The 247,277-nt window shown below is 34.1% G+C and overlaps 30 protein-coding genes and 1 long non-coding RNA gene across 38 annotated transcripts; 15 read left to right on the top strand and 16 right to left on the bottom strand.

Moving 5' to 3' along the window:
* The first annotated feature begins 870 nt into the window (after positions 1-870).
* LOC144837751 (synaptic vesicular amine transporter-like) lies at positions 871-14,741 on the top strand. The gene is made up of 17 exons (XM_078692992.1): positions 871-893; positions 930-990; positions 5,356-5,530; positions 6,461-6,725; positions 7,952-8,010; positions 8,362-8,445; positions 9,435-9,527; positions 9,733-9,822; positions 10,561-10,668; positions 10,826-10,921; positions 11,390-11,468; positions 12,060-12,111; positions 12,495-12,558; positions 12,810-12,929; positions 13,565-13,610; positions 13,973-14,060; positions 14,462-14,741. The coding sequence occupies exons 3-17, from the start codon at positions 5,404-5,406 to the stop codon at positions 14,546-14,548; spliced, it is 1,458 nt and encodes a 485-aa protein (XP_078549118.1). The 5' UTR covers positions 871-893; positions 930-990; positions 5,356-5,403; the 3' UTR covers positions 14,549-14,741.
* Positions 14,742-16,213: 1,472 nt separating this feature from the next.
* LOC144837678 (uncharacterized) lies at positions 16,214-20,851 on the top strand. 4 transcript variants are annotated; one of them, XM_078692893.1, is made up of 5 exons: positions 16,246-16,312; positions 16,698-16,804; positions 17,347-18,488; positions 18,552-19,872; positions 20,330-20,851. In XM_078692893.1, exons 1-5 carry the CDS (start codon positions 16,268-16,270, stop codon positions 20,493-20,495), a joined length of 2,781 nt encoding a protein of 926 aa, XP_078549019.1. In that variant the 5' UTR covers positions 16,246-16,267; the 3' UTR covers positions 20,496-20,851. The 4 variants fall into 4 exon arrangements, with proteins under 4 accessions (XP_078549017.1, XP_078549019.1, XP_078549018.1 ...); XM_078692892.1 differs by having other exon boundaries at positions 17,347-19,433; positions 19,470-19,872; XM_078692891.1 differs by having other exon boundaries at positions 16,214-16,291; positions 17,347-19,872.
* Positions 20,852-23,215: 2,364 nt separating this feature from the next.
* On the top strand, positions 23,216-24,123 carry LOC144838387 (uncharacterized). The gene is made up of 3 exons (XR_013611629.1): positions 23,216-23,301; positions 23,842-23,999; positions 24,116-24,123. It is a non-coding gene; the product is annotated as an uncharacterized LOC144838387 (long non-coding RNA).
* An 808-nt stretch (positions 24,124-24,931) lies between these two features.
* Positions 24,932-28,841, bottom strand: LOC144837553 (uncharacterized). Its single transcript, XM_078692725.1, has 9 exons — positions 28,708-28,841; positions 28,214-28,343; positions 27,725-27,892; positions 27,403-27,511; positions 26,869-27,045; positions 26,586-26,669; positions 26,236-26,343; positions 25,590-25,820; positions 24,932-25,160 (listed from the first exon to the last, which is right to left on the bottom strand). Exons 2-9 carry the CDS (start codon positions 28,304-28,306, stop codon positions 25,138-25,140), a joined length of 993 nt encoding a protein of 330 aa, XP_078548851.1. The 5' UTR covers positions 28,307-28,343; positions 28,708-28,841; the 3' UTR covers positions 24,932-25,137.
* Positions 28,842-41,181: 12,340 nt separating this feature from the next.
* LOC144838812 (pyridine nucleotide-disulfide oxidoreductase domain-containing protein 2-like) lies at positions 41,182-49,116 on the top strand. Its single transcript, XM_078694308.1, has 14 exons — positions 41,182-41,472; positions 41,669-41,762; positions 42,008-42,081; positions 42,252-42,407; positions 42,933-43,083; positions 43,904-43,965; positions 44,139-44,236; positions 44,940-45,081; positions 45,681-45,888; positions 46,541-46,694; positions 46,790-46,944; positions 47,077-47,183; positions 47,535-47,655; positions 48,209-49,116. The coding sequence occupies exons 1-14, from the start codon at positions 41,284-41,286 to the stop codon at positions 48,301-48,303; spliced, it is 1,806 nt and encodes a 601-aa protein (XP_078550434.1). The 5' UTR covers positions 41,182-41,283; the 3' UTR covers positions 48,304-49,116.
* Positions 49,117-51,204: 2,088 nt separating this feature from the next.
* On the top strand, positions 51,205-53,666 carry LOC144838386 (uncharacterized). Its single transcript, XM_078693725.1, has 4 exons — positions 51,205-51,691; positions 52,398-52,553; positions 53,220-53,428; positions 53,559-53,666. The coding sequence occupies exons 1-4, from the start codon at positions 51,208-51,210 to the stop codon at positions 53,664-53,666; spliced, it is 957 nt and encodes a 318-aa protein (XP_078549851.1). The 5' UTR covers positions 51,205-51,207.
* Positions 53,667-54,994: 1,328 nt separating this feature from the next.
* Positions 54,995-65,626, bottom strand: LOC144837643 (small ribosomal subunit protein mS39-like). Its single transcript, XM_078692840.1, has 23 exons — positions 65,520-65,626; positions 65,174-65,257; positions 64,983-65,028; positions 64,597-64,665; positions 64,016-64,123; positions 63,747-63,867; positions 63,401-63,510; positions 62,769-62,851; positions 62,374-62,458; positions 61,840-61,983; positions 61,498-61,642; positions 61,181-61,231; positions 60,684-60,764; positions 60,530-60,558; positions 60,118-60,224; positions 59,397-59,566; positions 58,571-58,659; positions 58,140-58,222; positions 57,694-57,762; positions 57,229-57,270; positions 56,476-56,539; positions 56,049-56,143; positions 54,995-55,480 (listed from the first exon to the last, which is right to left on the bottom strand). The coding sequence occupies exons 1-23, from the start codon at positions 65,585-65,587 to the stop codon at positions 55,435-55,437; spliced, it is 1,989 nt and encodes a 662-aa protein (XP_078548966.1). The 5' UTR covers positions 65,588-65,626; the 3' UTR covers positions 54,995-55,434.
* A 4-nt stretch (positions 65,627-65,630) lies between these two features.
* LOC144837657 (DDRGK domain-containing protein 1-like) lies at positions 65,631-85,145 on the top strand. Its single transcript, XM_078692860.1, has 9 exons — positions 65,631-65,745; positions 66,145-66,210; positions 66,332-66,424; positions 66,654-66,754; positions 66,892-66,993; positions 67,533-67,655; positions 67,776-67,871; positions 68,297-69,003; positions 84,983-85,145. Exons 1-8 carry the CDS (start codon positions 65,661-65,663, stop codon positions 68,516-68,518), a joined length of 888 nt encoding a protein of 295 aa, XP_078548986.1. The 5' UTR covers positions 65,631-65,660; the 3' UTR covers positions 68,519-69,003; positions 84,983-85,145.
* Positions 68,910-73,617, bottom strand: LOC144837647 (uncharacterized). The gene is made up of 5 exons (XM_078692848.1): positions 73,038-73,617; positions 71,189-71,456; positions 70,497-70,714; positions 70,033-70,106; positions 68,910-69,732 (listed from the first exon to the last, which is right to left on the bottom strand). Exons 1-5 carry the CDS (start codon positions 73,595-73,597, stop codon positions 69,122-69,124), a joined length of 1,731 nt encoding a protein of 576 aa, XP_078548974.1. The 5' UTR covers positions 73,598-73,617; the 3' UTR covers positions 68,910-69,121.
* On the bottom strand, positions 75,927-79,581 carry LOC144838385 (uncharacterized). Its single transcript, XM_078693724.1, has 8 exons — positions 79,388-79,581; positions 79,016-79,052; positions 78,824-78,887; positions 78,240-78,366; positions 77,713-77,862; positions 77,105-77,249; positions 76,473-77,003; positions 75,927-76,212 (listed from the first exon to the last, which is right to left on the bottom strand). Exons 1-8 carry the CDS (start codon positions 79,579-79,581, stop codon positions 75,997-75,999), a joined length of 1,464 nt encoding a protein of 487 aa, XP_078549850.1. The 3' UTR covers positions 75,927-75,996.
* Positions 79,839-81,441, bottom strand: LOC144837718 (protein FAM136A-like). Its single transcript, XM_078692951.1, has 3 exons — positions 81,290-81,441; positions 80,790-80,930; positions 79,839-80,461 (listed from the first exon to the last, which is right to left on the bottom strand). The coding sequence occupies exons 1-3, from the start codon at positions 81,422-81,424 to the stop codon at positions 80,267-80,269; spliced, it is 471 nt and encodes a 156-aa protein (XP_078549077.1). The 5' UTR covers positions 81,425-81,441; the 3' UTR covers positions 79,839-80,266.
* On the top strand, positions 81,867-85,145 carry LOC144837659 (ribose-5-phosphate isomerase-like). The gene is made up of 8 exons (XM_078692861.1): positions 81,867-82,079; positions 82,279-82,339; positions 82,626-82,741; positions 83,029-83,093; positions 83,272-83,340; positions 83,722-83,863; positions 84,101-84,203; positions 84,502-85,145. Exons 1-8 carry the CDS (start codon positions 81,882-81,884, stop codon positions 84,585-84,587), a joined length of 840 nt encoding a protein of 279 aa, XP_078548987.1. The 5' UTR covers positions 81,867-81,881; the 3' UTR covers positions 84,588-85,145.
* A 1-nt stretch (position 85,146) lies between these two features.
* On the bottom strand, positions 85,147-90,766 carry LOC144837642 (cilia- and flagella-associated protein 99-like). Its single transcript, XM_078692839.1, has 14 exons — positions 90,706-90,766; positions 90,151-90,295; positions 89,845-89,989; positions 89,498-89,592; positions 89,185-89,297; positions 88,690-88,778; positions 88,522-88,607; positions 87,939-88,261; positions 87,205-87,551; positions 86,910-86,962; positions 86,614-86,754; positions 86,324-86,487; positions 86,036-86,210; positions 85,147-85,485 (listed from the first exon to the last, which is right to left on the bottom strand). The coding sequence occupies exons 2-14, from the start codon at positions 90,256-90,258 to the stop codon at positions 85,333-85,335; spliced, it is 1,992 nt and encodes a 663-aa protein (XP_078548965.1). The 5' UTR covers positions 90,259-90,295; positions 90,706-90,766; the 3' UTR covers positions 85,147-85,332.
* A 111-nt stretch (positions 90,767-90,877) lies between these two features.
* On the top strand, positions 90,878-96,285 carry LOC144837652 (short/branched chain specific acyl-CoA dehydrogenase, mitochondrial-like). Its single transcript, XM_078692855.1, has 11 exons — positions 90,878-90,954; positions 91,352-91,451; positions 91,691-91,954; positions 92,305-92,511; positions 92,982-93,155; positions 93,400-93,525; positions 93,985-94,077; positions 94,612-94,701; positions 95,059-95,196; positions 95,539-95,638; positions 96,013-96,285. The coding sequence occupies exons 2-11, from the start codon at positions 91,395-91,397 to the stop codon at positions 96,087-96,089; spliced, it is 1,326 nt and encodes a 441-aa protein (XP_078548981.1). The 5' UTR covers positions 90,878-90,954; positions 91,352-91,394; the 3' UTR covers positions 96,090-96,285.
* Positions 96,286-98,165: 1,880 nt separating this feature from the next.
* On the bottom strand, positions 98,166-99,900 carry LOC144837649 (cationic amino acid transporter 4-like). Its single transcript, XM_078692850.1, has one exon. The coding sequence runs from the start codon at positions 99,760-99,762 to the stop codon at positions 98,185-98,187; it is 1,578 nt and encodes a 525-aa protein (XP_078548976.1). The 5' UTR covers positions 99,763-99,900; the 3' UTR covers positions 98,166-98,184.
* A 425-nt stretch (positions 99,901-100,325) lies between these two features.
* LOC144837795 (uncharacterized) lies at positions 100,326-106,979 on the bottom strand. Its single transcript, XM_078693052.1, has 9 exons — positions 106,857-106,979; positions 106,242-106,382; positions 105,863-106,054; positions 104,473-105,592; positions 104,004-104,097; positions 103,608-103,689; positions 103,281-103,351; positions 102,474-102,710; positions 100,326-101,998 (listed from the first exon to the last, which is right to left on the bottom strand). Exons 3-9 carry the CDS (start codon positions 106,048-106,050, stop codon positions 101,934-101,936), a joined length of 1,857 nt encoding a protein of 618 aa, XP_078549178.1. The 5' UTR covers positions 106,051-106,054; positions 106,242-106,382; positions 106,857-106,979; the 3' UTR covers positions 100,326-101,933.
* Positions 106,980-107,107: 128 nt separating this feature from the next.
* Positions 107,108-195,291, top strand: LOC144837646 (DNA polymerase lambda-like). 5 transcript variants are annotated; one of them, XM_078692843.1, is made up of 11 exons: positions 107,121-107,168; positions 107,556-108,466; positions 108,933-109,010; positions 109,290-109,397; positions 109,868-110,047; positions 110,527-110,655; positions 111,006-111,174; positions 159,630-159,721; positions 160,613-160,726; positions 160,827-161,018; positions 195,277-195,291. In XM_078692843.1, exons 2-10 carry the CDS (start codon positions 107,735-107,737, stop codon positions 160,980-160,982), a joined length of 1,758 nt encoding a protein of 585 aa, XP_078548969.1. In that variant the 5' UTR covers positions 107,121-107,168; positions 107,556-107,734; the 3' UTR covers positions 160,983-161,018; positions 195,277-195,291. The 5 variants fall into 5 exon arrangements, with proteins under 5 accessions (XP_078548971.1, XP_078548972.1, XP_078548969.1 ...); XM_078692845.1 differs by lacking the exon at positions 195,277-195,291 and having other exon boundaries at positions 107,108-107,137; positions 160,827-161,527; XM_078692846.1 differs by lacking the exon at positions 195,277-195,291 and having other exon boundaries at positions 107,115-107,168; positions 107,583-108,466; positions 160,827-161,527.
* LOC144837334 (pyridoxal phosphate homeostasis protein-like) lies at positions 162,127-165,437 on the top strand. Its single transcript, XM_078692387.1, has 7 exons — positions 162,127-162,282; positions 162,723-162,830; positions 163,034-163,145; positions 163,392-163,526; positions 163,789-163,931; positions 164,200-164,298; positions 164,598-165,437. Exons 1-7 carry the CDS (start codon positions 162,184-162,186, stop codon positions 164,823-164,825), a joined length of 924 nt encoding a protein of 307 aa, XP_078548513.1. The 5' UTR covers positions 162,127-162,183; the 3' UTR covers positions 164,826-165,437.
* LOC144837641 (stress-70 protein, mitochondrial-like) lies at positions 166,321-175,439 on the bottom strand. Its single transcript, XM_078692838.1, has 13 exons — positions 175,265-175,439; positions 172,901-173,217; positions 172,103-172,301; positions 171,725-171,831; positions 171,381-171,543; positions 170,965-171,267; positions 170,187-170,414; positions 169,707-169,811; positions 169,374-169,491; positions 168,641-168,735; positions 168,259-168,351; positions 167,580-167,720; positions 166,321-167,109 (listed from the first exon to the last, which is right to left on the bottom strand). Exons 1-13 carry the CDS (start codon positions 175,364-175,366, stop codon positions 166,972-166,974), a joined length of 2,109 nt encoding a protein of 702 aa, XP_078548964.1. The 5' UTR covers positions 175,367-175,439; the 3' UTR covers positions 166,321-166,971.
* Positions 176,123-181,453, bottom strand: LOC144837656 (succinate--CoA ligase [ADP/GDP-forming] subunit alpha, mitochondrial-like). The gene is made up of 8 exons (XM_078692859.1): positions 181,379-181,453; positions 180,671-180,774; positions 180,365-180,481; positions 179,656-179,868; positions 179,097-179,238; positions 177,769-177,920; positions 177,038-177,226; positions 176,123-176,581 (listed from the first exon to the last, which is right to left on the bottom strand). The coding sequence occupies exons 1-8, from the start codon at positions 181,413-181,415 to the stop codon at positions 176,558-176,560; spliced, it is 978 nt and encodes a 325-aa protein (XP_078548985.1). The 5' UTR covers positions 181,416-181,453; the 3' UTR covers positions 176,123-176,557.
* Positions 181,563-183,371, top strand: LOC144837660 (mediator of RNA polymerase II transcription subunit 28-like). The gene is made up of 4 exons (XM_078692862.1): positions 181,563-181,723; positions 182,206-182,272; positions 182,387-182,499; positions 182,595-183,371. Exons 1-4 carry the CDS (start codon positions 181,667-181,669, stop codon positions 182,877-182,879), a joined length of 522 nt encoding a protein of 173 aa, XP_078548988.1. The 5' UTR covers positions 181,563-181,666; the 3' UTR covers positions 182,880-183,371.
* Positions 183,397-191,966, bottom strand: LOC144837648 (cytosol aminopeptidase-like). Its single transcript, XM_078692849.1, has 13 exons — positions 191,852-191,966; positions 190,723-190,838; positions 190,363-190,417; positions 189,931-190,105; positions 189,367-189,469; positions 188,923-189,084; positions 188,592-188,747; positions 187,208-187,421; positions 186,724-186,829; positions 186,346-186,425; positions 185,570-185,682; positions 184,867-184,997; positions 183,397-184,455 (listed from the first exon to the last, which is right to left on the bottom strand). The coding sequence occupies exons 1-13, from the start codon at positions 191,957-191,959 to the stop codon at positions 184,394-184,396; spliced, it is 1,581 nt and encodes a 526-aa protein (XP_078548975.1). The 5' UTR covers positions 191,960-191,966; the 3' UTR covers positions 183,397-184,393.
* LOC144837645 (cationic amino acid transporter 4-like) lies at positions 193,347-196,531 on the top strand. Its single transcript, XM_078692841.1, has 3 exons — positions 193,347-194,919; positions 195,492-195,600; positions 196,222-196,531. The coding sequence occupies exons 1-3, from the start codon at positions 193,375-193,377 to the stop codon at positions 196,377-196,379; spliced, it is 1,812 nt and encodes a 603-aa protein (XP_078548967.1). The 5' UTR covers positions 193,347-193,374; the 3' UTR covers positions 196,380-196,531.
* Positions 196,532-197,846: 1,315 nt separating this feature from the next.
* LOC144837655 (uncharacterized) lies at positions 197,847-199,569 on the top strand. The gene is made up of 3 exons (XM_078692858.1): positions 197,847-198,001; positions 198,325-198,409; positions 198,531-199,569. The coding sequence occupies exons 1-3, from the start codon at positions 197,900-197,902 to the stop codon at positions 199,271-199,273; spliced, it is 930 nt and encodes a 309-aa protein (XP_078548984.1). The 5' UTR covers positions 197,847-197,899; the 3' UTR covers positions 199,274-199,569.
* A 939-nt stretch (positions 199,570-200,508) lies between these two features.
* LOC144837653 (E3 ubiquitin-protein ligase RMND5A-like) lies at positions 200,509-206,559 on the bottom strand. The gene is made up of 9 exons (XM_078692856.1): positions 206,418-206,559; positions 205,852-205,997; positions 204,665-204,802; positions 204,202-204,302; positions 203,369-203,535; positions 201,999-202,164; positions 201,719-201,821; positions 201,008-201,162; positions 200,509-200,777 (listed from the first exon to the last, which is right to left on the bottom strand). Exons 1-9 carry the CDS (start codon positions 206,551-206,553, stop codon positions 200,714-200,716), a joined length of 1,176 nt encoding a protein of 391 aa, XP_078548982.1. The 5' UTR covers positions 206,554-206,559; the 3' UTR covers positions 200,509-200,713.
* Positions 206,560-209,721: 3,162 nt separating this feature from the next.
* Positions 209,722-212,023, bottom strand: LOC144838450 (LDL receptor repeat-containing protein egg-1-like). The gene is made up of 4 exons (XM_078693817.1): positions 211,851-212,023; positions 211,336-211,442; positions 210,767-210,925; positions 209,722-210,171 (listed from the first exon to the last, which is right to left on the bottom strand). The coding sequence occupies exons 2-4, from the start codon at positions 211,412-211,414 to the stop codon at positions 209,957-209,959; spliced, it is 453 nt and encodes a 150-aa protein (XP_078549943.1). The 5' UTR covers positions 211,415-211,442; positions 211,851-212,023; the 3' UTR covers positions 209,722-209,956.
* Positions 212,024-213,884: 1,861 nt separating this feature from the next.
* On the bottom strand, positions 213,885-215,465 carry LOC144837651 (trace amine-associated receptor 7e-like). The gene has a single exon (XM_078692854.1). The coding sequence runs from the start codon at positions 215,371-215,373 to the stop codon at positions 213,907-213,909; it is 1,467 nt and encodes a 488-aa protein (XP_078548980.1). The 5' UTR covers positions 215,374-215,465; the 3' UTR covers positions 213,885-213,906.
* A 224-nt stretch (positions 215,466-215,689) lies between these two features.
* LOC144838384 (uncharacterized) lies at positions 215,690-216,624 on the top strand. The gene is made up of 2 exons (XM_078693723.1): positions 215,690-216,032; positions 216,485-216,624. The coding sequence occupies exons 1-2, from the start codon at positions 215,702-215,704 to the stop codon at positions 216,622-216,624; spliced, it is 471 nt and encodes a 156-aa protein (XP_078549849.1). The 5' UTR covers positions 215,690-215,701.
* LOC144837797 (uncharacterized) lies at positions 216,410-218,153 on the bottom strand. Its single transcript, XM_078693054.1, has 2 exons — positions 217,973-218,153; positions 216,410-216,999 (listed from the first exon to the last, which is right to left on the bottom strand). The coding sequence occupies exons 1-2, from the start codon at positions 218,099-218,101 to the stop codon at positions 216,637-216,639; spliced, it is 492 nt and encodes a 163-aa protein (XP_078549180.1). The 5' UTR covers positions 218,102-218,153; the 3' UTR covers positions 216,410-216,636.
* Positions 218,154-223,628: 5,475 nt separating this feature from the next.
* Positions 223,629-240,192, bottom strand: LOC144837640 (cilia- and flagella-associated protein 43-like). The gene is made up of 34 exons (XM_078692837.1): positions 240,055-240,192; positions 238,876-239,129; positions 238,571-238,667; positions 238,145-238,312; positions 237,358-237,722; positions 236,865-236,956; positions 236,130-236,261; positions 235,814-235,930; positions 235,474-235,554; positions 234,833-235,085; positions 234,580-234,732; positions 233,824-234,008; positions 233,217-233,497; positions 232,926-233,106; positions 232,526-232,621; positions 232,321-232,398; positions 231,905-232,030; positions 231,526-231,630; positions 231,173-231,289; positions 230,870-230,914; positions 230,466-230,633; positions 229,978-230,184; positions 229,702-229,872; positions 229,104-229,232; positions 228,729-228,848; positions 228,320-228,603; positions 227,808-228,033; positions 227,400-227,512; positions 226,865-227,024; positions 226,437-226,510; positions 225,905-225,995; positions 225,265-225,345; positions 224,432-224,585; positions 223,629-224,021 (listed from the first exon to the last, which is right to left on the bottom strand). The coding sequence occupies exons 1-34, from the start codon at positions 240,081-240,083 to the stop codon at positions 223,852-223,854; spliced, it is 5,103 nt and encodes a 1,700-aa protein (XP_078548963.1). The 5' UTR covers positions 240,084-240,192; the 3' UTR covers positions 223,629-223,851.
* A 290-nt stretch (positions 240,193-240,482) lies between these two features.
* Positions 240,483-246,643, top strand: LOC144837654 (stAR-related lipid transfer protein 7, mitochondrial-like). Its single transcript, XM_078692857.1, has 7 exons — positions 240,483-241,037; positions 241,225-241,376; positions 242,483-242,640; positions 242,839-243,021; positions 243,377-243,461; positions 244,866-244,996; positions 245,718-246,643. The coding sequence occupies exons 1-6, from the start codon at positions 240,631-240,633 to the stop codon at positions 244,991-244,993; spliced, it is 1,113 nt and encodes a 370-aa protein (XP_078548983.1). The 5' UTR covers positions 240,483-240,630; the 3' UTR covers positions 244,994-244,996; positions 245,718-246,643.
* Positions 246,644-247,277: the final 634 nt, after the last annotated feature.

Raw genomic sequence — 247,277 nt, 5'->3', positions numbered from 1 at the left:
TCAAATGATCGTGCTCCAATTATTTTCACATTAATTATAAAGGCCTGTTTTAGATTTCTCACTAACCATCATCTTGCTAAGGAACGTATTTCCCACATACCCTACAGGACCTAAATGAGATTCTCATATGAGATGTATTTATTTTATTTATTTTTTGAAATTAAATTAATTCAAGACAATTGTCCCGTCTGTGTAATTCAGTTCGAAATGAAATTAAATGCTTAGACCCTCTTATAATAATTTATTTGATTATGATTGTATGGCCATTACATTAAATAACTTAAACATTCAAATTTACCAATCATTCAATAATTATCAATCAATACCATATCCAATAACATTATTTTTGACATATAAAAAGAAATAATCTGTTTACAAATGTTTAAAAATTAATATAAATAATTAATATTATCCTCATATTAAAAATTAAAATATTATGTTAGGCCTATTAATTTATCATTGTCAATGAACATTACCGTAAACAGACCTATGATATGACATGTTTATTTTAAGCAAATTTTTTAATCACTAGAACGAAAGTAATATTGGAATAGATGTAGTGTAATTTAAACGGTCTGAACAGACATTGTGAAAAAAACAATCGATTCTCATCATACTTTATAATAATAGAAGGCCGTAGAATAGCATCGTACACCGAATGAAATTGTAATATCCGATCCACTAACGTTCAGTTCAACTAACAAGTGTGATCATTGCAGACACGGCTACCGGTAGCATATCAGGAGGGAGGACGCAGCGGCTTCGTGGTTAATAATTAAACGGTAGGAGGAGTAGGAGATGCAACAAGTAAATAGCAGATTTATTAATGTGGCCTACATAAAGAAAGCATCGTAAGGGAGAAATATCGTAGGAAGGAGAAATATCGTAGAAAGGAGAAATATCGTAGAAAGAAGAGATATCATAGAAAGAAGAAATAATATCATAGAAAGAAAGACATCAGATGATAATACTTATTGAAGAAATCGTAATGTAAGTAATACTGTTTGTCTCAGCTTATTACTGGTAATCATCTCAAACTATTAAAAAAAAGTGCTGTATGTATATTAGGCTCAGATAGATTATCTTTGTAATTAAATAGTTTTCAAATTTCCCAATGAGTAGGCCTATTACACATTTTTCCATGTCTCTCATTTGAATCTGAATCTTGAATCTTAATTATCTCATGCAATGCAGTATAATTAAAATCATCATTATTATTTACTGAGAGTAATGGTCATCTTCATTTATTGGTGTCAATTATCTTGTCTCTGTCCTCAAGACCTGATTAAGAAACTAATTATCTTGATTCAATAACACGAACTAATCAACACGGTTCTTAATTACTGGGACGTCGCGTTCCAGTAATTAAATTATTATTTAACACTTGTTTAACCATGCAATAATATTTTAAACGATTTCCAGGAATGCATTTAAAATAAAATATTAATCAAGTAAAGACATTCTTAACTAAAGTTAGTTTATTATAGATATGTTGTGGTAAATTTTTAAGAGATTTAGCCTATATTAAACAAAATATGAAGTGTGAGTGATAAGATCGAGACACATAGTTTTAAGCCAGTCTACACTATCAAACTAGTTTGACAAAAAAAGTGTGATGTGCCCAAATATGGTAGTGATATACCCAAATATTGTAGTGGTATGGCATATATTTTTTTTGGTCACATAAAGTTTGATAGACAGAGCTTTACTTTGTCCCGAAGTAACATATAGGCCTACCGGCCGTACGTAAATCTTTAGTTAGGCCTAATGTACTGTACAGTAGTACAGCTGAGTTGAAGAGACTCTCATACAGATGCCTACAGTACATTCAAACATAACATTACAAGCAGATTCATCAAGTTAAAATTCACATACAGGTTTTGAAAAAATCATAAAGAAATGTTAAATTCATTAAAATGATAAAACTTAAAATTCCTTATATTTTCCATAATAATCAATGAGTTGAATTTAAATCCATCGCCACGGCTAGATGACGATGCATTGAAATTCAATAAACCAATTTATTTTGATTACTGAAGTACTTTAGTTATTTTGAATTGTTATGAGGCCGAAACACTTTTGTCTATCTGCATTGTTCCGTTGTTTGTAAGTGTTTTGACGGTCCGGTCAAGTGTTATAAGAATGCTTATTATATGAAATCATCGGCCTAAATCCATTCAGGGCCCTGCAACAGGTGGAGGCTCACGAAGGGACAATTTTAAACAACTCCTTTCAGATAAAAACAATTAATAATAAATACCCTTAACATATCATAACTATACAATTAATTATATAAAATATTCTGTATACTCTAGCCTAAATATTTAATATTACAAAGTTCAAATAACAATCACTGCACAACGTAACATTAGATAATAACTGTACGTTTATTAAAAGATTGTTTTGAGTTCAATTAGAGAAAACCAATATGAGTCGACTGTTTTTGGACAATAATTGTTGTTCAAATTCACGATGCCTTCTTCAAAGGTATATTATCGGATGCTGATTAAACTATGCGAAAGGTCGTCATTTATTTGAAATACTATTCTGTATTTGCGGTCGTCGTTGGAAATTGAAGGAGGTGGGGAAGGATATTAAAAGAAAGAATGTACAAATAATATTAAATCACGTATTGTCAACGTAGATCACAACAACAAGCTTCATAACGTATAACGCTGCAAGATGACATCACGCCGCGCGCGTAAAACCCGTTACATGTGCGTACATCTTCCTAACAACATAATAATTTTCAAAATATAATAGTTGCTGTTTTTGATTTTGTTAAATAAATAATCTTGGTTTAGCTTTAAATAATGTTTTCAACTTCAATGTTGCCTTCAGTTGAAAGAAAAAATTGCTCTTCAACAAAGAGAAAACTGACTCAAATTATTAATTTTAATATCTCAATATCCCACAATATGATATTCGTTTATTAACATATTGATTCTGTCTTCAAATAATAATAATAAAAAAAAATTAATAGTAATAATAACATATCACTAATTGTATAATACCGAAGTTTAAAGGATTTAGAACAAATAAGAATGTTATGAAACGTGATCTCAATTGTCTCAATTCTTCTTCAACAACATTGTTTTTTGAATAAGCCTTTTAATAGAAGCAGTTCAATTCCTTGATGCTTAACTCGTGTTGAGAATTACAAAGATTTACAACGCTTTATTATATTGTATTTTTCGTGTTTTCAATTCATGTCTTTTCCCAGACAATGATTTCTGTTCTTCTGATATGGTCTCATTCATTCATTCATTCATAATGGTATATTTATTAAAATTATCATCACAGAAAAACTGAATTGTGGCAATTTTTTACATTATTAAAAGGTACTTAAAATATTTAAAATGTTTTAAAAGATAGCATAAAATAACATCAAAAATTGAGAACCACACAATACATCATATAAAAACATTAAAATAAACGAGCACAACATCAAAACTAGTAAAAATCTAAATGACTGGCCAAGTGAATTGAAAAAAAATTACCTAACATATTATATTTGATTCTTATTACTTCAACATTATATTATACAGAGGGATAAAATTATTTTCAATACAGAAGTAAATCAGTTGCGGTTCCACTGCCTAATCATGTATGGAATGGAGCTTTATCTTTGATTAACTGGATCACTAATATACGTTATTGTTCAAGAACAGAAGCGGTACCTCCCTCCTCCCCCCGCCGAGATGGCATGGGAGTAAAACAGTAATTTGAACCCGGGTAATTGGATTATAATAGTTAAAATTGGTGGGCCGGGAACCTACTAGGGTTAAACCAGGGAGATGCTCGACCCTTGGTGAAACTAAGCCTAATATTACGGGCACTCTCGTTTGAATAAACCACTAACAAAATGTAATATTAGTTATAGGCTAGTCTGGAAGATTAAATCTCCTATTGGTAAAATTTAAACCTCTATAAAATCTGAGCCCATTACCCAGGCGTCATAGACGCCAATTTTTAAGTCTCGCAGAAGTAATTTTTTTCTCCTAATGACTAGTGCATGCAGAGCATTATAGAAAATATACGGTAAATTAGTGTTTGTCTTTCCAAACGCAAGACTATGACGTCAATGCACTTCCGTTTAATTTGGGTGAAAATAATGTTCTACTCCTCAGACTCACAATATATGGAAAACACAATGAAATGTTATCATCGCATGATAAATTGTGTTTAGAATGTTTGTTTTATACAGAAGGAAACATAACTAAAGGCATGCTAACAGTTACAATTAGACTTTTAAGTTAAAAAGAACATTTTGTCTTTTCAGACTATTTACGTCTGTTTTAAAAAAAGACATTTTTACTCAACTTATTCCAAGAGAACACAGCTTATTTCTAGGCCTTATGGCTGTATACTTTTGTATGGGTTTCGGATGGCCCTATAATATTGAATTACATGAAAAATAGCAATGAAATGTTTAATTATACTCGAGTCTTGTTCATAAAGTGTGGAGGATGTAAAACCAAACAAATTAAACAGAAGAATATATAGTTTATTTTCAAGATTTTTTAATTAAGTCTTTTAAATTTAAAGTGTGCTGAAATTGCTTACTTAATGATCACGTGGGAGTGTTTCTGACAGCTTAGACATATTGTATTGTTAACTGACAATTGTCCAAGAAACAGTTGATTCTGGCAGTTTTGTAGATCAAAATCGATCGACTGCACGTCATTGGTTAAAAATCAGAAGTGCGTTGTGGAAGGCGAATCTACGACGTGTGTGTTCATTTCATTCATAATCTATGGTTTCTTATTGGAACAAGATTACCACAATTCAAATCTTTCAAATTTATATTCGTAAGTTAAATTTATGTTTTATACATTGGTGGTAGAGACAAATTATATTAGTAAATATTTACTATGTTTCATGGTTTTTTTTGGGTAAAAAATAAGAATAAGTTTAATTTAGGTTTCATATTTTGTTGGCTAAAAGAATTTAAGTTAGGTTTACTATTTGTGAATTTTGGTAATAATCAAATAATAATCTCCATTTTAATTATTTCTAAATGCTGATCCTTACTCATATTTAGGACCAAAAAGTACTATACTAAAGCACGTTTCCAGTTATTTTTGGAAAAACAAATTATGATAATTTTAATTAATTTTACGTTATTTGTAATTCTTAGCAAATTTTAATATTTTTTTTATGGAATTTGCGAATTGTGAATTGTGAAAGTGAATAAATTAATTATTATTATAGAGTGGAGTAAATGGATATAAAAGTACATTAGTTTCTGACCTTTTTCATGTATTTTATCCTATTTATTTTCTTTCTTCGATATCGGTCTGTTTATCGGATTGAAAAGAATAATAAGTAAACGTATTTTCCTTTCCCTTACAGCACTTCATCCGATATTCTACGATTGTAAGTTGAAATTACCAGGGCGTGATGACCGAAAACAACCATGTTTTTAGGATTACGGAAAAAGTTTATTGTATGCGACAGTCGAAAAATTTCTTACTATTTATCGTGTTTATGGCTCTTCTACTCGACAACATACTTGTTACTGTCGTAGGTAATGTATACATTATTTTTATTCTACAACCTTTAAGAAACTTGACTTCCTCAAATGGGATTTTAATTATTCCAGCATGTGTAATTCTATCAGTGGACAACGAAGTCGATGGGGCTAATGGTTGGATGATGCCTCGGTTGACTATAATTAATTTGATTTAATTAATTGATGTAAACTAAAATACAACTTAGTAGTGTCATTCCCATGTAAGCCTTGGTTCCTCCTACTAGGACGCAACGCAAGTACGCCGCTTGTGATTGGTCAATTCGATTGTGTTGCGGGCGCGGGTTACGTCCTTGCGTTGCGTCCTAGTATAGTGGGAACCAAACTTTATAGAATACATAGCTATACCGTAGTTGAATAGTCTCATCATGTTGGCAGAGTACGTTTATAGATATAAAAGAAGACAGAAAGAACTTCAATTTGCATGATTCTAATTAAACTAAACTAATTATGCTCATTGATATTCACGTGACGTCATACAGTGTCACACACTCTTGAGAGATCTTTAAGTATGTTTTTCACACGTAGTATTAGTACGTTGTAGACTTATTATACACAACCAGCACACATCGTAAAAGCAAGAATGACACATTTCAATCAATTTAGTCAGAAAATAGACTTAATTATTTTCGTTAGGACTAGCAGAACAAAAAAACGTATAGGCCTATTTTGCATTTTACTACAATCGCAATAGAAGCCTAATACCTGGCCTAGAAATGGCTGGTTTCGTTTCGTTGATAATCTCTTTCAATGTTATTTTGAAGTTTCAGTATTTTTTATAATTTAAATAAGATAATACTTTTAAGGTCTATGGTTATCAAAATGATGTTGTAGCTATTTGTAAATTATTAGTATATATTTCACAATTAAAATATTGATTTATTTTTATCGTAATTATTTATTTCTTCAATATTACATTTTATACAGTGCCTATAATTCCTGATTTCTTATATGAGCAGCAAGCCGAAGATAGAGAAAAGGCATTGCAGGCGACAGAATCAGGCGAAGTATATGAGGAAGTGTATGGAAATTATAGTTATTCTGCCAATTATACTCCCATCGAACCGACAGTACCCGAAATACCTGTCGAAGATACTGTTAGACAAGAAAGTGTGTACATAGGAATACTGTTTGCTTCTAAAGCTATTGCTCAGCTTATTACGAATCCGTTCGTTGGACCACTCACAAATAGGTGTGTACCATGCTGGACTGTATCTAGGCAAAATCCGTAAAACAGCATTTTATATGACATCTGAATCATAGGCCATAACCTATATCTTCCATGATACATAGACCACATGTGATACACAGGAGTTGCTGTATTACGGGATTTGCCTAAGATACTGGACGTATGTAGAGAAATAACTCCGTGACCAATAGTTTTAGGAGACAAATAGGCCTAATACAAATCATTGCTTAGCATGTTTAAATTGAACACGACAAATTGCACTGATTTTTAAAAATAATAACCAAATACATTAAAAAATACACGAAAAAGTACTAAAGAACGACCGTTCAATAGTGCGTACTATTGCACGCCATGTGACATATAATAATACATGTGATATAATACAAATCATTGCTAGCATGTATAATTTGAACACGTCATATTGCACTGATTCTTGATAATAACAAAATAGATCGAAATCCTAATTTTTCAATGTTCTCTATATAAAATATTCAAGATACGTATCTCCGTTTTCAATTGATATCAATTTAAAATTTAAATTTTTTACCGATTATTGAAATCGACAAAAAGTGGACAGTGAAGATGCAGATGCATGCTTGACGTTTTGTACATTTCCATCCATTTTAAATTTAAATATTGTAATTTAAAATTAACAATTACACGTATACATGGATGTAAAGTCAGATTTCTGCTTGTCACAAAATATAATAAATGGTTATTAAATTTTGATGTGACAAGCCTTTAGGATATACCAGTGACAAGTCAGTATCCTCTTTTATTATAAAAAAAAACCCAACTCAAATTAAAATGTTAAAGAAAAATCTAATCTAACGATGTAAATTTATAGAAATTTGCATTAGTTATACCATAGAGTCAAGTCGTGTTTGAAATAATAATTATGGTTGCTCATTTGCTTCGATTGTGAACGTTCGGGTCTTGCTGAGTCAATTAAATTAGCGATTTTTCGTTTCGCTACCATTGTGTTGAAAAGTCATCTGCACTATTACCTCAAACCTTATCGCAAGCTATTTATTTATTCATTTATTTATTTATTCTCAGTCAACAAATTAAAATGAATATTAATGCTAACTGGTTGTTAAGCATCAATTTGATCAATTACCATACTGTTATATTTCAACTAAACTCAATACTATCCTCAAATGAAACTGATATCTATTGAAAATACTCTTTTTTGCAATAGAAATAAATATCTGTTTTTATACATACAGGATTGGATATCATATACCAATGTTTACTGGACTTATAATTATGTTTATTTCAACACTTGGTAAGTGCTTTACAATTCAGGTGAAAGTTTATTACTTTCATCATATCTTCCGGGAATTATAAAAATAATTAGTAACTATAACATTTTTGTGCCAAATAACTTGTAATTGGGGACTACTACTAGAATATTAATTTCACCTATCATGCCTTAAACATTGAAAATGATTACATTTCATCTTACCGTTTAATTTTTATTTATAAAGAAATCCATTTCAACTCTGTATTATTGAGGTCAAATTACGATAAACTGTACTTCAGATTAAACGGTAATAGGGGAAATTACGATATTGCAATTTGTCATCGCGAAGCATAATTTATAGCAATGTTCATTGTGTTTTTTTCTCTTCTTTAGTATTTGCATTTGGTGAGAGTTATGGCGTCTTACTTACGGCTAGGATGGTGCAAGGAATTGGCTCCTCGGCTTCAACGGTCTCTGGTATGTAGGCCTACGTGGTCGACACACAGTTGAGATTGGTTCCCAAACCACTATGACGCGATGACGTCGTACGCTCAACTACGCGAATAATTTGACCAATCACGAGCTTTTGAATGCTAATTAAAACATCTAAAATTCACTCCACTCTTAAATCTTAGACTTTTCATATAACAGTACTCTGTGAGTTATAGGCCTAACTACTATTAGGACCTACTAGCTCCTAAATATTTAAATTAATTAGTAAAAAAAAAGTTTCAATATTAAACTATTGATCGTTTGATTAACTATCAATTTTCGTATTCATAAACTTGGAGAGAAAACTAAACCTGTCTAAGACAAGAATACAAGTCGTAATTTTTTTATGATAACAACAAAAACAATGATGATGATGATATATAACATACACTTGTTTCATAGATATATATTATGTTATATTATATGAGTTTGATATCATCTTATATACCCAATATAAAACGTTTATTATAATAGTAAATGCAGGAAAGGCCTTCGTAATAACTACTTAATATTGTATATCCATATTCTTTGATTAAAATCTACTACTTACTACTAATAGTCTGTGGGTTTAATTATAGGCTGTACCATCGGCAATAATCATGATTTATTTGTGCGTAATATTATAATAATATACTCATACTTCATTTTTCCTGTGTAACATCCCCTATTCAGGTGAAACCTCTAAGTTAAACAAATTAGAGGCAACGTTTCAACATTACGGCCAATCCGATTCCTAATAAGGGGATAATTCCATTAGGGGACACTTTGTCAGGGCCTGAATTTATTTCGAGTTTTGTTGAAAAATTACGCAAACTGTACAATCATTATTACTAATGAGGATGGTGATAAACAGCAATAAAATAGTACATATGATAAATAATCCATCAGCTAATAGTTATATGTATTGTTAATGCTAAAGTAACGTTATCAATGGCTGTTAATTTAGGTATTCAACATTTTTTTTTAAATGATAGGAATGGGCTTACTTGCTCAGCGGTACACGGACCAAGAGGAGAGAGGAGCTGCAATGGGGATTGCATTAGGAGGCCTAGCATTCGGTGTTTTAAGTAAGTTTACTAAAAAACGAATTGATATATAAATATGGTAGTGGTCATTAGTACCTCTATTTTTCTATTGAATATTCACATTTCAAACGTGTATGGGTTAGGGCTTTTTAATTTCAAATACAGGAGACTATCTACAAGACTACAAATTGGTTTGCACTAAGTCTCCTATTGGTAATTAGTAAAAACACGTTTCTTTCTTTTATAGTTGGTCCCCCTTTTGGTGGTTTGATGTACGACTTTGTTGGCAAAGAATCTCCCTTCTTGGTAATAGCTGGACTAGCATTACTTAACGGTTGTAAGTAACTTAAAATAAAACACACTTTTTGTAAACCAAATGACAATGTCAGACAAAATATATGTTCTTAAGCTCTGTCTACACTATCAAAAATGTGATGTGCCCATATATAGACATGGTGATGTCATATCACTACCATATTTGGGCATATCACTACCATATTTGGGTACATCACACTACTTTGATAGTGTAGAGAGAGCCTAAGTTTGCAGCGAAACCATGGATGAAGGTTTGAGTGAGACTTCAGGTAAAGCCTCCGAAAAAAAAGGATGAAATCTTCAACACAAAATCGCACCCGTGTTATTATTGCTTTTCTGCTTGTCTTTTTCAATTGTGTTAATACAATCAGTGAATGGTTTAAACAATAATTATACAGTAAAGCAATCTACCCGGCAAACGTGCCGTTTTCAATTACATTCCTAGTTTATTTTTGGATGATCAACGATTGCTTTAATATACCAAAACCTGGAGCTTCTGAAACACTACCTTTAGATTGAACGTGACGGCGCATTTCCTGTCGTCCGATGTGTACACATCGCGCGCAACCATAATTAATTTTCATCTTGAAGAAATTAAAATACAAACTAAGACGTCAGCGTTATGGCAATCAAAGACCAATCATCTCGTTTTAGTTGACATCATATAAACCCAATACCTCCCCCCACCCCGGGAACCGACCCTGTTTTCTGTGTCCTCACTTGATTTGTTAATTTTATCCACAACACATTACTATTTCAGTTTTGCAACTATCTGTAGTGGATCCAGTCAGAGAAGATTCAAATTCAGTAATGGAAGGGACGCCATTACTGCAACTTTTAAAAGATCCATATATCCTCATTGGAGCCCGTAAGTTCGTTACTTTGCTACTTCTCCGAAGATCAAAGGGTTTATCTGTTGTTAGATTGCCTTGACCAAGGCTACTGCAGTTGCACCCGGTTTCCAAACACCATTGCAATCTAATCTGATTTATGAACGGTTTTTTTTTCTTGTCATTTTTGTTTAGTAACAATAACGGGTGGAAACATGGCAATGGCGTTATTGGAACCTTCACTACCAATGTGGATGATAGAAAAGATGAACCCAGAAAAATGGCAACTTGGTAAAATGCTTAAACCGTTTCTCATTAAACATGATAATAAACATTAGAACACCTAAATATAACAATACCCTACTATACCATTAGTAATATCGTCGTTCAAAGTTGCATGCGCTAAAATATGGAATAACCTACCAACTGAAATTAAATATTTCCCAACAATTGCTTCATTTAAAGTTATAGATATCGATCTAATTTTTTTTTCTCAAAACTAAACATTTTTGTTCGCCTGCTTTTTTGTATTTAAGACAGGACCACAATGCAGGTTTTCTTTTATCTGATTGTGTAATCCTGGATAAAGATGTTGTTAAATAAATAAATAAGTTACATTAAAAACATTATTTTTACCTACCAATTCAGTCTGTCAATAATGCACCAATAATTGAAATTACCGCTTTCAAACAACTAAATAAAATCCCAATTTAATGATAGACACATTTACTGAATTAAAAATCTTTTTTTTGTCAATAGGTATAATATTTTTGCCTGCAAGTATATCATATTTGATTAGTACAAATATTTTTGGACCATATGGCTACCGAATCGGCAGGTAAGGTCTTGGAATACATTACAGTATGGTAATAATCATCATCTATATATCTATATATAGGTCATCATCAATAATCACGTGATTTCTTTCATAGCTGAGGTTAACGTTTTATCAAAGGCTAATTATTAATATTTAATTGTAATCTATAATTGTCATCATTAGTCCAATAAGTGTGACATGAACATTTTAATTACTTTCTTTGTTTGTTCGTAATTACACATATAATTGGTAGTATCATTTTGACTCTTACACTTCATATTAGTACAATAGTTATTTGCATGGATAAGATTCTAATCATAGCTCAACAATTATAATTATATAATAAATAATTATTTCTTTGAATTGAATTAAATTTTCCTAATTAAGGTATCATACGTCACATTCGACAACGATTCAAGGAATCTCATTTAGGCCTACATTCATTAATGGCATAATTACGTAATAATGTTCCCTAACTAAAATGATTAGAAACTAACTATCAACAGGTCTCCATTCTTATTTATAACGTATTGTTACTCAAAATTCTAGAGTTTAGGCAAACGAAAGTTGACTATACTTTGTTTAAGTATATTTAATGTTTCTATTTTTTAGGTGGCTGTGTGCGATGCTTGGTATTTTGATAACAGCAGGGGCAATGGTGTTGGTAAGTAACACAAAGGCTCGCTAATATACCCCACCCCTCCCAATTCGTAAACCCAAAAGGTTAGTTCTATATCCCACCCCTCGCATGGTTCGCTACTGCAGTAACTCAATTAAACACAATTCGGTATGTTTAATTATTATAAGAGAAATTATGGTAAATAATGATAATGAATAGAGAACAAAAATCATGTATGTAAACACATAACAAAAATATAATGTTAGAACAAATATGTATAAATGTCTATATTTATATGAAAATTTATATGATGGAAATAAAAGTGGGATTAACCCACATAAGACAAAAAAAAAACAATTTTACTTTATCCTTACTTTATGCTAAACTTAATAATGTTACGTAGGCCTATACATTTGTTCATTTTTCAGATATCATTCAGTACATCTATTCCAGATATTATTACTCCAAATTTACTACTTGGTTTTGCTGTCGGTAGGTCATTTTAGTTAATTTTTCCTTCTAGATTTTCATACTAGTTTCTCTCTTTTTTCCCCTAGAATATTTGAATCCTCAACAAATTATTCATCAGATTATAATATTTCGCTGTCAAACCTCTCTCTCTCTCTTATTTTTCTAGCGTATACCATTTCCTAACATCAGCAAACAATCACAAATAAAAAGTTACAGTTGTAGCCCCAAGTGAATATCGTTTTTAAGTGTATTTAAAAAAATTTACTTTTAAGGTATGGTAGATTCCACAATGCTGCCACTGATGGGATACTTAGTGGATATTCGTCACGTGTCTGTTTATGGAAGCGTGTACGCAATTGCTGACGTAGCTTTTTGCATTGGCTTTGCTATCGGTACGTTTTATACATACATTTTGTGTCAAGTATTTTATTATCATTATTATGAACATTTTGAGTTCAAGCCAAAGGCTTTTCGTAATGTATTATATACTACTAAGTAGAAGTTTCTACAGCTGGAGTATTAGCTGATGTATTATTTCTAATCTAATATAATTGACTTTATTTAAAATGTTAATTAAAAATGATTATTTATACAAACATTATAGTGGGAACCAAGCTTAAAGATGTATTGTCCCCCAAAAACATGAAAAATAAAGATTAATAAAATCAGAATTTGAATAGATTATTTTGTAGCTTAAATAAAGTTAATCATTTCTGTAGAAAAAAAAATTAATGTTTTCACTTATAAAATTACAAAATAAATGGTTAAATTCAACCAAAAATCCATTGGCTGGCAGCCAATTTGACCATTTTTTGCTTTAAATTACATTTTCTTAGGTAAATACTTTTTTTTTCGATCCAATTTTTGTTCAAAGTGGATAACTATTTGGTGACATTAAAATGGCATATTCAACAGAAAATTTTTAAGAATTAATTTTTCAGGGGGACAATACATCTTTAAGAAAGAACATTTTTAAAATTAATTTGTATATTTTTTAATTACTAAGTATTATATTTTCTCCTTGAAGGTCCGTCTTTAAGTGGTGAAGTAATGTCAATAGTGGGGTTTCCATGGTGTGTACTATATTCGTTTATTTACGGTATTTAATTCATATAGGCCTAGGCCTATTATATTGTAATTAATAATGTGCACATAATTCAGCCATTTTAATATTTATGTTTTATAAAGCTCTGTCTACACTATCAAACTTTATGTGACAACAAATGTGATGTGCTCAAATGGAAGTGATATGCACAGATATGGTAGTGATATGACATCATCACATTTTTTAAAAGTTTGATAGTGTAGACAGAGCTTTAAGATACATTTTGTTATATAGACTTATATTTTAATAAATATATTTTGTTCGCTGCCTACATATATTTTCATATGATTAATGCTGTGATAAGGATGAACATTTGAATATTTTTTATAGGATGATTCGTGGTATGGCCGTGCTTAACATAGCCTTTGCACCACTCTGTATTTTTCTACGGAATCCACCGCCAACAGAAGACAAACAGGTAGGCCTATGTTTGATGAAATAATAATGTTTGTAGAATTGTTGTTGAATTAATGTTTGATGATGGTGTTTGCCCAATTCATTTATAGCAATTACTATACTGCCTAAAGGCCCATTTACACAGACGAGAGGTAACGGTAATAAAAATATAGAATCTATGTTATTCCTTATGACCATTTACACACAACGCGGTGCTGACTGGCGGTTTCCGCTCAGGATAGATACAGATTCTACGTGGGACAAGTTACGCGGTTTTCCGCTTACCGTTACTGCTCGTCTGCGTAAATTGGCCTTAATACTGCTGATACAATTCCGATAATGATTTTTCATTTCCTAATAGAATTATGTTGATACATTGAGAATTAAGCATTAAATATTTTTTATGCTTGTTATCACTTTTAGATGATTCTGATGAATGAAGAGATGCCAATTACTTACGTTACTTCGAAGCAAACAGACTACCAGGCGGTTGAAGGCGTAGAAAAATGAAAAACAAACAGATATTCTCCAATATTATCAAAATGGGTCGCTAAATAAAACAAATATGCCATAAATTATTTTTTCATAGACTAAAACGTAGAATAAATTACTTTCATCGATGTATTTTTTTTTCTTTATTGTTATTTAACCATTTTAGGCTAACCTTAAAAAAAACTATTCTATTATTTTGAATACGTTGACAAATTACTCAATTCATTTTTATTGCCGATCGTAAAATAAAATAAAGTATAGTTTAGTTAATTTTTTCCCAAATACCAATAACCCCGTTTATGGGATCAGTTTGAGACAATGTGAATGACCAGTATAACTACTGGTAAAAACAACTACTAGATTATCAAATATTTATGGACACCTTATTAATGAATGCTTAATGAGTATTCCTATCAGTTTTAAGAGGAAAGATGTTCCAAAACTGACATTCCAATATTTTTTTGCTAATTTTACCTCAAAGCTGATGTATTCAATATAGACCTTGTTACGCATGCGCATTAGAAGTCTGTGGACAGATTTATTCAGGATGAAAAAATGAAGAAATCGACAATAATGAGGAAAAAACAAATAAATGTTATGTACGCTTGAATCACTGGTTGGTTCAAACATTGTCATGTAACTGTCTGTAAAATTCTATGTATTCTCTATAATTTGTTTTCGTTATGTCAAGAACATTAACCAAATAAAATCAATCAAACAAAACAATTTCACTTATTATTTTAAGCTTTTTAGCGGCCGCGCCTTATCTTACTTTTCGCATAGCGTCAACACACGGATATAAGTGGTGTATAAAAGTGGTGTAGGCCTACATTAAGTGTTTTTACTATGGATCTACTTCAGATTCGTAGGCTGTTTTCAATTGGAGGATGTTAACTGATTAATAATACTTCTTGTTTCCTAAGTGGAATGATTCAAGATACAAACATAATACGCAATACTGATGTTAAGGGCAATTTAATAAGCACTAGGTAATAGCGAGTAACCTTGAAATAGAACAATCGTATTGTTTCATTGTTTAAGAAATCTTCGATTTAAAAATTGAATAACATACATCAATATTCTTAATTTAAAACACGTTTAGTAAATTATGTCGGGTCGATTTCTTTACATTGAAATTTCACAGTCATGAATAATACCACGTGGTTTAAAGAAAGGCAGTGAATTACATATAATATCACTTCGATTTCGTTTTAAATAATTACGTTGTTTCAGCGGTAGATTATTTCTGAATGGTATTTGTTTTAGCATGAAGCTATAAAATTAGTTAATAATTTTATAGCTCCATGGTTTTAGGTATCTACAACTGATTCACTTAAATGTGAACGCTATATCGATTCATCCTCACACCTAACGTTCGAGTAACAAGGCCATATACATGGCTGCAGTCGCGTGCTGAAGTTAGATAAGATGATATTCAATGTAGATGTAGCCTAGAGAGTTAGGATCCGATCGACCCGTTCGGAACGGAGGCCCGAGTCCCCGAAACCACTACCACCGGTTAACCATGAATACAATAATGTAGGCGTGTCTTTAATCAAGTATCATCTGGGTTTTAAAATGTATAGTATGCTATTGGGATGATAGGTCTACTCAGGGATGAAACAAAGGAAATCGCTTAGATTTTAAGCGGACGTTTAAGTATGGGCTTGAGACGTTTAATAAATGTAGACAATGCTATGAGATCGTTCATTTTTACTCGGTTACAGGTTAGACAAGATGGCTACAACTTCATATATTCTGGTAAGATACACGATTTATGGTGTAAGTAGTTGTTTATAGTAAGTTTAGTAGTTAGATACATATTTTATTTAGGGTTTCAGCTAATAAAGTGATCAAAATTAATGTATACATACTGATGTCATGCAGGCTATATTATAGTTTACAAATCGAAGAATACGGACTGCGCATGTTACGTTTAACATGGTGAAAAGCTTGGTTCCCACTCGCAAGGACGTAAGCCGCAACGCAAGCGAATTTACCAATCCAAGCGATGGAATATTCGAACAGTTCCTTGTGATTGGTCAATTCGCTTGCGTTACGGCTTACGTCCTTGCGTTGCGTTCTAGTGGGAACCAATTTTTATTGTTTGAATGCTTAAAAAGCTTTCCAAATAATTCCCATTGATGGACTACACCCAATTTTACAGGTACTTGGTTTGGTCATTTTTGCTGCTGCGGAACAAGACGATGCGGAGGTATCGCGCCGGGTAAGAGCTGCGTCCGATGTAGTTTTGAAATTTAAAGGATGCCGCATGTAAGTAGATATCAATACATACACATTACCAAGGCGCTTATTTGTATCAATCTATATTAGGCCTATCTACTAATGTCAAAGTGTATCTTAAGCTCTGTCTACACTATCAAACTTTATGTGAAAACAAAATGTGATGTGCTCATATATGGACATGATAATGTCATATCACTACCATATTTGGGCATATCACTACCATATTTGGGCTCATTACACTTTTTTTGTCGAACTAGTTTGATATTGTAGACAGAGCTTTATGTATCTAAAAAAACAAGTTCAAAAGTTCCTGATCCGTTTGTTTTCACAGATGTAATGTGGAATTTTTACATTTGCAAGGAAACAACGAATAAGACTAGTACCTATTTTTGGCGGTGATTGCGTTCCACAGAAAAATGTTTCATAGATATAACTTATTTCATATTTAAACAACAGCTTCATCATTTTTTCAATCCGTAAATACAAATCTGGGTCAGAAAATAATAGTAACGATTAGATATATGTAAATAATTTTCTACTAATTTACTGATCTATTTTTATTTTTACAGTACTAGTGACCAAGCTAAATTAATAACCGCTCTTTATGGAGAAATACTAAACGTTCCAAGAAGGACTGGGAGAAGCGTTCGTGCTGCTGGCTTATTTGGTGTCAGTAGCAGTCTACAAACAACGGATGAACCAACAGTGGAGCCAACAGCAAATGTAACAGGAAGCGAATCATTATTGGAAGCCAAAAATACAACAGATACGCCTGAAGAAAGTCTACAAGACATCAACGAAACCAAAGAAGAGGGGGGACACGGAAACAATACAGGAACCAACTTGCAACGGCAAACAACGCCGAAACCAATCGATAACAACCAAGACCAGGATGGAGGGAATAACCCGTCTGGCAATACATGGAGTTCTTGGAGTTCTTGGAGGACATGGTCAACGGGACAACAGGAACAACCACAGAATCCAATAAGTAACCAAGACCAAGGTGTAGACCAGAACCCGTCTGGTAATGCCTGGAATTCCTGGAGGACATGGTTCACGGGGCCGCAACTACCACAACCCGACCAAAGACCAGAGAGAGCTAGACAGAATCCATCTGGCGATACCCTCTGGGAGACCTGGTCCACATATGGACAGCAACCAACTGAGAGCAAAGACCATGATTGCGAAAATGATAAAGAGCAGTCAGAGACAAACAGAGGACAGGCGGCTTCACTAGGTCATGGGGTATCTGGAATACAGGGCCCAAGGGGAGAAAAAGGCGGAAAAGCTTCATCTAACTCTGACAATACTAGATCAAGTTGGTGGAGGACATGGCAGGATCAAGGCATACAAGCGCCGTCTAATAGTCCAGAGCCATCAACAAGTCAAAGTCCATATCGTACTGCAAGGGCCAATTGGTGGAGAACATCTAATTGGCAATATGGTCCTACAAGCCAAGTATCATCTGGAAATCAGAGGAGACAGGGAACACGGGACGGTCAAGGAACTTATTCAAGTAGTTCATCTTGGTCAAGTTGGTGGACAACTTCTACTGGACAACAAGGCCCTTCTGGTAGTCAAGGACGTAGAGGTGCTCAGGGCAGTCAAGGTGGACAAGGAACAGGGGGAGAACAGGGCCCGACTGGAAATCATGGACCTCAAGGCGGGCAAGGGCAAACAGGAAGACAGGGTTCACAAGGACCAAGAGGAGGTCAGGGTTCATCAGGTAGACAGGGACCAAGAGGAAGTCAAGGGCCATCAGGTGGTCAAGGAGGACAAGGACCATCAGGTAGTCAAGGACCTAGTGGTAACCAAGGACCTCAAGGAGGACAGGGTCCACGTGGAGGTCAAGGACCTCAAGGAGGACAAGGACCAAGGGGAGGACAAGGACCATCAGGTAGTCACGGACCTAGTGGTAACCAAGGACCTCAAGGAGGACAGGGTCCACGTGGAGGTCAAGGACCTCAAGGAGGACAAGGACCAAGGGGAGGACAAGGACCAAGGGGAGGACAAGGACCTAGTGGTAGCCAAGGACCACAAGGAGGACAGGGACCAAGGGGAGGTCAAGGACCTCAAGGAGGACAAGGACCAAGGGGAGGACAAGGACCTCAAGGAGGACAAGGACCAAGGGGAGGACAAGGGCCTAGTGGTAACCAAGGACCTCAAGGAGGACAGGGACCAAGGGGAGGTCAAGGACCTCAAGGAGGACAAGGACCAAGGGGAGGACAAGGGCCTAGTGGTAGCCAAGGACCTCAAGGAGGACAGGGTCCACGTGGAGGTCAAGGACCTCAAGGAGGCCAGGGTCCACGTGGAGGTCAAGGACCTCAAGGAGGACAAGGGCCAAGGGGAGGACAAGGGCCTAGTGGGGGCCAAGGACCTCAAGGAGGACAGGGACCAAGGGGAGGACAAGGACCTAGTGGTAGTCAAGGACCTCAAGGAGGACAGGGTCCACGTGGAGGTCAAGGACCTCAAGGAGGACAGGGAGCATCGGGTAGTCAAGGACCTCAAGGAGGACAAGGGCCATCAGGCGGTCAAGGACCAACAGGAGGACAGGGAGCATCAGGTGGTCAAGGACCAACAGGAGAACAGGGAGCATCGGGTAGTCAAGGACATCAAGGGGGACAGGGTCCACGTGGAGGTCAAGGACCCCAAGGAGGTCAGGGGCCATCAGGCGGCCAAGGATCAACAGGAGGACAGGGAGCATCGGGTAGTCAAGGACCTCAAGGAGGACAAGGGCCATCAGGCGGTCAAGGACCAACAGGAGGACAGGGAGCATCGGGTAACCAAGGACCGCAAGGAGGACAAGGGCCTAGAGGAGGTCAAGGGGAATCAGGCAATCAAGGACCAAGCGCGAGACAAGGTTCATCGGTCATCCAAGGGCCTACTGGACCACAAGAAGGTCCGGAAACACAAGAACCACCTCAGGGTCGTGATTCGTCAACGAGCCAGACGACCAGGTACTCATGTTCTACAATAACTAAGAGCAAAACTATAACCAAGGGAAAAAACAAAAGTGGAAAATCAGTATCTGTATTTCAGGGAACACTTTCCGATGGAACGAAATGGTATCAGACCATAGACAAGATCAAATGCAAGTAAGTTACCTGACAATGAACACGCATCATCCACACCCAATAAGTTTCAATACCTGGTTAATATTTTACCTAAAATAATATATATATATATTTAAAACAAGGCCATATACATGGCTGGCCCAGTCGCGTGCTAGCGTGTGTTTACCGACCGACCGACCGACCAACCAACCGACATAGTGAGCTATAATTTTAATATGACATTTTTGGCGATTTCCATTTTGAGCCTACACATTATTGTAAACTAATTAACCAACTCTTTGCAAAAAAATGTGTTTGCACAGGCACCAGAGATCTGGAAACCACTTCGTCGTCCCATCCGTTATACTCCATCCCCTTTTCAATTCGAATCTTACTGAAAACTCACCTATTTCAATAGCTATTCTTTTGATGTTGCGTTGTTAGACTCCGGTATTATTTGTGTTATATTAAATTTCAAATTAAATTGTTTTTTTAACAGGGGTAGATGTGGTGCAAACGGACAATCTAAATGCGCTGTTAAATACTGCTACCGACAGGTCTTGGTTTACACAGGCTGTGGAGACGCTCAGTTTGGCGTTAACCTGGAGTTTCAAGAGGTCAAACAACCATGCAGCTGCATATGTAAAGACGATCGCTACCAATAATAAGCCAGGATTATATGGTGGGGTACACACTAGGGTGTGGCTGATAATTCATATAATGCATTAAAGCGCGTACCATCGATGTATGGCAAAGGTTATCAACAACCATTTCACAGTTTAATCTATTTGTTTTGTTATTTTTAAAGTAAAATCATAATATGAAAACGAATGCAGTTTATACTATTTCATTTTAATCTCAACTTGTTTAATTTTGTATAATATGGAAAAATGATATGAATATGAATGAATGAAAACAAAATGCAAATACGTCCGTTCCCTACAAATTAAACACATAATGAGCCTATTGTTTAAAAGAATGACTCTTTGTATATAAAATAAATAAAAGATTCAAAATGAAAAAAAAACTATTGCATTCTTTAGATTAATAACGATCACGTATGAGGATAGAATGGAACGAATGACCGACTGACTGAACGGACAAACAAACAAACGAGTGGAAGATACTAACAAACGGCTATAATAGAGGACAGACCACTGGATGGAAAAGAGGACAGAGGACTGGAAGAGAGGACAGACGACTAGAAGAGAGGACAGACCACTGGATGGAAAAGAGGACAGACCACTGGATGGAAGAGAGGACAGACGACCGAGAGAGAGGACAGACGACTGAGAGAGTGCACAGACCCCTGGATGGAAGAGATGAAAGACGACTGAGAGAGAGAGGACAGACCACTGGATGGAAGAGAGGACAGAGGACTTAAAATGCGTGTAGAAAATTGATGCGAACGAATAAAGATTCTCCATATTCCAGGTCTACACTATAGAATAACATTGTTTCCTTTGCATGAGTAGGCCTACGTATGTTACCAACAACTTTATCCGTAGGTTGTAAAGAAGTTCTTATTTGGGTATCAATCCTTAAATATTTACCACATCATAAGCATCGAGGGACTACACACAATTTACCACAAACTACGTCAACAATAATAAAGAAAAACATTAACAAAAAGTTCCAATTGATTTCCAGTCAGTCAAAACTGTTTCCGGCCGGTTTCCTAAAAGTATTAACAATAACAATTCGTGGTCAAAGTATTTACGTCAGCATGTATACGAAAAAGTCACCACGTGACTTGGACAACCAAGTGGGACACTGTTACATTAATGTCTGTGACGTCATATCGACGAAACATTACTAATTTTAGTTGCAATATTAAACTATTTCTATTTTACACATCAATAATGATTTATAGTAATGGAAGAACGTGACTATATTTTTATATTACTTAATTTGATTGTGTGCTTAAAATAGGCTAAATGAAAATAAATATTAATCCTAATTACCACTATCGATTATAATTTACTGTATTACGTCATGTAAATTCCATTTGGAAAAAAAAACTTTAAAAAACAAATTGCTTTCTAATTTGTGTTAATATGCCTACTAATATTAAAGATATATTGTGCCACTGAAAACAATAATTTTAAAAAACAGTTTTTGTTAAATATGCCATTTGAATGTCACTAATATGACAAAAAATTGGACCGAAAAAAAGATTATCTTCTTGAAAAAAATGTAATTTAAAGAAAAAATAGTGAAATTGACGGGAAGTCAATGTTTTTTTGGTTAAATTTAACCGTTTGTCTTTTTACAAGTGAAAACACTTTTTTAAGTTTTGTTTTCTACGAAAGTGATTAACTTTATTAAAACTGCGAATGGCCTATTCAAAGTCTTTAAAAAAAAATTAATCTTCTTTTTTTATGTTTTTGGGGGACAATACATCTTTAGTAACAATAATAAAAATCCTGACTTGGCTATTTTGATATTTAGGTTAAAGCTCTGTCTACACTATCAAACTTTTGTGACAAAAAAATATGATGTGCCCATATATGGACACGATGATGTCATATCACTACCATATTTGGGTATACCACTACCATATTTGGGCACATTACACTTTTTTTGTCAAACTAGTTTGATAGTGTAGACAGAACTTAAGATTCTCAAGGTAATCTAACTTCTTTAAGCTAAAGTTGTACAGAGTGAGATACAAGAGTTATGTCACTGACACACATACACAAATATTGGGCCTTGGTTCAAACATGGAGAAATATTCTCCATGGTTCAACTAGATAAATTATTATGGAATTATAAATAGGATTAAAAGATTACAAATAATATGATATAATATCGACATCATCTGCCAATGATTCTATTATTAAATGTGTTTTATTTCCGTTCCTATTAGATACGACCACGTCCAGATTGACGTGACCAACATTCGAAACCGTTCCACTTGACTGGTCATAAGCCGCGTGCCATAGATATAAAATGTGAGTACCGTTAGCAAGCACTTTAGTAACTTTTGAGCATTCGGACCTTACGTTTCGTATTCGTTATTTTTGGTGCATGATCAAATTGAGAAAAATGGTGAGTATTATAATATTTTTAAACATATTGCAAATAATGTGAACGAATTATATCAATGAACAGTATGACTTATAATTAACTAGGACTAAAGTGTACGAACCTTTTTTGCGCGACGACTAGAATATTGCACACACTTCGTACTGTTCTTGCTATAATATTAATATCTGAATATTTGAAACATTCATTTAAAATTTTGTTTTAATAGATATTATTGCCAATGATAGTTATTGTTCTGGTGGTGATGGTAGTTGACGGTGGCAGTCTAGTTAAAACGAAGGGGCCTGTGTTGAGGGGATTAACGTCCCGTAACTATCAGAAACGATCGGTTTTGAATATGCTTAATGGAATACATCAAAATAAACACGTTTCAAATACTGAAGACGATGAGGATGTGTACATGTTCGTTGGTGAATGTGAAATGTAAGTTACAATGAATGTCTATTATTATTCATCATCAAAAAAAATCTTATATTATGCAATGTCATTATTACATTGCATAATATACTTTTTTTTAAATAAAAAAGTATATTATGCAAAGTAATGTTCGGAGAAAAACAAATTACGGTTTGCTATATTTATTTTATTTATTTATTTTTTTATTTAACAACATCTTTATACAGGATTTCACAATCATTTAAAAGAAAACCTGTTTTGCATTGTGGTACAAAATGGATAAAAAAAAATCAGGGGAAAAAATGTTTAGTTTTGTGGAAAATAAATAGGCCGACACAACATAGCTAACAATCAAGGGAACGCCCATATAAATTTGTCTGTTTTTTCCAAGGATGTCTGGTTCATCTCATGGGGGTAAAACAGAATCGTCTTCTGATGTAAAACCTTCATCCGTATTGAGTGACGTCAACGTTTACGCGTGGGTGGCATTATTAATTGACATTGACAATTAATTTGACGTCAATCTTCATTTTGTTAAAATTAGTTTTTTGAAAATTATTTTTATAGAACGAGGAAGCAAACCAATTTTATATTAAAGGCTTTTGGTGGAATTCTTCGTCAAGATATTTTTCCAATCGATGATGAAGAAACTTCTGAGAAAAATGTTTTGTACCGAGATTTGAAAGACAAAGATATTAAGAAAAGATACCAGGAGACGGGGATCAGTCAACATGGGATACGAAAAAGACTTTTTGTCCAAAATGAGAAATCAATAATGGCATTACTTAAAAGGACTGGACGAAGAAATCAACCAGATAATGAGGATACACCTGGAACTCAGAGCAATAAAGTCATGGATGGAAGTGATGGAAAAACGCTTTCAACACCTGAACGAATCGGCTTTTCCAGAAATGGAGATAAAGTGGAATTATTTTACGGCGAAAGCGTTGATTCCAGGATGAAAATTTACCAGATTCAAGATGAAAAATGCAGGTAATCATTTTATAAACTTTTCAAACTGAGAGGCTAACCATCATTTCTTTAAAAATTGTTTACGCACTAAAGCTCTGTCTACACCATGAAAAAAGTGTGATGTGCCCAAATAAATTTTTTGTCAAGTTTGATAGTGTAGACAGGGCTTAACTCAGTTGATTATCAACTTTAACAATCTTATTATATTTTTTCCAGATCACATTTACAAAATGCATTAAGTCATCGAAACGCATGCTACACACCAGCATTGGTTGTGAAAGGGTGTGGTGACGCTGATTTTGGTGTCAAACTGGAATTGCAACAAATTAGGTGTGGTTGCTAATTACCACTGGTAAGGTCAGGGGTCAGGCTAGGTATTACAGGTATTACTTCATGATATAAGCAGGGAGTTGTTATTAGAACAACTCCCTGATATAAGTGTTTATTCTTAAGCTAGTTTGACAAAAAATATGTTCCTAAATATGATAGTGATATGCTTAAATTTGGTAGTGATATGCCTAAATATGGTAGTGATATGACATCATCATGTGGCTACATCACATTTTTCTGTCACAGACATTTAGATTAGTGTACAGGCCTACATTTACATATCTTCATCGTGAAGAATCATTTAAATTTATATTCTTAATGAATGATACCTACAAATACTATAAGAAGACAAAAGTGCAATAACATATTTATAAAAAGCTTTATTTCAATTTCAGTATAAAAGTTGATTGTTTAAAACGCATTTAATTAATATTTAAAACAATAAAACACTACAAAATATAGGCAAACATGTATTTAAAAACGTGTGTAAAAACACCAATATATATAATCTGCATATCTGGGCTTATCTAGCACCACAATTAAATTTATGATTGAAAGTTTTCACGACTTCTGTTCTTCTGTTTCTGAAAAGATATATTTGCATTTATGAATTAAAATATGTATATTAAATTTATCATTATTATTTATAATTTATATTAAATGTGCAAATTATTTTATATTAAAATTTAAATAGATTTATTTATTTAGTAAGACAGTATACTTAAAATAAAATCATTTAAATATAGAATGCATAAATTACAGTATATGATAGAGAATTGCATACACGTTTCATATTTATTAAATAAATTATTTATTAAACATTTTTTATAATTTATTAAATGTGCAATTTATTTTATATTATTTAGTAAGACAATATACTTAAAATAAAATCATTTAAATATAGAATGCATAAACTACAGTATATGATAAAGTTTAATAAAGAATTGCATAAATAGTTCATATTTATTAAATTAATAATAAATTTGTATATTTTTAAAAATTGTGCAGTTTACCTTTAGTTGAGTTGTGTTGCTTTTCATCAGTAATTTCTGTTTTTGGTTTTACATCTAAACTGAGCTTAGTTGGACTGGTGATTGAGTTATTGTTCTTTGTTGGACTGTCACCCCTGTCAATCAATTCCCATGGGGGCGGGGCTTGGTCTTTGATACGTCGCAAGGCATATTTGAAAACCCCAAACCCAGACATTCCAGTTGTAAACCAGTATTTTTCGACTTTGTATAGTCCTATAAAATTGAAAAAAAAAAATTTGTTTATGGTCATCCTCTATAAATAAGGTGAAAAATAAAACGACAAAAAACACAAATATATACGGAATACTCATCAAGAAGGCCACTTGATTGTCAGCATACGCTGTTTAGGGCCACCCTCTATAAATACGGTGAAAACATTTTTTTTTTTGATATGGTCATTCAAAATTTGTTTCAATAATGTAATTAACAAAACTGAAAACAATGAAATATCATATGCCTAAAAATAACATATTATATAAATAACAATAACTTGAAGAGCTTCAATAAGTATTAACCTTGTCTACTAAAATGATTTGACTGAGCTGAGTGTTTGTTTATTTATTTTTTTAAAATTAATTTACATTAAAATATCACTTTTCCTAAGTATACAGTAATAATGAATACATACCATCGTAGCGATATCCATCTTCTGGTGCGAAAGGACTGTCAAGTTTGTAGCCACGGATTACGCGAACCGGTTTGCCGTTATCAACATTTCGACTCAACGCTAAGTTAACTGCAACACAATTTATGTTAATATCAACTTATAAAGGAAAAAAAACAACAAAGTGGGGAACATGTGCAGACCCTCTGTCTTCACGATCAAAGTGTAATATGCCCACATATGGTAGTGATATGACATCATCACGTCCATATATGGGCACATCACATTTTGTTGTCACATAATGTTTGATAATGTAGACAGAGCTTAAGGTACAAGGTGCAAAATCAATAATATTGTTCAAATGAAGGGCCTACCTTTTGTTAAGGTTTGGTCTTTCGACTGAGGTGCAGTTCTGAGATTCTTTGGATTGGCTTTTGTTCCTTTCAGATCTCTTCCACCTTAAAAAAACAATTACTTTTTAAGCTCTGTCTACACTATCAAACAAGTTTGACAAAAACAGAGTGATGTTGCCAAATATGGTAGTGATATGCCCAAATATGGTTGTGATATGACGTCATCATGTCCATATATGGGCACATCACATTTTGTTGTCACATAAAGTTTGATAGTGTAGACAGAGCTTAATCAGCATCTTACCAGATCCAGTGTATGTGAAGCAATCACCAAGATCGATGTCATCTTCATAACCCCCAGATAGCGCTAGAGAGTAGCAGCCTTCCTGCTCATTACCATGAATACCAGCTACTGTTGGCCTGTGAATGCCAGCTGCTGAGCATTCCATTCTTGACCACCACCAAGTACCGACCTCTACCCCTAAAAATTGAAAAAGAATTTGTTATTGACATACTTGATACAATATATTAAGTATATTGAAAAATGATGTTCAATGTACATTGTTGTTTTAAAATCTTTGATAAAAGTTGTCGAGCACATGTATATTTTAATTCTATATTTATAGTTCATAGTTCATTTTATTTGTCCAAAAGGAAATTCATGTGACATACAATTGCAAAAAAATTAGTTGAAGGTTAGTAATACAGAAAAAGACAAAAATATTTGAAAAACACAACATAGCTACAATATTACTCTGATAAACAATGAAATGAACTTAGTTGATTAAAAAGCTTTATTGATTCTTCCCAAGCATTATATTATCATTAAACTACACACCTGGTATACTGCCATATGAGTTCTCTCTTGGAGGTGCTTTCTTCTTTGGCTTGTAGTCAGCATCCTCAGAGAAAGAGTCCTCCTGCAACTCCATGCCTGCTAGCGCTTTCTAAAATATTATTTAAATCACAATAAATCATAGAACAAAAATTCTATTTGCAAAATAATAATGATATGAATTTAAATAGTGCAATACCACTCAAGAGTGCTCAAAGTGTGTTAAAAAAAATGAAATTTAATATACAATATTTGACTTAATAATACGCAATGTTTTTGGAACAAATGACATTTATTTGTGCACTTAGTATTTAACAATAAATACCTGTCCTTTGAGTCTTCGGGATCGACGGTGACCGTTAGAAAAATCGCTGCCATCTTCTGATTTGAACTCGACACCTTCTTCACGAATTACCACCTTTCGCGGTGTTTCTGGACGAGATTCTCGCTTTCTTTTTACAGCCTTCTTTACAACTTTAGGAAGTCTTTTAAACTACGCAGAAACAATTTTAGCATTATGACAAATTATATATTTAGATTACTGCATCAATGATTGCATTAAAAAGATTAGTAGGTTATACTACGGCTATACGGCTGGGCCTCCATAGTCCCCCTCTAAATTTCGCAAATTGTAATGCAAAAGATAGGACATAAATTAAGTTCAGCACTTCATTTCACTACTTTTAGGAAGTACCCCCCACCCCTCCACCCCTATTTCATAATCATGGCACTGAAATACATGAAGATAAATCTATATACAAGGACCTACATTTTTTAAATTAAGAAATCAATAATAACATTTTAAATAACTTACAGGATTGAGAATACCCAGTTCAGCAAGCACTTTCTTGTTTTCCTCAATATTTTTCAATCGAATCTTTTCATATTCTGATAATGCAGTTGGCATTTTGACTGGTTTTCTTCTTATTAAATGACAAGAATATCTGTTGATAATTCAAACAATGTAATGTAATGTAAATTAACCTTTACAATTCTCCAATAAGATGTCCAATGGAGGGGCCTCTACTCTGTGGTCCACCTGTGGCGAAGTGCTGGATACAGGTGACCTCTGGGCCTACTGCCTGTCTAAAAAGTTGGGCTGTTGCAACGCGGCCTGGCATAGGCCTACCACCACACACCACAACATGATGGATGGTGGGTAGGCCGATTTGCTACATTATTGTCATTGTGTAATATATGCTGAATTCGGTTAATTTACAAACATTAATGGCTATTTATAAATATATAACTAGTTTATGTCAACTACCACAATATTAATATTAAATTTTACAAGAAACAGTGACTTACGCAAATAACACGTGCTTTTTATGTGTGACAGGTGGATTTTAAATTGGATTATGAAACCCAGAAATCGCGCGAAAATGTATTTTATTCAACCAGTTTTTGCAATAACAACAAGTGTTTAAAAATATATTTTTACATTAAAAAGTTTCTTTTATTTATGAATTAACATCAAATAAATATATTATAGTTGATAAACCTAAATAAGATAATAAAACGTTTTGCAATCAAATTGTATTTAAACAATTTTTTTCTTAGCACAGTCTGTCACAGTCTGTTGTGTTTACTCAACCGTAACAACATTTACATCTAGAGGCAGGTATATTATGTAGTTGTTTTTTGATAACAGAGAACTATCACTTATGCCATCCTCGTATATAATTAATTTCGTACGAAAAACACATTTAATTGATTATATCATTAGGTAGAGTATCATTCTTATAATTAATTATCAGTAATATATATAATTTTTGAAATGTTAGGGATATATTTTAAAATAACTATAAATAGATATATAATTTCACAAACACGAGATGTTCTTTTCTGCCTGAAACCTAGGCCCTAGCTAGGCCTCCTCCTCCTCTGCTCTCACTTCGTTCGTTTCGCTACCTGATCCGTGCAGGCCTAGCCTAGGCCGGATATTAAGATTGCAAGCCAAAAAGGTAGATTTAGAAGCATATTTTAATGATTACCCATCATAAGTGTCACCCTTAACAGATAGTTAAGCTATGTTTGTAGGTCATAGCTTATTTTAGACAATATTTTAGCCTCCAAAAAGGGCAGATTAGTTAGGCCTAGCCTAGCTAGGCCTAGGCCTATATAGTAGGCCTAGCCTAGAGTAGCTAGGCCTAGGTAGGCTAGCATCTCTCTACTCTAGCTAGTAGCCTAGGTAGGCCTAGTACTACTAGGCATATAGCCTAGGCCTACTACTAGGGCTAGTCTAGCTAGGTAGGCCTAGTAGTAGTACTAGCCTAGTAGGCTACTACAGGGTAGTACTACTACTACTACTAGGCCTAGCTAGGGTAGGCCCACCTGGTTAGGCCCTACTAGGGAACTGGTAGGCTAGCTAGCTAGGCCTACTTACTAGCTAATAAGTAGCTAGGCTAGCCTAACTAGCTAGCTCTATGTATTCTAGTTTTTAGGGCCTAGGCCTAGACTAGTTTATTAGGCCTTAGTTTAGGCTGATTATGCCTGCCTAGGCCTAGGCCTAGTTAAATAAATAGGCATATAACCAGGCTCAGTCTAAACACTCTAGGCCTATCTATATGAGACCTGTGCTAATAATTATAGGACTAGGCCTAGGGCCTTGCTAGCTAGCCAGCAGAATGGTATAGAGAGGCATAGGCCTAGATAGGGGTAGGCTGGGGGTCATAGACAGCCTATCTATATAAAATATTAGTGTGTAAGTTGATTTCATTGCTAATGGCAAGGTATTAGGCCTGTTTATTTTCAGGTTGAAAACAATGGATAAAGAGAGATTCAATTCTACAACAAAAGAGACAAAAGTCAAACTCAAACTGATAATTAACAATGTTTCCAGTTAATTAATGTTAATTATTTTAATAGATTGTAGTGACCCTAACTACCTTACTGTTTGTGTATGGCTGTAATATTATATTAAATGTCATCACAATTAGTAAGGTTGTGAGGCTTCACAATTTCAAACAACTCTTCTTGTGTCTCTTCTTCATGTGGATGGATTAAAAAATACTGTGAGTATTGTACAGAAGAACAAACTCTTTATATGAATATATCATCATCAATCACAATATCAAATATGATCAGTGTAGTCAAAATTTGATAACTTAGCATGCATCTTATAATATCTACATCATCAATAATTAATACTCTACATCATATTGTTGGATATGATCAGTGTAGTCATAATTTGATAACTGAGCACGCATCTTTTAATATCTACCTCATCAATAATTATTATTAATAATCTATATCTCATTGTTCGATATGATCAGTGTAGTCAGAATTTGATAACTGAGCACGCATCTTTTAATATCTACCTCATAAATAATTATTATTAATAATCTATATCACATTGTTCGATATGATCAGTGTAGTCAGAATTTGATAACTGAGCACGCATCTTTTAATATCTACCTCATCAATAATTATTATTAATAATCTATATCTCATTGTTCGATATGATCAGTGTAGTCAGAATTTGATAACTGAGCACGCATCTTTTAATATCTACCTCATAAATAATTATTATCACATTGTTCGATATGATCAGTGTAGTCAGAATTTGATAACTGAGCACGCATCTTTTAATATCTACCTCATCAATAATTATTATTAATAATCTATATCACATTGTTCGATATGATCAGTGTAGTCAGAATTTGATAACTGAGCACGCATCTTTTAATATCTTCATCATCAATAATTATTATTAATAATCTATATCACATTGTTGGATATGATCAGTGTAGTCAGAATTTGATAACTGAGCACGCATCTTTTAATATCTACCTCATCAATAATTATTATTAATAATCTATATCACATTGTTGGATATGATAGTGTAGTCAGAATTTGATAACTGAGCACACATCTTTTAATATCTACCTCATCAATAATTATTATTGATAATCTATATCACATTGCTCGATATGATCAGTGTAGTCATAATTTGATAACTGAGCACGCATCTTTTAATATCTACCTCATCAATAATTAATATTAATAATCTATATCACATTGTTGGATATGATCAGTGTAGTCAGAATTTGATAACTGAGCACGCATCTTTTAATATCTACCTCATCATTAATTAATATTAATAATCTATATCACACTGTTGGATATGATCTGTTTAGTTTTTTAATATATACCTTATCAATAATTATGATTAATAATCTATATCACATTGTTCGATATGATCAGTGTAGTCATAATTTGATAACTGAGCACGCATCTTTTAATATCTACCTCATCAATAATTAATATTAATATCATATATCACATTGTTAGATGTGATCAGTGTAGTCAGAATTTGATAACTGAGCACGCATCTTTTAATATCTACCTCATCAATAATTATTATTAATAATCTATATCACATTGTTAGATGTGATCAGTGTAGTCATAATTTGATAACTGAGCACGACTCTTTCAATATCTACCTCATCAATAATTAATATTAATAATCTATATCACATTGTTCGATATGATCAGTGTAGTCATAATTTGATAACTGAGCACACATCTTTTAATATCTACCTCATCAATAATTATTATTAATATCTTATATCATATTGTTCGATATGATCAGTGTAGTCAGAATTTGATAACTGAGCACGCATCTTTTAATATCTACCTCATCAATAATTATTATTAATAATCTATATCACATTGTTGGATATGATCAGTGTAGTCATAATTTTATAACTGAGCACCCATCTTTCAATATATATTTCATTAATAATTATTATTAATAATCTATATCACATTGTTGGATATGATCAGTGTAGTCATAATTTGATAACTGAGCAAAAATCTTTTAATATAGATACATCATCATTAATTAATATTAATAATCTCTATCATACTGTTGGATATGATCTGTTTAGTTTTTTAATATCTACCTTATCAATAACTATTAATAATATCCTATATCACAATGTTGGATATGATCAGTGTAGTCATAAATTTATAACTGAGCACCCATCTTTCAATATCTACCTCATCATTAATTAATATTAATAATCTATATCACACTGTTGGATATGATCTGTTTAGTTTTTTAATATATACCTTATCAATAATTATTTTTAATAATCTATATCACATTGTTCGATATGATCAGTGTAGTCATAATTTGATAACTGAGCACGCATCTTTTAATATCTACCTCATCAATAATTAATATTAATATCATATATCACATTGTTAGATGTGATCAGTGTAGTCAGAATTTGATAACTGAGCATGCATCTTTTAATATCTACTTCATCAATAATTATTATTAATAATCTATATCACATTGTTCGATATGATCAGTGTAGTCATAATTTGATAACTGAGCACGCATCTTTAAATATCTACCTCATCAATAATTATTATTAATATCATCACATTGTTAGATGTGATCAGTGTAGTCAGAATTTGATAACTGAGCACGCATCTTTTAATATCTACCTCATCAATAATTATTATTAATATCTTATATCACATTGTTCGATATGATCAGTGTAGTCAGAATTTGATAACTGAGCACGCATCTTTTAATATCTACCTCATCAATAATTATTATTAATAATCTATATCACATTGTTGGAACTGATCAGTGTAGTCATAATTTGATAACTGAGCACGCATCTTTTAATATCTACCTTATCAATAACTATTAATAATATCCTATATCACAATGTTGGATATGATCAGTGTAGTCATAATTTTATAACTGAGCACCCATCTTTCAATATCTATTTCATCAATAATTATTATTAATAATTTATATCACATTGTTGGATATGATCAGTGTAGTCATAATGTTATAACTGAGCACCCATCTTTCAATATCTACCTCATCATTAATTAATATTAATAATCTATATCACACTGTTGGATATGATCTGTTTATTTTTTAATATATACCTTATCAATAATTATTATTAATAATCTATGTCACATTGTTCGATATGATCAGTGTAGTCATAATTTGATAACTGAGCATGCATCTTTTAATATCTACCTCATCAATAATTAATATTAATAATCTATATCACATTGTTGGATATGATCAGTGTAGTCATAATTTGATAACTGAGCACGCATCTTTTAATATCTACCTCATCAATAATTAATATTAATAATCTATATCACATTGTTCGATATGATCAGTGTAGTCATAATTTGATAACCGAGCACGCATATTTTAATATCTACCTCATCAATAATTAATATTAATAATCTATATCACATTGTTCGATATGATCAGTGTAGTCATAATTTGATAACTGAGCATGCATCTTTTAATATCTACCTCATCAATAATTATTATTAATAATCTATATCACATTGTTGGATATGATCAGTGTAGTCATAATTTGATAACTGAGCAAAAATCTTTTAATATAGATACATCATCATTAATTAATATTAATAATCTTTATCATACTGTTGGATATGATCTGTTTAGTTTTTTAATATCTACCTTATCAATAACTATTAATAATATCCTATATCACAATGTTGGATATGATCAGTGTAGTCATAGTTTGATAACTGAGCATACATCTTTAAATATCTACCTCATCAATAATTGATATTAATAATCTATATCACACTGTTGGATATTATCAGTGTAGTCATAATTTGATAACTGAGCACGCATCTTTTAATATCTACCTCATCAATAAGTAATATTAATAATCTATATCACATTGTTCGATATGATCAGTGTAGTCATAATTTGATAACTGAGCACACATCTTTTAATATCTACCTCATCAATAATTATTATTAATAATCTATATCACATTGTTAGATGTGATCAGTGTAGTCAGAATTTGATAACTGAGCACGCATCTTTAAATATCTACCTCATCAATAATTATGATTAATATCTTATATCACATTGTTCGATATGATCAGTGTAGTCATAATTTGATAACTGAGCACGCATCTTTTAATATCTACCTCATCAATAATTATTATTAATAATCTATATCACATTGTTGGATATGATCAGTGTAGTCATAATTTGATAACCGAGCACGCATATTTTAATATCTACCTCATCAATAATAATATTAATAATCTATATCACATTGTTCGATATGATCAGTGTAGTCATAATTTGATAACTGAGCATGCATCTTTTAATATCTACCTCATCAATAATTATTATTAATAATCTATATCACATTGTTGGATATGATCAGTGTAGTCATAATTTGATAACTGAGCAAAAATCTTTTTATATAGATACATCATCATTAATTAATATTAATAATCTTTATCATACTGTTGGATATTATCTGTTTAGTTTTTTAATATCTACCTTATCAATAACTATTAATAATATCCTATATCACAATGTTGGATATGATCAGTGTAATCATAGTTTGATAACTTTGATATAATCAATATTAAGTGGTTTGAATGATGTTTGTGGGGTGTTTTTTTTAAGTTTGCATTAAATTTACGCAGTTTAAATGGTAAAATCTGTAAATTTATCCAAAATTGACATTTTTCACCCTAAAAAGTCAAACTTAGAGCTATTTCAATAAATTGATTTCAAAAATTGTCTTCTTTTACAGTTCTAGTAGTGATATAATCAATATTAAGTGGTTTGAATGATGTTTGTGGGGTGTTTTTTTTAAGTTTGCATTAAGTTTATGCAGTTTACATGGTAAAATCTGTAAATTTATCCAAAATTGACATTTTTCACCCTAAAAAATCAAACCTAGAGCTATTTCAATAAAATTATTTCATAAATTGTCCTCTTTTCTAGTTCTAGCAGTGGTATAATCAATATTAAGTGGTTTGGATGATGTTTGTGGGGTGTTTTTTTAAAGTTTGCACAGTTTACATGGTAAAATCTGTCAATTTATCCAAAATTGACATTTTTCACCCTAAAAAATCAAACCTAGAGCTATTTCAATAAAATTATTCCATAAATTGTCCTCTTTTATAGTTCTTGTAGTGGTATAATCAATATTAAGTTGTTTGGATGATGTTTGTGGGTGTTTTTTTAAAGTTTGTATTAAGTTTACGCAGTTTAAATGGTAAAATCTGTAAATTTATCCAAAATTAACATTTTTCACCCTAAAAAATCAAACCTAGAGCTATTTCAATAAAATTATTTCATAAATTGTCCTCTTTTATAGTTCTAGCAGTGGTATAATCAATATTAAGTGGTTTGAATGATGTTTGTGGGGTGTTTTTATTAAAGTTTGCATTAAGTTTGCACAGTTTACATGGTAAAATCTGTCAATTTATCCAAAATTGACATTTTAAAACACAAACTAGGTCAGAAGCTTGTAAAAGCCGAGACCAATGACATTTAAAACAACTCCTACCTAAAATTCCCTACTTATACAGTACAGCAGCTTTTTGATTGGCTGCAAGTTTAGTTTTCTGTTCGTTCATCAGAAATGGTACAACTAATTATTAATCAACAAGATTACTGGATTCTTTAGTATTTCTGACACATTTCCTTTTTAATTGAATTATTAATGTAATGGAAATTCGTCATAGGCCTATTATAGCAACATATCATTTCTGGAAGAGTATTAATACGGTCTGTATAGATCGATGTTAAAACACACGTCCTCATTTATCAAATTATTCATTCACTGCAAATTTATTCTGTTAAGAAGAACTGGGACCCTCAATAGAAGCCAATACATATGAAACATAAAAAGATATGGAATATTTTTATTTTTACAACGGCACACGTTCATCATAAACGATGCGTTCTTAAAAGTATAAATTTAAACAACAAACGGATACAAATCAATAGGGTGATTAGGAACAAAAGAATAACACATTTTCAAAACCCATCGACTCGATCTCTCGTATACAGTAAATTTAACAAAACCACACTGATCATATCCAACATTAAGTATTAATAATTATTATTGATTAGGTAGATATTAAAAGATGCGTTATATCAAATTATGAATACACAGATCATATCCAACAATGTGATATATATTATTAATAATAATTATTGATGAAGTAGATATTTAAAGATGCGTGCTTAGTTATCAAATTATGACTACACTGATTATATCCAACAATGTGATAGAGATTGTTAATAATAATTATTGATGAGGTAGATATTTAAAGATGCGTGCTCAGTTATCAAATTATGACTACACTGATCATATCCAACAATGTGATATAGATTATTAATAATAATTATTGATGAGGTAGATATTAAAAGATGCGTGCTCAGTTATCAAATTCTGACTACACTGATCACATCTAACAATGTGATATATGATATTAATATTAATTATTGATGAAGTAGATATTAAAAGATGCGTGCTCAGTTATCAAATTATGACTACACTGATCATATCCAACAATGTGATATAAGATATTAATAATAATTATTGATGAGGTAGATATTAAAAGATGCGTGCTCAGTTATCAAATTCTGACTACACTGATCACATCTAACAATGTGATATATGATATTAATATTAATTATTGATGAAGTAGATATTAAAAGATGCGTGCTCAGTTATCAAATTATGACTACACTGATCATATCCAACAATGTGATATAGATTATTAATAATAATTATTGATGAGGTAGATATTTAAAGATGCGTGCTCAGTTATCAAATTATGACTACACTGATCATATCGAACAATGTGATATAGATTATTAATATTACTTATTGATGAGGTAGATATTAAAAGATGCGTGCTCAGTTATCAAATTATGACTACACTGATAATATCCAACAGTGTGATATAGATTATTAATATTAATTATTGATGAGGTAGATATTAAAAGATGCGTGTTCAGTTATCAAATTCTGACTACACTGATCATATCGAACAATGTGATATAGATTATTAATAATAATTATTGATGATGTAGATATTAAAAGATGCGTGCTCAGTTATCAAATTCAGACTACACTGATCATATATTGCAATGTGATATAGATTATTAATAATAATTATTGATGAGGTAGATATTAAAAGATGCGTGCTCAGTTATCAAATTCTGACTACACTGATCATATCGAACAATGTGATATAGATTATTAATAATAATTATTGATGAGGTAGATATTAAAAGATGCGTGCTCAGTTATCAAATTCTGACTACACTGATCATATCGAACAATGAGATATAGATTATTAATAATAATTATTGATGAGGTAGATATTAAAAGATGCGTGCTCAGTTATCAAATTATGACTACACTGATCATATCCAACAATGTGATATAGATTGTTAATAATAATTATTGATGAGGTAGATATTAAAAGATGCGTGCTCAGTTATCAAATTATGACTACACTGATCATATCCAACAATGTGATATATGATATCAATGCTAATTATTGATGAGGTAGATATTAAAAGATGCGTGCTCAGTTATCAAATTCTGACTACACTGATCATATCCAACAATGTGATATAGATTATTAATATTAATTATTGATGAGGTAGATATTAAAAGATGCGTGCTCAGTTATCAAATTCTGACTACACCGATCATATCCAACAATGTGATATAGATTATTAATAATAATTATTGATGAGGTAGATATTAAAAGATGCGTGCTCAGTTATCAAATTCTGACTACACTGATCACATCTAACAATGTGATATATGATATTAATATTAATTATTGATGAAGTAGATATTAAAAGATGCGTGCTCAGTTATCAAATTCTGACTACACTGATCATATCCAACAATGTGATATAGATTATTAATAATAATTATTGATGATGTAGATATTAAAAGATGCGTGCTCAGTTATCAAATTCTGACTACACTGATCATATCGAACAATGTGATATAGATTATTAATAATAATTATTGATGAGGTAGATATTAAAAAATGCGTGCTCAGTTATCAAATTCTGACTACACTGATCATATCGAACAATGTGATATAGATTACTAATAATAATTATTGATGAGGTAGATATTAAAAGATGCGTGCTCAGTTATCAAATTCTGACTACACTGATCATATCGAACAATGAGATATAGATTATTAATAATAATTATTGATGAGGTAGATATTAAAAGATGCGTGCTCAGTTATCAAATTATGACTACACTGATCATATCGAACAATGTGATATAGATTATTAATAATAATTATTGATGAGGTAGATATTAAAAGATGCGTGCTCAGTTATCAAATTATGACTACACTGATCATATCCAACAATGTGATATATGATATCAATGCTAATTATTGATGAGGTAGATATTAAAAGATGCGTGCTCAGTTATCAAATTCTGACTACACTGATCATATCCAAAAATGTGATATAGATTATTAATATTAATTATTGATGAGGTAGATATTAAAAGATGCGTGCTCAGTTATCAAATTCTGACTACACTGATCATATCGAACAATGTGATATAGATTATTAATAATAATTATTGATGATGTAGATATTAAAAGATGCGTGCTCAGTTATCAAATTCTGACTACACTGATCATATCGAACAATGTGATATAGATTATTAATATTAATTATTGATGAGGTAGATATTAAAAGATGCGTGCTCAGTTATCAAATTATGACTACACTGATCATATCGAACAATGTGATATAGATTATTAATAATAATTATTGATGAGGTAGATATTAAAAGATGCGTGCTCAGTTATCAAATTCTGACCACACTGATCGTATCCAACAATGTGATATAGATTATCAATAATAATTATTGATGAGGTAGATATTAAAAGATGCGTGCTCAGTTATCAAATTCTGACTACACTGATCATATCCAACAATGGGATATAGATTATTAATAATAATTATTGATGAGGTAGATATTAAAAGATGCGTGCTCAGTTATCAAATTCTGACTACACTGATCATATCCAACAATGTGATATAGATTATTAATAATAAATATTGATGATGTAGATATTAAAAGATGCGTGCTCAGTTATCAAATTCTGACTACACTGATCATATCGAACAATGTGATATAGATTATTAATAATAATTATTGATGAGGTAGATATTAAAAGATGCGTGCTCAGTTATCAAATTCTGACTACACTGATTATATCGAACAATGTGATATAGATTATTAATAATAATTATTGATGAGGTAGATATTAAAAGATGCGTGCTCAGTTATCAAATTCTGACTACACTGATCATATCGAACAATGAGATATAGATTATTAATAATAATTATTGATGAGGTAGATATTAAAAGATGCGTGCTCAGTTATCAAATTATGACTACACTGATCATATCCAACAATGTGATATAGATTATTAATAATAATTATTGATGAGGTAGATATTAAAAGATGCGTGCTCAGTTATCAAATTATGACTACACTGATCATATCCAACAATGTGATATATGATATCAATGCTAATTATTGATGAGGTAGATATTAAAAGATGCGTGCTCAGTTATCAAATTCTGACTACACTGATCATATCCAAAAATGTGATATAGATTATTAATATTAATTATTGATGAGGTAGATATTAAAAGATGCGTGCTCAGTTATCAAATTCTGACTACACTGATCATATCGAACAATGTGATATAGATTATTAATAATAATTATTGATGATGTAGATATTAAAAGATACGTGCTCAGTTATCAAATTCTGACTACACTGATCATATCGAACAATGTGATATAGATTATTAATATTAATTATTGATGAGGTAGATATTAAAAGATGCGTGCTCAGTTATCAAATTATGACTACACTGATCATATCGAACAATGTGATATAGATTATTAATAATAATTATTGATGAGGTAGATATTAAAAGATGCGTGCTCAGTTATCAAATTCTGACTACACTGATCGTATCCAACAATCATATAGATTATCAATAATAATTATTGATGAGGTAGATATTAAAAGATGCGTGCTCAGTTATCAAATTCTGACTACACTGATCATATCCAACAATGTGATATAGATTATTAATAATAATTATTGATGATGTAGATATTAAAAGATGCGTGCTCAGTTATCAAATTCTGACTACACTGATCATATCGAACAATGTGATATAGATTATTAATAATAATTATTGATGAGGTAGATATTAAAAGATGCGTGCTCAGTTATCAAATTCTGACTACACTGATCATATCGAACAATGTGATATAGATTATTAATAATAATTATTGATGAGGTAGATATTAAAAGATGCGTGCTCAGTTATCAAATTCTGACTACACTGATCATATCGAACAATGAGATATAGATTATTAATAATAATTATTGATGAGGTAGATATTAAAGATGCGTGCTCAGTTATCAAATTATGACTACACTGATCATATCCAACAGTGTGATATAGATTATTAATAATAATTATTGATGAGGTAGATATTAAAAGATGCGTGCTCAGTTATCAAATTATGACTACACTGATCATATCCAACAATGTGATATATGATATCAATGCTAATTATTGATGAGGTAGATATTAAAAGATGCGTGCTCAGTTATCAAATTCTGACTACACTGATCATAATACTGTACACATAGTCCTATGCAATTAGACATTGATTTAGTAGTACTACATATCCTTTGTTATATTAGGAATGTTGTTTCAGTGTTATTAAAATACTTATCGAATTTTTTTTTAAATAAAAATATAAGTTTTGGTACCTATAAATTTATATATTATAAAAATATGCTAGATGTTATAATAATGTGATCTTTATTACAACTAAGAAACAATTATATACGAGGATGATACACACTGATAGCTCTCAGTTATCAAAAAACGACTACACAATATAGCTCCTAGAGGCACGTGTTTCACCACCATCAATAACGTATCAAAACAAAGTTAATATTTATTGTAAACAAGGTTATTTAACTTTGTAGGTATGTTTTTATCACTGGTACCATCTAAGATAACATGGCTTAGACCTTATAAATTGCTAACTAACCTCTCAAGAGCTGGAAAAAGTCACATTTACTCAAGGCCAACTTCTACCTCCTCTACCCTGAACGAAGAACCGAAGAAAAGTTATGATTCGATCGTTATTGGTGGTGGACATAACGGTCTGGTATCGGTAAGTCAAGGCCTAGGCCTAGACAAGTAAAAATTAGTGTAAACAATTGTTGAGTGATTGAATGGGGCCATTTCTTGAATCATTTATGATGACAAGTTAAAGTTTTAGGTTATTGGAATTTGCAATATTATAATAACATGATGGAATTTATTAATAATATGTCAAAAATGTTTAATATTATTATTTTACCCAACAGGCTGCATATTTACAGAAAGCTGGTTTGAATACTGTAGTACTTGAGAAAAGGCATGTGATTGGTGGAGCTTCCGTCACTGAAGAACTAATTCCAGGTGAGTTTCCCCTAGCCTATGCATACTACGTTTTCGTGTTATTTTGTGTTCAAAATTGCGTAACGCAAGTTCAAATTGCACAATTTTAAAATCTTTGAGCAATTTTCAAATTGCACATAACACATAATAAAGTAATATCTAACTGTCTCTTTATTTTTACTGACTTTCAAGAGTGTAACAGTATAATCCGGTCTGAACTTTTTAAAAATAGTATATGTAATGTTATTTTATTTTATTTTTTTAAGGATTTAAATTTTCTCGATGTTCATATGTCCTAAGCCTGTTGAGACCAGATATTTATGATGATCTAGAATTGAAGGTTAGTGTCTTTGAAATTAAGTAACACCTATCATAAAAATATTATCTGTTAATTTGTATTTTTTTAAGTTGTTTTTTACATTTAGCATCTCTCCATTCAGTTTCATTTCAACTAACAAAATGAAATACAAACAATTCTATTTAAAATTCTCTGTTTTTTTTTTTATTCAGAGACATGGATTGAAAATTCACTTTCGTGAATACAATGCATTCACACCTATTCTTGAAGATCCTGTCGTTGGAAGTCATCCAAGGTCATTGCTTCTGGGTTCACATGATGATGAAAATTATAAACAAATTGCTCAGTTTTCAAAAAAAGATGCTAAGGTTAGAACATGGGTCAAATATTTGATAATAAAAAGAATAAACAAGAACTTAGCTGTTTGAGGTTTGATCTTGAATCCCGACGGGATCTCACATTATTTTGAATGTATTACGAAATAAAATAGAGTACTAAAATTAAACTGTTCAGACTGGTCGAAACGAAACTCAAATTCAGGTTGTCAAATTATGTCAGTCCAAAAGTAGAAGTGTGTAAAGTTTTCTGTGTAAAATTTAATCATATATTACACAAATATTAGCTGCTCAGAGGTGAAATTATAAGGTTTATTTATCGCCAAACGCGAGTTGCCACACACAAATTACACAGTCAATGTCAAACTCCTCGAGAATTTGCTGGATTTTATATGTTTAATGACAGGGACACGATAATCACGTAAAAATTACTTGTTCAATATCATCGTACTCAAGGACATATACGATTTAAAATCCTCGCAGTGGTGGTCATGTGCAGTTTCAACCAATCACACTTACATATTTACATAGGCTATAATGTATCATTTTTCTTCCAAGAATTATCCAATTTATGAACATCAGCTTCTGAATATGGCCAAAGCGCTTGGACCTCTACTGGACAATTCACCAATAAATCTTGGAAACATGACAGGTTCCCTATTACAGAAGTTGGAGGAGGTGTCATCACTAAAGGCCCTGCTCTCCACAGGTAATATTTAAAGTATATTCTATAATCTGTATTTTTGTAATTATTGTTCATGATTCCTTATCTTGAAGAAATACTGTCTTAAAGATATATTGGATGTCCCCCTAAAAAAATAATTTATTTTGTTTAATATTCCATTTTAGTGTCACATAATAGTTATTCATTTTGACCAAAAACTGGATAGAAAAAAAAAATTTCCATGAAAAAAATGTACTTTAAAGCAAAATATACCTAAATTGTCTGTCAGACAACGTTTTTTTGTAAAATTAACTGTTTCTTTGTCTTTTTATAAGTGTCTTTTTTACTGATATTTGTTGTTCTCTAATTATTACTAGGCATTTTGTACAGCAAATATCAATACTTCATGTGCTGTTTTTTTGTCATGTACCGTAACCTGCAGTCTTGTTAGGGGGTCAAGCTTAAAGTATCATACTTATTTGACCTCCTTTCACACTTCTTTGTTGTACAAGTATCTCTATATATTTTGTTTAAATTAGTTTGATTACCTTAATGTTTATTACTATGATACCTGTTATCATTGTTTCACATAACTTGTATTATTTTTGAAGTGTGAAAAATTGAATAAAAGAAAGAAGAAAGAGATAATTTTTTTTTTTGCAGAAGTGAATAACTTTATTAAAACTGCAAAATGGTCTATTTAAAGTCTGATTTTACTAATTTAAATTACAATTTTTATTTTTCATGTTTTTGGGGACAATACATCTTTACGTTTCATTTCGTAAAAATGTACGTTTGAATTCATGGGATATTCTGAAGTTGGTGCCATAAATGTTAATTATTAATTATATTTTTTATGTTAAAGGGCAAGGTATTGGATCGGATCTGCCAGCTTTCTATGAACTGCTTACTGCACCAGCTATAAAGGTATAGGATGTAAATACAGTTTAATAGTGCTATTAGGCTGTGATGAGAGAACCAGTCATTAAACGTTTAAATATAAACGTTATCTGTTACTGTATACAGTTTTTGCTTTTATTTATTATATAATACGTTACGTCATAATTTATGTACAGTATTGAAATCATCTGCCCATACAGGTTCTTGAAAAGTGGTTTGAATCGGAGCCCTTGAAAGCAACATTGGCAACTGATGCAGTAATTGGAGCCATGTTGAGTCCAAGCACACCAGGCAGTGGGTATGTTTTAGCAGGCTTGAATGAGTATTCTAGTTGCATAACACATGTGGAAAAGGCCTCTGGTTTAGCACTCCTAAGGGGTCCTCCAACGCTGGGTAGTTGCATTGGGGCTTCTCATGCACTGGGACCTCCAATGCTGGGTAGTTGCATTCGGGCTGCTTGTACCTAGGACTTCTTAAGATCTGAGGCATTTGGGTTTAGCCAGTGACTGCTTAGAAGAAATATTATTGTATCATCAATTTACTAACCTTTCAGTTTAAGCAACAATGAACTCTTTTGCTCTTTTTGTTTAATGCATGTCAACAGTATACAAATAATGAATTTGTATGAGTTGAGTGAGGAGAATATTATGAGTTGAAAAATTCACTGTTTTTTTTACAGTCAGGCTTTTAAAGAATGAAAATATTCTCTCCATTCAACAAATACAAAATGTTTATTATTTGTTTATAACACACGTACTGTTCTAAAGTAAACTTTTATTCAATTAATCATCTGCTTCCATCTTCAGCATTGATGCCATTCAAAAAGCTGCCATGCAATAGAACCATTCAATAGAACCATTACATAGACTTTTTTGATACAAAATTAACCAATCAAATGGCAGTGATACACTCCGGTGTTATAAAATATACCATTTAATTGCACTTTCAATTTAATAATAATCCATGCTTATATCATCATACTAATGGTATTGTTTTTTTAGCTATGTTTTGCTACATCATGTCATGGGTGAATTAGAGGGTAAAATAGGAGCATGGGGGTATGTTGAAGGGGGAAATGGTGCGCTTTCTGAGTGCATTGCTAAATCTGCTAAAGAACATGGTGCCACTATTCTAACAGAAAAGGTGAGAACATTGCGGAAAATGCTAAAACATAGTAGTGGTACATTACATTCTGTATACAATCAAGTTTAATTAGCAGAAATAGTAAAAAGAATTCAACTATTTATGTTATCATCATTGTACTATTTATCCCTTAAAGTTGTATTGTCCCCCTGAAAAATATTATTATTTTTTGTTGTTGATGAATATGCCATTTTAATGTCACATAATAGTTATTGACTTCGACCAAAAATTGGATGGAAAAAAAATTTATTTACCTGAAAAACTGGAATTTAAAGCAAAAAATGGTTAAATTGGCTGCCAGCCAATGGATTTTTGGTTGAATTTAACCGTTTATCATGTTCTTTTATAAGTGACAAAATTTTTTCCGTTTTTTTTTCTACGGAAGTGAATCACTTTATTAAAACTACAAAATAACCTATTCAAAGTCTGATTTAATTAATCTTTATTTTTCATGTTTTTGGGGGATAATACATCTTTAATTGTGTATGCACTATGAATTATTTTTCTAATCTAATCTGTAGTATCATTTTGAGTTTTACAATTTTTTTTTATAATTGATTTAAATCTCTATTTCACTAAGTTATCTTTAACATTTTTAGCCAGTGTCTTCAATAATGTTAGATGCTGATAACAAAGCATGTGGCGTTGTCTTAGAGGATGGTACAGAGATCCGTAGTCAAATTGTACTATCAAACGCTACACCACATGTGACGTACCAACAGCTTATGCCAGAGGGTTCCCTTCCCAGTGACTTTGTTGAAGAGGTCAATAAAATTGATTATACTTCACCAGTTACAAAGATAAATGGTGAGAAATATGTTACTTCTTAAAGCTCTGTCTACACTGTCAAACAAAAAAGTGTGATGTTCCCAAATATGGTAGTGATATGCCCAAATACGGTAGTGATATGACATCATAATGTCCATATATGGGCATATCACATTTTTTTGTCACATAAAGTTTGATAGTGTAGACAGAGCTAATTTATTTTATCATAGTTCACTTTTGATATATTTTGTTTACCTTGTTTTTGAAGCAATAACATGTAAAAAGTGTACCCTGAATTGGTGGTGCTCACAGTGCTAAAAACATACAGTCAACTTTCCCAATACCGGACACCTTTGGGCTGGGCTAATATAATCTGGTTTTCTGGAGAGTCTGGTATTCGGAATATGTTTTTAATGGTAAAAGGGAATTTTGGACCTTTTGGTCCTTAAAGAAAAGTCTGGTATTGGGAGAGTTTCTGGTTTTCAGAGAGTTCCGTATTGGGAAAGATGACTGTATTGTTAGTGTTCTCTTAATAGGATTGTCGTCTGTGTTGAGGTGTCCCAAATTAAGAGTTCTACTATATAGTAGTTTTATATAAATAATGCCTTTTTATTGTTTCTATTTGGCAGTGAAACCATAGAAAATGCCGTTTCTTTATGTATTTTAGTTAATTGATGATTTTACATTTTAGTGGCTGTTGATCGTATACCTAATTTTCTTGCAATGCCTACACCAAAGAACACACCAGGCCCACACCATGGTTGTACAATTCATCTTAACTCAGAGACTTGTCCAATGATAGAGGATGCATACAAGGTGGCTATGGAGGGCAAACTCCCTAAAAAGTAAGTATCATGTGCCCTTTTAAAGTAAGTATGTTACCCCACCCACCTCATGTCATAAATCTATTGTTTTACAAAAACTTTGTTTCACATTTTAGGCCAATGATAGAGATGTGTATACCATCGTCTTTGGATCCTACCATTTCACCAGAGGGTAGTCATGTAATCTCGTTGTTCACTCAATACACACCATATCATTTCAAAGATGGGCGTGAATGGGATAAAGATATGATGGATAGATACAGAGACATAGGTAATTAATTTAATCTCTTTCTTTGTTTCAATTAATACATTTTTCTGTCTTGTTTTACATTTTTTAGTGGTCTAAGTACGAATAGAGCTGTTAATAATTTTGAATTTTATTTTAGCTTGTTTATAATTTCAGTATTTGATAGCATTGAGAATTACGCCCCTGGGTTCAAAGACAGCGTAATTGGTGCTGATGTTCTTCCGCCTCCTGAGCTAGAAAGAATATTTGGGCTAACAGGAGGGGTAAGTAATTGGGTTATGCAAAGCAATCTAACAACAGGACACTGAGCTCGCCTTGCTAAGATAAGAACTTGTAACATTCCTTTTATCTTATGTCTGGCTACTGTACTATGTACATATTCTCTGTGTAGGTGTGTGGAACTGATCGTGTCGCAGCCACAAATAAACCCTTTGATTTTCTGAGCTCAGCATCCTGTTGTTAGATAGCCTTGGTTTAGGTAATAAAAATATTATTATATAATATATAATAATATAATTGATTTTTAGATAATATTCGAAAGTTTATAAACTTTCATATTTCCATTCACCAAATGTTATATCCATTTTTCCAAATTCAATGTTTTTCTTTTATAGAATATCTTCCACGGTGCTATGTCTCTAGACCAGTTATACTTTGCTAGACCGGTTTCATCTAGAACTGGATACCGGTCTCCACTAACTGGTCTTTATCTCTGTGGTAGTGGTGCCCATCCAGGTATGAAGCCCTCAAAATATTATCGACATTATCACAAGTGGAGTTGTGGCTTGGTGGTTATGATGCTTGGCTACCACTCCAAGGGTCCTGGGTTTAAGTCCTGTCACATGTCAGGATTTTTTCTAAGGACAAAATTACAACTCCACTCCCAAAGACTTGTAATAAGACTTTGTTTATGTAGAGCATCTTGTGTATATGTTTGTCTTGTGAATAGGATCGCCAACTTTAAGAAGGATAGTGAATGAATTCGCTTATGGTTATTCTTGACAATGTGCCTAAATATATAAAAACATAACAAACAAAAACAAAACAAAAATCAATTACAAGTCATGGAAAATATGGCTTTCATTATAAGTTCATGGAAACTTTATATGTTTATAAACTTTATAAAGTCATGGAAAGAAAGAAACATATAAGATGATGCCATTTATACAATCATTTTGCATTACTATCTGTCATGTGAAACTGATCAAAAGTCATGTCATTTTTGCTATGAATTTTATGGAAAGTGATGAACCCTGTTTTACTGAATACATCTTTCTTCTTATCCCAGGTGGTGGTGTAATGGGAGCACCTGGACGGAATGCCGCAAGTGTTGCCATCAAAGATCTGAAGCAGAAACGAAAGCGGATAAAGATTATTGGGTGATTGATTCCATTTGTAACTTCGTGGCTATAATAGTTACAAACAAATCTTATTAGTATATATTGACTGATTTATGCCTTTTTAGTTCCTCTAAGTTTTTCCCTGCCTTATTTAATGTCATTTGCTGTTGACTTGTTGTTTTTGTCTGCACCAGAAGGAGAGTACTCACATAGTGACTTCGTCACTTTTCTACAATCCGCCAGACTGGTGTCAGTTTTTTTGTGTTTGTATTTTTGATTGTATTATATGTCTTCTGGAAAATAAATGAAAATGAATTGAATTGAATTACAAAACAGGTGTACTAACAGACAGAAGTGGAGTTGATACATTGCAGTTCCTCAGAGATGGGTTCAGCTACAAAACATTAAAAAAAAAAATATGCATAATATATATGGTAGTGGTCTAGTTTTATGCAGGAGTGATATTGTTTTTAGCATAGTAGTGTCCGTAAGCGCTAACTGTATACAGTCAATAGCCACCATATGTGATGTAATATCACAGTTACAATGACCAGTACCAGTTATACATCCAAATAATTTAAAATGTACATAACATGGCAAAGTCTACCTAGAAGTGTAAGTGTAGTGTGTAATGTTATGACTAGTGTAGTAAAATGTGAATTTAATGTCATGAAAACAGATTCTTAAAATATTTATAGCCCGTCAACATTGTAAGTAAATATTTATACTGTAATATGTACATTGATAAATAGTATTTTAGACAGACAGGGTTAGATGTGAATATAGTGCGAGTACTGTGAAACACATACTGTACATAGTAATACATTCGTAAATAAATTAATGTATGTATTTTTAATACTCTTAGTATAGTGTTTTTGATTATTGGCGTGGATTATTGATTATTGGCATGGATTATTGATTATTGGCATGGATAATTGATTTGTGTTTCGTAGTCACCGAATCATCATTCATCCACAGAAAGTTGATGTAGTTTCACCCCAAAATGTCACTCTCATTATTAGTAAAAAGCTATAGGCCTTAAGAACAGTTTGTTTGAACTTGTGATACACTTTTGTACCTCAAGTGAAAGGTCACACATAACCTCAAAGCAAATATTGTACACGTTATTATAACATTCACAATAGGCCTACTGTAATTGACAGTGTCAATTTTTATAATCAATTCTTATCAAGGTTTTGACAAACTTTGCATTTGTACAGCGCATGTTCACACCGTACCGTAGACTTACTTATTACGTCATAATTTGGTCAAGTACCCCTTGATATATTACCTGAACTAGGTAAGGCGGCGTTTGATGTTTTCCGAATTAATTTACCTACCCGGTACACAAACTAAGTCAAATCGGCGCAGGGACGTTTAACGACACATCGCAACTAACAGTAGTTATGAACAATTAACCATAAGTTATTAAATTATATTATCAAAGTTCGTATACTTTTGGAACCATGCGATGTGCGACAACTTCATCTACAAGAGGGCTCTTTAAAATAATGTTGATTTCTGTAGCATTGCTGTATGCTAATTCAGGTAAATAATTGTCTTCAACTGACATGAGTTATTACGTTATATCAGGGACGAGTTAAATTGTAATGTAACTCTTCCCTGGTTACATCGTTCTTTATTCATATTCTTGTCATTTTACATTCATATATTACTTTTTTCATTTCTTATTTACTATAATCATTACCAATGTAAACAGTTGCAGCAATCAAATTTGGAGACTTTACTAAAATGTGTTTCTGAGTTAACTGTTCATAACAGATTAATAATAAATGATCATCTCTCTCACAAGCCTATAAGACCTAAAGTCTAGTTGAACATTTACAAGTGAGTTTTAAGAAGACTTAAGCTCTGTCTACACTATCAAACTAGTTTGACAAAAAATGTGATGTGCCCAAAATAATATGGTAGTGACATCATCATTTCCATATGTGAGCACATCACATTTTTTTGTCACATAAAGTTTGATAGTGTAGACAGAGCTTTATATTGCATTGACAGATGTAAAATGAATGGCGCTTGAGAGGGGAAAAGGGTTTCTTTTAAAAGTTTTTGAAGTGGATAACATAAAATAAGTCCATCTCGGAACTAAGCCCCAGACGTGACGGAACACGAGGCGAAATATAGGGATACTCCAGACAAGTACGAGCAGGGCCACACAAATATGTATAAATCAGGGTTGATGCATTATCGAAACAAGAACAAAATTAGTGATTTAAACAAAATATTGTGTTTTGTTACTTTAGCTCCATTGGTACAAGAAGGTGACAATTGTCCATATCGATTCAAAGTATACAGTGTTTTCAGAATGGAGGAGAATTACTGTAATGACAAACTTGCGTGTGTAGATGATCAGGATTGCGAACATCTCAACCAAACATGCCAATGCTCTAGCATATGTGGACGTTCTTGTCAAAAACCAAAAGTTGTACCTGGTAACTATCAATTCCTTTATTTATTTTTGTTGTAATAGTGTAGGCCTAATGTTTTTAAAATAATTCAACAGAAAGGAATAATCAAACGAAACCGCAAAGTACTCATTGGTGCTATCTCTCTCTACCGAAGCGAACAGTGTTTTTCAATATTGCATTATTATTGTTATATACTTTATTCAGAAAACAATAAATAAATGTTACAACTTGTGGACAATGCTTAATACAGACTCTTAAAAATATACAAAAAACACCAATATATAAAATACATTAAAAGATGAAAAGGAAAGAAATACAATGGGATCAGGCATCAAGCAGGCGGATTAAATAGGGGATTGTGCTGTTGCTAAAGATGTAATCTAGATGGTAATTGTGATATTTGCTTCCTATTACGGTTAATAACATCAAAATGTTTTACTTTATCGAACATTAGATTGAATGTTCGTTTTGAAATTTATATTCACTGGGGATATACTTATGTAATTTTTGTTTAGATGCTGTTAAATAACAGATTAATTATCTGCTTTCTTTCAGAGTTTAGACCAGGAATGTGTCCGTATGTACTTGAAATACAGACTTCGTGTGAAAATGAATGCGAGGAAGACAAACATTGTCTAGATAAATCCAGCAAGTGCTGCCAAACAACATGTGGAAAAAAGTGCACAGCCATCAACGCATCTGCAGCACCAACTACCAATGATGTCACTAATGTAACGTCATCAACGAACACGTCATTACCATTCTCGGAGGAATTGACGTCACCCAGAGTAGCAATATCGGCCAAAATGATGTCATCATCTGTTACACATGACGATTGTTATGTTCGTGAAGAAGATAAATACGAGAAGCTTTTTGGAGTATGGACGTACTTATGCAATAGAAGATATTGTAGAACTAACCAAGACTGTACTGAAAGTGAGGAATGCACGTGCGACTCAAACTGTGGCAAAGTATGCAGAATCAAACCTACGCCCACAGGTAAACATCACGTGACAAGTGTCGCAAAGCGCGAACATTTCTAGTAAACACACTTTTTAAAGATGTATTGTCCCCCTGAAAAACAATTTGTTGTTGGTATGCCATTTTAATGTCACATAATAGTTATCCACATTGACCAAAAATTGGATCGAAAACAAATGTATTTACCTAAAAAAATTTAAAGCAAAAAATAGGAAACCGGGCTGCCAGCCAATGAGTTTTTGGTTGAATTTAACCATTTATTTTGTCATTTTATAAGTGAAAACATTTATTTTTTCCATTTTTTTCTACGAAAGTGATTAACTTTATTAAACTACAAAATAATATATTCAAAGTCTGATTTTATCTGGATATTGAAGTGTTTCTTCGAAATACCAGACTAAACATTTTGGCAAATTTAGGCCTAAGCTCAATACAGGTCAATTTAGCAATTGAAGTGACGGTACCTATCTCTTGTATGTTAACAGTGAAAATCATGAGGTAGATTTTGCCATGCACTCACAGAAATTTACGGCGACGGCTGTACGGCGAGCGGCGATATCGTAAATCTCGCGATTGTTCTGAAATCATATGTCCCTAATACGTTGTTAAAATATGGTTCAAATATGGTTCTCGGTCAAGTTTGTCCTTTAAAAGCAGTATTATTTACACAAACATATACGTTATATTAAAATTCTAAATATAATGTACATAATTTGCTTTTTAGCGTTCGTACCGATGTGTGTTGTTACTGCTATTCCAAAACAAAGTCAACCATCAAACCAGCAACATGCAGCCAACAATTCAAATTTAAAATCAGTGAAAGTAGATGTTCTTCAAAATATGGCAAACCAAGTTGTATATATAGCAGCCATAGAAAGAGGTAGGTCTAATAAAGGTAATAAATACGATAGAATTTAACAATATTGTAAACATGGATTGGCGGCACCAATAACCAACGTTTTAAAAAATGAGCTTAATTTTCTGAAAAATAAATTGCAAACTAAACGCCAACTGTACTAGATCTTTAATATTTAGTAGGTACTAACTTTTCTATTGTAATAGTCTTTCTAATAAGTATATGAATAAACTATAAGTCTGCAACATTTGCAAAAAATGAAAGTTACCCGAAATGACGTCACTGCATAAATTGAATGAGCAGATTCTGAATCCTGAGTGGCCAGTCAATTTAGTGTTTGGAATCTCGATTTCATCGATAATAATCCACAAAAAAAATTCGGAAAACAGTGTGTTTAATTTATTTGATATAAACGTCATCATAGTTTAGTATAAAAAAGAGTGTCATATCTACTTTAAGAATTCTCTCCCCTCCATTCTCTCTTCTCTGTATTTTATAGCACGTAGGCCTACATACTTTTTATCAGCGTTTTTCCTTTATCATTAGAAATCTACCTATTCTTTTTGTTTAAATTTCATTTCAAAAAACACAATCAATAAGCCAACAGCTGTGGCAACAAAACAACGGGTTATCTTATCATCTTTTTGCATCTATTTATTTTATTATTATTATTATTATTTATGATTCTAGATCCATGTTTAGCAGTGACCTGCCCTGGGGGTTATATCTGTACTACGAACATAAGACATGGTGGCATCGAATGCGTTTACAAAATCGATAACTGTCAAAAGAAACGTAAACCAATTTGTGGAAGTGATGGTAATATATACAAATCAAAAGAGGCTTTTCAAGCAGAACAGAGGCGCTTAAAGAAATTGGGTAAAGAACCACTTCGAAAAGTAAGGCGTGGCTGTCGTAAAAGGAACAGCACTAGTCAAAATAACAGCCGAAAACTCCAATCCAATCCAATACTCCATCATATCGTGAACAAAAAATAATTAAATAAAAATAATGTACTGTATATATCAGATAAATCGTCAACTACGATTCTTCGAGGCTGTAGAGATGAGATTGTCACCAACAGAAAATGGCGGGAAACAACAGAAAATGGCGGGAAACAAAGAGAATGTCGGTTGATATGAACTATACAGTATTTCCCGCAGTTTCTGGTGTTAAAAACTTTACACCATACGAGAATGTAATGTAAAGTTGGACTACTGTACTATAATGATGAAATAATGATGAACTACTATGTAAATATTCGACATTGTAAATATAATCAATATGATGAATAAAGGATTTTAAAACTGGACAATCTTTCCTTCAAACTGATTTGTTCGTTAGGTTGTTTAATTAAAATTTAAAGATTGGGGACACGTGTAGACGGGTCGAAGAGATGCCTTACTGAACCCGTTGACCTTCCTATCGGAGTCCATGTAATATAGTCATACTCAAGTACGAACTGTCTTCTCTTAATGAGGCATTAGCAAGTAATGTACAAATACTGGGTAGATAAAAAGATGATATTATAAAGTGAGCATAGCGATATTATAGTGTAATATCTCTATGATTTGAGTTATTAAGGTTGATAAATAAATAAAGTTGTTTTGGCAAAATGCCATGTATCCTGTTTCGGATATCTGGGTGATCGGTTATAACCGTACAAACTCAGTTATAACATAGAGACTGCAAGAAGTGCTATTCATACTATATCGCCACATGCAATATACGATAACGTATTAAAAACTATATTGTACAATTTAACGAGTATACACATTGCGGTTATATTACTGTTAGTGCTATCACCTCTTTGATCCAGAAAGGAAAACGCACAATGATACGCAATCTTGCAGTTTGAGAAAGATTTTTTAGTTATGAAAAGTGCGTGACGCGATTTAAAGTTGGGTCTCAATCTTGTCTTTCACAATTGACTTGGACCGATAGATTTTCTTTCATCCATTCATTTTCTGGCATTTCTGTGCGAGATTAATGTTGTTGTTGTGAACGGTGCGCGACGGAAGCCTAAAGTCAAGTCTCAATCTTGTCTAAAACGCGAATAACTATTAGAATACTGGAAGAGGCGTCTCTTAATGTCTCACTCATTTTCAGGAACAATTGATGAGCTGAGGAATCCATATGTACAGCATAGATTATGTTTGTAATTTAAATGCGATATACTGTAAATTCTTGGTTAACTGTAGTTTTATTTTGACCTCGGAATTACCCGATGATAAGTGTTTGTGGAAAAGATACTCTTGATTCTACAATCTGAAACAAATACAAACACGTTTTGTTCCAAACAATTGAAGTGTGACAATTCGACCAGCAACAATCAATAAGTAATCATTTAAGATAAAAACCCATTTGTGAAGATTAAATTATCTAGTCCAATCAAAATCATGCCATTTCATCGTGCAAATACATCAGAATGACTGACCATTCAATTTCGGACACTGACCAATTGCTCATAGTTCATGATTAATATCTATTAATAGAAATCATCTAGTTTTTTTGTTACTATTATAGCAAAGCAATAAAAAGCCTTTTTTATACAAAACCGCATAAGGTATGAATAACAGGTATAGAATGAAAAAAAACCCCAAAACATGACTTTTGGTTAGTAAAAAATGGATGGAAAAAGGTTCACATGAACTAAAAAACTGTCTTTTGGGCACAAACAAGGCCTGGACCATGCATTAAAGTGTAAGTATTTTATTGATTGTGACATCACTATCTTCTAAGGCTCACGGTATGATGTAGTGATGATGATCTTATATTTCATAATTGGCCAGACAGTTCGGAAATAATTTTTTGTGAGTTGGATAAACAGTGTAATATTGCATATTACAATATAAAATAAACTTTTCATGTTAAAATAGTTCTGTTATCAGAATTTCATATGCGACTAAATAGCAATATCAGCTTCCATCAAAATTTCATCAATCTGTTTTCTGAAATAAAAAGATATATTAAACCAAAGTTAAAACACGACAAATATTTAAAAATATGTCAACATACATATATAAACAATAAATACTACAAAGTTTAAACACATTTTTTAGTTATAGACATTATGATTGGAATTGCAAATAGCTAAAAATTATATATTTTTGAAAGACTGATTAAAGATGTATTGTCCCCCAAAAATATGAAAAATAAAGATATATAAGAATGAACTATTATTATTATTAACATCAGATTTTGAATAGGCCATTTTGCAGTTTTAATAAATTTATTCACTTCTGTAGAAAAAAAAATCAAAACAAAACAAAAATAATTACTTCACTTATAAAAAGACAAAAGAAACAGTTAATTTTTACCATCAAAATTTAGGTATTTTTTTTGCTTTAAATTACATTTTTTCAGGAATTTTTTTTTTTTTCGATCCAGTTTTTGGTCAAAGTGAATAACTATTATATGACATTAAAATGGCATATTCAACAACAAAAAATGATAAAACATTATTTTTTTAGTGGGACAATATATCTTTAAAGTATTGAATAAAGCACAAACATTTACTTTTCATTGTCATCTAGGGTAAAGTCTGATTTGATACGCTGAGCCATGCTTGAAGCCAGTGTCAACCCGTTGGAAACTGCTAATTTTAAAATATCCTGTAAATACAATATCAGTTATTATAATCATCATAATCATGTTATCTGGTCAATGGACTTTTGGAGTTTTATTGCATGCAGTTGACAGGTGTAAAGTCTTACTGCATTTGTTTGCAGAAAGGTACAGATTGTTTAAAATTAATGCCTATGAAGAAAAACCACAAGAAGACATTTTTGAAAATTAAATATAAATTGTGGTCTATAACAATTTGAGATTAATAAATAAAATAAACATTTAATCAGTATGATCATGAAATCATTTTATTATTATATACATTTTATGTTTACGCCATAAATAAAACCATGGCAATTATTTGTTTATATGTACTTACATATGAAACTTCTTTATAGTCTGTCTTTACACAGGCATCTAGAAAACTTTCCATTACACCAGGGCTAAAGGGGTGCAAGTGATATGTTATTGTTTATTATAAGTTATTTATACAACTGTTTAATAATAATATATAGGGTCAAGGCACTCCATACGTAGGAACAATTGCTTTTATTGTTATACCATTAAAATTGCTATTTTCGACATTGTCAAGTATGCTATGGGCACTGTCAACTGTACATATAAATTTGTTTCATTAGATAGCCGTTTCAGTTTTCTACAGGGGACCCTAGACCATAAGCTCACACTACCTATAAAGTATGTAATTGCACTATACCCTAAGTGTATACTGTAGTCAATACAGTAATAAAAATATAAATTGTCTGCCACAAACTGTTAGTGGCGCCACTATTGTTGCGTTTTGTAGTAATTACCCCCTTTAGATTGTCTTGTTTAAATAAGATGGCCAAAGATCAAACTTGCATAAGGTAAGACTTTAACACTTACTATAACAATAATATCTATAATGTTGATAATCTGATATTAGAGCTGACATATTTATATTGAATTGAAAAGTTAAACATTGCTGAAAACCATGTAAACAAACATTATGTAATTCGTCAGCTGATCGTGTGTGAATTTCGGCCCTGTTTAAACAAAGCTAATCTTTCACCATTGTTTTTTTTAAAAATTGACATTGAAACATTTAATGTTACAAAACATTATCTGTCATGGTTTATCTAGGTAAACATACCTTGGTTTAATTTGGTTGGAATGAAAAATCTGCAACACTTTTCTGCAAAGAACAAACAGAACGAAATTATTTAGTTATTAAATTAATTAAATAATAAAAATTGATAATTGAATACCATATTGAATCAAATTTAACAATTAATGATTATAAAGTATCATATCAATTGAATGTTGTAGTGTTGATACTGGTACAGTAGTATATTATTATAATCGGAAATGTACTGGATATCAGAATAAAGAAACAATTAAATAAATTCCTACACTTAAGGTAAATTTACACAGACGAGCGGTAACGGTAAGCAGGAAAAACCACGTAGCTGGTCCCATATAGAATCTCTATCTATCTTGAGTGGAAACCGCGTTGTATGTAAATGGTCATAAGGAATAACATAGATTCTATATTTCTATTACCGTTACTGCTGGTCTGTGAAAATTGGCCTTTAGGCTACAATGCTGACTGGCTTACCTGGCTAATGCTACATCTCTGCCTTGTAATAATATAATGAGTACATGACTTAAATTGGTGGCTGTCCACCTGAAATTCAACAAGTCACATAATGAAAGAAAAATTATATAGATTACATTTGTATGTAGTTGGTTTGAAATCACTTATCACAGTGGTCTAAAGCTCTGTCTACACTATTAAACTAGTTTTGAAAAGGTTTGATGTGCCCAAGTATTGTAGTGATATGCCCAAATAGGGTAGTGATATGACATCATCATGTCCAAATATGTGACATTTGTTTGTCACATAAAGTTTGATAGTGTAGACAGAGCTTAATGGCTAGGACATATGCATATTAAGCAGAAGGGTCGGAGTACGCATTAATACAATATTAAAATAAAAAATTGATATAATACTTTAACAACAATAATTATAATTTAATTTTTTTTAAATGTTATATGAAATACCTGAGAGGATTGTCTCTCCTTGAAAGAGATTCTTCAAATGCATTCATCACATCTTTTGTAACTCTTACAAATTCTTTGTGCGTCTATAAGAAAAAAAAACAAATGAATAATATTTTTATTATTATATTGTTTATGTTCTCTACTGAACCACTTTGGAAATCAATGCTTTTTAGCACTGAAAGTGTCATTCAGTATAAAGACAGAATAAATAAAATAAATAAATAAATAGTAAGTAGTAAGTAAATTAATTCAAAACAATAGATAAAAACAATAACATAACCTAATGAAAATTAGTTTAGAAATTGCCTCTTTTTAGAATATGAAGTATATTATTATTTTAGTATTACACAGAGCCATATATATTACAGAGACTATAGCGCCCTCTATATAGATTATAAACTTTTGTGTAGAAAGATTAAAAGCTACATAACCTCTGTTTCCAAGTCAAAAGAATTGGCCATCACTTCCAGCATGGTGTTAATTATGTCTTGTCGATAACGTTGCCCATAATTGCTAATATCTAAATACGCATGTAGGAAGAAAAAATGTATTTTAACTTAAATATAGTAAATTCAACATCTAAAGCTCTGTCTTACACTATCAAACTTTATGTGACAGAAAAGTGATGTGCCCATATATGGACATGATGATGTCATATCACTACCATATTTAAGCATATCACTACCACATTTTTTTGTCACATAAAGTTTGATAGTGTAGACAGAGCTCTAAAGAGAAGTAGTTGTTTGAATGAAGACAGAGAAAGTCCATAAAAACTTTTCAACGGTGGAAAAGTTCATTCAAAGTTCTTTTAATTTTTATCTTTTTTTTAAAAACTTTCTTTGTAAATAATTTATTTTTCTATTTTGTTGATGATTTTACTTTTTGACATTGATAACTTTAGGATAGAATTGTTTTGATAATTTTTTTTTTCCATTTATCTTTTTATAAGACAAGCACCATTATTTCCACTTGTTTTGTGGACGAAATTAAGTTATCTTATCTTATTAATGAGGTTGACATGCACTTAAAAACGAAACGATACAAACACAAACAACGAGAAAAAGAATGACAAAAAAGGAAAATAAATAGACCAAAAAGGATGATAAAAAATATATATATATATATGTAATTATTTAGTATTACAAAAATATAATCTAATAGGAACCTTAAAGTGGGAACATTTCAAAACCCTAAGCCATAACAGACTTAGGGGTAAGTTTCGGATTTTGATGGGTAGTGGGTAATTTATCTTACCTTTCCAGAGAGATGGTATTGTGCTGAAGGCTAATGCTGTCTCTAATGAACGCAGCATATCGATGTAAATGGAAGAATTTGGATAAAGTATAGAAGGTACAAGCTTGTGATAATATATCATCATGTTCTCTGACCCATCCATTGAACAAATTAGATGTAGAAATTTACTACTGCAATATTAAACAAATGTAAATACATATGATGTATATAGAAAATAAAAAACATAAAGGTAAAGGTAAAACGTATTTATATTTGTCCTCAAGCTTAACTGGAAACTGAGGAAATTCGGATTAGGCCGTCTACGGACCCAATAACAGCCAGCAGTGCAGTGCCTACCAGATCAGGACACTGAGAGACGATCCCCTACTCTTAGCGAATAATGTACCAATTTCTTTAACATGCCATCCAAAAAACAAAGCAATGAGAGTAAAGCCTAAAGATACAGTTAGTATGGTACAGATATGCTCGAACCCATCCCTATCACATACTAGTCCGATAGTATCATTACACCATCACTCTCCAGTATATACATCACATCCAGAATGCAACCGGGCCAACATTGGTTAACTTTGCTGATCTAACAAGAACTGGTGTTTCAACGCTGTATGGCCGTATATAACACTTTTAAATTATTATAATTATTGGTACAATTAAAGCAAATACAAAAAGCATCTTTAGAATTTCAAATCTTTCTATTTAAATAAAAAATGATTATTCTTACTAATATATATTTTGTAGATAGTTGTCTCCTAATAGACGACTATTTTCCCCTGTGTTTGCAAGTTCGTCCACTCTATAAGCAAGTTCAACATCTTTAAGCCTGAAACACTGTTTGAGAATAACAAAAATATATAAAATGTATTAAGCTCTGTCTACACTATCAAACTGGTTTGACAAATAAAGTGTGTTCCCAAAGGTAGTGATATTCCCAAATAATGTATTGATATGACATCATCATGCCCATATATCGGCACATCACATTTTTTTTTCAAATGAAGTTTAATAGTGTAGACAGAACTTAAGGCCTACAACAAACTTGTTAATTTATAGACTACTACCCTTATATTCCACAAAGCTTGAAAACTCTAATAAATACATGCTATATAAATGCTATGTTCAGATACTGTACTTACGACATCCATAGCGTTTTTGAAAAAGTAAACTGGAAAAAAAAAATTTTTAATTGTGAATTTCTGAAAATGAGTAAATTTGATTATGATTTAAAAGAGTTTAATTTTATTTTAAATATATATAATGTAGCGAATTTAAATACATGACATTGCTTACCATCTGTTTTGTGTTGTATAGTGAAATGTTGACCTTCTATCGTATCCATAATATCATAAAGCATGTCAGTTGGAGGAAGGTCTAAACAAAGAAAAATAATGTATAAATATATCTAAACTTTGGTTCTCATTGCCAATTTACACAAACGTGTGGTAATGGTAAGCGGAAAACTGCATAGCTTGTCCCACATAGATTCCGTATCTATCCTGAGCTGAAACCACCCGTCCACTCTGTGTTGTGTGTAAATAAAGTGGTCAAGGAACAACAGAGATTCTATATTTTCATTATCATAACCGCTCGTCTTTGGAAGTTGGCCCTTAGGATGCAACGCAAGGACATAAGTGTCATGCAAGTTATTTGACCAATCCAGACACGATAGATCATCAGAACTGGTGATCAGTCAACTCTTGTTCTGCAGTGTGCAAGTGCGAACCAAGCTTTAATTAAAATATCTTCTTAACTATTACAATATAGTGTATCCATAAATCTGTACTCACTATCTTTATAGAAAATATTTAAAAGAAGTCCAAATGTTCCAAGACTTGGGTCTAAAAATAGAATATAATGTTTGTTTATAATAATTATGAAAGTTTAACAGCATATAATATATGTTAAGGACACACAGTGCTCCAAGAATATAAATAAAAATATACTGTACTGTATATGCTTATCGCGGCATGTTATCAATTATGAAAACTATGTTATAAAAGATTAGGATAAAGCCTATATTAAATTTTTAGAAGACAAAATGCAGTAAATACAGTCGGGAGGCATGGAAGAGAACAAAGACTAAATTAGTTATCATAGCTCTTACCTATTCCAATTGCTTTCATTTCACTGACCAATGGCGCGGCTTTCTGTCGTCCCTTACCACCCATCCTGGTCAATCTCTCTAAAGTAGTGTTGAACGTTGCCAGAGTTGGTTGTACACCTTCAAGTTGCATTTGTTTCAACAATTGCTATAACAACAGAAATAGTATCCAGCTTAAATTATCCATAAGTAAGGTCAAGGGTCAAACCATAATCTCAATCTGTCATATTGTCTTTTGGAAGTAAATAAATGTCTTTTGAATTGAATTAAATAAAGGTAGACAAGCTCATCACAAAACACTTTTGTTTTATAGAAATAAAAGAAAAAACATAAACATTCACTCACTTCCATGATGACCCACTTCTGATTGTGATCGTATCTTATAAATGCTGCAGCGTGTAGTAGGCTTGTGTAGGCATCAACGTCGGTTTTAACACCCTTCTCTTGCATCTCATTGTAAAGATGGAATGCCTTGGTAAATGCCTGATGCTGTAATGTTAAATAATAGATTCATATAGAAATGTACATTAAGCTCTGCCTACACCATCAAACTTTATGTGACAACAAAATGTGATGTGCCCATTATATGGAAATGATGATGTCATAGCACTATCATATTTGTTAATATCACTACCATATTTGGGTACATCACACTTTTTCATAGTGTAGCTGTGATACGTGATTTCATAGCAACTACATACTTTATTAAAGCGCAATGGACCAGTACAACAACTTTCATCTCCCGGTTTTGTTGTGTTCAGCTGCCACCACATTCATCTGTCCACTACACGACAGGGGCTGAGATGGACAGTACACCGGCTAACTTCCTACCCTTCCAAAAGATGTACTGGGCTGTTAATGTTATGAAGTACATCTTACCTTCACCATTCCTTGTATCATTGTATTGTAACTTCTATCATCTTTCTCCATATTTTCAAACAGTTCTTCGGCTGGATTGCCATCTCTACAAAGAAAATAAAGTTGAAAACCAAATATTTTAATAGTGGGTGATGGTGTACAGTGATCTTGTGTACAGGTTCCTAGATGTCCTAAAGCTCTGTCTACATTATCAAACTAGTTGACAAAAAAATTGTGATGTCCCCTAATATGGTAGTGATCTGGCCAAATATGGTAGCAATATGACATCATTATGTCCATATATGGGCACATCACATTTTCTTGTCACATCAAGTTTGATAGTGTAGACAGAGCATTTGCTAGTGTCATATACCTCGCCTAAAAAAATGCTTGTCTCATGAATTTTTATTACTTACACCCATTTGTTGCCTTTTTTGTATTCTTTACCGTTATTTTTACCACTTTCTTCTACCTCCAACTCTTCTTCTTGCGTTTCTTCCTATAAACAAAATTAAACAACATAGTAATTCAACATCTAAAATATAAAGCATTACCACACATCATGTTCACAATATAAATTATTGTTTGACTCAAAAACTGTTAATAGTATAAATAACAAACTGTCATGTAAAATGATCTAAGAGAATATTTTGGCCTAATCTCCAATTTAATTTTCAAATAAAATAATTTTTTTTTGCTATGGATATATTATGTCATCATGGTATTCTGAAATAAAAAAATGAATGAATAGTGGGGAAGTGAATGACAATTGTTGTATTCGATTGGGAACTTTCGTTGTCAACATACAAATCCGTTGAGTACTTCGAATTGTAACTTGTAAACGTATTGTGCTCAACAGAAAATCATTTGAATAGAAAACGTTAACAATTCAAGCTCAATCTCAAAATACTCTGTTAAATAAGTACTCAATGGAAAAACTGTACTCAACGGTAAAAGTCCCAATCAAATATGTCAAATACTGTAAATTAATTCTTGTTAAAGATAAGATATCTTGAATATAATAATGAATTATGTACTGTATACGTACCACCATCAAGCTTTTCTCAATATCATCAAATTCATTTGGGGGATTTTTACTGCCATAGTAACAAAGTAGATCTAAAAGTTCATTATTGATTTCTGATGATACTTTCACATCTAAAAAAGTTTAATAAAAAGAGAAAAACATTCATATCAACAATTTTGAGTTATATAAAGCATTCTCTCTTGACAAAAACTTGTATGTGCTTTACATACACTCATTTCGACCAATCATGTGCTTTGGAAGACTTTAGGGCACATAATTTTTAGACCTTTGCTTTATAGTGCAATATTCAGATTCAACATATTCACTCAGACATTATTTGATAACTGATATTATATTTCATACATACCAGCATCTGAAAGCTGTTTATGCATGGCCAAAGCTTCGGTAACATCTCGTCGAATGATTCTCTCCAAGAGGGCGGTTTCACTTGGTTCTTGCGTTTTATACTCATCAATTGGGTGATAGCTCTACAAATAAAGAACAATTTTATGGCATGAAATGATGATTCTAAATTCTATTGGTAAGATATCTCTTTATAAACCTAACTAAGTATGATGTTCCCTGAAATTAAAACAGTAATTTACAAATTACATACATAAAACAGAATAAATATACCTCAATTCGTGGTTCATCATGTTGATAGGCTTTAAATAGTTCTGGGTATTTATTCAAGATGTACCTTGCAGTTCGTTTGCCAGACTCCTTTGACAATAAATATCTCCGCTAAAAAGAGAAATAATTCATCAACATGCTGATTTAGATAATATTGGATAATTTATTTACTCAATAAATTATATTCAAATATAATAACAAAATGTTACTACTCCTAGAAGAATTCTCCTGGTATCGTATATAGAAAATACTTTGAGTGTCTCTATATTCAGTATTTTTGTGTGTGTTTATTAGGCAAATTGCCAAGGATAACCATGAGCAAATTCATTCACTATCCTTCTTAAAGGTGGCAATCCTGTTCACAAGACAAACATATACACAAGATGCTCTACATAAACAAAGTCTTATTACAAGTCTTTGGGAGTGGAGTTGTAATTTGTCATTATAAAAAATCCTGACATATGACAGGACTTGAACCCTTGGAGTGGTAACCAAGCATCATAACCACCAAGCATCCATACAATGATGCCAAGGGTATGGTACCATTGTGCCTCAAGCTACTACCCATGATGGAGAAACATTACCCGTTCACTGACTGTCCTTGGAAGAAGGTATGCATCATCTATGTAGCCATATGGAAAAGCAGTTGGATCCTGAAAGATAAAGATGGTTCATTAAACTTTATTTCAATTTTCTTAGTTTGAAAGCCTTTTGCTACAGCAACGTTCACTGTAGTATGATATTAATTTAAATAAATATAATTTTTCTAATGATAAATAATTAAACTTATATAAAATATATCGAATCACATCTTATTATATAAAAATGCATTTATTTTTACAGCTTTAGTTTACTATTATAATAGCGAGCCACACTTTTTTTTGCTTTAAATGATGTTTAATAATAATAATTTTAATATTAATAATTAAAATAAAGGCAGCTAATGTAATCGACAACAACGGAGACATACTTTCCCAACTGTTTGAGACAGGGTTTTTAGTACTGTCAGTGAATCTCTAAAACAAAACAAAAGAAAGTTTGTTAGATTTATATAAAAAAATAATAATTATTATATCAGTAGTGTAGGCCTAGCATATGCTATATTTACTAAATGTAGAAAGAATACAGAACACTTTTTTAGTATTAGAAATACATATTTACCTTTTTATTTTCTTTGGAATTACAATTTTTTCTTCTGTTTGCACTCCTCTTGACACACATGATGTAAGATAACTGTTCCTCGATCTTATATATAAAAACAAAAATAACAAAGTGAAATGCTGCCTTTAGGTCTAAAGTAGGATTAGGTCGAAACGACCAGATTTGTATTGTGCACATGGCAGAAACTCCGCCGACGAGCCTCGCTACCCCTGTACCACTGAAAACTTTCTTTGCGGTACTGGCTGGCTCAACTTCTGTCTCTAATAGACCGTTTAAAATATTGATTTTTAAAAGTATTATCACTAAATATGAGTATATCATTTTAAAACCATAATTAGATACTAACGTTATAAATAGAGGCTGAAATATTATCTTTTTGTTACAAGCACAAAAACACCGAATGGGCGCCGCCATTTTGTCAATTAATTTCGCCCTCTATTGTCATACTGAAAAAATAAAAAAACACAGCAGACGACAGAGTGACAATATGGATGCGATAATTATTCTGTTAGCATTAGGTTCAGTTTTTGTAGGTTTAATCCTTTTAATTGTCACAAAATTTAGAAGAAAAGGTAACTACTATATATATAGTTGATTATTATTACCTTATATGTCTGTCCTATCTAGGGCGGCTCCTACTTAGCCTAGGAGGCTAGGCCCGGGCCAGGCAGGCTGGAGGAGTAAAGTCGAGCGCGCCACTGCCCCTCTCTCTAGCCCAGACCTATACAGTATAGTAATAGAGATAGGCCTAGCCAGCCCTAACTAATGATAGTAGACCAGGCCTCGCCCTTGCCATGCGTCTAATAATGCCTTGTTTCCTTCCTGCATGGTCGATCATGAAACTTTTTAATTTTATTTTATATAAATATGTATAAGTTTCGCTACCACCAATTTTTACTAATGTTTAAAACACTTCTTAGAATAAGAAGTGAAGACCTTTAACAATAATTATATTAATTTTTTCTTTTTAGTTGTAGTAGAAAAACCTGCTGTGGTTGCTCGACCAGTGCCTGTAGACCGTGAAGATGTTGCAGGAGGTATTCATTTTTAACGATATTTTATTTACTGCAAAAAAACCCTCCCTCTTTAAATATTTTCAATCTGGTTTTATTTAACACTTTAAGTGTAATATTAGAAGAATGGCTTAATTCATTTCAGGAGTTAGAAGAGGTGCAAGGAGAAGACCACGCCGGATGGTGAGGGAACAACCTGAGGAAGAAATAGGCCTAGAAGATGATGATGACCGTGAAGGTAAACGAATGTAGTACCAAGTTTGTTTTTGTTTTTCTGTTTATAGTTTTCCAGGAAAAAAACAATATTCTAATATTTCCAACAAGCAAGCTGTTACAAAAGCACAAATCTCAGTTATTGAATGCTCGTCTAGTCATCTATTCAGAATTTATAAACTTATTATGTCAGACACAACATCATAAACTTGTAGATAGTATTGCTTTAATGATGTTTATTTTGTTTGATTTAGAATTAGATCCAGATGAATTTCTTACATTTGATGACAAAAATATGGGTAAAAAGAAGCGAGAAAAGATGGAAAAGAAAATGGAAAGACGAAAAATGAGAGAGGTAACTGACCATTTTAAAAATAAAGTTAGCAGAAATTATAATAATTATTGAAATCTTGTTTTTTTAATGAACACATGTCAGATATGAAGATATTACAAACACATATATATTAATCGTTGTTAATATTTATTTTGTAGATGGAAGCAGAGGACCGACTGGAAAAGAAAGAAAGAGAAGAAAGATTAATGGAAGAGCGCAGACATGAAGCAGAACTGGAAGAGTTAGAGGAAAAAAAGAAGGTATGAAAATGCTATATGACACACTGTATATTCCTTCTCCCCATACTTAATCCTAACAATAGTTGTGGAAATATTTCAGAAGTTGTGCTACTTAGTTTTAATTCTTATTTTTGTTTATATACTGTATATATAAACATCACAGGCACAGAATGAATTATAATTCGCCCGGTGATATACTGAAATTTAATTAATTTGAAACGATAAAGATGGGAAAATCTGTAAGAATGAAAAAAAAAGTCGCCCCAACCGAGATTCGAACCCGGAACCTTCTGCTTGATATGCAGATGTACTAACCATTAAACCACTGTGGCTTTCATGGTCTTGGTTGGATAGCGACTCTTTAACATATTTAGAGTGGTACGATGGAAACGCACACGCACTAGAGATCAAATTGATACACCCTCATCTTTCAGTATATTAATTCAAAGGATCTCCGAAGAGATACTTTAACATATATGAACTTCACAGGCACAGAATAAATTGATGTGATATACTGAAATTGAATTAATTTTATATACCGTATATATATATGTTCATAGGAAGAGGAGGAACGGTTAAAGAAGGAGGAGGAAGAAAAACGACAGCATGAAGAATATTTAATATTAAAAGAGAGTTTTACTGTTGAGGAAGAAGGACAAGAGAAGGCTATGTCTTTAGATGAGGTAGGTATCATAAAAGTACATCACTTCTTATCTAATGATTTAGTGACACTGTTGTAGTGTTTATTTACCTGTGTTTATCTTGTACCTTCCTGAATGTTACAACCAAATTTGTTATTTCAGGCAGAAAATTTGCTACAGAAATTTATTGATTATATAAAGCAAAGGAAAGTAGTCATTTTAGAAGACCTTGCTGCCGAGTTCTTCATGAGAACACAGGTAATTTGTCAACTTATGTTTACAACAGTTTCTTAATATTTATTTATTGTAATATTGGTTTCTGCAGTATTACTTTGGTTAGTATTTAAAATTGTCTAAAGTTCTGTATAAACTATCAAACTAGTTTGACAAAAATGTGTGATGTGCCCAAATATGGTTGTGATGTGACATCACCATGTCCATATATGGGCACATCACATTTTTGTTGTCTCATAAAGTTTGATAGTGTAGACAGAGCTTTATTTATTTGTGTAACATGTTGTTTTACATCTTGTAAAAAAATTTGTTTTTCTTACTCATTTTCTACAATTTGTTTTGATTTCTATTATAAAACATACAAAATGCATAACTGTGTGGTAGACAATATAGATATTTCTGAAACCATGTGTTATATTAATAATTTAATATCTTTGTTTTTGAATCAGGATGCCATTAAACGTGTCCAGGAACTTCAAGAGGAAGGTCGATTAACTGGTGTCGTTGACGACCGCGGCAAGTTCATTTACATATCTCAAGATGAACTAGATGGTTTCGCAAGATTCATCCGCCAGCGAGGACGTGTGTCAATTACCGAACTTGCCGAAGCTAGTAACACATTGATCAATCTTCAACCAGATATAATCAGCTTAGAACAGACCGTTAGTTGAGGTATAATGCTACTTTTAATATCTAATGTTTAAATATGTTTTTTAGTACCTGTATACTTTAGTGTGGCCTTTCATACCTATCAACCTTTATGATCGCTTATGAGATTAACAAATAAATACAATACATAATGTAATATGCATACTCTACTTTATACATTTATTCCGCCAAGAAAAGAAAAATATAATTCAAAATATCATTTTGGATCAGATTAAAATGAGAGGAAGATTTTTCAGGATTTCAGTCGGACTCGAAATCTACTAAATAATGGTGAACAGAAGAAAGAGTTTAGCTCTGTCTACACTATCAAACTAGTTTGACAAAACAAGTGTGACGTGTCTAAATATGGTAGTGATATTCTCAAATATGGTCTTGATATGACATCACCATGTCCATATAATAATAATAATAATAACAGGATTTTTATAGCGCACATATATACATATATGGGCACATCACATTTTGTTGTCACATAAAGTTTGATAGTGTAGACAGAGGTTTATAATTACAGAGAAGAAGAAGGAATTATGAGAATATTAAAACATTTACTTTTTGTCTCTTCTTATTTACGGTTGTCTTTGAGTTCATTATTGTTCAGCACATTACTAACAGAGTTGAGTTTTGTCATTGGAATCAGCAACATAAAACGCAGGAACACGAAGCATTGGATGTTTTCGTTTTCTTTCGTTTAAATCGTTATGTTCATTCTGTACATTTACGTCATCATTATGCGCACTCATAAGGCTTTCATTTACAGTGTTAGCACATTCTTCCTCATCGTCATTTTTACGTTGTTCTTGTTCTTCCTTCAGTTGAATTGTTGTTGGTTTAATTATCTTAGATTTTTTTAACCGTTCTTGGTATTTAGAACTTTTACTTAAGTCAAACCATTCATTTATATCGTGGTTTAATTTCCTGACCTTGTTGGAATGGCTTGGGTACGAATCGTTGAATGGTGCGACGGCAGGCAATGATCGCAAGTAGGAAGCGTAAGGGTAGTTACGATTAAAGTAGTGTTTTCGGTTACCAATGTAGTAATCCATGTATGTGTTAAGGGAGTAGCTGCTGTGATGACGTAGTGCCTGAAGGCGATGTTCTTGTGATAATTTTAACCGTTGATCATCAGTAAAGTAATGTATTCGTCTGTCTCTTTGGTGTAGTTCTGGTATTCGATACGCGGTTGGCCGTGGCAGTAGAGAATTTCTAATTTGCCCATCTGTAGAGGGAATAATAATTTCCATTTGTGTGAACAAAAAATCTTTATCAAACTAAATATTGTTGTTGACTAAACATATTTCTGACAATCATTTTAAGTATATCGTTCACTAATAAAAAAAAAAGATGATAGCTACCCGCGGAACAGATTTTTTTTAAATTTCAAGCTACTATCCAGATATATTTTCACTCAACTTAATAATGCCTTTTTCGTAGTGTCCGTATAAATCAATTGTTAAGTTTTCTAGAACTTTGTTAAGCCGATGTTTTTTTCGGTCCGGCAATTGAATAATAAGCATACCTCTGTCATTACCATACATGGCATTGATGGCTGCAGTCGGATTCCCTGCCAACATACACGCTCCTTCAATGATTCTAAAATGAAAACAATAGCCTAATATTAGTATATATCACAAAGAAATAAGTGCCTTAAGGCCAATTAACACAGACGAGCGGTAACGGTAATAAAAATATAGGATCTATGTTATTCCTTATGACCATTTACAAACAACGCGGCGGGACGGACGGTTACTATCAAGATAGATACAGATTGTACGTGGAACATGCTACGCGGTTTTCCGCTTACCGTTACCGTTCGTCTGTGTAAATTGGCTTTTGCGGATTGCCCTATAGATATTTTAAAAGACTATCTGGCTAAGATTATCCGTTAAAAACAAAATTCTTTAAGATGAGGAGTTCGTGTTTAGGCCCACCATTCTCAATGAGTTATATTATTTCCATCAATAATGTTAACACAATACATACGCAGTGACGTCAGTATCACGGAAAGCCTTGGCGAATGGATTATTATGTATCTTCAACTGAGTGATGTTTTCATTCTGGTAGGCTGTCACTGCCACAAAGCTGGTGATGTCGAATGCAAAGTGTGCAGCTTTATTCAATTCAATGTCTTCTTCTTCGTTTGGTTCTTCTGTTATAACAACCCATGGTTTGTATTTGTGCATCGAATGAAGAATAACTTGCTACAATGAAACAAATCACAAACAATCAGTTAATACATTTATAGGGCCTACATAAAATTGATGGAAGCGTAAAGGCCAATTTACACAGACGATCCGAGCGGTAACGGTAAGCGGAAAACCGCGTAGCTTGTCCCACGTAGAATCTGTATCTATTCTGAGCGGAAACCGCTCGTCTGCTCTGTAAATGGTCATAAGGAATATAACATAGATTCTATATATTTATTAACGTTACCGCTCGTCTGTGTAAATTGGCCTTTAACTGGAATCCGTGTGGTTTTAAGCCTTATTATTTCTGCAGTTCTCTTATTCCCTCCTTCCTGGAATATTCCGTTGTTATTTAATATTAATGTAGGCCTATTTGTTGTAATTAAAACGAGTGTGTACATATTGTTCTGTACTCAAATTAACATGTTTTACTACTAGACTTTATCAAAAAATGCAAATGAGAAGAAAATGATGTACTATCCAACTCACCCTTGAATCTTTGGTATCTTTATTGTTGGTGATCTTTAACTTAGCAAAGCATATCTCATGTTTCATCCAATATGCCCCGGTATTTGGTGAATCGGCGTGCAGTTTTAGACTGTTGACATTGTCCATATCGGCTAGCCCTACCGGGATCCATTTCGAATTTATGAACTTGTACCGCCGATCGTCTTCACTCCGAATATCGATTTTCACCGAGTATTTTTTCTTTGGATCCATACCCTTGATCCTAATATTAACGTATGGAAACATTCGCCTAAAAATGAATCAATAAAGAGAAATTATTTAAAACTTCGAAATAAAAAAAACTTATGCTCTGTCTACACTATCAAATGTGATATGCCCAGATATGGTAGTTATATGCCAAAATGTGGTAGTGATATGACATCATCATGTCCATATATGGGCACATCATTGTTTTGTCACAAAGTTTGGTAGTGTAGACAGAGCTTTAAAGTCGTGTTAATCGCGGTCATACTTAAAATGTTCGAATCAGTGAATGTATACATTTACAACATCTTTTTTTCACATAAAATTTGGTTCAAACACTAAAGTTCTGTCTACACTATCAATTTAGTTTGACAAAAACAAGTGTGATGTATGGTAGTGATATGTCCAAATATGGTAGTGATTTGACATCATCATGTCCATATATGGGAACATCACGTCCATATATGGGAACATCACATGTTTTTGTCACATCAAGTTTGATAGTTTAGACCATGGAGGTATATACCTCCATGTTTAGACAGAGCTTAAGATATAGTGAATAGTACTTTGCAACAACAAGTATATAGCAAAGATCTTTTTTTAAAACGACAAATGTGGGTTCAGAATTATGTTAGACATTTTTTCTGTAGCTTGGGAGTTAACGTGCTTGCCTTCCAAGGTCCGGAGTTTAAGCCTGACCTAGTGCTGGCGTTCAATCCTGACCTAGTACTGGGGTTCAATCCTGACCTAGTACTAGGGTTCTAACTCTTTCAACTCCACTCCCTAAGCCTCAAATGAGACTTAGTTTATAAGCACGATAAATTATAAAATAATTTATCCATCCTGTAATTGGCGAGTCACTCGCTGTTGGATTGCGTGTAAAATAAAAAAAAAATAAAAAAATACCATGCATAAAACATTATACAAAACAACACCGTATGTTCACGAATAATTTAAAGGGCAACACACCAGTACATCATGACCTGTTAATTAATCAACGATAAATAACAACAGAACAGGAATAAACTGATAGATTTATTAATATATAACTATTTTTGTGTCCTGCTGGTGGTATTACAGGCGTGAAATAGATTTGCACTTTTACACAGTTAATATCAAAGAAAGTCGAGGACTTTTTCTCTTGTGTAACTGTGCCAGATATTAAACTGCGTTTTAAATGTTTTTTTTTTCAAACCTGGATAATTAAAAAACGTGTACAAAAATTATGTAACGCAATTCAATATTTATATTATTATTATTGTCGTTTGAAATAAATAGCAATGATATAAAACAATATAGGACTGCGGAGCGGTAGATTAGATTATATAGAGAAAACAAACCATACACATAACGTCAGCCTGATTACGATGTAAGATCATTTGAGAGAAATGTCCCTTTGTACAGAGATTTTGTCGAAAATGGGCAAATATTACATATACTAACGTAAATAACGAATTATCCCGTATACTATTATATTTTTTGATTATTTTGTTTGTCTTATGTGGGTTCATCTCTTATTTCCATCATATAAAGTTCAGATAAATATATTAATTTAGGCCTATACATATTTATTCTAACAGATTTAAAAAAAATGATTTTAATGATTATCGTTAAAAAGTAAGCCTACCTTCCAGAGCGGTTAAGTATCATCTCTGTTCCACACTTGTTGAATGCACGCCACAAGTCAGAGTTCTCCAGGGTAACAGTTATGTCACCCACAGAACACGTCGACGGGGACTGCATTGTCTCCTCGCTGGTTCCTCCATCTCGTTGTTTATCTTGCTGTAAAAGAGGAGACGGCATCGTATGTTTTGAATGAAGTTGTTTAACCTCTTGTAGATCATCTCTTGTAACTCTAGTCGCACTGTTGTAAGAGCGAGGGAAAGCATAACTGTAATTTCTGGCAAATCCTTGTCTGATTTTAGTGATTTCTTCATCAATACCATCATCAGAAGAATCAACTAGATAGTTTGGTCTTTTGTTCGCTACCTTCTCTTGTTTGACGGATTTCATGGTAACATCTTGCATATCAGATGGGCGGCGATAGTTTGGCTTGTGTCTCTTTGCCTGAAGATGGTACGGATGATGGTAGTGATGATGCTTGGATTCATCGGACTCGGAAAGTTTCTTTCCCAAAATGTCGTCAATTGAGAATGGCGTAGCGGCGTCTGAAGATTGCGACGACATGATGTTATTGCAGAACAAGTATCGAGTTGAAAATAACAACTGGCAGATTATCGTTTGCGCGCTCTATTTAAGAATACCTGCAAAAGAAAAATTGCACAGGTTGCATGCTAATTAAGAGATGCGCAGAACGGTATTTGTTAGTACAACAAAATGCACAAAGGAAATTAACGTTATTGTTTTATCGTCACTGCCGCCGGTGATATTAAACACCATATTATAATGTAGTAGGTGTATCACCAACGACAGTTATAGGACGATAAAACGATAAGCCTTATATGGCGAGACGTTACGATTTTTTTTCGAAGGGTCATTAACATTAATTACAATGGTTTTTTTCTCATCGAGTTTCAAATTGAAGTTGTGTTGATTGTACCTGCATTTATTTGTTTCATAAGTTGGCTCTTTATAATTAGTAATACATAGGCCTACTGTATAGTATTAATATCGCCTTTTCAACACAATATCAATCTGTTAACCAATTGTTTTACCAAATATTTCGCATAAAAGTATATATATATATATTGCACTGATGAAGGGCTAGTGTTGCCCGAAAGCTCTGCTAACTTTTCTGGCTGTTTACTTTATCGTTTTGATTTAGCTTTTCGCCTTTTTTTTGTATCTCCATTGAGATCCGGCCACTGATACCCACAGCATTGTCATTTTTTCAGTAATTTGCCTTTGGATTTATATATTATATATATATCCAATCTGCAGACAGTACTGTTTCGGTCTTATTAGATCTCGTCAGTGCAGCTCAGGTTTCGAATATATATATATATATATATACCACGACCTATGCCTATGAATACCTCAATAAACATATTGTATAAAGCTCTGTCTACACTATCAATCTTTATGTGAAAAAAAATAATGTGGTGAGCCCATATATAAACATGATGATGTCATATTACTACCATATTTCGGCATATCACTACCATATTTTGACACATCACACTTTTTTTGTCAAACTAGTGATATTTAATGTTTGATGAGATATAAAACTTAAGCTCCACCCGGTGATTTCAAATTACATTACACTTCCAGACCACTACACAAATAATGAGACTGCTAAGCAGAGTGCAACGATACAATAATGTTGCATTTGGTAAAGATAGCTTTAAACACTACACTATCAAACTAGTTTGTCACATAACGTTTGATAGTGTAGACAGAGAGCTTTATTGCTGTAACACAAACGAGTTATTTATTTGGAGTATAATTTTAAGTTGTCTTTTTTCAAATGTTTAAAAGCTAACGAACTATATGGGGGAGATTCATTATTAACAATTTTTAAGCTTCATCAAAAATTACGTGTGAACGCGTTCTTACAAAAACAATAAACCACACATTATTTTCATTAAGTAAAAGCCTATTGCAATTTAATGAACATTCACATGGTTTTCTTACCAAAAGGTGTGAGGCAATATTATACCTATTGTCTAACATAACTAGTTCTCACCAATGTTACGTGCCATGATTGCGATAGACCTAGTGACGTAATACGTGTTTAATTAAAATGATTGCCAATTATCTGTAACTTGATTTATATTTGGAGATTCTCACGGGTTGTGTGGTAAATTTCTTTATAGTGTTGTATTGTCGCTGAGATCATTTAATTACACAATATTATAGATAATTGAAATACACGTATATTTTATTTTTGACATCTTGAGGAGGTATAACAACAGCGTTTGCAAACAGTAAAATTTACGCGTTCGTACAACAGGCGGATCATAAAAAGTGCTTCTTTGTCGTGGGATGTTACTGGTGCGTTTGAAAACAGTAAAATTGACGCGTTCGTACAACAGGCGGATCATGAAAAGTGCTTCTTTGTCGTGGGATGTTACTGGTGCGTTTGAAAACAGTAAAATTGACGCGTTCGTACAACAGGCGAATCATAAAAAGTGCTTCTTTGTCGTGGGATGTTACTGGTGCGTTTGAAAACAGTAAAATTGACGCGTTCGTACAACAGGCGGATCATGAAAAGTGCTTCTTTGTCGTGGGGTGTTACTGGTGCGTTTACAAACAATCAAATTGACGCGTTCGTGTATCAGAGGGACCGCCGCCCGTCGGCATTGCTCTACTGCACTGTAATGTTCTTGTGATTTGTATTACTGGCTCGTTTAAAAACAGTAGGCCTATCCTATAAATGCGATGATATTTTGTAACGGCATACCATCACCAGAGAGACATCGGCCAGAACCCGTATATTTCAATATCAATTGATTCAAAGTAAAAAATAAAATAGGCGCACCTACCAATCTTATATGATTTTATTCATTATTATATGCATTATAATATTATTATGCATTTCTATCATAACAAATTGTTAATACCAGTTATTAAATATTATAAACCAAATGCAATCTATATCTTAAAACTAAATTACAGTCTTGTCATTATACGCCTTTGCATATTTTCATTTTTCCATTCCTCATTTCCATTGAAGTAAGGACAGGGCTATTGGATTTTAAACCTTTCTTTAGACTTCCAGCAGCACGGCGTATTGATAACGCGGTCTTTTTATTGGACCTCTGGTTTACACGTTCTCTTTGTTTTTGAACGGCTGCAGACGACGACGCAGACGGAAGACGATGGATGCGTTCTTGTAAATCCTAGTAACAGCAGAAAAAAGTCGAGCGTAAAGACGTTATGGTATTCTGAATATTGTTATAGCCTATTTAAAAAGGGGCATCATTTTAATACTGACGGCGACTATGATTAAAGCTTGGTTCTCACTAGGACGTAACGCGAAGACGTAGACGCAACGCAAGCGAGAGTTGACCAATGACAAGCGACTGTTCGAATATTCCATCGCTTGTGATTGGTCAACTCGCTTACGTCACGTCTGTAGTGGCAACCATGGAAGCTTTACCTCCAAAACTCCTGCGCTGGATGGTCTTCTCCTTTTGGTGGCAACTTTCTTCCTCGATGACGTAGTTGGCTCATTATCATCGTCATCAGAAAACAGCTTACGTTTAACAGCCTTAAGTTGGCGTTTGTTGGTTGTTGCCCGAGAGGTACCTGCCACCGGGGTCGGGGTTTCTTCATCTGGAGGGCTACGCAACGCCCCAATGCCTCTAACAGGGGTCCTTTGCAAATTTGGTCTAGCTTTTTTAGACAAATCTGGTTTAGGAGCGCGAGGCTTCGACTCATCATCATCGTCATCAGAAAATAGCTTGCGTTTAACAGCATTAAGGTGACGTTTGTTGGTTGTTGCCCGAGAGGTACCTGCCACCGGGGTCGGGGATTCATCATCTGGAGGGCTACGCAACGCCCCAATGCCTCTAACGGGTGTCTTTTGCAATTTTGGTTCAGCTTTTTTAGAAGAAGTGCGGGACTTCGAACCTGAAGTGGGTGCACTGCGTGGTCGTGACGTATTACGTTTCCTGGCAGACGACTTTTTCTAAATTATAACAAGAAATGGTTAAATTACTGGCGTGATATTTAATTTAACTTTTCATAAAATAAGAAGTTTATTGGAAAAATATGGTAGCATTCCCTCACCGAATCTTGGATAGCCATTTCTTGTAGAAAGTCATCTACCGTTTTGCCTTTCTTTAATTGCTTATCAAGATTTTTGTAGTTTTCTCGATTTGAAGAAAATTTAACATGCTTGGCTGAATTCAAATGCGCTATGACGTTCAAAAATCTGCAAAAGAAAAGCATGGCTATAAGATAGCATCGTACTCGTAATTACGTTTACCTGTACCGTATATATTTTTGTTGTGTAATCGGGGTTTTTTTCATATACAATGATGATATTATTATCATTATTAAGCTTGGTTCACACTAGGACGTAAACACAACGCAAACGTGTTGACCAATGACAAGCGAAAGTTCGAATAATCCATCGCTTGTGATTGGTAAACTCACGTATCGTTGCGCTACGTCCTTGTGCTGCGTCTCTAACATAAAGCTCTGTCTACACTATCAAACTAGTTTGACAACAAAAATGTTATGTGCCCAAATATGGTAGTGATATGGCCAAATATGGTAATAATATGACATCATCATGTCCATATATGGGCACACATCACATTTTTTGTCACACAGTTTGGTAGTGTAGACAGAGCTTCATAATCGAAACGTAACCGTCACACACGTAAGCCTACCTTACGTTACAAGATTCGCAATACCCCGGTTGGTTAGCCCCAGTAATAGCGGCACGTCTTGTCGATTTACCACCGGGAGCAGTGCTAGGCCTACTGTTTGTTACGATCGTTGGCCATTCATCGATATTTTTAACAATGGGTCGATATGCTCTGAGAAAGATTATAAGGGTTACAATTTTCAAATGAAACATTGGTTTACTTTAGTATGAACTATAATTAGTGCTCTGAACGTAAATAAAACCCTGCGATGATTATTCTTATCGACATTGAGTGCCAACCTCATGTTCAAACAATGTCGAATTCCTTCTTTTTATGAATTTTTAAGAAAATCGAGTGTAAATTCAAATGAAAATGTTTTTGTCTCAACGACTATAGACGACTTCTATAAGTCAAAGATAATTCATTTTGCTTTCTATGTTCTACCAGAGATTCCGAAATAAAAGATTGAATGAATGAATGAATTATTATGACACACAAATATAAAATAAAATGTGAAAACAATTTATTATCCATTTTGGTTCTCTAACCTTGAGTTATCTTCCACTTTTAACACATTTCTTCTACCTTTTGGTGATCGACTGACTTTTGTACTTTGTGGTGGAGTTCGTCTCGGTTTAGTCACTTTTGTTAGTGAATTTATCCAATTTGAGACATCTACAATAAATACAAAACATGTTACAGTAAAGGTAATACAGAAAGCTGCCGATTGATAATTTCGTTATCAAAATGCTAATTTACATATTATCAGGTGACGTCAATTTTCGCATATGATCATCATTCTCATGCGCAATCATCTCTATGAGATCATCATCACATGTATCATTAGCAATTTTTTTTGTAAAAAAATTATTTTTTTGCGCCGCTCCTTTAGGCAGTTGTATTCAACGGAAGCATTAAGAAATTTTTACCATGCGGTAGCTTATAGTTTACTATGACTAAAAAAAAATTGGTATTTGAAAACTCGGAATGGGCATGCGCACACCCCAAAGCAAGTCTGGGAAAAAAGATTCTAAAAACATTTGCTGATAAATATTGAGCTGCATGTATGTAGTTATCATGAGATGAGCGGCATTTTTTGTAAGAAATATTTCTTGTTTTATTTTATACTAACCATCGATATATTTGGTTTCTACTCGTTGCAGTTCAGCTTTCTTTAAAACTTCTTTCCTAGAATCCTTTGATAAAACGATTTAATAAAACATTATAACACAAGAATAAAATAAGTGTGGATAATTATATCATTCGGCAAAAGCATATAGGCCTTATTCATAGGTTCTGGTTAAACCACGAATATCATTCTTACTTTAGTTGAATTCCTTGATGTAGGTCGAGGTCCAGATCTGAAAATAAAGAAAAACAACTTTTATCTCAATATCACCGTAACATTATCATAAATATTTTCTCCAAAATGTATTTTTCCTCCTTCGTAAGTTTATCATCATTAGGCTGAAAGTAACCTTTGTTACGTTTCAATAAATATTTTTATTTCAACTAAAGCTCTGTCTACACACGATCAAACTTCATGTAACAAAAAAATGTGATGTGGCCATATATGGACATGATGATGTCATGTCACTATCATATTTGGGTATATCACTACCATATTTGGCACATCACAATATTTTGTCAAACTAGTATGATAGTGTAGGCAGAGCTTAACAGATACTTTACTAACCGTAAAGTTCGTACTCCAAGCTGTTGATTAGTAATCAGAACATTGACAGATTTTGTAAAGTTGTGCAGAACGCTACCGCCAAGACTTCTGAGGCGTATTTCAAGAGCTCGTGTCCTGCTTGCTGGGCTTCCTTTTAAATCCAAAAAGAGTATCTTCTTGGAAAGTACTTTTTGTTCGTTCTGCAATTTTGGCATTTTGTTAAAGGAACCGGCCACCAAGATGACGAGTATAATACTGTAATGTATGTTGCTATGGTGGATGCGTGTGCGACACCAGTTTATCCATCCTAGCAACTGATCGCGATTCGCGCGTACCTGGTGTTTGCGTACAACGTACGACGTCCGTATAACATTCTTCCCAGCAACAGATGATTACGTCATGACTTTTACGCGAGTAAAATTGTCACGTTTCCACTTTCATGATGATAAAACTATTCAGTATAACTAAGATATCTTTTCTTCAATGCTTATTTAATTCTACAGTAATACCAAACACCTCACGGAGGTCATACTGTACATTTCAGTTTACAGAATATTGTAGATAATTCTAAACGAACTACGCCGTAATAATTATATCAATTTTTACATGGAAGGTGGTTATATTTTCAATTTAATTACAATTAATAAACAACTGACTAAATTATAAATATCACTGTTCAGGCTTAATTATGCGAGTATGGTTGTTTTCGCTAATTATCGTTTTGGTGGGTGGGTCACAAACTTACACACATGTAAATGAAAGGGCCTAATGTCAGCCTCATTTTTTTTAACCAATTTACTGAGCCTACACAACTAATTTGTATACATGTTAACCTATTATGTGTCATATAAAATTAATATCACTTTAACCATGGAGGTATAAAACTCCATGCTTTAACTACTATTGATATTGTGCTAATGTTGCCTTCATTCTCTTCATCATAGCTGGTAATATTGCTATATGTTTATCTCCACACTTCACTAGACACCCTTCCATCTCCCCTCTCAAGGCGTCTATTTGTTGCTGGCTGGCTCCTGGTGATAGCCGATCTTTTACATCATCCTGACATTGTATTGCACACCGCTGTAGCCTTTCCTGAAGTAGAAAATATTTTTGTTATTAATGTTAAATTATTTCGTAAGAAAGAGTGACCGCTATAAAAAAAATGGAAAAAGTTCACTGGATAAACCCAGCATTGGAGGGTCCCTTAGGAGTGTTAAACCAGGGGCCTTTGCCCTGTGCGTTACACCACTGGTAAGGTAATTACAGGTTATTGTAAGGTAATTTGACCACTCCTCTGTACTATAGCTTCTCTCACTATAAGTAGGCTACGTCGTTGTGTTGAAAGATTCCCGATTATTACACCATGGACCTATAGTATATTTTATAGGTCCATGATTATACATAACATGGATCATAATACCTGGTAATCTTGGAGTTCATGTTGAATTGTGTTCTGTGCTTGTTGTAAGGGTTGTGAGCATCGCTCAATACAACGTTGAGCCTCCTCCATACTGCTTGAAGTATTATCACAACATTTTGCACTGCAACGATACATATTTCCCTGTCGTGAAGAAAGTCATAACATTGTTATTGTTAACTTATCATCTAGACTATATATATATCGATCATAAAGACATAGGCAGTAGGCTCTAGTATTTTGTATATTCTAAAAAATATGTACATGTATAAAACAATATTTGAATATTTTTTTTAATGTCATAAGTTCACTTTATATAGAAACTCCAAAAATGTAAGGCTAGGCGGCCCTAGACATCTACTATGTGTCCACACAGGCTCGCTGTCCGCGCCGTTAATCTCCTCCGCCTCACTCACACTCTCCCGGCCTAGCTAGTAGCAACACCAGTACTACAAAATACTATATAAATCATTTAAAATAAGTTATTATTTCTATTACTGTACCTGCATTTTGCGAATATGCTGAGTATCTAACTCTTTTACAAGGTCTCCAACGGCCTTTTCAACACGTGCTTGTACCTGCTCCGCCATTTTTCGATTTATAGAAAGTACCGTCACATCAAACGAATTAGGCGTCATTGATGCGTCATAAAAAATGATGCGTTATTCTAAAAAAACATAATGGACAGCTATTTATCTACTTTATTATCATTAAATCAAGTTTCTAATACTAAAACGTAATATTGATAATATAGAACACAATATTGGTATTTAATTTAATATAAGTATTTAAAATAGTTGCGTTTATAACGCGTTTATTACAGATGAGACGCAAAATGCAATGGTCTACTCTAGAATTTAAAACCCAACACAAAAGGGAAATTCCCTTTTCACAATGTCATTGTTTGTAAACGTTGCATTTTTATGCAAATAAAAAGATATTTACGTTAGGACTGTACACAAATATTTGTTTTATGATTTATTTATATATAAATATGTATTAACACTTTTTAAAATATAATAATCCTAAAATAAAATGGAAATAAAAATAATATTTTCAGTTTGGTTGGGTCACAAAAAAACAAGGAACTTCCACATGTTGTTTTCAAACGCCAGAAGTGCGTACGTTCTTGGACATTTCAGGTCCTTTATTTCCGCTTCTCTTAGCCGGAAGTATAATCGGTGTTGTTCCTGGCATCGTCCCCATTTTTTTTCAAGAACTTTCTGTAGAATACCAATGGCAGAATCTGCAAAGAAAGCCGCTGCAATTGCTGCAGTCAACAACCATGTTAAGGTAGAGATAAGATAGTGAAATAAGATACTACAGCAATATATCCAGGGCAGGAAATGGTGTGCTCTGTGCTGCCAGTGTAGAGGCTCTTTCCATGCACATTGCTCACCGCTCTGCCTTCCTACCTACCATGCACCCTTTCTCTTCCAACTATCAGATGCATCACAATATCAAATCGTTTAAAATTCTTTTTATTTTACAGGACAAACAAATTGTTGGTATAGGAAGCGGGTCAACAATTGTTTATGCTGTTGAACGACTTGGTAACAATTCATAAATATTATTTTTAATGCTATTTAACAAATAATAATAATAACATTTTTTTTTCTTTCCAAACATTTAATCTGAAATATATTATATTAATAAATTAGAATTGCATACTATGAGAAACTTTTTGTTATATATTTTCTACATAAATTACCTACTCTATACAACTAAAATTAATATTTCTTTTATTTAGTTGGAAGAGAATATTGTGTGCTGAGAATAGAATTTAGTTTTATTGACATTCTTTTATATAATTATGTTATATTATTAATGTATTTACAGCTGAACGTGTGAAGAAAGAAAATCTAACACTACAGTGTGTACCAACCTCATTTCAAGCCCGTCAGCTGATTATAAATAACAACTTAAACTTGAGTGATTTAGAAAAAACTCCATGTGTAAGAAAAGTGTCTTTTTACAACCATCAAACAGTTGGATTCAATTGCACTGTGCATTTTTTTTTGCATAGAATATTTTACTATTGCATGCCATGTGACCCACAATCATCCAATCAAATGACATGAATTTATTTAGGTGTTATATAATAAACATTAATTGCTCGTTTAATATTACTATATAATATTGTATACAGTTTGCCAAAAACAGTTTTTGATTGCAAACACCATGTATTATACTAAATATTCATTTAATTTAAAATAGAAAGTATTTTTTTGTGTGTTTTCAGTTGGATGTTGCAATTGATGGAGCAGATGAGGTGGACACTGACTTAAATTTAATTAAAGGTGGTGGGTAAGTATTACATTTAGGACTACACTTTGCTTTCCTTCATTGAAAGCAAAGAAAACAAAACACTAGTTGATGTGTGCTGGTCACATTTCAGTCTCAACTATAAAACAGTTTATTGGTTGGTTTAAATTTCAATATGCCATCGTTTATAATAACAAAATATATTTGTGTGCATTTTCAGTGGATGTCTAACACAAGAGAAGATCATAGCATACAATGCTGAGACATTCATTGTCATAGCTGATTACAGGTTTGTCCTACCCTATTTCACTAAAGCTCATGGTCTACACTATCAAACTAGTTTGACAAAAAAAGTGTGATGTTCCAAAATATGGTAGTGATATCATGTCCATTGGCACATCACATTTGTTTGTCACATAAAGTATGATAGTGTAGACAGGGCTTTCTATTCCCAGTTTCCTGGACTTTCTGCATTCTCACTCCTGAGGATAATCAATATATATTTATTGAAACGTCAAGAAACTCAACAGCTCTTTAAAGAACTATATATACATGGTGTACCGCAAACTTTATATCAACACAGGTTCGTTGTTATTGCTGTTTCTTCTTATTGCCCTATGACCCAACTAATAGCGTAACTTCTGTTGTATTTTATTCTGCTGATGTTTAGAAAAGATTCAAAACAGTTTGGTGAAAAGTGGAAGAAAGGTGTTCCTATAGAAGTGATTGCTATGGCCTACAAACCTGTGATGAAGAAGATAGAGAGCCTCCTAGGTGGACAGGCAGTACTACGAATGGCACAAGCTAAAGCTGTGAGTATACAGTTGGCATAGCAAGCAGTGTAATAGTCACAAGAAATGCTTATGATTGTACATATTTATTAAGGGCTTAAGCTCTGTCTAAACTGTATGTGACAAAAATGTGGTGTGCCCATATATGGACAGGATGATGTCATATTACTACCATATTTGGGCACTTAACACTTTTTTGTCAAACCAGTTTGATAATGTAGTCAGGGCTTAATGATAATGTATTTACCTTATTAATAGGGTCCTGTTGTTACAGACAATGGCAACCTGATTGTGGATTGGAAATTTGATAAAGTTTCTGGCAATTGGCAAGATATTAACCAGACTCTTATGATGATTCCAGGTAGGAAATGTTTCAAATCATTTATTTTCTGGAACTTAGCGTCTGTCTACACTATCAAACTAGTTTGACAAAAAAAAGTGTGATGTGCCCAAATATGGTAGTGATATGCCCAAATATGGTAGTAATGTGACATGTCCATATATGGGCACATCACATTTTTTTATCACATAAAGTTGATAGTGTAGACAGAGCTTTATAACAGTGTATACATTACATTTTTATTAAATATCTATATAAAACATAATGATGTTGAATAGCTACCTGGCTGTAATAATGTAATATTTATACATTTAAATAGGGGTTGTTGATACGGGTTTATTTGTGAAGATGGCAAAGAAGGTATACTTTGGAATGGAGGATGGGTCAGTCTCTGAGCGAGGTTGAATTATTGTGTCTTATACACGCTAATGCAGACAACGTTGTAAAAAGGTTGAATTTAAATGCTCAAAGTAATACCATTTGTTGTTATTTATTCTTGTCTATTATGAATAGTTGGTAAGCAGGGTAAAGATGTATACTGGATATGACTGACCCTAGGACTATGAATATAGATTTCTTAATTTACTTAAAATGTTGTACTTCTATATTTTTGCTACTGTTTTAATACCATAGTAGTTGGATGTTTTGCCAGTAATGAAACCTTGAGTCATTGTCTGTATATGCTAAGCCCTGTCTACACTACCAAATATGGTAGTGATATAAACAAATATGGAAGTGATGACATCATCATGTCCATATATGGGCATATCACATTTTGTTTGTCACATACAGTTTGATAGTGTAGACAGAGCTTACTGTTTGTATCTGGCTTAACATTAATAATTATGCTCCAAAACTGTTGTTTATATTATTTTCAATAAAATACAATTGTAGGTAATATTAAGCATGTCTTAAAAAGGACCAGTTATGTTTTCTTTTTATAAATAAAATTGACCGTACTAACTTTGAATAGAAAAATGTGGTTTATTACAGTATTATAAGTATATATAATTCGAGAAATGAAAACCTGTCCATTTATTAATTATACTACAAATATGACTTCATTAATAATTTTTTGTATGTACTGTACATAAAAATTATCAAAAGTTATTATAGTTATGTTATAGTATATTATTTATATACGTATTTTTTAGCATGCCAGTTTTCCAGCTGACCGACTCCGCTGACTGAATGAGCTTAATTTTTGTCCCGAAACATTTGTAAGGACGCCCTCAGCCTGTAGAGCTGCTTGCCGTTCTCTTCTCTGCTCAAGCTCTCGCCACCGACTGTCTTCTTGTATCCTCTGAAAAAATAAGCCAAATTTAGGACTATTGTAAAAACATTGCATATTGCTTCTACAACCTATTTATGAGTGGCTGAGTGGTTAAGACAGTGGAACCATAATCTATAGCCTTATGGCCACGGTTTGAGGCTCACCCCTTCCATGGTTCAGGTGGTTAGTCTTCTCGGATTAGGACTATAAACCGTAGGTCCAGTGTACACAAACTGCTTGTGTGCACTTTAAAGAACCTAGTACATCTTTCGAGATGAGTAGAGAGTTACCCCAGTGTACTAGCTCACTGTCGTGGACAGACGAATGAGCGCTAGAATTGGCATCACTGACATGACCCTAAAGGGAGAAGCATGTAGCTGAAAAGTGTAACACACAGCACCATGATCGGCGCTATATAAATTGAACATATTATTTATCATTATTTTCTGGCAGTATTATCAAAGCCAGGCCCAATATTTATAATTGATCCTCTTGTACAAAAACTATTAGTCTGCCATATATAATTTCATAACACTGAAGTAATGTATAGTAGTACTGTATTATCAAAATATTGTCGAACCTTCTGTTTGTTAAGTGAGCTTGTCACTGCAGCCGACTCCTTCGTTGGTTTAATCTTGTTTTGCTCTGCGGTCTGCAACCTCTCTAACTTCTTCTGTTCCAATTTGTCCTGTAGAGCTTTTAATTTTGGATCGACGGACTTTGCCTTTTCAGGTTTCTTTTGCTTTTCAACTTGCCTAGAAATAAATGTATCAATAATGAATAATAGCTTGAAGGAAAAAAGCTGAGTATAAACATCTTAGTAGCTAGCTACGCATCTGTAATTCATGTGATCATTAGATGTACTTACTTTTTGGATGCCAATTGTCCCTCAGCAATTCTATGTCGTGATATTTGCTCTAATTTCTCCATAAGCATCTGTTCTTTGGCCTCTTTAGCTTCCAAGATAGTGTCACGTTTATTCTCCTCTTCTTCAAGCTGCTTGGCTTTCATTAAGCATAATCTTTCTTTTAGCTGCAAACAAAAGGGCAAAATATTAGCCTTTTCCAAGTAAGTACTGTACTGTATGTCTATAAACAGCTTTTCATGATCTGAACAATCTCAATGGAAAGTTTAGAAGTTATTAATCAGAGAACCTACCTCTGCTATTGACATCTCACTCAACAATGCATGTCCAGCTGTACTTGTCCAATCAATGAATTTCCTATTGTTTTTTGGTGCTGCCTCCATCGCACGAATCTCCTGGACTAAGTCGATCTTACGACGCATATCTTGAGCTGCCTGCAAGCATTGAAAGAAACAATCTTTATTTTTTGTTTATCGGATGTAAAACAGCAAAAACAGGGATGAGACAAACCATCATTCAAGCGTTTTGTTTGTGTTTTTAAGGATTATAATTATAAAATTTAAATATTCACTGAACTGTGAAAGCTTACCTCTTCAAATGCTTGACGAAGTAATCCTCGACTTTCCTCGCTCACTTCCTCAGCTATTTGAGTAAAAAAACATAGAAAATTAGAAAATGTATGCAGTTTATTCATATAAAACATGTATTGAAGGTAAAGGTATTAATATTTCTCCTCAAGCTGAACTGGAAACTGAGGATCCTTTACTCGTTGCGAATAATGTAACAAGTTCTTTAACATGCACCATATACACGGGATCAACAGCTTTATGTCCCATCTGTAGGACGAATAATAGACTAAACTGAATAATTTTAAGAATGCTTACCAATTTTGCGTTTGTAATTCTGTAGTTTTTGTTTTGCTTCTTTGGCATTTTGATGACCTGCCAAGACATCTTCTACAAGCTCTCTCAACACCTTCTCTTCATCTAATCGTCTGGCAACGTACTCTTGCATCATTTCCTCAGCCTCCTCTTTCATCTTTAGAACTTTCTGCCGATTGTCTTGGATCAAGGATTGGCGTGCTAGTATAGCTTCCTCATGGCTCAGTTTACCCTCAAGACGTCTCCTTTCAATCTCGCTCAGCTCTTTTTCTAGATCTTTCTGACGCATCTCATCTTGCCACATTTGGAACTCTGAGCCATCTTTAGCGCCTGCTTCAAGTAAGCTTAGCCTAAAAATACATGAGTGACAATGTTTTTTATATACATGTTAAACTTGGAAGAAAATATTTTACAAACGATAAAAAAATCTGGTTACTGTCTTGACACACAAGTTATTTTACTGGTTTACAATTCATGAAATCTATCTATCTACACTAGAACTCTTTTTGTCAATATATGTTTTAACTCCATGGCCAACCCTTATTCAGAGGACACCTCTATTCAGTGGCTATTCAGGGGACGCCCCTATTCAAGGAACACCCCTATTCAAGGGACACCCCTATTCAAGGGACACCCCTATTCAAGGGACACCAATATATAAGGGAAACCATTATTAGGGGGACACTTTGTTTTGGCGCACAACGGTATTCTACTCTATCTATGTTCAATATACATACTTTTTTATTACATCTTGTTCCCGTTTCTGGTACAAGGCACCCTCTCTAAGAATGGTAGCCATATTAAGTTTAATTGGTATATTGTCAGCTGTGTTGGTAGGTAGTGGTCGTGCTTTGCTGCCCTCAAACATCAGTTTACTCTCCTGATCCGCAATAACATTTTGCATCCTAATTTTAGTTTTGTCCGACTTTTCTTTCGACGCACATTTAAATTGAGATTTTGTTGCGCCAAGGAGTTGTTCTTCAGTGCGCCGTCGGTTCCTCTCTCTAGCTTCTTGGATCAGCTTCTGCTCTGAAGGCAATTTATATGTGGATTTTGGTACCTATATAAAAAATTAGATGGGTGTAATCACATTTCTTTCCTAACATTATGTACGGTAAAGGAGTGCAAATTATCCATTTATTATGTACAGTATTTCACCGCTTAAGTTGTAAAAGAAGTGATGCCTCAGTAGTATCTCTATTGCTTGAATAAATGACATGGCGTGCCATACCTCAGTGAGACTTAAAACTGGATGCCATGCCTACACCTAGCCTCTCTCTCTGACACTAGATGCAATTTTAAGGAATGTGGTAAACTTACGTCTTTTGGCTTTGAGACTGTTGGAATTTTTTCTGGTACTGGTACACTACGTGGTCTTGGCTTTGTTAACTTGAAAGGTGATAATTCTAAACAAAATATAAATAGTTTTTGAAAATTCTCTTTGATGGACAAAATTAACATATTTGTTTATAAATAATTGCTACATACCTGTTACAGTTTTAGGAGATTTAGCCTTCAACTTGTTGTCAATCTTATCTTGCAGTTGAATAATGAGCTCCTTCAGTTCAGGCAACCATCTACATTCAAAGTAATACCAGTAATGTTATTAGAGATATTTAATAACATTCTATTTTTCATTACAGTCTTCTTTGAAACACTCCTTATCAGGGGACTGGTATTGGTCCTTGTAACCATCATACTAGATCACATATGGTGGCTACTGACTGTATACAGTTAGCGCTTACGGACACTGCATACTCAAAACAATATCACTCCTGCATTCCACTTCCTTGAAACGATACAAGGGGCAGTAACACTACGACCAACCCCTTTTCAGGGGGAAGTTTGGTGAAGCTGATTGGTTGCTGCTTCATCAAGATGGTGGAGGTGGAATGATCTCTTTTTTGAATAGTGTTGGGTCTTGAAGGTGTACCTTTGATAGGGATTCTACTGGCTGTAGTTATAAGAATTTACATAGCATACCTTTGAATAGGGGATATAAGGTTGACCTGTACATAAGTGTGTTCATATATTTTGCACCATTCATCTTTTATCCAAGAGTGCAAGTTGTTTTCGTTCAGAAAAAAAGATAAAAACTTAAAAGAAAAAGAAAAAACTTAAAATAAATATTACATTATCAAAAGAAATTGTTATATTGTAACTAACTGTACTACAGAAAATTTAAAAAAAACCATTAGAATAATCTGTCAATTTTCACTTTAAACTAAAAATACATCTTTTGTATTTTAAAAACCAATATAGTAAAGAACAGCATCAAAATTAAGTTTATACTTACTTTGAACATTTTATTTACATCCTGTGTTCTAATGAACTTCCTATAATTAGCCATTCCCAATTCATCAAGACGGTATAGACTCAAGTAGCATAACACTGCAAAACAAAACAAACCCCAATATTGATCAGGATGTGTTACTACTTGTACACTTAAGCTCTGTCTATGTGACAATGTGATGTGCCTTTATATGGACATGATGATGTCATATCACTACCATATTTGGGCATATCACTACCATATTTGGGCACATCACACTTTTTTTTGTCAAACTAGTTTGATAGTGTAGACAGAACTTTCTAAATAACATGATACTTCCATCTAGTACAGTAATATCAATTTATCCTTACCTGTGTATAGATTTTTATCTGATTTAAGTGAATTCCATCCATCTGACCTGAAGAACCCTTCGGTTACGACGTTCATTACTTTGGCATGCTGAACAGATCCAGAGAATACTTCCGTAATGAACTGTTCTTCACCACGATCTAAAATCTGAAGGGAAAAAAAGGACGATTAGCAATTTGGATTGTTTGATATTTCTACGTAGAGCAGAAATGTGATGGGTTGAAATTACTACTTTAAATAAGCGAAATAGATTTAAAAAAATTGGTGCAGTAAGTCAGTGTATAGATTGGTAATATTAATATACCAACCTTATTCTGTTTAATGAAGGAAGAAAGATGTTGCTCAACTCCATCAACCTTCTTGTTGAAATCATTTAAAATGTTGATACAATAATTCAACAACCTTGCATGTTTCATGATGTTTTGTTTACTGTATATTGATATGTAAATATTTCTGGAGAAAAAAATATATATATTTAATAATATTTATTATTAATAATATAAAATTGAATTCGGCCTAGGCCTAATAATAAATAAATTAGCCTTTTTGGCTTATTTTTAAACTACAATAACATGGCCTTTGCCAGGATCTTTATGTGAAAACTAGGCTAGAGTAGCCTACTTTAGACCTAGGCCTGTCCTAATGCCTTTAGTAGCACCGCAGTTATATCTCTCTCTTGCCTAGCCTAGCTCTTCTTCTATCACACTCCTACTAAAAGCTAGCTTGAGGTTGGCGGGCCGAGGCCTTGAGAAGAATCTATTTATTAGTGATATATCTCAGCTTAAACTATTATTTATCTACTATACATCTTATATTATCTATTTATCTCTCTATTTTGCATTACAATTATGTTTTTAGCGTACAAAATTCTTGTTGAAAGTGTAGATAAAGACTTCTTTTACTAATGTATAAAAGTTCCCATCGAGTTCAATGTTGACATTGGCAACGATTGCCAGATACAGCGCCCTCAATGTGATATTGCGAAACTAATCTGGTTCCCGTTTTTTACACGCATGATTGAACTGAGCACATGCAATTATCTCCCCATCTCATTCCCCGTCGTTTTTGTATTGTGTGGTATGGTGTGTGGGGCCTAGCCTAGCTACTGTTAGGTATGGAAAACTATGATATGTATAATGCAATTTTAACTTGAATGATTCAGTCATGTATTATATATTGTATTTGTTATTAAAATGTTAAAATAAAAACAAGGGGACTAGCTAGTTAGTAGGCCTAACTAACTAGGCCTACTCTGGTATGTAGATGTAGAGACTCTACCTACACTCTACTAGAGTAGTAGGTAGTATAGTAGTGTAGCCCAGATAGAGTATAGAATCAGCCTAGTAGTATGGCGCGGCTTATACAGACTAAAAAAGTAAAGTGTCTTTCACACCTGCTGTTCTGGCACGGTTCCATTCAAAACGAACGTCAATGTTTTGTATTCACGCGGATTCTTTTACAAATTATTACATCATAAAGCTTCAATAACATCACAAATTACATTTTCAGACTCGTTCATCGACATTGGTTTGATACGACTTCTCAGAATCAGATGTCTTCAATCGCTAGAGGAGTTCGTTGGGCTTGTAGCCATCGAAATTTACAAAAGGTATAGCTAGTCTGTTATACATGGCTTGGACCCAACAACAATTTCTATTTAAAATTATAAAAAGTCTCCCCTTAATAGAGGCGTCCCCTAAATAGGTGTGAGTGACTGTAGTAAACATATTTCCATTCTATTTGTTTCATAAGAAAGTGTCCCTGCCTTAGGGTACCCCAATGGAGAGTTCCTACTGTATCCATTAATAATATTGGCATTGGTTTTTTTTAACTCTCTTTTGTTTAAAGATTTCTACTTTCAAAGGATCTTCATCAGTCTTCACAAATAGATGTTTTCTTAAAAAGCATGCATCACCAGTAGTGACATCTCCAAGTTGTCAAATGAGCAGTGAAGCTGTTTTCTCACCTGTGACACAATTCACAGAGGAGGAAATGATGATGAAGGAATCGGTTGTCAAGTTTGCAAGAGAGGTGATTGGTCCGCTGGTTTCTGAAATGGATACAAATTCCCGACTTGATCCACTCGTCCTTAAGGGTCTCTTTGAAATGGGGGTGAGTAGAAAATGAAGTTATTTAGTTACAATATAGTATATAATTTTGGATTAAATGATGAATACTGTATTTTTGTACTTTTTATCCATTTAAATATTTCACTTCTTTAAGCTCTGTCTAAACTATCAAAACTTTAAAAAATGTGATGTGGCCATATATGGACATGATGATGTCATATCACTACCATATTTGGGAATATCACTGCCATATTTGAGCACATCACACTTTTTAGTCAAACTTGTTTGGTAATGTAGACAGAGCTTTACTTTCTAAAAAATTCAGTTCTGAATACATGATTTATCATTGCTAATTTTCTAATTTTTAATGGCCATCTTTTCTTTTTCTTTTAGTTTATGGGTATTGAAATTCCAATGGAGTATGGCGGGCCAGGTGCCAGTTTTTTCTCCGCCAACATTGTTATAGAAGAATTAGCTAAAATTGATACCGCTGTGAGCACATTGTGTGATGTGCATAATACAGTGGTGACTACAATGTTCAACCACTTCGCTTCTCACGAACAAAAATTGAAATATTTACCAAGATTAGCAACAGATATGGTAAGTTGTAATTGGTTTAGTTGCTATGATGTTCACTGAACTTTGACCTGTGCTAGTCACTGTGATGTTCACTGAACTTTGACATGTGATAGCCACTGTTATTTTCACTGAACTTTGACCTGTTCTAGCCTCTGTGATGTTCACTAAAGAGTATCAGAATGTTTGTCACAAAGTTGAATATCGAAATATTTGTCATAAAGTTGAATATTGAAATGTTTGTGACAAAGTTAAATAACAGAATATTTGTCACAAAATTGAATATCAGAATGTTTAAGTCACAAAGTTGAATATCAGAATGTTTAAGTCACAAAGTTAAACAATAGAATATTTGTCACAAAGTTGAAAATCGGAATGTTTGTCACAAAGTTTGTAACAAATTTGAATACAAATATTTGTCACAAAGTTAAATACCGAAATGTTTTGTCACAAAATTGATATTTGTGACAATAGTTTGTTTTGTTTTATTGAAGGTTGGCAGTTTTTGTTTATCTGAAACAGAATCTGGTAGTGATGCATTTGCTTTGAAAACAACTGCCAAACTGGAAGGCAGCGATCACTACATCATCAATGGCAGTAAAATGTGGATCACAAATGCAGAACACGCTGGAGTCTTCCTTGTTATGGCAAACATCAATGTTGAAGAGGTGAGTGTCTTGTGCTCTCTAGGTTTGACAAGTGTGATGTGCCCAAATATGGTAGTGATATGCCCAAATATGGTAGTGATATGACATTGTCATGTCCATATATGGGCACATCACATTTTTTTTGTCACATAAATGTTGATAGTGTGGACAGAGCTTAACTAAAATGCTCCAATGAATTAAAGCATCTTTCTATTACAATTACATATTGCAACTAAGAAATTTTTTTTTTTACTGCTCTTTTTAGGGTTACAAAGGTATAACAACGTTTATAATAGATCGTGAAACTGAAGGGCTAACATTAGGTAAACCAGAAAATAAATTGGGTATTCGAGCCTCGTCAACATGTCCAGTACACTTTGAGAATGTTAAGGTAGGATTCCATAATTAAATACAAGTTTATTTGAATTCATGATTATTTTGTTTATGTTGTATATATTTAATTTGTTTTGTATATATTTAATTTATTTTGTATATATTTAATTTATTTTGTATATATTTAATTTAATTTATTTTGTATATAATCATTTTTGTATATTCACATATAAATATATTGTATTATAAATATATTTTAGTTAAGATCATGAGACTGCTGTCTCTTGTAGATATAGAAATCTGATTTACTTTAGCAGTCCCTGACCAATTCATATCTTGGTAGTTTATATATGGTTGGTCAAATCATGGAGGTATATACTTCCATGGTCAAATAAATAAATGAAATTATGTATATTTCTTTTAAATTGTATTTTGAGCCTATTGTTGGATAGTACTGTACATGCTACTGTGTTTTTATATTTAAAGATAATGTAATATACGGTATAATTTTTCTTAGGTTCCAGTTGAAAATATACTTGGAAAGCCAGGTCACGGGTATAAGTATTCAATTGCTGTACTCAATGAAGGTAGAATTGCTATTGGAGCTCAGGTTAGTATCCTAACATTGTATAATTCTTAGAAGTATATGTATATACAATTATATACTATATCATATACCTTTATTCATTTAATCTTTCATAAATGTATAGCAATATTTGTATATTTAGATATTATTTCATATGTTAGATTTCTGTTTTCTACCCTTTTTTCAGTATTTTCTGATTTTTACACATCTGTAATTTTAAATTGTATACATAATGTTATGATCAGAATAATACAGAGATAACATTAGGCCTAATAGAACCAGAAATTAAATTTAAATAAATATCACAAAGGCACCTCACAAATTACAGATTTTCATTAATACCATTAAAGCCCTGTCTACACAATCGAACATGTGACAAAAAAGTGGGATAGGCCCAAATATGGTAGTGATAATATGCTTAAATATGGTAGTGATATGACATCATCATGTCCAAATATGGGTACCACTACCATATTTAAGCATACCACTACCATATTTGGGCACAAACAGGTTTAATAGTGTAGACAGAGCTTAAGAAAGGTTTAATTTATTTGATAGATGATTGGACTAGCACAAGGTGTTATGGATGTTACCCTTCCATATGTCATGGAAAGAAAGCAGTTTGGCAAATCCATATGGAGCTTTCAGGTATTAATACCACATATGTATTTAATATATTGTTGATGGTAAACTTGCTCCTTCAGTTCTTAACACTAATATATGTTTGCCAGTGTTCAAAGGACTGGGCTTGTTCATCTATGTTTTTTAAGTTGCTTTATTTCATATTATTGATTTATTTTATTTATTATTTATTTGTACTGGGTGACCTCTTTGTTTAAAGGCCAATTTACACAGACAAATGGTAACGGTAATAATAATATAGAATTTATGTAATTCGGTTTTCGCTCAGGAGGATAGATACATATCCTACGCGGGACAACCGTTACTATGTACGTTATTATTTTTATGAATGATACAGGATTTATTTAATAATGTGTTTTTTAGGGAATGCAACATCAAATAGCCGATGTAGCCACAAAGATTGAAGCAGCCCGACTTCTAGTCTATAATGCAGCTCGAATGAAAGAAGCAGGCGTGCCCTTTATAAAAGAGGCATCAATGGCCAAGTACTTTGCTTCTGAGGTATGGTACGCCATTTGTTATTTTAAGCATGGAAAACTCATATGTTAAGTAGCCATTACTAATTGAATGAGTTCATTCACTAATGCTTGGTTCCCACTACTGACGCAACGCAAGGACGTAACGCAACGTAAGTGATGTGACCAATCACAAGCGATGGATTGTTCGAACAGTGGCTTTTCATGATCAACTCTCGTTGCGACTTTAGTGGGAACCACGCTTTAACTCAAAACTAAACCTTAATACAAATAACTTGGTATTAATATTAGTTAATTTAACACACTCTTTTCACTATCGGAGTTCTTTAGAGTGCCTCTATTCTTTTTTTCACTTGTCACACTGTAGGTAGCAACTTTAGCAACATCTAAATGTATTGAATGGCTTGGTGGTGTAGGATTTACAAAGGACTTCCCTGCTGAAAAGTTTTTCAGAGATTGTAAAATTGGTAAGACTTGTATCCAAAATTTATTTATATTACATTATTATTACATTATTAATAGTATTACTTAGTATGACAGTAGTTAGATTCTCAGTGTGAGCAATACAGTGATTTCATAAAAGTGAATCCTTGATATTAATGATGAATCTCTGTCTACACTATCAAACTAGTTTGGCAAAAAAAGTGCCCAAATATGGTAGTGATATAGTTAAATATGGTAGTGATATAACATCATCATGTCCATATATGGGCACATCACATAAAGTTTGATAGTATAAACAGATCTTTAGCATTGATTTGTTCATGAATGTCAAAGCCAGTGAATCACATTAGTTCAAAGAATTTGTTTAGTATTATGATTAATATTGTTTTATCAACAGGGTCTATATATGAAGGTACCTCTAATATCCAACTTAACACGATTGCAAAGCAGATAGAACGAGAGATCAAAGGTTGAACCGTATACTGCCCATTGGTGACGTAGAGTAAGATTATATAAAAATTAACCACAACAGATTTTTGAATAATTTATATTTTTTCTTTTATTTATTTTATTTAAGTTTTTAGTATTTCTTGCAAATAAATATAAACACATGATACAATATTTACTGTAAACTTTTATTTGAAGAAATAAATGCCCGGGTTTAACTTTCTATCTGATTTGATGCATTGACATTTGCAAAAAGCAGCTGGAGGTAGTCTTTAAAGGTTGTATGCATAAAGAAAAGTAATATTTAACTGTGTTTAAAATTAAATAATGCGCATGGTTATTCAACCATCATCAAATTTGATACAAATAATAGAATACAAAATAAACATATATATATATAGTATTATAATATTTAAATAAAAGTTGTAAATGATGTATTTTTATATTAAAAATACTGTAATATGTATTTAAAAATATTTTAAGTGGTCATACAGTCAAATCTCCCAATACCGGACACCATTGGATGTCTATGGCCATATTCACCAATCACACTTAAGTTAGATATTTCCTTTAAATATTAAGTATTTCACTTAACTCAATAAATATTTAAGTATTTCCTTTAAATTGTATTCATTTAGATTTTTTTATTAATTAAATTAAAATGTTTACCTTAGCCTAAGTTTGAATGGTGAATATGGCTACCGGTTTGTGGAAAGTCTGGTATTTGGAATGTGTTTCTAATGGTAAAAAAAATGATTTTGAACATAGAAAAAGTATGGTTTTGGGAAAGTTTCCAGAAAATCCGGTATTGGTCTGTTTAGTGAACCATAACCAGTTGGAACATTGATCTCATACATTGTGGGGGCGCTTTTGTTAATAGTGTTTAATATTTTACATTTTTTCTCTATTCTTTATTATTAGTGTTTTGTGGTGCTCCCAAAACCACCATCTGAGTAGATCCAAAGTCAATATTTTCATTAGTATCGTTTAATAGTGGAGAACAATCAGGCTTTGTATCATTCTGAACATCTGCAGTGATGCTGTGGCGATAACCATATGAAAAATATATAACCAAACCTGTAAAAATATACATAACATTTTAATATTTATTATTAATATGTATCACTTGGCTTGATTTAGTATGTACTGCTAGGAATGAATTTTCCCTAATGATTTTATGAAACAGAAGAGATTGGAGAAATTTGTCATAAGTGTACATCGAGTCAAGTCTGCAGCATGCAGTGAATATTTTGGATGAATACATCTAAACTAAAACGGTTGGTACATTGTCTAACTTTCAAAGTAAATATTTAAGAAATAATTTAAAGGTAGGCATACCTATTAAAATCCAGATGAAAAACCTGTAGAATGAGTTAGATGGGATATTCACCAACAAACTGATGTTGCATAGGATTGAAAGTGTAGGTACAAACGGCACACATGGCACCTGAAAGAAAGGGGAAATAAAATGTACAAAAAAAAAGCATTTTCTTTTATGTCTATTCTATTGAATGTTTTGTACTACTATAGTAATTTTGTCTCCCATCGGCTCATTGTTATGTTATTGGAACTTTTAGGCTTGCTAAGACATTATGAAGGGTCAAAGCCGGGGTCAAAGCAGCTGAATTTAGCTAGCTACAGTAGGTTGAATGTCAGATTCTGGTTGTTTTAAAATTCAGAATATACAGTCGGTTATTTTTACAGCATGGTAAACAGTTCATCCAAATATTTCTCATTTGACAGAGCATTATACATTTTCCCCCTGAAAAATAATTCTTACAATTTTTATGTTGAATATCCCATTTTAATTTCACATAATAGTTATTCACTTTGACAAAAAAATTGGATTAAAAAAAAACCATTTATCTGAAAAAAATGTAATTTAAAGCAAAACATAGTCAAATTGGCTGCCAGCCAATGGGTTTTTGGTTGAATTTAACCATTTATATTGTCATTTTTTTTTTCAAAGTCTGATTTAATTAATCTTCATTTTTTGGGGGACAATACATCTTTAAACTTTTGAATGGATATTCTAGTTTAAAATATTGATGCATATTTTTAAATTTGAATTTACAATGGCCAACAAAATAAAAACTTGCAAAGATACGCATCATCACCCTATTCATGCTAAATGCCTACAAACCTTATATGGTGGTTCGTCATCATTCTGATGGTGCATACATATTATGCCAACACTTATAACGGCTCCTAGCGCAAATATAGCTATCAATAAGATACTAAAAACTTCATTTATTTCTGAATGAAATACAACAATTGAGAAACACAAAGAACATAGGATATACATAATCAAACTTATCACCACAACTCGTCCAGGTTTTTTGCTTCTGAGACAACTAAAACATTCAAATTGAGTTTTTAATGTACCGCCTATGACTGGTTCTTCAATGCTTTTCTTTGTTTTCAATTTATTTGAATCAGGAAGTTGAAAAAAGATGACATTTTCTTCGATCGGTCTGTATCTCAGGATAACGACAAGTGCGGATACAGCGATATAACATGATATGCTACCGATATTCAATAAATCAACAAGTGATTCTAAGGGTATAAACACAGCCAAAATAAACGATATTATCCCTATGATTACGACGGATATTACGGGTACTTTATTACTGGGAAGATACGCTAAGAATGAAAAGATAAGCCTATCCAGAGCAATAGAATAGGCAAGTCTGGTTGCACCATAGTATGAGGTAAGCCCAGCCCCCATTATCCCCAAAAGTACTCCCACAGTCGATAAGTATGATGGAAAAGTGTCTCCATATTGTAAAAATGCATCAGGAATCGGTGATAATACATTAATATTTTCCCAAGGAACAATTAAAGTAAGACACATTGCCATTGCAGCAGAAAATACCGCATATATAACAATACATAATACTAACGCAATTGGCAAGCTCCTTATTGGGTCTTTGCATTCTTCACTTGCTGTGCATATTACTTCAAAAGACCCAAAAAGAAAGTACAATTTCGCGGCTCCTGTTACCACACCCGAAATACCATTCGGCATAAATCCCCCATAGTTTTTCCAATTTGAAAAATCAGCATATTTAAAACTGTAAGCAAAAAACACTAATAACACGATCACCAAACACGTTATCATAATATGAGTAAATTTAGCGGATGTTTGAATGCCACATATAAGTATGAACATAAAGAGGAGGATAAATATGCCAGCTATGATATTCGGTATATGGTTAAGGTGTGGTATATCCCATTCCTCTCCATTCATAAGAAAATTAACAGTTAAATTGCTAATAGTGTTGTTAAATGTTGTATCCAGTATTCCAGTGAAAGCAGATGCCTGACTAGTTGCAACTGCTATGTATTCCAACAGCATGTTCCAACCAATTATGAAAGCCCAAATTTCACCGACAACTACGTAAACGTACAGATAACCACTTCCAGATCTCGGAATACGATTACATAATTCCATATAGCTGAAGGCAGACAGGAGAGAGCAGAATGCCGCTAAAAATATTGATAATATTACTGCTGGTCCAGCTAGAGTCTTCGCTACAATACCAATCAGTATGAATATACCTATACCAAATAAGTGAGATATCCCTAAAAGAGTTAAATCAAAAGTTGTCAAGCATCTTTTTAAATCTGTGTCTAATGTGTTCACCGGGATACGTCTGCGACGGTTCAGATTTTGTGCAAATTCTGTTAAAACCTCCATTTTCAGCTCAACCTTGCTTAGGTTGGTATACCTTAAGATGTACTGTAGTTGACTAGCTTTAAGTCTGGATTTTAGTGAGTTATTGATCCATGACTTTGAATTTTTTCAAAAGAATGATCTTTTTACAAACTTTCTATTCATGCATTTTCAAGGTATTCAATCAATTCTTTCCTACCTGCATGCTTTATTCAAGCGTGAAGGAAAAGTACAATTAATTTTAATATTTATACTGTACAAAGCAGTATTAATATATATACTAATATTTTTTACTAAAATTGGCATTGAATGTCTATAAGTAGATTCCTAATTCATACACATTAAAAAAAATATTTATGTATTATGTATATAATGATACAGTATATTGTATTGAACAAATGCTTGTGGTAATCAGTATATATTTAGACCAAAACACTGTTTTTAATAAATATCCATGTACCATTTAGGGTCTATGTAATATACACTAGGAATTCAGCATGAATACAACACCTCGCATACACACCATAACAGCAATCACATTTCCAGTGATAATTGTAAATAACTCTCAACAAAAAATACTGACAAAATATCATTACTTTATTTTGATCATGTTAGTAACAAAGAACAAATACATATTAAAATCTTACTACATACATATTCTTATAATGTAATAACAGGGAACTCAACCGTACTTAACTGCTGCGCTATCTAGCAACTATACATAGAGTTAAGTTCTGTCTACACTATCAAACTATTTTGACTAAAAAAGTGTGATGTACCCAAATATGGTAGTGATATGGCCAAATATGGTAGTAGTGATATGACATTATGTCCATATATGGGCACATCACAGTTTATTGTCACATAAAGTTTGATAGTGTAGACAGAGCTTTACAACACAATTAACATGTCATCTATACAACAATGATGTCACACATCTGAACATAACATTTGTTAAATGGTGATAGACAGAACCATGGGTCAGTCTCAATGTCATTACAGTAGGACCAAGACAATCTAATAGTAGTTGATAATAATAATCAAATCACGTGGAAGAACTTTCTATATATATTAGAGTGCATTAAAATCAATAATTCACTTAAACATCTGTATAATAAATAGGTACATTTCATTATATTTGATCAATTAATAACTTTTCGACCTTACAAATAACTTAATGTTAAAATTCTATCAGAACCATTTTTTACAAAATTGATTCTTTGTTGATGAGCTATGCTCGATACGATTATCGCAACATAACTGCTTTTATAATTTACTTGGACCTTTTTAAATATAATATGGAATTTATGCTGTTCATTTCAAGTACATTTCTATATGACATTGTAAAGTTCTATCTACACTATCAAACTAGTTTGACAAAAATGTGTGATGTGCCCAAATATGGTAGTGATATGACATCATCATGTCCATATATGGGCACATCACATTTTTTTGTCACATAAAGTTTGATAAAGATAATGATGAATTAAAGATGTATTGTCCCCCAAAACATGAAAAATGAAGATTAATTAAATCAGACTTTTAATATGTTATTTTGTAGTTTTAATAAAGTTAATCACTTCAGTAGAAAAAAAAAACGAAAAAAATAATGTTTTCACTTATAAAATGACAAAGTAAATGGTTAAATTCAACCAAAAACCCATTGGCTGGCAGCCAATTTGACCATTTTTTGCTATAAATTACAGTTTTTTCAGGTAAATACATTTTTTTTCGATCCATTTTTTGGTCAAAGTGGATAACTATTATGTTATATTAAAATGGCATATTCAACAAAAATTTTGTTAAGAATTATTTTTTCAGGGGGACAATACATCTTTAAGTGGTTTTTCTGATAGAAAAATTCTATTCTCAATTGTTAGCTAAGAAATCAAGATTAATGGGCTCTTTATTTTATTTTTACTAAAGGCAGTTTTGGCATTCCAATAGAAAAATTCTATTCTCAATTGTTAGCTATGAAATCAAGATTAATAAGCTCTTTATTTTATTTTTACTAAAGGCAGTTTTGGCATTCCATACTTTTTAAAGGTAAAGCACCAATAGCAGAACTGTGCAAAATTTATACATACATTTAGTTATTTATAGATATAAAACCTTACTAAATTTATATACTTTGAATATAACTTATATGGTATTGGTGACCCTGTGTATAAATATATGCATATTTGTTAAAAAGCTCAGAGCCGCCAAGTATTTCCTTCCCATACATCTTCTGACAATCTTTTATCCGCCTTCTTTTTTTCTGTAGAGAAACAGTAAAAAATTATCATTTAATAAATTTGTAAAAGACTGACCATGTTTTAATATCGTGAATAGCATACCTGCCAACGTCTGAAGTTTAAAAAACAGGAATTGGTGTTTTTTTAACAGCGCCCTCTATCTATTATCGAGGGGTAAGGAGTGCAGTGTGTGACTTCACAAGCAGTATTGTGTGGTGGCTATGTGAGGGGAATCTCTTTTTTGTTGAGAACAAAAATAAACAATTATGACCGCAAATGGTCATACAATAGCTTAAATATCGGAAATTTGCTTGTGTGTAAGCCTTTTTGTTATATTTTAATGCATCAAAATTCAGTTTTCTTTGTAATCAGGGAGACAATGTCGAAAACCGGGAGCACAATATTAGGCCGGGAGACAAATCTAAAATACGGGAGTCTCAAGGCCAAAACAGGATGTATGTTTGTATCAATTAAAATTAATAAACAAATCGTTTCTACCTTTGGCATCTTTCAACTTCTTGAATTCTGCAGCCTTCTGTTCCTTGCTCTGTTTTGATTTCACACCAAGCGCTCCAGTAACTAGCCTCCTTGCTGCAGATACAGATGTCTCTGGTCTAGGCTTAGCCGGTTGAATGAACTCAATACAATTTCTAGCTTTAAGTTTTGATTCTCTTGTTGCTTGGTCAAGTGATCGGGTTCGAAGCATTGGATTTTGAAGTCCTAATGCATCCTGAGCTGTTGTTTTTTAAACAAAACAAACCAATAAATGATAAAACTATGAAATAGCCAATCCAATCATCTGCAACCAGTCTTTTGTAATGAATGTTATGTTACTGTATATATATATATATAAACACAGCAGGCAAAGAACATTAATTCTAAACCGCCCGGTGATATACTGAAATTTAATTAATTAATTTGAAACGATTAAGATGAGGAAATCTGTGAGAATGAGAAAAAGTCGCCCCAACTATATATATATATCCAGCCACTGATGCCCACAGCATTGTCAGTTTTTCAGTAATTTTCTTTATTGCAAATTTTTCTGGCTGTTTTACTTATTTTGTTTTGTATCTCCATTGAGATCCAGCCACTAACACTTACAGCATTGTATATCTGTATTATGCTCTCTGTAATTTGTAGCAAATTATGGATGATTATGATGATAAAAATCAGATTTAACCATCTTTTTATTAACTTTACAGAATTGGGCCAATGCAAAACCAAGCCAGCTAAAATCTCAAAATAACAGATAAAATACAGGTGATAGTTTCTTTCTTCTTTTATGCAAAATTAAATACTCACCTGTTGAGGCAGAACTAAACACTCCCAACGCATGCGTCTCATCAACCCACTGGATATTGAAACTTTTGAAACTGAAATTACCAATAAATTATATTATTATTCATTATCTCAGAAATTAAGATCTATAAAAAAAAAACATGAATTGGAGCGCTAGCCTACAGCAAAAAAGCACCATCATTTCAACCCTTAAAAATGAATTTAGAATTCAACCACAAATACATTTATTCATCAAATCACAAAATAAAATAATAGTATGTACAATGATTCAAAAAATTATGAAATGGGGTCTTATGAAACTAAAATGAAATATTGACGAAGGTCTCTTACCTGTAGCCTGAAAATGATTGTACTAAATCTTCTGTCTTAAATTCGGTTGGAAAGTCATAAATCTCAATTACATGGTTAAATCCTAAAAAATGAGAAAGATTAATACAAAAATGATATGCTGGTTATTTTGAATTGAATTTGTTATATTCATTTATACTGGGTAACCTCTTCAGTCAAAGACTGGTCTCCCAGAAGGCCCAGTGTTATGATCAGTGGCTGTCTATCTACTAGTACACCGGGGTAACCCCCTACTCGTCTAGGTTCTTTAAAGTGCACAGGAGCTAGATATGTACACTGGACCTACGGTTTATAGTTCTTATCCGAGAAGACTTGTTCTACCACCATGGAATTTATTAGAAAAATCATGTGCCGTCGACAAACACTTGGTAGACTTACTTCCATAATCAAAGTTATCCTTCGCAGCATAGTTGTAGTAGTCTTGCTTGGTCTTCTTAACAGATACTTTGACGTTTCCAATTGCCTCTGATATCTGCGAATGAAGTATCAAATTACAAATGGTAACTTTTATTTTAAGCAATGACTTTCATATACAGCCTAGGTGGGGAATTAATGCGACATTCATTTTATGCAGTAAAGTTTATTTTGGTCTTTGAATTAAAAGCCTCTTGAAAGTCTTGTAGCAACACTCCCTGACAGTGATTATCCATTAAAATATAATGTGTCTATGATGGCATGTAGTGTAAGTGAGTTGATATATGCAATTTATGGACATTAGGGGATGGGATTATACTCCGATTTCATTAACAATGGAATTAACTGTATATCCATATTTAGCCTAAATTAGTGAATCGATTTATATTGGTCATATTATCATTTTATTATCATTGTTTACTAAAATTAGTACCTCATCCACAACATTTGATCCTAATGCTTCGCCAGTTTCATCAAACAGATCATCCCAATTATCTCCATCATCATCATCAGCTGCTAATTCAGCAGATACAGATGCTTCGGCTGCTTTTGCATCAACCGATATTTCTGGGTCTGCAATATTTTCTTCTAAATCATCTTCCTCATTTTCTTCCGCATTTTCTCCACTTTCTTCCATTTCTTGATCTCTTAATTCATCTTCTACTATAACTTCCTCTTCTGATTCCCCTTTTTCCTCATCATCATGAGAAATTTCTATATTTATTGCACTATTAAGTTTATCTTGTTCCTTAACTAAATTAATGTCTTCATCTACAATATTTGATCCGTTTGCAACTGGAGAAGCAATTTCTGCATGCCCTTGTTCATCACTTATATCTTCTATAGAAATTTTAGTTTCTAATTTGGACAAATCATCATCTTTACAAATGTCTCTGTTAACTGTATCTTCTGAAAAAATTCCAGTCATAGCGTCCTCTTTGTTTTGGTCCTTGGAAATCTCTTGCAACTCTTTAGTCTGCTGTTCTCCATGAATTTCATTGTTCAAATCTTTATAACAATTGTCTGGACAATGTTCTTCAGACACCATTATCTCATCACTCTCATCTGGTGATGCCATCTCATGTGATGGCATTCCTTCTGGTGATGTCATCTCATGTGATGGCACTCCTTCTGATGATGTAATCTCATGTGATGGCACTCCTTCTGGTGATTGCCTTTCCTCTAATACACCAGCATTGTGACTTTTAGAATCATTAGCTAATTTAGACGCAATTGGAATAGAAGTTTGGTGGTCTTTTGTAACAACCTCCTCCGCTTTTTCATCGCTTTCTTGTGCCTTTGGTTCACCACCAACTGCTGCCATGATTTGTGATTCACTTGTGTCAATCGTCATTTTCTTCAGTGGTGGTTCAATCTTCTCATTCTGCGATCTGTCTGTATTTGTTTCAATGTCTCCAATTTGGTTTGTTGTTGGATCAGTAGCTTCAGATGGTGAGGTATCTTGATTTCTCTTAGATCGAGGCACATACAGAGCCTGATCAGGCTTCCTTGATTTTGGAACATATAATGCTTGATCAGGTCTTTTTGATTTCCTGTATACAATAACAAGATAATAAATATTATTTTGTGCATTACAGTATAAAGCTCTGTCTACACTATCAAACTTCATGTGACAAAACAATGTGATGTGCTCATATATGGACATGATGATGGCATATCACTACCATATTTGGGTATATCACTACTATATTTGGGCACATCACACTAGTTTGATAGTGTAGACAGAGCTTTAGGCATTTCTTAATTCAAGCTTATCAATACACATCAATACAGACCAAACACTTGATACTGGCCTACATTACCTTGATTTATCCGTAACTTTCTTTCTCGGTTTTTCATTTGTAGACTTTTGGTGTGATGCCATTAAATGGTCTTTGTCATTTGGCGAGCTTTTACTTTCCACCTCTCTGTCACCGGTGGTATGATATACCTTTTTCTTACCCCTTCCTCGTCCCCTACCCACTGGTTCCTTGTAGGATGAACTCTGCATATCTCTGGAAATCAGTAAAGCATACATTAGTAAATTAAATATCAATGCAATACAAACACAATAAGAGTAAAATAGTATGAAATATTTTTATTTTCTAATAATATAGGCTACTGTTTCATTAAAAAAAAAGCATTATACTGTAGCTTTCATGTAGTGTGTAACTCAAATATTAATGGAATTATAAACTGTACCTTATGTAATCTGAGCAGACAACAGTTTGCCTGTTGTCGCCCTCACCAACAGAGAAGCTAGACAGGTCACAAAAATCTTCTTGAACTATTTGATGAGTCAAGAACCGATAATGGCTAAACAAAGGTGGGAAAACAAGAACGCTGCAAAATACAAATTGATGATGGGGAAATTATTGGGAAATTATTGATTAATATTAATTCATATAATAACTGTGAATAGAAAAGAGAAAATTATACATTTACTTAAAATTACATTTTATAATTATAATAATTTATATCATATTCATAATGTAATGAAAAAAAAATCATATTTTCAAAACTATTTTTTTATTTTAATACAGTACTGTAACTAGCCTAGATAGGCTTCTGTACTCAATTATTATTTAAGAAATATATTCGTGTCCAAACAACATAAAAAGGACATCAGCGTCCCGTAACCACTTGACGACGGGCCAGGCTATCAAATTGTACTTGCCAAGCAGGCAGGGGCGACACTCGACAGGGAGTGAGGGCCTCGTCGTCGCTCGACAATGGGAAAATATTTTAATTATTAGGCCCTAGCCTAGGCCTAGTAGGAAGGAGCCTAACTACCCAAGTTCTAACTAATCAAAATACCTTTGTTTTAGGTTACAGTTTTCAACAAAATGTGTTATATCTAACAGAACAAGATCATAAAATATACACTCTTCTGTAGAAAGATATCGGTTGTCAATAACGTACGCCAGTTTCACTAACAAATAAAACACCAAACACAAACAAAACGAACAATAAATATTTTTTTGTAATAAAGTTTTTTTTTGTTTAATTGCGCCCTCTTTATTATTTGGCACGAACTACTCACTGAAACAGAACATTGTGGTGGTCTAAAACGGTGAAACACTGTGAAGCGATACGAAGTAAACAAACTTAATTTTCTACGCCTTTATTGTATGCTTTTTTGTTTTTGTATGTAGAAAAGTGTGTTGTGCTAAATAATTTCAGAGTAGCTGCTTTGTTTGTAGTAGGCCTAAGCCACCAACCACCAGCCCTCTCTCTTAAGAAAGTAGGCTAGGCCTAGGCTAGTACTACTAGCCTAGTAGTAGTAGTAGTAGTCTAGTGGTTGCCTCAAGCTAGCCTAGGTAGGTAGGCAGCCTAGGGCCTTCCAGGCCTACTCTAAAAATACCATCCATAAAAGTACAACATAAATCTGAAACTAAAACTAAAAGCAATATAATTGAGAACAATAATTTGCTCCCTTCCCAAATTTGCTAATACATATATTTTATGTTCATATTTTTAAATAGTGTTAGTTATTAATAAATATTAATAATATAGGCCTAGGCCTATTGTTTTTTTTTTCAGACCTGGAGCATGTTACCGTTACATTACGCATCTGTATCATTATAAATGACTCATATGTATTCTAATCTTAAAATGTAGACCACATCTACAATAACGGGGCCATAGCAAAATTGAAAATCAATTTGTTATAAATAAACCACCCTGATTAAACTATGGAGGCTGGAGGTATTGTGAAAAGTCCAAAAAATAAAAGAAAACATTGTGATGACAAGCCATCAGAACATTCTGGTGGTTTCACAAAAAAGAAAAAATTTAACCATAAAAAACAGAAAATTGAAAAAGACCATGCTACAGGGTCTTTAGGGGACGTTCAATCAGGGTTTCTTTCAGGAATTGTTGTACTAATTTTAAAAGCGAGTTTGAGTAAAGCCAGGCATGAAATATTTTCTAAACAGGTACTTAAAAATGGTGGAAAAGTAATGACAGAAATCACCTCAAATACAAGTCATGTGATAGTTGCCGAGGAAATGACCCCAGAAAAATTGTATAGAATTTTAAATCTCGATAAATGCGTTTATTTGAATGAAATTAAAATTGTTAAAGCAAATTGGCTGAGTGAATCCTTGGCTGAACGTAAATTAATTGATACTAATGAATTTGAAATTAATTTAAATGCATATATTGCCAATATTAATGATAGTAAAAAGGTTGAAACCGATAAAGATGACGATCATTTTAAAAATATTGCCCCGGCTTCAGGATCAAAATGGACTAGTCCCAAAAAATATGAGCCTAAAGCTAATGATATAGATAGTGATGATAGTAGCTATGTTCCAAGTGAGGATGACATTGATGACTTAAATGATCAACATCAGTTAGACAATGATGATGATGTCCCAGAAAGCTCTTCAACTGTTTTTATAAAATCTGCAAATAAATTACCAGTAGGTGGTCATGTTATTTTTAAAAAGCCCTGTATGATATTCGATATTTGAGTTTATTATCAGAAATGTTGATATTTGAGTTTATTGTCAGAAATTGGTAATAAGATCTTTAAGCAATTGTACAATAGAGATTTGAGTGGAGTTGTGGTTTGGTGGTTATGATGCTTGGCTACCAATCCAAGGGTCATGGGTTCAAGTCTTGTCATATGTCAGGATTTTTTCTAAGGACAACATTACAACTCCACTCTCAAAGACTTGTAATAAGACTTTGTTTATGTAGAGCATCTTGTGTATATATTTGTCTTGTGAACAGGATTGCCACCTTTAAGAATGAATTCGCTTATGGTTATCCTTGGCAGTTTGCCTAAATATATAAACCAGGGAGTTGTAATTACAACTCCCTGTTTAAAAGAAACAAACATTGATAAATATCAGATTTAACTGTGTCTTATTTTTCAATTTACAGAAGGGTGATTGGGCCTGTGCAAAACCATCCACTAACCAGCCAGTCAATCTCAACAAACATATTACGGATAAACTACAGGTTTAGATTTTTCTCTCTCATCATAATATTAAGCTCTGTCTACACTATCAAACTTTATGTGACAAAAAACTGTGATGTGCCTACATATCGACATGATGATGTCAAATCACCACCGTAGTTGGCCACATCACACCTTTTTTGTCAAACTAGTTTGATAGTGTAGACAGAGCTTTATACTACTGTATTTACTGTTTTTATTAACAATGTTACTAAATTATTAAAAATAAACATCATTAAATAAATTCATTGTTATTATTTTAATTTATACTTTACATTTAGGTATTGCAAAATGCTTATGAAAACACAAAAGACCAATGGAGAGCATTTGGCTACAAGAAAGCTATCAATGCTCTTAAAAAACACCCCACTAAAGTGACAACGTGGGAGGTAAGCTTCAGACTAATCTTATGCTAGGACAATAATGATCGAAGATAAGTTGATAAATATGCAATTTTCTTACAGAAAACAAATAAAATTGAAAAGTTTTTGTCCTAGAACTGTAGGATAACCATTTATGTTGTCAATGATGAAAATAATATTTTCACAAGTCCAATCAGATGATTGCGACAAGACAACGATTTTATTGTTGTTATTGATCATGATGTCATTTGATTTGAAAGACAGCATAACTGGTTATCCTATATATAGAATGAAAACTAATATTAATAATTTTGTTTGTTTATGTAAGAAAAACAGCGACGTCGTATTTTATTAAACACTGAGTCGTCTTTATCTTCAGCGTTGACCGAAATATTACATACTAAGCATGCCCTCTGTTGCTCTTTGCATTTTGCCAAGTATTTGTCTAGTAATTGAGTAATTAATTTATTTAAAAATTTGTTTAAAATCATTGTTAGGAAGCAAGTCGTATACCAGGCGTTGGATCAAAACTTGCAGATAAAATAACTGAAATAGTTGAGAGTGGTCACCTACGAAAGATAGATCATGTTTGCAAAGGTGAAGAAATGGAAGCATTGAATAAATTCAATAATATTTGGGGAGTAGGACCAACAACGGCTCAAGGCTGGGTGCAACAAGTAAGTATAGTGTATATAAAAATACCTCCAATTAGAGACCACATTTTGAACCGAAACTGAAACAGGCTGCTCCCAAATATGTATATTCCATTTCTTGAAAGTTTGTAAGGAAGAGTTCATTCATTTAGAGGGGTGTTAATTCAATGAGGACGGAGGTATGCAACCCAGGATGCTGTCTACCGACTCTAATTGCCATATATAAGATATATACAGAATCCACTTCTACATCCTCTCATTATCGTAAACTTTATATTTTATTCCCTTAAATTTTGATTTCATGAACATCTAAACGAAACATAAGTCCACCAACATAGCGGTAACAAAAAAACTAACATAATAGTACAAAATCTGTATCCGTAACATACAAACACCATCTCTGGTTATCGTAATCGCATACGTTGGTTAGGGTCATGTGCAAAAATATTAATTTATAGCGAAAAGATGATGATAATAGTAATAGATAATAATGTTTTATTCAGGGATATCGTAGTCTGGATGATGTGATGAAAAATATAACGTTAAATCGACAACAGACAATTGGTATGAAGTATTATGATGAATTTCTTGAGCGTATGCCAAGGGAAGAAGTGGAAGAAATACAACAAGTTGTAAGATTTTCTAGCTGTATTTTCTAAACAGTATTTTATCGTGCTTTATTTTCATTAAGGTGATTTCCGCGCATTTCAAGCATATCAAAGTAGAGCAATACTTGATGTAAGGATTTAGTTCAAAGCAATCAAAGTTAATTTACCTTATCATAAGCTCATTATGTTTATGAAAAATCCCTAGAGAATTCGGTGTTTGTTTCGCAATTAAATCATTTTAATAACTTTGAAAAATGTATTCCTCTGAGATTTAATTGTTTAGATTAATATCACGGAATATCACCATTGATGATAGATAGATAGTATTAGATTATTGTATCTAATTAATACAAGTTTTATGTTTCTTTTTTAAGGTTACTGATACGGCACATGAAATTAACTCTGGTTATGTTTTAACAACATGTGGATCTTTTCGTCGAGGTAAACCAACATGCGGCGATATTGATATATTAGTCTCTCATCCAGACGGCAAATCGCATAAAAATGTTCTTGGGAAACTTCTGGATGCACTAAGGCTGAAAGGTAAGAAATTTAATATTCTATTGTAAAACGTAAATAGAAATTACGTAAATAGAAATTACGTAAATAGAAATTGCGTAAGTTTGCTACTCGTTTCTTTATTTTCGTGGAATAACTAAGGTTCAACAAATTCGCTTCGAAATAACTACGAAAATGTTCAACCAATTGGAACGCTCGCCTTGAAATAACTACTCAAATGTTCAACCAATTGGAACACTCGCCTTAGAATAACTACGCAAATGTTCAACCAATTGAAACGCTCGCCTTAGAATAACTACGCAAATGTTCAACCAATTGGAACGCTCGCCTTGAAATAACTACTCAAATGTTCAACCAATTGGAACACTCTCCTTAGAATAACTACGCAAATGTTCAACCAATTGAAACGCTCGCCTTAGAATAACTACGCAAATGTTCAACCAATTGAAACGCTCGCCTTAGAATAACTACGCAAATGTTCAACCCATTGGAACACTCGCCTTAGAATAACTACGCAAATGTTCAACCAATTGAAACGCTCGCCTTGGAATAACTACGTAAATGTTCAACCAATTGAAAGGCTCGCCTTGGAATAACTACGCAAATGTTCAACCAATTGAAACGCTCGCCTTGGAATAACTACGTAAATGTTCAACCAATTGAAACGCTCCCCTTGGAATAACTACGTAAATGTTCAACCAATTGAAACGCTCGCCTTGGAATAATCAGCAAATGTTCAACCAATTGGAACGCTCGCCTTAGAATAACTACGCAAATGTTCAACCAATTGGAACGCTCGCCTTGAAATAACTACTCAAATGTTCAACCAATTGGAACGCTCGCCTTGAAATAACTACACAAATGTTCAACCAATTGGAACACTCGCCTTAGAATAACTACTCAAATGTTCAACCAATTGGAACACTCGCCTTAGAATAACTACGCAAATGTTCAACCAATTGAAACGCTCGCCTTGGAATAACTACGCAAATGTTCAACCAATTGAAACGCTCGCCTTGGAATAACTACGTAAATGTTCAACCAATTGAAACGCTCCCCTTGGAATAACTACGTAAATGTTCAACCAATTGAAACGCTCCCCTTGGAATAACTACGTAAATGTTCAACCAATTGAAACGCTCGCCTTGGAATAACTACGTAAATGTTCAACCAATTGAAACGCTCGCCTTGGAATAACTACGTAAATGTTCAACCCATTGGAACACTCGCCTTAGAATAACTACGCAAATGTTCAACCAATTTGAGCTTGCATCATGGAGATGAGGGGAATAGTGTTTATATCGCCAACCTTCGACCTCTTCATCATATATTAAATTACAATACGGCTAAGTCCCGCATTTCCCCTATTTCACATTATTTAAACAGGACGTCAGAATGGAATTTTGTATTTCTGCTATTTCATGCAAGTTACTGTGTACTGTGTATATGTTCTTTAAAAGGGATTACTGCTTATTTTGAAATCCTAAAGAAATAGGTTAAGAGAAATTGAAACGTATACATTCCAAACTGATTCTTAATGCCACCGCAACCTTTGTAATATCATCTGTCATACTAGAAGATTCTGTCTACAAAATAATTGCTGTTAAAAAACAAAGCCTCCAGTCCAGCTTAATCTCTGTCTACACTATCAAACTTTATGTGACAACAAAATGTGATGTGCCCATATATTGACATGATGATGTCATATCACTACCATATTTAGGCATATCGCTACCATATTTAGGCACATCACACTTTTTTTGTCAGACTAGTTTGATAGTGTGGACAGAGCTTTACAAAAGACTTACAGTGGGTAACCGTTAGCAAAATTATGCGTACTACTCTATTCTATTAAATTTATTCTATTAATTTTTTCACAGTAATCTTGCATACAGTGAAGTGATTACGAATCAAATTGCTTTGTCTTAAATATCTAATAGAAAATAAAACAGTATTAATATTCACCGGTGAATCTGCATAAATTGCGGCAGTAAAGTAAAGTGGCAAGTGAGGTTTGGCCAGATGTGGGCTGCCGAATCCTTATAGCGTTTTAATTGTAAATAAAAATGTAATTAAAACGCATGTGGACCAGCTTGGTAACCTTTGGCATTATGCATAATTTATAATAATATATAATTTAATCCATTCATTTTTTTGCTTGTATTAAGGTAGTCTAGGTTCTAGACCGAAATTTGTAAAAAGATAACTATTTTGGCACATATGGCGTTTCATACGTATAATAAATGAGCTCATATTTTCGAATCAAAATTCTGACTGATTATAAAAGATATAGCCTTTGGCATAATGCATAATTTATTCATTTTTTTGCTTGTATTAAAGTAGTCGAGGTTCTAGACCGAAATTAGTAAAAAGATGACTATTTTGGCACATATGACGTTTCATACGTATATTATATAAGCTCATATTTTCGAATCAAAATTCAGACTGCTTAGAAAAGACAATAACTACAGACTTGGGGCAAGTCTTTTATTAAGGTGATTAGGAAGAAAATTTCTTCATTTTTATTAACTTGAAATGGAATAATCATAGAACATCATTGTTGCTCCATTGAAGACTTTATTATACCATATAATGTTTCAATAATAATAGATTATCTTGGCTAACTTTATCACTTTAATTTAATAATATAATATCATGCGATTAATCGTGACGTAAGAACTGTATTATTATGCAAATTTCTGTAAAAAAAAAAACTCCCATACAGGTGTAATATTTGAAAATGAAAGAAAATAAATCTAATGTGCAGGTTGTTAGGACTTAATGTTGTAATCATTGATTACATATTTATGTAATAAATATTTTTTTTTAATTTTACATTATTTTCTCTATAAAAGCAATGTAGGGTAAACTATAGTGGAATGATTGATCATTTTATTCTAGAATATTATTGAGTTTATGTATTTTGATGAAAGAATCTCACGATGCATGTAGGGAGGAGGGAGGCAGATTTTACTTGAGTTATCTATTAAGCTCTGTCTACACTATCAAACTAGTTTGACAAAAAAAGTGTGATGTGCCCAAATATGGTAGTGATATTCCTAAATATGGTAGTGATATTCCTAAATATGGTAGTGATATGACATCACCATGTCCATATATGGGCACATCACATTTGTTTGTCACATAAAGTTTGATAGTGTAGACAGAGCTTTACACCCCTGGAAGTACCTCCCCAGTAGGTTTTATTGTTTCAAATTCTGTATTCATGGAGTACAGTAGTAGTATAGCATGGTACATACACTTTGACATAATCAACTTGTACAAACCCATAAAGAAGTCATGAATATATAGAGAGAGATGGATGCCGGCATTTACTAATAAATGTTTCTGTTACAGCATCCGCAGGCAGGTATTCTCGAATTTCAAAACAACTTCGTTTCGTTCCACTACAGTAAAACTAATTATTATCTGTAGTGTCATGAGTATTTACTGGTTTGGCATTTGAATTTCGCCTGCTGCTTCTGTAGTATATCATCATCGTCATCAACTCACTGGTATTCGCACCCTGTGGACATTTACCAATTGATCATTTAAGTTGCTCATCCGTGTGGGTTTCCACGGACATTCAACTTTTTAATTACAGAGCTTGTTTTTATGTATTGTGTGAATGTGTGAATTAATCGGTGATTCCCTTCGTTGAAGTTAATCTAGTGTTGGACGTAGCATGATGCCTTTAATGATGTTATAACTACCAATATAATTCGCTGATCATAAAACCGCATAAGAAAAAAATATAAAGAATAAAAAAATGGTATTGAAATTTGATATTATACAAATAATGAATGTTTATGAGTGTAATGGTACAAATAATGGCATGATGATAAAGGGTTATATATCAACGCCATGTAACCCACAATCGTCCAATCAAATTACAGAAATTTATTTAGGTGTTATATAATATACAAATACGTACGCCAAAAAAACTATTGAACGACCATTCAATAGTGCGTACTATTGCACGCCATGTGACCCACAATCGTCAGGAATTTATTTAGGTGTTATATAATATCAAATATTATATCCAATAACATTTGAATTGAGTTATCTATTAAGCTCTGTCTACACTATCAAACTAGTTTGACAAAAAAAGTGTGATGTGCCCAAATATGGTAGTGATATGCCAACATATGGTAGTGTTATTATAAATGTTATTATATCCAATAACATTGATTCAATAATAATAATATAGATTTGTAATCGTTGCACGTAATACCGTCTTACATAATTATTTTCTAAAACAATTAATACTTGTAAGTATTGCCCAGCTAGAGGTAATATGAGTGCAATATTATGATTGATAGATGCAGCTTACACGCATAGATAAATGAGCCACGTAAAGCTCTGTCTACACTATCAAACTTTATGTGACAAAAAAATGTGATGTGCCCATATATGAACATGATGATGTCATATCACTACCATAAATAAGTATATCATTACCATATTTGGGCACATCACACTGTTTTTGTCAAACTGGTTTGATAGTGTAGACAGAGCTTTATACACCAAGTGTTGTAGATCGTATGTATATGGTAGCCTACGTACAGTTTTTTAAAATAACATTTCATTTCATTATTTATTCGGTCTACTATTTCAGTATAAACATAACAAAAAAAACTGAAATTGGGGAGACCAGGGTCAACCTAAGTATCACTGCAGCTGTTAATATTTTAAATCTTAAAAACCCCAATTGACTTTTACCTGGGACCATTTATCATGTAGTAGGCCTACGTTTAATCATGGATCTAATTGATAGGTCCATGCTTTAATCGTCTTAAGAACCGTATCCGGATTGTACACACGGATGCGGACACAAATGATGACACGTCACATGACGTAGTTACCATAATGCGTGTTGTCAAATGGATAAAGAAATGATATTTAAAACGATGGATGATCTTTACCTGACTATTATTCCGACAAGTTGTGAATAAAAAGATAATGATTTGTTTTGATTAGAATATGGTGACGTTGGCGAAGGTGTCATGTGATCGTGATATATAACTTTGATTTTAGTAGTATGACGATTGTGTTAATATTATTGCGAGAAAAATGGGAAATTCCTGTCCCGTTTATAATTTATATATATATATATATTTATATAAATCCAAAGGCAAATTACTAAAACAGCCAGAAAATTTAGCAGAGCTTTCGGGCAACACTAGCCCTTCATCAGTATATATATATATATATTTATATAAACACATCAGGCAAAGAACATTAATTCTAAACCGCCCGGTGATATACTGAAATTTAATTAATTAATTTGAAACGATAAAGATGAGGAAATCTGTGAGATTGAGAAAAAGTCGCGCCAACAGAGAATCGAACTCGGACCGTCTGCTTGATATGCAGATGTACTAACCATTAGACCACTGGGGCTTTCATGGTATTGTTCAAACTCGATTGGATAGCGACTCGTTAACGACTCTTTAACATTATATATATTTATATATATATAAATCCAAAGGCAAATTACTGAAAAAAATGACAATGCTGTGGGTATCAGTGGCTGGATCTCAATGGAGATACAAATAAAAAAGCGAAAAGCTAAATCAAAACGATAATGTAAACAGCCAGAAAAGTTAGCAGAGCTTTCGGGCAACACTAGCCCTTCATCAGTGCAAGTATATATATATATAAACATCACAGGCACAGAATAAATTCTAATTTATATACCAAAATACCGAGTACTAATGATGTCTTTAAGTGATTATATTATTATTCTTTATTTAGTCCAATATAAAAAAATACATCAGAAATTCTTCCGATATACACTGCACAGATAATAAAAAATATACATATAATATACAAATCTATATAATACTGTGTAGCTCAGGTACAGGCATGAATTTTAAATATAATATCTGGTTAATTGTACATAAATCAAATATTTGTAACAGAAATCAAAATGAAAGAACATGAATTTCCCTTAATATGGTCAAATACAAAATTTGGCAAAATTCTGCCATAAAAACCAGGAAGACTATTTTTCAGTAGTTAGGTAGTTTAACCTAATGTAATAACATGTCTGGTGACTCCCTAGAAGGTGAAAAAAGATGGTGGATATATGGTGGATAATTTTTGCTATAGCATGAAAATAAAAATCTGAAGTTAAATAAAAATACCAGAAATGTAAAATTCAAGTTATATTACCTATATTTAGTCATCTGATAACATTTTTTACCACACCGTTTATTTTTCATAGCTATTTAAAATGCCTCTCTATTTACAAAATTTGTGTACAAAAGAATATAGATTTTACTGTGTAATTTGAACTATCCCCCCACTGATAAGAAAGTGCTTATTTTCAACAAGCTCGTGTAACACAAATAAAATCCCAAAAATTATGAAACATAGAGGAAACTATGGATCGATAATTATTGGAATGTATGATCAATAGAAATTTTTGGCCCGCACCTGGCCTTTAAGCTTGGTTCTCACTAGACGCAACGGAAGGACGTACGCAACGCAAGCGAATCGACCAATCACATGCGACAGTTGGACTAAACCATCGCTTGTGATTGGTCATTCGCGTGCGTTGCGTCCTAGTGAGAACTAAACTTTACTTGATAGTATTGCAATAAAAATGATGAAATTGTTTGCGGAAATATTTGGATTGTTGTGTATGTAGCGCTTTTATTCAGATTATCGTGCTATAATGTCTTCCTCCCAGCAAAACCTTGGTGCCGCCGAGAGTAACAGAACTTCACAGAGTATTACGTTCGTTAGGCTATTAATTAAAGCAGAAGACTAATACCCGTTTGATTAATAGTTTACGTTTCAATGTAGGTTAGAGAAATGGATATTACAGTTGATATTGACTCGTTTTAAACGGAAGTCTTCACAATTAATTTGACGGTTGTTTTACATTAAAACAAGTAATACACTTATACTGTTGAATATATATAAGCTTTATTGGATTGAACTTAATGTTGGTTGTCCGAAGACTGGAGAGAATATGATAATCTATTAACTGTTCACTGAGTTGGTATATTGTGGAATTTATAATAGCTCTAATGGGATTTCTAATGGGAGTTACTATAAACAAGTATAAACAAGTGTTGCTGTCCAGTGGTCCAATTTGCCCTAGCTTTCACTGAGGTGAAGGTGATGTGACATCCCTCCTTTTTAGTACAAGGTGTAATTGTTCATTAATTTACATGGTGCCTTGGGAATACGCTAATTTTAGTTAGTTATTCGGGCTATTTGAAGCATTAGTTATATACAGCTTTCTGTCCTATATTAGCAATTACATTTGAGATTATAAAAAGTTATACTGTATACAGTAGTTTCGATTGTACAAAATTTAGCTGTCCATATAGAGCTGCGAGCAGTTGTTTTCATTTAGTTCATTCGACAAAGTTAAGCAATAATAAGTATTAGAGTTCATATTTGTTAATTATTATTATTATTCTATAGTTCAATTTATTTTATTTTCTATCATCCTTCCTCGTCTTTCGAGTTTTACTTCTTGTTATTGGTGGAGTGTAGGGTGGTATAAATGGTGGTTGTTTATCAATGGTCAAATCGTACGTATCCGGTCCAGATGAATGCGTTTGTCTATTCCGTATTTGATTTCGATTTCGTCGATATGTTCCATTTGTAGTTTCTACGATGTACGATCTTGGCTGAGGTAGTTGATTAGTTACGATACCAGGCGTCCATGTTTTTTTATGTGGATGCTGGATTGTGATGTTTTGGCCTTTCGAAAGCGTTGGAAGAAATTTTGTTTTGTTTTTATCGTGATGAAACTTTTGATCTGTCTGGCGCTGCACTAATTGTTTTTGTATCTGTTTGCTTTCAGGGTCGTTAGATTTTATCACTTCTGGTAGGTTTGCTTGTATGCGTCGTCTGTATAATATTTCTGCTGGACTTGGTAGATGTGAGTTTATTGGAGTTGCACGTAAGCACAGAAATGCTAAGTCTGGGTCGGTGCCAGAAATTTTGCATTTTCTAAGTGTTGATTTTACTGTCTGTATCATGCGTTCAATAAAACCGTTTGATCTGGGGTAGTGAGGTGAGCTGGTGGTATGAATTATTTTCCAATCTTTGCAGAATAGTTTGTATTGTTCCGAAGCAAATTGTGGGCCATTGTCGGAGATGATAGTGTGTGGTAACCCTTGTTCTGCGAAAATTTGTTTCGTTGCTTGAATTACAGCACTGCTCGTCACATTTGTGGGCATCTTCCGTATGAAGAACATTTTGCTGTAATAGTCTGCTATGATTAGATAGTCTTCTGAATTAAAATGAAAAAGGTCAGTTCCGAGAGTATGCCATGGGCGTTCTGGTATTTTCATAGGAATTAGTGGTTCTTTAGGTTGAGTGTTTTGAAATTGTTCACAAACTGTGCATCTCTCGCACATTGTTTTTATGTCGTTGTTTATGCCCGGCCAATATACGGCGGTTCTTGCTCTTAGTCGTGTTTTTGTTATGCCTTGGTGGCCGGCATGTAGTTGATCCAATATGTATGTTCTCATTTCATTTGGTATAACAGTTTGCTGCCCTTTTAAAATTATGCCGTCTTCTACGGTTAGCTCATCGCGCATTGACCAATATTCTTTAACGCCTTTGGAGAGCTTAATTTGTTTTTCTGGCCAACCTTCAAATATTATTTTGCCGAGTTCGCAAAGTGTTTTGTCACACTTGGTGTGGTGCTTAAGTTCAGTTAACCGGTTTTCGCTAAACTGTACTGGACACACTCTTATATCAAGTTCCGTATAACGTTGGTCCACTTGCTCATTTTCCTTTGAGCTTCCAATTCGGGAGAGTGAATCTGCCAGTGTCATTTCTTTTCCTGGTTTATATATGATCTGGCAGTTGTATCCTTGCAGTCTTAGTAGCATCCTTTGTAATCGTGGTGGAGCTGCATTCAAGTTTTTGAGGGCGATCATCTCAAGCGGCTTATGGTCTGTGTATATTATGAATTTTCCTCCATAAACGTAAGTGTGAAATTTTTCACACGCAAAAACTGCTGCCAGTAGTTCGCGTTCGATGTTTGCGTATCGTTTCTCAGTGTCTGTAAGTGCTTTGCTGGCAAACGCTACTGGCATTTCTTCGTTTTTGTCATTTGGCTGGAGCAACACTGCTCCGAGTCCAACTTTACTTGCGTCCACCTGTAATATTACAGGTTTTTTCGGGTCGAAGTATGAAAGTCGGATTTCACTGCAGATTGCCTGTTTTGTCTGTTGGTAGGCATTTGTATGTGCAGGTGTCCAACTGTATTGCGTATCCTTTTTTAGCAATTGACGTAGGGGTTCTGTCAAATCAGCGAGATGGGGAATAAAGGGACCCATTTAGTTGGCGATGCCAAGAAATTCTTGGAGCTCTTGTTTGTTTTCGGGTACTTTTAGTTGTTGAATGACAGATATTTTCTTTGGGTCTGGTCGTGCCCCTTCGCTGCTGTAGACAATACCAAAAAATGTTATTTCTCGTTGCTTAATTTTACATTTTTTAGAGTTGAACATTAGTCCTGACTCTCTCGCAATTTCCATCAGGTTGTGGAGGTTGGCGTCATGCTCGGCTTCAGTTTTGCCGAATATTGCTACGTCATCGGCTATCCCAATTGTTCCTGGACATTTTTCTAATATCATATCCATTCTCTGTTGGAAAACATCTTGTGATACGTTTAAACCAAAAGGAAGGCGTTTAAAACAGTATCGGCCTTTCGGAGAATTAAATGTTGTTAGTTTTTGAGAAGCATTGTCAAGGTGTATAGACCAGTAGCCATTCTTGGCATCAAGTTTAGAGAAGTATTTTGCTCCATTTAGTTTGTGAGTGAGTTCCTCTAAGGTCGGAGTCTTATGATGGCTTCTCTTTATCGCCTCATTGAGGTCTTTAGGGTCAAGACAGATTCGCACTGACCCGTCTGGTTTGATTGGGTACGTTATTGAACTTACCCAATCTGTTGGTTCATCAATTTTCTTTATTACACCTTTTGCTTCCATATCATCAAGTGCGGCGTTGATCTGTCCTGCAAGTTTAATCGGTGTTTTCCTGCAAGCGTGCACAATGGGTGTGACGTTTTTGTCCGTTACTATGTGGTACGGTTTCGCAAAATCTCCCATACCGTCAAATCTGTCAGGATACCTGTTTTTTAGGTCTGCAGTGTCTATTATCGGACTTGATTTGTTTTCCTTTGTTGTGATACTGCAATTGAATTTTATTAATTCTAGTTTCTGTATCGTCGGTAATCCCAAAATCGCTGGGCCTTTGCAATCCACAATGTAAAATGTTTCCTCTGTATAAATACAATTGGTTGGATGCTTGCATTTTATCGGTAATATTCCATAACAAGGAATATGTGCATCATTGTATGCGGTAAGTTTAGTGTTTGATTCTTTTAGGATTCCGCTTTTGGGATATCCTTGTGCGTTTATATGATTTGGGTACATATTTCCAAATATTCGCAATGGAAGAGTATTACCCTCAGCTCCAGTATCAACTTTGATGTTCAGTTCAGCTATTTGGTTTTCCATAAGTGGTAACTTTATGTCAAGTTTAGTGAATTTTTCACTAGCGTTGATGCTGCTCATGCGCACTGAACCAAATGTCAATTTTTCCATATGCTGTTCAAGTAGGTCATCATCCGAATCAGACTCATATTGATTCATTGAGTGTATTCCACTTCTAGATTTTAGCTTGCCTTTTCCATGGCTTTTTGGTTTTTGTCGTTTTTGTTGATGACGGTCGGTACTTTGATCATTACGAGGATGCACATTTTGTTTCGACGATCTACACATTTTGGCCCAATGGTTTAATTTACCACAGTTGTGGCAAGTTGAGCCATATGCTGGACATTCTCGAGGGCGATGCATTTGTCCACACGCTTTACATTTGTTTTTGGCACGTGACACGTAGCTTATTTTTGCATGTTGTGTATCAAATTCATCTAATTGCTTGTGGTGCATGAGGGATGCCTCGTGTCCCCTAGCTAGGGTTATGGCCTCCTCAAGTCTGTATTCTTGGTTTTTTGTGAGAAGTTCTTTTTGGAGATCTTTAAATATGGTTCCTATGGTCATTTGTTCTATGATTCTCGTTTCTTTTTCTGCGGCTGTAAATGCGCATTTTTCTGCATGGAATTTAAGTTTAGTAATGTAGTCATCAATCGACTCACCCGGTTGTTGTTTTAGTTTCTGAAGATACATTCTTGAGACACGGAAATTCGATTGTGGCTCTATTTGCTCCTCAAATTTCTCCCAAATAGTATTGATATTCTCCTTATCTTCTTCGGTTAGTCCCCACGAATCAAATCTTTTAAGTCCCTCTTCACCTACCATTAATAATAGATGGTTGATGCGGTCCTCCTGTGAAATATTCTTTACTGTAAAATACAATTCAGTTCGTCGTTTAAACATCCGAAACGAATCGCCTATGTTTGCAGAGTTCCAATCCATATGTGGTTGTTTATCCGCCATGATGCGTTGGTTTTTGATACAAAAATTCCTTTAAACTGTACTAGCACAAAGGTTTTATTATTATATCCCACCGCTGCCACCATGTAATATCTTCTGATATACGTTGACGGTTGTTTTACATTAAAACAAGTAATACACTTATACTGTTGAATATATATAAGCTTTATTGGATTGAACTTAATGTTGGTTGTCCGAAGACTGGAGAGAATATGATAATCTATTAAATGTTCACTGAGTTGGTATATTGTGGAATTTATAATAGCTCTAATGGGATTTCTAATGGGAGTTACTATAAACAAGTATAAACAAGTGTTGCTGTCCAGTGGTCCAATTTGCCCTAGCTTTCACTGAGGTGAAGGTGATGTGACAGATTACACAGTTTTATGTGGCCGTTATGTCACTTTAAAATACCCAGTGGCGTTATGTAGAATGTTCTTCGAAGAGCCTACGACCGGTTATCTCAGGTTATATGTTGTATGCGCTTAAAAAGAAAACATGCCTCTATTGTTATTGTAATGAGTTTGCCATTGACTACGATCGGTTTTTTTTTGTTCGGCAATCATTTTTCATGTAAATGTATTTGTTATGTTCTGGAAGTTAGTGTTAAAGTGTGATAGATATCTACTCTTGACTCGGCAGTCCTCTTCCATTGTGTTAAGGCCAATTTACACAGACGAGCGGTAACGGTAAGCGGAAAACCGCGTAGCTTGTCCCACGTAGAATCTCTATTTTATCTATCCTGAGCGGAAACCACCCGTCCGCCTCGCGTTGTGTGTAAATGGTCATAATGAATAAAATATATTCTATATTTTTGTTACCGTGTAAATTGGCCTTTTGTTTGCTGGAAGAAATAAAATAAAGCTTTCACTTTGACGAATTATTGTTGCTCATTTTTATAATTTTACTGACACTATATTTTGAATGCAGATTTCTTGTTTAATGATTTGTTATTATAACCTAGGGTAACCAAGGATGAGTATATATTAAATTCATTAACTAGTTTTAATGACTTGTAATGTCACTTAATACCAGTATTTTTATTTGTCTTCATCTAATTGCTTTGCATTCGTTTTTATTTTCATTTGTAGTTCAAAATAGATTTTCTTATATTTGGATATAGGCCTAATTATTTTTCCAAATGTTTTTCAATTATTGACGAACCCCTGCCTCTGCTGCTAAGCTCGCGTTCCGCAAAAACATTTTAGAACGGGCCAACAAAAATCTAATTCATGAAATATCATGAATGGTTAATCCAAATCAACTCGCTAGCTTTGTATGGTTTAATCCAGTATAACTGATTGGTCATATTTAAGCTTGGTTCCCACTAGGACGCAACGTAAGGACGTAGACGCAACGCAAGCGAGTCGACCTATGACAAGAGACAGTACGAATAATCCATCGGTTGTCAAATCCCTTACGTTGCGTTACGTCGTTGTGTTGCGTCTCTATACAGCTTGGTTCTCACTAGCGACGCAACGTAACGCAACGTAAGAAAATGCCCTTCCAATAATTGTGTTTGCCCCCGCGCCTGCGTGAAATCAAACCTGCGATTTTTGCAGCACTGTTGCGTTGTCGGTTCCCACTTGTGATTACGCAATACATCACTTTGCGTCGATACGTCGCTGCGTTGCGTTCTAGTGTGAACCACGCTTTAGGAACCACGCATTACACAGCTGGGACAGTACATTGGCTACTATACAGTCTATACAGATTATTCCGAATATTTTAATTTACATCGTTGGCAAAGAGGAATTCCATTATTGTAGTCTCATTAATACCCATTCTGACAATGAAGTTATTAAGCGTGGTTCCCACTAGCGACGCAACGCAAGTGAATTGACCAATCACAAGCGATGGCTTATTCGCTTGTGATTGCTAACTGTCTATAACTTCGCTTGTCATTGGTTAAAACGCTTGCGTTGCGTTTACGTCCTTGCGTTACGTTCTAGTGGGAACCAAGCTTTAAATTATGTATACAACAACTAGGTTTTTACTACACTAGCACCACAAGGTGAACGTGACAACCATCCGCAGTATACGTAACGTATGACATATTAAAATGGAGCAAGGAATTAGAAAAATAGTAATTAAACCGCCATAAACCGTCTGCCCAACAACTGCTTGTATGCCGCGCGCGCCCAGCTCTGAGACCGACAAATCCCTGGGCTTTACGGAAGGATTAGCCTAACAGGGTTTTCCTACGAGACTGCGTTAAGTGGATCAACGCCCTCGCCAGATTATTCGGCTAAATTTAGTATTTATTAATGATTTTTACAGTTTAACTACTGTAATTGTTCGCTGCAAGGTCTTCTAGGTTTTTCAATTCTGCGTCTTCCGAGTAGGCCTACTAGGCCTGCTCGTATGAGATTACACGTTAAGCTTGGTTCCCACTAGCGACGCAACGCAAGGACGTACCGCAACGTAAGTGTTTTGACCAATCACAAGCGATGGATTATTCGAACAGTGGCTTATCATTGGTCAACTCGCTTGCGTTGCGCGTACGTATTTGCGTTGCGTTTCTAGTGAGAACCACGCTTTACGTTGTAAATCTACACACTACATTTTGTTTGGAAATTAATCCAAATTAAACTGGCCTATCTCGATTTATAATTCCTAACTATAAAATACCATGAGAGGATCAAACATCTGGTATCATGAATACCAATTCTGTAATAATACGCTCAGATTCAAGCACGCCCTCTTAAAAGGGACTACTTTGGCTCAATAAATGTCTCTGCGTCTTAAAGGAATATCTTTTGTTTCTTTACTTTCTTGTTTACAAATAATACATTCGCTTGTCAACATCCGATGACGTCTGGATCATCAGAATGTTTCCCCAGTCGCAAGTATATACCTATACCAGTTTGACGTTTAATAGTCTGCCCTTTGTCGCGCGCGCATTTTTTTTACTATATAAGGAGGTCCGTCAATTTGCAGACAGATTAATTTAACTTGATAAACCAGCAAGGAACCTAACAATTAAAAAAGTGAATTTAATTAATAATAATCACCTTTCGGATATTATTTTCTAGATTCCATCTCTTGTTAAATGTGACTGGCCGTCTGGCGGATTATGCAACGTCCCTGTGCTTACTGCAACCGACAAAATGAAATTGTTCAAGTCGAGTTTCTACGTCAAACTATTCTAAAAAGTCATTAAACTGTACAAGTTTGTCGCCCTAAAGTTCAAGTTTACAACGCTGATAATGAATCATTTAATTAAATAATGGCCTGGTACAAAATGCTTTCTTTTAGTTGATAATAAAAAATAAACTTTTCTTTTTAATAATTTTCAATTTTACCAACTGTGTTCTGTGAGCATTCATTTGTAAATATTTGCAAAATTATTCATGTTCAACAATGCATGGTAATAAAAGCATTGTTTTAACAGGTCTCGATAATAATTGCAGTAACACGAAATGTGAATTGTAGGGGGTAGGGATGTTGCGAGTTTGGTAACAAGATACGAATCAGGCGAACAAACTCTGTACCGCCGCATCACACTAAAGGCCAATTTACAAAGCGGTAACGGTAATAAAAATATAGAATAGGCCTATATGTTATTCCTTATGACCATTTACACACAACGCGGAGCGGACGAGCGGTTTCCGCGCATAATAGATACAGATTCTACGATTCTACGTGGAACAAGCTACGCGGTTTGCCGCTTACCGTTACCACTCGCCTGTGTAAATTGGCCTTTATCGTGTGTTCATTTATTAAGTCAAAAAATTTAAATAAAACATAGATAAATAAGCCTATAGAAAATGATTATAATAATACAATAGAAATGTGTATTTATCTTAGCAGGAGAATTGATGTTTGAAAGTTGTTGTACCGTAACCTTTGTCTTGTCTGATTATGAAATACATTCTAATTGTAATTCCATGTTTGAGAGGCCTAGGCTAGTTAATAATTGATGCCTTGTGTAACCACACTGTCTGTTATTGTTTTCAAAACAACAACATTATTGCACAAGTTACACTTACAATACGTCATTTATTTCGCTAGGTGAGCTGTGTTCATACGCATTGCAATTTATTATTATTAATGAGTTGGGTCCAGTCCAATTATGAATTACCTCCTAAAAAATAGAAATCATCTCGGCGGCCATATACTTGTTTAAATTCTATTCATATTCACCTTATATTTCGTTTTTAATTTTAATTATTCAAATTAATTATGACCGAATTGAATTTTAGCAAATGGTCAGGTCACTCTTCCCCGGATCCTCGCTCGTTCATAAAGCTTGGTTCCCACTAGGACGCAACGCAAGTACGTAAACGCAACGCAAGCGAGTTGACCAATGACAAGCGACAGTTCGAATAATCCATCGCTTGTGATTGGTCATCTCACTTAAGGCTGGTTTCCTGTCGACGTAAGAGGCAGTTTTTCTAACGTCAGTTACGATTGTTACGTCGATTTTACGTAAGAAACCAACATTTGACAGGAAACCGCTTACGACAATATTTTGGTGAAATCGACGTAAACGCAAGAAAAATAGACGATCGACAGGAAACCGGGGTATCGAATCTCCGTCTGATACGTCGATTTATCGCGAATTAACAGGAAACCGGGATTTTATTGCTTGCGATCACTTGCGTTGCGTTATTAACGCTTCTTACGTAAAGTTGACTTGGAGTCAACTTTACGTAAGCGTAAGAGTCGTAAGCGCAAGATATACAATGGAAAAGGATAGGCCTATTTTTAATAGATACGAAAATACGAATTTCATTAATAAAAGCAGCTTTTTTACAACACCTCTTTACCAAAAAAGGATAAAAATTAGCCCTATATTAAAAACGTACAATTATATTAAAGTTCTTTCTATTCACACTTTTCTTTATTTTATTGACACATTCTCATTCCGGTAATTAAGTTCATTAACTATTCTTTTATTAGGAGAAATGATTCGATGTTTTTAAACAATTTAAACTGGCACTATTTGCTCCATCTGAGTTTTTCTAATCAATGTTTTTGTTGTTTGTGTTGTTATAAGAAGCATGCTATTAGACTCTGATGCAGTAGATGTAATATTAAATATACAGAAGGTAAGATATTTAATAACAATTAATAATAATAATAATAGTAATAATAATAATAATAAAGTTATTAAATAATATTTCCATTCAATATCCCTCCACACTTAATAATAAGAAGCATACAGTAAATACTTGTTAAATAAATTTATTTACAAATACATTCTGCACAATACTATTTTATGGATTAGGCCATTTATATAAATTCTCAAAAATAATAGATGCATACACCATGGCATACAGAATATACAATACCGAAAATCAAACCTTTAACTAAATACTAATTACTTACTTATTAACTAAATACATTTTTAAAAAGCAAACACAAACACTTTTACTGATTACCTTAAGTGATATAGGCCCTATACAGTAACTTTCTTTGCATACACTGTGTCACACAATATATATGATACAGGAAATTAAACCTTTAAATAAATCTAAAAAGTTGAAATACTAAAACTATAAACATATTTTTAAACTCTGAAACTGTGGTACACTGTACTGTAATTTCTCTCTTTCAGATGGGGTTGAATTAAGGACACAAGTTGATTCAATCTTTCTGGTGTCATTCTTGTATATCTATTTAATAAAGCAAAACAATTTGTAAATGCAACACATACACTTTTAATGTTGATACATTATCAATGTTAATATCAATGTTTTGTTTAATTTTCAGTGGTACTAGAAGCAGACTTTCTGTTCACATGTAAAAATGTTAATAATAAATAAGTGTGATATTTCCTATGTACTGGGCAGTATTTACTTTGGAATCATTATAGGCCTCATTTTGTGTTTAAAATTTGCTCTGTAAAAATATTTAACATTTTAAAACTAGTGTGTTGAAGCTTTTCAATAATTATTTTAAATCAAAGAAAAATAATTAAACATATTTAAAGTGTTTTTCACTTGTTTTTCTTAAGTTAATGACTACAAATTTTAATTTTATAGAATTTTCCTGTTAAGCAGCTGACCTACTGTTATTAGTTATAGTTATGTGTACAGTATAGATAACATTTTTAGTTACAAAGATTTAGTTTTTAAACACATTCCAACCAAAGGGCATGTAAAAGAAAAGTTTCACTGTAGATCATTTTTGTTGCAGTTTAGAAGTTGGAATTATTGTGTAGAGTGTGTAGATCCAATACATTAAAATTTTAAAATGTTTTTTTTTAAATTTGGCCTATCATATAAAATAAAGTCACACTAAAAAAAATGAGAGATTTATGCCTAATTTCAAAGCTAGCCTAGGCCTACAGATGGTGGTCCACTTAATTGGCCTAGGCCTAGTACTTGTAGGGCCTAACCTAGTAGGCTAGTATAGGAGGCCTACTACTACTAAGTACTAGGGGCCTAGGCTATATAGTAGGTAGGCCTAAAAAAAGGCTTTTAGTAGTAGGCTAGCCTAGGCCTAGGCCTAGTATTACTAAAGTAGGCCTAGGCTAGGCCTACAAGAAGGCTACGGTCTAGGACATTTTTAGTACAGGCCTCTTGCCTATATTACAGTAAAATAGTAGTGGTTATGATGTAGGCCTAGGCCTAGGCATGTTTTATGTAGCTAGTAGGCCTATGTACAGTATATGCCACACAGCATGTATGCCTTTCTAAGCCTAGGCTGCCTACCTGAAAAACAATTGTCTGACATGGGCAACCATCGATCGAGCAAACACGGAAGCGTAAGAAAAAAATTTCAACTTTACGTAACGATCATAAGACGACCGTAAGCGCTTGAAGTTAAAAAAGTCAACTTTACGTAAGGGTCGTTATCGGCTCGTGAGCCTGCGGTTCAGAACGATCAAAACGACGTTCATTTTTGTTCAACTTAACGGAAGAGACGTAACAAACGCAACAATCGTAACAAACGTTAGCATTTCCAAATCTTACGTCGACAGGAAACCAGGCTTTAAGCGTGGTTCCCACTAGCGACGCAACGTAACGCAATCTACGCAATGTAAGCAAATGCCCTTCTAATAATTGTGTTTTCCCCCCGCCTGCGTGAAATAAAACCTGCGATATTTGCATCACTATTGTGTCTTCGGTTCCCACTTGTGAATACGAAATACAACACTTTGCGTTGATACGTCGCTGCGTTGCGTTCTAGTGTGAACCACGCTTTACATTCCGTACGTTCTCGTGTTGCGTCTCTAGTGGGAACCAAGTATTAGCAGTATACACAAGTGTTGTTGAACTAGGCTCCTCCTTAAGCGTGGTTCCCACTAGCAACGCAACGTAAGAAAATGCCCTTCCAATCATTGTGTTTTCCCCCGCCTGCGTAAAATCAAGTATGTGATGTTTGCATCACTATTGCGTCGTCGGTTCCCACTTGTGATTACGCAATACAACACTTTGCGTCAAACGTCGCTGCGTTGCGTTACGTTGCGTCGCTAGTGGGAACCACGCTTGATTAAAGAATGCAATGAAACGTTCACATCATCATGTGTGTTTAATCTAGCCAACTGTGATCTAGCGTGCTGCTCAACATCCTTCATTCATCCGTTCGTCGGACGCAACTTATCAACTTTCATTATTTTCTTCTTCCATACAACTTTCGGTTTCACTACAATGTTACGGAATGAATTATAAAATGAATGGTTGTTCAATTCCTGCGTGTTAACATCTTTGTTTTTTGTGTACTGGAGTGAAAATTAAACACGCATTTAGTACTTTACTTTTATTACACAACGCATTGTTAATTTCGAACACTCCTTAAAGTTGTATTTTCCCCCCGAAAAAATAATTTTTATTTTTTGTTTTGTTGTTGAATATGCCATTTTAATGTCACATAAAAGTTATCCACTTTGAACAAAAATTGAATCGAAAGAAAATTTATTTACCTGAAAGCCTGTAATTTAAACAAAAAATACTAAAATTTACTGCCAGCCAATGGGTTTTTGGTTGGATTTGACCAAAGAAAATTGTCGTTTTATATGAGAAAACATTTTTTTTTCGTGTTTTTTTTACGGAAGGGATTAACTTTATCAAAACTACAAAATAACCTATTTAATTCAAAGTCTGATTGCTTGCGTCACGCGACGCTTATAAAGAACATTGAATACGACCCATGTTACGTTTTAAACAACAACAACAACAGTCACATTAAGCCTCACAAAATGACATTTGTCTGTTGATCCACGGATCTAGAGGGGTTAGGATTGTATGATGAGAGGCAGGGGAGGTATGATTTTAAATGCATGCAATATCAACTCGATCGTCCACAGCGATATGCGAACTGATTCAAATTTGTGTATGATTTGAACGGAGCTGAGCTAGATTAGAAAACAAGGCAGGCTCTGACGTCATTGATATTAAATCGCATTTGTAAGTGCTTTTAACCAAGATTAAGGCCATGTTCATACAATATGTATCGTTTTCTCTGTGTTCACACTTAGGTTTAGATGCATACACGTCACCATCTCCGTTTGGACAGTAAATCAAATTCAGCATTTTGCCTAAAATGTTTTTAATTTGTGCGCCTTCTACAAAGAGCTTTGAAATGTAACGATTGTTATTTCAGTAAATATAATATGTATATTCTATACGTTTGGCTCAGATGAAAGATTTTAGTAACAGGCCCTATAGCAATACCAATGAGGTGTAGTAATATGAAGTTCACCATGTGGTAGCCTTAATGTGACCGTTTGTTACGCGGTGATTTACATTTGGACCATCTACACTACACTATCAAATGTTATGTGACAAAAAAAATGTGATGTGCCCATATATGGAGACGATGATGCCATATTACTACCATATTTAAGCACATCACTACCATATTTGGGCACATCACACCTTTTTTTGTCAAACTAGTTTGATAGTGTAGACATAGACATGGTCATTTGGACCATTTAACTTTAAGCTCTGTCTACACTATCAAATGTTATGTGACAACAAAATGTGATGTGCCCATATATGGAGACGATGATGCCATATTACTACCATATTTAAGCAAATCACTGCCATTGGGCATATCACAATTTGTTTGTCAAACTAGTTTGATAGTAGACATAGCTTAAGTCATATATCACGGTGATTTTAATACGAATGAAATAAGCGTGTGTATTATGTTGTAGTTTGGTGTGAACCATGTCACTGTAGAATGAAGCGAGTGTGTGTATTATGTTGTAGTTTGGTGTGAACCATGTGAATGTAAGCCTGTACCGTATATTACACGCGTCGATGTTCGTCATATCAGGCAAGTGCTTTTCCTAATAAATAAATTAATTGATGGATGTTAGGACACGTTTGAGATCAAACGTGATTAATGAATTGTTTTCAGTTGTTGTCTTCAACTGTCGGATATTCAGCATATTGTTTTTTATTAAGTGCATTAGATTTTTATCTTCATATCCCTTATGTAATTTATTGTGAAACGTATTGAAAATTAACCTTGAAGACGAATCAACGCACTCTTGCTTTACCGTAAATGACCGAAGCGCCGCGCGGTATAATAAGCGCCGCGGTATAATAAGCGTGCGGTGTAGATAAACACTGTACCCATTCGTTATTAAGAGTGACGTGGCTGACCATAGTAAACATTGCATTGCAGCTGCATATGGGTGTTATAGAGGAATTGTTTAGGCTATGCCATCAAAGTATAGGCCTATAGGCTATTATATATATTTAATACATTATCAATTGAGGGACTTAGTGCTGTTCCGCCGTACCGTACGCCGAGAATGTTAAAAGTCGCTATAATCCAATCGAGTTTGAACAATACCATAAAAGCCCCAGTGGTCTAATGGTTAGGACATCAAGCAGAAGGTTCCGGGTTCAAATCTCAGTTGGGACGACATTCTCAAAGATTGCCTCATCTTAATTATTTTAAATTAATTAATGTCAGTATATCACCGGGCGGTTTAGAATCCATGTTCTGTGCCTGTTGTGTTTATTTATTATAGAATATATAATAGTTATGAAAACAACACGCGAACATTTGTATTCGTAGCGTACTTCATCGAGTAGTAGTTACGGGTATGTTGCATCAGCGGTTGGTGTGGTTGTGAATATTTATATACCGATATAGCATGACCCGTTTAATACTATGTACGTATCAAAGCTTGCGTTTTTGTTGTAATTTCGATTTCAAAGAAAATAGAACGTTAAAAAAGTGCGGCCACCGTCGAATAAAATCCACACTTCGACAAACGTTTATTGTTTTCGAATGACTATACAGAATTATCAAGAACTACTGTTGAATTCCGAACACATTAACTCAAAGATCAATTAGCAATTAATGGTTAATTGATAATGACGTCATTAAATGTTTGTTGACTTCGTGGCATTGGCAGCCTTTTTATTATTATTGGAGAATAATATGATGAAGTAAAATATGATTCTTTGCTGAGATGTTGTGGGCCTATTGGTGGTGATGGTGGTGGTGGTATTTACGAAGAAAAATAGACAAACCTGTTACGAGATTTTGTCACAATTGTTATTGTTCAGTAGCAGTTATTCACTTCTGTAAAAAAAAACCAACAAAAATTATTATTTCACTTATAAAAAAGACAAAACACATTTATTTTAACCAAAAACCATTGTCTGACAGACAATTTAAGTATTTTTTTGCTTTTTTTTCGATACAGTTTTTGGTCAAAGTGAATAATTATTAGACCTATGTGAAATTAAAATGGCATATTCCATAAAAAAATTGAAACAAATATATATTTTTTAGCGGGACAATATATCTTTTAACTGTTACGTCAACAAGTCGAGCGGCGTTTTTTTGTAAGAAATATTTCGTTATTTAAAAAAAAACAGGGAGATTTACATATCCCTGATAAATAAGCTTATTTTATGAACAGTCCATGTGGCATGTTTATTGCCAGTTACAAACATCTCCAGCGTATTCATAATCGATAAAAATATACCAGCAACATCTGTATGTCAATAATACCATAAAAACAGTTGATGATTAAATGTATGACGACGATGAATATACAAATTTACCACCAAAACAACAATTGTAATCTGACATAACATGAAACAAAATAATGTCGCCGCACTGCGTTGTTAATTGGTTTACATCTGATTTACATATTTTCATACCGTATTATTTGTGGTTTTTATTTATATAGCTCTGTCTAGGCCTACACTATGAAACTAGTTTGACACAGAAAGTGTGATGCGCCAAAATATGGTAGTGGTGTGCTTAAATATGGTAGTGATATGACATCATCATGTCCATATGGGCATATCACATTTTTTTTGTCACATACAGTTTGATAGTGTAGACAGAGCTTTAAACACTTTTCCAAACCGCGTGTAAATACGTCTATCTTTTTTATTATGGTTTTGGTGAGAATGTTCTTAAAGCAATTCGAAAACAACCATTTTAGTTAATTTAAAAGGAATCTTCTGTATTTTTTTGCTTGGTTCATCATTAGGCCTAAATCTAAATTGTATTGTAATTGAGATTTCTAAAAAGTAAATCGATCAAAACGGATTTGGTTTATTTTAATTTTTTCTAGTCGAATAGTTTCCCATAATATCTTACACGATATTTATTTATGAAAAAATTAAAATGAGTTCTTTTACCTTACATGACAGGTTGTATATATTAAATACTTCCGGACTGAAGATTTTCATAGTATTCTTATTATTACGAACAGTCATTAAGATTAGAAATATTTTTCTATGTAATCTCTTAAACATTTATATTAATAATTTTGACCAGTGAATAAGAATATCGAAGGCGGTAGTGCATACTTCCGGAGCGATACTATTCCGTTTCTATTCTATGAATTTTCCTAAATCTGATAGTTGAATCCGATTAAAAATGTGTTTCTATGTAATGTTGTAAATAATTAATATTGTTTGTTTGTTGGCAAGATATTATATTATCGTAATTAATATTTATTACGTCATAACCTGGTTTTATAATTGTCAACAACAAAAGAGCCGAATAATTTGGGACACGCGCGTCGTTCAACCGCCGTCAACCCGCACGCGAGTTCAACCGCCGTCAACCGACGCACGTTGAACCGCCATCAACCCCTGCACGCCGCGCGTTGAACCGCCGTCAACCTTCACGCCGGGCGTTCAACCGCCGTCAACCCACACGCGCATCGTTGAACCGCCGCCGTCAACCCGCACGCCACGCGTTCAACCGCCGTCAACCCGCACGCGCGTCGTTGAACCGCCGCCGTCAACCAGCACGTGCATGTTAAATTTACCTGCATTTTTTAATGAATTCTTTGAATACTATTTTTAGTAACATTATTATTATCTATTATCTACGTGTTTAGTAGTTCCTCATTATTTCTTCATTAAGTCTTTCAAAATAGACTCAGTTTCGTATGGCTTCGTTCTTGGTATAACAGTCGTAACTATAGACTTATTTCAATGGTCATTGTCCTACCACTTATTTTAAAAAAAATATATTTCTTTGAATATATATTTTTTTATATACATAGTACCGGTACGTGTCTATTGTTTCCTTCAATGAATCCTGGGTCTTCCAATAGCTTTGAAAAATAAAATCAACAAGTTCTTGCATAACTCTTAAAAAAAATAATGTGGTTTGTATGTTTTTTTAAATATTCATTCGATCTAAACTATCTGCGTTTTTCAGTCATATTTCTCATACAAAATAATGACATAACATGTTGTGTTGCAACCTTGGTGTCAGTGCCATTTCACTCGTCTACCACCCTACAATCTTTCTCTACAGCGGTTGAATAGAGGTATCTCAAATACTGTAATAGTATTAGAGCGTCGTTTTTGTTTGTTTCGTGGGTATTTTTTTCCTGGATATAAAATACACACTTCGTACCCGGTAAAGCATGTTATAATAATAGGTTATTGTTTTCAGTGATTATAAATTGTCTTCCGATAATCATTCGAATAGTACGGTTACATTCTTGGAATACTCAATGTTTCTTACTAGTACGTATAATATAACATTATTAGTGTAGTTGAATACCATCTCGACACTACCTGTGTTTAGAGGTCACTTGATTGTGGAATAATGTTCCTCGTCTTTCTCGTTATGCGTGTTTGTGCCGGGTGTAGCCTAGCCTCCAGTTGTTATATAGGCTATATGGATATAATAACGGGTTAATGATTATTTCTTACTCCAGCTTTGCTAATTTACTTTCCTATGGCGCTTTTGTAGTGTGAACCACCACTATTATCATTATTATTCACTCAATAATATCATCAACAATCAATGTGACCATTCAGATATTGTTTTTCTGTTTCCCTCCTCATTTTCGTTGTATTGTTCTCCTTTACACCACTGCGTCATTTATATCGCTCTTTAATACTTTTGTTTGATTGGAATATTAATATAAAAGGAATTTCATGAGTACACACATAATCTCAATCAAACTTCTGTCTCCTCTGAGACAAACTCATTAAACAAATACGGTAGTAGGTCGTGTTTGCCAATGTTCTGAGAGCAGAATAGTCGCCTATTCTCACTCCTGGTTATTCCAGAACAGTATACCTCCTTAAAGCTTGGTTCCCACTAGGACGCAACGCAAGGACGTAAACGCAACGCAAGCGTGTTGACCAATGACAAGCGACAGTTCGAATATTCCATCACTTGTGATTGGTCAACTCACTTACGTTGCGTTACGTCCTTGTGTTGCGTCTCTAGTGGGAATCAAACATAATAGGCGCAAGGTACACCCCCTATATTGAGGTGTCCTAATGAACGGGTATACAATACTGCCAATTGTATTGTATTATACTCCTGCGTTCCACACTCTAGGCCTAAAATATAAGTATATATTGTGGTTTTTATTTCCGTATTTTGATACTGATCTATACTGATAGTAAAGTTAATGCAAAATTATTGCTTTGATATAAAAAACAAGAAATAATGATTCCTTCGTGTTATAAGCCATGATTGTTATCACCGTACGATCGTTGTATTGTAATGGATTTAATCAATTAATATTATATTGAATAATATAAGATCCGCCAGGGATATGCATTCGTTGTTAAAGCCATTATCAATTTAATGAAAGTCTACATTAAAAAATAATCAATTGTAATTTTTCACAAATCCATTATTGATATTCCAATTGCGTCATTCGTTTTATATTATCGTTGTTTAGTTCGCTAGCATGGTATTAAAGTGTAGTCATATTAAACTATGGATAGGGATATTTGTACTGAATAATGCGTTTCTGGAGACTGTGAAATGGATTTAACTTCGGTTTCTGGTTACGAAGTTCGATCGATGCATGGCTTCCATTCGCTCTTCCTTCTTGTGGAATATTCATGTTATTTTATCAGTTTATCTTCATTAAATTCATCCTTTTTGATATTCATGTCATTTTCGATAGTCCTGTGATGATCCTCATTGGGTTGCAGAATCTGCATCAGCTCATGTCATGTCAACATCGCACCCTCTTCGATTGTATCAGCTCATATCATGTCAACATCGCATCCTCTTCGATTGTATTATCTGCATCAGCTCATGTCATGTCAACATCGCACCCTCTTCGATTGTATTATCTGCATCAGCTCATGCCATGTCAACATCGCACCCTCTTCGATTGTATTATCTGCATCAGCTCATGTCATGTCAACATCGCATCCTCTTCGATTGTATTATCTGCATCAGCTCATGTCATGTCAACATCGCATCCTCTTCGATTGTATCAGCTCATGTCATGTCAACATCGCACCCTCTTCGATTGTATCAGCTCATGTCATGTCAACATCGCATCCTCTTCGATTGTATTATCTACATCAGCTCATGTCATGTCAACATCGCACCCTCTTCGATTGTATCAGCTCATATCATGTCAACATCGCATCCTCTTCAATTGTATTATCTGCATCAGCTCATGTCATGTCAACATCGCATCCTCTTCGATTGTATTATCTGCATCAGCTCATGTCATGTCAACATCGCATCCTCTTCGATTGTATTATCTGCATCAGCTCATGTCATGTCAACATCGCATCCTCTTCGATTGTATTATCTGCATCAGCTCATGTCATGTGAACATCGCATCCTCTTCGATTGTATTGTCTGCATCAGCTCATGTCATGTCAACATCGCATCCTCTTCGATTGTATTATCTGCATCAGCTCATGTCATGTCAACATCGCACCCTCTTCGATTGTATCAGCTCATATCATGTCAACATCGCATCCTCTTCAATTGTATTATCTGCATCAGCTCATGTCATGTCAACATCGCATCCTCTTCAATTGTATTATCTGCATCAGCTCATGTCATGTCAACATCGCACCCTCTTCGATTGTATTATCTGCATCAGCTCATATCATGTCAACATCGCATCCTCTTCGATTGTATTGTCTGCATCAGCTCATGTCATGTCAACATCGCATCCTCTTCAATTGTATTATCTGCATCAGCTCATGTCATGTCAACATCGCACCCTCTTCGATTGTATTATCTGCATCAGCTCATATCATGTCAACATCGCATCCTCTTCGATTGTATTGTCTGCATCAGCTCATGTCATGTCAACATCGCATCCTCTTCGATTGTATTGTCTGCATCAGCTCATATCATGTCAACATCGCATCCTCTTCGATTGTATTATCTGCATCAGCTCATGTCATGTCAACATCGCATCCTCTTCGATTGTATTGTCTGCATCAGCTCATGTCATGTCAACATCGCATCCTCTTCGATTGTATTATCTGCATCAGCTCATGTCATGTCAACATCGCATCCTCTTCGATTGTATTGTCTGCATCAGCTCGTGTGGTCGTGTGGTGATACGCATCGAGTTGTTGCAGAATCTTCCTCCAGCTCGCATCTTTTATATTTTAGTATTCCCCCCCCCCCCCCCCCATTATAATGTCACATGTGTCTTAATCAATCATCAATACAATGCCTCTTAATTCTTCACATTTCAAATTTTCCACACAAAAAATTAATACCATATTCTTTTTATTATGTTCTAAAGAATACTTGAAAACAAAAGATTAAATTAGTTCCGATCGTCATGGTAACTAACTCCAAGGTATTAAATATTGTATTAACACATAATATAGTTTAATGCTGTGGATGAAAATGAACGAGTTATGCGACATAAATCAATCAATGCGTCCTATATCAATTTCTCAATTCACTTACTGAGCCAAAATGAAGGTAATTTATTGTTATGTGATGATAAGTGGAGTTAGCGCGATCCAGGTATTATTTTTGTTCCTTAGGGTGGTGGTGGGGGTGGGAAGCGGGAGGCCAACGACTAAACATCATGTTAAGCTCTGTCTACACTACCAAACTTTATGTGACAAGGTGATGTGGCCATATATGGACATAATGATATCACTACCATATTTGGGCATATCACTACCATATTTGGGCACATAACACTTTTTTTGGTCAAAAGTTTGATATTGTAGACTGAGCTTTAGTTTGGGAGTGAACTGGCGTATGATGTCTCCAACAGCTTCTCTAAACGAAGAACAATTCATATAGGCTTAGCCTAATACATTACGCTAAGTTAGATATTGGAACACCTTGTACCAAATTCTCCAAAATACGGATGTACGTCTAATGTGAAATTATGACCTGTTTTTGAAAGTGCAAATTAATAGCGTGTCGTGTTCTGACTATTATGTTTGTAATATTAGACTCATGTTCCTTCCGCTCACTCTGTTGTTTGTTTTAACAGTTATCTCATTTTTATCATAACAATAGGTTACTGCTATGATTCATAAATCACGACAATACCTTTACAAAATTTAGTTTTTTCTTTAAAGACTTTCTTTATACCTCCATGTTAAAAAAAATCGCAAGGAAAAGGTAAATGTATACATACACACCCCGGAGCCGTTCAAAAGGTGGCAAATGAATGTCGATCGGTAAACACTAACTCAAATTTGCGCACGCGACTGCAGCCATTTATTTGACCTTGTTTTTTCAAGGAATATTATTGACCACCTTCGAAAGTACAGACCTTAATAAGTATCTTTTGGATACCATAAAGACTATAAAACTCTTGGAAACCAATATTTCTATTTCTGAAAAGGTGTTTAGGAATGAAACACTGGGTGGGAAGAGAGCGGGTTTATGTACATTTAGACTTGATTATTCAATTAGAAAAAAGAAAAAATCCAGAAAAGTAGGCCTAACTCAATAGTTTTTATTTTTTTTATTTAATCGGTATAAAAAGACTCAAAATACAACTCATAGTTGAAATGAAGAGCTTACATAGGAAAATGTTAATTCACATAAAACAAAGTTTAACGAAGAAAAAACACATTAAAGCCTATGATACAGTAATAATTACTGTATAATTCATTTAAACTTAAAATTACTATAAAAATTGCACAAAGATCAAAAGATGATATGAATTATTATATATTTACAAATTAAAAAAATAGAAACTTTCCAAAATATCTACAGCTAAAATTTCTGGGAAGCTTCTGTTAACATTTACTATTATTATGTACTCCATGTATTTTATTCGTGTATTACTGTAATAATTATTGATTGTTAACGTTTGAAAATTGTTAACAATTATGAAAATTCATGTATAATGACATAATGACTGAGTCGTGTATAAAGACGTTACAATGTGATTAACAATCTTTTGTAGGCATTGATGTTTTCTATGAAATGTTTTCAACATTATATCGGTCAATGTCACGCATTTTGAAAATTACTTTAAACCTTTCTTACGTAGATAAATAACTTCAGTCATTAATTTGCTTTCGGTCAAGTAATTTGTTTTGTTTGGTTGGGGATTTTTTTGAAGTTTTCCCGGTATTAGTTTTGTATTTGATAATATAATTTTGATATTAGGGTTTTTTTATTGTCATTTTACCTGTTGACAACATTATATCACAGTTTTCAGAATTATTGCGGAATTCCTGTGGCCTAGTTATTGCAATCATTCCCGGACAAAAACCCATGGAGGCTAGTGCCTACGCTTCGCTTTGGAAATGATCTCCGAATAACATACTTATGTTGTACTGTTGTTAGCCTACTTTCTTTTTTCTGAATGAGATACTGTCTGGTATAATAGTTATAGGTCTAGTTCTTTCTGTGAGTATAGGTATAGTTGTGTACCTCCACGCTTATCTGCGCTTGTATTAGACCTCTCGGAATACTAAATAGGCTACTAATGGTGTAACTTCTCCTGCTTAAGAGATACTGGTAGGCCTATAGGTTTTTGTTTACGTTTAAGGCCCATTTACACTAGGATGATAACGATCGACGATATAAATAGATAAACATGCATTTTTCATACATAAAACAAAAGAAATCTAAGAAGTTTCCATCCTAACTATAGGATACTATATGATTCCTTTGATGATATTTTCACACGTCTAATCAAATTACGTCATGATTGATAAGATAATAATATCGTGACATTTCGATTTTATTGCTTTTAATAATCATGACGTCATTTGATTGTGATTAAAAAATATTGTTTTTTTCTCAAAGACAGCATAAATGATTGTCCTATAGTTATAGAACGAAACACCTTTCTAATTTCTTTTGTTATAATATGTAATAAAAATGCATGCTTATCTATTTATCGTCGATCGTTATCGTCCTAGTGTAAATGAGCCTGTCTTTCTATGAGAATGACCTTTAAATTAAGAGTAGGTGTTTTGGTGTTCCGCCATCCAAACAAAGTTTTAAAACGTTATTGCAATCTTTGTTCTTCATAAGGATTGACCCACTAAATTATTATATGAAATGAATTAGGTCATGTTTCATTTTGTCACGCTTGACTGCTTTCAATATATTACATATGTTATTAATCATTTGGAATCTTAACATCCGGGTTTTGGGTATCAATACTTCCTTATCAATAATTCCACACGCAATAGTCTCCTTGTGGGGATAGTCCGATGAGACTGAACAAGGTAAATGGACTTGTGCCAGTGTCTTTGGATGCAACGTAAAGCTCTGTCTACACTATCAAACTTTATGTGACAAAAATATGTTATGTGCCCATATATGAACATGATGATGTCATATCACTACCGTAATTTAAGCATAAAACTACCATATTTGTGCACATCATACTAGTTTAATAGTGTAGACAGAGCTTTAGATCTGGCACTGCTTTATAAGCCTTTAAGCGGCTACGAGAGAGGTGGACATGTTGAGAACATTTGAGTTGTTTTTTGTTTTCATATTTAAATGTCTTGTCAAGTCACAGAAACTCAGCGTTTTTTATGGTTGGCGGTTTTCCTTGATTTACCATATCATTCAAGAACCATAAAGATACATATTATGACTATGCACTATATCTGTCATCTAATATAATCACTATTGTAGAAGATTATTTGGATTTGATATGGATTAATATGTCGGGATTTGATAATAATTCCAAGTTAAATTGCTCCCGATTTCAATAATCTTGAGTCGGCACACTTTCTTCTTCCCCATAATGCTGTCATGTTTAAAAAAATTACGATCTTTAACAATCACATTGAAATAATAGCACGACCACAGTGGCAATTTAAAGACATACTTTAAAGACCAATTCTCCTTAAAATCGTGGCGTTTTTTTGCACGCCCCTACTTTCTACGACAAAGGGCGTTAAAGACTTTCTATTATAGGTTTAGTTTAGGCCTATTGCCTAGCAGTATGCACCATCAGCAAGTAATGTAATCATTTACATAACAAGACAACTGTAAATCATGTTGATAAAAAACAATAAGAACGAAATATGAATCACTTAACATCTAATAACGAGAGGATGTCTTAAAGATTTAAAATTCCAGTGAGTCAAAATGACTGTGCAGCGGCAGTTAAGTTGAATTGACGTTTTGTGGGCACCGTGGCTGCTTGTTGACATTTTGTGTCACAGCCACGTGGATTACGCACCGGCTTGACTAATTGACAGAATCGAAAGAAAGGGGCCTTTCAAATTCTTTATAATTAAGTTAATTAAGCATTGGAGATATGGCTGTTGTTTTCTTTCCCTTTAAACAGATATGAATTATATCGTAGCTGTTCGTATTTAGCGTGCTTTGTTAAAACTGAATGTCTAACCAACGATATTATATATTGTAGGCCTGTAGTTGAGGACGAACATTTTTTGAAGTTTTGTAGTTCTGATGGTAAGAAAAAATACAGCTCATCCCCCCCCCCCCCCACTACTAGTGGTTCCTGCATGGAGACCAACATCAGAGCTACAATATAATTCATATCTGTATAAAATAAAAAAACATCCAATCATATCTCCTGCATTAACTTGATTATAAAGAATTTGACACCCCCCCCCCCCCCCCCTTTCTTTCGTATATAGTATAGGTCGTTAGGGTTGGCCCTTACACCTAGTTATATTGTGAAATCAGATTTTTAATTGATAGGTTTAAAAAAATAACGTATGCCTTAATAATAAAAGGGCCCGGGGCGAGTTATATCCCAACCCCTGGATCCGCCTATGTTTTGCTTTGATATTCTTGATCTGTTTATTGCAGGTGTATCATTGTGTGACTTTAGTTTGTAATGTGAGTGTTAGTAATATCGATGTTTAATTAGGCCTACTGGTCCTTGATTTGGGGAAAGAACTACGACCCGAAAATGCACACTGTACACTGTGTTGTATAGGAGTTACTTAGTCGAGTGGTTAGGACATCTTGACTGTAACACAAGAGAGACCTGGTTCAATTCCTGACAACTCCCAGTCCACTCAGCTGTAAATGAGTACCTGGTTGAAAATACTAGGGAGGATAAGGCGGCGTGGAAAGGAATGGTCCACCTTACCACATAATGCAGATGCTTAAGCGTGGTTCCCACTAGGACGTAACGCAAAGACGTAGACGCAACGCAAGCGAGTTGACCAATCACACGCGATTTTTTGAATAATCTATCCCTTGTGATTGGTGAAATCACTTTGTGTTGCGTTACGTCCTTACGTTTCGTCCTAGTGGGAACCAAGCTTAGTAAAATGAGCTCCTAACAGTGCATTACCCTATGTTCAGAATTGAATACGGGACTTTTACCTTTTTTACACTGTGTTTTTTTGCTGTTGTTTTTGTATAATGTACCATTATATGAGCATGGAGATTGCGTTAACACTGGATAACTACTTATAATTGGTCTTGCATTATTTAGACTATAACAGATGGCATTTTGATATAATATTGATTGATAATACAACAGCCATCATGATATTGATACACACGACGCAGGTAGTGAGTTTAGTCCAGATAAAATCCGCCCGACTGTACGCGCTTAAATCACGCAGTTTTAAGTAGGTGATTATTCGATACGAACAAGCAGAACACGTCATAACGTGAAAATGATTAATGTGTGATATTTAGGTGACAGACAGTTTACTGTTGTCAGTTTGTTAAATAAATACACGAATTGTAAAATATGATAAACACAATCTATTTGAGTCCAAGTGCAAGTCCCTGGTAGGCCTACATAGGTTTCAATTTCTTATGCAATAATTCTCGTGGTATCACACTGACGAAATTACACTTTTCCCAATACTAACAACTATAAAATAATACTCGTATATAATTTAAAAATCACTGATTAATATCATTTAATTAATAACACATTATATTTAATATTATGTAAGGATATGATAAATCATAATACTACTAGGAACAGAGAAATATTAGATTCTTGTGATAATGCGAACAATGCAACCGTTATTACTGATAAGACTGTAATCAATTTGTATTACTATATTGTCTGTCTAAACCATTATTGCCAAACTTCATATTTCACGTGAGTTTTGCTGCCCTTATCTGAGGTTGTTACGATTAGGTATGGGGAATAATACTGTACAGCAAATAATAAAGCTAAGCTTATCTTGACGAACGTGACGAATAATTGTCTCTGTGAGCACCGATGCCTAGTCTAGCACCCATCATTGATATTTTTGCAGTGCCTCCTTATGCTATTAACGGTGTCCTCTAAAGCCTTGGTTCCCACTAGAGACACAACACAAGGACGTACGCGCAACGCAAGCGAGTTCGAATAATCCATCGCGTGTGATTGCTCAAATCACTTACGTTGCGTTACGTCCTTGCGTCGCTAGTGGGAACCAAGCGTTAAGCTCGTTACTGGGACGCAAGAAAACATGGACAAAACGCACGCGACATTTTTTATGATCCATCGCGTCATAGCTCAGTCCCTTGCGGCGCGCTTGCGTTGCGTTCAGTGGGAACCAAGCTTTTAATATTAAGAACACGTTATAGAAAGCAAATCTAGGTTTCAACATTTGTTTAGTAAACATACGTTGTCATAAATAAACAACTTATGCCATGGGAACATGGAAGATAGGTTCTCAATAGGATTATACACTATAAATGAAATCTTAGGGAATGCACCGCCCAAATCAATTGAAATAACAAATGATTCAAGAGTGCTTACAACGTACTTTTACCTACTTTAAAATGATGACATTATGAATATATGTTTACATGAAATGTTTTGATAAAATAACCAGACAAGCACTTCACTTGCTCGTTTCAATATCATTTGATTTATACTGTATACAGTAAAAGTCGTTGACTCCGCCCACTGTCTTTCCATTGGCTCGAAATATTGGCTTTGATTACGTAATGATTGATTCATCCTTTTTACACATGCCCGTGACTAACCGTGACGTCATAGTTCGTAATCTATAAAGCACTGGTGCTTTACAAAGAGCTCATACACTAAAGCAACCTGACAAACAAAAGAGCTGGAAAATACGAGATTACATCATACCTAAATACAGAGGTGTTTTATACTTGTGGGTATATACCAGCTTTTATTTCAGACTTTATCATTTGATATTTTTCATCCAACGAATTCAAGTAACTAATACTATAAACAACAACACAGTGGAAATGGAAGAATTTGGCCAGGATACAACATGCTACTCAGAACGAAGAATGGCAAGGCGCAACGCATTGCCGAATGTGATGGAAGGTATTGAGCCTAACCAGCTGCAGAACCTTAGAGTACCTCTTCTTGGTTTGCCGAACTATACCAGTGACGACGAGGAACACAATGAAACCTGTGATTTACCGCACGTTACCACCAGTTCATCTGAATGTTTCTTGTCTATTTTGTCATACGATGTCGCCAATAACAAGCACAACGCAGCAGATGAACACAATGTGAGCCTAGGAGGAGGACAGCTTTCGAATGTCATTGATAAGGACATTATGAACATTCCCTGTTATCGTCGTCGAAGGAACGCGTTACCAGACGCGTTAGCCATACTTGACGACAAAAGCCGACAGAGAATAAGCTCACTTGGATCAAAGCACCGCGGGAAATATGGATTAAGACCATGGTAAAAAACAGTTGTTTTCTTGCAGGACTTTTTTTCAATGCATAACTCGTTTATTATAAACAATGATATATAAATACAAGTCAATAATCACAGCGGTATAATGTTCAACTAATGATTTATAAGCAGGGCTTATGTTTAACCAAACTCAGACGAACTTTGACATTTTAGAAACACACAGACTAACCACTGTACAAGTTACCTACGTCAACATATTGATAGATTCTTCACTCAAGTTCTTTTTTAGTCGGCAAGTTTTGTTCTCGGCGAGCCTACTTGACATTTCCAACTCGCATAAAGACTTAGTGAATGCACGATACTGTACAATTCACTGGAACTGTTTGTCTTACATTATATTGTAGTAATTAAGCATAATTAATACTTAAATGTAAAACCAATACTAACAACTATAAAATAATACTCGTATATAATTTAAAAATCACTGATTAATATCATTTAATTAATAACACATTATATTTAATATTATGTAAGGATATGATAAATCATAATACTACTAGGAACAGAGAAATATTAGATTCTTGTGATAATGCGAACAATGCAACCGTTATTACTGATAAGACTGTAATCAATTTGTATTACTATAGGCCTATTGTCTGTCTAAACCACTATTGCCAAACTTCATATTTCACGTGAGTTTTGCTGCCCTTATCTGAGGTTGTTACGATTAGGTATGGGGACATTAATAACACTGTACAGCAAATAATAAAGCTAAGCTTATCTTGGCAAATAAATGTCTTCACTTTCAACGTTGTTCATCACAAAACGGCCAGTTTTTTCTGAGAGTAATTGCCATGGTATATAGCCGTAATGCCGCTATATACTCTAATGAATATAAATCACAGATATTGACGAGTTTATTTTGCCTTCCGACAAGCCATTTATATTATGTATGCATATGTGTCTTTCATGTTTTAGGAAAGATATAATTTCGATATTAAAAGCATTTTTTCACGAATTGATTAATAAAGAATAAACTATTTAATATAAATTATTCTGATTGTTATGATATGTTTGTTATGTATGTGGGCGTGACGGTTGCTAGACCTAAGGTGGGAGGTGTTCGTTGTCGAGTCATAGTGAGGTGTTCCGACGTTTCTTAAGTAAACTCGGATATAGGCACAGTAATCACTTCCTCGTCGGTATCCAGAACACAAGATCAACGGGCGTATACATCTTCCTTCATAGTTACAGGTAGCAGGTTGCAGTCCGTTCAGATGGGTCCTTCGTAGATACAGGTAGCAGTCCGTTCAGATGGGTCCTTCGTAGATACAGGTAGCAGTCCGTTCAGATGGGTCCTTCGTAGATACAGGTAGCAGTCCGTTCAGATGGGTCCTTCGTAGATACAGGTAGCAGTCCGTTTAGATGGGTCCTTCGTAGATACAGGTAGCAGTCCGTTCAGATGGGTCCTTCGTAGATACAGGTAGCAGTCCGTTCAGATGAGTCCTTCGTAGATACAGGTAGCAGTCCGTTCAGATGGGTCCTTTGTAGATACAGGTAGAAGTCCGTTCAGATGGGTCCTTCGTAGATACAGGTAGCAGTCCGTTCAGATGGGTCCTTCGTAGATACAGGTAGCAGTCCGTTCAGATGGGTCCTTCGTAGATACAGGTAGCAGTCCGTTCAGATGGGTCCTTCATAGATACAGGTAGCAGTCCGTTCACATGAGTGTTGTTATACTTACAACGATGAAGCAGCAGAGTGTGTATGGTGCGCTAGATAAATCATAATTATCATCATTACAGCGTGAACATTATACAATGCAGTATTGGTATAAGACCACACTAACGAATGTCAATGTCATTATATCAGTGGTCGGTTTATTGGTGGTCATTTGACTGATAGTTTGTGTTTTTTCGGGTTTTAATAGTAACTCTATATCCTACAATTAATTGCAAGACATTCCAGTTTTTAATTGGGGTATATCTTGTTTTCGTTAATTCCAACATACAATATAGTACCGAATCTATCGCCACTATATATGCTGCTATGTATGAGGTTTTGGAGTATTTCTCATCGGCCGAACGTCTCTGTTGTATTAATACAGTATGGTAAATGATTTAAAGTAAACTGACGTCATTTCCGTTCTACGTCCTGCAGCAGGTTGAATGTTTTCATGTCTCCAGCAGTAGTGCATACGATATGGCAACATTCGATAGCCTGGTGTAGGCTAACAATTATAAGCAAGCCAATCATTAACACACGTTTGTGCTTCTTTTGACCCAATGTCAAATTATCAAGCACCTACTGACATATTTGGAATATTTAATGATTATATTATTCCTTCACTCTCGGCACACTGAGATTCTATTTTATATTAAAAACATTGAAAAACACGGACAGATTTATGTCATTTATAGGTATCACATTTTGCACCTAACAGTAAATGCAAGATCTTTATATTAAAAATAGGCCTACTCGTCGCGTCAAATAATAGACGTTCGTTAAAAAGCGGCGCACCTGTAGCGCGACGCAGTTATCATGAAACGTCATACCGGTGTGTCGCAGGTTGTGTGGTAACTTTACAGCCTAGTAGGCCTACCCAGAAATATAGCAACCAATACTGATAATCCGATTCTCGCGAAACCATTCGCCTTGTTATATTATTTACACACACTCTGAATACTTTCACCGAATAAGCTATCTGCCACCACCGGTAGGCCTAGCCACCGTACATCATCAATAAAAAAAAATCACTCCTCGTTATTGAATTCTGAACGAGTAATGATAATTCGTTCCATATCATTAAACAAGATAATTATATAAGATTTGCTACTGTTACTATGTTGATTGCAGTAGCGGCTTACTTCAGTACCTAAACAGGTTATAACTGATTAGTTGAATTTCCTGAACATCTGGAACTTTGATTGTTGTTAATAACAGTGAATTCATGTATGGTTTCGGGCCAAGGTTGATAATAATGTTATAATAATGAATAACCTACTTTCAGATTGTTCATGTAAAGAAAAAAAAACAATAAACAAACATCTATGAGAGCTTTCAGCTCTGTCTACACTATCAAACGTTATGTGACAATAAAAGTTTGATGTGCCCAAATAGCGATATGCTCAAAATGGTATGAGTAAAGCGCAGGATTGGTTATTTTGGAGTTTTCAGAGCTTATACTTGTGTTGTAGCATACAGGTTTTTTTTGCTATCTGTTGCTTTAACCATGCTATTTATGCTAATATTGCTATTTCTGCTTATAGCTGGAAAAGCAGTTGTGGTTGCTACTGATATGTTATTGTGCTATTGAAGTCTAAGGGCTAAGTGTTTCACTGCTATAGCAGCTATTTCTGCTATAGCTGGAAAAGCAGTTGTGGTTGCTACTGATATGCTATTGTGCTATTGAAGTCTGAGAGATAAGTGTTACTGCTATAGCAGCTATTTTTGCTATAGCTCGAAAAGCAGTTGTGGTTGCTACTGATATGCTATTATGCTATTGAAGTCCAAGGGTTAAGTGTTACTGCTATAGCAGCTATTTTTGCTATAGCTGGAAAAGCAGTTATGGTTGCTATTGATTTGCTATTATGCTATTGAAGTCTAAGGGTTATGTGTTACTGCTATAGCAGCTATTTTTGCTATAGCTGGAAAAGCAGTTGTGGTTGCTACTGATACGCTATTATGCTATTGAAGTGTAAGGGTTAAGTGTTTCACCGCTATAGCAGCTATTTCTGCTATAGCAGGAAAAGCAGTTGTGGTTGCTACTGATATGCTATTGTGCTATTGAAGTCTAAGGGTTAAGTGTAACTGCTATAGCAGCTAATTTTGCTATAGCTGGAAAAGCAGTTATGGTTGCTATTGATTTGCTATTATGCTATTGAAGTTCAAGGGTTAAGTGTTACTGCTATAGCAGCTATTTCTGCTATAGCTCAAAAAGCAGATGTACCTGCTACTGATATGCTATTGTGCTATTGATGTTTAAGGGTTAACTCTGACTGCAGCTATAGCAGCTATTTTTGCTATAGCCGAAAAAGCAGTTGTGGTTGCTACTGATATGCTATTATGCTATTGAAGTGTAAGGGTTAAGTGTTACTGCTATAGCAGCTATTTTTGCTATAGCTCGTAAAGCAGTTGTGGCTGCTACTGATATGCTATTATGCTATTGAAGTGTAAGGGCTAAGTGTTTCACTGCTATAGCAGCTACTTCTGCTATAGCTGGAAAAGCAGTTGTGGTTGCTACTGATAAGCTAGTTTGCTATTGAATTTGAAGGGTTAAGTGTTTCACTGCTATAGCAGCTATTTCTGCTATAGCTCGAAAAGCAGATGTGATTGCTAATGATATGCTATTGTGCTATTGAAGTCTAAGGGTTAAGTCTGACTGCTATAGCAGCTATTTTTGCTATAGCCGGAAAAGCAGTTGTGGTTGCTATTGATTTGCTATTATGCTATTGAAGTCCAAGGGTTAAGTGTTACTGCTATAGCAGCTATTTTTGCTCTAGATGCCAACCGCCAAGATCTAACCACCCTCATGTGAAACGCCTGACGTGTATACCCATAAAAAAAACATCACTCCAGTGTAAACCGCCAAGATCTAACCACCCTCATGTAAAACGCCTGACGTGTATAACCTTAAAAAAAACATCACTCCAGATGTAAACCGCCAAGATCTAACCACCCTCATGTAAAACGCCTGACGTGTATACCCTTTTAAAAAAACCCATTAATCGTGACATAAACCGCCAAGATCTAACCACCCTCATGTAAAACGCCTGACGTGTATACCCTTAAAAAAACCCATTAATCGTGACATAAACCGCCAAGATCTAACCACCCTCATGTGAAACGCCTGACATGTATACCCATAAAAAAAACATCACTCCAGATGTAAACCGCCAAGATCTGACCACGCTCATGTAAAACGCCTGACGTGTATAACCTTAAAAAAAACATCACTCCAGATGTAAACTGCCCAGATCTAACCACCCTCATGTAAAACGCCTGACGTGTATACCCTTAAAAAAACCATTAATCGTGACATAAACCGCCAAGATCTAACCACCGTCATGTGAAACGCCTGACATGTATACCCATAAAAAAAACATCACTCCAGATGTAAACCGCCAAGATCTGACCACGCTCATGTAAAACGCCTGACGTGTATAACCTTAAAAAAAAAAACATCACTCCAGATGTAAACTGCCCAGATCTAACCACCCTCATGTAAAACGCCTGACGTGTATACCCTTAAAAAAACCATTAATCGTGACATAAACCGCCAAGATCTAACCACCGTCATGTGAAACGCCTGACATGTATACCCATAAAAAAAACATCACTCCAGATGTAAACCGCCAAGATCTAACCACCCTCATGTAAAACGCCTGACGTGTATACCCTTAAAAAAACCATTAATCGTGACATAAACCGCCAAGATCTAACCACCCTCATGTGAAACGCCTGACGTGTATAACCTAAAAAAAAAACATCACTCTAGATGCCAACCGCCAAGATCTAACCACCCTCATGTGAAACGCCTGACGTGTATACCCATAAAAAAAACATCACTCCAGTGTAAACCGCCAAGATCTAACCACCCTCATGTAAAACGCCTGACATGTATAACCTTAAAAAACCCCATTAATCCTGACATAAACCGCCAAGATCTAACCACCCTCATGTAAAACGCCTGACGTGTATAACCTTAAAAAAAACATCACTCCAGATGTAAACCGCCAAGATCTAACCATCCTCATGTAAAACGCCTGACGTGTATACTCTTAAAAAAAACCATTAATCGTGACATAAACCGCCAAGATCTAACCACCCTCATGTAAAACGCCTGACGTGTATACCCTTAAAAAAAACCATTAATCGTGACATAAACCGCCAAGATCTAACCACCCTCATGTGAAACGCCTGACATGTATACCCATAAAAAAACATCACTCCAGATGTAAACCGCCAAGATCTGACCACGCTCATGTAAAACGCCTGACGTGTATAACCTTAAAAAAAACATCACTCCAGATGTAAACCGCCAAGATCTAACCACCATCATGTGAAATGCCTGACGTGTATACCCATAAAAAAAACATCACTCCAGATGTAAACTGCCAAGATGTAAAACGCCTGACGTGTATAACCTTAAAAAAAAACCATCACTCCAGATGTAAACCGCCAAGATCTAACCACCATCATGTGAAATGCCTGACGTGTATACCCATAAAAAAAAACATCACTCCAGATGTAAACCGCCAAGATCTGACCACGCTCATGTGAAACGCCTGACGTGTATAACCTAAATAAAACATCACTCCAGATGTAAACCGCCAAGATCTGACCACCCTCATGTGAAACGCCTGACGTGTATAACCTAAAAAAAACATCACTCCAGATGTAAACTGCCAAGATCTAACCACCCTCATGTAAAACGCCTGACGTGTATAACCTTAAAAAAAAACATCACTCCAGATGTAAACCGCCAAGATCTAACCACCCTCATGTGAAATGCCTGACGTGAGCCATAAAAAAAACATCACTCCAGATGTAAACCGCCAAGATCTGACCATCCTCATGTGAAACGCCTGACGTGTATAACCTAAAAAAAACATCACTCCAGATGCAAACCGCCAAGATCTGACCACCCTAACTGGTTATTTTCAACAAGCTTGTGTAACACAAAGGAAATCCCAAAAATTATGAAACATAGGGGAAACTATAGATCAATGATTATTGGAATGTATGATCAATAGAAATTTCTTGCCCGCACCTGGCCTTTAAGTATACACAGTTTAAGTGTAGCATTGTGTAATTTTTATATTATTTGGCTTTAACTATGACTACATTCTGACATGGTATGGTGTAGTTAAAATATAGCAACTATAGCAGCTATAGCTGAGGTTTCAGGCAAGTGACCAATGTGTCACAGTGGGATAGTGATATAACAGCTATCCCAAGGCTATTTGCAGCCTGTTTTGTAGAGTGGTTTTGTATAGGTGTTGTGAAGCAATTGCACAGGTATTTGTTTGCTGTTTATAATACAAAAGCTATCCCAAGGCTATTTTCAGCCTGGCTATATCAATTATAGCAACTGCAAGCTATTTCCATGCTATTTATGCTGTATAAAGTATAGCACTTACACAGCTATTTAATTGCTATTAATTGCTATTATTGCTGTATCATATATAGCAATTACACAGCTATTTTTTTTGCTATTATTTGCTATTATTGCTGTATCAGGTATAGCAATTATACAGCTATTTGTTTGCTATTATTTGCTATTATTGCTGTATCAGGTATAGCAATTACACAGCTATTTGTTTGCTATTATTTGCTATTATTGCTGTATGAGGTATAGCAATTATACAGCTATTTGTTTGCAGATGTAAACTGCCCAGATCTAACCACGCTCATGTAAAACGCCTGACATGTATACCCATAAAAAAAACATCACTCCAGATGTAAACCGCCAAGATCTGACCACGCTCATGTAAAACGCCTGACGTGTATAACCTTAAAAAAAAAACATCACTCCAGATGTAAACTGCCCAGATCTAACCACCCTCATGTAAAACGCCTGACGTGTATACCCTTAAAAAAACCATTAATCGTGACATAAACCGCCAAGATCTAACCACCCTCATGTGAAACGCCTGACGTGTATAACCTAAAAAAAAAACATCACTCTAGATGCCAACCGCCAAGATCTAACCACCCTCATGTGAAACGCCTGACGTGTATACCCATAAAAAAAACATCACTCCAGTGTAAACCGCCAAGATCTAACCACCCTCATGTAAAACGCCTGACATGTATAACCTTAAAAAAACCCATTAATCCTGACATAAACCGCCAAGATCTAACCACCCTCATGTAAAACGCCTGACGTGTATAACCTTTAAAAAAACATCACTCCAGATGTAAACCGCCAAGATCTAACCATCTCATGTAAAACGCCTGACGTGTATACTCTTAAAAAAAACCATTAATCGTGACATAAACCGCCAAGATCTAACCACCCTCATGTAAAACGCCTGACGTGTATACCCTTAAAAAAAACCATTAATCGTGACATAAACCGCCAAGATCTAACCACCATCATGTGAAACGCCTGACATGTATACCCTTAAAAAAACATCACTCCAGATGTAAACCGCCAAGATCTGACCACGCTCATGTAAAACGAATCTTGTCCATATTTGGCACATTTTTTTGTCACATAATGTTAGATAGAGTAGACAGACCTTAAAAAGGTGTGGTGAAACAGTGCAGAATAAAATCGCCTATTTTGCGCGCGTGCACGCGTATTTCGTGTGCACGCAAAATGAACCAAGGTTGGTGGAGGGATCAGGAATCGTTTCGTAGAGGGTTAGGTTAGTGTTTAAATTCATAAACATTTAAAATATAAATTGCAATGAGTGCCACTTTAAAAAAGGACAACGTGACGGTGAGTCTGGAAAACCCAATACAAAATTGAGTAGAATGATGATATGGTCTGGGGAAAGAATTCCCTGGGAAAGTACCAGTTTTTTTTATTAAAACCTTTTTTTTTATTTCCGTCAGCAATAAAAGATTTATGAAAACCACATGGTGTAGCAACCAATGAATGGTATTGTTCAGAAACTAGGTGCGTAATAACGAATCCCTGATGAAATATTATGCAATGACTTCACATTGAATTACTTCATATCAAAACTCCCTTATGAAGAATCGATTATTGTTTGCAGGCTCGATCATGTATTCCTAACATTCCAATAGTTCTGTGAAATCAAATACTCATGTAATGCGCTTCACACGAAGTGCTCAAGCATTCACCAATAAATATATAGAACATTAAATCAAGTTTGTTTAATGATAAAATCATAACCACTATGTTTACTGTAAGATCTAGGCCACATCAATCAATCCAGCGAGGGAGGACCCGGATGCCGGTCATGGTTTCAAAGTCCGGACTCAAAACTGGACCATTGGGCCCGTCCATACTTACAACCAGTAAAATAATTAGGGATGTATTATACATATATACAATTATAGATAGTATCGCGTCAAAATCATGCTATAACAAAAAGTATATATTTTCTAGACCAACCATGATCTTGTAAGCACTCTGTGTACTTTTCTGTATGTACTCATGACTATTAATGGGTACCCCGGGGGGAGTAATGGATGCCAATGTACTGTGGCAGAATATTTTGCACATAATGCTTGGTTTCCACTAGAGACGCAACACAATGCCGTAACGTAAGTGATTACCAATCACTGATGGATTATTCCAACTGTCGCTTATCATTGGTCAACAAACTTTATTCTCGAACGTACGCACTAAGCAACATGACTAGGCCTATACGTTAACATAGGGTGTGTAGAAAGCGACGACCTAGAATTGGACGACCCATAACACGAAACCGACGACCCCTATAGCCTAGCCTAGCCTAGGCCTAAGTGTGGTATAACATCCCGAAGGCGAACATAGCCAAAGATCTTTAAACCATACCTTATATAATACTCGCAAGCAATTGCAATTGATTGAAAAAAGAAAAATCAAAACAGAAATATCGCCATTTGATACTGAATGTGTCGACACGAACAAACGAACAGATATGGAACGCCAGGAGTGCATCATTAAAACTGCATTCGACTCGATTAGCACACGAAATATCATAAACATGGTAAACCTTTTTCAGCGGCGGGTAAGTTTTGACCGTATACAATGCATATGTGAAATGTATTGTAAAGCTTTCTTATGGCCCTCCCCATGCACATGTTCGCAACACGCTGCTTGGTAGGCCTATAGTGTTCGTCTTAAGAAGACGAGATGTAATTATACGTCCATGGTTTAACCATGTAATGTATAATATTTATTTCTTTTTAATTTATATTTATGTCGAATGCAGTTTTAATGATGCACTCTTGGCGTTCCATATCTGTTCGTTTGTTCGTGTCGACACATTCAGTATCAAAATGGCGATATTTCTGTATTTTTTCAATCAATTGCTTGCTTGCGAGTATTATATAAGATGGTTTAAAGATCTTTGGCTATGTTCGGCTTCGGGATGTTATACCACACTTAGGCCTAGGCTAGGCTAGGCTATAGGGGTCGTCGGTTTCGTGTTAATGGGTCGTCCAATTCTAGGTCGTCCAATGCGAGGTCGCCCGGGTCGTTGGGGTCGTCCAATTCGAGGTCGTCGCTTTCTACACACCCCGTTAACATATGCGCGCCTAAATAACAATAACAATGGTCGTCGTCTACACAAATGGTCAGTTAAACAAATTACATATTTTTCCTCTAGGCTATTTATTAACCCGTCGGATAATATCCATAATAAATATTTAGGAACTGCAGGAAATGTCCCTCTTTGAGATTCGTCATAACTATTGCTGGGACAATTACGGCACGAAATTTTAAAACGGGATTTCCGAATTTAAAGTATAAACAGGAAAGGGACAACAAGGAAACAGAATGATAAATTGTGGAATGTCATTTCAATCCATATCCCATGCGGTTGAAATCCTTTAGGGCACAATTTATCTGAGAACCTACCGTACCTTTATAGTATTATGTATTGTGCCCTGTCTACACTATCAAAATTAATTTATGTGACAAAAATGTGACATGATGATATCATATCACTACCTTATTTGGGCATATAGTTACCATAATTGGGCACATCACACTTTTTTTGTCAAAATAGTTTGAGAGTGTAGACAGAGCTTAAGGCCTATGTTAAGGATTATCTAGAGTAATTATATAGTTTGTATAATATTCTTGTATGCGCTGCTATACTATTATTTTGTAAGCCACAACATACAATAATATAAACATCGTAGACCCACGGAGACAACTCCTGGAGTAGTCGATGGAATTGTTATAAACGTGTCGTCATCCATTCATACCAATCTGTTGGTGTTGATCAACTGAAAGTAATCCTATGTCGTACTGCGCAGCTTGAGGCTAAACACTGAATTCCATGCCGCGGTGCAATTCTTGTAGTTTCTGCGTAACCTCTGTAGTACTATACTTTCTGATTTCCATGGGTTTATTCATTTAAAATAACCGCAAAGAATGTCTATTTTGTTAGAAAACGTTTGTGGCAAAAAAGCGTCTTTGCTCGTAATTTATGATTCATATCGAAGCTTCCTAATTTCAGATTTGAAATGTACTTCCACATATCAGATATTCTTTAGCTAAAAAAATTTTAGAAATCAAAATAAATCTTCGTGCGCGCCTTGTCTCTAATGTAACATTGTAGAAAGGTAGAATGATTTATCAATAATAAAAAAAACTTCATTTAATGTTTTTTTTAACCTAAAATAATAATTCTTGGAATTTGTCAATGTGGATGCTCATATCCTTGTGGTTTCAATTATATATGTAGTATTGTTTACTTAATTGTATTTTATACCATACACTTTCCTTGCTCTGTGATTGCACATGACGTCACAATACGGAACACGGATTGATTTTTTACGGATCATAAAAATCATTGTACATTATTGGTTGTTGTTGGCCACATTCTGTCTTTCCCCATGAATAATGGTATAATGCATGGTACTGTTGATATATCAAGGATAAGGAGTATGGAGCGCCAACTTTCCTTGCTCTGTGATAACACATGACGTCACAATACGGATCATAAAAATCATTGTACATTATTGGTTGTTATTTGCCACATTCTGTCTTTCCCTCATGAGTAATAGTATAATGCATGGTACTGTTGGTATATCAAGGATAAGGAGTATGGAGCGCCAAATACCTGCTATTTACTTTAACCCCAACGCTTTCAATGGATGGATAACATATTTATGGCGCGCTAAGCTTTCACTATGGACAAAATAACTTGACCATGCTTTCACTAAGGTATCTCTATTGCAAACTAAGATATTTCTATTTAAATATAAGGGGAACTTTTATTGAAAACCAAGATATCTACTATCTTCCGAATAAATGACAGTGGCGCGCCATACTATATACGGATTTTGTAGTGGGTCTCTCCTAGGCCTGTCAATCTTGTAGGATGGTCTGATCTTAGCGGCCTACTTTCCTCCGTGAATGTAGGCGAAATCGCCATTTTCTGTTTGTCTAGTCAGTTTGTATGTAAATTGATAACATTTGTTTGTTTTAATATTGTATCAATAACACGGTCGTGAGAAGTGTGTTTACATTATGATAATTATTGTTTGTACACCAAGATTAGGACATCCTAAACAATCGACACTTATACAGATCCGCAAGTAGAGACAAAATTAACCATATTGCACAAACCACTAATTCTTAAAGATTACATATTTTAATATTAGTTTCCGCTTGTTAACTGGTATTTTTGTTGTTTTAATGTTTGGGCTTAGCGTTTGAGCAGGCCTATATTATGTAAGACGTCTGTAAAAGGGAAAGTTTAATTTTAATATATACGTTGAATATTCATGAAATTAATCCAGTTACTCTATGTTCATACATCTACCAAATTTACTATCATAAATTTATTTCTGGGAGTACCTGTTGATTCCTATAGGCCTATTTGTTTGCATTCCGTAATAGACGTAGCAGTGTTTCAATTAGTTTCATCCCATAACATGAAACTATACATTATCAAGGAAGAGTGATCTGATATTATCATCATTTCATCATTAGTATTCATCACTCATTTTAATGTTGCATTAATTATTGAAAGAGTACGTCTAATTTCTAGCACCTTTGAGCGCGGTTCTTGCTCGACTTCCTCTCTTATGCGTGGTTCCCACTAGCGATGCAACGCAAGGACGTAACGCAACGCAAGTGAATTGACCAATCACAAGCGATGGCTTATTCGCTTGTGATTGCTAACTGTCTATAACTTCGCTTGTCATTGGTTAAAACGCTTGCGTTGCGTTTACGTCTTTGCGTTACGTTCTAGTGGGAACCAAGCTTAACGGTGAATCTATGTTATTCCTTATGACCATTTACACACAACGCGGAGCGGTCGGGCGCGAGATAGATACAACAGGTTCTACGTGGGACGAGCTACGCGGTTCCGCTTACCGTTACCGCTCGTATGTGTAAATTGACCTTTTTGACCATACACACAACGCGGAGCGGACGGACGGTTTCTCGAGATAGATACAGGTTCTACGTGAGACAAGAAACGCGGTTACCGCTCGTCTGTATGAATTGGCCTTTGCATCTGGGAATCAAGTTAATTGATAATTGTCGTCTGATTATTGACTACGCGTCATCGAATGCGCAATAGCGCTCACTTGGGACAATTATTTACATTAATTAGGTTGAGTCGTGATTTACTGTTACTGAATGAATGAAGGACCTTTAGCAAAGTTCGCAAATGCAGAGATTCATTTAAAACCGTCGTTTAATCTGATATTTCCCTTCCTCCTACCTGACGTTGGTACAACCAAGGCAATCTAACAACAGGATGCTGGGCTCCGGAGATCAAACGGTTTATGTGTGGCTGCTACACGATGAGTTCCACGCCCCTTAACAGACGCCGCGCCTCCGGAGATAGAGTATATAGACAGTATTGTTGGTATTTGTCGCAGCCAAACATAAGATCAAAGTTCCCATTTTGACGAGGCAAAACAGTGTCCTGTTGTTAGATTGACTTGTACAATCTCAAAGACATCCATGCATGTAATCATATTGAATATGAAGAAAAGTCTACCAAAACCATCTCATGCTTGTGCAGTGAAGTATGGATGACGGTGGATAACCACACCAAATGCTTTTTTTCACAGTATAGTTTAGGTAAACGATAAAATTAAACCTGTACGTGTTTATTACGTGGCTATCTAGATATCCACGCCACTGATTGCGACGCGCCCTAATTGAAATATATCCTCAATTTTACAGATATTCTGACTGATGACCTGGTTAGACAAGAAGATAGCGAAGAACAACGGAAATATATGGGAGTCTGTAAGCTGAATAAGGAAAACGCTAAGGTAAGATAGTTATGTTTAGTGGGCGGGGAGAGTTCAGTCGTACATGTACTAGTAAATAAAGCGTGGTTCCCACTAGCGCAATGCAGCGACGTATTGACGCAACTGTCAATGCTGCAAACATCGCAGGTTTGATTTCACGAAGGCGGAGGAAAACACAATTATTGAAAGGGCATTTTCGCAGGCTAGGCAAACACAATTATTGGAAGGATAGTGGAGTTGTGGCTTGGTGGTTATGATGCTTGGCTACCACTCCAAGGGTCCTGGGTTCAAGTCCCGTCACATGTCAGGATTTATTCTAAGGACAAAATTACAACTCCACTCCCAAAGACTTGTAATAAGACTTTGTTTATGAAGAGCTTCTTGTGTATAATTATGTTTGTCTTGTGAACCTCTGAGGGTCCCTAATGATCAGCAATTGCTGGATGGATCACCCTCATTAAATATGGTGTAAAGAAAAGAAAAAAAAAGGCATTTTCTCACGTTGCGTTACGTTGCGTCGCTAGTGGGAACCAAGCTTTAGTCATCTACCTTGCACTTAAAAACAGTATTCAAAGTTGTTTATTTTCTAGCCTTCAAACATATTTTTTTCCCAACATTTCATTGTAATATTCTGGAGATAACAATATGATTAATGATGTGTTGTTACTGAAGAGGATGACGTTGATGACGTAGAAGATAAAGACATTGGAGATAATTACAATGATAATGTTGAAGATAAGGAACAATGATAGTAGGACGAGATCAAATGCAATCAGGGAGATGATGACGATGATGATGATAATGCCGATGATGCAGATGACAAGACACCTTTATGCATTATTCATACACCGAACAATTTCAATTTAATCTAATGTAATAAATAATAATTTATGGTAATCTGTTTTTATTTAGCATCGCCGCTTGGATATTATCGTGTCTCCGTGGGATGAGTATCACTGCGCTCTTGTACATTTCACAGGCTCTGACCATTTCAATCGCTCATTGAGGGCGCTTGCCATAAAGAAGGTTCGTTCGTTTAATTATTACCTACTGTAGGCCTATATTGTTTGTTTTTTATATTTATTTGTGTACGATATCATTTAATATCTACAATTTCATTTTGCAGGGTATGTCATTATCTGAGCATGCACTGAGGCATGGAGTGATAAGAAGAGGCAAAGTAAAGGTTCATAATGGCACACCTTTACCGGTCCACTCGGAGGAAGATGTGTTTACTCATCTTGGCTTGGAATACAGAACACCTCATGAACGCGATTACTAAAGCGTGGTTCCCACTAGAACGCAACGCTACGACGTATTGAATTGTTGTATTATTGCGTATCACAAGTGGGAACCGACGACGCAACAGTGCTGCAAACATCGCAGGTTTGATTTCACGCAGGCGGGGGAAAACACAATTATTGGAAGAGTATTTTCTTACGTTGCGTAGGTTGCGTTACGTTACGTCACTAGTGGGAACCAAGCTTCTGCCTATAGAGACCTCCCTCCCTGCCTAAAGTAACTGTACTATGTGTAAGAGGTGGTGTTTTGTGGACTAGGTATAGTGATTGTATACTTTGACTGCTATTTCTCACTATTTGTTCGAGGAGCATTATACATTGATGAACCAGTAGAACCAGACTGCAGAGCAGTAGACTGTTAAAAAAAAAAAGTTTATTTGCCATAAGTAATACGTATTTGTAATTGATTGGATCGGAACATAGTATAGGCCTATACAAACTATAATTAATAATTTTCTAATTTACCATTAAATTATGATACATAATTATAATGAATTTATTCACGTCTGTCATGAATTAAAGATCAATTTGAAAGCGTAATCTTTAATCTGAAAGTTTGTATTTTCTTGGCGGTTTTTATCGTACGCTAGCATAACATTAGCTGAATTAATGGAGTGTGTGAAGTAGAGCTTCTTGATGACGCACGTCGTTAAAGTACGTCAGGTTAGCCAACTTTGTAGAGGGCGACAAACAAATATTTGTTCAAAAAGTTAATTTTCTAGTAATAAGATATAATTGTTCATATCGAATTGCATATTTGGGATTTATTGCACCTCCCTGAACAAACAACATTGTTCAATATTGGCAATTTTAATGTCGCATAATATTAAAACTACTAGGCCTAGAGTGAGATTTTTTTTCATGTTTTGAGGACAATACATTTTTAAAAAATACATATTTTATTGTTCCTGGCTGATAATATTTATTGGATCTACACTTTTTTGACAGAGGCATACAGTCCATACAATTAAACAATTTAAACAACAACAAAAATACGTTACAAAATATACAAAAACAAGAGAACAGAGAAAAGAAATGTAAAAAAAATTTTTTGCATAGATTAAATCTGTTTGTCGCCCTCTATTTTTTTCCTATTTCAAGAGATTTGATTTTATATGTAGCCAGCCGGCCTTGTAGGGAATATAAATATGACATATAAAATTGAAAATGTTACCTTATTAAATGACGCTTAGATCAGCAATGACTGCAACCGTAGATATCAGCAAAGCATTGAGATCAGTTTTAGAACGAATTGAAGTGGCAAGTCTCAAAAGATCAGACGTAAATACCTTTCTATTTATTGATTCTATAGCTAAGCCTTAGGCCCTTTAGGCCTAGGCCTAGGCTAGTCCTAGTAGGCTCTGGCCGGGTGCTAGGGCTAGGCCTGGCCCCCTGTCCTTCCTTGACCTTGACACTTTAAACTGGCTGAACAACTGCATTCGGGGTGTATTGTAGGACCTGGAAACATCCACATGTGACATGACAATATTAGTAGGCCTTTTATGTATAATGAACGGACAAATCAAAGTGAACCCAAATTAATCGACACAAAACAATCCCCATCCATGCATGAACGAACAGTTCAACGAATTACCCATCTTAGACACAGCGAAATATTGGGTTGAGGTAATTCATTCGTTTATTGGGGTTCTCTGTGGTTTAAATACATTGTCTGATGCTCATGCTATATTGTATGTAATTATTAATTTTTACTTCCTCAGGGCATTCCAAAAATTGACCCTCGATTGGTTGCTGTGTCAAAGACGAAGCCTAAAGACGTAATCCAGGTTGCATACACTGCAGGGCAGCGTCACTTTGGTGAAAATTATGTGAGTACACATGAAAATTTTAAATAATAATGCTATCGTTATGCAATCCATCCACCATTTTAAGCTCTGTCTACACTATCAAAAAAAATGTGATGTGCCCAAATATGCTGGTGATATGACCAAATATGGTAGTGGTAAAGTTTGATAGTGTGGACAGAGCTTTAGTAAATATGTTGCTTAATATTTACATTCATTGTTTTAAGGTTCAAGAAATACTTGAGAAGGCATGGGATGAAAATGTGCAAGAAACTTGTCCAGACATCAAGTGGCATTTTATTGGACATTTACAGACAAATAAAGTGAAGAAACTTCTAGGTAGGTACACATTCTCACTTTTTATAGAAACTTTAACAATGGTATAATTCACAATAACTTGTAAGTGCATGCGCAAACTTTTAATATGCTCTTGCTCAGCCAATTGTTATTTTGATGATGTAATCATGTTAAAATTTGGAATATAGGTTGGACACTATAAACATTATGTACATTGTCATAGAAAAACATACATCAACTGAATCGTATACAGTATACTGTATAAATAGTTTTCTTTCTAAACGGTAGATATACCAAACTTGTATATGGTTGAAACGGTCGATAGATTAAAACTAGCCAAAGAAATTGACAAACACTGGGGATTGTTACAACGACCTCAGAGGTTAAAGGTCATGGTTCAAGTAAACACAAGTGGTGAAACAAGTAAGTTTAATTGCAAATATTGTCTGACCCCACCCAGGAGTTTCGCAATAATTGAATCATCTCCTGATTGGGTAAAACAAATTAGCACACCCATTGTTTTGATACTGCAAATGCCTTATTTTCTCAATAGCACCCTCTATGGTTTGGTGTATTTTTAAAGTTGTCATAATGCCCTCTATTGTTTGGCAATGCTTTCATGAGGTCTCCTGATATTTAAGTTGTATACTACTATACTGTATAAAGAATGTTTATTTTTCTTTAGATAAAAACGGTGTAGCACCTGACAATTGCTGCACCCTTTATGAGGAAGTGAGAGAAAAATGTTCGAACCTAGAAACAGTTGGTTTGATGACTATTGGTGCATTTGACCATGACCTTAGCACTGGACCGAACCCAGATTTTCAGGTAACTTAATGTTATACAGTGATCTCTCCCAAATACCGGACTCTATGAAAACCAGAAACTCTCTCAAAACCAGACTTTTCTTGAGGTTCAAAAGGTCCCAAAATTCATTTTTACCATTAAATACACATTATGAATACCAGATTTTCCAGGAAAACCAGACATAGTACACCAGCCCAAAGGTGTCTGGGTTACAGTGTTCATAGCTGATATACAATATTTTTTTTAATATGTGTTTATTAAAATAGACGATAATTTTTTTTTTTTTTAGTGTCTTTTACAATGCCGTGAGAATGTTTGCAAGAAATTTAATCTAACTTCTGACCAGGTAGAACTTAGTATGGGAATGTCTAATGACTTTGAACATGCAGTAAGTAACTACATACAAATTGGTGTTTCTTAAAGACTGAAATATTTGTTTATTTTTAAGTTGGACCCAGAACCTATTTTCAACAGAAAAACCTCAAAAGTTAATTGTGTAAATAAACTGATTTTTTACACACAATCTTATACTGTACTAGCCTTCTAGATGTATTCAAATTCGTTTAGAAGTTTTTTTTCGATAGAGCTTATATTATGGTTGTATTTGCTAAACCCTTTATTTTGGTGTATAAAATACTCTATATACCAAGATATTGTTATAATCAATTTATCATTTATATATTTCAGATAATCCATGGAAGTACAAATGTCCGAGTAGGTAGTACTATATTTGGCGCTAGAAACTATGCGCCCAAAAGCGAGGAAAAACAAATAGCCACCAACGAATTAAAGGAGAACAACGTACTACCCAAGAACGAGGAGGTATCGACAACCAGCAACGAATTAAAGGACGCTAGACAAACAAATCATATATCACATCAAGTTGAAAAACTTGATATAAATGATAGTAAATAAACTTTTTTTTAATGTAGATATGTTAAATATAAATGATGTTCAATGCAATACGAGTAATTTAAGAATAAGGCAGGAACAACCAATCACATTGAGGATTGAAGTTATTATGTGTGCTAATAGTGATGTATGTGCAGCGCATTGAGAACTTGCTTATATGCGCTATATAACAATGAGCTATTATTATTACCAAATTACAATCATCTAATTGTGTCATAGAACCAAGTTTCATAAAAAACTAGGAAATATACCTAAATATTTTCTTTCCAGAATTCAGTTGTGTACAAATTATTGCTATGTATATACTGCATAAATATGACCATACATTAGAATATACCTGCTTCTTTTATTTAAAGAACATGCTACCAACTTGATTAGATATAAGAATACTTTAATAAGATATTATATTAAAAATGTGTACCAAAGATCTTAGTAATTGTAAGATTATTTTTTCCTCATCTTGCGCTAATTTCTCAAAACAGTAATTCTATCTCGTAGGCCCAATAACACTGTATATTCTGTTTGTTATTGTTATTTTTTGTGTTGAAATATCAATTGTTGTATTCTAAATGAACCAAGTACTACAGAATTAAATCTATTATTTATATCAACATACTGATGCTCTGGTCATATTATTTTCATTCTCGTGTAAAGTGTAAAATTATTAATTAATGGCAAAATGATATTTATTCTTATATATACCCGAACCATGACCACTTATAACAACAATTAACTGGTTTTAACTGGAATTTTCTCCTTGGTGTGTAGTTTTAATTCCAGTTAAGAACCAGTAACCAAATTACATGTTCTAAGCTTAAATGAAACCAACTGAATGTTGAAATACCCCTTTACTCAGTTATCATACAACTAATAAACTGTATCTACAATTGATTTTTAACTGGACTTTGGTTGGTAGTTTTAATTCCAGTTAAAAACCAGTTGATTGTAGTAACTGAATGATGGTACAATAACTGAATAAAATCGGTATTTAAACATCCTATTGATTCCAAATACCACACAAACAACAACTACCAAAGTTGACTGGTTTAGTAGAGGTACGATAATTTTAGAGGTAAAAAAAATCTCTGAGCTAAAGCCCAGAAGTTTTTCTTTCTTTTCAATGATACAATACCACACAAATATCAATGCATAGTGATTGATTTTGACCTTTTATTTCCATATAACAAGACGACAATGCAATACAGACACATCAGCACATAATTTAAGTTCCATATGGGTGAATTTAATTTACAAAATCCCAATACAATAAGCTATTATGTACGACAGTGCTAGTAGCGTGTACTACAAGTAACGATACAGTTATAAGCCCATACTGTAAGCACCAACCCGGTTACAAGCCCAGTCACATTTTAAATCTCAATTTCTGTACTAAAAACAACACAAATACAAAACACAACTTGTATTTTTCTGTTTATATTTCTGCCAACAATTAAATTGTAATACATTATTCATGTTCACAGTTTTCTTTATCTGATAAGTGTTTTATTTACTAAACGTTATACACCACAAACATGGTAACCAATAGACGGAATTTCAAATAAATCTATATCATTGTAAGACTAACAGAAGAATTAGTTTAGCAGTTAATGTATATTTATAACAGATGATAAAATGCATCATCAACTTGTGTATTTACACTGTAGTACTCAAGAATTAAATATTGAATATATTTCGTACATTGCAAGTTGGTTAACTTATTTAGATTGTTTTTTTTTCAGAATAGAATATTCTTTAATAGTCTTCTTCTACTAACTCATATTTAACAATATTTATTAAATTATTTATACCAATTGCTTAATCAATTATAAAATATAGCAATGTTGAACTAGAAAATCAGACCGTATGCCTGATACAAATGTAAATATGGAAAAGGAACCCATGGGTAACATAACGACAAAGACAAAACAATACACATAATAGTTGCAATACAAGTTATTTGATGCAATGTATTAAAATATAAATCAAGTATAATATACATTGTGTAATATTTGAGAGTTGTATCTTTTACCCCAAAACACCCTCACAACAAACCGCTACAATATACTATATATCTTGGGGTGCATTGTACTAGGACAGCTGGGGTGATTCAAGATGAGGAGATTCAAGAAATTATATTCTAGTCACTTGCTTAATTTTCCTTTTCTTTTTTTTCTTCACTGGTTCCTTCACCACTTGTATCAGTGCTGCCTTCACTGCTGCCCTCGCTGCTGCCTTCGCTGCTTGTTTCGCCACTGCCGCCTGACGATTGGTCTTTCTCTGAAGCCATCTGAAACAAACAAATAATAAATATGAAACTATGTATGTATTTCCAGTGAAAATAGATCTAAGGGATCACTGTTGTAATCTGGATATGCGTACAGATAAATAAGTTAATCAACAATTTCAACTAGTGAAAAAAAGCCTCCTCTAAGAGATAGAAAGAAGAGATGAAGAGATAACTATAAATGCAAAGTAATTTTTTTGCTTTAGTACAGTATATTTTTGTGAGCACAGTAGGACTAAATAAGTTGTTTTAAAAGTGCTGCCTTTGTCCAAATTAAGCTCAATAAAGTACCATCAATATTCATTTACCTTAAGCTCTTTCTACACTATCAAACTTGGTGTGACAAAAAAATATATAAATAGATATAAATTTACATACAAACTAGGTTATTGGTGGTTTGAAAAAAATATATAAATTAAACAATGCACAATTTTCAATACAGAATTCTGCAAACTAAATCAAACATTTCTCACCTTTTTGTAGGCCATTTCAAAGAGTTTCAATGAGGCTTGTTGCAGGGCTGAAGAAGCCTGTCGAAGGTTCTCAGAGTCTTCTGTGTCTCTCTTCTCTAACAAATCTTTAACCTTCTGTATTTCCTCTTTCAACTTGTCGCACTGAAATTTACAAAGACAGTTTCATTAGTTCTAATTACTCTTATTATTAAAATAATACCTTTTAAATTATTTCACTCAATTTATACATTTGCTTGATATGTGTGTCTGCTCAGTTAGTACTTTTCCTCACTCTCATTGAGATATATGGTTGACGAAAAATATGCAAAATGCAACATCATAGCAAACACACAAACATATATATGCAATTGTGTAAACCTGTACCAATGTAACATGCTAGAGAGTTCATTATTATTTATTTATACTAGCCTCTTCAGTCAAAGACTGTTCTCCCAGACTGCCCAATAAGTGGCTGTGTGTACTAGTACACCGGGGTAACACCCTACTCGTCTCGAAAGATGTACTAGGTTCTTTAAAGTGCACATGAACTAGAACTGGACCTATGGTTTATAGTCTTTATCGAAGACTTATTCTACCACCAGAACCATGGAGCGGGTGATGATAAAGATGGGAAATTGATAGATAAAGATGATAAATTGATAATAAAGATTATAAATTAATAGATATAGATGATAAATACCTCTTCTGATGGCAGCTGATCTTTGAATTCTTCCATCTTAGCCTCTGTGTCATGTATTATGTTTTCAGCTTGGTTTACAACTTCAACTTTTTCCTGCAAAAAAATATAATTGGTTTGTAAAGGCACTAATATAGAGCTCATTCTTTTCACTGTGATTCACTGTGAGACTATTTAAAGCTATCATCTTTCAGCCTCTACACTTTGCTAAAGCTCCGTCTACACTATCAAACTACTTTGACAAAAAAAAGTGTGATGCGCCCAAATATGGTAGTGAAGGTGAACAAAGTTTGATATATACAATCATAATGGCTTGCCTCACTTTTTTTTATATATTATTTATATGAGATACAAATAATCTACTAAAATCATTCATCTTTATTACCTTCCTCTTCTTATCCTCTTCAGCATACTTTTCTGCATTCTTCACCATATTCTCAATCTCGTCTTTACTCAATCCACCAGATGATTGGATCACAACTTTAAATAGAAATATTTATATAAAGTGAACAAATGAAATTTGTAAAAAATCTAAATGTACAAAGTTGAAAAAGATTTGTAAATGTCTTCTCTATAATGCTCTGTCTACACTATCAAACTAGTTTTTAAAAAGTGTGATGTGCCCAAATATGGTAGTGATATGCCCAAATATAGTAGTGATATGACATCATCATGTCCATATATATGCACATCACATTTTGTTGTCACATAAAGTTTGATAGTGTAGACAGAGCTGAAAGTACTGAATGTTCTATTGGCTCAAACTTCTTCTGTATAACGTTATTTGCTTGCTCAGTAAAATTTCCTTCCACATTCTCATTGAGAAATACGGTTGACGAAAAATATGCAAAATGCAACATCATAGCAAGCAAAGAAATGTCACCAAGCAACTAAATCAAGGTCGGAAATTGTTATCTGTAGTTATAGTAGTGATAAAGTAAAAGTATATTTATCAAACTATTTTTTTACAAATCCATGTGAAAATTACAGCTTATCTTATGTAGAATAGTCTTATTTTTTGTGATTGTCTTTATATGACAAAGAAATTACATGGAATGCTGCTAAAAATGCTCTTTGTTAAGGAAGGGAGAGGGAAAGTGTATAAAAAAATGACTCACTTTGCTGTTCTTTTCCAGTTCCCTTATCTCTAGCCGATACATTTACAATACCGTTGGCATCAATATCAAAACTAACTTCAATTTGAGGTACGCCCCTTGGTGCTGGAGGAAGTCCAATCTAAAGACAGACAAACAAGAAATAGAGTACAACTTGGTGAAATGTTTTACATAAATTTGACAAGAGAAATTAAAAGTTTTTGTAGTAAATAAAACATAATACAATTGTATACAATTTCTGTCTACACTCACGAAAAACATTTTAATAAAGATTTTGTCATTTTTAAGGTGGAGTTTCAGTACTAAAACCATATTTGGAGTATATTTGTAACTTACCAATTGGAATTGTCCAAGGAGTTTGTTGTCTTGTGCCATTTCACGCTCACCTTGGTGAACTTTGATCTCTACCTGAGTCTGGCCATCAGCGGCTGTAGAGAACACCTAAAAATGAACAACGAAAACATCAGTAACAGCACAGTATATTTAGTTTTTCCAATTGTTGGTATACTTAAGGTATAGTATTAGTAATTATTTATAATTGTAGTGTTACTGTCCAATTAAAACTGTATAAAATGAAGGCCTTCAAGGCTTTATGTGAAAAAAAAATGCCTACTAAAGGATTACATTTACAACCCACCAAAGTATCCCTTTAATAGAAGTGTCTTCTGAATAGGGGTTGGGGGTTGCGCTAAAACATATTTTGCCCTTGTTGGTTTCAATAGTGTCCCCTTAATGGAGTGTAGCATACCATTGTTTTGGTATTTTTATATTCTTTTAAAAGATATATTAAATCAAAAATTATACAAAACCAAATACCTGCGATTTCTTTGTTGGAATTGTGGTATTTCTATTTATCAGCTTTGTGAACACGCCACCTAGAGTTTCGATTCCAAGAGACAGGGGAGTGACGTCGAGCAGAAGGACATCTGTGACATCTCCTGCAAGCACACCACCTTGGATGGCAGCACCCATGGCAACAGCTTCATCAGGGTTTACAGATTTGCTTGGTTGCCGACCAAATACTTGCTGTACAGTTTCTTGTACCTAATTTTTATTACACATGTAAATAATGTAAAGTTTTAAATGTACCTAAAATGCATTTTTAATGTATTTAATTAATCATCTATAAATCCTTTAAATATATAGCAAGCAAAGAAATGTCACCAAGCAACTAAATAAAGTTTAGCAATTATTATCTGTAGTTATAGTAGTACTAGTAGTGATAACAAACTGTATATTTTATTTTACGAATCCATGTGAAATTTACAGCTCATCATAAGCTGTGCCTACACCATTAAATTAGTTTGACAAAAAAAGTGTGATATGGATAAATATGGTAGTGATATGCTCAAATATGGTAGTGACATGACACCATCATGTCCATATATGGACACATCACATATCTATTTGTCACATAAAGTTTTAAATTGTCACATCAGCTTTAAATTATTTTGAATATGTTTTAAAATTAGATAAACAGATAAGATAAAAAGATTTTGAATGCTAAAATATGAAACATCGGGGATATGCAAATGAGAGTACAAGTTTTTTTATATAATTACGTACTCTAGACTCTAAAGTTAACAATACATACCTTTGGCATACGAGTCATTCCACCAACCAATAAGACCTCTTTGATGTCAGCCCGCGACACTTCCGCATCTTGCATGGCCTTTTTACATGGTTCAATGGTTCGTTTGATTAGACTATCCGCTAGCGATTCTAACTTAGCTCTGGATAGCTTCAAGTTCATGTGTTTCGGTCCGCTGGCATCCATCGTCAAGTATGGCAAGTTGATGTCAGTCTGCATCGATGATGACAACTCGATCTTTGCTTTCTCTGCCGCTTCCCTCAGTCGCTGTAATGCCATGTTGTCCTTTGTAATATCAATTCCTTGCTGTGAAGTTTAAAAACAACTCACTTTATAATTATGTATACATTTCTTTACCTGTACAAGATATTATATACAACAACAATCACTGTAGAATTTTAGATCCAATTAAAACCTACCTCTTTCTTAAATTCAGAAACCAAGTGGTTAAGAAGAACATTGTCAAAGTCTTCTCCTCCGAGAGATGTGTCACCGTTTGTTGATTTGACTTCAAATACACCTTTCTGGATTTCCAGGATAGAGATATCAAAAGTGCCGCCACCAAGATCATAAACTGCAATGCTAAAGTGGACAAAATTAGGCTGTTAATTTCTGTGCCAAGTGCTAACTATAAGCTAGAAACCTTTTCCATAATTAAAGACCAAAGGTGCATGCCAAAATAGTGTTAAATTATAGTTTAATTTTAATATTTTGAATATATGGTCACATTACACATTTTTGTCATAACAGTTTTTAACCTTACATCTTATCTTCCGATTTGTCCATGCCATATGCCAGAGCTGCTGCTGTGGGTTCATTAATTACACGCAAAACATTCAATCCGGCAATCTGTCCTGCGTCTTTTGTTGCCTACAAAAAGAATCAGTAATTTTTAGTTACACTACATACAAAATTCAAATAGTCTCAAATACTATTATCACTACTAAACTCTGTCAAAACACTATCAAACTAGTCTGACAAAAAAAGATGCACCAAATATGGTGATTCTATCCCCAAATATGGTGGTTATGTGACATCATCATGTCCATATATGGGCACATCACATTTTTGTTGTCACATAAAGTTTGATAGTGTAGACACTGTTGCCAAAAGGATAAAAGCTCTTTTTTTGGTACGCTACCTGTCTTTGTGAATCATTGAAATATGCTGGCACTGTCACCACTGCATTCTTCACTGGTTGTCCCAAATAGCTTTCTGCTGTTTCCTTCATTTTTACTAAGACAAAAGCGCCAACTTGGCTAGGTGAGTACATTTTACCGTGCGCCGTTAACCAGGCATCTCCATTGCTTGCTTTGACAATATCATATGCTACTGTTTTCCTATGAATAATATATCATAATGTAACATTTTGTTCCAACAAATAATCCATTTTCATGGTTTTATTTGCATAGTCTGCTGAACGGAAAAGTATTGTACTAGTTGGAATTTGCCAATGCAAAAATGTTTTATATAATGTACAAGAATTTAAAAAAACTACTGTTTTCATTATGTTAATGAAGTACACATTTGTGATAGAGATACTGTAGAAGTAATTTCATGGATGTAATTGTGTTGGCCGATGGTTGGCAGGGATACCCACCTTCTTCCAAGTTTTAACAGGGCGGTAGCCACCAGTACGGTTGGTAAAATTTTAACCTGACCACTTTTGACAACCCAGTGGCTTGAACAGAGATTGTTCCATTTTCTTTTGAGAACCGACCACTTTATTTCTTGTGGCTACATCACTGTTTAAGGCCTTCCCTGGTCTAATTGTGACACCTCATCCCAAAAGGCCCCTGGGTATCCAAAAATAACTCTTTTATTTTTTGGCTTACACTTCTCTAACTACATCCCTGGTCTTGATATATAAACATAAAATATTACGTCATTAAATCATAGTATTCATAATAGAAGGCGCTATGAGTCACTTGACACTTACATATCTTTTTGCGTTGCGGGATCATCAAACCGTCTACCTATTAATCTTTTTGTTGCGTAAAGTGTGTTTTTTGAATTAGTTACTGCTTGTCGTTTGGCTGGCATACCAACAAGCCTTTCTCCTTCGGGGGTGAATGCTACAACCGAGGGCGTTGTTCGTGCACCTTCAGCATTTTCTAGAACCTTTGATTGTTTTCCTTCCATTAAGGCTACGCAGGAGTTTGTTGTACCCAGATCGATACCAACAACTGCTCCCCGTACTGTACCCTCCGAAGAGTAGAACCTCTGTGTTTGTTGATTGGTCAAGCTCCATGATCCCTAATATGGAAATAGAAAACAAAAACCGTCACTCAGCATTACAGTATAATATCTACAATATAAATTAAGCTTTGTTCTCGCGCTATTTTTGCAAATTTGCCAATGCCGCTTGTAGTTGTAGTTGTTAATTTCCTTTAAAAAAATTATAAAACCGACAAACCATCAATCATGGTATCAATTTTATTCAATTTGTAAATATTTCCTTCATAAATTAATGGCCTCCAAGTATAATTGTACAATAAATTAGACTAAATTAAAGCACGTACTACAGTACGCTAATGCAGTTTCGTACCCACCCCTTAAAATTACTCAAAATCTTCATCCAACCTACTCACGAGTTGTCTACAACATCCTGCAATCATAACATTGTAAAAATTCGATATTTTTTTTATTTATAACTATTTTTAATCAATTAATACTGAGCACCCTTCAGAAATACATCGCCAGCTTAGCTTCGCGAAAATCGTCGCTAGGCCTGCCGATAAAAGTACGGAGGCTTCACAGGACATTAACTCTTGATAGAGTAAACAGTTGCGTTCTATAGAGGGCGTAATTTACTAATGTTTAAAGCACGCACTAAATAATAATTTGCATTATTTCCGACATGAATTTCGTATTTTTAATAAAGAAATAATATACAATTATTGTATTCATCATTGTGGGTATCATCATATGTTATGTTTTTAATTTGTTTTTCATTTTTAATAGTAGAATTTCACACAGGAAAGAAGATAAATTGTATGGGACTGCTGACTTGAAGATTTAAGTACTACAGACCAATTTTCCTCTGTTTTAGTTTATTTTACATTATGATTTGTAGGTCAAATAAATAAATAAAATGAAATAAAAAGAATTACAGTACTTCGTTCAGTCCTGAGCTACATTGTTATAACACAATAAACAAGGAGCTTATGACAAATTAATTGTTTTAGTAATGTTATCACTATATTAGAAACACTAATGGTTTCCTTGTTTTAAGATTTTATAGAAGTATATAAATTAACATTTAGTTATTCACCCATGAAAGACCTCTTCAAATACATGGAAATAAGAAATGCAACAAAAACAGAAAGATATAATTTATTGAAATGTAATGTACAGTAATAAAATGATAATTATAATAAAAATGTTTTCCATCAATTACTAGAATTTATTTTACTTCTGCTGACACTGAAAACATCATTTCATGTCTTTCATTTCTTCCTTTTTATCTTCTTTCCTGTTGTGTTTATTAAAATAAAATTAAAATATAACATTTAATAATGAAGCAACTGTTCCTTTATTTATTTCAACAATATTTTACGAGGGTGGTCCATCCAGCCGAAGCTGATCATTAAAGACCCTCACAAAATATAATTTGACAAGACAATAACACTCAAATTAAAAAGAATTTCTAAAAATTAACAACATAATTAAACACAAAATATTTCTTTATGAAAAAACTTAAAAGTTCGTTTCACGAGGAATATTTTTTAAAGACATTATAATATGACCATAACAGCGTCCTCTATTGATCGATGCCCTATGAGGCCTCCGTACTTTTATCGGCAGGCCTAGCGATGATTTTCGCGAAGCTAAGCTTGCGATGGATTTCTGAAGGGTGCTCAATTATCAATTGATTAAAAATATTTATAAATAAAAAGTTATCGATATTTTACAATTTTATGCTTGCAGAATGCTGTAGACAACTCGTGAGTAGGTTAGATGAAGTATTGAAACAATTTTGAGTAATTTTAAGGGGTGGGTACGAAACTGCATTAGCGCCCCACAATAACTGATTTGATTAATTTTTAAAAATTATATTTTTATTTAACTATTAACTCTAATTAAATATTAAATATTTATATTAGTCTAATTTGTGCTATTATATATTATTATAATATTTGTAATATACTGAATGACTGTATTTATTCATTCAATTTAGTTAGGCCCTACTACTACTCCAGTAGGCTGGATATCGGACTGCCAAAGTGAGACCGGGACCGGTGGATGACTCACGAAACTGGAGGATGCAGGATGAACAGAAAAAAACAATAAAATGACTTACCACTTTTAAAACTTCCGCTACATTTTTAGTTTGTGAAAGATTCCTAAAGTATGAACATTTACTTTTTAGATGATATGCTGTTAATCTACTAGCTGTAAGCATTTTGTATAATTTTATATAATTTATTTTATTCTACTTTATCAGAACTCACATGTGTGTAAAAGACAACACGCTGATGAAATTTCTTTTTCGCGAGAAGGATTCGAATAGAGGGCGCACTTAACAATACGTTGCCAGCACATATTACATTTTTTAACAAAATTACAAAAATTAATATAAATTTGTGTTTTTAATCATTATCAGATCTAAAATTATGATTAACTACTTAAAACTACTATATTCCTAATAAAATATAAGTTTATTATTTGAAAGTGCGGAATATATTTTTCAACTTTTCTTCATATAATTAATCAAAATAAATTATGTATAATTCTCCTACTCTCTGGCAATTAAAGAAAGTTCTAGTAAATTTAAAGGGCATGCATGACCTGGATATATTGAACAATGCTCTATTATTATGATGACGCAACAGTAGTTGACTATTGGTTGCAAGTGAAACTCACTGTACTGAAGTTGAGTTAATATTACAATAGCACAATGTCTGACTGAAGTACATATTATTCATAAATTGGTTCCATTTCCACTGTCTACACTATCAAAACTTTAAGCGACAAAAAAAAATGTGATGTGCCCATCGACATGGTGATGTCATTTCACATATTTGGGTATATCACTACCATATTTGGGCACATCACATTTTTGCTGTCACAGAAAGTTTGATAGTGTAGATAGAGCTTAAGATAAAAAGATTGAAGACAAGACACAGACAAATTTAACATAATGAATATGCAACACAAATTCATAATTTCAATCCAATTTATTATAATATAATACATTGTTGATATTGCTCTGATGATGGGCAGACTGATGACAAAGACATAGAAATATGTATTTTAAATGAATCCTCTTCACCAACCCACAACACTACAAAGGTAAAAGGTAGTAAGTAACTCTGTTTATTTTTAAAGACGTCACCATTGAAAAACATTTATAACTTAAGATTTGAAATAATAGATGTTACCATACACAGTTATTAAGAGTTTCTATAATTTACGTGTGACACAGTATAGTTGTAAGTAAATTTAAATAAAAAATTGAATACAACAGGAGCATTGTGCATTGTGGTACTCTATGTCTACGAACAGCCTGTTTTTGTTTTTTGGATTATATAATATCTTGCCTAAATTTATTCATTAAAATCAACATTCTATTTCTATTGATCATTCCTCGCAATTAAAGTTCTCTTTTCTTGAATTCCTGAAATAGAAAAAAACAAACATTCTTATAATATTTATATTAAGCATTTATTAGAGAATGTTACATGGTTTTAAGCACTTTTCACAATTTGAACCAAACTAGTAATTTCAAAATTGCACACATAAATTGAAACAATGCAAGGTATTTTTCAACATGATAAAACCTGTTATGCATACAAATATTTATAAATATATTAAAAGATTACATTTTTATTAGTTACAGAGACAATGGAAATCTGAAAAACCTGAGTGTAGGCTTAACCCGACCAACCGAAAACATTTTTGGGTCTGTTAAGCCAATATAACCCTTTTTTGGCTTCAATTATAGGGAATAAGTGCCTGTCAATATTGTCAACCAAACCAGTGATTCATGCAATGTAACCTTAGGATCCTATTGGCAATGCAACTCTGCCTCGTTATTTGGTTATATGCAAGTAAATTATTCTATCTACTGTACCTCTGCCATCAAGGATCCCATTTGAGCCGGAGACATCGTGACTGCCACGCCAGCTGCTCTTAATGCTTCAATCTTAGCCTCTGCACCTCCTTTGCCACCAGAGATGATGGCACCAGCATGACCCATTCTCCTGCCTGGTGGCGCCGTCAGCCCGGCGATGAATGATACTACAGGTTTGCGATTCTCACCCTAGGATACAACAGTCAAGTTTATAATGTTTTTATTTATTTTAATTTTATTAATTAATTAATATTTTATGAGGGTGGTCCATCCAGCCAAAGCTGATCATTAGGGACCCTCACAAAATTACAATATGACAAGACAAAACATGTAACAATAAAAAGTAAAATAAATAGCATTTATAAAGATAAACAAAATAAAATAAAGCACAACAAAATTAAATGAATAAAATTAAATTGGCCATCTCAGAAGAAAAGATAGGAAAAAGGAAGCTAAAATAAACAAGAAGATGGTGTTCTTGAGCAGAAATTTGAAGGAATGTCCACCTAAAGCTCTGTCTACACTATCAAAGTAGTTTGACAAAAAAAGTGTGATGTGCCCAAATATGGTAGTGATATGACATCATCATATACATATATGGGCACACTACATTCTTTTGTCACATAAAGTGTAAAGTTGATAGTGTAGACAGAGCTTTATACATTATGAAAATGGATATATCTGGTTATGGCTGCTGCTTAATAATATAATAAATGTTTTACTAAACAAACCATGTTGTTAGCCTTCAGGAAATCAGCGGCTTTCTCTTCAGCTCCTCCTCCAATTTCCCCAATAAGAACGATGCCTTCTGTTTCTGGATCCTTCAGGAAGACATCAAGACAATCTACAAAGTTGGTTCCATTGAATGGATCTCCACCAATACCTGTCAAATGAAATAAGCCTCATTCTTAAGCAAATGAACAAGTTTGGGGATGGGGTTATACAAGAGGGGGTGGGGTTATATAAGAGGGGATGGGGTTATACAAGAAGGGATGGGATTATACAAGAAGGGATGGGGTTATACAAGAAGGGATGGGGTTATACAAGAGGGGATGGGATTATACAAGAAGGGATGGGATTATACAAGAGGGGATGGGATTATACAAGAGGGGATGGGGTTATACAAGAGGGGATGGGGTTATTCAAGAGGAGATGGGAGTTATACAAGAGGAGATGGGAGTTATACAAGAGGGGATGGGGTTATACAAGAAGGGATGGGGTTATACAAGAGGGGATGGGGTTATACAAGAGGGGATGGGGTTATACAAGAGGGGATGGGGTTATACAAGAGGGGATGGGGTTATACAAGAGGGGATGGGGTTATACAAGAGGGGGTGGGGTTATTCAAGAGGAGATGGGAGTTATACAAGAGGAGATGGGAGTTATACAAGAGGGGATGGGGTTATACAAGAAGGGATGGGGTTATACAAGAGGGGATGGGGTTATACAAGAGGGGATGGGGTTATACAAGAGGGGATGGGGTTATTCAAGAGGAGATGGGAGTTATACAAGAGGAGATGGGAGTTATACAAGAGGGGATGGGATTATACAAGAAGGGATGGGGTTATACAAGAGGGGATGGGGTTATACAAGAGGGGATGGGGTTATACAAGAGGGGATGGGGTTATTCAAGAGGAGATGGGAGTTATACAAGAGGAGATGGGAGTTATACAAGAGGGGATGGGGTTATACAAGAGGGGATGGGGTTATACAAGAGGAGATGGGGTTATACAAGAGGGGATGGGGTTATACAAGAGGCTCTGAAAGATGTGTACCCACATGCAAGGCAATCTAAAAACCGGATTCTGAGGTCCTGAGATCAAAGGGTTTATATGTGGCTGCAACATGATCAGTTCCATGCCCCTTACCAGACACCGCACGCAGCAGGGAATATGTACATAGTACAGTACTGTTAGTATTTAATGCAGCCAGACATAAGATCAAAGAACTGTTATGAGTTCCTATCTTGGCAAGGCGAGCTCAGTGTCATGTTGTTAGATTGCCTAGCCACATGTATCATTGGCAGTAAAAATATGTTTTTAATTTCTTTCCAACCTACCAACACACAGCGACTGGCCAAGTCCAACTGCAGTTGTCTGTGCTACTGCTTCATATGTTAATGTACCTGATCTTGATACAATACCTATGTTACCAGGTTTGTGGATGTGCCCTGGCATAATACCTATCTTGCAAGCACCGGGCTAAAAAACAAAATAAATCAACTAAATACCAATTAGGTCCAAAAATATTTAAGAAGGAAAATTATCTTAAATTTTAAAATAATGGATTAAATTATTATTTTGTATTCTTTGTACTGGGTAGCCTTTTCAGTCAAAGACTGTTCTCCCAGAGGGCCCAGTGTATATATATATATATGATGAGTTTGTGACTGAATATATACAAGAATATATACAAAATATGTACAAGCTTTTAACTAAAATGTTTTGTTTGGAAAGATAAAATTGTGAAGTGAGTGAAAAATTCCAGATTAATTCCAAATATTTACAAGATTTGAAGAAAACTGTTAATTTTGTACTGTAGATATTTAAGTTACCTTACAAATGTTTTAGAGTTTTACTAGTTTTGGGAGAGATTTAATAATTAACATACATAATTACCTTAATTATACCTGGACAGTTTGGGCCTACTAGTCTGGATTTACTTTGCCTTACTAACTGATGTTTTACTTTCACCATATCCAACTGTGGGATTCCTTCTGTTATGCATACAATGAGGCCAATCTCAGCATCCATTGCTTCAATAATGGCTTTGGCAGCAAAAGGTGGTGGTACATATATAACAGTGGCGTCAGCACCAGTCGCTGATTTTGCCTAAAAATGATGAATAATGAATGATGTTCAAAACATAACCATTTACAATAAATTATTAATTAAAATCAAGAATAGGCAAACTGCCCTAAAATGCCTCACAATCTTGATTTTAATTCAAAAGTTTGGTGGTAAAATACATAAATTATTAATTGTAATTACAACATATTGCTTACTGTGTAGTCTAGGTTCTAGACCCTAATTACTAAAAAGATAAATATTTTGGCACATATGGCATTTCATACGTATAATACATGAGCCTGTATTTTCGATCTAGTGGTGAGGATGAATACTTCAAAATGACTATTAATTTAGCTATAATAGGTGGTTTCTGTAGGACTAGGATGTAGGACTCTTGAATACTTTCTGCTTTAAGGCTTTTTCCAATGCATTCATTTACGATAACCACAATTAAAGTTTGAAATATTGCCTCAACCCTTATTGTGTTTGCGTCAGTCGCTAGAGTCGGCACTGTCAAAGTTCATCACATTCTACTTGCCTCTTGAACGCTATTAAATACTGGTAATCCTAGAGCAACTTCACCACCCTTTCCTGGAGTCACACCTCCCACCATTTTGGTACCATACTCTAATGCTTGTTTAGTGTGGAATGCACCCTGAAATAAAAAAAAACAACCAGAAAGTGAGTACAGTAATACTATAAACATCAAATTGTAAAAAAAGTAGAGTAAAAGGGCCTTTGACTAATGGTTGGTCATAGTGTAAAAACGTATATTTCATGGGAAAGTGTCCCCTTAATAGCCCGGGTGTCCCAAATCAAATCCATTGATTGTAAAAATACAAACCTGCTTTCCTGTGATACCCTGACATATCACCTTTGTATCTTTTGTTAAACCCAAATTTTGCCTACTGTTGGTGTAGCATGTTCTAACTCCAGTGAGTCGCCGAGCTAGAAAAAATATTAAATGATGAAAAATGTTATTAACCTGATTTCACAGGTAAATCCTTGAGCAATTTCAAATTGGGGCAAATTGTTAAAAAAAATTGTACAGTATTTTGTTAAAAATGTATAAAATGTACAACAAATTAGATATCACAACACAAAATATCAAAAACGTCGAGAAACTCAACAGTTCTTTTCAGAACTTTATAAAAAATATTAACATTGATTTAGCCATGCAAACCTTCAAACAAATAAATAACAATAACATTACAATACAATAAAATATAATAATTCGCTTGTCATTCCAACCCATCCCCCCATCCCTTCATCCCCGGGCGATACCGGGTTCGGCGTAGATAGATAGTACGGCCTGGCTAGGCCGAAACGTCCTCCTGCTGCTCCTCTTGGGCTGGCCTGGTGGACAGACCATGTCAGCCAGGCCGGGCCAAATTCATTTCAAGTCGGCCGCCGGTCACATTTAATTCGTTCGCATTCTAGGCTAACGTAAACATTTAACTACATATTTGCAACCCATTTAATTCTCACTCTCCTAAATATTATTTCTCTAAGTTTAACACACTATAATTAAGCACGTTTGTCGTAAAATTACCGAATGTCTTTGCAAAAATTCTTGTGGAGGTAGCCATTTTGATCTTTTAAAATGTCGCCCTCAAGAAATACTTTTATAAACTAGTGTACACAATACATTGACGCGTTTCAGATCGTAAGTTTAGGATTAAACATGGGAATTAAGATTAATAAAATAACGCGTTTCACATAAGTCAAAACGCAAAAAGTCATTTATTACATTCCAGAAAAGTGTAAATTTTGAAAGTTTTTTTATTGTGCATGGAAAGAAAAGAGTAGACAAGAAAAAAACCTAAATATATCACATAATATGGCCGCTGGTGGAGGAGAGAAGAACTTGGCCGAAGAAATGGAAAATGCATTCACTGTATGTTTTAGTTATAAAAATGAAATATTGTTTAAAGTAACCATATCACTAGTTTAACTCTAGGCCCCCATTATGCAGTATACACGTTGAATACCCAGGCGTGTCCGGATGAACGTATACAATGAGGTCTACAGGGCCTAGCACACCCACATAACTGTTTTTGCATTTTATGCATTACACACATTAAAGAGATGTTGTGCTATTGACCAAGGCTATTACGTTTTAAAAACATTTTAAAATATAATAATTACTATTTTTAAATATTTAATTATACTTTATAGATCAAATTAAAATGTATATATACTTAATAAAAGGGATTAAAAGATGTCATACTGATGTCTGATGATCTAGAAGAATGATAGTGTATTTTTAATATATTAATAGGTTACTAACATAATAATACTCTACTTCTAGTTTATCAGTGATCATGAAAATTATTTATTTTATATATATTATCTATTTATATTTTGTTTAAATTAAAGGGTTGCTTATCAAACTTGACAAATCAAGAACATTTTAACATTGTAGATTACATGGAAGTAAAAACAGGTAAAAAATATAACATCAATAATAATAATATTAATTTACACCAATATATTACGTCTTTATTCATAAAAACGTCTTGATTTATTTAATTTAAATTGTTTTGTATTGTATTTCAAGGTGTGGAACAGGCTGTTCAAAAGTTTCTAGATGTAGCCAAAGAAATGGAAACATTCTTTCTTCAAAAACGTCTGCTACTTTCCAATAGTCATCCAAACCAATTAGTGAGAGAGGTAAATAAACAATTTACAATTTACTGGAAGTCAGCAATGTAAATTCTGATGAATTATTTTCTTGTTATTAATTTAAAAAACCCCATTTTTTGCAGGAATGTGACGAGTTGCAGGTTGAGCTACGACGCAAAGATGTATTGATCCAAAAACAGATGAGACGATTACAGCACTGGCAGGGGGTTTTTCAATCATGTGAAAAGGGTGCACCTCCTCCCCCACCACAGCCACAGCAGCAGCAGCAACAACAAATGCCGCAGATGTCCAGACAACAGTTCATGGGCACGCCAGGTCATGGAAGTTTCCAAAACCAAGCTCATCAAAGCCCACTAGCTCACTTGGCACAGGCTGCTTCAAATATAGGGGGTGGGTTTGATAGGTGATTAGGACCACTAGCTCACTTGGCCCAGGCTGCTTTAAATAAGGGAGTGGCTTTGATCACTAGAAGATGAATACAATATGACACTGTAGGAGTAATTTGGGACAATGAATGTTCAAAAGATTGCCATTTTAATAACTGCAGCGCTTGGACAAATATCTTTTACATCAAAGAGTCTGTTATATTATATACAGTGCTACACTACAAAATAAGTGTGTGTACTACAGATATGTTGTAACACATTACACAAGTGGACAATTACCGGACGAGAAAGTATAGAGGCTCAGGTACTGTAGTAGTCTAGGTTCCAGTGATTAAGTTCAATAAAAACATCATCTCAAAACTATACTTAAGCTGGAAACAGCTATTTAAACAAAAATTGAAATCCGCACTGATGACGCTATATAAAAAGAAACAATAGAGATGTGTCTACTCCGGTAGTAGCACTGTGTGTTTACTGCCCTCAATTATTGAAATAAACACTAATTCAAGTACATACTCTGTAGTTTTATTAAATTTTCTGTATTCAATGTATTCTATTAGTTATCATGGTACCTATTATTGTACATGTACATTAACTAAAAGACGTATGCCAACACACTTCACATTCCAAAGCAGTCAATAGATGATTAGTAATTTGAAACATAATTTTATTTTCGTAGTTTTAATAAAAAAAACACCATCATTATTGCTATTATTATTATTACATAAAATCACATGCATCATTGATTTTGGTGGGAAAATGGACCATTCCATTTTGACAGTAGTGAGCAGCCAAAATATTTATGTATGCAGGAGAAGTAAATACCTATTTATTACTTTTACATTGTTAAAATGAGTACATTGAAAAATTTAAAAAAGATAAGCTCTATCACACTTTCAAACTAGTTTGAGAAAAAAAGTGTGATGTGTCCAAATATGGTAGTGATATGACATCATCATGTCCATATATGGGCACATAACATTTTTTTGTTCAAATAAAATTTGATAGTGTAGACAGAGCTTCAGAAAATTCAAGGTAAAAAATGACCTGCGACTGCAATATACACATTTATTAATACTTAATAATTTATATAGTACTATTTCGTAAGACTAAACTAAAACTCCAAGTAGCCCGACACACAAGTTGTATATTGCAAATAGCTTGTTTTGTTCTTTGAATTGAAACCTTTCAAACAGTTATCTGGTGTTTTGTGGACGATGTTTGCTGGTATATGTCTCGGGCACCTCTGGGAGCAAGGATCTTGTCTGCCTTCCCCATCAACGGAAATCCACACATTCACAAATCATACAAAACTTTTTCACAATGGCGTTTTGGTTCAACATCCTCCCCACCTTCGTGATTGATATACAATAGAGTGTTTATGAATGTTATTTAGATTAAAATATTTAGCACCACTGACTTGACGACTTGATTCGGGCAATGATTATTTCAGTTTGATTTTGCTGCCCTCAATAGTCTAAAGCTCTGTCTACACTAGCAAACTAGTTTGACAAAAAAAGTGTGAAGTCATATGCTTAATCCAGTGTGATGCTATTGAATTGTTCGGCAAACTCTACCAGCGTTCTCATTGGCCTTCCTATAAAAACACAAATTCATGAAACATTTGTTAAAGTACTTGGTCTAATAATGTCAAAGGCTATTCCTCAGCAATCTGTACACATTGAGAAATCATTTAGTTGTCCAACTGCAGTATAATATGCATAATAATATATGTATAAAGTTGAACATGTTTCAGCAAAAAAACTAACTTTTGCAATTTGTTTGACTCAAAAGGCTATTTCCACCCATCTATCACTTAATAGGAGCATCCCAGTGAATAGGGTATGACCATAGCATAATACACATCACGCTCATCTGGCATGAGGCTAATACCTTTGAATAGGATTGTTTCAACCCAGGGAAATTTTGGTCATGAACTTTTTGAGCAAGTTGGGTGACAGGGGTGATTTGGGGGTGGGATCATAATTGGTAAATTTGTTTTGATTACCTGACATTCCTTTGCTTAAATACGGTACTTCATCTTTATTCAAAAACACGCCAGCAATATCAAGGTGTGCCCAATGAGGTACAGAGACAAACTCTTGAAGAAATGCAGCTGCTGTACATGCACCTGCTGACCTAAATATGCAAATCAATTAATCAGTAATCAGAGTAGTATTCATCAAATTGTGCAATATTCTGTTTGTGTTCAAACCTGCGATTTCATGCAACTTATCCACAAGACCACAAAGGATGTAACGGTATGGCAGGACATTGCCAGATATATTTTATTATGCAGTATGTATGAAGGCGTAGTATGTACCAACAATATCTATGGGAAGGAATTGACTCCCAACCAGAAATAATAAAGAAATATTAACGTCATTAGTAGTGATAGGCTAGGCCTAGCCATTAAAAACATTAAACAAGAGCAATCGGAGTCCACATTGATAAAGTACAATATATTTGTTTTACCTTGCTATAAGCTAAGGATGGTGAGTAAAGCTGGTCTAACCCTAGCGTTATCCAACCAGTTGAAAAAACATTTTTTTTTGTTATTGAAAACATCATATTAATCATATCATTAAGGATTCGGTACCTTGCTTAACCATCCGGGATTCATTTTAATTTAATTTAAAAAATCTTTTAAAGGTCATTTACATGAATAATAATGAAAAAATACAATATTTTAATACTCATTTCATCATTACCTGCTACTTGTCCCTATATTATTAATATCAGCAAGTTGGCTATCTGTAATTTGTTTTGTATAATGCTGCAGTAATGGCATTCTCCATACCCTGTCACCTGTAACACCACCAGCCTATGATAATTCAAAGCAGGAATCCTACATTATTATGTTATATAATGTTTTGTTTTGTTTATATATATACACAACTTTGCGCTGATTACTAGCTGCATTATGGGAGTAGGTTTCCATATGTGTTTGATCCCAAAATATTACTGGGGTAATAATGTTCAGCGCTTAAAGGTTTCACAACATTAGGCGCTGTATAAATCCAGGATATTATTATTATTTAGGCAAATTGGAAAGGAATCCCATAAGCAAATTCATTCACTATCTTTCTTAAAGGTGGGAATTCTGTTCACAAGACAAACATATACACAAGATGCTCTACATAAACAAGTCTTTGGGAATGGAGTTGTAAATTGTCATTAGAAAAAATCCTGACATATGACAGGGCTTGAACCCAGGACCCTTGGATTGGTAGCCAAGCACCATAACCACCAAGTCACAACTCCACTCATGTTTGATGTATATCGAATATAGAAAAGGTTTTGACCAGGTTGGTTGGGTGATGGAATTGTAACTGGGTGGAGGGGTAGCTGATAATCCCGGATATTATACTATATTTCTCAATAAAAGAGAAAATACAGGGCATTTTGAGCTCAGCTGGTAGTATATAACATAAAGGCACAGAACGAGGAAATGGCCCTCATTATTAAATCACATTAATAGGCTTACTTTGTGAAAGGCATCCCATAATTGTGTAGAGTTTGTGAAAAGCCCAGCAACACCTGATCCCAAAGCTACATCCATAGCACCTGTAATGAAAGATCAAAATAAGTGAGTAGTGTATGACAAACATTAGGCCACGTAAAAACAGTAAGTTGTTGATGGTCCTTTTTGTAAAAAAAAGTTGGAGGGTGATTCCTTTTTTTTTAAATTGTAGACCACTAGGCGAAAGTTACAAAATGAGGTGAAAAAAGAAAAAAGCAGTCAATATAAAAATTACTATTTTTAAATAAACAGTTTATTTAGCTCTATGCAGCAGAGTGCACGGCCGTGCATTGTATGTATTGTTGCATGTTACACAATTAGGTCAACTTAACTAAAACTAACCTGTTAGTGTTGCAAGGTCGACAATTGCAGCTGGACTATGATGTTGACAAGCGTAGCAAAGAGCATCAGCCAATAGGAGGCGCCCTTCTGCATCAGTGTTATCAACCTGTAAAGTAAAAAAAATACAAAAAACTGCTTTTAACAAACATGTTCAATTCATATAAGATAACAAAATAGCCTTAAAGACACATACAGCAAAATACTTCACTTTTAATAAGGTTATATTTAGCCCGACAAGGAAGCTATGTTCATTATAAAATGCATACAACCTAGTATAACATTAAATAATATACTCTATATTTAATTTAATTTGATTTTCATTTATTTGAACATCGAAGTTCAACGTGGCTTGCTGGACCAACTCACAAAATACCATATAATCATATTTTATTGTTTAAAGATGAAGTTCGTCTTCATCTTGGTTACAGTACAACAGATATAATTATTATTAAAAAGAAAATTCTAAGATTTTGGACAGAAATACCTGTATAGTCTTGCCATTCATTGCTGTGACAACATCGCCGGGTCTGGTTGCCATGCCATTGACCATATTTTCACACAGCGGTACTAAACCGGTTACATTAATTGGAAGTTTTAATGATGCTATTGCTGAGATAGCTGCTACGACAGTGGCCGCTCCTCCCATGTCTCCCCTCATAAGATCCATTTGTGCTGAAGGTTTTATCGAGATTCCACCACTACAATTCAATAAAAACATTTTAGTATTAATAAATAATATAATAAAAGCATCTACGTTATCCAACCTGAACTGAAATAATGCTGCGGTAAATATTATTACACATGCAAACATATAAAGATATGCTTGGTTGAACATCACCCAAAACATGATACTGTACATGATTTTGTTGTGCAAGTATGGCACGCCAGGATGGACATAACTATGTCAACTTTCTTCACCATTTGAAGCACATATTGTTACGCATGGAAACACAGTAAAGATATGCATGGTTGAACATCTCCCAATACATGATACATGATTATGTTGCGAAAATGAGGCTAGAGAGGAACTTTTTCACCATCAATTGATACACCCTCAATTTTAAAGACCCCTTCCCTGCAATTTTGGACGTTTTTTGGAAAATAATACATATATATCACTTTAAAAACATTAAACCATGTCATTCCTTGTCTTAAATGTACGTTTTATGGTAAATTATGATAAAAAGTGAGAAACAATGCACTACCTAAGTAGCTCGCGGCGATCGACCTCTCGTGGACGGTCTTAGGCCTAGCCTAGCTAGGCTTAGTTTTGTAGGCCTAGCTGGTAAACATCGGTAACGTACGAACATCGTACGCTAGCTATATACCTAGCCTGACGTTGTATATTTGCTGCATTAATTGTCTTTCTATTTTTGCCAGACTCCGTTGATACAAATTGGGGAAAACCCGGTATTTTCGCTGAAAAGTTAGGAGTCTTCCATTTGTTTTGGCCTCACGATCGATCGAAAAGTGGGCGAATTACAGGTGAAAAACAAAAATATCAATCCGCGCGCAATGCATTTTGGGATTTGGGACTTATTTTTCACATTTTTAACCGTTTAAAGACGAAAAAAGTTATCGCAATAGGACCATATAGTATTATTTTTACATTAAATATAGTTTGTGATCTTAAATTAGATCTAAAAAACGTAGGGAAGGGGGCTTTAAGCATATATTTCCAAAGATATAAACAGTATAAAGTTCTGTCTACACTGTAAACCTTTATGTGACAAAAAAATGTGACCATATATGAACAATAATTGGCCATATTACTACCATATTTGGACACATCACACTTTTTTTGTCAAACTAGTTTGATAGTGTAGACAGAGCGTGAGCATTTAAAAAAAAAATTGACCTCTGTTTACCTGTCAAAAGTGACCCCTTTTCCTACAAGTACCAACGGCTTTTTAGAACGTTCTCCTCCTTTGTACACAAGTTCCATAAATACCGGGGGTTGTGACGATCCCTTAGAGACGCTTGCAAATGCTCCCATTTTCATTTTATCAATCCAAGCTTGGTGGCTAAAGGTAGGATGAAAGTTGTTATTGTTTTCACATTATGATTTTCATATTCTTACTACAATCATAGAAATATTATATGGGAGGTGGTGGAGGGGCAAATAATTACAATTGTACAGATTGATTAAATGTCATTTAAAAGGTTTCAAGTTACAATTTATTTATGTTTTCAACTTACTGAACAATGATCTCAAGTTCATCGATCCAAGGTAGTTCCTCCTCCGTGATTTTCGCAAATGATGATGGGTGCAGCAAATTTGCAGGCATTTCAGTCAATTTTCGTGCAAAATTTTGACAATTTGCTAGAATTTCACCTTTTTTCCAATCATTGCTTTGATCACTAATAATAATAATAATATTATAAAATGTATGTAACAGTATGCAGTTAGAGGAAAAATGGCAAAATCAGCACTGTGGTCATGTTACAAGAGTTTTCAAAACAATATAGATTATCTGATAAAACTCCTAGAAAGTAGGAAGCCTTTTGCCATTTTCCCCTGACAGTATGTTATTTATTTACTCATTTATAAAACAGTAAACAAAATATCAATGAAAACAATATCAGGCTTTATACTAAGCTACATAGTATATAACAATAAAATATAAACAAATACTTTCATACTTGTCAGCATTGTATAATCCAATTTTAACCTCAGGCTTTTTGTGTTTGCTATCTTTCAGTTCATCGTAATTGTACAGTCCAAGAGTAGCTCCTTCAGCTGATGCTGTTAATAAAATATTATAAATACAGTTATATATATTTGCCACCAAAACTATAAATTGATGATTTGTATGCATATATCTACATCAGTTGGCAAGAAAATAAATAGTCAACTTTCCAAAAACTAGGCACCCTCAGATTGATGTAGGTTTTCCTGAAAATTTCTGTTATTCTGTTTACGGATATAAAGTTATCTGTAATAAGGCTAGAGTGCAGGCCTTCCTTGGTGTTTTATTATAACTTCAGTTTATTGAAACAGTTGGTATTGACAGTATATGAATGTATTCTTGGGTTGCCAATCATGAGTCTTTAAATTTGTGGGCACTGAACTTTTTTTTAAATAAAAAATGAACTTTTTTGGTATACCAAAATTGTAGTACAGTGTAACATTAACATGAATTATAAAAAATCACATTGTAACTCTCATTTAAATACACTATAATAAATATTTAAATTATGAAACACCTTGAGCACAAGAAAACGGTTCTACTTGCACCAGATTGGCACCAGCCTCTCTAAGCTGCCTCACTCCGGCAGAAGCTGCAACTCTAATGTTTTCACGGCGCTCATCCAACATTTCCGCTTCGTTATAACCAACTCCTTCCTTCCCAACACCGACAATTGCTACTGAAGAGAATTCCTAAATTATAAAATAATTGAGAAAAAATGTAAAAATTTTCAATTTTACAAATGGCATACAAAAATAATATACAGAACCTGAAATTACATTTTATCATTACACAGCATCATTGTCATTATATCACATTTCTCTAGAAATATGGATAACAATTACAGTTTTCCAAAATATATTCATTAAATATATATTAAGCCTGAATTCAGTTCAGTTGAATTTATTGAAATTGTCATCAGCAGAGAGAGAATCAATTCCCAACATACCTCATCTAATCCATAAAAAACTCTGGTCTTGCCTTTTTTCAACACCGGACCAGAACTGAAAAGATAAAAAAAAATTTATAAAATGGAAAGCTATCACGATAAAATCAAAATGTATCACAAAATTTAACATAATTAATTTAACAACTGACTTGAATTAATTTAATTGTTTGGGTTTTATTTTACTTACTTACTTTGTTGTTGGGCTTAAAGCAAATGCTTATATGCCCCTGTAGATATTCCTTCCCACGTTCTCCTACACACTTTATTTGGCACTTTGAATTACCTTCTTTTGATATTTGAAAGGACTTCAACATTGTAATATGTTAACATGAAAAAGTGGAGTACACATAATATACCTACATGTTTAAAAGTTCTTCTAGCTTTCCATTGCTTTTGTTATTGTAACTTTCAGCTGATTTTGTTAGGATAAACCCATCACCATTGTCATTTTCATACGCTCCAAGAACGACTCCTTTCTGAAAAAAAAAATGTATTATGAATGATGCACCTGCCAATCCTAATTAAAAATTAATAACCAGGTGATGCAAATGGATAGATTTAGTAGAAATTCCATGATATGGGCCTGGCGCTACACTTAAGCTGGGAATAGGAGCCTACTAATACACCAGTACCTACCTAGCCTAGCTAGAGCCCGGCCTGGCAGGCTTGTTGGGCCGCAATTATGGCTAGCTATATAGGAGGGGGAACAGACGATCGGGACCACGGACGATCGGGCCCACATTTTGCGGTCGTCCATCGTCCTGTGTATTCAAAACCTCGTTGGGCCCGAACGTCTTACCATTTGGTCCCGATCGTCTTAGCGTTTGGCCCGATAGTCTTTTGTGTTATATAAAATAATGTGCCACATTTCATTCCTAGTGCTTAGTGTCAACGTGCTTTTCTTTTAAAAACATTAATTAGATTTTTCTGATTTTATCATAATTTTTTTTACCCTAATTAACACTACTGGTTTTAAGAATTTCTTACCAAATACTCTCGATTTATGAATAAATGTGATTGATTTTGATTGTTATTATTGTGTTGTATGTACTGTATTCCCGTATTTAATTTTTGCTCTGTACAATACAGTGAATTATAACTTGACTTCTCTCTCGCGACAAAATTAATAGCACATGACATCTGTCGCGCATGAAACTTATTTCGGTAATACATATTTTCATATTTTTCTGATTTTATATCGAATAATTTTTTTTTATAATAGAATGTTTTGGGGCCGATCGTCTTATTCATTGGGCATGATCGTCTGGGCCCGATCGTCTTTCACCCTTCTTGATGGGCCCGATCGTCTCACGATTTGGGCCCGATCGTCTTGAAGTGGGCCCGATCGTATTCAAGTGGGCCCGATCGTCGTCTGATAACCGCATTAGTTAGGAGGTCCGGGCCTAACAAGAGGGCCTACTTTACTGAACTCTCTAGCCTTACATTCAATTTATGAATACACAATAGGTTATACATCTGAATTATATACCTTAACGTTTGTACTACAATTTCGGAAACATTGGGAACTGAAACGACTCAAAGTAGCATAATTCTGTTCTGTTCGGCACCGACATAAGCGAGCTATGGAGGCTGCCATGATGGATGATGAAGAAGATGAACCAGATGGTTTTTAATCTGGTTCCCGGCGGCAGCGATGGTTTTATATGGAACGCTAAAAAGGTAAAAATAACGCAAGGGCCATCGGGTGTGGTAATGTAAACAAGAAATATTTATTACAAAAAACGCTGCTCGACATTTTAAAATTAATCATTGTTCCTTCTTCAGATATATTTATGATTAATTATTAAAAAGATGTTCTTTAATCGCAAAAATACATACAAATCAAAGATAGTTCTTTAATTATGAATCACATGCCCATTTAAAAATGGTCAATTTTGAACTTTAATGTGCTGTGTGTGTGTGTGACCTCAACATATATAGGCATGCAACTGAATACCCTCTAGAGACAACGTGACTTCACGGTGGTACAAGTGACAAAATTCTTCCACAATCTGTTGATTCGTTTCAACCAATCAAAGGGCGAGAATCCAAAATCGTTCAACCATGAGCCCTCATAGACTCTCTTTTCCCAGACTTTTTTTAGGTCCAGCAACTGGGATCTATAAATTATAGTCGAGTTTACAAAGTCACAAAACTGTCGGCCTTAGATACTTTAACTGCTGCTTGATTCAGCTTATGAATGAGTAGTCTTCATGAGACGTAGCGGGCTAGAGCAGCAGCGTGAAAATGGAATTGCTGAAACCAAGACCTTCATGTGACCTTACGTCCCATTTTGGCATAGATTTTTCATTTGGGAATTTTATATATTAATTAAAACAGCAACAATTGAGGAGGGTGTCACTGTGTACATTTGATAGAATTCACCGCTATTAAATGTTTTAGAGAAACACGATCTTTGTTCGTGACCATTCATTTCACATACACCACACCATTAACATACTTGGAACAGTATTACTATACATAACGGTAGCATTATTAACATAAAATCATTTCTACGACAGATAAGATTAAAACAGTTTTCAAAATGTGACGAAACAATATTAATAAACCGGCATATCGAAGGTAACATTAAACTATAAAAACTTTATTGAACTATTTTTCGTGCGAAAATACATAATAACGGATACGTACATAAGGCCTATTCATTATCAAATTTAGGTCATTTAAACTTAGACATCAATACAAAATATAAAAACGAAACGAACGAACGAACAGACGTAGGTTTGTCTCCATCCTTTCTGATTCGGTTCAGAAAATTCTTTTGTTGCATTTTTATTGTCATTGACTTTTTTGGTCATCGAATCGTACGGTACGTACAAATACAAAAGAGAGTAAAACACGCGAAAGAAAGCTTTAATTGTAGGCCTAAAAAAGGATTAAAGGATTTGATATCGTGTCGTTAAAAGACTGATTCAGAGCAGTAGACATATCCTATGCCTAGGATCACACTGACATATCTGAGTTTCATGATCTCGTTCCGTACAATCCAAAATGGCGTGTTTGCAACAGACGTTCAGTAATGTACTGCGACGTAGAGCATTGAATATCAATAATTTGGACACAGAGCTACACAGATGTCTGTCAACATTTGATCTTACAATGGTGGGGACAAGTTACACTTTAGGAATTGGATTATTCGTTCTCATTGGTACTGTAGCTAAAACTATGGCGGGACCTGCTGTCATTTTCTCTATCATTATCACAGCCGTATGTGCCTTGTTTTCGGCATTATGCTACGCCGAGTTTGGTTGCAGGGTGCCAAAAGCAGGCAGCGCGTATCTTTACGCGTATGTAACGGTTGGAGAGATATGGGCTTTCGTAATTGGTTGGAATATGATTCTGGAGTACATAGGATGTGCCGCTGGAGTGTCTTCAGGTTTTGCGGCAACCATTGATGACACATTCGATGGTCTTATTCATAACTTAACAATAGAATATCTTATGGATGGACATCCATGGCAGTCTCTTTACATCGCTAAATATCCAGATTTATTAGCTGGGTTATTAATCATAGTTTTCACAACAGTGTTACTATATGGAGCTGAAATTTCATCGAAACTAAATAAAGTTTTAGTTGGTAGTTTGTTGGTTGTTCTAATGATATTAATCGTTTATAGTTTAAAGTTTGCGAATCTTTCAAATTGGACAGACAATGGAGGATTCTTCCCGTTTGGAATGAAAGGTGTGTTCGAAGGAGCAGCGCAATTATTTTTCCTCTTTGCTGGTTTTGAGGTTATTTGCACATCAAGCGAGGAATGCACAAATCCTATTAAAAGCATTCCAATTGCTTTGATACTCACAATTGTTATCAACGCAGTTTTTGGGGTGTTATCAGCTATTTGTCTAACTTTAATGGTTCCTTGGGCTGAAATCGATCAAAAGGCACCTTTCCCTGGAGCTTTCCGAAGATATCATGAAACCTTTCCTACCTACTTAGTCACAACTGGAATCTTAATAACAATTTCTGGTACCATTTTAAATGCTTTGTTTGGTCTATCAAGGTTAATATACGCTATATCATCAGATGGACTTTTATTTTCATTTCTTAGACGTCTATCTCAGAATCGCGTTCCAACCAAAACGATTTTAACCATAGGAGCGTTTTCGTTCGTATTAGCCGTGTTTCTTAACTTTCATACATTAGTTCAACTTTTAAATATTGGTAGCATCGTTTCGTATCTTATTATAGCGACTTTATTAATTGTTATCCGATACAGGCCAGAGGAAGATAATAACATATTCTATCGGGTTGAAAACGCCGAGGAGCGGAAACACGATAAAACGGAATCTGACGTAATAGGCGGTACTCTTAAACCACAGTTTAAGTGTTTCAGTTTCCTAGACAGTGAAACACCAGGAAAGATCGTTGTGATTTCTCTCGCAGTCTTCATATCATGTTGTGGGTGTCTCATCTTCATCATGTTTAATACAAACCAAATTTGGGGCATTTTTCATATAGCTTTGGCTGTTGGGGCATGTCTGAGTATCTGTGTTATTCTTCTTCATAACCAAAACCAAGAAAATCCACCATTCAAAGTAAGTTTACTCTCAAGACAAAAAGTTCCTACTTTATTTCTACAAATACGATTTTGAGCCTTGTCTACACTTCAAACTTTATGGAACAATAACAAATATGATGTGCCCATATATGGACATGATGATATCATATCACTACTATATTTAAACATAGCACTATCATGTTTGGGTACATCACACTTTTTTGTCAAACTTGTTTGATAGTGTAGACAGAGAGGCTTCTTAATACTATAGCCTACTTCATATTACAAATGTATATTTATTGTGTTATATTTTTAATTTAATATTTTCACAAAGCTCATCCTTAAATTTAAAAGAATAAAGCGTGGTTCCCACTAGAACGCAACGCAGCGACGTATTGACGCAAAGTGCCGATTGCGTAATCACAAGTGGGAACCGACGACACAACAGTGCTGCATACATCGCAGGTTTGATTTCACGCATGCGGGGGCAAACACAATTATTGGAAGCATTTTCTTACGTTTCGTAGGTTGCGTTGCGTCGCTAGTGGGAACCAAAAATGATGGAGTCTACACTGCTAGTCGTTAACCCGTTCTTTTTTCATGCTTTAGGTTCCGTTGGTTCCCTTCATTCCCGTGCTGTCAATCATGTGTAACTTGTTCCTATTGGCAAATCTATCAGCTTTTACTTGGATACGTTTTCTAGTTTGGGTGATTATCGGTAAATAAACATGTTTCTTGAATAACGTAAAAATACTCCACTGTAACATTTAAATGTCAGTGAAAGAAAACATCGTAATGCTAATGACGCAATTACACAAATACAAAAACGTCACTAAGTTCTGCAATTACAATATAATTAAATGCGTTACTTACAAAGCACGAAAACAAAATTGACACTTATTTATTTATTTAACAACATCTTTAAGCTCTGTCTACACATTACCAATTTTATGTGATGTTTCCATGGACATGATGATGTCATATCACTACCATATTTTGAGCATATCACTACCATATTTGGGCACACCACACTTTTTTGTCAAACTAGTTTGATAGTGTAGACAAAGCTTTATACAGGATTACAGGTAAAAGAAAACCCGTTTTACATTGTGTTCCTGTGCTAGATACAAAAAAATCAGGGAAAGAAATGTTTAGTTTTGTGGAAAAATTAATGATCCATGAACTAATATTGATTGGTACCATATACAACGTATACAGTCCTACAATATTATATGCAATGAAAATAATTGTTTTACCTATAGATATTATGATTGTCATTGTGAATACCTAATATTAGTACTTCATATTTTCAATGAGTAAATTAATTAATTCTTCACAGGTTTGCTAATTTATGCAATGTACGGTTACCATAACAGCATCATGATACCAAAAGAGTGCGATGACCCCCAATCAGATTCGCCGCTGTTGGCAGCACCAGTGGACAATCCTGATTTTGGAACGATGGAATTGTCCGAAATATCAGCACAAGACAAGTGACAAATGAGGCAAACGGTTGCATAACTAGGTTTGTATTCATAATTATGGAAGTTTTGGAGGATAATCAATAAAGATGTGACGGTGTGAATTTCTTCTTGCGTAATGTTCTATGGAAAAGTTATTTATTTATTTATTATTTCATTAAATACATCTAAAATGTTGTATTTGTGTCGTGTAACTGTTATTTGATCGTTAGTTGACGTGTACATAAAGCAAAAATATAAATAGGAATAGTAAAAATGTACACTTCTCACAGCCGGCCATGGCCGAGATGATCGATTTGTTTTTGTTTTGTCGTAACTTTTGTTATTCTTTTCTTTTTATATAACCTGTTTGTTTAGTTTTAATAAAACATTTCATCTGATATTTATTTTTAAAACTGAAAAGTTTTCTTTTCGTTTGTTTTTTTGTTCATTATATTTATTTCAGTTATAAATTGATTTATAAAGTGATTTATTTTGTTCAGTAAGAATAGAATAACAATGTTAATAGTAATGGTATAGTCATTTACGGTGGCCTATCTAAAATCATCTATTTCATCTTGGTATTTATTTAACTGAAAAATTCAATTCTTTTTATTTGCTTTAATATTCGTTAGAATTTTTTTCTGTGATAATATATGAGTATCCTGTCTTCCTTTGTTTTGGTTTCCGGGCCTATCTGTTCTGAACTGCGATTAATATACCTCAAATGTACAGTATCTTATATTCAGAGAGAACTTCTAAAAACAACTGGTATTCCCCACGTCTCTATTAAAGGTATGCCTATATATTCTTTCTATCCATAAAGCATGGTGATCATTTTTTTTCTCTATAATTTGTTTTAATTTTTTATTATGTGTCATAACCTATTTAAAAATGTATTGTCCCCCCTCCCCCAAATGAAAAATAAATATTAAAATTAGACAACTAGTGCATTTAAGGTCTTCATGGTTAAGTTAACAGATTAATTCCAACCAACAAGTTGAATCCCTAGGTCCATACATTCCAGCCGGGTTATTTTGTCACTTCTAGTGTGGATGTTGTGCGCAATTTGAACGATTTGCGCAATTTTAAATTAGAATAAGGATTGCGTAATTTGCAGCAATGCAAGTAATAAAACGTTATCCTAATAAAGATGATAACGAATATGAGAAATTGGACGACAGTAGGTCAAGATAGCCTAAAAATAGTCGCGATCCTGGATGCGTTTTGAGCTATTTTGTCGAGGTAGTGCGCGATGATCGTGCAGAAAAGAGTGAATTACGACGGGGATTCTCCTTTTATGCCCACGTTCCGTGTTACCTTTTTTCAAATTGCACAGCGCACTTTGATTTTTTTTGCAATTTGAAATTCCGCGTAACATTTATTATTCCGTTGATATTTTATATTCTATATGAGCAGAAATGAATCGGGTAAAATTTCACCAATTAAAAATGCATAAACGGCGTTCCATATAAGCTTTGTATTATGTATATCGCCCTCAATTATCGAAAAAGTTGTTTTTGGGGGAAGAGACGTTTTTGTTTTCCTCCTGGCCTGATGGATACCGAAAGAAAACAGCTGTCTATGTCCAAATCTGAATCAATTAAAACTTACAGTTTGTGTTTAGATTCTCAATTTTTGGGTTCATCGCTTAATAAGGTAACCAGACCTATACTATTATGATAATCATATATCTAGGCCTAACTAGCTAGGCCTAGGCCCATCCGGCTGGACTTGGCTAGTAGTAGTAGAGAGAGGCCAACCTACTCCAGCTAGGACCGGTACCGCTTGTCCTTGTCCTAGCTAGGCCTAGTAGTAGGCATAGGCCTCTAGCCTACTTCTAGTAGACCTGGCTAAACTGGGCTAGAGTATAAAGCATAGTAGGACCGGTACTGCAGGATAGGGAAGGCCTAGTAGCTGTAGGGAGATAACAGTAATGCTTTACGAATAAAATAATGTTTAACCATTTTGCTTCTGTACAGGCCAATCAGCAGGAAAGAAGATCTGAAAAGTTTCTTCTGGCAAGACAATATGAAGAAGCCATTAATTGTCACCAAAAAGCAGCTGGTAAGTACAAATCAACACATTGTTATTTTTATTACACATTATCTCATAGATATTTATAAAATAACTTATAAACTTAAATTACCTAAATTATCAATTAACAATCAAAATATTATCTTTATAGAATACCTTCTTGAAGCTTTGGAAACAACTAGAAATGTGGACACGGTACAATTACTCAAGCTAAAATATGATCATCATAAAAAACAGCCTGCACGTTTGCAGGAGATGCAACGGAGGGAGAAGCAAAGAAAACAACTTATGATTGAAATGAGTGAAAAAGAAGAAGACAAAGAAGATATTAATGAAAATAATGTAGCAGTTGATAAGAGTAAACAACACGAGCTAGCTCATGTAGAAACAAACGACCGGTACGACTCCATGGAGAATGCCGATTCATTACTCCACATCATCAAAGAAAACACGAACGAAGAGAACGGAAATGTAACATTCAGAATATCTAATCTTTTCAACTATTTCAAAGCCAATCCACTAACATCATTGACATCAAATCAAACCCCAAGTGAATTATTATTGACCAAGGAAAAAAAGCGATCCCATTTTGAAAAAGATAAAATCATACATGAACTGAACGTAACAATTATGACGTTAGTGAAAAACCTGTACAGCTGTGAAGAGGAAAACAAATTCCTTCAAGAAAAAATCTCTAGTCTTCAAAATGAACTAGAAGCGAGTAGATTATGTAGAGATGAACATAATGAATCAACCTCTCTACATGGTACCCTCTCAACGCTTTTTTCCACAGACATGGTTGATGGTAATGATACAACGCTTGATGATCATTTTCAGCTGAATTCTCTCCAACCACTTCCAGAAATAGATTTACCACCAATGCCAGAAATTTAAACTACTATACCAAAGTATATTAATAGGATCTTTAAATCTCATTTTGTTTTCTATTTGCAACAACCTTTCTAAATTCTAGGACCTATGCACACCTTGATCGTCAAGTGAGGAACCACATCTCAATCAATTAACGTTGACTAGCCAGGGGGCCATAGCCACCAGTACGGTTGGTAAGGTTTCAACCTGACCACTTTTTCACATAGGCCTTTGAAACCCAGTGGCTTGAACACAGAGATTGTTCCCTTTTTCTTGCGAAAACCATACCACTTTATTTCTTGTGGCTATATCACTGCTAGCTCATAGCAAAAGATTTCATTTAAGCGTAATAATGTCAGAATATATTTAAGATAGACATAAAGACATGTATTTCATTACTTGAAATATATATGCTATTACTGTCACTTTTCAATTAGTTTTTATTTCACCATGACATGTTAAAGGGGTACTATAAACGGAAGTGTAAACATTTCATTTTTTTTGTGTGTAAATTAAACAATGTTTCAATTTATTTGATCAATTTAATTCATCTATTTATGTACGAACGAATCATTTAAGCCACATTGAATGTTACAACCTGGTATAAACAAGACTTGCTAGAATACCTTACTATTACAGCAGTATACCCACTACATACCTAGATAACCCTACAAAAAAAGTGTTATTTTATTCATGTGGCGTTGAATTTGTTTCAAATAACCTCAGAATACATTCCTGAATTTCCGACTTTGTTTTGTGGTCATACAATAATATTTTAGTTTCATTATCATTTTATCATCATAATATTCAAGAAAAAATTCAGAGACTTTTATAAATAATATTATTTCCTATAAATATGTCAATCTTTATACTTCTTTACAATATTTACAAATGTGTCTGGTATAGATTTGTGATTCAATTACAGTAGTTCAGTATAAGTATGTAGAAATGCATTCATTATAGTTTAATATGAATTGCCATTTCTAATAGTTTATCTGGTTTTAACATGCATAACACTAAAGAAATTTTAAATAAAATGTTATATAGAAATTATCAGATCGATGGGTGCACAGGTGTGAACAATGCTTATTAATGCTGTACAATCTATCACTATTCACTAGGCCTATACACTATATGGTGGTGCGCAACTTGACCCAACTGTGTAGGGTCAAGCTTTCCATAAGTTGACCTTGACATCCAGATAGTCACAGCAAGGTACATACGGAAAACGAAAATACTATAAGCAGTATGGGTATTGTACCAGACACAGGCTTAAGCTCTGTCTACACTATCAAACTTTATGGGACAAAAAAAATGTGATGTGCCCATATATGGACATGTCATATCACTACCATATTTGGGCATATCACTACCAATTTGGGCATATCACTACCACATTTGGGCACATCACACTTTTTTTGTCAAACTAGTTTGATAGTGTAGACACAGGCTTACTAGAACTCATCAAAAATACAATTGCTTTGCTTCCGATGGAGAAGATTCTATCGGACAATATGGACATTTTATTCTGAAAAGAAAATTATATTTACATTATAGAAATTAACCAGACCAAGTGTTCTAAAAAAATAACATTCTATATTTCTGTTTTCCGCTTAAACCCAGGGGCCCCACAGCATGATCCGCGTTGGAGGGCCCCTTAGGAGTGTGAGCAGTCCAATATAACTACCCACCACTGTTGCCTCTACCTCTCTTTCTAAATTGGCATTTACAGGGAAAGATGCAACAAAGATAACTTACTTGTTGCCATTCGATAACTTGTTCAGCGAGTCTCTTGAAATAGCATGTCCACAAGCCAAACGCATTGCAGGATTATTCTCTGTACTTTGTTGTCGTAGAATTGGACATGCAAATAATGAATGGTACCTGTACTCATTTCCCAAATCAATTTCAATCTTTAAAAAAATGAAAATAGCATAGGTAAGCTGACATTTTGGGAGGAGGTGTTGGTATTGCTGGTATTGGTGGATATGTGGAGGAACACCACTCTCCCCTTCTTCGTAACTTCCACAAACAACATACTAAAGCTCTGTCTACACTATCAAATTTTATGTGACAAACAAATATGTTGTGCCCATATATAGACATGATGATGTCATATCACTACCTACCATATTTGGGCACATCACAATTTTTTTTGTCAAATTAAAAGTTTGCTAGTGTAGACAGCATAACTGAGGCCTACTTGACAGTGGCTGTGTGTTAACACCAGGGTAACCCTTGCTCGTCTCGAAAGATGTAATAGATTCTTTAGAGTGCACACAAGTATTTTGTGGACACTGAAACTATGGTTTATACTAGTCTGTATCTGAGAGCAACTAAGCTTCAAACACGTGCCGATTACTTGCTTAAAAAAATGTGATGTGCCCATATATGGACATGATGACGTCACTACCATATTTGGGCACATCACACTTTTTTATAGTGCAGACAGAGCTTAAAACAACTTACAGGTAATTCATCATTAGAACACCACACTCCTGTACACTGTCTTTGCTGCATAACATGTTTGATATTGTGCAGTGCTGGAATAGCAGCACAACCTGCATTTAAACTGAAAGAAAAAAAAACAAGTTATATTAATCCAGAATACATGGCCGTAGCCAGATGTTTTAAATGGTCTGCCTTGTGCTAGCTACATCCCTGGAATACCATTAACTGTCACACTAAATGTTCACAGTTTTGAAAGTGCTGTATCATAATGGACATTTCAAATGATTACAGTACATACCTGACACTAAGTGGACTGTCTATAGAAAGTCCAAGAAGACTGCAAGCATCTCTTGTGAAGATGTCACCAATCTCTAACCAAGACACGGGATCGAGCAGGTGAACGTAAGGAGAGTTTTCTAGGCCTTGGCGCACAAACAGCAGGCTACCCATTAGTATTTGGAGCTCTAAAAAAAGAATTGGTACACATTCACTGATAATGTTTAAAAATGTATTGTCCCTCAAAAGCATGAAAAATGAAGATTAATAAAATCAGACTTTGAATATGTTATTTTGTAGTTTTAAAGCCCCCTTCCCTACGTTTTTTAGATCTAATTTAAGATCACAAACTATATTTAATGTAAAAATAATACTATATGGTCCTATTGCGATAAGTTTTTTCGTCTTTAAACGGTTAAAAATGTGAAAAATAAGTCGATTCTAATAATTATAGCGGCCCGCTATAAATCCCAAAATGCATTGCGCGCGGATTGATATTTTTGTTTTTCACCTGTAATTCGCCCACTTTTCGATCGATCGTGAGGCCAAAACAAATGGAAGACTCCTAACTTTTCAGCGAAAATACCGGGTTTTCCCCAATTTGTATCAACGGAGTCTGGCAAAAATAGAAAGACAATTAATGCAGCAACTATACAACGTCAGGCTAGGTATATAGCTAGCGTACGATGTTCGTACGTTACCAATGTTTACCAGCTAGGCCTACAAAACTAAGACCGTCCACAAGAGGTCGATCGCCGCGAGCTACTTAGGTAGTGCATTGTTTCTCACTTTTTATCATAATTTACCATAAAACGTACATTTAAGACAAGGAATGACATGGTTTAATGTTTTTAAAGTGATATATATGTATTATTTTCCAAAAAACGTCCAAAATTGCAGGGAAGGGGTCTTTAAGTTAATCACTTCTGTAGGGAGAAAAAACCGAAAAAATCATGTTTTCAACCAAAAACCATTGGCTGGCGGCCAATTTGACAAATTTTTGCTTTTTTCAGGTAAATCCATTTTTTTCGATCCAGTTTTTGGTCAAAGTGGATAAATATTATGTTACATTAAAATGGCATATTCAACAAAATTTTTGTTAGGAATTGTTTTTTCAGGGGGACAATACATCTTTAACCAGGATTGTCTAAGTATCTATATTCATACATAGAGAAGTTTTTACCAAAAAAATGGTCTTAAAAAAAAGGCCTACGAGCTTTGTATTTCTACTCTGTCCTCACTATCAAACTAGCTTGACAAAAAAAGTGTGATGTGCCCAAATATGGTAGTGATATGCTAAAATATGGTAGTGACATGACATCATCATGTCCATATATGTGTACAACACACTTTTTTGTCACATAAAGTTTGATAGTGTAGACAGAGCCTTGCCTTGTTCATGTCGTTCAGCAAATGGTGCGAAATTTCTAGAATACACGAGGGCTTCGAGTTGTTTTTCAGGACCACCTTTTAAAAGTTCAATAAACTTTAATCTGTGAAGTTTGAATTCTAAAGATGATCGTTGACCTTCCAAGCGTTCACGATGTAGAAATGTCCACCTGAAGAGAATATCATACAATAATTAATGAGTTTAAAAGGTTTGATTGTTGCATTACGAAAATGGAAAAAGAAACCTCACTATTTGCTCTCACAACTGAATCAGTGATCAATTGAAGATGGTCACCCATCTTTAAATCTGTGTCACTCATCTTAACTTTTTGCCATATCCTAAAGCTCTGTCTCCATTATCAAACTTTATGTGACAAAAAAGTGTGATGTGCCCATATATGGACACAATGATGTCATAACACTGCCATCTTTAGGCACATCACACTTTTTTTGTTGAACTAGTTGACAGTGTAGAAAGAGCTATAGTTTTTTTGTCTCAACTGGTTTGATCTTTTTCATAAATCGTTTTTTAGCTTTTTGTCATCCATCTTTATTGCCATCAACATTTCCACTATTGTCACCCATGCACAGCATTTTGACAACCTAAAGCTCTGTCTACACTATCAAACTAGTTTAACAAAATAAGTGTGACATGCTAAAATATGCTAGTGATATGCCAAAATATAGTAGTGACATGACATCACCATGTCCATATATGGGCACATCACATTTTTTTGTCACATAAAGTTTGATAGTATAGACACAGCTTTATCATAGTTACTAATTTGTCATCAACGTGCCGTTTTTGACATCCACCTTCAAGTTTTTATACTTACTGTAATGCTGGCTGTAAGTTCTTTTCTTTTAAAGCAGATAAAATGTGATTAATCTCTATAAATGGTTCTTTCATTTGGTTTTCTAAATCTAGTCCTGCATCCTACAAGAAAGGAAATAAAAGAAAATGAAGGAAATATTCTAAAAGTAGATAATTAGTTAATATTCAGATAATTTAGATTATAGTTGGCAAAAATGAATGTGCTTTAAAAGATTGACTAAATAATGTAAAAGCATGGCTTAAGTTGGGCCTTAGGATTTGACTGGTGGTAGTAGACTACATTTTCATAAGGATAGACCATGACATTTATATACCAAAGTTTTACCAAAATATACCTTACTGTAACACACACAGTTGCATCATGAAAATCACTTCAAATGATTACACTCCATGGTGGGCTTATACCAAGTCAGATTAGAAAATGTTTAAAAATTAATTAATTATATTTAATTCATTATACGAACCACAGTAAGAGAATCTGCAATATCTAGCATTCCGTGGCGGAGAAAATGTTCACAGATGACCTCATTTATAAGCTTAATTTTCTCGGGTGCATCCATTGTTGGGTCTTCAGACATGCTTGAAAGGTCACTGTAGAAATTCTGACGAGACAAGATAGAAATAATAAAAGGAAACTGTGTGAAGCACTTGGCGAACGAGAGAGGGCTCACTACTTGATAGAAATAATAAAAGGAAACTGAGTGAAGTACTTGCCAAAGGAGAGAGGGCTCACTACTTGATAGAAATAATAAAAGGAAACTGAGTGAAGCACTTGGCGAAAGAGAGAGGGCTCACTACTTGATAGAAATAATAAAAGGAAACTGAGTGAAGTACTTGGCGAAAGAGAGAGGGCTCACTACTTGATAGAAATAATAAAAGGAAACTGAGTGAAGTACTTGGCAAAAGAGAGAGGGCTCACTACTTGATAGAAATAATAAAAGGAAACTGAGTGAAGTACTTGCCAAAAGAGAGAGGGCTCACTACTTGATAGAAATAATAAAAGGAAACTGAGTGAAGCACTTGGCGAAAGAGAGAGGGCTCACTACTTGATAGAAATAATAAAAGGAAACTGAGTGAAGTACTTGGCGAAAGAGAGAGGGCTCACTACTTGATAGAAATAATAAAAGGAAACTGAGTGAAGTACTTGGCGAAAGAGAGAGGGCTCACTACTTGATAGAAATAATAACAGGAAACTGAGTGAAGCACTTGGCGAAAGAGAGAGGGCTCACTACTTGATAGAAATAATAAAAGGAAACTGAGTGAAGCACTTGGCGAAAGAGAGAGGGCTCACTACTTGATAGAAATAATAAAAGGAAACTGAGTGAAGTACTTGGCAAAAGAGAGAGGGCTCACTACTTGATAGAAATAATAAAAGGAAACTGAGTGAAGCACTTGGCGAAAGAGAGAGGGCTCACTACTTGATAGAAATAATAACAGGAAACTGAGTGAAGCACTTGGCGAAAGAGAGAGGGCTCACTACTTGATAGAAATAATAAAAGGAAACTGAGTGAAGTACTTGCCAAAGGAGAGAGGGCTCACTACTTGATAGAAATAATAACAGGAAACTGAGTGAAGTACTTGCCAAAAGAGAGAGGGCTCACTACTTAAAGTGAAAATGATATCAAGCACTGAATATATAGTTTTTATTAACCTTATCAATTGCTTTTCCAACTTTAGAAACACTGCTATGAAGTTCTTTATGATCACTGCTAATTTTTGTTGTTATATCTTTAACTTTCTTCATTAAATCTTTAAGTAAAGACATGTGTGGACTTCCAATATCCTCTTCTGTTGGACCTATAATAACAAAATTACAGTAGTTTATAAATAAATATATCAGTTCAGTAGTTATTACTATTATAAGGTGTCTCTCTCCAGGCTAGAAGACCAATTTTATATGTTCTAGACCTAGCCTAGGCAGGCCTTCTTAATTAATTAAATATTTCTTGTTTATTTAGTGAAAGGAAAACAAGGCTATGTCAGTGATGGTATTGGTGAAATAATAATTTGGACAAACTTGGTAATTCCTAAGGCCTTGCTCTAGCTACAACTATCCTACTTAGCCTACCCTAAGCTAGCTAGTAGTAGGGCCTGGCCTACTATTATTCACGGCATAGGATTGGCACAAGGCTGTCCGCCTAGACCAGCTAGCTAGGTAGGCCTAGGCCTAGGCCTTAAATGCATCATTGAAACACATCACTATATAGGTCTACTCACATTGCATTAATTCTTCTTGAATCTCTTGTAAATTCTGAAGAAGTAAATCTGTCTCTTTGTCAGCGTAATTTTTGACAACATTGAATTTTCCAAGGACTTTGTCCACTTCCCTTTCGACAGTAAGACAAGCATCCATTTTCGACTGAGAGTACCAAAACAAAGAATTTTCAGCTGGTGTAAATAGAGGGGGTAGTTCACATTTTTAGGAAAAACTTTTTTAATAGTAAACATTTATTTCAGTCTCAAAAAGCGGTAATTTAAAAAAAAAATTTCTTCCTACTGCAATATCGTTTATCGAAATTCTATATTATTTTACAAATACAGTAATGGATATACAAACAATTTCTCGTTTTGCAACATTTTACTCTGTAGAACACCACGTTTTTACTTTCTGTCTCATCGATATGTCGTGTACATTTTTGGTTGTATGCTATAATTTGCTGTTTAGTGTGCAGTGATTGACGTACCGTGACTGTGGGGGAGTTAGTGGTTGTTGCGAGTCATGTAAAGCAACAACTAATTATTGGATGAATTCAAATGACATAAATTATTTTGCATTTTAAACAGCTGCTCTGTTATCTAAACATAAAAAGTTCTAATAAGCAATTTCCACAAACATTTTTTACTTATGATGTGACAAGTCTGTTTAGGAGGGAACATTTTAACTATATTATTGTCTAACATTTTAATTTGCGTCATAAACGTGGTTATAAACCATGTAAATTGTATGTTTAAAAATTCAATTATTATATAGGAAATGAATAACGTGTTATGATACCTAACTTGTCATCTGCCATTTGGCAGGTCCATGACAGTATTCTTTCACCATACTTCTCTATTTAGTGCTTCTTCTTTGTTATGATAGCATATTAAAATACATCACCGATAAGTTTCAAACAGTTATTACAATGTCAGCCAAATAGACCTACGTACTCAAACTTTATACACACAACATGGAATGGATCGTACAGTTAAGTGGAGGTGACTCCCAAAGAGGGCAAGTAGGCATGCCACCGGGGCCAGGCATTCCCCCAGTTCCCCCGGCTAACGCGAGCGAAAGCAAGTTACCTGCTCGTGGTGGGGAAGAGGGTGTGTTACCCAGACCTAGACCAGGTGGTCGAGTGGAAGAGCTTAGCCATGTTTTACCAATCACGGTCTTTGCTTTAGGATTAACTGCCAACAGTATCGCTATCATCTTTCTTCGTAAAGCCTTCAAGAAACGTAAAGAAGAAAATCACATCATTTTACTTCTTATTCTGTTAATGGTCGATCTGTTCTGTTTATTTGCCAATTTTGTTTATTCAATATTCCTTGCTAAAAATGTTATGGAATATGATTTCAATCTTCACTGTAATATTTTCATATTTATGGTTTACCTGTTCCCATTGGCATCGGGATCCATTTCAACATTGATGTCCATTGAGCGTTGTGTCGCGCTTTCATTTCCTTACCGCTACGTGAAATATTTTCAACCCAAGAAAACAAAGTTATACGCAGTGGCTACTTTATTTCTGATGACGCTCGTATGTGCTTTGCCCTATGTTGGTATTGGTAGTTACTACGACGATGCTTCTAACACAAAACGTAACAAGTCGCCAAGTCGACGGCACTTGGACGCTTCCGTACGTAACTGTAAACTCGTCTACAAATTAAACGATCCTTTTGTCTACGATATACATTTGGCATTATACAGTTTTTGCGGTTGGTCAGAAGTTATTATCGGCGCAATTTGCAATACTAAGGTGGTATACGAGATATATAAGATATCTAAAATACCGGTGGTAACTGCCATGGAGAAGAAATCGACGAAGAACGTCATAAAAACGCAGAGCAACTTCGCAATCACTGTAATGGCAATCACTATTGGATTCACCATTTGCTGGGTTCCTTGGCTGGTAAGTTTTCCTTAAGAAAGACATTTTCAGTTTTCATATCATTATTGTTATAGATAATATTAATACATAAGTAGAATAGCTCTTTGGGACACGCTTGAACACTTTATTTGGTCTGGGAGGTGTTCTTGTTGTATAAGCTTTAATAAAGGCCAATTTACACAGACGAGCGGTAAGCGGAAAACCGCGTAGCATGTCCCACGTAGAATATGTATCTATCCTGAGTGGAAACCGACCGTTCGCTCCGCGTTGTGTGTAAATGGTCATAAGGAATAACATTCCGTTACTGCTCGTCTGTGTAATTGGCCTTAATGATGATGATCAATGAAAACAACGAGGAGATATGGCATTATAATTAAATATTAAATGAATCCTGTAAACAACATTATTTCACCAAAATACCAACATTCCTGCATTTTATTCTTTCAGGTTATATTGGTCATGCTAAAAGCTGGTGTATATGTTGCTCATGAAATAATAACACATGCGTCACAGATGACATTGGTGAATCACGCTATTGACCCTGCCGTATATGTTTTAACGCGACCTTTTATATATACGTTTATATGCGCAAAGGTTCGCAACTTGTCTTGTTTTAGAAACGTTGTTCATCCATTAGACCTGAGCAGTAGGACAGGTGGCAGTCATTGGGACGTGTCATAACATCATTGCGTATAGCAATAGTATATATACAGTTTGTGTAGAGTGGTGTGTATACATAGAGTTAGACCAAATTAGTTAGATGTCATTTTGCGTTTTTTTTTTTAGAATCTTCACCCCTAGTAGTTCTGATACTGATTGTAAAGTATCATAGCCTACCAAAGTTAATTTCCACTAGGCCTACCACTAATTATACTCCATGCTCCGCTCTAATGTCTCCTCATTCTGCTGGCTAAAATTGGAAGCAGAGCAGAGCACGTGCTAGCTAGGGCTAGGCCTAGCCTAGAGGCCAGACCCGAGAAGATACCAAGTCATATAAACAAAACCTATAGCCTACATACTTACGTGTGTGTATGCTCCAGCGTCTTTCTGATGTATTTGTAGTCATTTGATTGTAATGATAGTAAGTCTATTAATAAGTACAGTAAAATCAGAGTTAACGTCCCTGTTCTTACATGTGGGCGACGTGTCGATCATGCAACATCATGTATCACGTCACGCCTCATACCACCAACAGCTGCTCACGCATCTGATTGGTCAAAACTTTTAACTAATCAGATCAATTCTAGTCGATTAGGCCGCCGAACGCGCTCTGCGTGCAATTTCTCCCTCTGGCCGGCCCTGGTGGTGGTGGTAGTTTAAAACAGTAAATGTCTGATTGAATGAGTTGTACTCCAAAAGAAAAATATTACATAAACCACTTTACAAAAACAGTTTATTTTATGGTGAAATTATTTTTCTATGGTATCTGCCTATAGTAATTTACTAAATCATTGCCTTATGTACTGTAGCTTTAGATATTGTTTCTTCGCCATTAAGAATTAGTTGTGAAACCTTGTCTCTAATCTCACTCTCATGCCAATTCATATTATTATGCTGCGCCTAAGCCGCATTCCGGACAGTGCTTGCTTCATATTTATAACAGGCTACGGACGTGTGAATTTAAAGTTTAAGATTAAAATTTCAAGATTAAAAATTGGAATTATATCATAGTTCATTCGGGTCATGTTTTATCTCATGTTGACATTTTGTTCGTTGGCGCTTCATTTCCTTTGAGCAGCCCGACTCATCCGAATGGTCTACACAATCCGCCTTGTCATTGCATCGTCTGCAGTCCTCTATACACATACCATCATCGCATTGAAATTTTTCCATAGGTTTTCCGTGTAATATTTTCCCTTCGAAACCTGTATCACAGTACTCTGCGATGAAATTAATATGGAGTAATAGTGTGGAATCATACAAAAAATGTAATGCACTGCTTATTACGCCTTACTATTAAGCTCACTATCAAACTTTATGTGACAAAAAAATGTGATGTGCCCATTATATGGACACGATGACGTCATATCACTATCTTATTTGGCCATATCACTACCATATTTGGGCACATCACACCTTTTTTGTCAAACTAGTTTGATAGTGTAGACAGAGCTTTATTGAAGGCGATATAAGTGACAATTTATATATTGGACAATGTAGGCCTACATATTATAGTATAGTATTTAGATGTTGTCAATCTATTCAGTATACCAAACATGGCTATTATAAGTGATCAAGTATGTGCATTATTAAATAATAAGGAGCAAGCATATTATTGTGTTTATTTCTTGTTACAAATACTGTACGCCTACTTATAGGTACAGTAATACCATGCCTTCACAACTTGTTATAAAAGAAACCGACGTTCTCTACCAGGAGCGACGCAAATCAACACTCCCCTCCCCACTTCCTAACCCAATCAAATATAGGCCTACAGTGTTTAGATTTGATGAATGACAAGAGCAATATTCTTACCTGCATGTTGTTGTTGACAGTGGTCCTCATCACTGCCATCTTGACAGTCTACAATTGAATCACATTCAAATTTTGGATTAATGCAATGCGGGACACCTTTCTCGTGTGTGGTACAACGAAAGTGTTTCATTCCCAACTTCTCATAGTCCTCACATGTCTCTAAAAACGAAAATGCATTCACAATAATAAATTGTTGCAGTATAATATTATACGATTATACTATGATGACGGTACCATTATTATTATCACAGGTATCTGAATAGGTGTGATCAAAGCAATTTAACATCAGGATGCTGAGCTCCGGTACAGTACAGTTAGTAATTGTCGCAGCCAGACATAATATCAAAGGAATGTTACGAGTTCCTATCTTGGCAAGGCGAGCTCAGTGTCCTGTTGTTAGATTGCCTTGGTGTGATCGATCCTTGTATGATGACAAGAATACGATTATGAATGATTCATTCCAAGCACACAATACAATTTATACAATTATGTTAATGTGTTTTAAAAGTCTCCATCCAACAACAACAAATGTCCTGGTCTTTATACAGAAAATAAACATTTAAATGTACCTGGTCCTTTGTGGTGAGTTGTTGAGCCTACGATTACGATATAGAAGCAGCAGAACACTGGTAATATATACGTCTTCATTGTGTTTAATATAACGTCTAATTTGGGCCTGTGGAGAACAGTCTTTATATTAAAATAGATCTTAAGCTCTGTCTACACTATCAAACTTTATGTGACAAAAAAATGTGATGTGTCCATATCACTATCATATTTAAACATAGTACTACCATATATGGGCACATCACACTTTTTTGACACATAAAGTAGACAAGGCTTTAGATGCGTTCAATATGACGGCTCTAATATAATGTTCTTCGCCAATGTTATTGAAACGACTACACCTAATGCCTCACCCATGGGTGCATATATTCATGGTAAGCCTAACTCCCTTAATGGTTATTTTTCACCATGCTTTACTTGACATTCAAAAGTATAAGTCGAGGGTCCTTCTAAGTTTATCGATACCCAGAAAGACACATTTCATTGCTAAATAATATAATATAAAAGTTAGACTTACCGTGTGTACGTCGTGGAAGCAGGTACTTAAATGAAGCGTTTCGATGTGCTTTAGTTCAGAAGGCCATTCTTTTCTTTGTATAAGAATTGTTTTTATTCAACGGTTCATTGCATCGTTAAGAGGACAAAACAAACCAAAAGAACCTCATTCAATACTCTTTATGAGCCACGTTGGCTTAACTATTACCGCAGTCCCTCCCTCGTTTATGGATTCGTAAGCCTGTCCCAGTAACACTATTATATCACTGTGACCATAGGAGTTATTGGTTGTTTTATATAAGAACGTATTGATAACAAAATAAACAATTTGGGTGAACAAACATAAAACAACATCCTACGAAAGCCTCTCGGTGTTATTCCGTTTATTGGTAATTCGTTTGAACGGATTGCTCGTTTGAACGGATTGTTAATTCGTTTGAACGAATTGTTAATTCGTTTGAACGGATTGTTAATTCGTTTGAACGGATTGTTAATTCGTTTGAACGGATTGTTAATTCGCATTTGAACGGATTGTTAATTCGCGTTTGAACGGATTGTTAATTCGCCTTTGAACGGATTGTTAATTCGTTTGAACGGATATGAACATAATGCATTAGGAGTATAAAGGCCAAGTTACACAGATGAGCGGTAACGGTAACAAAAATAGAATCTATGTTATTCCTTATGACCATTTACACACAACGCGGAGCGGACGGTTTCCGCTCAGGATAGATACAGATTCTACGTGGGACAAGCTACGCGGTTTTCCGCTTACCGTTACCGCTCGTCTGTGTAAATTGGCCTTCAGACTATAATACCACAATTCATGGTAAACTGCAAGAGGAGAGTGTAGTTAATGGAATGTTTAATAATGGTGTAAATTATGTTGACTATGTGTTCATATAAAACACCTTTCTTTTCAAAATCATCATACTATCTCACTGTTTGTCGAGTAGATCTACTTATGAGATAAAAATCGAACAACAATTCTAAAACTAACAGCAAACGCAATGTGATAATAATGTGGTTAACATGTTATTGCATTTCGAAAAATATAAAACGTTCAATTAATATTAATAAAGAGAAAACAGTAATTCATTCAACAGTGAGACATTAATAATTACGGAATACAGTTTAATTATTAAAGTCATTTGATTTAATATGTGTTTGATAAATGTTCACCAATTTAGGCCTAGCCTAATCGATACTTGCAGCATTACAGTAAGGTATCCATTGAAAAGGCAAGAGTTATTACATTACGTAGTTCGCGCTAACAACAGAGTTGCATTCAATAAATACTCATTATTTTACCATTGAATTGAAACTGTTTTGCTGTTTTTGAGGTTAAAAATTAAATTCACAGACATAGCAGTCGATAAATATTCATTACCATAAAACTGCGGCACTTTTAGCTTTGCCAGTATGTTATTCACAACATATTTTGTGACATTTACACGAAGTGGATGAGATTATTGGGATGAACGCATACTATTGTAAAATAACTATTGCACAAAGATAACGTTAATAATTAATATGTCAATTTGTTTCGAATAAAGTTATAATAATAAAGCTGAAATGCATATCGTAAGAGATAAGTTATATCCATATTTATATAGAAGTAAAAAGGCCAAATTATTATTATTATGCTACATCTAACTTTAGTCGATTAACTTAATACTGTACTATCAAGTAAACCATAGAAATAAAAAAGGAACACATTTAATTCGCACGCGTACTTAAGCTCTGTCTACACTATCAAACTTTATGTGACAACAAAATGTGGTGTGCCCATATGAACAAAATGATGTCATATCACTACCATATTTGGGTACATCACACTTTTTTTGTCAAAATAGTTTAATAGTGTAGACAGAGCTTAAACGTGTGTGACAATTACGTTCAGTGGACGGCTTAAATGTTTCTAATCTAAGGAATCTAAGTCATGTACGGTAGTATGGCGTTAAAAACCACGGTGTTTAAGCACAACGGTAATCCTGCAATTGACTATGATTACCGTTGCCGTACTCGATTGCTTAAAATGAGTTTGCAGAAATTGGAAAGAAACTGGCGACACGCCTTTACCATGGTAATGGTTTGTTGCCAGACGATGACAACCCAATGTCATTGCGTGTTACATCTGACCGTTGGCTGTCCACTTGAGAGGAGGAAAAGCTAGCATTTCCCTCATCTTCGCTTACATCTATACTGTAGTTATCTAGTTCATGTTCACTAACATTGACCACACCAAAGTTTTTGAACACTGTTCCACCATTAAGACGAATTCCCGATGTATTTCGTTTGGTTGTCGATATTCCATTTACGGTTTCTTTATTATTATGGCCTATAACAGTTAACTGGAGACCGTTTGATGTAGCGAACAGCACCGGTACCTGGTAATCTTCAGGTTTTGTATTGCCGTTTTTAAAATCGAATGGTAGATCATTTCTCTGGTGTATAATGCCTTCTTGATGTCTTGCGTGGACGGTTGCGATGTGGTTAACACGACAGAAAAGCACATGCTTCATTTGACGTCTGATGTCAGGCCAGAGTATAGGTATTGCAACAGGTATTACTGCTGGATACGAAAGCTTCATTATTGTCAGCAATGAGCTGATATACGTGTACGAGTTGCTACTTGATAGGTAAATACAATCGACAATGTGGTATGGTGCGCGAAGGATGAACCACAGTAGAAGAATGATACCAATATTCTTCACACTCTTTTTGTCTCTAAAAATGTCAATATTCCGCAGTTCGCTGTGGTAACTAGCATCCAGTCCAATAGATTGACCATTTACCTTCATCTGCTTTCGTACAACAACAACATACAGACAAATAGTGAGAGTCAGAGGAATTGCATACGAGAACATTCCAACGGATGCCATATAAGATACGGGCACTTCTTGCGTTACTGAACAACCGTAACGCGTTTCAAAATAATCCACTTGGATGGCAGACGATAATATTGCAGCAGCAGATATAAAAGAATGAATCGAAACATAACTAAATATAAAAATACATTTTGAGTAAGTAAAGCACTTTATGTAAAATGCAGGTTTTTGCATAGAAAAGAATTGATCAGTTGCTAAAAACAGCAACGCGATGACGTCTGCGACGCTGAAAAATTCAACGAATAACGCGTTAACGCGACAGAAGGTGTTACCAAAGTCCCAGTATCCAGTTACGGCGACAGCAAAGCTAACCATTAGCACAAAGATGCTTTCGCATAATTGAATGATGCATAAGTTCACGATAAAATGGAACATAATAACTCCTTTAAATTGCCTTGATCGAAATAAAGTTATTATAACCCATATATTTCCAATTATTGCAATTACGATGAACATGAATAAAACGAATATAACAACAACAGAGATGGACGGATTGTCTTCTTTCATAGAGTTCGTGGACGGCAAGCTAGTACTACTATTTGTACTCATAGTCTTATTGCAGTTTGTAGTTGGAATAGTTTCATTATTGTACATTTCTATATACGTTCCTGTTGTATTAACATTGTCAGCCATTATTGTTGTTGTAATTTCCATTTTTAAGTTTGTCCGTGCATGACGACATCGTACAGGTTCATAAATTCCATATTATTAGTTCTGATATTTCCAGATTAGCTGTAGCATCTTTCTTTGAATAAAAAACGAAAAAGTATATATATAAATAAATATTTATTAAAGAAAAACACAATGCAGCGCTGTAAAGCTTGGTTCCCAATAGCGACGCAACGTAAAGGCAGGCATACACAGTCATACATTTGTCTGTCATACACATCATACAATGTATGATCAGACAAAGTCTGATCATACATTGTCACATACACACACATACATTTGTCTGTCATACATGACTATGCATAGTAACAAAATGGCAGACAATAGTCAACATCTGGCTGCTTGTGGGCTCATAATTTCTTTAATTTTACGAAAACAAAGAAAACAAAGACGGCGGAAACGCAACGTATGGGTGCGGACATGGATTGCCAGGAGGCAACATTTAGGCGCTTACCATACTTTAGTTAAAGAATTGTGCTTAGAAAATCAAAACGATTTTAAAAACTTCCTGCGCATGGATAAGGCCACCTTTGATGAGCTTGCAAATTTAGTGGCTCCATTGATAAGCAAGCAAAACACTACGATGAGAGAGGCAATTCATCACAAGGAAAGATTAGCTGTTACTCTAAGATTCTTGGCAACCGGTTAGTTATTTTTTTTGTTGAATCACTTTATATAAATTAACTAATTGATTACTAGGCCTAGTAAGTACTACTACTTGAGTTCTAGGCCTAGCCTATATAAACTAGTAAAAGTCAATACAATCAATGCCAACATTGCACTCAATATTTATTAATCAATTGATTATGATATTTATTACATTTGCAATATAAATTATCTTTACCAATACTACTTTAAACTACAATATATTATATTACCAGTCGATAATCACCAGGGATCATTATAATCTGACATTTTTTTAGATTTTAGTTAATTTTATAGTATATTTATTATGTTTTAAAGTATATTAAAGAATAAATTTGTACAGTGGAAATATTTATTTTCTCAAGCATGAAAATTACTCAAATGTTGCCCACATTGGTACTGGATTGAAACTTTGTCATTAATAAAGGTTGTAAAACTGTTTTTCTTATAGGAGATTCATATAAAAGTTTGGAGTATACATACAGAATTCCTGCCCAGACAATTGGTAAAATTGTTCCGGAAACATGCAAGGCTATTTATGAAGTTTTAGCAGACAAGTATCTTAAGGTGAGATATATATTGATTGATTGATTAAAAATTTATTTAAAAAATGTCCATAGTAAGTGAATCATTTTGAGCTTCAAACAAAAGGCAATTTATTTTGTGTTTGGTGATTAATTTTAGTTTCGGATCTTTAATCGCTTTCAGTTCATCTACAATGTAATTTGCATAATTTATATCTGGATCATCTTTTGCAGCCGGTTTGTTTGTAGCCATATCCAAGCAAGTGATGGCCTTTTCCAGAAGCTTCTGCTCATCAACCTCACTTTTTTTGTTTAATTTTGATTTTTTAAGGGGTCGCTTTGTAGAGAATGATGTTTCTGCAATATCAATATTTTCTTTATCTTCTGTTGCTGATTCTTCCTCCATGTCCTCAAGCATACAATCAGCATCTTCAAGTGGTGTCTAAAAAATAGATATTATTATATGAGTTAAAATATTTGATTCATGGCTATAAAGTTTTACTTCATTAATCTTGCAGGTCCCAAATACAGAAGATGAGTGGCAAAAGATAAGTCATGAGTTTGCGACGCGATGGAATTTTGATAATTGCATTGGGGCTTTGGATGGCAAGCATGTTGTAGTATCTGCGCCGAATAATAGTGGTTCTTACTATTTCAACTACAAGAACAGCTTCAGCATTGTTTTACTTGCATTGGTAGATGCAGATTATAAGTTTTCTTATATTGATGTTGGGTGCAATGGTCGAGTTTCTGATGGGGGTGTGTACAAAAATTCAACGCTTTCAGATGCTTTAGATAAAAATCTGCTGAATATCCCTGAAGCCAGACCTCTCTTTGAAGATGGTATATCTATGCCATATGTTGTGGTTGCAGACGAAGCATTCCCATTAAAGAAGTACCTGATGAAACCCTACAGCTCAAGAGGCCTTACTGAAGAAAAGCGGATATTCAATTATCGCTTGAGCAGGGCACGAAGAATTGTGGAGAATGCTTTTGGAATTCTGTGTAATCGTTTCAGAATCTTTCTCAAGCCAGTTAATCTACAACCAGAATCTGTTGAGAAGATTGTGCTGGCAGCCTGTGCGCTTCACAACCTCCTCAGGGGTCAAAGTGCTAATAGAAACGTTTATACACCATATGGCTATACAGATGTGGAGGACAGGATAACGCATGAGGTGCATGAAGGGCAATGGCGACAGGAGCCTAAAGCAGGGGAAATGATACCTTTGGCTCCACAGGGTAGCAACTTTTACAGCAACGATGCCAAAGATGTCAGAGACAGATTCTGCAATTACTTCAACTCAGAGGGTCAGATACCATGGCAGTGGCAAATGATATAGATGCTTTATGTGTGGCGACATTAGGCTATAATTTTAAGATAAACGGATCCTGTTATATATTACTCAATAGCTTACCTCCATATTACAAATTGTTTTTCTTGAGGACAGGCTATCGTTTAAAAAAACAAGCCTATCCATAAATCTCCACCGACTTTTGTATCTCTCACTGGTCCCACTACCACTCTTTCTTACCCTCTCTTTCATTCTTTCTCGTCTATATTGGCTTCTTATATTGTTCCATTTTCGTTTAATTAGGTCCACTAAAATTTAAAAACAATTTATATAATTTTGATGATGTCAAATACTGTAAGTGTAAATAAGTAATGATTATTACTTAAATAACAATGATTTTTTATGATTTCAATACTTTAAACTGAATATGCAATGAATACATTATTACATTGTATGTAGACTTATTGTTAAATACTGTATGAATTGCATTTAGTAATACAGTACTAGAGTTTTTTTTTTATATTACAGTACAATATAAAACATTAGAAGAAAAATAAAGATATTGCCTATACAAATAGTAAAAATACTAGTTTGTTTTGAAAAATTTGTTTTTTACTTCTCCTATAATTTACTAACTAAGCTAGGCCTAGCCTAGGCTAGTCTTGGCCTACTAGCCTACTACTAGTAGTAGGCCTTTTCTACCTTTAACTAGTAGAGGCCTAGCTAGACCATATATTATTAAATACTATTATTATGATGATTTATGGATGACATGATATTTAAATTATAGCCTAATAGGCCTAGCTAGCCTAGGCCTAGGCCTAAGGCTAGTTTAGTTGTAGGCTAGGCCTAGCCTAGATAGGCCTCCTAGTAAACATTTAAAAAAAAGATCTAGGCCTAGCCTACTGTAGGCCTAGGCCTAATTTGAACCACCATCCATGGTCTAGCTAGGCCTACTGATTTTTATAAAAATAATATTGGCTGAATTGGGTAAGGACAATAAGCATTTTGGCCAAGGCTAGGATAGCCTTACACTTAGGTTTCGTTTGCTTTTAAGTGGACTGAAGCACTTCTGACAGGCTTTTAAATTGAGTTCTAGCCTATGCCCTAGGCTAGGCCTAGCCTAGAGTAGGCCTATAGTATAGCCTAGGCCCTAGGCCTAGCTTTAATCATACCTTCTGATTCCAACCGTTCAGCAATTTTACTGTAGGTTGCCGTCTTGAGAGTTTTATTGTGATAATCATGGGATTTAACATCCCATAAACATGGATTCTCTTCAAAGAGATCAATTAAATTGTCAGTGTCAATAAAATCCTCGCGCTCAACCATCTTGATCTTGCAAAAATAAAATAATAGTCTGTCAAAATCTCTGTGCTCTGATTGGTCAATAGTTAAAATTGTCTTCAGACATTCATAATACATGTATTATGAGTAGAGCATTGTTCTACTCTCATCAGACACTGACAGACACATAAAATGGCAATCAGACAAAGTCTGATTTAGGCATACACGATCAGATTTTGTCTGATCATACATTGTATGATGTGTATGACAGACAAATGTATGACTGTGTATGCCTGCCTTAACGCAACCTACGCAACGTAAGAAAATTCCCTTTCAATAATTGTGTTTTCCCCCGCCTGCGTGAAATCAAACCTGCGATGTTTGCAGCACTGTTGTATCGTCGGTTCCCACTTGTAATTACGCAATACAGTACTTTGCGTCGATACGTCGCTGCGTTACGTTGCGTTGCGTTCTATAGTGGGAACCACGCTTTACATAGAAGCGTTGCACACACGGAAGACTACGTTTTAATGCAATTGCTATATGTTTCTGCTGATTCACAAATCACAACATTATTATATTATGATCTTTAATAAAAGAGTTTACGCCAAGGTCTGTCACTAGGCTACTAACTGCTTCCTGGAATGATTTGATTGAAACGGCAAAATACTAAAACTAAACGAACGTATTAGGCCTATTAAATATTATTTGATAACGCGTTTTATAATACATGTGGTTCATTAACATAAACGGTCCAATAAGAATTACTCTCTTCCTAATTAAAAGAAATATGCATACTAATAGTAAGCCTACAGACATCATTTTAACATTCGTATTTTCTACATGTAACGCTAAAGATAATGTACTTGACCTACACGCAATTATTAATACAGTAGTATGGATAGAATTTGTTGGATACAGATGCGACTATACTCTGGTATAACTTACATTTTTTATCCATACATTTTAAAATACGGCTCAATAAGAATTACTCTCTTCTTGATTAAAAGAAATATGTGCACTAATAATAAAGATATTTAATATTCCTATGTTCTACATATTAGTTAACGCTAAAGGTAATGTACGTAACCTATACGTAATAGTATGGATAGAATTTGTCGGATACAGATGCGACTATACTGTGGTATAACTTACATGTTTCATTCCTACATTTTAAAATACGGCCATTTATCATTATTATTAGCCTATGAATAACATATAATATTAATATATAATTGAGCACATAACAAATGTTGAATTGCCTTAAATACAACCTACCTTAGAATCCTACCTGTATCATTTATATCTTCTTAGAGACTAACGTATCGGCAGCAGCATGTACTTAGCCATCTCCTTGCGTTTTGTTGTGTTATTATCGATTGATCCGTGAACATTATCGTTTGCATGACAAAAGAGTTTATAATACAACGGGTCACAAGTAAAGGCTGAATTATTTTTAATAATATATAGAGATAAAATATTGGATAATATTTTGTATTACTGTGCCGGATGTCGTATTAATATTATTTAAAAATACACTTTCCGGGTACCGTATATTATTTTCATTGTAAAAAAAAATATCATACCTATAACATTTCAGGTGTTTATTCTTAAGCTACACTGTCTAGTGTGATGTGCCTAAATATGGTATCATATATCCATATAATATGGGCACATCATAATTTGTCGTCACATAAAGTTTGATAGTGTAGACAGAGCTTTACAGAAAACTGTAATGTTTACATTGTTTTACATTAATTTGTTTTTCACAAGTTATGATTATTATAAGGGCTTTAATTATGATCATGAGCTAATAATGAGCTATATAATTAAGCTCCATGGGCTAATCAACTGATTAGGCCTACAATGCATAACTACAATTTTGATTCAATCCCACCTTTTAATTCAAGAAACGCCTAAAGGCCAATTTACAAAGACGAGCGTAAATGGTAAGCGGAAAACCGCGTAGCTTGTCCAACATAGAATCTGTATCTATGTGGGTGTATCTATGTGTGTGTAAATGGTCATAAGGAATAACATAGATTCTATATTTTTATTGCCGTTTACCGCCCATCTGTGTAAATTTGCCTTAAGAAATGTGGAAACGTATCATCATTATGCCCACAATGATCAAATAATGCATACATTTCAACATTTTCTTTCGAATTTCTGTGAAACGCTAAAGCCTGTTTTCCTGTCGACGTTATCGTCGTTGATCGTTAACAGTTCAACGACGATCGTTTGAAAACGATCAAGTTGAAATGATAACGATAGCGAGTACCTTTTCCTGTAAATCGTTAAAATTTCAATGTTTTGCGTAGAAGATTGCCTAGTATTGTTAACGATAGCGTCGAATAACGTCGACAGGAAAACAGGCTTAAACACATGAATATTGTGCGAAAACGAACTATGGGGTAAAATGTTCCCCATAGCATAAAATACACGAGGCCATTATGAAAGTACTGTCATGTTTCTTCAAATCTAAAAATATACGTGTTTTTGAGGTTTCGTTTGCTTTTATTTAAGGAATTTAATTAAATAATAAATTCCTCAATTGTTCCATTTTCAAAGGTAACTTTATTTTGTGAAAAAATTAATTAGCGATTGATTTTACAATAAATTGAAATAGCCGTGTACGTTTGTATTACAAAATGAACTATCGATCAATCTAAGCTTAATTTAATCCTTCTTCAACTTTTGGCCTTTAAAGAAATATTATAGTAGGCTAATTTATCTACTCAATAAAACTAGACGTTCTATCGATTGTTCAAATATCAAGAGATGATAGATGGTAGACATTTAGAATGATGTGACCAACGCTAAAGCATTTTTCTCACACGAAGTTTTGGACAATTTAAAGATTAAACTGGATTTAAGTGGCTATGTGACTGTGAATTGTACATGTTACATCGCGCTTTGTAGTTATACAATAACATGTTTCGCACTTTTGCTACAGTTAGGCTACTGTCACACTTTGTCATGTCTGTCTGTCTGTCCGTCCCTTTGTAATACATTGAGTTGTCGCAGTTTGTAACTATATCTCACTTTGACATCTTTATTTTAGTGTTTTATAATTAAACTCAATATCTTACTCGTATCTCGAAGTTGTAGTATGTGATCATGGAAAAATGTCCTCATATGATCATCTCTTTGACTTAAGCTCTGTCTACACTATCAAACTGTTGTGACAAAACAATGTGATGTGCCCAAATATGGACATGATGATGTCATATCACTACCATATTTAAGCATATCACTACCATATTTGGGCACATCACACTTTTTTGTTAAACAAATTTGATAGTGAAGACAGAGCTTTAATATATTGGTACGTTCTTTTTTTTAGCTGTGATCAGTATTTAAGTGGCACAAGTTCTGTTATAACAACGTAACAAACGCTGTTTTCTAGTTAATATCATCCAAAATATTATTATAAGTTCGATTATAATTGTGTTTACACTTGATAACAAAACAAATCTTGATCATTATTGATATTAGTAGGCCTCAATAATTTATATTGATAAATTTGCCAAATCGATTTGCCTCCAACCACGGATGATTTCGTTTTAGCAATTATCCGGATGCGATGATAAATCAACCATACAACAACACTTCATTAATTACAGTAAATTACATTTTAAACACATTTGCAACTGTGTATTAAGTCAAATGTACCAATGCATGTAAGGCTCTGTCTACACTATCAAACTTTATGTGACATAACAAAATGTGATGTGCCCATATATGGACACGAAGATATCACTACGATATTTGGCTACATCACACTTTTGTTGTCAAATTAGTTTGATAGTGTAGACAGAGCTTAACAGTGTCTTCTTGTCTGGTTCCATCTCTATCAAGAACACCCGATGCCATGATCTGGTTCCACGATCTGGTTCCACGTCTATCAACGAGATGTCAAGGGCTCCGGTGCCATGAACTGTCAATTATATTATACTCTAATGTTGTCCATGGCCTTCCTCCTTCTCCTTTTCTCTTTCCTTCAACCTTCCTTCATTCTTTGAAGTTTGTTAGCTCTCAGTAACGAAGTACAATATGGCTCTCACATACATTGATGTACTAGAGACGGATACTGGTATGCAGAGAGAAGAACTGGCTGTCACAATGGCAAATAGAAAGTTATGGAGAAATCTAGTCATATAAGTTTGGGTATGTGCCGAACTAAGTAAGTAAGCTCTCGCTATGTAGGCCTACTAAATATATTGGCATTTTTTTCTTTAGTGTCTTCATTTACATATTTGTCTGTACTTCTTAATTTAATTAATCTTGCTCATGTATGTTAACACTCTTCGTTACTATTATTCACAATTCTAATGTTTAAATTTTCTTCTTCATCTCTTTACGAGATTTGTAGAATATTAAATTGACATAAAGAAAGAGCAAAACAATTTTTGTGTTTAGTATTTGTAACTTTTAATATCATTTTCAAATAAAATAAATCTATCATTTAAGATATAAGGTAAAATAAGAAAGAAACATTCATCCAATCACAAAGCAGAATTTAGAGTTAAGAAATATATTAATATATATATAATAGAGTATAATTAGACCTAAATATTATCTATTAACAATTCTTTGTAATTTATAGGTTGGACGGATTTAATGGAATTAAATACACTGTATATATTTTATTGAATATTACAAAATGAAGGCACAACCTGTATCTTAGGTTGTCAATACAAACACCAAAGCTAGGCCTAACGTTCCACTTGTACTAAGGCAGGGAATGTTCTCATTCGAAGCCTTTCTACCTCTGCTCTCAGTACAGCTACTTCTTGTGCTTGGGCTTTGGCCAGATCAACAAGTTTTCTTCTCTGTACAATGTCTTTCATTCTTTTCTCAGCTGCTGTTTCATCTCTGGCTGAAGCTATATTGAAAAATAACTTCCATTTATGTAAAGCTTAAAAAAGAACTTCATATATACCTTTCACCATGAAAGCCTTTTGTTTTTAAAAGTACAGAAATGGCAATTGAAGACTATATCCATGTCTTATCCTTAAGCTCTGTCTACACTATCAAACTATTTTGACAAAAAAAGTGTGATAGTTTGACAAGAAAGGTGTGACATGGCCAAATATGGTAGTGATATATGACATCGTCATGTCCATATATGGGCACATCACATTTTTTGTCACATAAAGTTTGATAGTGTAGACAAAGCTTTAAATAAAGAATAAAATGAAAATCCTATATTGCACATTCAACATTCATATTGAAAAGTCTAAACTACTGTATTTTGTGCATTGTTACTGTTTAAAATAGTAAAAGCTTTCTTACCGTTAACCTCATTGATATGTTTCCGTTCAGACACGCATACTACCATTTCTTGCAGTTCACCTTCCACTTTTGTATTTTCTTGTTCTTTCTTACGAATGCCTTTCCGTAGTGTGGACAGTATAGCTTTCTTTTCTTTAACATTTTTTTCATGATGCTAAGAAAACCCAGATTAGAAGTTACAAACACATTGAGAAATTTTGTACAACGTAACGTGACTGTTTCAGTTTCATAAAACAAATCAATAGTTATTCTACTCCACATCCAAATCCGTACAGTTGGGTTTTTTTTAAAGGCATAGCATCCTATCTAGCCTTAGACATTGATTCAAAAACAAGCAAGGGATTTGAATAACTTTAAAACAGTAAGTAATCGTGCTATAAAACCACTAATGAATGTTTTGTATTTGTTGAATCGGGAGAATATTTCCATTTGCTAAATAAAAGCCTATTCTAAATAGAGCAGTCAATCTTTTAATAGTTCATAAATAAAGTGAGTGGACGAGCAATTCACACAGTGGAACCGTAAATACATAACATCAGCAAGGGTTCGATGCTCACTCGCTCCATGGTTCTGGTGGTAGAACAAGTCTTCTCGGATAAGGACTATAAACCGTAGGTCCAGTGTAAAAATCTGGCTCATGTGCACTTTAAAGAACCTAGTAGATCTTTCGAGACGAGTAGGGGGTTACCACGGTGTACTAGTACATACACAGTCACTGTCACTCATAGCCACTGATCATAACTGGGCTCTCTGGGAGACCAGTCTTTGACTGAAGAGGTCACACAGTATAAATAAATAAAAAAATAAATAGAAATGATGATGACAATAGTTACCCCTCTTTGGTTATCCAGTGTTTGTTCTAATGCACTTATCTCCTGTTGTTTCCTTGCTTCATGGTCGTCATTGTGGAGGTACTAAAATCAAAACAAACGCATTTATTAACACTGGAAATAAAGAAACAAAGGTTTGTCATTCCAAAGTTACATCACATTAAAAGAGTAGAGAAAAGGAGTAATCTTCTGCTTTATGGCAAATGTAGGTAGGCCTGAGCAGGTAAAAAATGTAGACCTAAGCCTTTTAAATATGTATGCTACTGAAGCAACTATATAACCAGTAAAGCTCTCTCTACACTATCAAACTATTTTGACAAAAAAAGTGTGATGTGCCCAAATATGGTAGTGATATGCTTAAATATGGTAGTGATATGACATCATCATTTCCATATATGGGCACATCACATTTTTTTTGTCACATAAAGTTTGAACAACACTTGAGAATGATTTTCTTTTTATATAAAGCCAGTTTTCCACATTTTATTGCGCAAATTGAATGCATTGGTATGCGCATGTGTATTCATATTTTCATTAAAAAAATTCACAACCAATCAAATTCAGAAATCATTTACATGAAATCATTCTTGTCTACGAGAAAACAAAAAGTACATTTTCTAAATTTAAAATTGATTCATCTTACATCTTGTATTTGTCTAGAAACCTTCAACATCTGAATGTCTTTAGCTCTGTTCAGTAAATCTTCTATCTCCATCACCATTTTCTTGTGCTCCCTTTAAAATATGAAGAATGTTAAGATGTTGATTTAGATTTGAAGATTGTGATGGCATGGATGTTGAGGATGAATGTGTCTGAATACTTAATGCATAAACTCATTTGGATTAGGAATTAGATGGCATACCATTGTGAAGACCACGTATCACAACTCAGTGCCATTTGACGAAGATGATATTTATTTTTATTTATTCCTTTCAGTGAAACATAAAGAGGGAGCACTGAGGAGAGAGCTGTCAAAGACAACTATTGCCAAAGGGCGTGTCTCTCCAACTTATGATTAGTGATATCAATAGTTTTAATATAATAACAGTTTGCCTTCTCAGTGAATCTGGGCCGTGAATTTGTAATTGGTTCAGTATTACTTCTTGTAGGTTTTCGGCATACAAAGAGCTATGATGTTTGCATCAAATGTTCTGTTAATGTTGCTCTATACTTACCATTCAAGTATGTGAATTCCTTTCCTGAAGTCTTTACTCTCTGTCATTGCTGACATCTTTTGCTCTCCCAATTGCTAAGAAGAATTAATACATTCATAATTGATACATTAATAATTGATAATGAAAATACTACAAAATGAGAATATGTAATATATATCACATATAATACAAATGTATTAAACTAAAAAGCAAAATGGAAAATATGTGTTAATTGGTTTCTAAATGAAGTTAAATCCTGAAAAACTAGTGAGACTTGCTTGGAAAAACAATATTATGATCATTTGCGATGATTTTTACAATTGATTATGCCTCAAAAAGAATGAGGATGATGATTTTGAAAGAGCACCGGCAAGACTTCTGCAATACGATGTCAAATCAGATGAAGATTATTTCGGCAATGTATATATACCCTTTAAGAATTGACTTACCCTTATGGTACCATTCAGGTCTTCTACAACACTTCGATGAATAAGAATGCTGTCACGATAGCTTGGAATAAACTGACCGCTATCAATTTCAACCTGGCCTTGCTTCAGCATGAATTGCACTTCAAGATTACAGTTAAATCGCATACGAGATTCACGCAATCTGAAAATAAAATGTGCACATAATGATTATTTATGTTATTATAATGGTGATTATAAACGATTATTATTGTATTCATGAAAGGGATTTGAATATAACTGTGCAAATGATAAGATTATACAATATTCATGATCGTAACCTTAAAAAGGTAAAGGTGTTCTGATGATGACTATGATTATGATCCCAGTCACGAGATAACGATAATAAAAATGATGGTAGAGCTCTGTCTACACTATCAAACTAGTTTGACAAAAAAGTATGATGACATCATCATGTCCATATTTGGGCACATCACATTTTTTTGTCACACAAAGTTTGATAGTGTAGACAGAGCTTTAGGAGACACTGTTTGATACAATAATCTTTGTTTTGACTTACTGATTCAACTCATCCATTGTGTCATCCATCTCTCTTTTTAGTTTTTCATCTTCATCTTGTCGTAGCTGTAGAAAAGCATTCATATCTGCTAGAGTCAAAGCTTGTGCTTTAACCTGAAGAAAAATGAAAAATACAGAATGTTACTTATTTGTGAACATTTTAAATATTTTTGTTGGAGGAGGACTGGTATTTTTTCATATTTAGTTGAGTATTTCAAACTTTAAAGCTTTGTCTACACGATCAAACTTTATGTGACAAAAAAAATGTATATGGACATGATGATGTAATATCACTACCACATTTGGGCATATCACTACCATATTTGGGCACATCACACTTGTGAAACTATTTTGATAGTGTAGACAGAGCTTTAGTAGTACTCAATGAAGTAACATTATAAAAACATACCTCATGTTCACTTTTAACCTTTAACCTTCGTGCGGCACACACACGTTTCCATACAGACAATTCCACATCCTCTGGCATGTGTGATGGGTCATCAAATTCATCCAGTTGTTTGAGACTGATTTCTAGAGTACCTGCTTGACGTGCAGATAAAGGTCTTTCTCCGTAAGGGTTGCTTGTAGGTTGTTGGTTCATCTTAGAGTCTGTGTGGTGAAGACGCCTTTGACCCCTGTAATAATCAATATTCAATAAAAGTAAAGAAATAAGCAGCTTAAAAAAAATCAAATCAAGCAATTACATTTACAGTAGTATAGGAACATGAATTTTAAAGCTCTATATATCAATACTATCAAACTAGTTTGTTAAAAAAAGTTTGGTGTGCCCAAATATGGTAGTGATATGCTTAAATATGGTAGTGATATGACATCTAGTCCATATATGGACACATCACATTTTTTTGTCACATAAAGTTTGATAGTGTAGACAGAGCTTTCATGTGTTGACCATATACAAACCTTGGTTTCTTGCGATATAACTTATAGAGCTGTTCCACAAGCAAACTATTGACATCATGGAATTCCTTATGGAAGTTCTTATCCATAACTTTATCTTCAGCAACACGGATATCATAAGTATCCCGATAATCCTGTACTCTTTGTTTGGTTTGGGCAACTGCTTGTACAGTCAACACCTTCCTCATCTTCCTATCCTCAAGCTGACGAAGAAGTTCTTCTTCTCTGGTGCTTAGTTCCTCCTCAATCAAGAGAGAGAGGTTCAAGCGCAAGATCTTTAGCTCCTCCTAATTTAAAGACAATAAGTATCATCATTATATATTTTTTTAACTCTATTAAACAAAAAGAGCACAATTTTTTACATAAAACTTAACTCTTCTTTTGTATGCTACAAAGCAGAATCATTTTTTACCTGAAAAATTACCATCTCAACTTTAATTTTCTTGAGGAATATTTCGACCATTTTGTCATCAAAGTTGGAAGTGGTGTCACTAATAATAGTCTGCAGTTTCTTTAGTTCTGCTTCAAGAGTCTGTAGTAAAAACAAAACCTTAATGATTACTATTCAACATTATGAGCCCTAATCTTGGTAAGTTTGATGCAAAAAAGGGCCCAAAACATGTAACAAACTCATTATTTTAACTGGGTACCCATTTTATACACCTGGGTGGAGAGCGGCAAATGTAAGTAAAGTGTCTTGCCTAAGGATACAAGCAATGCGGCGAGAATTGAACCACAATCTCACGATCAGTAATCCAACACACTGTGCCACACTGTTGGTACTAACCTTTCGATACTTTTCTCGTTCCTCGTTCAATTCCTTCACTTTCCTTTCATATTCCTTTGCCATCTTTTGTTCTTCTTCTGACCACTCATCTTGTGGTTTGTTGACAATGAATGTTGGTTGAGGAACATCCTAGACAGAAAGAGAAGAAGAAAGTTCTGATCACTGATGTGTCTGACTGAAGGAACAGCACCAGACTACTGTAACTCTTATGGCAGAACTATCAGATTAATAATATAAAGCATGATTTGTAAAACCTCTAAGTGCTGTACATATTATTACACCGGTCATTATTGGATCAAACGTATACTCCCATAATGCAGCTAGTAATCAATACAAAGTTGTGTCTTGACCTTACCAGGTACCCATTTGTACACCTGGGTGGAGAGAGGCAAATGTAAGGACACAAGCAATGCTACGAGTGTTAGATTCGAACCCATGATCTCACGATCAGTAGTCAAACGTCTTACACACTTCGCCTTCAGAAGACATGGAACATGATTATTAGATGATGTCAACATAAACATTCCAAATGACAATTGTTGTATATATACACTCCTATGTACAGAGACTGTTCAATAATAAATATTTCAAAATATACCTTCTTTAACTCGTCCTCTTTCTTCACTTCCAGCACACCTCCCATCATCATTTCACGACCTCGTACTAGGTCATTATCACCTTTTTCCAGGAGGCGGCGCTGTTCTTCAATCTGTCTCTCATCATCTAGCTTGGCTTGTTGTTCAGGAGTGATGAACTTTTCAACTTTGACCTATGAAAAAAAGATGGCAAATAAAATAATACATTTATAGTACATTTATTACATACCAATAAACATGTTATAGGTTGTCTATTGGTTTAAAAAAAATAATTTTACCTCTTTGTCTTCTACTGTAAGTAGCTTCTCAGGCTTTTCATCCTCATCCATCTCTGGCTCCCATAATTCTTCACTTGAGTTCAAATCTTTCAGAATTTTTGATATGCGAGAATTACGTTCACCAATGCGCGCAATTTCTTGTTCTTTTTGTCGGTAAACTTCGTCAAACTCAGAATTGAAAGACACTTTGATTCTATAAATAGCATCCTATCAAAGACAGAATAAATAACATTATTTCATTAAGTATTGGTATAAAGCCTGGTCTACACTATCAAACTTTATGTGACAAAAAAATGTGATGTGCCCATATATGAACATGACGATGTCATATCACTACCAAATTTGGGCATATCATTACCATATTTGGACACATCTCACTTTTTTTTATCAAACTTGTAGACATAGCTTAACATTAGAGTCATGTGGATCAATAACTGTTTACTGAATAAATGATAATTTTCAATTCTAAAAAAATTAAAGAATCCAACCTTTAACAGTATAATCTGGTTTCGTTTCTGCTGTCTGGTGTGTAGTTCAAACTGGCTGTAAAAGTAGTCGCTAGCCCCTCCATACTGCGCACCAAGGCTACCGGTAGTGGAAGGTTGTTCCGCACCATCACCTTCAACCGACTCATCATCCGCTTCCTCATTGTCAGTCTAATTGATAATAAAAAACATAAAATTGTATCCAGATGTACATCCCATTGGGATGTAAATTAGAGTCATTTACAAGGAGGGAGGACCTTGGATTTCCATTGAAAACAGAAATATTCCAATTATAAAAACAATTATTGGAACCTAGCATATTTTGTATTTATGCTCAAAAACATTACAAAACATACATACTGAAAACAACTTGTTTTGATTAAGCAAATACATAAATGCATGTTTACCTTAGTTGTTTGCTTGAATTGTGATTCCATTATCTCCTTCCTTGCCTGTAACAGAGTTACAATAAAAAAAAAAAAAGCAAAATATGTAATTATATATTTTTACAATGTTAATATGGATTCTCAACTTTGGGCCTTAAGTGATGGCCCACTAGTAAGTAAGGTTTTCTCAAATATTATACAAATGTCGTCCTCTTTAATCCTTCCAATACCATATAATGTTTCAACAAAACCATGGAGTAATGGATACTCCATGAACAAAACTGATTGCATTAGTTTAAAGAAATCACAAATTCCGTAACTAACCATTATCTCTGCAATTTCAATTTGCCTCAGCTTAGTAATGCATGCAAGTTCTTCTTTCTCCTCAGTTGTTCGCTTTCGCAGTGGATAGTTGCTCACCTCAAGAGTCGAGTGGAAAGCCTATACATAATAAAACATGTCATCAAATGTCACCATGTTTATCTATTCATAAGAGTTTTAAAGACTTTTAAACAGTAACAGTTTTTTTTTATGTCTAGATTTCAATGCATTTTTAATAGAAAAGATATTAGGTCTTCAAGGAAAATTAGTGTCTCATTTTCTGGGTGTCTGATTGAAAGAGAAATGTTTCACAATTTAAAATAATTTTAAACTACTTAAACTGAGATCAAGCATACCTTGGTGCAACGACCTTTGACATTCATACTATCCCAGCATTCATTTTTTACCATTTCTTTAAGATAGCTCTTTGCAAGGTTTTCAAACTCGATATCTTCTCGCACCTGAAAACAAATCCCACAGTAAAAAATGAAAACTCACACAATTTTCTAAATCATAATAATGTTTCTTCCTTGAGACTTGTTCACACTAGACTGTAACTGTTATAGGCAGTGGTTGGAAGAAATTTGCCATTTGGCTTAATCTAACCTTGAAAGAATTGTAACCAGTGTTCACACTATTTTTGGTATTATTTTATTTGTTACTAAAAAGTTGTTTCAATTATAGTAGGATTAAATTCAGAAATCAGCAAGTGTATGATTTGCAATAGTCTTGTACCTTTTGTACTTGTTCATCTCCTTTGCTCTGTAGCCTGGCTTGATCCTCAATGTCAAGGTTAAACTCATGTCTTTCCAATCGTTCTATTTCAGGCAAAGAATCATTCTCTTTCATCATGCTTTGAATCTAAATTTAATAAAAAAAAATAAGAAGAACATATTAGCCCTGGGAGAGAGCATAGACTATGTTTGGTTTATCCAGCTAAAATAAGTTTTTCCCATTACAACTATAGTATCAACCATATGTTGTGGTTGTTACCATTATCAAATGTGGTTTCAACCATAATAAAGTAAGACAATATATTGTAAAATAACAGAAACACAGGGATATCATCCTTCCGTAAACTGGCATGTTGCTATTGTAAATTAGAATAATAATCAACAATATTCAACCAATCACAGTATTAGTATACCAACCTGTCTCCTAAGATCTCTGATTTCTGTTCGTAGAGTCTTCTTCTGCTCAGCAAATTCTTTATCTTCTTCACGAATTGCCTGTTGAAATAAAAATAACAAATCTTTTCTGTAAACAATATAATTATCATAAAAGAAAATTTAACAATGGTGTACTTAATCAAAAGAAGAATGTTTATGGAAGAGAATTGTAGAAATATTAGTGTACCTCCATGACTTTGACTTCCATCCAGGTGGGATCTCCCTTGGGTGTAGGAGTAGGTGTCACATATATTTGGTCATTTTCCATTGCTACTGACTTCGGCTGTGAACAAATTTAAATAAATAAAATGTTATTAAATACTAATAGCTATACTATTTTATATCTGTTTACAGTACGAATACATTAATAAACTTAATAAAAAAAAAAAACAATGTTGTTTGATTAGATAAGTGTCAGAGAATACGCGATTTCAATGGAAAATACAGCAAGTACAAATTTGGTTTGTTTGTGATGGAATTGCAATGCTTTACATGTACGTAGGGAAATGACTATCTGCTTACAAATTCCAATGTAAATACTGTCACAGTAGTGTACCCAGTTCATAGAAACTAAAGCTTTAAAATACCTTGCTGCGCATGGCATCAGTTGACGCCTCTCTAGATACAGCGTTGGACTTCAAAGGTGACCAATCAGGCATCTCTGTCATTATCTCATCTTCTTTTTTGCATATAGAATGAAGTGTGGCTTTATGGGAACGTGCCGACTCAATGGCTGTAGTCACCTTGCCTTTACCTGTAGCACTAAAGCTAAAAAAAAAAGAAGACAAATATCAATTTATTTTAGCTAATTATTGTTTTATATGCCAGATTTTTAGTAGACTAACAAGATTTTAAATTAAGCAATGCTGTAAACGTACTTCCAGGTGTAACAGGTGAGGACACCATCTCCAACTCCACAGGTAAGCAGGTACATCCCATCTCTAGTGAAGCACATACGGCTTACACCTCCACTATGGAAGTTGTGAGCGTGCACTGAGACAGCACGGTCTAGTAGGCCTAACTCTCGGACAAATACTCGACCATCGCTTGCACCACTTGCTACCCATTGGTGGTGAGGTGACACGATGACAACACCTCCAGCTAGTTCATGGTTTGAGCATGCTTGCTGTGGTTGCAGGTATGAAGCTTTGTTGTTGGCCTGAAACATAAACATATCAGTACATATTTGAATACACTACTAGAAGATTTCTTTAAAATTTAAAGGATTTTGAAGTTAAAGATGTGTAAAGGGCCTTTCAAACCTGTTCCAGCACAGTTCCGGACCGGCGAATCGAACATCAATGTTTCGTTTTCACACCGCTTCACGCAGCTATGTGCCAATCAATATGCATATAGCAGCATGAAAACGAAACATTGACGTTCGATTTGATTTGCGGCGAACAGGCACAATGCCGGAACAGGTGTGAAAAGCCCTTTAGTATGGTCATTGTAAGACTTAATTTATAATCATTTTGGTAAGCATACCTTCTTTGGTGCTTCCTCAGGGATACGAATTTCATGGAGCTGCTTGGAGTAATGTGGTAGTGTAAAGAGCTTTCGATCACCTGTAACAGCGCCTCCGTGGCTTGATTCATTCAGGTTGAAGTTCAGCTTTCCAATACTGTCTTCAAGAAGGTCCATTTTAAGACTTCCACAGTATTTACTCACATCTAAAACAATAAAAATAATGGAATTAGAAGTTAAATAGGAATCAATTACACTGAAAAATAAATATTAAAATATGCATTATGTGTATGGTCAAATGTTATATTGTATTTTATTTTTGACCATATCTTTTTTTTTTCCATTTCATACACATCCAACAGCGAGCACAAACTCGCCAATTACAGGATGGATAAACTATTTTAAAATTATCAAGAGACTACCTAAAAAACCATTGTTGACACACATAATATTACAATAAAATCATTATGATATTGTAATCATTACGGTTACATTTCTGCAGTACCAGTGGCCAACACACTGAACAGCTGTGTACAGTAATATACATGTTTTTTGCATGTACACTATTAATTTTGGTTATAAAATACATTAATCAAATCAAATCAATCAAAATCAACATTTATTTCCATAATGGTGGCGTCACCAAAAAAGCAAAAGCTTGTGTCAGGGACACCAAAACAAAACATTCAAAAGCAAACAAAACATATATATAAGACACGGAAATGAAAATAACAATTAGATTAACCGTTAAATAACATCAAATTCAAAATTGCTTACTATCATTCAGATCAGCCGGCACATCAAACAATGTAATCTTTGTAGCTCCTATGTTAATATCAGCATCATTTGATGTGTATGTTATCACAACTCTTACATCAGCATGCTTCTCTGCCATGTGGGTTGAAATACTCTCAACATGGCCTTCAATAGCTATAACAGAATTTTAGATGAAATAATTTGACAAAATTAAATTAAACTCAATACAATGGTATTACTAATACTAAATAAAAAAAGATATTAAGAGATGTACCTGTTTGTGCAAGAACTTTAAACATCATCGATGGTCTTGCATCGATAACAAACACATGTCCGTCGTCAGAACCACTAAAAAGATACCGTCCTTCTGCATCATAGGTGATCTGCATTACAGCGTGCTGGTGGACTCGCATACGCTCAACAATGCGAGGGTTTTCCATGTTGGTCACTTCAACCATATAGATATGGCCAGAGTGGGTGCCGACTGCTACAGAGTGAGAAGCTGGGCTACAAGCCAGACTGCAACACTACAAATACAATTCACATCTTTATTCAAATAAATTTTAACAAAACATAAAAATAACAATGTTTAAATGGCAAATGGCAGATTCAGCGATGTATTCATCACAATCTAGCAACTGTTACACAGACGAGCGGTAGCAGTAAATGATAAGCAGAACACAAAAATATAGAATCTATGTTATTTATTATGACCATTTACACAAAACAGGATAGATACAGATTCTACGTGAAACAAGCCACACACTCTCCCACTTAATGTTACCACTTGTCTGTGGCCTTAACTCATCTTCCAAAAGGTCACCAACACAATTCCCAGATGACACACACTTATTCAACCTACAAATCAACTAAAAGTCAACACTCAGATAATAACTTAAACTAATAAAATCTAACCTGCACAGCCAATGGTAAGGATCCTACAAGTTGATTCTCTTCAATATCCCAAATTTGTAGTTCACCATCTTCACGTACAGTCTAAAAATATATGATATATATATGTCATTGCCAGTTATTAATATTAATTTACAGTACAGTATTTACTACAGTACCATAAAAACATCTGCATTATGTTCTGTCTACACCAACAAGTTTGCCAAAAAAATGTGATGTGCCCATATATGGACATGATGACATCATATCACAACCATATTTGGCCATATCACTACCATATTTGGGCACATCACACTTGTTTTGTCAAACTAGTTTGATAGTGTAGAAAGAGCTTTATACTAACCACACAGTGTTGTACTCCTGGATTTAACATATCCAGGCCAACAAAGTTTCCATGATGTGTATCCAAAATGAGCTCTGAAGTGCCTGGGCTACTGGTATCGTACAAGTTGATAGAACCCTACATTAAAACAAAATTAATTTGATTATAACAACAGTAGAACAATATAAAAACCAATATGTTGTTTTGAAGATTAGATTATTTAGGTAACTGGTTCTCACCTTTCGTTTTAAAACCTATAATTTTAATACACAACACAACAACAACACAATTTCATAAATAATATGCATAATATCTGAAATAAATTAATAAATTTTACCTTTGAGCTTCCAATAGCCAGCTTGCTATATGTTGGAGACCAGCTGAGAGATGTTATTGGACTGTCAATAGGGCAGCTATCAGACACTTGTACCACGCTACCACTAATATCCAGACAACGTAACATTCCATCCTGTTCAAACACACAATCGAAAATTAATTATTATTATTTTTATTATTTATTCTTTTTACTGGGTAGCCTCTTCAGTCAAAGAATATTCTCGAAGAGGGCTCATTGTATAGTACTATGATTTTGTTGTGACAGTGGCTAGCGAACTAGTACACCTGGGTAACCCCTACTCGTTATCTGAGAAGACTTGTTCTACCACCAGAACCACAGAGCGAGTAAGCCTCGAATGTAATTACGGTTCCACTGTCTTAACCGCTCGGCCACACACTCAAGTCATGGCATTCAAGTGTAATACCAGACGATGTTTATTTCCTGATGAAGTCTTCTATATCATGCTGATCCTATGCTCCTAGTGCCATGTACTTAACTAATACACATAGAAGCAATTATTTACATATACAGTCAACTCTCCCAATACCAGACTCTCTGAAAATGGAAACTCTCCCAAAACCAGACTTTTCTTGAGGTCCAAAAGGTCCCAAATTCATTTTTATCATTAAAATCACATTCCGAATACAAGACTTTCCAGGAAAACCAGATATTTTAGGTTATTCTAAAGGTTTCCGGTATTGGGAGAGTTAACTGTAGTACTTTAAATATCTTTACCTCTCCGCCAACAAACAGACCATCTCTGTGTAAAGTCATGCAGCTGAAAGCCCCTTCACCAAGCCTCTGTGCATTATCTTCCTGTAATGATTCTGAAAGTGTAATCAATTAATATTACTTCATAGCTGGGAAGAATGCAATAGACCCACTGCAACCATGCAATACATTGTCATGATGGCGTATGACTTCCAGATATGTATACTGTACAAGTTAAAAGGATCATTTAAATTGAATCATGCTCCGTTTGTTTCAAGTATTATGCACAATAGTGCAGTACCAAATTATCATATATTAACGCAAACATTAAAAAAAGTACATTTCTTAAGCTCTGTCTACACTATCAAATGTGTATGTGACAAAAAATGTGATGTGCCCATATATAGACACGATGATGTCATATCACTACCATATTGGAGCATCACTACTATATTTTGGCAGATCAAACTTATTTGTAAAACTAGTTTGATAGTGTAGACAGAATATCTGAACTCACCATCTATGACTGTAGGCATTTTCAGAATCGATGATTCCGTTTTAGTCATCGTGTTCTGTCTCTTTATCCCATCACTGTCCATTGTCTCAACATTGAAAGTTTCTGTATTTACAAGTAACAGCTGCCCTCCACGACAACCAACATACAGATCCCCGCTCGGTGTCCAGCAATGAGAGCTTGGTATCACATGGTGCTTGTTCTCATCGAAGTCACCGTCAAAGGTGTCAGTTAAGTCTCCGATGATGCCAGCGATGGCTGAAGGCGGTAGAATTAAGTCGTGGTTTGCTATCTTGCTACCTGGCCTGTCAATCAAGTCTCCTCCGGTTGATGGGCGTTTCCCATCTTCAAATGGTAAGCTCATTTTGCTATAAAAACATATTTTGATGAATTTTTAAATGTTATAAATTTATCCAAGCTAGAAAAATTGGACTAAGCCATATAAACTTAACACATATAAAGTTTACAACCATGTCAGGGTGTGTGGCTCAGTGTGTTGGACGTTGGATTACTGATCATGCGATCATGGTTCGAATCCAACTCAAGCCACATTGCTTGTATCCTTAGGAAAGACACTTTATGTACATTTGCCTATCCACCCAGGTGAATAAATGGGAACCCGGTTAGAGATCAAGACACAACTTTGCGCTGATTACTAGCTGCATTTATGGGAGTATGTTTCCAATGTTTGATTAAAAAAATGACAGGGGTAATAATGTGCAGCGCATTGAGAACTTGCTTACATGCGCTATATAAGAATGAACTATTAATTATTATAATTATTACCAACCTGGGTACCAAAAGATACTGAGTATCAGCCTGTTGGATTGTACAAACTGTGACATGCTCATCTCCCAAGAAGCACACCTTATGCCAGTCAGTAGGGTTGAAAGACAGGCTGTTACATCCCAGTAAACCTACATCTGTCCGGCAAAGAAGATCACCACTCTCCATGCTCCTAATATATATTTAAAAACAGATAAATGAAGTTAATATACACTAGAAATGATAAAAGAGAAAAATAGTTCATTTATATGATTAAAAAAAACATACTGTAAAGCTAGAGTGCTTGTACTTGTACAGTAATAAAAGACACCATTTTAAGAGGAACATATTTTCTACAATAAGAATTGATTGACTGGTTGAATAATGAATATGACATTTATTGATTTACACATCAAGCAGTTTGTAACGTTTGCAAAGTTAGTCCACTCACCATAACATTACTGAAAAGTCAGGAACTCCAGAACAACTGATTAGGTAAGGATGAGAACTGGAGATTGTGAGGCAAGAATACTCAAGCTGGGCTCCATCTAAACAAACAAAATCAAATACAAATCTATTGCTGTGAGATGTTTTAGCTTCATGAGTGAAAACAAGTCAATTTTTGAGGAAGTGGTGTTGGATTAAACATTCTATGACCTCACACTTGCTTAAGCTCTGTCTACACTATCAAAAAAATGTGATGTGCCCATATATGGACATGATGATGTCATATCACTACCATTTTAATAAACATACCTTCACAAATAACTTTCTGAGTAAAACTTGGATAACTGAAAACGAATATTCTTGGACTAAGACAGTTTTCTGAAAATGCAACTAAATTTTGAGTTCCGCAGACAGTAAATGCACCAATGCCCTCGCCTGGAGAAGAATGAATAGCTTCATTCTTTGTTCTGATGTCTAAAAACTTAACAAAATTACCACAAGGATAGCAAATTGTGTTTTGGTTGATAAATAGTGCATTTGAACCATTATATCCTTGTGCCCATCTGAAAAAAATAATAATGTTTAAGTTAAATATTACCGCCATACAATACGTGATTTTTAACTAAAAAAATGTTGGCTTCTCTATAATGCACTTGTCAATTGTATGACCCACTATATGACCCCCGGGAGAAGTGCGTCATGGGTGCGTCATTTACAAATAATTACTGACGCAGGGGTGCGTCAAAAACCCTAGATGGTACGTCAAATCAATGACCAATGGTGTGTCAATGTCCGTCACTTTACCACCTAAAATACCATAAAAAACATGGTCACAGTGCGTCAAAATGGGTGCGTCATGGTCACCTAAAGGTAAGTCACATTATTGACGCATGGGTGCGTCATGGTATTCATAAGGTATGACACACATCGGACAAATGACGCACCTCTCCCGGGGGTCGTATAGTGGGTCATACAATTGACAAGTGCATAATATAATGCACCTCGATGCTGTGCCTAGTAGTAGCTGGGCCTAGTTCTCTTTGAGCCAATAAAGAGACTTGGTGAAAACTGATATTAATTTTAATAATCATATTAATAATTAGGCCCCACTTTTTAAATGCTTGTTGAATGAAATTATTCAATATTATATTATTATTAATTATTATTATTGACAATGTCAATGTGGTCAATACAATGCCGAAACCTGAAAGAATGGATTTGTTTGACCAATAATGACAAACACAACACAACCAACTCATACTAATAATAATAGTTAATATTGGTTCTAACACACATTCAAAGAAAATCCCAATGTTTTTGTTTATCTAGGCCTAGGCCTCCAAAGCAAGACAGAATGCACCACCACCGGCTGTGGCTGGTTGAGCCTGAGGTGTCCATCATCATGTTGTGTGCAGACACAGGGCCTAGCTTTTCAATACACGTTCTATTCATATTACATTTATATTTAGTATCTGTAGATGCACTTACGAAATCTTTAAAGATCCTATTTCATCCATGGTTATTAAAAACAGTCAACATTACATTTAAACCAGTGGATATAATATTAATGAAATAAAACACGAATAAATTGATAAATTTCTGCGTCCGTGTTACCATGGTACAAAATTACACATGCGCAATTATTGTAAGGTCAAAGCAAACATATATTTATTATATAAACTGAAACAACTATGGATTAGATTTTTATGTATAAATATATATTAATAAGATTTATAAAATGTGAATATTCATAGTTTTATTTGGTTAGATTAATGATAAGATTCTGCTATTGTTTTTATTATGACAATTTAAAACTACTACTTATGCAAGTGTCAAGGTGAAATTTCGTCACGTCCGGTTCCAGTATGATTTTTAAATCGCGCATGTCGCGTTTGGGTGGTGGAGAGGTGAAAATAAAGGAGCTAAATACTCCAAAAAACGTTAATAGAAATGTACATTTTTAGGTTACTAAGTCTCTTTAAAGATTGATTATAATCAGAACTATATCTGTTTATTATTTTAGGAAATTTATTTCTTGGGCTAGGCCTTTAATATTTAGGCACCATGTTTCGGTACGCATTTAGCACCGGTCGATGTAATATGAAGGCGTTCTTGCCGTGTAAAAGGTCGATGGTGAACAGTCAGTCAAGGTCGGGGCCTAGGAATTTCCAATCCTGGACAAAATTGTTAAAATTAGTTTTTCTGAAGAAATCTTGGAGTGAAAATGTTTTTGCTTTAACTCGTATTGTAGTTCAACAAATAAACTTTTATGCAATGCACAGAATTCGTCGTTTTGAGCAAATTATACAACTTTATAACAACATTTATTCAGAACGTGCTATTCAAAATTTAGCCTCAAATTTTCAACGTACAAATTGGTTTCGAGATCGACGAAAACCATTTTATATTTTATTTGGAGGTGCTTGTTTTGCTTGGAACGATGATGGTGCAACAGATAATGATATTAAACAGTGAGTATTCATATGAAGTATTTAAATTTACTAATTTTTCTTTTTCAGAGCAACAAAACAGAAGACATCTTCATTTAATGAAAAACAATTTTTTTTGCTGTATGACGAAGTATGGTGTGAACGGATAATTTAAATAATTAATTCCACCTCTCATACTTAGCCCTATGAATTATTTTGTTTCACATAGGTGTAAGGATGATATGGAAGCGATCACCTTTTTTGCTAATTCCATTGAATCTATGCCAGATGTGTTCACATCATGGGAGACAGTCATCAACAGAGATCACCTAAAAGCATGGCGTAAACAACTTGGTAATTCACATTTATACGAATACAAAAGTAAGTTGTAACACTGTCATGATATTCATTTTGAGCACAATTTAAAGGGAATTCAATTATGCTTAGCTACTATACACTTGTACAGGATTTGAATAATTAACCCAAGGTTCATGTTGAAGGTTGTGTTGAAGGCTAAAGCTCTGTCTACACTATCAAACTAGTTTGACAATAACAGTGTGGTGCCCAAATATAGTAGTGAAATGCATAAATATGGTAGTGATATGACATCATCATATTGTCCATATATATGCATGCATCACATTTTTTGTCACATAAAGTTTGATAGTGTAGACAAGACTTTAAGTAATGTACTTCAAACTTTGTGTTTGTCTGCTTATCATGATTAACAGTTTGCTTTCAAATACAACAATTGTAAATAATTAATTTGTTTATTGATCTTTTTACGACTGATTTTGTAGTGTATTGTATGTATACAGTAGTGGCACAATATAGATGGTTTTTTTAATTCCCAATGTCATTGGTTCAATTCTGATCTAATACATTATTAATTTCAATCACAAATATCACAGCCTGTGTCCCAACAAAAGTGTATGGCTCAAAAAGAAAAGAAAAAAATGTAATATAGTATGAAACGTGTTGAACACAGCTGCATAAATGTGACCAACCCATATCGACTTAGCTATACTCAAATGAGGTTCTGCACAGTATAAAAAGATGATGATGAAGAATGAATGCACTGTAATAATTTAAGTTAATAATAAATATACATTTAAAGATGTATTGTCCCCCTGAAAAATAATTTTTTTTAATATTTTTGTTGAATATGCCATTTTAATGTCACATAATAGTTATTGACTTCGACCAAAAATTGGATTAAAAAAAAAATTATTTACCTGAAAAAGATGGAATTTAAAGCCAAAAATGGTCAAATTGGCTGCCAGCCAATGGATTTTTGGTTGAATTTAACCATTTATCATGTTATGTTATAAGTGAAAACATTATTTTTTCCCGTTTTTTTTTCTACGGAAGTAATTCTCTTTATTAAAACTACATAATAACATATTCAAAGTCTGATTTTATTAATCTTCATTTTTCATGTTTTTGGGGGACAATACATCTTTAATATATATATTTTTTTTTTATAGTATTTTGTAGATTCTTCGACATCTCTGCCAAAGACTTTTTTCACGTCCAATGGGATCTTGACTATCGAAGAAAGTGGGACAAACTGGCTGTGAAACTTGAACTTGTCAACAAAGAGGCTCAGAACTCTGATATAGTTCACTGGGTGCTAAGATATCCAGTATGTTTCTATTTTTTCTACTTCATGAAATTAAATATTTTAGTCAAAATTATTGTAATATAATATGATCATTGTTACCTTACAAACAATAATGTTAAATAAACAATAACAAAGAATAAGTAAAACAATTTTGAACATCTTTTCATTCATTTACCCTAACTGTGACAAATTTTTCTTCTTTCTTCACTTTCTGAACAGTATCCAATGTACAACAGAGATTATGTGTATCGGCGACGTTATATTGTTGACCAACAACGTAATGTTGTTGTTATTTTCAACAAGAGTACTAATGAGGATAGAGTACCAGAAAACAGCAGCATTGTTAGAGTTTCTACCTACTATTCACATATGATCATCAAGCCCCATCTTACTATGGAAGAGGTATTTGTTCATTTTTGGCATTATATTCTGTCAGACATATTGTAATTTTTGGTGTGGAAGAAAAAAGTAACATGAATATAGACGTTTTATTTGTCACCACACTTTAGACAATCTCTTTTTCCAAAATGTTAACATTGTACCATATTGATCTCGCATATGAGGACCAAAAATTGGATCGGGGAAAAAAAAAGAAAAAATAGTCAAATTACTGTAGCTGCCAGTAAATGGATTTTTTATTGAATATAACCATTTATTTTGTCTTTTTATAAGTGAAAATATTTATTTTTTTTTTCGTCTTTTTAGGGGACAATACATCTTTAAGTATAAATAGCATGTTGTTTTTTTCTTAACATAGAATGGATTCGACTTCATAATGACATATCATGATGACCCACGGACAAACTTCCCGCCTAGTTGCATCAACTGGATGTCCAGCACAGGTCAGAATCTTGTATTCAGCTACCTTCTGGTAGTCTAAAGCCTTGTTTACACTATCAAACTTGATGTGACAAAAAAAAATGTGATGTCCCCAAATATGGACATGATGATGTCATATCACTACCATATTTGGGCATATCACTACCATATTTGGGCACATCACACTTTTTTGTCAACTAGTTTGATAGTGTAGACAGAGCTTTAGAGTACTGAGAAGGCAATCCGTGTGGACAGAGCTTAATATATATGCAATGCTGCCCTCTTAGCATTGTTACAGTAGAACCTTCGTTTTACGTACCCTGATTTTACGTTCCCTTGATTTTACGTACGCTTAAAATTACCGATGACATCATCATTTTCTTACATTGAGGGCGCAATTTTACAACAACAAAGCACAAAGCCATGGCTGTGTGAGGAACCCATGTGCATTCCCCTACAGCAGCGACTGTTTTTATTGATAGAAAATACTGTACAAGAACATTGATATTTTATTTATAACACTTTATTTAAACTAAATCGCACAGCCTGTATTATACTGTACTTTTCTAGGCCTCTCATCTTGCTAGCCTGGCCTAGATTAGTCTAGGAAAGGCCTAGCTAAGCTAGTGACCATCTGCATGCTGTAGGCAAACACGGCAGCCTTTTTAGCTACGATCTACGTATTTGGGGGTCAATTTAAGGTCAACCTGGATTTTACGAATCCCTTGTTTTACGTACGCCTTTCGGTCCCGTACCGTATGTAAAATGGAGGTTCTACTGTATATGCATTTTAATTTTAGAATTCAATTGATATATAGTTAATAAATTACTTGATTTAGGTTTCTAGATCTTGTATATTTACTGGACATTGATACCTTGCTTATTAAACCTGCTGCTTTTGTTTACATTAAGGCCCAATTGATATTAAATTAATTTTTCTCATTATTTCAATATCGGACTAGGTAACCTGCCTTTTTCAATAAAACCTACTTTTGCTAAATATTGTCTCTCAAATAGATTAATTACTCTTAGAATTGTGACTGTTGCTTTCCAAAAGCTACAAGAAATCATTGAACTCGTTTTTTGTTACTAAATCAATTCACATAAAATGTCACATTTTAAAACCCAAGTTTGTAGAAAAAAACTGAATGTGAACATTTTATTCAAAATTCGTATCTACAATTTCAAAGAAAAGTAACACAAAGATCAACTTATTTCCATTGTGGTCCTAAAATAATTATTATTTAACAAAATAATTTCATCACATTTAAAGCCTTTAGGGCAGAAATTGCTTATGACCGATGCATTATACTGTAGTATATGGTTTGCACAGTAATAATAATATGAAACAAGCCAGATTTAAAATTTGATTTATATTTTGTGGAAGCTGCTTGGTTTGATAAATATTTGTTTATTTTTTTTTTCAGGTGTGCCAGACTATGTTGAAAAACTTCATCAGGCCACGCGAAAACTCAATACCACATCAAACATAGTGCATTTATCAAGTTGTGACAATGAGCAGCAAAATCATAACTCTGGACAGTACTCAACATAAACCGTGAGTAAACGCATTTCATGAATAAACACATGAAGTTGTGTTTGATTAGTGATGCAAAATAGTTACTTATTAATGTTGATAGTAAACAGTAAAGGTTTACTTCTGATTTGTATTTCAACTCAATCATAACTCTGCAACTCTTTACAACTCGACTATACCCTGTACACTTTTTTTTATTAAAATTCCAAATCTATCTGTAGTACAAAGACAGAAAAATGAATACATACAAGAAAAAATAAAAGCACACAATAAATTCAGGATAATCCAGTTGATCAATGAAAAATTAGTTTTGATCGAGTCGTAATCAAAATGTGTGAATAACATAACAAATTCTTTAGATTTTAAAACTATTTCAACATGGTATATCCAAGTAAAAATACAGCTATAGCATCTTATTGCTGTAGTTGCAACTCAATAATTACATTATTTTATTACATTAGCATGGATAAGCATTGCATGCAACTTCACCTGTTTATGAACAATGTTGTTACGCAAAAAAAAGCAAAACAAAAACAGATTCAGATTAATTACATGCTTTAAAAAGTACACAGCCAAGAGTTGCAGCTCTTGGATCATTTTTTGCAACTCAAATACTATAAAATAAATTAAAACGTAATTCCTACTGTACTCTAGGTCTACTAATAGTAGACAAAATCACAGACAAAAATAGACGGTCATATATCCAACAACCTACTGACATAAACTTGTTTGTCTGTTTCAGTTTCGATGTTCCGGTATGATGTGGTTACAGATATAATATACTTTTCTCCTTTGGTTGAAACCTTCATTGTTGATGTAGATGCAGATTCCGCATTTGCAATTATCTTTTATTCATCACGCACATTACTGCAGTTTGACTTGTTTTACTGCAGTTTGACTTGTATTACTGCAGTGAGTTTACATTAGTATGTATTCTGCCGTTTTTTTTATATATTTTTTTAAACAATAAATCCATTATAATATAAGAAAAGTAACAAATAAATTCACATTGAAACGCTTTTTAAAAATTAAATTTGGAAAAAATGCATTATGTTTAATGTTTTGTGTAAACTTTGGCCTGTTAAACGATCACATTGAAAAGGACAATTTGTCCGATCTGAACTTTGAACTTGGTGTACATATTATAAACTTGTTGTAAGTACAACATCAAGCCTTGTGTGTTATCAACATGTCGGAAGCAAGTACTGGAAAAACATTAATATTATATTGTTGCAATTTAAACCTGGTTACAACAAAGATAGAGAGAATTGAATCCATCAATTTAAATATAAATCGTTGCAATCTTTTTTTAACGCTTCCAAAGTGTGAATCACATTATAGATTACCATTTTGATACAGAATATACCGTTAGCTGCCAGTCTTGCATCCTCCAGACTTGATTAGTAGTGACAAGCGCTTCGTCAAACTATTTACTAGTACGTGCGAAACAAGTTGGATCGATATATTGGTATGCAAGAGCTTAATGTAACTCACTGCATGCGATCAGAATAGTTTAAATTGTCCGTTTTGATTTCTCTACTGATAAATTTTCTCAAATGGTTAAAAAAGATATAAAATATTTATAATAGCAAGAGAAATTGTTGCATTTATACTAATTCCTGTGAGTTTGTTCAAAATGATTTAGAAAGTAGAAAGAAAATGTTACATTAACCTATCAATACTTTCTTATTTAGTTTTCTCTTTCCACTTGTTAACAAAGTCCTGAGGAAATGTTCTTTTTAAACATTTATTTAAATTTATAAATGTTGCATTTTTAAAGATATTTGATTGTGATAGGAAATACATACAGTATTCTACACAATAAGAGTGTTTAAGGCATAAAGGTAATAACTTAAAACATGAATTTAAGAAGATTACTGGAATACAAAATCGCTAAACGTAATAATTATTAAAAATGTACTGTATTAAAATTGTTTGGCATTGTTCATAAAAGATGAAATATAGATCTCACAAGTATGCTCAAATAAATGCATTAAAATTGTGTCAGCATTTTTCTCATTATTTTCATTTACACTTTGAGAGATAATAAATATGTCAACATAGTTCTATTTCTCTAAGAGTAACTTTATCGCTTTTGTATCGACAGCATCTGTTGAAAAAAAAAACTTGCATTACTAAAAACAAATTACTATTTCATAGAAACCATACATAACACCTGTCTGGTTACATGACCTGATTCAAATTATCTTAAAATATCATTACCAAGTGCGTTTTAAGCTTTAAAACAAATCGCATGATATGATGGCAGTAGCGTGCTTATGGAGGGAATGCAAGTATATAA

The sequence above is a fragment of the Antedon bifida genome, chromosome 3, assembly GCF_963402885.1.
Source record: "Antedon bifida chromosome 3, ecAntBifi1.1, whole genome shotgun sequence".
NCBI lineage: Eukaryota > Metazoa > Echinodermata > Crinoidea > Comatulida > Antedonidae > Antedon > Antedon bifida.
Note: the sequence above shows the minus strand (reverse complement) of the source record. Positions and strands in the feature narration are given on the sequence as shown.

Bases quoted from the DNA above. Each gene is read 5' to 3' on its own strand.
- LOC144837718 (XM_078692951.1), bottom strand. From the start codon at position 81,424: ATGACGCCTAATTCGTTTGATGTGACGGTACTTTCTATAAATCGAAAA. The intron at 80,931-81,289 runs GTACAGTAATAG...TCTTCACGACAG, and splicing joins AGCATATTCGCAAAATGCAG to GGAAATATGTATCGTTGCAG. The intron at 80,462-80,789 runs GTATTATGATCC...TTTCTACTTCAG, and splicing joins ATGAACTCCAAGATTACCAG to GAAAGGCTACAGCGGTGTGC.
- LOC144838385 (XM_078693724.1), bottom strand. From the start codon at position 79,581: ATGCCAAAATTGCAGAACGAACAAAAAGTACTTTCCAAGAAGATACTC. The intron at 79,053-79,387 runs GTTAGTAAAGTA...CTTTATTTTCAG, and splicing joins CTTGGAGTACGAACTTTACG to ATCTGGACCTCGACCTACAT. The intron at 77,250-77,712 runs GTAGGCTTACGT...TTTCTTTTGCAG, and splicing joins TGCGAATCTTGTAACGTAAG to ATTTTTGAACGTCATAGCGC.
- LOC144837751 (XM_078692992.1), top strand. From the start codon at position 5,404: ATGACCGAAAACAACCATGTTTTTAGGATTACGGAAAAAGTTTATTGT. The intron at 5,531-6,460 runs GTAATGTATACA...CATTTTATACAG, and splicing joins CATACTTGTTACTGTCGTAG to TGCCTATAATTCCTGATTTC. The intron at 9,823-10,560 runs GTAAGTAACTTA...TTACTATTTCAG, and splicing joins ACTAGCATTACTTAACGGTT to TTTTGCAACTATCTGTAGTG.
- LOC144837334 (XM_078692387.1), top strand. From the start codon at position 162,184: ATGACGCTTAGATCAGCAATGACTGCAACCGTAGATATCAGCAAAGCA. The intron at 162,831-163,033 runs GTGAGTACACAT...CATTGTTTTAAG, and splicing joins GTCACTTTGGTGAAAATTAT to GTTCAAGAAATACTTGAGAA. The intron at 163,527-163,788 runs GTAAGTTTAATT...ATTTTTCTTTAG, and splicing joins AAACACAAGTGGTGAAACAA to ATAAAAACGGTGTAGCACCT.
- LOC144838384 (XM_078693723.1), top strand. From the start codon at position 215,702: ATGGCAGACAATAGTCAACATCTGGCTGCTTGTGGGCTCATAATTTCT. The intron at 216,033-216,484 runs GTTAGTTATTTT...TTTTTCTTATAG, and splicing joins TCTAAGATTCTTGGCAACCG to GAGATTCATATAAAAGTTTG.
- LOC144837553 (XM_078692725.1), bottom strand. From the start codon at position 28,306: ATGCCAACTGCATTATCAGAATATGAAAAGATTCGATTGAAAAATATT. The intron at 27,893-28,213 runs GTAAGTTATTTA...GTTTCTGCGTAG, and splicing joins AACTGGGTATTCTCAATCCT to TTTAAAAGACTTCCTAAAGT. The intron at 25,161-25,589 runs GTAAACTGCACA...ATATCTTTTCAG, and splicing joins GCAACACAACTCAACTAAAG to AAACAGAAGAACAGAAGTCG.
- LOC144837655 (XM_078692858.1), top strand. From the start codon at position 197,900: ATGGATACCGAAAGAAAACAGCTGTCTATGTCCAAATCTGAATCAATT. The intron at 198,002-198,324 runs GTAACCAGACCT...GCTTCTGTACAG, and splicing joins TGGGTTCATCGCTTAATAAG to GCCAATCAGCAGGAAAGAAG. The intron at 198,410-198,530 runs GTAAGTACAAAT...TTATCTTTATAG, and splicing joins TTGTCACCAAAAAGCAGCTG to AATACCTTCTTGAAGCTTTG.
- LOC144837643 (XM_078692840.1), bottom strand. From the start codon at position 65,587: ATGGCGGCGCCCATTCGGTGTTTTTGTGCTTGTAACAAAAAGATAATA. The intron at 65,029-65,173 runs GTAAATATGTAT...GTTTTGTTTTAG, and splicing joins ATTCCAAAGAAAATAAAAAG to AGATTCACTGACAGTACTAA. The intron at 59,567-60,117 runs GTAAGAATAATC...TTAATATTGCAG, and splicing joins TATCTACAAAATATATATTA to TAGTAAATTTCTACATCTAA.
- LOC144838386 (XM_078693725.1), top strand. From the start codon at position 51,208: ATGCTGTTAAATAACAGATTAATTATCTGCTTTCTTTCAGAGTTTAGA. The intron at 51,692-52,397 runs GTAAACATCACG...TTTGCTTTTTAG, and splicing joins AATCAAACCTACGCCCACAG to CGTTCGTACCGATGTGTGTT. The intron at 53,429-53,558 runs GTAAGGCGTGGC...TGTATATATCAG, and splicing joins GTAAAGAACCACTTCGAAAA to ATAAATCGTCAACTACGATT.
- LOC144837641 (XM_078692838.1), bottom strand. From the start codon at position 175,366: ATGCTTACAGCTAGTAGATTAACAGCATATCATCTAAAAAGTAAATGT. The intron at 169,812-170,186 runs GTATTTGGTTTT...GTTCATTTTTAG, and splicing joins TTCCAACAAAGAAATCGCAG to GTGTTCTCTACAGCCGCTGA. The intron at 168,352-168,640 runs GTAATAAAGATG...ATTTTTTTGCAG, and splicing joins AAGAGGATAAGAAGAGGAAG to GAAAAAGTTGAAGTTGTAAA.
- LOC144837645 (XM_078692841.1), top strand. From the start codon at position 193,375: ATGGCGTGTTTGCAACAGACGTTCAGTAATGTACTGCGACGTAGAGCA. The intron at 194,920-195,491 runs GTAAGTTTACTC...TTCATGCTTTAG, and splicing joins AAGAAAATCCACCATTCAAA to GTTCCGTTGGTTCCCTTCAT. The intron at 195,601-196,221 runs GTAAATAAACAT...AATTCTTCACAG, and splicing joins TCTAGTTTGGGTGATTATCG to GTTTGCTAATTTATGCAATG.
- LOC144837647 (XM_078692848.1), bottom strand. From the start codon at position 73,597: ATGTCGTCGCAATCTTCAGACGCCGCTACGCCATTCTCAATTGACGAC. The intron at 70,715-71,188 runs GTGAGTTGGATA...GTTTCATTGTAG, and splicing joins AAGATACCAAAGATTCAAGG to CAAGTTATTCTTCATTCGAT. The intron at 70,107-70,496 runs GTATGTATTGTG...TTTTCATTTTAG, and splicing joins CGTGATACTGACGTCACTGC to AATCATTGAAGGAGCGTGTA.
- LOC144837649 (XM_078692850.1), bottom strand. From the start codon at position 99,762: ATGGAGGTTTTAACAGAATTTGCACAAAATCTGAACCGTCGCAGACGT.
- LOC144837642 (XM_078692839.1), bottom strand. From the start codon at position 90,258: ATGAAACATGCAAGGTTGTTGAATTATTGTATCAACATTTTAAATGAT. The intron at 89,990-90,150 runs GTTGGTATATTA...TTTTCCCTTCAG, and splicing joins CCTTCATTAAACAGAATAAG to ATTTTAGATCGTGGTGAAGA. The intron at 86,488-86,613 runs GTAGGTTCTCTG...TTTTGTTTGCAG, and splicing joins GTGAGATGTCAATAGCAGAG to CTAAAAGAAAGATTATGCTT.
- LOC144837795 (XM_078693052.1), bottom strand. From the start codon at position 106,050: ATGCAGAGTTCATCCTACAAGGAACCAGTGGGTAGGGGACGAGGAAGG. The intron at 105,593-105,862 runs GTAATGTAGGCC...TATTGTATACAG, and splicing joins AAAGTTACGGATAAATCAAG to GAAATCAAAAAGACCTGATC. The intron at 101,999-102,473 runs GTAGAAACGATT...GTTTCTCTACAG, and splicing joins GAAGTTGAAAGATGCCAAAG to AAAAAAAGAAGGCGGATAAA.
- LOC144837659 (XM_078692861.1), top strand. From the start codon at position 81,882: ATGTTGTTTTCAAACGCCAGAAGTGCGTACGTTCTTGGACATTTCAGG. The intron at 82,340-82,625 runs GTAACAATTCAT...ATGTATTTACAG, and splicing joins TTATGCTGTTGAACGACTTG to CTGAACGTGTGAAGAAAGAA. The intron at 83,864-84,100 runs GTGAGTATACAG...CCTTATTAATAG, and splicing joins GAATGGCACAAGCTAAAGCT to GGTCCTGTTGTTACAGACAA.
- LOC144837648 (XM_078692849.1), bottom strand. From the start codon at position 191,959: ATGGCAGCCTCCATAGCTCGCTTATGTCGGTGCCGAACAGAACAGAAT. The intron at 190,839-191,851 runs GTATATAATTCA...TTTTTTTTTCAG, and splicing joins ATTGTAGTACAAACGTTAAG to AAAGGAGTCGTTCTTGGAGC. The intron at 186,830-187,207 runs GTATTTCTGTCC...TTTACTTTACAG, and splicing joins TGAATGGCAAGACTATACAG to GTTGATAACACTGATGCAGA.
- LOC144837656 (XM_078692859.1), bottom strand. From the start codon at position 181,415: ATGGCTACCTCCACAAGAATTTTTGCAAAGACATTCG. The intron at 179,239-179,655 runs GTAATTATGTAT...TTTGTTTTTTAG, and splicing joins ACTGTCCAGGTATAATTAAG to CCCGGTGCTTGCAAGATAGG. The intron at 176,582-177,037 runs GTACAGTAGATA...TTTCTATTTCAG, and splicing joins TGGGATCCTTGATGGCAGAG to GAATTCAAGAAAAGAGAACT.
- LOC144837678 (XM_078692890.1), top strand. From the start codon at position 16,268: ATGGCTACAACTTCATATATTCTGGTAAGATACACGATTTATGGT. The intron at 16,313-16,697 runs GTAAGTAGTTGT...CCAATTTTACAG, and splicing joins TAAGATACACGATTTATGGT to GTACTTGGTTTGGTCATTTT. The intron at 16,805-17,346 runs GTAAGTAGATAT...TTATTTTTACAG, and splicing joins AAATTTAAAGGATGCCGCAT to TACTAGTGACCAAGCTAAAT.
- LOC144837640 (XM_078692837.1), bottom strand. From the start codon at position 240,083: ATGGATGAAATAGGATCTTTAAAGATTTC. The intron at 235,931-236,129 runs GTAAAATTTATT...GTTTTAATGTAG, and splicing joins TGGCTATTGGAAGCTCAAAG to GGTTCTATCAACTTGTACGA. The intron at 232,399-232,525 runs GTACACTAATAT...TTATTTCAACAG, and splicing joins TGGAAGTCAAAGTCATGGAG to GCAATTCGTGAAGAAGATAA.
- LOC144838812 (XM_078694308.1), top strand. From the start codon at position 41,284: ATGTTTTTATCACTGGTACCATCTAAGATAACATGGCTTAGACCTTAT. The intron at 46,945-47,076 runs GTAATTAATTTA...TTATAATTTCAG, and splicing joins GGATAGATACAGAGACATAG to TATTTGATAGCATTGAGAAT. The intron at 47,184-47,534 runs GTAAGTAATTGG...TTTCTTTTATAG, and splicing joins TATTTGGGCTAACAGGAGGG to AATATCTTCCACGGTGCTAT.
- LOC144837797 (XM_078693054.1), bottom strand. From the start codon at position 218,101: ATGAAAGAGAGGGTAAGAAAGAGTGGTAGTGGGACCAGTGAGAGATAC. The intron at 217,000-217,972 runs GTAAGCTATTGA...TCTATTTTTTAG, and splicing joins AAACAATTTGTAATATGGAG to ACACCACTTGAAGATGCTGA.
- LOC144837657 (XM_078692860.1), top strand. From the start codon at position 65,661: ATGGATGCGATAATTATTCTGTTAGCATTAGGTTCAGTTTTTGTAGGT. The intron at 65,746-66,144 runs GTAACTACTATA...TTTTCTTTTTAG, and splicing joins CACAAAATTTAGAAGAAAAG to TTGTAGTAGAAAAACCTGCT. The intron at 66,211-66,331 runs GTATTCATTTTT...AATTCATTTCAG, and splicing joins CCGTGAAGATGTTGCAGGAG to GAGTTAGAAGAGGTGCAAGG.
- LOC144837651 (XM_078692854.1), bottom strand. From the start codon at position 215,373: ATGGAAATTACAACAACAATAATGGCTGACAATGTTAATACAACAGGA.
- LOC144837652 (XM_078692855.1), top strand. From the start codon at position 91,395: ATGTCTTCAATCGCTAGAGGAGTTCGTTGGGCTTGTAGCCATCGAAAT. The intron at 91,452-91,690 runs GTATAGCTAGTC...TTTTGTTTAAAG, and splicing joins GCCATCGAAATTTACAAAAG to ATTTCTACTTTCAAAGGATC. The intron at 93,526-93,984 runs GTAGGATTCCAT...AATTTTTCTTAG, and splicing joins TACACTTTGAGAATGTTAAG to GTTCCAGTTGAAAATATACT.
- LOC144837653 (XM_078692856.1), bottom strand. From the start codon at position 206,553: ATGGATGCTTGTCTTACTGTCGAAAGGGAAGTGGACAAAGTCCTTGGA. The intron at 204,803-205,851 runs GTTAATAAAAAC...TTGTCTCGTCAG, and splicing joins TTGGAAAAGCAATTGATAAG to AATTTCTACAGTGACCTTTC. The intron at 201,822-201,998 runs GTATGTACTGTA...TTTTTCTTTCAG, and splicing joins GACAGTCCACTTAGTGTCAG to TTTAAATGCAGGTTGTGCTG.
- LOC144838450 (XM_078693817.1), bottom strand. From the start codon at position 211,414: ATGAAGACGTATATATTACCAGTGTTCTGCTGCTTCTATATCGTAATC. The intron at 210,926-211,335 runs GTACATTTAAAT...TTTCGTTTTTAG, and splicing joins AACTCACCACAAAGGACCAG to AGACATGTGAGGACTATGAG. The intron at 210,172-210,766 runs GTAAGAATATTG...ATTTCATCGCAG, and splicing joins CTGTCAACAACAACATGCAG to AGTACTGTGATACAGGTTTC.
- LOC144837654 (XM_078692857.1), top strand. From the start codon at position 240,631: ATGTTTCGGTACGCATTTAGCACCGGTCGATGTAATATGAAGGCGTTC. The intron at 241,377-242,482 runs GTAAGTTGTAAC...TTTTTTTTATAG, and splicing joins ACATTTATACGAATACAAAA to TATTTTGTAGATTCTTCGAC. The intron at 242,641-242,838 runs GTATGTTTCTAT...CTTTCTGAACAG, and splicing joins ACTGGGTGCTAAGATATCCA to TATCCAATGTACAACAGAGA.
- LOC144837646 (XM_078692843.1), top strand. From the start codon at position 107,735: ATGGAGGCTGGAGGTATTGTGAAAAGTCCAAAAAATAAAAGAAAACAT. The intron at 109,398-109,867 runs GTAAGCTTCAGA...AATCATTGTTAG, and splicing joins CTAAAGTGACAACGTGGGAG to GAAGCAAGTCGTATACCAGG. The intron at 110,048-110,526 runs GTAAGTATAGTG...TGTTTTATTCAG, and splicing joins CTCAAGGCTGGGTGCAACAA to GGATATCGTAGTCTGGATGA.
- LOC144837660 (XM_078692862.1), top strand. From the start codon at position 181,667: ATGGCCGCTGGTGGAGGAGAGAAGAACTTGGCCGAAGAAATGGAAAAT. The intron at 181,724-182,205 runs GTATGTTTTAGT...TTTAAATTAAAG, and splicing joins AAATGGAAAATGCATTCACT to GGTTGCTTATCAAACTTGAC. The intron at 182,273-182,386 runs GTAAAAAATATA...TTGTATTTCAAG, and splicing joins TTACATGGAAGTAAAAACAG to GTGTGGAACAGGCTGTTCAA.